At 48.4% G+C, this 287564-nt stretch overlaps 3 protein-coding genes and 2 long non-coding RNA genes across 8 annotated transcripts; 3 read left to right on the plus strand and 2 right to left on the minus strand.

Annotated features, from left to right (window-relative positions):
• The first annotated feature begins 65128 nt into the window (after positions 1 to 65128).
• DELE1 (DAP3 binding cell death enhancer 1) lies at positions 65129 to 109219 on the plus strand. 3 transcript variants are annotated; one of them, XM_084635736.1, is made up of 13 exons: positions 65129 to 65264; positions 66949 to 67075; positions 75933 to 76053; positions 76587 to 76722; positions 77169 to 77312; positions 79874 to 79935; positions 83242 to 83359; positions 83920 to 84062; positions 86409 to 86567; positions 98630 to 98722; positions 104799 to 104955; positions 105258 to 105463; positions 108750 to 109219. In XM_084635736.1, exons 1-12 carry the CDS (start codon positions 65144 to 65146, stop codon positions 105431 to 105433), a joined length of 1557 nt encoding a protein of 518 aa, XP_084491862.1. In that variant the 5' UTR covers positions 65129 to 65143; the 3' UTR covers positions 105434 to 105463; positions 108750 to 109219. The 3 variants fall into 3 exon arrangements, with proteins under 3 accessions (XP_084491862.1, XP_084491863.1, XP_084491864.1); XM_084635737.1 differs by lacking the exon at positions 86409 to 86567 and having other exon boundaries at positions 65141 to 65264; XM_084635738.1 differs by lacking the exons at positions 98630 to 98722; positions 104799 to 104955; positions 105258 to 105463; positions 108750 to 109219 and adding an exon at positions 88002 to 89277 and having other exon boundaries at positions 65141 to 65264.
• Positions 109220 to 109358: 139 nt separating this feature from the next.
• On the minus strand, positions 109359 to 143210 carry PCDH12 (protocadherin 12). The gene is made up of 4 exons (XM_084635735.1): positions 139916 to 143210; positions 139215 to 139309; positions 128953 to 129104; positions 109359 to 110746 (listed from the first exon to the last, which is right to left on the minus strand). The coding sequence occupies exons 1-4, from the start codon at positions 142757 to 142759 to the stop codon at positions 110385 to 110387; spliced, it is 3453 nt and encodes a 1150-aa protein (XP_084491861.1). The 5' UTR covers positions 142760 to 143210; the 3' UTR covers positions 109359 to 110384.
• On the plus strand, positions 139326 to 142456 carry LOC311524550. The gene is made up of 4 exons (XR_014712579.1): positions 139326 to 139561; positions 140557 to 140718; positions 141616 to 141812; positions 142340 to 142456. It is a non-coding gene; the product is annotated as an uncharacterized lncRNA (long non-coding RNA).
• On the plus strand, positions 142875 to 146775 carry LOC311524551. The gene is made up of 2 exons (XR_014712580.1): positions 142875 to 143003; positions 144428 to 146775. It is a non-coding gene; the product is annotated as an uncharacterized lncRNA (long non-coding RNA).
• A 20058-nt stretch (positions 146776 to 166833) lies between these two features.
• Positions 166834 to 173907, minus strand: LOC311525417 (plasma membrane calcium-transporting ATPase 1-like). Of its 2 annotated transcripts, XM_084637541.1 has the most exons (4): positions 173820 to 173907; positions 173221 to 173333; positions 170336 to 170548; positions 166834 to 169882 (listed from the first exon to the last, which is right to left on the minus strand). In XM_084637541.1, exons 3-4 carry the CDS (start codon positions 170534 to 170536, stop codon positions 167108 to 167110), a joined length of 2976 nt encoding a protein of 991 aa, XP_084493667.1. In that variant the 5' UTR covers positions 170537 to 170548; positions 173221 to 173333; positions 173820 to 173907; the 3' UTR covers positions 166834 to 167107. The 2 variants fall into 2 exon arrangements, with proteins under 2 accessions (XP_084493667.1, XP_084493666.1); XM_084637540.1 differs by lacking the exon at positions 173820 to 173907 and having other exon boundaries at positions 166834 to 170548; positions 173221 to 173407.
• Positions 173908 to 287564: the final 113657 nt, after the last annotated feature.

The raw sequence follows: 287564 nt of genomic DNA on the forward strand, positions 1-287564 counted from the left end.
ATCCTGACTGCCCCCCAGGACCTCCTGCCCCTTATCTAACCCCACACACCTTACCATGCTGCTCAGAGCAGCAGGATTGGCTTATTGGAAAGCCTGGGAGGTGGGCAGGCGCAAGCTGTGCTGCCCACGCAGTGGCGTCACTGCGTGGGAGGGGGGACAGTGGAGGAGGGGCCGGGGCCTAGCCTCCCTGCTGGGAGCTCAAGGTCCAGGCAGGACGGTCCCGTGGGCCAGATGTGGCCCACGGGCCGTAGTTTGCCCACCTCTGGCATATACTAACACATCGTAAGTTGGAGGAGCAAGTTCCTAGACATTGGACAGACCCTCCCTTCCTTGCTCCAGAATGTTCCATTTCTGAAAGTGTCTTTGTGAAAAGTGAAAGGAGACTGTTTTATTAAGTATTGATGAACACATGGTGGCTCGATTAGCTGGAGACTAAATATTAGCTATGTGTTTCAGTTGGTTAATGAATATGAGTCTGCATAGCCAAGGACTCATGATGTCTAGTTAACTTGCAAGAGCGCATACACAATGCCTGATGGAGAGCATGTGACCAGTTTCAGCAACAGATAGGCACAGCAGAATATGGAAGTTATCTGATGGTGCTGCAAGGACCTGCCTTGATGTCCTGATGAACATTTGTGTATTTCTTTGTATTGAATATTAACTCTACTAGAGCTGGTATAAAGCGAACCCACCCCACCCCGTCTTCTCTTTTCTGCTGTTACATACCTTTTAAAAGATGCCTGTCTCAGTTCAGGGGGATCTAACCTAGAAAAGAGTGTATGACAGTCCTTTTCCCATTGTCACATCCAGAGAGGCCAGGATGAGAGGGCAGCAAGCTAGGATCCCTGAGCACAGCAGATACTGAAGAGGGTCATGGACCCCAGAGCTGAGCTGGGAATAGATGGCTAATGAGACTTCTCAATTAGTGTTTGCTTACTCCCTTGCCCGCTGAAATGCATGGGGGTCTATTGGAAAGCCTGGGGAGCAAAGGGAATGCTGGGGCTGTGGAAGAGCAATGGTAGAAATCACTGGGTGGAGGGGAAGCTTGTTGGGCTTGAAACCAACACCAAATTTTATTTAATTTTGTATTATAGTGATGTTAATATTATAGTAATGCACCCATTTGTGTCACACTCATAGGACTGAACGTACAAGCCCAGGATCCAAGAGCCTGCCAGCCAGGGTCTACCTGTTCTCCCCATGCCCACCCCTTGGACACCAGAAGGGGCCGGGACTCCTTGACCTGACAGCTATAAGACACTGTGAGGAAAGCACAGAAATCAGTGCCCTGTGAGGCCAGACTGACCTGACCAGGCAAAGCTTTGCACTGGATTTCTCAACAGCAGCAGCAGAGGCTGATCCTGCCAAAGGTCAGGGGTGCCCTGGGAGCAACATTAATCCCTTCTGGTGTTTTTATATTTCACAGAGTTGCATCTCACACACACATTAAACTGATTCAGTGATCCATGGTATCCTTGGCACGTGTGCAGGTCAGACCTAAACTGAGGAGAAAAGACCTATGGTTGTGAAGCTGTGTCCTAAGTTCTCAGACCATCTACAGCCAGGGGAACACTGCCTGCCAGGTGCCCTCCCTCTGCACCAAGATTCAAGGCTTGGCACATTTATCCTCTCCCACATCACTCAGCTCACCCTATCACACCCATGACCCTTGCCTGAATGCCATTCAGGATAAAGTGGAGACAGATATAGTGATGTGAGGCAACGTGTTCACTCTCTTTGGGGTGGGGGTTGTCAGGGGACAGGGAGCAGGAGGTGGTTGGATAGCCATAAGCACGTTTCACACTGGACAAAATATAACTATGATATTTCCTTGGCATAGACGGTTGCAAGGTCCTTCACAATTGGGTAAGAAGACAAGAGCTTTGCCTGGAAGGGTTCTCAATCCAAGTACCCAGTGGAGATTTTGATGGGGGTTGGCCGAGAACAAAGCAGAGTGATATGAGGACTATCAATATCCTACCGATTCTTTACATCCAACTCTCCTTTTATTTGGACACGCTACTCTCTGGGGGTTTTGAAAAAGTGGTGTCTTTCACATGCCGGGCTCAGGAGATATGTAGGTGAATAGGGAACCGTCTGAGTGCTTATATGGTGACCATCAATGTAGAAGCTGCACAACCTCCCTCCCTCCCTCCCTCCCCATGTCCCTTCCGGGCTGATGCTAGAATTAAGACATAGTTGTCTATTTGTGGTATCAGTCTGTTGCCATAGAAATAGGTCTGACCAATGCAATCCCTATCCTAGGAGTGCCAGTCCAGGGTCAAGCAGGAGCACATGAGCCAGAGCAAAGAGCCAAACTGATTCAGTTCCAAACCGATTTGATAATGAGCAAAAGTGGCAAGGAAGCTGAAAGGTAAAGCAAGCTCTCTGTAAGTCTGATAAGCTGTGACATTTCTCTCTGTGTAGCGGCATGCCCTCTGGGGAGCAATGGACTAAGCTACATTTCCCATTAGCCCCATTTAGTCTAAGCAGCACTTAATGCAGAAAAGCCACACTCTAACCCGTGATCCCACTGACACAAGCTGCTTTCTCAGCCACCCAACCAGCCTGCCACCTTTGCTGAAAGGAATAATGCACCTAAACCAACAGATGTGTCCTGACTCCAATTTCTGAGACAGATAAGCAACAAGCAGCAATCCACCCCTAGCCAATTTGGGATCTTCTGGAATTTCATTCACACATTGCTATTAATTTATTAATTATTCGTGTTTGCCTAGAGGCCTCCACTGAGCTTGGAGCTCCATTGTGCTAGGTGCTTGTCATAAATATAAAGGGAAGGGTAAACCCCTTTAAAATCCCTCCTGGCCAGAGGAAAAATCCTCTCACCTGTAAAGGGTTAAGAAGGTAGGATAACCTCGCTGGCACCTGACCAAAATGACCAATGAGGAGACAAGATACTTTCAAAAGCTGGGGGAAGGGAAAAACAAAGGGTCTGTCTGTTATGCTTTTGCCAGGGACAGAACAAGAAAGGAGTCTTAGAACTTAGTAAGTAATCTAGCTAGATATGAGTTAGATTATGATTTCTTTAAATGGCTGAGAAATGAAGTTGTGCTGAATAGAACGGATATTCCTGTCTGTGTGCCTTTTTGTAACTTAAGGTTTTGCCTAGAGGGATTCTCTATGTTTTGAATCTAATTACCCTGTAAGGTATTTACCATCCTGATTTTACAGAGGTGATCCTTTTTACTTCTATTAAAATCCTTCTTTTCAGAAACTGAATGTTTTTTTCATTTGTTCTTAAGATCCAAGGGTTTGGGTCTGTGGTCACCAATGCAAATTGGTGAGGATTTTTACCAAATCTTCCCCAGGAAGTGGGGTGCAAGGGTTGGGAGGATTTTGGGGGGAAAAATGTTTCCAAACAATGCTTTCCTAATAAATAAACCCAGATAAACGTTTGGTGATGGCAGTGGAAGTCCAAGGGCAAAGGGTAAAATAGTTTGTACCTTGGGGAAGTTTTAACTTAAGCTGGTAAAAGTAAGATTAGGAGGTTTTCATGCAGGTCCCCACATCTGTATCCTAGAGTTCAGAGTGGGGAAGGAACCTTGATAGTGCTGCATAGACACATGGTGAGAGACAGGCCCTTTGTTCAGGAGCTTTCATTCACATCAGAAAAGACACACAAATGATGGGAGGGGACACAAGGGAAGGGACCTGCCGAAGTGAGTCAGTGACAGAGCCAAAAGTAGAATCCAGTTGATTACTCACAGTCCCAAATCCTAGCCCCTTCATCGTACAGCTATTAATGCACTTTTTAATGAGGACCTTTAAAGGCTTGGGTCAGCAAAACCTTTCCTGTGATGTTAATAAACACATGCAATAGTCAATCGGTTTAAGGCATAGCCCCATATAGAGCACATCACATCAGTTCAAGCTGGTGTCTTGACTAAGGCTAAACATGGAGGAGGGGGTCAGAAGAACCATTTTCCTCTAATAATGAGATGTGGGACACTGTGGAAAGCAGGGACATGAATAAGAGCAGCAGGTGAAGGAGTCATGGATATTTTAAATAAAAGTCATGGACAGGTCACGAGCAATAAACAAAAATTCACGGTCCGTGACCTGTCCATGACTTTTTTACTATAAATACCCACAATGACTAAATCTCTCTTCCTGTGACCCCACTGCTCTGGAGGCCCCTGCTCCAGTGGTGGGGGCTGACCGCCTGCAGCGGGCCACTGCTCCAAGGTCCTCAGGGCTACCTCCAGGACTGATGCTCAGGCACTCTCCAGGGTTGCTGCTCTGGCCATGCTTGGCACCGCTGATGCTCAGGCGGTCCTCAGAGCTGCCCCTGGGACCGATGCTCGGGCACTCCCTGGGGTCGCTGCTCTGGCCACCCCCAGACCAATGCTCAGGCGCTCCTCAGGGCCAGCCACATGGGCTGCTGCTTGGATGGGTGACCCTGTGATCAGCTGCACTGGCTGCTGCTACTGCGCAAGTCACAGAGGTTGCCGAAAGTCACAGGATCCATGACCTCTGTGACAGAATCGCAGACTTAGTCATGACCTATGGTTCTCAAATCCAGGTCTGCAGGGTTCATGGGAGCAGCTGCACTCCACCCCTCCACCTGGCAGCCTGCGGATGATGGCTTACCTAGGTCCCATGAAGCTCAGCTCCAGAGTGAGGCTCATCCCCTGAAGTCTGACTGGCAGAGCCCCTGAATGGCAGATTGGCCCTGGCCTTTTAAGCCAGGAACAGGAAGCTGTCTGAACAACTGGGCTCCACCCTGCCTTGGATTGTGTGCTTCCTGCAACTGCTCCTTGATTTCCTGATACCTGATCCAGTTTAACTCCTGGCATCTGATTTGTATTTTCTCACCTCCAGTTTGTTTCCTGCCTCTTACCCCCTTGGTATCCTGAGCTGGCCTGACTCTGGTTCCCAACTCATAGTTCTGATCTCAAGTTTGTCTCCTGCTTCTGATCTCCTGGTATCCTGACCCAGCTGTCTCTTGACTCCTGTCTCGTGTCTGTGAACTCTGACTCTGACCACTAGGTCTGGCTGCCGACAACCTGGCTGTGACAGCTGAAGGGGACAAATGCCTCACTATTGCATGAACATAAACTTTAATTAATAAGTAAACACATAATTTAGAGGATGTCTCTGTCTGTGTGCTACACCATGGCTTTCCTCAGGAGAGTGGGCATGTCTTGAAGTTATAGGTTGTGCATATGTTTTTAATAGCTTCCTGGCATAATATCTGGTCTATTATTCTGGTCCCTGGTGACTTCTAAGCAAAGGAGAATAAAGCAGCTGCTGTCTCCTTCACCTGTTGCTCTTATTCATGTCCCTGCTTTCCACAGTGTCCAACATCTCATTATTAGAGGAAAATGGCTCTTCTGACCCCCTACTCCACGTTTAGTCTTACACAAAAAGTAATAAAGGTTTCTGAGCACTGTTTCTTACAGCAGAAATGCCAGGACAGAATTGGAGGCCAAAGGAGGTAGGAGAATTACAATAAGAAAAGTCTGATATACAAAGAAAAGAATATTACAGTTCCTCTCTCATTTAATCTTCCTTCAAATACTTGTTGTTCAAAATGATGCCTAGTGACTGCTTCATTTTGTATTTTACACGCAGAGGAGCTGTCTGTGGGCTGATTTCAAAGACCTCAGAAAAAAGACCTGGGTCTTGAGGAGGTCTTGGTTCTTGAACTCCTGTCTTCCTTCTTCATTTGGGGACAATTCTCTCATTCTTATGCTGTCTCCATGGCAGATGCTGCTGTGTAAGAATGGGACGCAGCCTTCAGAATTCCCCAAACCAAAACTTTCTTACCCTCTGGTAATGACAGGAGGCAGGAAGTTTGCTGAAAAATCACAAAACTCAGCAACATGCCTGGGCCTGAATGCTTAGGTGGCACAGAAACATGGGATGTACTATTTCTGTGCACATAGGAGCCCTGCTTCACAGATTACATTCATATCAAGGCAGATAGATGCAGAGATTGAGATAGTGAGATGTGGCACAAACGTGAGAGAATGTGCGCTGGGCACGTACCTGAGCAGGTGTAGGAACAGAGGTGGTTTTGTGTCACCTTAATGTTGCTGGATTCTAGTGTCAACCCCTAAGTGGCTCTAAGATGGCCAGTGGCCATAAAGGGTTGTCCAGCAGCCAGGGAAGCCCAGAGGGCAGCGGTGATTTGCCTAAGGCATCTTTTCTTTCTTGCAGCATGGGCTGGGATAGAGCTTAGTTTCCTAGGTATAAGCCAGCTGGGGATTCCCCCATCCTGGAAGACTCCTTAGCTGGTTGCATTTTCTGCTCTTTTGTATCTCTTTGGTGTGGGTCAAAGAATATGGCCCACAGCATCTCTCTTGCCACGACCTGCTTGTGGTCTGCCCTGGCTGACTCCGGATCCTACAGCAGAGGGAGGATTTGTGGCACTTTGTGCCACCTCAACTGCTCCCTGACAGACTTTGTACATCGCGGGTCCTGGCAAACGCCCTCCATATCTCTTTGTTAAAAACCTTTCACTACAGTCATTATTTCTATATATGGCACAGTGCAATTTCCAAAGTGTACTCAGACTTCTTGGATTCCCTTCCTTAGGTACCGCACTGCCAGGCCATAATGATTAGCACATCCAGTGACCTTTTCATCTGTGAACACACGGCCGGGGAGGTGCACATCACCTAGGGTAAAGGAGTCAGTAATCTGCAGGCACATGGAAGCATTTGCCTGGCACTGCAGTGGTCTGTACATGTAGTCGGATGCAGCGGTGATACTTGCACAGCAGTAGCGGACACTGAGTAGCGGATACTTGCACAGCAGCTTCAGCATCTATAAGAGGAAGGACATCCACAACAATGGAAGTGGATGGAGTTAAAGGACAGAGAGTAGAACAGGAGCACACAATATAACTATTCGTCTCTGGCAACAGTCCGATGTTGTCATTAGTATGGTATCCCCTGGGGGGATGGTGCCACGTATCCAGACAGTCCTACTTTGTACACTGTATTATGAGTTACATATCCAATAGACTTGAAACGGAAAGAAAAAGGAAACACATAAGTAGGAATAACAGAAGGCTACACAAGGAGGAAATGAAAGGAGAAGGGTGAGTTTGGAGGAAGTAAAGTGGACACTATTAATTGAGTGGAGACGCTTGCAATATGGGCAAAGGTGGGGGAAGAAAGGGTATGGGAAGGGGGGAAACCCAGGCATACATCTAGCATGTCTTCTCTTGCAATGTTAAATAGGTCATGAGCCAGCATATCACAAGCAAGGCCTTTAGCTTGTGACTTGGCCAGGTTGACTGTAGTGTCTGAAGTTTTTTCAGTGATTTTGTAAAAATTCTCTATTGCTACACCAATTGCAGTAAGAGCATAGGATAAACCTGTGTTAGTATCTCTAAGGGCTTGGGTGGTTTGGCTTTTGACCCAAGAATTGTATGACCTCTCACAATTTAGGTTAAGTGTATTTAGTATAGAATTGGTGCTTCCAAAAATTTCTCCGATATCACCTAAAAGGCTACATTTTTGTCTTTTCGCTGTGCAGGCCCAAATAACATATTGGTGCGTTAGAAACTCTAGCTCGTCCTGCAGACATTCCAGGGAGCTGGGGTGGTCTGAGCATACATTTTGCAAGGGTGCTGAGAAATTTGACAAATTATATTTAACCTGAACAGAGATCATAAGAACATCATGCAAAAGTGTTTTGTTGGGGCCTACTTGAATAATGCCATCCAGTGGGGAAGGTTACATTGCCAGACAGATAGTAGGTGGGGAGCATCCACAAGTGGTCAGGTTATAACATCGTATACTAGTACAATGTAAATGTTTAACCAGGTGTACAGAGTGTTCCTGACAATAGTATCCCTCCATCCCATGTTCCCACAGCAGAGGAGGAAGGTCAGTCCATCCTGCATTTACAAACACTTTGTTTAATGAAAAGTTCCCAACCCTCCCACAGACATTCACACCGATACTCTCCCCACCCATTAGCAGCCTTATAAATGTAGTGAATCTCGACCAATCCATCTGAGGCCCTGGAAATAGAATGGTTTGTTTGTTCTAGGAGAGTATTCATAAACTGCCATTCTGTAATTTGGTTCTGTTCCCAACATTCTGTGGTCTTGTACCCCAAAATTGAGGGTCCTATATGAGTGGGCCCACATCCCATGAAGCTAAATACCCAGTTACAGTCCAGATCCGGTGAAATGCAGGGAGGGAGCCTAAGGCTGCTCCTGGGCTGTGGTAGTTGGATTGGGACCTCGGAGCCTGGATGTATTTGGAGGTAAGCTGTAACTACAATAAGTCCCAGGTGACCGGTCTGGGGGTAAGCCAAGTGTCTGGCTTTTTACCCATTTGCCGCTGCCTCCTGTAGGAAGTTGCACATACTGACCAGCTTTGAAGCAGGTATCTCATGTGACATGTACCAAAGGCAGGTCCCAGGAGAATGCATCAGGTATATTTACCAAGAGGATTAATGTGCGGAGCCACATTTGTCACGGCCTCAGGTTTGAGAAGGTATTGCTTGGTAGTTGGAGGGAGATGAGCAGTAACCTGGATGGGTGGGCAGAGATGAGCAAGCACCAAACCGCACACCAGATTATTTTCTGGCCAAACAGAGGGGAACCTGGAAAATAACTCTTGAAAAGGGTTAGAGGTGTCCCAAGTGAGAGCCATGGATTTGGCAGTTGCAACAGAGGAGAGAAATTTATTATTATGGAGAGAAATGGTATGAGTACGCTTAAGTTTATCAGTAAACATGACTGTGCTTTGAGCAAGGTTAAGAGTCACTGCAAGATCGCAGAGGGCGTCCATGCCCAAAATAGTCCCCTCTGCATTTGGAGCTACATAAGAAGACTGAGTCCAGAAGAATAGGTTAGATTTTACAAGAACAGCTAGCTCTTATAAGCCGTGAGTTGTGCACCTCCTACCCCTGAAATAGTAATATACTATTTAGTAGTGGGAAGCAGGAGGTCAGTAATGGAAACAGACGCTCCCATGTCGACGAGAATTGTGCATGGCCGGCCCCTTATTTATGCTTGTAAGTGTGGCCTTGAGAGGTTTATGTCTGCATCAGCAGTACTGACGAGCAAGGGGGCCTAGCGGGTCATGGAGTTTAAAAGCCTGGCCATTTCCTGTTTGCTTAGATGTGAGTAAGGGTTCGCAGTTGGTTGAGATACTGGTTAGGGCCCGTTGTTCAGGGCTACTTAGCATGGGCATCCAGCATGTTGCCCTCGTGCGTCTGGTCTCCCAATATACAAAACACTGTAAGGTGGGGCAGGGGGACGGGGGACGGAACCAGGACCAGATTGAAAGAGCAGTGAAGTATTGCAGGGATTCAACAGGCCATGATTTTGCACTGACAGGGCTTTTGGGCCTTGCGCCTGCAGTTCTTTTGGGTATGCCAAGACACCACAATTATAACAGGTTACATTACTTTTTTCTGTTACCATAGAAATGTGAGTAGACTTGCATTTTATATCTTTAGCTTGCTGGCTTTGAATTCAGAGGCCCACATGCAGATGGATTCATAATTAGAACCTGGGTTTACTCCCAAGTTAAGGGCTGTTTGCAGTTTGGGCTTAAAACCTTCCTTTAACATTTTTAGAAACGCCTGATCAGTTTTCTTTGCATTGGCAATTGTTACGAATTACACCTGGTAGGACACGCACACAACTGCTGCGAATTATACCTTGTAGGACACGCACACAAATGCTGCGAATTACACCTGATAGGACCGCACACAAATGCTACGAATTACACCTGATAGGACACGCACACCAATGCTGCTAATTATACCTGATAGGACACGCACAGTTTGAATCTAGGCTGAGGCACAGAAACAAAGTCCACAACTGCAGAGTTCCCAAAAGACACTAAGTTTATTACGCTCGAGTGTGGTGCCCCCCTGCTAGCCAGGGGGGGACCCTGAATACCGATTATACAAAGGTTATATACTTTTTAGCAAAGCATGTTGCCCTCGTGCATCGGAAACCTTAGCCAATAAACAAACCCTTGTCTTATCTACCACCTATCCCTGCTTGGTGCATTCCTCGTGCTAAACCAGTATTTTAATTACACAGCATGGTCCTAAAGCCATGCATCAGTAACTTTTATTATCAGGATGGGAGGCCTCACATCAAGGCCAAGAGACAGGGAGTTAGAGACTGACAAAAAACAGATACTGGGAGTCAAGGCAGGCTGGAGACAAGGAGGAGGATTTTCACAGGGATTCAGTATCTAAGGATCACTCCTCCTGGTGTATGATGTGCTGGCATTTAAACAATGGTGGGCCCCAAACCAAAATGGAGTCACATGTGCTAACTTTTCCTTAACACAATGCCTGCATTACTTGAATACATCTCCCATTTCCGCTCACAGTATTAGGCAGCAGGCTCATCCTTGCCTTGTATGCATCCCACTATTAGTCCCCAGTTACCGGCTCCATTCCCCAAGGCGTTTTGGATGGCTTTCTTAAAATCAGTGCAGGCACGAGTCATATGATTTTCTGATTCAAATTTGACGGAGGCCCAAGTGCCATTTCGGTGTTCTTTTGAGAGGATCTTGACCCATGAAAGGTCAGGGCCTTTAGCCTTTAGGATATGAAGATCCCTGGGATGTAATGCATAGGTGGTAATTATCTGATTTATTTTCTTCCAGGATACCAAATTCAGGTGTTTGGGCTTTAGATCAGGGAGATCTTTCAGTAAGCCCCTCATTTCCTCTGTGCTAAGAGGAGTGTACTGATAAGTATTATGAGCCAGTCTATTATCTGCTGGCCCTGACCACAGTGTGACTACTTGGAGAGGGGCCAGGAGAGCACTGGCACTGAAGTCTGGGTTAAAAGGAGGGGCGGGGGGCGGAGGCCAATTACTCCAGTTTTCCCCTGGGTGTGTCAGGTTTCAATCCTGGATTTGTTTTTCAAGGTGTTTCCAATTGATCTAGTTTTGATCTTTATTAGTATTGCTGCCTGAACCAAAGTCAGTAAAATTACCCTTCTGTTGTATGCTAGCAGCAATATGGCGTGCAGAGGAGCTGCTTTCTTTTATTTTTGCTTTTAGAGTATTGTTCTCTGCTTGAAGCTCACTTAATTTGTGGTTTAAATCTGTCTTTTGGTTTAGCTCTGATGTAAGAGTCTTTTGGAGCGTTTCCAATTCCCGTAACTTCCTTTCATATTCACAGTACAGAATTACAATTCCTTTCTCTAACTTTCCTTTCTTCTGACCAGACGACCACAACACACTATCCTTCACACTGTAAGGGAAAATTGAGTCGGCCCAAACTTTGACCAAGATAACTTTGATTAAAATAACTGTGTACAAGTGGCAGGAGAAGAGAGAGAATGGAAAATTTAAGCAGAACAATTTGTAATAGTCAGTCTTATGAAATATAGCTGTGACTGCTACTGTTAGGAAAGCGTTAACCACAAAAGAACAAACTGAATAACAGGAAAAAGCTTGTTATGATGTATTCCTCATAAGGAAAATGTTAATAAGGAAGTGTGTGTAATTGATTGTGGTTTTAAGCTATATAAATTTTATATATATATTTTGTATTCCCTTTCGGGGGGGTCGGCAGCTTGGCTGTCGTTCCCCTGCATGCTTGTAATAAAGTGGGCCTCAGGCTGTTCTGATCCAAACACAATGCATGGTAATTTTTTCCACAACAACACTCATACCCTCATTCCATCCATCCTTTGCCATAGTCTTTTGAACCTTTCCATGTTTTCCTTTTATAAAATCAACGAGTCTCCCTCCCGTAGAGGGTATCATTGATACACTCTGTGGCAAGTCATAAGACATTGTTACCCAGCTTCCTGAAACCCACTCAAGTGGTGTTTCAGGGGAACCGACCGAGCACACCCTTGTACTTATCACTACTGAAACACACTCTGATGCTCAGTACTTGGTGTTGCAGCCTTTGCCTACAGCGATCCCTTCAACCCGAAAACTCTGGCCACAAACACAGTCCCGTTCATTCCTTTTGTCTGTGCGTCCTATACGTGGTTTGTATTAAAAAAAAAGGTGGGGGGAGGTGCGAAGGGATGTCTTGGGGAGTCCCAAACCAAGGTGTGCAGTAGAGGTGGTAAGTAAAAGGGTACTCACCTCTATCCCTTGTTGTGAGAAACTGTCAGAGGATTCCCGATCACACCCTGCTTGCTGCGCCAAACTGCAAAGCAAGGAGATTCTCTTCCCCAAGAATCAGGCAGCAACAGACAATACTGAAGAGGTTTATTCACGGCACCAGGAAGACTGATAAACAGCTTCAAAACTATGGGCCTACAGTGACCAATTATATACCCTTTTTATCAATTCATTTGCATTTATCTTGTACTTACAAAGACAAACATTGTTTCAGAGCGAGTGGGGAGGGATAGCTCAGTATTTTGAGCATTGGCCTGCTAAACCCAGGGTTGTGAGTTCAATCCTTGAGGGGGGTCTAGGGATCTGGGCCAAAAATTGGGGATTGGTCCTGCTTTGAGCAGGGGGTTGGACTAGATGACTTCCTGAGGTCCCTTTCAACCCTGATATTCTAGGATTCTATGAGAACACTTAACATGATAATAACAGGATCAGAACATATGCATAGAAACTATTCCGATTACATCAATTATCAATGTCTTCCCTTAGGGTGAAGAGGTGGCGTGGGGATGAGTGTTCACAGATATTCGGAGAGCAGTGGAGGGCTTATACTGTTCGTTCTTACTGAGAGGCCGAGTTATTGGGCAGACATCTGACCATGTAAGTTATCAGGTGTTTACAGCTGTCATTGCCCTTGGGCCTCTGGTATTTCTGTTTCTGCCTCAGCTGCTAACTGAATTTTTTAACTCCTGCCTAACAGTAGTGTTCTCAGAAAAGAGCAAGCTGGTTTTCGGAAAGGGCGTGGATGCACAGACCAGATCTTTACGCTATGAAACATAATAGAACAGTGCTTAGAATGGCAATGGCAACTCTACATAAATTTCATAGACTTTGAGAAGGTTTTTGTTAGCATTCACAGGACCAGTCTTTGGTGCATTCTGTGGGCATATGGAATTCATTTCCATAATCAACGTCATCAAAAGCTTTTATTTGAACTTTACATGCAGTATTGATCACAGCAAGCTCAGTTTTGAAGTCAAAACAGGAGTACATCAGGGGTGTGTCATGTCTGCAATCCTCTTCAACATTGCCATTGACTGGGTAATGTGGAATACAACAGAAGACATACCAAGAGGCATTAAATGGACACTCGTCTCATTCCTTGAAGACCTGGACTTTGCAGATGATGTTGCTTTCCTATCAGCAAAAAGAAAAGGAGTACTTGTGGCACCTTAGAGACTAACCAATTTATTTGAGCATAAGCTTTCATGAGCTACAGCTCACTTCATCGGATGCATACTGTGGAAAGTATAGAAGATCTTTTATACACACAAAGCATGAAAAAATGGGTGTTTACCACTACAAAAGGTTTTCTCTCCCCCCACCCCACTCTCCTGCTGGTAATAGCCTATCTAAAGTGATCACTCTCCTTACAATGTGTATGATAATCAAGTTGGGCCAGCACAAGTCCAGGTTCCCTCCCCCCCCCCCCAACCCACTGTCCTGTTGGTAATAGCTTATCTAAAGTGATCAATCTCCTTACAATATGTATGATAATCAAGGTGGGCCATTTCCAGCACAAATCCAGGGTTTAACAAGAACGTCGGGGGGGTGGAGGGGTAGGAAAAAACAAGGGGAAATAGGTTACCTTGCATAATGACTTAGCCACTCCCAGTCTCTATTCAAGCCTAAGTTAATTGTATCCAATTTGCAAATGAATTCCAATTCAACAGTCTCTCGCTGGAGTCTGGTTTTGAAGTTTTTTTGTTGTAATATCGCAACTTTCATGTATGTAATCGTGTGACCAGAGAGAGTGAAGTGTTCTCCGACTGGTTTATGAATGTTATAATTCTTGACATCTGATTTGTGTCCATTTATTCTTTTACGTAGAGACTGTCCAGTTTGACCAATGTACATGGCAGAGGGGCATTGCTGGCACATGATGGCATATATCACATTGGTGGATGTGAAGGTGAACGAGCCTCTGATAGTGTGGCTGATGTTATTAGGCCCGGTGATGGTGTCCCCTGAATAGATATGTGGGCACAGTTGGCAACAGGCTTTGTTGCAAGGATAGGTTCCTGGGTTAGTGGTTCTGTTGTGTGGTATTTGGTTGCTGGTGAATATTTGCTTCAGGTTGGGGGGCTGTCTGTAGGCAAGGACTGGCCTGTCTCCCAAGATTTGTGAGAGTGTTGGGTCATCCTTCAGGATAGATTGTAGATCCTTAATAATGCATTGGAGGGGTTTTAGTTGGGGGCTGAAGGTGATGGCTAGTGGCGTTCTGTTATTTTCTTTGTTGGGCCTATCCTGTAGTAGGTCCTCACCTCCTGAAGTACGTGCTGGAGAGTACGAGGCCTGGAGAGCCCCATGCGCTGAGCGAGCGTCAGGGGATCCAGCCAGTCTCCCCGGTCGTAGTCCAGGAGGTCTCCAACTCTGGTGACTGGTGCCAGGGTCAACCTCTGGCGCACCGAGGGGGACTCCGCCACCTGCACAAGGAGCTGGGGGTTATGTAGCAGGGGCTCCGCGAGGAGATCCACCCTCTCGGGGGCCGCTGCAGATCTGGCGGCCGAAACCAGTTTCCAGGTCCAGAGGAGGCCCTGGCAGAAGACCAGCAGACTGAAGAGGTCTCACAGAAAATGCCTCGGATGAAGATAAAGGAGTTGCTGGTTGTGTCGGAGCCCTTGGAAGCGGCGCAGGAAGGCGAGCACTAGTACGCTCCATGCCGGACTACCTGCACCATAAAGGAGCCTCTGCAGGGCCTGGAGGTGGAAGACATGGAGCTGAGTGCACAGGCACTTCAGGCCCTGTCGTCCCTCCTCCAGGAGCAGGTGGAGGACTCCTGCAGAGACCCAGTGCAGTCCTGTCCAGAAGAAATCCAGAACCAATGGAGGTTGGCCAGGAAGCCCGGGGCTGGGACCAGGGTGTTGAGTAGGTGCCAGAGCATGGACAGGACTAGCTGGTTCAGCACCAGTGCCCTCCCTCAGAGAGAGAGGCACCGGAGGAGTCCTGTCCATCTCTGGAGCTGCTCTGCCACCCTGTCCTCTAAACCTTGCCAGTTCTCCGGCGGAGACGGATGCGAGGCAGAAAGGTAAACACCAAGATAGAGCAGCGGACCTGCGCTCCACTGGATGGCATGAAGTGCGGATGGGAGGGAGCTCGCCTGCCACCAGTCCCTGACCAGCAGGCCAGAGCTCTTAACCCAGTTGATCTGGGTGGAAGAGGCTGTTGAGTAGAGGGTTTGGCAAGCCTCCACCCTCACCAAGTTGCCCAGGTCCTGGACCACGAGAAGCACATTGTCATCGTACGCCGACAGAATCAGCCGCAGCTCCGGCTCTCGCAGCACCAACCCTGTCAACCTCCAGCAGAGGAGACAGAGGAAGGGCTCGATCACCAGAGAATACAGCTGGCCCAAGTGGGGACACCCCTGCCATACTCCCCACCCAAAGCTGACCGGCTCGATCAGGGTCCAGTTGCGCCTGACCAGACACCCTGCCTCAGTGTACAGCACCTGGAGAAAACCCACAAACTGGGGTCTGAAGCTGAATGCTCGCAGAGTGCCCAGGAGATACCTGTGGTCCACCCTGTTGAATGCCTTCTCCTGATCCAAGAACAGAAGGGTGAATAACAAACCATCCCTACACCCAAGTTCCAAGAGATCCCGGACCAGATACAGATTGTCAAAGTGGTACAGACCGGGACGGTGTAGGTCTGGTCAGGGTGGACCACATCTGCCAGCACGGACCCGAGCCATAGCGAGATGGCCTTCACTACTATTTTGTAGTCCATGCTGAGGAGCGTGACGGGACACCAATTCTGAAGGTCGCAGGGGTCCCCTTTCTTTGGTAGCAAGGCTCACCTGCACGACAGGGTGAGAACCCCGCCTGCCAAGGACTTGGCCCAGACGGTGACGAGGTCCGGGCCAAGGATGTCCCCCAGAACAAGCGGTAGATCTCCACGGTCAGCCCGTCCATGCCTGGGGATTTATTGGTGGGCATGCAACGGAGGGCTTCCAAGAGCTTGGCCAGAGTGAGGGGCAGCTCTAGCCGGTCCCGGTCACCCATGCTGACTGTTGGGAGTCCGTCCCAAAGCACTCTACAAGTGGCAGGATCGGCCGGATCCAGGGAGAAAAGGCTCACGTAGAAGGCCCTGGCCCTCCCACATATTTCCTCCAGATCCGTGAGGTGGGTGCTGTCCTCTGCCAGGAGGCAGGTGACATGCTTCTTAGCCCCCGTCTTTTTCTCCGGGGTGTAGAAGAAGCGGAAGCCGTGGTCCATCTCCCGAAAGAGGCGGATGTGGGATCGAACGAAGGCTCCCTGGGCCTGATGGTCCTTGAGGGCCCGGAGCTCCTCCCACTTCTCCCGGCACACTCTGCAGAGGGATGGATCCTCGGGGCTGGCAGCCAGATGCCTCTCTAGCCCCAAAACCTCCTGTTCCAACAGCTCTATATCCGCATCCCTCCACCAGCTGGTGCGCCGGGTGCAGTCAAGGCAGAAGACCCAGGCATGCACCTTTGCCACATCCCACCACCGCCACACTGAGGGAAAGGCGTGCCGCTGCCCTCACCGGGCCAGCCAGAACTCCTGGAAGGATGCCACAAAGCTCACATCCTCCAGCAAGGTGTTATTAAAATGCCAAAAGGCTAGCCCTTGCCTCTCTGCTCTGAGAGAGACCATCACAGTCACCAGACGGTGATCCAAGAATGGGGCTGGCCAGACGCTGGAGGACTGGGCCTGTGAAAGATGACAGCGTGACAAGTAAATGCGGTCCAGCCGGGAGTAGTGCGATCGATGGGCCTCCACCCAGATAAAGGTGAACATCGAGAAGTTGTCTGGGTGGTGGTTGCGCCAAATGTCCAGCAGGGAGTGACGGTCAACAATCTCCTGGAGGACTTCCGAGGTGGCCAGACACTGCTAACCCCCGGAGCGGTCCCGTTCATTGAGGGTGGTGTTAAAGACCCCCCAGGACCAGACACTCGTGAGAAGCTGAGGAAGGCAGACGCCTGCTGAAAAAATCACAGCCGCTCCAGGCCCAATGTCAGGGCATAGACATTGACGAGATTGACCACTAGCCCCTCCATGCGGACCTGGAGGTGCATCAGGCAGCCCGGCACAGCCTCATCAACCCCCAGCACCTCGGGCCAGAGGTCAGGGAAGAACAGGGTAGCCATACCAGCCGTACATGCTGAGAGGTGGCTGAAATAAACCCTGTCCCCCCACTCCAGCCGCCAACTGACTTCAGCAGCTGGATCCGTATGGATTTCCTGCAGGAAAACCACAGAGTACCCTCCATCCCGAAGGAAAAAGAGCACCTGACATCTGTGGAGACCCACCCTACAGCCCCGGGTGTTTAGTGCGGCAAAGGTGATGGGTGCCATAGGGAGGGCTCGGGGGGATCCTCACCAGCAAGGATGCTTGCAGCCACCGTTGAGCTGCACAACAATCAGTGACTGACTCCATAAGTAAGCAGGGAGTCACGGAAGTAGCGGGTCCGCTGGTAGGCCGAAGCGCCCAGCCTCCCAGTCCCTATACCCTCCCCCCAATTGGCCCTCAGGACCCGAAGGATCTCATGAAAGTCCCCCCAGAGCTGGAGAGCGAGCTGCACCTTGTTCTCCAGGGGCATCCTGGAGAAACTCTTGCAGCTCGTCTCACAGCCTATCGGGGAGTGGGGTCGCTGGCCGCTGGCCATCCTCTAGTGGGGCCCCTGTCGAAGCCTACTGAGATGGGCAGGCAGGGGACAGACCCCCGGTGTGGCACCCGATGTGCTGGCGCCACGCAGCCCACCTCAGACCCCAGCTCAGTGGGGGGCAGTGGAGGGAAAATAGCAGTCCCTAGGGGGACACAAACACAAACAGTCCCTAGGCTGCTCCCTGGAGGTCATCCTCCAGGAAGGGGAAGAAGATGGCCCCAGAAGTGGCAATAACAGCACGGGAGGTGGAAGGGAAGGGGGCGGGGAAGGCATCAGGGGCAGAGGCAGGGCAGGGGTCAGGAGCAGGGTTGGGTAGAGGTAGCGGTGAGCTAGAGCCGATTCGCACCACTTCGCGCGAACCGGTTGTTAAATTTTGAAGCAGTTTTAGAACCGGTTGTTAACCCGCTTCCCTGCAGGGGGCGCTGAGGCTTTGATGGGCTCCGGCTGGGAAGTGATGTAATTCCGCTTTCGGCCGCCGGGGGCGCTGCGCTGTGGGAGTGATGTGGGCTGCCGCCTGGCCGGGGGCATGAGCCCTGTTGCTGCTGCTGCTCCCCCAACCCCTGGGGCTCCTGCTGCTGCCTGGCGGGTCCCCGGCTGCTCTGCTGGGCCTGGGCTGCATCCTGCTGCTCCGAGCCGCTCTCCCCGTGAGTACCCACAACCCTGCCCGCAGCCAGCCCCTGCCTCCAGCCACCCCCTGCACCCCCTGCCTGCAGCCAGCCCCTGCTGCACCCCCTGCCCCAAGCCAGCCCCTGCACCCCCTGCCCCTGCCTCCAGCCACCACTGCACCCCCTGCCTGCAGCCAGTCTCTGCCACACCCTCTGCCGCACCAGCCCCTGATGCACCCCCTGCCCTGCCCACACCAGCCCCTGTCTCCATCCACCCCTGCACCCCCTGCCCGCAGCCAGCCCCTACCTCCAGCCAGCCCCACACCCACTTGCCTCCAGCCAACCCCGTACCCTCCTGTCTCCAGCCAGCTCCGCACCCCCTGCCCTGCCCGCAGCCAGCCCCACACCCCCTGCTTCCAGCTAGCCCTGCCCCACGCCCCTGTCTGCAGCTGGCCCCATGTCCACTGGTGCCCTGCAGTTCCCAGGGCAGTAACCCTGCCCACCTGCTTCAATGAGGGGGGCATGGAGCAGCTGGGACCCAAACATGTGCACACCTTAGAGTGACCAGACAGCAAGTGTGAAAAATCAGGATGGGGTGGGGGGGTAATAGGAGCCTATATAAGAAAAAGACCCCAAAATCGGGACTGTCCCTATAAAATCGGGACATCTGGTCACCCTAGCAAACCTCCAGGGAGTGGTGGGGACCCACACATGTGAAACGGAGCTCATTTCTAGTTCAGGCCCATCTTTTTAAAAAAGAACTTTAGGCAGGGCTAACAGGTCAGGCTTTTTGGTTCTTAAATCACCGTCCGGGAGGAATTTTTTAAAATTTAAAAATTCTTCCGGGAAAATACAGACAAATGGTAACCCTACTGGTAAAAAAATACATACTGTGGCACATCCCTTAAATCAGAACTTTTTATAGGGAACCAGTTGTTAAGATTTTGGCAGGTCATCACTGGGTAGAGGTGTTGGCAAGGTCCCTTCCCCACTCTGAACTCGAGGGTACAGCTGTGGGAACCTGCATGAAAGACCCCCTAAGCTTATTCTTACTAGCTTAAGTTAAAAACTTCCCCAAGGTACAAACTTTGCCTTGTCCTTGAACCGTATGCTGCCACCACCAAGCGTTTTAAAAAAAGAACAGGGAAAGAGACCACTTGGAGATGTCTTCCCCAAAAATATCCCCTCAAGCCCTACACCCCCTTTCCTGGGGAAGGCTTGATAATTAATATCCTCACCAACTGGTACAGGTTAACCCAGACCCAAACCCTTGGATCTTAAGAACAATGAAAAATCGATCAGGTTCTTAAAAGAAGAATTTTAATTAAAGAAAAGGTAAAAGAATCACCTCTGTAAAAATCAGATTCAAAACATAGAGAATCCCTCTAGGCAAAACCTTAAGTTACAAAAAGACACAAAAAGAAGAATATACATTCCATCCAGCACAGCTTATTTTACCAGCCATTAAACAAAAGGAAATCTAATGCATTTCTAGATAGATTACTTGCTAACTTAACAGGAGTTGTAAGGCTGCATTCCTGATCTGTTCCCAGCAAAAGCATCACACAAACAGACAGACCCTTTGTTCCACCCCCTCCAGATTTGAAAGTATCTTGTCCCCTCATTGGTCATTTTGGGTCAGGTGCCAGTGAGGGTACCTTAGCTTCTTAACCCTTTACAGGTGAAAGGGTTTGGCCTCTGGCCAGGAGGGATTTTATAGCACTGTATACAGAAAGGTGGTTACCCTTCCCTTTATATTTATGACAGGTGTGGAAGTGGGAACGTGGGCCCAACAGCCGAGCTACCAGGGGGTGGCACCTCTCAGTTGGGCTCAGGGGTCTGTGGAGCAGAAAGGGGGCCCTTGGTGATATTGGGCTCAGGCTCTATGGCGGGTGTTTCAGCAGCAGTTAGGCCCCCATCCAGGAAGGAGGTCAGCTGCCCTGCATCAGCGAGGGATACCCCATGTAACTCTGGTCCCAGATGTGTGGCACTGGCTGTCACCTCGAGTGGCTCGGCGGCCAGTAGCAGGGTGCCATCCATGGCCAGGCTGGTAGAAGAGTCCAGGGGTCCCTCAGAGGTGAGAGCAGAAGCAGTGGTTGGGGGGAGGGACCACGGGGAGAAGGGGGCCTGGGCGAGGTCACTCAGGTCGAGGTCCGCTGGCAGAGGGTCGTCCTCCCCCTGGGTGACTGAGGTCAGACCCAGGGCCTCGATCGCCTCGAAAATGGAGGGAAGATCACCACCCACCATCCAGAGGACCTCTTCGCTGGTGCCCGAAGCTACGCTCACCTCGGGGCTCGCAGGGGCCTTAGGTGGCAAGGAGTTAGGAGGGGCTCTATCAGAGGCCCCCTCGAGGAGGAACTCTGGAGGAGGAGCAGTGCTACACTCCATTGCTGCCACGTCATCCCCAGCCAGCTCTAGCAGATGGGATGCACCCAGGGGCAAGGCAGAAGGCTCGGTGTCAGTGGCCCCTTTCCTGGTCTTACGAGGAGTGGAGCTCGAGCCTTCCACTTGCCCCGTTTTCCCTGAATTTGGACCCAGACCTCCATGGTATCGTCAGTGGGCTGGTGAACAGGGGTCGGGCGGGGGGGCAGGGGTGGTGGCATAGGACCTAGGAGAGGTAGAGGCGGGGTGGCATAAGGGAGGGAAAACTCCCCCCGGGGTGGGTCCTCTTCCATGCCCAGCAGTAATCCCTCTGCACCCTCCTCCATTGGCCCCGCCAGACTGCATGCAGCGGAGGTGGTGCCCTCCCGCTCGTCTGGGCGCGCTGAGGGGGGTGTCCCAAGGGCCCGAGCTGGAACAGTCGTGGGCTGGGGCGGAGGAGGGGCAGCTCCGGGCACCGGGCAGCCAGGGGGGCTGGCAATGACATGGCTGGTGCCCTGCTGTCCCTCTGGACGTGTTCCAGTGCCCGGCAGAGGTAACACCGGGCCTCCCGCATAGAATAATGCACCTGGTAGGGGACCAGAAAGGACCCCTCAAGTGCTTCTCTGTCGCATGCCGCCAGAGGCAGTTGAAGCTGCACCTGCCGGCAGAATTAGAGGACATGATGGAGGGCAGGGTCTTTGCAGCCCAGTGAGAGAGGACTGACTACAGAGAGGGGTTTCTCCAGGGTAGAGAGGCAAGGCAACAGGGCAGCATTAGGGAGGAATGGAGGGACGGAGGTCAAGACCAACCAGACTCCCAGGTCCTCCAGCGGCTCTAGGGGGACGAACACGCCCCCCATTGCCAGGCCCTTCTCCACCGCCTCCTGGGCGGCGGCCTCCGATGCCAGGAAGACTAACTTCCCATACATTTTGGAGGCCACCACTATGGCCGTGGGCCCCACCACCCTCACCAATGCCCGCATGTAGGTCTCCACGTGGGGCAAGGCAGACACCAGGAGGCAATGGATGCCGTGCTTCCTGGTCAAAGTGGGGAAGGGGCCCCGGCTGCCAAAGATGGTAGCAGAGGTGGTGGCTGGGAGAGATGACGTAGTGGCAGGCGAGAGAGCCGCCACCACCTGGGCATACACCCTCGGGGCCAGGAGAGGGTCACCTGCAGAGCTGGTGGAGGGAGCAGTGGGGAGTTACAGGGAACAGGTCGACCACTCCTCCCCACTAGGCTGCAGGCAGGGGAGGATGGCACCGGAAATGGGAGGGCTGGATGGGTGGGGGGGGGGCTATCAAGGACTTGGAGGGTCCAGTTACCAACAGAAGACGGAATTCCGGCTCCTCTAGTTGCACTAGGGGAGGATGGCTAGAATAGCATGGGGGGGGGGTGCAGTGAGACAGGGGTCAACTAAAATGGGAGGGGTACAAGCGCATGGGAGGGGGGCATGGGCACACAGAGCGAGGGGCTAATCAGAGCAGAGGGACCACGGTGCTGGGGGTCGGGGGAGAGAACAACCAGGCTGGAGACAGGACAGGGAAACCAAGCAAGCAAAACTGCAGAGGGAAAAGGGCGGGGCAGGCAAACAAACTAAAGCCTGAAGCTGCTAGGGGCCGGGGCAAAACCAGGGAGCAAAGACTGCAAGGGACAGGCAGTAAAGAGAAAAGCTGGGGGCCTGCTGTGGGGGGTCAGTCCAAGGGGAGGGGTACGTACACCCACGTGCTCTTGTAAAGAGGCAGTTTAGCCTGGCTGCTGCTTCAGGCCCAAATGGTGGCAAAAGGGTGTGGCAAGCGAGGCAAGCAGCTGAGTCCCAGAGGCAGGAGCTGAGGCAGATGGAAAGCGGCCAGTCCGGGTGGTGGAGGGGGGCAGTGGTGGTGGTGGGGAACACAGATGGATCAGGGGGCAGGTCCACACCACACCCCCAGTGTCCCCACAAACACAGTCAATACCTCCACCACAAGAGCACAGTTCAAAAATTACTCAGTCTTGGAGGCCCCCTCCACAGTGGTCCTCAGAGTCTCTGCGCGCTCCCCCAGTAGATGGTCCTCTTCTTCCTCCTCCTTGAGGCTCCAGCAGCTCCTAGGCAGCAAACGCAGCAGCAGCTCCATTGGCAGTCCAGTGGCCAGCCAAGAAGGACCCCCTCAGGTGGTGGTGTCCACAGCAGCAGTAGCAACGGCTGGGGTCCCTCACTCCCCACCTCTGGGGAGCAGGCCAGCAGGCCCCCACAAGGGGCTGCAGCAGGAGCAGCAGCAACCAAGGGTTGTTGGGGGTCTACCAGCCAGCGAGCCAGCAACCAGGTAGCAGAGAGGGCAGTGGAGCCTGGCCCAGACAAGGAAGTAGCTAGAGCAACAATAGCAGCAGCAAGGGCCCAGGGCCTAGCACTTACTGGAAAACCCGGAGGTGGGTGGGCACAAGCCTGCCTACTTCTAAAGGCCCCTCCCCCAGCCTAGCAGGAGGGACCACTGGACCCAGGAACCGAATGAATACGGGGGACAACTAATGAAAAAAAGGGATCAGAGTGATGGTCACAGGTTCAAAACAAGGGTACTGGATGGGGACACCGAGCAGAGGACCCCGGACAGCGCCCACTGCTCCTCAAAGGTATCTGTGGAGCCAGCAGATGCTGCCCAGTGGAACTCTGCCCGGAGACGTGAGACTAGGGAGGAGTGGAAATAGGCACCACAGTTGTAGAGCACCCCCTCATCCAACATCTTCCTCGTGGTGTTATAGATGGTGACTTTAGCTAGAGCCAGGAGGAGGTTGATGAGGAGGTCTCGCAACTTTGTGGGGCCTCAGATAGGGTGTGCGAAAATGAACAGGTGCGGGGAAAAGTGCAGTCAGAACCTCAACAAGAGGTTCTAGAGCAGCTGGAATAGGAGCTGCAACCTGGCTCATTCAAGGTAAGCACTCCTCCAGCAGCAAACAATCCTCTCCTTCTCCACCTCGAGGTTCCAGCAGCTCCCAGGCAGCAAACACAGCAGCAGTGGCTCCAGCAGGCAGCCCAGTGGCCAGTCAGGAAGGACCCTTCTCAGGGAGTAGTGTTGGTGGTGATGGCGTCCACAGCAGCAGCAACAGCTGGGGCAGGGGTCCCTCACTCCCCTCTCCTGGGGAGTGGGCCAGCAGGGCCCCCAAGGGGCTGCAGCAACTGAGGGTCGGAGAAGGTCCTGCAACCATGTAGCTAGAGAAGCAGCAACAGCGAGTGCCCAGGGCCTAGCAGCAGGAGCAGTAGCCCCCTCCCTCCAGGCCAGAAGGGAAGACAGACAGAGCAGCTGCAGAAGGAGCAGGCCCTTGATCCCTGGATAGCCAAACAAAGGCTACTCCATGCCAATTAAGACACCTGATGCCAATTAACCAGTTAAGGCTGTTAGGCTAATGGAGACAGCTGGAACCAATCAAGGTCCCACTTACACTGTTTAAAAGCTCTCCTTCCAGTACCCTCCAGGAGGCTGAGGTAAAAAGAGCTGGAGAAGAGGAAGCATTGCTGAATCCTGAGGTAAGGGTGAAGCTAGGAAAAGGGGACCATCTGGGAAGTGGCCCAGGGAATCAAAGCAGCATCAGTGGTGAAGGGTAAAGCCACCAACAGCTGCTACCATTAGGGTCCCTGGGCTGGAACCTGGAGTAGAGGGTGGGCCTGGGTTCCTCTCCCCCCATACTCTACAGAGATCCCCTGGAGAAGGAAAGCAGGACTAGGTCCAGGCAGAAGGCTGAACTGCGCCTACTGAGCTTTACAGAGCAACAGAGACTGGGGGGTATTCCCCCTTCCTATCTCCCAAACTGGCCGGTGATGAAAGTAACTCAATAGGCTGTGACTCTTGCTGCTACACTGAGAAAGAGAGGTCACACTGGGGCCTTATTGAATTTCTGAGCCCACTGAATCCACCCAGAAGCACAGGACCCACTAATACAGGCTTGGGACTTTGTCACACCATCTAAGAATTACAGAAATTGTAAGTGAGGCAAGGAAATGCATTAGGTTATCTTTTGTTTTAGTTTGTAAATTTTCCCTATGCTAAGAGGTAGTTTTATTCCTGTTTTTTTGTAACAGCGAAGCTGAGTCCAGAGGGGAGTCCTCTGTGTTTTAAATCTTTTTATTACCCTGTAAAGTTACCTTCCATCCTGATTTGGCAGGTGTGATTCTTTTACTTTTTTCTTTATAATAAAGTTCTTTTAAGAACCTGATTGATTTTAGTGTCCTAAAGATAAACGGTCTGGCCTGTACTTATATTAAAGGCAATTGGTTGGTATATTATTCTCAAGCCTCCCCAGGAAAGGGGGTGAAGGGGCTTGGGGGATATTTTGGGGGGATAGGGCTCCAAGTGACCTTTCCCTGAAATTTTGTTTAAATCCCTTGGTGGTGGCAGCAATACCCGACAAGGAAAGGAATTTGTGCCTTGGGGATGTTTTAACCTAAGCTGGTAGGATATAAGCTTAGGGGGTCTTTCATGAGGGTCCCCACATCTATACCCCAGAGCTCAGAGTGAGGAGGGAACCCTGACATGGTGGCAGCACGGTGGGATCATTTTGAACCAGAAGCACAGACCTCAGGATTTTAAAAGGACACTTTTTTTTTAGCTCAGAGCAGTTGGAGGGTTTTTTTTCTTTGCCTGAGGGCAGAGTAGTTAAGTTATAGCAAGGGAATTCACAAGATGGGTTTTGTTTTTTTTTTCTAGCTCTCAGGCTAGGCTAGGGTAAGGGCAGGAAGGTTAGCAAAGCTGACGGAAAGTGAGGTCCAGAAGAAACTGGAATTAGCCAGATTGGAAGCTGAAGAAAAACAGAAGGAACATGAAAGACAAATGGACTTAAAGCACGTGGAGACAAAAATGGAGGCGAAATGCTTGGAGGCAGAGGCGAATTGCTTGGAGATGGAGTTAGACCTGAAGCACTTTGAGCTGGAAAGGGCTAAGCTGGGTCTACCAGATAACCCTAACAGTCCTTCTCCAGGTACCGCTCCCTATTCCAAGAAATTCCCCAACTACAAGGTAGACGATGATACAGAGGCCTTCTTAAAAAATTTCGAAAGGGCCTGCCTTGGGTACAACATCTCTGCAGACCAGTATATGGTGGAGCTGAGGCCGCAGCTCAGTGGACCCTTAGCAGAGGTGGCAGCTAAAATGCCTAAAGAACACATGAACAACTATGAACTTTTTTTAAAAAAGGCCAGAATTAGAATGGGGCTAACACCCAAGCGTGCCCATCGGCGGTTCAGAGCCCTAAGGTGGAAACCAGATGTGGCATTTTCCTGACACGCCTACCACATTGTAAAAAATTGGGATGACTAGATATCAGGAGCAAGTGTTAAATTTCTGGAAGATCTGTCTCTCCTAATGCAAATGGAGCAGTTCTTAGAGGGTGTTCCTGAGAAATGAAAAGATACATCCTAGATGGGAAGCCCAAAACTGTAATCAAAGCGGGGGAGATCGGAACCAAATGGGTGGAGGTGGTGGAAAAGAAAAAAGCTAGTAGCAGTTGGAGCAGATATCAGAAGGGGCAACGTGAGAGAACACCCTACCACTGGGGGAAGCCCAAGGTCCCACCTACACCCCAAGGAAAACCCCAAACACCTTATCCTCCCACCACACCATTCTCCAGCAACCCATCTCGCCCCAGTGACCTGTTAGCTGGGCGATGTTTTAAGTGTAATGAGCTGGGGCATGTGAAGGCCAACTGCCCTAAGAATGCCAATAGATTGCAGTTAATTGCACTGGAATCACACCAAAGGTTCTCAGGCCCAGATGCCTCCCAAATACCCTCAGTGCGAAGGGAAACTGTGAGTGTGGGCGGGAAGAAGGTTATTGTGTGGAGGGACACTGGAGCACAGGTGTCAGCTATCCACCAATCCTTAGTGGACCCCCAAATTCATCAACCCAGAGGCCCAAGTGACGATTCAACTCTTCAAGTCAAATTCTTTAAACTTGCCTACAGCCAAGTTGCCTGTCCAGTACAAGGGCTGGTCAGGAATGTGAACTTTTGCACTCTATGATGATTATCCCATTCCCATGCTGCTGGGGGAAGATTTGGCCAACTATGTGAAGCTAGCCAAGAGGGTGGGAATGGGTCACCTGCAGCCAGGCTAAGCAAGCCTCCACACCTATCCCTGTCCCTGAGCTTTCTACAAGGGCCTCATCTGTGTTACCAGAGACCCAGACTGAGGTGGTGGAACTGGATCCCCTGCCAACGACTGCAACAGCAGTAGTGAATCCAGTGCCACAGACCCACCCAGCCCCAAAACCGAAATGGGCAAAGCAACCAGCACCAACAAAATTGCCAGCACTGAAGCCAGCACTTGCTACCCCATCTACAACTCCAATGCCAGAGGGCACCACTGAGCCTGCACTGGCAGCAGCAGATAAACCTGTGCAAGACGCTCAGCCAGTGCCTGAAATACAACATAGTGCACCAGCAGAAAGCGGTTCACAGTCAACGAAAACAGCCCCATCACCTGCATTGCTTCCAGAGGGACCATGCCCAAGTCCATAATCCAGTGAGGAACTGATGTCTCCAACATCAAGGGAACAGTTCCAGGCTGAGAAGGAAGCAGATGAAAGCCTCCATGGAGCTTGGACAGCAGCACAAAGCAACCCACTGCCTCTCAGCTCTTCTAATCCCAGTTTGTTGTAGAAAGAGAACTTTTACACAAAAACTCTTTCTAGTGGGCACCAGGAGGACTGGCATCCTCAAAGACAGTTGGTAGTTCCCACTAAGTATTGGGTAAAGCTCTTAAGCTTAGCCCATAATCATCCTAATGGCCATGCTGGAGTAAACAGAACCAAAGACCATTTTAAAAGGTCATTCCACTGGGAGGGAATGGGCAAGGATGTTTCTACTTATGTCTGGTCTTGTGAGGTGTGCCAAAAAATAAAAAAACCCCAAGACCAGGTCAAAACCCCTCTCCAACCACTCACCATAATTAAGGTTTCATTTCAGCAAGAAGCTGTGGATATGCTGGGTCCTTTCCCAAAAAAAGACACCCAGAGGAAATCCGTACATACTGTGACAGGGTGAGGCCAGATGGCGACAGGAGAGTGGTGGGTTTTTTTATGTTTTTTTTGTTTAAGCAAAAAAGGTATTTTTTTATTTGCATAACACACTTACAAAACAACAGCATATGCAATGTGTAACACAGCAACCAATCACAATTGTTTTCTCATTAGCTTCAGGGAAGGGAAGTGTTCAAGCTTGCCTGGGCCCAGAGCAGGGGGCTTCCTCAACTCTCGTGGTCTTCCACCCTTCCAAGTTACCTGGTGGTCCAGAGCGAGGGGGCTTCGTAGACTCTCAAGGTCTGCCACCCCCCTCGAGTTACCTGGCGCCACGCCCGAGTGTCACCAACAATTCCCTCCTCTGAAAGCGCCCAACAAAAGGGGCAGGCTGTGGGTTGGACAACCCGGGGGGGGGGGCACATGCACCCATGTGTGAAAGGACCCCTCTAAGGTGGTGGTGTCCGCAGCAGCAATGGCTGGGGCTGGGGTCCCTTGCTCTCTCCCCTAATCAAAGGGTCAAAACAAAGGGAGCTGGATGGGGACACAGAGCAGAGAGCCTCAGACAGTGCCCACTGCTCCTCAAAATCATCAAGGGAGTCAGTGGACACCGCCCAGAAGAAATCTGTCCAGATACATGAACGGAGCGAGGATCAGAAAATGGCCCCCACGGTTGCAGGAAACTCCATCGGCCAACCTCCTCTCTCTGGTTTTATAGATGGCCGTTTTAGCCAGGGCCAGGAAGAGGTTAACTAGGAGATCCCACGACTTTGTGAGGCCACGGATGGGGAGTGCATAAATAAAAAGGTGTGGGGAAAAATGCAACCAAAAACGTAATAAGATTTGTGAGGAGCCGGAACAGGGGCTGCAGCCTGGCACACTCCAAATATACGTGCACCAGGGTTTCCCTCACACCGCAAAAGGGACAAGTATCTGGGATGGGGTTGAACCACACCAAGTACCTGCGACAGACCGTCTCTATGCCTGAGTTCCAAAAGGTCCCGAACCAGAAATAGGTTATCAAAGATACTGCAGTCTGGGATGGTGTAGGTCTGGACTGGGAGGATCATGTCCGCCAGCACAGACCCTAGCCGCAGCGAGATTGCTTTCGCTATGATTTTGTAGTCCATGCTGAGGAGTGAGACGGGATGCCAATTTTGTAAATCGCGGTGGTCCCCCTTCTTTGGCAGTAAGGCGAGCACAGCTTGCCTGCACGAAAGAGGGAGGACCCCACTCTGCAGAGACTCGGCCCAGACGGTGACTAGGTCTGCACCAAAACACGCGGTAGAACTCCACGGTCAGCCCGTCCATGCCTGGAGACTTATTGTAGGCATACGACGGAGGGCTTCCGAGAACTCAGCCAGAGTGAGAGGGAACTCTAGCCGGTCTTGGTCACTCGCACTGACCGTAGGGAGCTCCTCCCAGAGCACTCTGCAAGCGCTAGGGTCGGTCGGATCTGGGGAGAAAAGACGTGCATAGAAGGCTCGGGCCCTCCTGCACATCTCCACCGGTTCCGTGAGGGGGTGCTTTCTTTTGCCAGGAGGCAGGTGATGTTTCTTGGCCCCCCTTGTTTTCTCTAGGGCATAGAAGAAGCGGGAGCTGCGATCCATCTCCCGAAGAAGGCGGATGTGGGATCGAACCAAGGTGCCCCGGGCCCAATGGTTCTTGAGGGCCCGGAGCTCTTCCTGCTTCTCCTGGCACGCTCCGCAGAGGAGCAGGTCCTCGGGGCTGGCGGCCAGGCGCCTCTCCAGCTCTAAGACCTTCCGTTCCAACTGCTCTATCGCCGCATTTCTCCGTCAGCTGGTGCCCCGGGTGTAATCGCGGCAGAAAAGCCTGGCGCGCACCTTCCCCAGGTCCCACCATCGCCGCGCCGAGGGAAAGGCACGCCGGTGCCCTCGCCAGGCCAGCCAGAATTCCCGGAAGGATGTCACGAAGCCCTCATCCTCCAACAGGCTGTTGTTAAAATGCCAGTAGGTCAGCCCCGGCCTCTCCGCACAGAGGGAGGCTGTCATGGTGGCTAGATGATGGTCAGAAAATGGGGCCAGCCAAATGCTGGAGGAGTGGGCTTGTGAGAGATGGAAGCGTGATGAATAAATGCGGTCCAACCGGGAGTGGCTCGACCGATGGGCTTCCAGCTGGACAAAGGTGAACGTGGAAGTGTCATCCAGGTGATGGTCGTGCCAGATGTCCACTAGGGAGTGATGTTTGACTATCTCCCGGAGGGTGTCCGCGGCGGCCGGGCTCTGCTAGGTCCCCGAGCGGTCCTGTTCCTCGAGGGTGGTATTAAAGTCCCCTCCCAGGACCATGAACTCATGGGAATCTAAGGTGCCGAGGAAGGTGGACGCCCGCTGGTAGAATTGCAGCCGCTCCAGGCCCGATGTCGGGGCATAGACATTAACAAGGTTAACCACGAGCCTCTCCATACAGACCCGGAGATGCAGCAGGCGACTCGGCACGGCCTCGGTGACTCCTAGTACCTCTGGGCGTAGGTTGGGAGAGAACAGGGTTGCCACTCCAGCCTGTCGAACTGTGGCATGGCTAAAGTAGACCCTGTCCCCCCACTCCAGTCGTCAACTGTCTTCAGCAGTCGGGTCCGTATGGGTCTCCTGCAGGAAAACTATAGGGTATCCTCCCTCCCGAAGGAAGGAGAGGACCTGGACCTGCGGAGAGCCATCCTACAATCCCGGGTGTTCAACGTTGCGATGCTGAGAGGTGTCATGGGGAGGGTGGGGGGTCCTCACTGGCAGGGAAGCTCGCATCTCCCAGCGGGCCGTGCAGCAGTCCGTGACCCATGAGTAATTGTTCACGGAAGACGCGGACCCGCCAGTAGGCCATGGCATCCGGCTTCCCTGTCCCTTTACCTTCCCCCATAAGGGTCCTTGTGGCCCGGAGGATTTGAGAAAAGTCCCCCCCATCACTGGAGAGCAAGTTGTACCTTGTTGCGGGAGCCACGGACATCCTCTAAAAGCTTCCGCAGCTCTCCTCGCAGCTCATGGGGGGTGGGGTTACAGTTTCCCGGTTGTTCCCCGGGGGGCCCTTGGTGCAGCCCTGTGGTCCACTAAAACAGACAAGCAGTGTGCGGACCCCCGACGGGGTGCCTGATGGGCTGGAGCTTCTAGGCCTGCCTCAAGCTCTGGGGCGATAAGGGGGTGGTGGAGGGAAAATAGCAGCTCCTAATGGGTCGGGGCAGGAGAACACAAAGGCCGCTCCCTGGGGGTCATCAGTTGGGAAAGGGAAGGAGACAGCCCCGGGGGCGGCAATGACATTGCAGGAGGTAAATTGGATAGGGGCGGGGCAGAGGCGAGGTTCTGGGTTTGGGGAGGCAAGCAGCAGGATGGTGGCGCCTCCCGATCAGGCTCAAGGGTTAAGGGGGTGGGGAGGGAGCTCTCAGTGACACTGGGCACGTGCTCTGTGGTGGATTTAGCGGCCACAGCATCAGGAGGTGGATTATCTTCTGTAGGGCCCCCGCCCGGGAAGGAAGTCGATTGCTCTGCACCAATGTGGGGTGCCCCTGGCAACTCGTGTCCCAGCTGCGTGGAGCCGGCTGTCACCTGAGCAGGCTCGGTGGTCGTCAGCGGGCTGCCATCAGCGGCTGGGTCGGTTGAGGAGTCCAGGGGCTCCTCGGAGGTGGGAGCAGAAGCAGCAGCAGTTAAGGGGAGGGAGCATGGGGAAAAGAGGAGTGGAGTGAGGTCGCCCAGATCGAGATTTGCTGGCAAAAGGTCATCCTCCTCCTGCGCAACCGGGGTCAGATCTAAGGCCTCGGTCTCCTCAAAGATGGAGGAGAGGACAGTTTCCGCCAGCCCCGGGTTCTCTTTGCCGGCACCCGCCACGATGGTTGCCTCGGGGTTCACGGGGGCTTCGGGTAGTGTCAGGACAGAAGGGGCTTCCTCGAGGGGCTCGGAGGGGAGGGTCTCCCGTGGAGGGGAGACACTACCCTCCAGTGCTGCCACGTCTTTCCCGGCTGAAACTGGTGGATGGAATGCACTTGTGGGCAAAGCGGAAGGTTCGGCATCGAACCTTCCTGGTCTTCCGGGGGGCCTCCGCCTCGGGTAGATGAGGCGGAGCTCGAGCCTTCCGCTTGCCTCGCTTCCCCTGGACTAGGGCCCAGCTCTCCATGGCATCATGTGGGGGCTGGTTAGCAGGGGTCATGTCGGGGGTAAAGGCGATGGCTCAGGGACTTGGGGGGGGGGGGGAACGGTGGGGCAGCATAAGGGAGGGAGGATTCTCCCTGGGGCAGGCTTTCTCCCATGCCTGGTGGTATCTCTGCCACACCCTCCTCCATAGGCCCCGCTAGATTGTCAGCAGTGAGGGTGGGGCTCTCCCGCTCGTCTGGGCATTGTAGGGGAGGTGCCCCTTGGGCCTGAGTGGGAGTAGTGGTGGTCCGAAGAGGAGGGGAGGCGGGTTCGGGTACCGGGCGGCCAGGGGAGGCGGCAATGACGGGGCCGATGTCCTGCCGGGTCTTGGGGATCCCAGGTGCCCCTCCTTGCCAGGCTAAGGGGCAGTCCCTCTGGACATGCCCCGAAGCCCGGCAGAGGTAGCACCAGGCCTTCCCCATGGAAAAGTACACCCAGTAATGGTCCCCCTGGTGGGGGACTAGGAAGGACCCTTCGTGCGCCACTCCATCATTTACCGCCGACAGCAGTAAAAGTTGCACTTGCCAGCGGAAGGAAAAAATGTGACGGAGGGTGGGGTCCTTGCAGACCAACAGGAGAGGGCTGATAACAGAAACAGGTTTCCCCAGGGTGGAAAGGGTGGGCAGTAGGGCAGCACTGGGGAGAAAAGGAGGGACAGAGGTCAGGACCAGGCAGACGCCCAGGTCCTTTAGCGGCTCTAGGGGGACAAACACCCCCCTCCTCCCCCCACCGCCAGGCTCCTCTCCCCCGCTTCCTGGGCGGCAGTCTCTGATGCTAAGAAGAAAACTACCTTCCCGTACATTTTGAAGGCCGCCACAATGGCCGAGGGCCCCACCACCCTTGCCAATGCCCGCACGTAGGTCTCCACGTGGGGCGAGGCGGACACCAGGAGGCATCGGACACCATGCTTCCTTGTCATGGTGGGAAAGGGGCCCCGGCCGCTCTTGATGGTGGCGGAGGCGGTGGGCAGGAGAGATGACGAGGTGGCAGGTGGGGGGGCCTGCCGCTGCCGGGCATACGTCCTGGGGGCTGAGGGAGGGACAGCTGCAGTGCTGGTGGAGGGGGCAGCGGGGGAGGGCTCCGTGGTCAGTGGCGGGGCCGCAGCAGTGGGGGGTGGCCCCTGCCATGAAGGGCCCGGTGGTTTTAGCGGGGCCCTTCCCCTTCTTCTTGCCCTGGCCTTTCCTTCTGGCTTGGGGGGTCTTCCCACAGTCTGGGGAGGCGATGGGCATGGCAGCGACGGAGGTCACCCCGGTGCCCTCCATTGCCGATGCCCCAGCGGGGGCGGTGGCAGGTGATTAACAGGAGTTGGGGTCAGGTAGAAAGGGACAAGCTGTGGGGTGGACAATTCAGGGCGGGGGGGGGCACATGAACCACTGCATGCTTGTCCAGAGAGTCCTGTTTGGTTGGTTGGTGCTTCTGGCTCACGCGTTGGAATCAGGGCGAGCAGCTGAGTCCAGAGGCAGATGTTAGACAGCAAGCAAAGATGGTGGAGTGGGGGGATGAAGATCACAGTGTGGGGGTTGGGAGGACACAGATGGATCGGGGGGCAGCTCTGTGCCACACCCCCTGTGTCCCGACAAACATAGTTAAGACACAGTCAAGGCCTCCCCCCACACGAGAGCACAGTTCGAAAGTTACTCAGTCTTAGGCCCCCTCCACGGTGATTTGTAGATTCCCCAGGCGGTGTTCCTCCAGTGGACGGCTTTTTCTCTGTCTGTTCCAGGCTTTCTTTTTTTCAGCAGCAGCATTCCAGAAATGCTGGAGCGAGTGATAAGAGTCCTCTCAAACAGCAAGCGGCTGGGTCTGGGGGCTGGGTCCTCCACTCCTCCCCTCTGGGGAAGTGGGCTGGCAGCCCCCCCCTCTCAGGGGGCGTGGGTTTCAGCTGGAGCGGCAGCAGCGTCCGAGGGAGGGCTGGCGGGGGGACACTAACAGCCGGCCAGCAGCCGGCCAGCACTCTAGCAACAGCACAGAAAGAAAAAAAAACAACAAAAGAAAAGAAAGGGGGGAGAGTGTCTGGCCCGGTCGGGGGTGAAGCCAAAAGCAGGGGCAAAAAGCAAGGAAAGCCCAGGCCAGAGGGCAGCAGCAGGAGAGCAGGCTAAGTAGGTCCCTTTTCCCTGGATAAGGTAACAGGGGCAGTTTTTTGAAACAAAAAAAAACTTGCTGGAACAAATTCAGGCAGGCAGGCTAATTAGGACACCTGGAGCCAATTAAGAAGCTGCTAGAATCTATTAGGGCAGGCTGGCTAATCAGGGCACCTGAGTTTAAAAAGGACCTCACTTCAGTTTGTGGTGTGCATGCGACGAGCTGGGAGCAAGAAGCACTAGGGGCTGAGAGTGAGAAGGCGGACTGTTGGCAGACTGAGGAGTACAAGTGTAACCCTTCTGCCCGTCAGAGTTGGCAGCAACAAGGGCCGGGTTCAATATCTAGGGGTTCCATTCCAATAACACAATGCAAACCGGCTCGAGCCCCCACCCAGTGACCTGGGACCAATATATACCACCCCCGCTGGGCGCCTCCAAGAGGCAATACTTCCCCTCTCGCAAGCACATAGTCTGAGTGTAACAAAAGTCTTTTAATAACAGAGAGAAACAATGTGGCATTATGTTGGGGAAACACCACCAACAGGATTCATAACACAACCCATGAGCAAGAACAACCCCACCCCAGGCAAATTGGGGCATGCCCTTTTCCCTTTGGTTCTTGAGTCCAGCAACCCCAAATCACCCAAAGTCCCAAAAGTCCAATGCCCCAAAAGTCTCTGTCCCTGGTCAGGGCAGCCCCAGAGTTCGAAAGTTTATCGGCGGAGCTTTACCTCCCAATCTGGGTGGAAATGGGACAGGGGTAAGAGGCACCTTACGTGATCTGAAGCTGACCGCCCCATAGCTCCATAGCGGCGCTCCGCTCCGCCAGCCGCCCCACGAACTCCTTCGCTCAGCTGCGCTCCGCTCCGCCAGCCGCCCCACGAACTCCTTCACTCAGCTGCGCTCCGCTCCGCCAGCCACCCCATGAACTCCTTCACTCAGCTCCACGGCCCACAAGCAGCTCCTGCCATCCACACACTGCTCCGCGTCGAACTGCTTCACCAGCCGTCCCGCAAATTGCTCCACAATATATCTTCAGGCTCCCCCACTACTTAACACAACACTCAGTGATTTCAGCTCTTAGGTGAATTCAGCTTATAGTAGGGGAGCCCCAGTGCTGGTGCACTGTCAGCCCAAAGTGAGCTCAGCAGCCTATAACTAGACTTCTAATGAAATCAAAATTAGCTCTGATATTCCACAGTGGAGAGAGGAGGAAGTGCAATCAGCATGTAAGGCCCTCACCAAGGGGCCCATGCCACCAAGTATTAATACTTGTCCCCAGCCTCTCTCCATTCACACAGTTTTGGAACCCATGACCCTTGCCTAGCGAGTGCTACTTAGTTGATGGTGAATCCCTCCATCATAACAAAAGGCCACGTACAGTTCCAAGCACAGTTCCCATAATCAGGGTAATAGCAATTTATTCTTCCTGCCCCAATAACAGAGACACTGGGGATCCCACAGCAGCCAAAGTGACCATTTGGGCAGCTATGGTCTCATTCTAGGCGTGGTGGGTGTGCCTATGCAAATGAGATCGGCCCCTGAAGTTCTTTTCCACAACTTGCCACACCTCACCACCAGATGTCAGGGTGGAGCTCATCCTGACACTGCTTACACAAGCATTATCCGACACCAGGAGGAAGATCCTGTGGCGATAATAAAGAAGGTGTTGGGAGGAGGCTATGGGGAAGTAGACCAGGGAGTTGTAGCTGTCGCGCAGCTGTTCCAGGAGGCACTCTAGACAGCTGCAGTCCGCAGGGCCCTGGGCTGGAACCTGGAGTAGAGGGTGGGCCTGGGTTCCCCCCAAACCTCCCAACTCCTGATCAGACACAGGAGGAGTTGACCTGGACTGTGGGTTCCACCAGAGGGGAAGGTCTCTGGGCTGTTCCCTGACCCACATGGTGAATCAGCAGAGACTGTGGGGATTGTTCTCCTTCCTTTTTTTCATGCTGGCCAGTGATGAGGTTAGCTGAGTGAACGGCAGGTTTAAGCCACTAGCAAAAGTGGCCAAACTGAGGGCTGCTGTGAATCTCTGAGGCAAGCAAATCCACCAACAAGCTCAGGGCCCACCAAGGCAGAGGAGGAACTATGTCATAATACTGACTTTCACAGATTTTGCCACCCGATGGCCAGAAGCAGTAGCTCTAAGCAACACCAGGGCTAAAAGTGTGTGCCAGGCACTAACAGACATTTTTGCCAGGGTAGGTTGGCCCTCCAACATCCTTATGGATTCGGGAACTAATTTCCTAGCAGGGACTATGAAAAGCCTTTGGGAAGCTCATGGGGTGAACCACTTGGTTGCCACCCCTTACCACCATCAAACAAATGGCCTGTGAAAAAGTTTAATGGAACTTTGGGGGCCATGATACATAAATTCGTAAATGAGCACTCCAATGATTGAGACCTAGTGTTGCAGCAGTTGCTTTTTGCCTACAGGGATGTACCACATCCCAGTTTGGGCTTTTCCCCATTTGAACTTGTGTATGGCTGTGAGGTTAAGGGGCCATTACAGTTGGTAAAGCAGCAATGGGAGGGATTTATGCCTTCTCCAGGAACTAACATTTTGGACTTTGTAAACAACCTACACAACACCCTCCGAGACTCTTTAGCCCTTGCTAAAAAAAACCTAAAAGATGCTCAGGAAGAGCAAAACGCCTGGTATGATAAACATGCCAGAGAGCATTCCTGCAAAGTAGGGGACCAGGCCATGGTCTTGAAGGCACTCCAGGCCCATAAGATGGAAGCATCGTGGAAAGGGCCATTTACGATCCAAGAGCACCTGGGATCTGTTAACTATCCCGTAGCATCCCCCACCTCAAACCTAAAGCCTAAAGTGTACCATGTTAATTCTCTAAAGCCCTTTTATTCCAGAGAATATTTTATTTGTCAGTTTACAGCCCAGGGAGGAGATGATGCTGAGTGGCCTGAAGGTGTCTACTATGAAGGAAAAAGTGACGGTGGCATGGAAGTGGTGAACCTCTCCATGACCCTCGGACGTATGCAGCGACAGCAGATCAAGGAGCTATGCAGTAGTTTCATGCCAATGTTCTTAGCCACCCCAGGGCAGACCGAACGGGCGTACCACTCCATTGACACAGGTAATGCTCACCTAATTAGAGCTCAACCTTACCGGATGTCTCCTCAAGCCAAAACTGTGAGACTAAAATAACAAACAGTTGCCTTAGCAACGTGAGCTCAACCAGACCCTTTGTCTTTAGGACACTGAAATCAATCAGGTTCTTAAAAGAAGAACTTTCTTTATAAAGAAAAGAGTAAAAGAATCACACCTGCAAAATCAGGATGGAAGGTAACTTTACAGGGTAATAAAGATTTAAAGCATGACAGATGGATATAAACTGTTTAGGAAGGACAGGCGGGGGAGAAAAGCTGGAGGAGTTCCACTATATGTAAGAGAGCAGTATGATTGTTCAGAGCTCGAGTATGAAACTGAAGAAAAGCCTGTTGCCAGTTTTTGGGTTAAGTTTAGAGGTGACAGCAACAAGGGTGATATTGCGGTGGGCATCTACTATAGACCACCAAACCTGGAGGATGAGGTAGATGAGGCTTTCTTCGGACAACTAACAGAAGTTTCCAGATCACAGGTCCTGGTTCTCATGGGGGACTTCAATCACCCTGATATCTGCTGGGAGAGCAATACAGCAGTGCTCAGACAATCCAGAAAGTTTTTGGAAAGTGTAGGGGACAATTTCCTGGTGCAAGTGCTGGAGGAACCAACTAGGGGCAGAGCTCTTCTTGACCTCATGCTCACAAACAGGGAAGAATTGGTAGGGGAAGTAGAAGTGGGTGGGAACCCTGGGCTGCAGTGAACATGAGATGGTTGAGTTCATGATCCTGACAAAAGGAAGAAAGGAGAGCAGCAGAATATGGACCCTGGACTTCAGAAAAGCAGACTTTGACTCCCTCAGGGAATTGATGGGCAGGATCCCCTGGGAGGCTAATATGAGAGGGAAAGGAGCCCAGGAGAGCTGGCTGTATTTTAAAGAAGCCTTATTGAGGGCACAGGAACAAACCATCCCGATGTGCAGAAAGAATAGGAAATACGCCAGGTGACCAGCTTGGCTTAACAGAGAAATCTTCAGTGAGCTTAAACACAAGAAGGAAGCTTACAAGAAGTGGAAACTTGGACAGATGTCTAGGGAGAAGTATAAAAACATCGCTCGAGGATGCAGGAGTTGAAGCAGGAAAGCCAAAGTACACTTGGAGTTGCACCTAGCAAGGGATATGAACGGTAACAAGAAGGGCTTTACAGGTATGTTAGCAACAAGAAGAAGGTCAGATAAAGTGTGGGACCCTTACTGAATGGGGGAGGCAACCTAGAGACACATGATGTGGAAAAAGCTGAAGTACTTCATGTTTTTTGGTTTTTTTTTTTTGCCTTGGTCTTCATAGACAAGGTCAGCTCCCCGACTGCAGCACTGGGCTACACAGTATGGGGAGCAGGTGAGCAGCCCTCAGTGGTGAAAGAACAGGTTAAGGACTATTTAGAAAAGGTGGACATGCACAAGTCCATGGGGCCGGATGCACTGCATCCAAGGGTGCTGAGGGAGTTGGCTGATGTGATTGCAGAGCTATTGGCCATTATCTTTGAAAACTCGTGGCAATGGGGGGAGGTCGCAGATGAACCCAGAGAACTACAGCCTCACCTCAGTCCCCGGAAAAATCATGGAGCAGGTCTTCAAGGAAACCATTTTGAAGCAATGGGAAGAGAGGAAGGTGATCAGGAACAGTCAACATAGATTCACCAAGGGCAAGTCATGCCTGACCAACCTGATTGTCTTCTATGATGAAGTAACTGGTTCTGTGGACATGGGGAAAGAAGTGGATGTGATATACCTTGACTTTAGCAAAGCTTCTGATACGGTCTCCCATGGTATTCTTGCCAGCAAGTAAAAGAAGTACGGATTTGATGAATGGACTATAAGGTGGATAAAAAGCTGACTAGATTGTCAGACTCAACGGGTAATGATCAACTGCTTGATGTCTAGTTGGCAAACGGTATCAAGCGGAGTGCCCCAGGGGTCATTCCTGGGGCTGGTTTTGTTCAACATCTTCATTAATGATCTGGATGATGGGATGGATTGCACCCTCAGGAACTTCGTGGATGACACTAAGCTAGGGGGAGAGGTAGATATGCTTGAGGGTAGGGATAGGGTCCAGAGTCCTAGACAGATTGGAGGATTGGGCCAAAAGAAGTCTGATGAGGTTCAACAAGGACAAGTGCAGAGTCCTGCACTTAGGACAGATGAATCCCAGGCACTGCTATAGGCTGAGGACTGACTGACTAAGCAGCAGTTCTGCAGAAAAGTATCTGGGGATTACAGTGGACGAGAAGCTGGATATGAGTCAACAGCATGCCCTTGTTGCCAAGAAGGCTAATGGCATATTGGGATGCATTAGTAGAAGCATTGCCAGCAGATGAGGGAAGTGATTATTCCCCTTTATTCAGCACTGGTGAGGTCACATCTGGAGTATTACATCCAGTTTTGGGCCTCCCACTACAGAAAGGATATGTACAAATTGGAGACAGTCCAGAGGAAAGCAACAAAAATTATTAGGGGGCTGGGGCACATGACTTAAGAGGAGAGGCTGAGGGAACTGGGGTTATTTAGTCTGCAGAAGAGAAGAGTGAGGGGGATTTGGTAGCAGCCTTCACCTAACTGAAAGGGGGTTCCAAAGAGATGGAGCTAGGCTGTCGTCAGTGGTGGCAGATGACAGAACAAGAAGCAATGGCCTCAAGTTGCAGTGGGGGAGATCTAGGTTGGATATTAGGGAACACTATTTTACTAGGAGGGTGGTGAAATACTGGAATGGGTTATCTAGGAAGGTGGTGGAATCTCTGTCCTAAGAGGTTTTTAAAGCCTGGCTTGACAAAGCCTTGGCTGGGATGATTTAGTTGGTGTTGGTCCTTCTTTGAGCAGCAGATTGGACTAGATGACCTCCCGAGGTCTCTTCCAACCCTAATATTCTATGATTTCCATAATAAACATGATTTGTAATCATAATAATGAGCAGCTATTGAATCCTTTGTTTTCCCCTCATTTTTCAATGCGGGGCCCTAGGCATTATTTAAACCGTATTTGGAAGACAAAATTATTAGTTTCCTCACTTGGTTTTTTTTAATAGAAGCTCATCACTATAGTATCTGAGAACTTCACAAACATTAATTAACATATCTTCAGACCACTCTTGTGAGATGGCAGGGTATTATGATTCCATTATACAGATGGGGAACTAAGAGTCAGAAAGATTCAGGTCAAATATATCATCTGATTCTGGGCCCCAATTTGAGACACTAAGAACATAAGAATGGCCATACCGGGTCAGACCAAAGATCCATCCAGACCAGTATCCTGTCTGCTGTCAGTGGCCAATGCCAGGTGCCCCAGAGGGAATGAACTTAACAGGTAATGATCAAGTGATCGCTCTCCTGCCATCCATCTCCACCCTCTGACAAACAGAGGCTAGGGACACCATTCCTTACCCATCCTGGCTAATAGCCATTAATGAACTTAACCTCCATGAATTTATCCAGTTCTCTTTTAAACCCTGTTATAGTCCTAGCCTTCACTGCCTCCTCAGGCAAGGAGTTCCACAGGTTGACTGTGTGCTGAGTGAAGAACTTCCTTTTATTTGTTTTAAACATGCTACACCTTAATTTCATTTGGTGGCCCCTAGTTCTTATATTATGGGAACAAGAGAATCACTTTTCCTTATTCACTTTCTCCACACCACTCATGATTTTATATACCTCTATCATATCGCCCCTTAGTCTCCTCTTTTCCAAGCTGAAAAGTTTTAGTTCTAGTCTCTTAATCTCTCCTCATATGGGATCAGTTCCAAACCCCTAATCATTTTAGCTGCCCTTTTCTGAACCTTTTCTAATGCCAGTATATCTTTTTTGAGATGAGGGGACCACATCTGTATGCAGTATTCAAGATGTAGACATACCATGGATTTATATAAGGGCAATAAGATATTCTCCATCTTATTCTCTATCCCTTTTTTAATGATTCCTAACATCCTGTTTGCCTTTTTGACTGCTGCTGCACACTGCATGGACATCTTTAGAGAACTATCCAGGATGACTCCTAGATCTCTTTCCTGATTAGTCGTACCTAAATTAGCCCCCATCATATTGTATGTATAGTTGGGGTTATTTTTTCCAATGTGCATTACTTTACATTTATCCACATTAAATTTCATTTGCCATTTTGTTGCCCAATCACTTAGTTTTGTGAGATCTTTTTGAAGTTCTTCACAGTCTGCTTTGGTCTTAACTGTCTTGAGCAGTTTAGTATCATCTGCAAACGTTGCCACCTCACTGTTTACCCCTTTCTCCAGATCATTTATGAAGAAGTTGAATATGATTGGTCCTCAGACTGACCCTTGGGGAACACCACCAGTTACCCCTCTCCATTCTGAAAATTTACCATTTATTCCTACCCTTTGTTCCCTGTCTTTTAACCAGTTCTCAATCCATGAAAGGATCTTCCCTCTTATCCCATGACAACTTAATTTACATAAAAGCCTTTGGTGAGGGACCTTGTCAAAGGCTTTCTGGAAATCTAAGTACACTATGTCCCCTGGATCCCCCTTGTCCACATGTTTGTTTGACCCCCTCAGAGAACTCTAATAGATTAGTAAGACATGATCTCCCTTTACAGAAACCATGTTGACTTTTGGGCAACAATTTATGTTCTTCTATGTGTCTGACAATTTTATTCTTTACTATTGTTTCAACTAATTTGCCCGGTACTGACATTAGACTTACCGGTCTGTAATTGCCAGGATCACTTTTAGAGCCCTTCTTAAATATTGGCGTTACATTAGCTATCTTTCAGTCATTGGGTACAGTAGCTGATGTAAAGGACAGGTTACAAATTATAGTTAATAGTTCTGCAATTTCACATTTGAGTTCTTTGAGAACTCTTGGGTGACTGCCATCTGGTCCCAGTGACTTGTTACTTTTAAGTTTCTCAATTAATTCCAAAACCTAATAATAATAATGTAACCCTTCTGCCAGGAGTCAGCAGCAACCAGGGCTGGGTTCAATATCTAGGGGTTCCTCTTCAACAATACAACAAAAAACTGGCTTGACCCCCCCCCCAGTAACCTGGGAAAATTATACACCACCCCGGGCACTTCTGAGAGGCAATACTTCCTCACTCTAAAGCACAGAGTCTGAATGTAGAAAAGAAAATGTTAATGAAAGGAGGGAAGTCACCCGACATTACTTTGGGAAAATGTCACAAGCAGGATTCATAATCATAAAGCTGTGAGCAGGACGCCCACCCCAGCGTGCGTGGGGCAGTGCCTTCTGTCTCATGTTCTTGAGTTCTACAACCAAAAATTCCTTTACTGTGCCCCTCTCTGCTCCCTCACCATACCCCACTCACAGTCGTTGTGCTTTCTCAGTGAGGATCCAGGGTTCAGAGGTGCATCTGTGTGAGTTCACCTCCCACTCGGGGAAGAAGGCACCTTGCTTGCTCCACCATCTGTGCACTTGCTCTGGCTGGCCCTCCCACCAGCTGCCTGCTCACCAGTCACCTGCCTCTCTGCTGGGACCTCTGCAGGTCAGTCTCTTAAGGTTTCACCCAACTCTTAGCAATTTTCAGCTCTTAGTGGGGGAACTTGAGGCAGGCTGGGCAGAAATACTGTCCCTCCACAAGTGATTTCAGCTCTAATGAGCACTTAACATATCAAAAAACTCCCAATAGTGTCTGTTTAGCTCTATCTTTGAACAAGGGAAAGGAACAGGTTAAGCCAGACCAGGGACTCTTAGGCAGAGACTACACCTCCTGGTTGGGACACCGGATCTCCTCTTACTTTCACAGGGATCTGGCATTCAAACCCCAGGTTAGGGTATGTCTACACTACGAAATTAGGTCAATTTTATAGAAGTCAATCTTTAGAAATCGATTTTATACAGTTGATTGTGTATGTCCCCACTAAGCACATTAAGTTGGCAGAGTGCGTCCTAAATACCGTGGCTAGCGTCAACTCACGGAGCGGTGCACTGTGGATAGCTATTCCACAGTTCCCGCAGTCTCCGCTGCCCATTGGAATTCTGGGTTAAGCTCCCAATGCCTGATGGGGCAAAAACATTGTCACGGGTGGTTTTGGGTACATGTCATCAGTCTTCCCCCCCTCCCTCCATGAAAGCAACGGCAGACAATCGTTTTGCACCTTTTTTTCTGGGTTACCCATGCAGATGCCATAGCATGGCAAGCATGGAGCCCACTTAGCTCATTGCTGCTGCTGTTAGCATTGTAAATACCTCGCACATTATCCTGCAGTATGTAAAGAACCTGGCTAAGAGATGCCAGCATGAGGACGATTGTGAGGAGGACATGGATACAGACATTCCTGAAACCACGGCCTGTAGCAATTGGGGCATCATGGCAGCTGTCAGGGTTCCTCCCCCACTCTGAACTCTAGGGTACAGATGTGGGGACCTGCATGAAAAACCTCCGAAGCTTATCTTTACCAGCTTAGGTCAAAACTTCCCCAAGGTACAAAATATTCCACCCGTTGTCCTTGGACTGGCCGTTACCACCACCAAACTAATACTGGTTACTGGGGAAGAGCTGTTTGGATGCGTCCTTCCCCCCAAAATACTTCCCAAAACCTTGCACCCCACTTCCTGGACAAGGTTTGGTAAAAAGCCTCACCAATTTGCCTAGGTGACTACAGACCCAGACCCTTGGATCTTAAGAACAATGAACAATCCTCCCAACACTTGCACCCCCCCTTTTCCTGGGGAATGTTGGATAAAAAGCCTCACCAATTTGCATAGGTGACCACAGACCCAAACCCTTGGATCTGAGAACAATGAAAAAGCATTCAGTTTCTTACAAGAAGACCTTTAATAAAAATAGAAGTAAATAGAAATGAAGAAATCCCCCCTGTAAAATCAGGATGGTAGATATCTTACAGGGTAATTGGATTCAAAAACATAGAGAACCCCTCTAGGCAAAACCTTAAGTTACAAAAAAGATACACAGACAGAAATAGTTATTCTATTCAGCACAATTCTTTTCTCAGCCATTTAAAGAAATCATAATCTAACACATACCTAGCTAGATTACTTACTAAAAGTTCTAAGACTCCATTCCTGGTCTATCCCCGGTAAAGACCAGCATATAGACAGACACAGACCCTTTGTTTCTCTCCCTCCTCCCAGCTTTTGAAAGTATCTTGTCTCCTCATTGGTCATTTTGGTCAGGTGCCAGCGAGGTTACCTTTAGCTTCTTAACCCTTTACAGGTGAGAGGAGCTTTCCCCTGGCCAGGAGGGATTTCAAAGGGGTTTACCCTTCCCTTTATATTTATGACACGCCCCCCAAATCTCAGCTAGGGTGAAACACTGGCTGGGATTTCTTCCTGGAGCTCTAGGAAAAACAGAGTTAATAAGACACATGCATCTCTAAATATACTACCAAGTACATAAAGACTAACAATATTTTCCACATCTCAAGGACGATTTTAACCAGTTGATTCTGGGAAACTTTCACGGGACAGTGCATCAGCCACTTTGTTAGAAGCTCCTGAGATGTGTTGGATGTCGAAATCAAAATCTTGGAGAGCTAAACTCCACCGAAGAAGTTTTTTGTTAGTTTCCTTGACGGTGTGAAGCCACTTCAGTGCAGCATGGTCGGTTTGCAGGTGGAAACGCCGTCCCCAAACATATGGGCGTAGCTTTTCCAGAGCATAGACAATGGCGTAACATTCTTTTTCAGTGACTGACCAGTGGCTTTCCCTCTCAGACAGTTTTTTGCTGAGAAACACTACAGGGTGGAATTCTTGATCAGGTCCTTTCTGCATTAAAACTGCTCCCACACCACGCTCGGACGCATCTGTGGTTACTAGGAACGGTTTGTCAAAGTCTGGGGCCCTTAGTACAGGGTCAGACATGAGTGTCGCTTTAAGCTTGTTAAAGGCCTTCTGACACTTTTCGGTCCACTGAACAGCATTTGGCTGTTTCTTTTTGGTTAGGTCTGTCAGTGGGGCAGCGATTTGGCTGTAGTGCGGTACAAATCGTCTGTAATAACCGGCCAAGCCTAAGAAGGATTGAACCTGTTTCTTTGACTTTGGGACAGGCCACTTTTGGATAGCATCCACTTTGGCCTGTAGGGGGCTGATAGTTCCTTGACCCACCTGGTGTCCAAGGTAAGTCACTCTGTTTAGGCCTATTTGACACTTCTTAGCCTTAACAGTTAGTCCTGCCTCCCTTATGCGCTCAAGGACTTTTTGTAGATGTTCCAGGTGGTCTGCCCAGGAATCCGAAAATATGGCCACGTCGTCAAGGTAGGCGACTGCATATTCTCCTAATCCCGCTAGGAGACCATCTACAAGTCTTTGGAAAGTGGCGGGTGCATTTCGCAGCCCAAAAGGGAGTACATTAAATTCATACAGCCCGAGATGTGTGATGAAGGCTGACCTTTCCTTGGCAGATTCATCTAGCGGTACCTGCCAGTACCCCTTGGTTAAGTCCAAGGTAGAGATGAACTGGGCCCGTCCCAGTTTCTCTAATAGTTCATCTGTGCGTGGCATTGGATAGTTGTCTGGGCGAGTTACAGCATTTAGCTTACGGTAGTCCACGCAAAAACGTATTTCCCCATCTGGTTTGGGAACTAGAACCACTGGAGATGCCCATGCACTTTCAGAGGGGCGGATTATACCCATCTGTAACATATCCTGGATCTCCCGTTCTATAGCAGTTTTAGCGTGAGGAGACACCCGGTAAGGTTGGACCCTAATTGGGTGAGCATTACCTGTGTCAATGGAGTGGTATGCCCGTTCAGTCAGTCCTGGGGTGGCTGAGAACGTTGGCGCGTAGCTAGTGCACAGCTCCTGGATCTGCTGTCGCTGCATACGCCCAAGGGTCATGGAGAGGTTCACCTCTTCCACACCACCAGCACATTTCCCTTCGTAGTAGACACCTTCAGGCCACTCAGCGTCGTCTCCTCCCTGGGCTGTAAACTGACAAACCTTCAATTCTCTGGAATAAAAGGGCTTTAGAGAATTAATATGGTACACCTTAGGCTTTCGGTTGGAGGTGGGGAATGCTATGAGATAATTAACAGCTCCCAGGCGCTCCTGGACCATGAATGGCCCTTCCCACGATGCTTCCATTTTATGGGCCTGGAGCGCCTTTAAGACCATGACCTGGTCTCCTACTTTGAAGGAACGCTCTCTGGCATGTTTATCATACCAGGCTTTTTGCTCTTTTTGAGCATCCTGTAAGTTTTCTCTAGCAAGGGCTAAAGAGGTTCGGAGGGTGTTTTGTAGGTTGGTTACAAAGTCCAGAATGTTAGTTCCTGGAGAAGGTGTAAATCCCTCCCATTGCTGCTTCACCAACTGCAATGGCCCCTTAACCTCACGGCCATATACAAGTTCAAATGGGGAAAACCCTAAACTGGGATGTGGTACAGCTCTGTAGGCAAAAGAGCAACTGCTGCAATACTAGGTCCCAATCATTGGAGTGCTCATTTACGAATTTACGTATCATGGCCCCCAAAGTTCCATTAAACTTCTCCACCATGCCATTTGTTTGATGATGGTAAGGAGTGGCAACCAAGTGATTTACCCCATGAGCTTCCCAAAGGTTTTTCATAGTTCCTGCCAGGAAATTAGTCCCTGCATCTGTGAGGATGTCGGAGGGCCAACCTACCCTGGCAAAAATGTCTGCTAGTGCCTGGCACACACTTTTAGCCCTGGTGTTGCTTAGAGCTACTGCTTCCGGCCATCGGGTGGCAAAATCCATGAAAGTCAGTATGTACTGCTTTCCTCTGGGTGTCTTTTTCGGAAAAGGACCCAGAATATCCACAGCTACTCGCTGAAATGGAACTTCAATGATGGGGAGTGGTTGTAGAGGGGCTTTGACCTGGTCTTGGGGTTTTCCCACTCTTTGGCACACCTCACAAGACTGGACATAGGTAGAAACATCCTTGCCCATTCCCTCCCAGTGGAATGACCCCCCCACAAACGGTCTTTGGTCCTGTTCACCCCAGCATGGCCACTAGGGTGATCGTGGGCTAAGCTCAAGAGCTTGGCCCAGTATTTAGTTGGAACTACCAACTGTCTCTGAGGATGCCAGTCTTCCTGGTGTCCACCAGAAAGAGTTTCCTTGTATAAAAGTCCTCTTTCTACAACAAACCTGGATCGATTAGAAGAGCTGAGAGGCGGTGGGTTGCTCCGTGCCGCCGTCCAAGCTCTCTGGAGGCTTTCATCTGCTTCCTGTTCGGTCTGGAACTGTTCCCTTGATGCTGGAGACATCAGTTCCTCATTGGACTGGGGACATAGGCTTGGTCCCTCTGGAAGCGATATAGGGGATGGAGCTGTTTCTGTTGACTGTGAACCGCTCTCCGCTGGTGCACTATGTTGGGATTCAGGCTCCGGCTGAGCCTCTTGTGTAGGGTTATCGGCTGCTGCCAGTTCAGGTTCAGTGGGGCCCTCTGGTGTTGAGGTTGCAAGTACTGGATTCAGTGCTGGCACGGGGTCTGGTGTTGGTTGTTTGGCTGGTTCCGGTTCTGGGACTGGTTCCGTCTGGGTCTCTGGGACTGGATCCACTACTGCTGTTGCAGACATTGGCCTGGGGTCCGGGTCCATCACCTCTGACTGGGTCCTGATAGAAGTTTCCGGAACAGAGCTAGGCCTCACGGCTTGTTTAGCCTGGCTGCGGGTGACCATTCCCACCCTCTTGGCCTGCTTCATATGATTGGCCAAGTCTTCCCCCAACAGCATGGGGATGGGATAATCATCATAGACTGCAAAAGTCCACATTCCTGACCAGCCCTTGTACTGGACAGGCAACTTGGCTGTAGGCAAATTGAAAGAGTTGGACTTGAAGGGTTGAATCGTCACTTGGATCTCTGGGTTGATTAAATTGGGGTCCACTAAGGAAGCATGGATAGCTGACACTTGTGCTCTGGTGTCCCTCCATGCGGTGACCTTCTTCCCGCCCACACTCACAGTTTCCCTCCGCTCCAAGGGTATCTGGGAGGTATCTGGGCCTGTGGACCTCTGGTGTGATTCCGGTGCAATGAACTGCAATCTGTTGGGGTTCTTGGGGCAGTTGGCCTTTACATGCCCCAGCTCGTTACATTTAAAACATCGTCCAGCTGACGGGTCACTGGGGCGAGGAGGGTTGCTGGAGAACGGGGTGGTGGGACGATAAGGGGTCTGGAGGGTTCTTTGGGAGGTAGGTGGGGCTTTGGGCGGCCCCCGGGAATAGGGTGTGGTCTGGGGTGGTCCCTTCTGGTCTCCGCTCCAACTGCGACCAGTTTTCTTCTTCTCTGCCACCTCCCAGCTTTTGAAAGTATCTTGTCTCCTCATTGGTCATTTTGGTCAGGTGCCAGCGAGGTTACCTTTAGCTTCTTAACCCTTTACAGGTGAGAGGAGCTTTCCCCTGGCCAGGAGGGATTTCAAAGGGGTTTACCCTTCCCTTTATATTTATGACAGCAGCAGTGGGGCTGGTTGATACAGTGGAATACCGATTCTGGGCCCGGCAAACAAGCACAGACCGGTGGGACCGCATAGTGTTGCAGGTATGGGATGATTCTCAGTGGCATGTGGAACTTTTGCATGTGTAAGGCCATTTTCCTTGAACTTTGTGAGTTGCTTTCCCCCACCCTGAAGTGCAGGAATACCAAGAAGAGAGCTGCCTTGACAGTTGAGAAGCAAGTGGTGATAGCCCTGTGGAAGCTTGCAATGCCTGACTACTACCAGTCAGTCGGGAATCAATTTGGAGTGGGCAAATCTACTGTGGGGACTGCTGTGATCCAAGTAGCCAATGCAATCACTGATATGTTATCAAGGGTAGTGACTCTAGGAAATGTGCAGGTCATATTGGATGGCTTTGCTGCAATGGGGTTCCCTAACTGTGGTGGGGCGATAGGGATGTGCATTCCGTCTATCTTGGCATCGGACCACCTTGCCAACCAGTACGTAAACCGCAAGGGGTACTTCTCAATGGTGCTGCAAGTACTGGTGGATCACAAGGGATGTTTCACTGACATCAACGTGGGACGGCTGGGAAAGGTGCATGACGCTCGCATCTTTAGGAACTCTGGGCTGTTCGAGCAGCTGCAAGAAGGGACTTACTTCCCGGGCCAGAAAATTACCATTGGAGATGTTGAAATGCCAATAGTTATCCTTGGGGACCCAGCCTACCCCTTGCTCCCATGGCTCATGAAGCTGTACACAGGCAGCCTGGACAGTAGTAAGGAGCAATTCAACTATGGGCTGAGCAAGTGCAGAATGGTGGTAGAATGTGCATTTGGATGTTTAAAAGCTCGCTGGCACTGTTTGCTGACTAGGTTAGACCTCAGCACAGCCAACATTCCCATTGTTATTGCTGCTTGCTCCATAATATCTGTGAGAGTAAGGGGGAGACGTTTATGTCAGGGTGGGATGTTGAGTCAAATCGCCTGGAGGCTGATTTTGAGCAGCCAGACACCAGGACGATTAGAAGAGCACAGCTAGGCACGCTACATATCAGAGAGGCTTTGAAAACCAGTTTCATGACTGGCCAGGCTACAGTGTGACAGTTGTGTGTGTTTCTCCTTGCTGCAAACCCGCCCCCTTTGCTGATTTTAATTCCCTGTAAGCCAGCCACCCTCCCCACTTCAATCACAGCTGGCAAAGGAAATAAAGTAACTATTGTTTTGAAACCATGCATTCTTTTTTTATTAATTAAAAAAAAGTGAGATAACTGACAAGGTAGCCCAGGTGTGGTGGGGTTGGGGAGGAGGTAAGGACAAGACCACATGGCTTATTGTAGCCACACTATAAATCAAAACTGTTTGATGACAGCCTTCTGTTGCTTGGGCCATCCTCTGGAGTGGAGTGGCTGGGTGCCTGGAGCCTCCCCCCTCCCGGCATTCTTGGGCATCTGGGTGAGGAGGATATGGAACTTGGGGAGAAGGGCAGGCGGTTATACAATGGCTGCAGCGGGGGTCTGTGCTCTTGTTGGCTTTCCTGTAGCTCCACCAGACACGTCATCATGTCCGTTTGCTCCCCCATTAGCCTCAACATCGCCTCCTGCCTCTGCTCATGGTGGTCACTTAATGCTTTCCTGGCCTCTGCCACTGAATGCCTCCATGCATTAAGCTGTGCCCTATCAGTGCGGGAGGACTGCATGAGCTTGGAAAACATATCATCGCGAGTGGTTTTTTTTTTGTCTTCTAATCTGCGATAACATCAGGGACGGAGATGATAGGGGGAGCATAGAAACATTTGCACCTGTGCAGGGATAAAAAGGAAGAGTAAAATTTAAGATGATACATTTCTGAGAACAAAAGGGAGACTCTTTCACAGTGAATCAAGCAATTCACAGCAGACAGCACATGTGCTTTAGGTACAAGGTCGCATTTTGCTTTTTATATTGAGTGCCTGCCAGTATGGTGACACATCACACACGGCTGGACAACAGAATTCGGTCTCTAGGCAGCCATGGTAAGCCAATGGGCATGTGGGGTTGGCTTCTTACACTTTCATAACACGTGGGAATAGTTACAGACTGCAGCGCCCTCCTTTCCCATAGCAAGCAATGCCAGTTGGGTTTCACATTTAAAAGGAGGGGCTGTGGTTTTCAGGTGGATGTGCAGCACACACCTCCTCCCACCCCACCACGTGGCTATTCTCCAAGATGATCCCTTTTCGCCAAGTGCAAACAGCCCAGCATGAACAGGGTCCTTTTACTGTTCCCTTACAAAAATTCCACTATTTCAACCAGGTGGCCATGAATTATATCACTCTCCTGAGGCTAACACAGAAAGATATAGACCAAATGATGCTTGAATGCGACCAAAACCCAGGACCATTCGCTGCCATGCTTTGTGCTGCAATGATTCCAGACTACTTGCTACCGGCTTGGTGTGGTAAAGTGTCCTACCATGGAGAACAAAATAAGGCAGCCCTCCCCAGAAACCTTCTGCAAAGGCTTTCAGAGTACCTCCAGGAGAGCTTCCCGGAGATGTCCCTGGAGGATTCCCGCTCCATCCCCAGACACGTTAACAGACTTTTCCAGTAGCTGTATTGGCCACGAATGCATCCCAATTCTTCAGGGCAAATCAAACATTAAACACTATTGCTTTTAAACCCTGTACTGTAGTTACAAATGTGCACCCACCAGAGATGCCTTCTCTGGCTTCAGGGTCAGGGATCCCGCCTTGGGAGGGTATTGGCTCCAGGGTGATGAAAAAGTCCTGGCTGCCGGGGAGAATGGATTCATTGCTTGCCAGCTGTGCATTCTCCTCCTCCTCCTCTTCCTCATCCACAAAATCCTCCTCCCTGTTGCGTGAGACTTCCCCCTTGCAGGTGTCTACGGACAGTGGTGGTGTAGTGGTAGGGTCCCCCCTAGAAGGCCATGCAGCTGATCATAGAAGCGGCATGTATGGGACTCTGACCTGGAGTGACCATTTGCCTCCTTTGTCTTTTGGTAGGCTTGCCTGAGCTCCTTAACTTTCATATGGCACTGCTGTGTGTCCCTATTGTAGCCTCTCTCCACCATGCCCTGTCCAATTTTGGCATATATATTAGCATTTCTTCTTTCTGATTGGAGTTCAGCCTGCACAGATTCTTCTCCCCATATCGCAATCAGATCCAGTGTCTCCCATTCACTCCATGCTGGAGCTCATTTACAATTCTGGGGGGACTGCATGGTCACCTGTGCTGCTGAGCTTGCCACGCTGACCAAACAGGAAATGAAATTCAAAATTTCCCAGGGCTTTTCCTGTGTACCTGGCTAGTTCATCGGAGTTCAAAGTGCTGTCCAGAGAAGTCACATTGGACCACCCTGGGATAGCTCCCAGAAGCCAATACTGTCAAATTACATCTGAACTACCCTAAATTTGACCCAGCAAGGTCGATTTTAGATCTACTCCCATCGCCGGAGAGAAGTACAGAAGTCAATTTTAAGAGCCCTTTAGGTCAACAGAACGGGATTAGTTGTGTAGATGCATTCATTTTAAAATTGACCTAACACGGCTAAATTCGACCTAACCCCATAGTGTAGACCAGGGCTTAGTGAATTTCTTTCCGCTGAGGGTTACACCTCAATCAGGACAGGCTCAGCACAGTTCTGCTCCCCTTTATCATACAGTAAAGACAACATTTCACTACCCCTGCATTCAGTACTAAAGTGTACCCAACACTAGCCAAAGTTGATCACTTCAAGGAACACAGCTTCTGTCTGCTAGATACCTATGCAGAGTAGGTGTCTTCATGTAAATAGAGTTTGCTCCTGAAGTCCTCCCAGGTAGCTGTCAGGGGAGAGCTCATTCAGACCCTGCTTACGATAAATAAGTAAAAAAACTTCACCTAGAAACAGAAGGTGCAGACTGCAGCTGCATTTTGCTTCAGGTGCAGCATGAAGCAGCTAGTAAGAGAGGGGAAGTAGGCAGATAAAGATAGAACAAAGGAGAATGGTTCTGCAGTTACTGCCAGAGCTGTTCAAAAAAGCAGGGGAAGGGGGAGGAGCAAGAGAGAGCGAGAGCAAGAGCGAGAGAGAGAGCTTTAGCCTGTACTGAGGGTCTATAGCCAGCAGAGGGAGACTGAATACAGCCAAAGGAGTGATTTTGCATTCTGCAATGTAAGCACGCAGCCAGCAGAGGGGATTAACTGTAGACAGTGAACAGTAAATAGAAAAAAAAATTCCCTGTGGTGCTTGCCTTTCTGCGTTGCCTCCAAGGGCTCCGATACGACCGGCAGCTCTTTTTTCTTTACCCAAAGGGTCTTCTGCGAGACCTCTCAGAGCTGCCAGTCTTCTACCAGGATCTCCTTCAGACCTGGAAGCTCCTTTCGGCGACCAAGTCTGTTGTGGCCACCGAGGGGGCGGACCTCCTCGTGGAGCCCCAGCTATACAACCCCAATATACGTGTGCAGGTGGCGGAGTCTCCCTCGGTGCTCCAGAGGTTGGTCCTGGCAGAAATTACCAGGGTCGGAGACCTCCTGGACTACAACGGGGGGACTGGGTGGATTCCCATGCGCTTGGTTGGCACATGGGGCTCTCCGCCCTTCTGACCCCCCTGCACATACTCCAGGAGGTGGGCACTGCGTTGCTGCCCCCTTCTCTTGTCTTCCTACGGCGGGCCCTGCGAGAGGGCGCTCCCCGCCCACCCCTCACCCCGGGCCCTCCGGACCTTTTTATCAGGCCCCTGTTCCGTGAGCCCCCCTTCCACCCCGGCTTTCCTGCTCCCATACTCCAAGCCAGCTGCGCACCCTGCAGCCGGTTCGCTTCCAAACCATGCCCAGGGACCAACTCTACATGCTCGTGCTCCACACGTTGCATTTCCTCACCCTCTCATCCCACCCCAACACCAAGTGGAGGGACTATTTACCACCTGTGGAAGGTGAGGAGCGCCGGTTGGCCAGCCTTTATTCCACCTTGGTCCCAAAGCCTGCCGGGGACATTGGTTGGCAACTCCTTCATGGAGCCGTGAGTACGTGCATGTATTTTCTGTGGTGTGAGGGAGAACCTGCCCCACGCTTACCTCGAATGAGCCAGGTTGCAGCTCCTAGTCCGGTTCCTCCAGAACCTCTTGTTGAGGTTCTGACTGCACTTTTCCCCGCACCTGTTCATTTTCGCACACCCTATCTGAGGCCCCACAAAGTTGCGAGACCTCCTCATCAGCCTCCTCCTGAGTCTAGCTAAAGTCACCATCTATAACACCACGAGGAAGATGTTGGATGAGGGGGTGCTCTGCGACTGTGGAGCCTATTTCCACTCCTCCCTAGTCTCATGTCTCCAGGCAGAGTTCCACTGGGCAGCATCTGCTGGCTCCACAGATACCTTTGAGGAGCAGTGGGCGCTGTCTGGGGTCCTCCGCTCGGTGTCCCCATCCAGTACCCTTGTTTTGAACCTGTGGCCATCACTCCGATCCCTGTTTTTCATTAGTTGTCCCCCGTATTCATTCGGTTCCTGGGTCCAGTGGTCCCTCCTGCTAGGCTGGGAGAGGGGCCTTTAGAAGTGGGCAGGCTTGTGCCCACCCACCTCTGGGTTTTCCAATAAGTGCTAGGCCCTGGGCCCTTGCTGCTGCTGTTGTTGTTCCAGCTACTTCCTTGTCTGGGCCAGGCCCCACTCGCTTCTCTGCTACCTGGTTGCTGGCTGGTAGACCCCCAACAACCCTTGGTTGCTGCTGCTCCTGCTGCAGCCCCTTGTGGGGGCCTGCTGGCCTGCTCCCCAGAGGCGGGGAGTGAGGGACCCCAGCCCCAGCCGTTGCTACTGCTGCTGTGGACACCACTACCTGAGAGGGGTCCTTCTTGGCTGGCCACCGGACTGCCAATGGAGCTGCTGGAGCCCCAAGGAGGAGGAAGAAGAGGGCCATCTACTGGGGGAGCGCGCAGAGACTCTGAGGACCACTGTGGAGGGGGTCTCCAAGACTGAGTAACTTTCAAACTGTGCTCTTGTGGTGGGGGTCTTGACTGTATTTGTGAGGACATAGGTGGTGTGTCGTGGAGCCTGCCCCCTAGTCTATCTGTGTCCCCGCCCCTTTCCTCTCCACTACTGTCACTGCCCCCTCTAGCACCCCCTCCACCACCCCCACTGGCTATTTACCATCTGCCTCAGCTCTTACCTCAAGGACTCAGCTGCTTGCCTCGCTTGCCACACCCTTTCGCCGCCATTTGGGTCTCAAGCAGCAGCCAACACACACGCTGACCCTTGTACTGACACTCCCCCTTCCCTGCAGCAGTCTCCCCCTCTCCCCTTGCAGCCCTTTGTTCCCCCCTTTTGCCCCAGCCCCCAGCTTTAGTTTGCCTGCCCCACCCTTTTCCCTCTGCAGTTTTTGTTTGCTTCAGAATTTTGTATTTTTTGGCACAGAATTTTGAATTTTTTGATGCAGAATTCCCCCAAGAATAGTGGTTACAACTTTTTCTCAAAACAAGAACACCCATGAAAAGTGATTTTCTCCTTTATTCAGTTTGGGCCTTTGACCATTAGAGACTGTGAATAGATAATCAGTCAGACAACTGGTTTCTCTTCAAGCTGTAGCTTCAAAATTCTGGCTCTGGAGGTGGGGAATTTGCATTCCCGCTCTCCCCATGTATTTCCTAGGAAACCCACTTAACTTTGTTTAGCCCCAGAATTCCTTCGTGTCTGGCCCATTACTTAAGAGTCCTTTGACGCGCATAACACTTCCCAGGATTTACATTAGGCATGTCTCTCCCTAGAGAAACAGGAATTACCTGCCACACCCATGATCTGGGACATTCCCAGGTAGAGTTTGGAGCTCCTGGAAGATACAGTGCAAACAGCACTAATCTGTTTGCCTGTCTGGGTCACTATGTGACTGTGGTGCTGGCTCAGACTGAGAGGTGAATGCTCCGATGGAATATCACTCTATGCTGCAGCAGACTTGCAACAATGGTATCATAGAGTAGTAGGACCTCATAACATGGACTTGGGGGAGAGATAAAAAGCTGAAGAAGGTTTAAACAGCCAAAAAATACCTAAACCTGCTTGGAGGAAATATCAACTGAGATCAATATATCTAGGCCCCTGAGATAAAGGCACCTGGGTCCCTGTTCTGTTCTAACATTTACGTTGTCCTCAGTGATGGCTATAACATCCCCAAGAGCCTCCAGATCCAGTTCTTCCCCAGCATAGGAGACTTCAATATCCATCTTCTCAGGCAGATCCAGGTCTTTCCCATCCATGCTGTGACCTTTGGAAGGCGCTGCAGCACGGCCAACCCCAGTACCCAGGCTCTCCTTGACAAGGTGATGGAGATTTCATTGTGTAGGAATCAGACTTCGGCTATGGAGACTCAAGTGTCTGGCAGGCTGGACGAAGGGTAGGAGTGACACCTCACAGACCAATGTGTGAAAGCATTCCAATGTCAGCATGGGAAAGATCAATACCCCCCATCCCATCAACTCCGTGTCACCCCTGGGCTTCCCCAGTTCAGCTACTCTGCCTGGCACCACCCCTAGGGATCTTCAGCTTGGCCACTCCACCCAGCACTGGCACTGGGAATCTTCAGCTGGACCACTCTACCCTGTGCTCCCCCTGGGGATGCCCCATTAGCTCACCCCTCTAGGAAGTTCAGTGTCATATGCCCCACATAGCCTCCTGTTCCAGACTGGTAGAATAGGCCTGTGCTTGGTCACTAGGTTCTGAGGTGATGGTGCCTCTGATGTTATTGACATGAACTGTGACCGTATAGATCACTGTTGCAACCACTGTTATATATTTGCAGCAAATATAGTACAAAGGTTGTCAAGTGAGGTGTCTATGACAAGAATATGATTTGCTGGTTATGATTATGTTGTCTGTATATGCGTATCATTTTTGTATTTAAAGTTATGAATATTGGCTATGTACTTATATCTTAATGTGTTTGATTCTAAGTAACCTCAGTGAAGCATTTGGTCAGTTTCTTGAGAAAGGACTATTCTCAGTGAGTGCCCAGTCAAGAAACACTTAACTGACAATGGACCTTGGGAGCTCGTTATGGGGACTAATGGTTATGAAAACCAATACCCCAGTAAAAGAAGAAAAGGTTCTCCCGATCCCAAAGGACCAAGCTCCAGACCCAGGTCAATATACAAGTCAGATCTTACCCACAAATCACGCTGTTGCCAATCCTTTAGAATCTAAAATCTAAAGGTTTATTCAGAAAAAGAAAGAAATATAGATGAGAGCTAGAATTGATTAAATGGAATCAATTACATACAGTAATGGCAAAGTTCTTCATTCAGGATTGTAGCAGTGATAGAATAAACTGCAGGTTCAAATCAAGTCTCTGGAGTACATCCACAGCTGGGATGGGTCATTCAGTCCTTTCTTCAGAGCTTCAGTTTGCAGCAAGGTTCCTCCAGAAGTAAGAAGCAGGATTGAAGACAAAATGGAGGGGTTTCCAGGCCTTTTATATTCTCTGCCCTGTGGAAGGTCACCCCTTTGTTCTTACTGTGGAAAATCACAGCAGCAAGATGGAGTTTGGAGTCACATGGGCAAGTCACATGTCCATGCCTGACTCAGTTTGCAGGTGGCAGGCATTGCTCACATGCTACCTTGAACATCCCCAGGAAGACTTCGTATGTGGATTGGAGTCGGCACTGGTGCTGATACTGGGAAACTGGAGTGTCTAAGGGAACTGCTTGTATGACTTATGGTTAGCCAGTGGGGTGAGACCAAAGTCCTCTCTATTTGGCTGGTTTGGTGTGCCTTAGAGGTGGAGAACCACCAACCTGGGGCTGTGACTGCCCTGCTCTAAGCAATTTGTCCTGAACTGATACTCTCAGTTGTGTCCCACCAAAGGCAGCATTGTTACAGCAGCCCAAGTGGGGCAGGTGCTGGCTGTGGAGCCTGTGGAAGCTCTGCTTTAAAGTACTAAATGACCTAGGAGTGACTCACTGAGGGAAGCACCTGTCGCTACACTTTCTGGAGTTGCAGTCGGTGGCACAGTGAATGTGTACTAGCAGTGTGGGCATCATGACGGTGGCTGCCTGCAGCATTGACTCTACAGAAGGTGTCATTTCAACTGGATGTTCACCAGCAACAACTAAAAAGGAAGTGTGAAAGTAGAATGAATTATATTGAAATTATAATTCATTAAAGAAATGCTACTTGAAGGGTTTGTTGAAATATAGTTGTCAGGAAGAGAAACATTAAGGAGTGTGAGACAATGGGTCCTCAAACTAATTAACTTAGAGCTCCTACTGAGCTAGGAGATTGGTAAACGGCAAATAAGATATGTATGTATATTTGTCAGTTTCTGCTTCCTTTTGTCTCCTATGTTGGCTTCTGTATAAATAAGTTAGACTGAGCTTTTGCAGGGGGCTCACATATATCTGGGTGCACTGGCAAAGCGCTTTGCTAATAAACAGAGTGGTCTGACAAATTATGTGAGTCCTGAATCTGACTTTGACAGAAGCAAGAAAGAAGTATATAGAAACAACTTCTAAAAGCCAGGAAAGAGCAGGAGCACCTAAGAGACAAGCACATGAGCAAGAAGCAACAGCTAAGGAGCTCTTTACAGACTGAAGGCTACCTCCTGGGACAGGGTTCTACAAATAATGACTTGTGGCCCAAACTATGCATATCTGGCACACACTGCCAATATGGTCTGAGTCGATAGTGTTTGTGTGTGATCTGAGCCAGGGCCACGCAGAAGCCATGAGGTCACCATGTATTTAATGTAAGAACTGTAGTAGCTACTCCATGCATGCAAATTAAACATTCAGACCCACAGGATTTTAGGGAACATAGGAACTACCAGACTGGCTCAGACTAGGGTCTATCTAACCCAGCATCCCATGTCTGACAGTGTCAAGCACCAGAAGCTTCAGAGGAAGGGATAAGAAACTCTTAATCCTGAGTAGTTAGAGATGTTTTAAGATCTGAAGCATGAAGCTCCTGCAAGCCATACATTAGCAGTAACTCTTCTAACTCTGGATACCCTTGTTATCCCTAGAAATGTCCATTTTCCCCTTTGAACCTTGGGAAACAGGGAGCTGCATGGTTTAAACTAGAAGGATGATCACTGTAAGCACCACCGACCAAGGAATAGAATTACAGAATCATAGAAGATTACGGTTAGAAGAGACCTCAGGAGGTCATCTAGTCCAATCCTCTGCTCAAAGCAGGACCAACACCAACTAAATCATCCCAGCCAGGGCTTTGTCAAGCTGGGCCTTAAAAACTTCTAAGGACGGCGATTCCACCACCTCCCTAGGTAACCCATCCCACTGCTTCATCACCCTCCTAGTGAAATAGTGTTTCCTAATATCCAACTTAGACCTCCCCCACTGCAACTTGAGACCATTGCTTCTTGTTCTGTCATCTGCCATCACTGAGAACAGCCGAGCTCCATTCACTTTGGAATTCCCCTTCAGGTACTTGAAGGCTGCTATCAAATCCCCCCTCACTCTTCTCTTCTGCAGACTAAATAAGCCCAGTTCCCGCAGCCTCTCCTCATAAATCATGTGCCCCAGACCCCTAATCATTTTTGTTGCCCTCTGCTGGACTCTCTCCAATTTGTCCTTTCTGTAGTGGGGGGCCCAAAACTAGATGCAATACTCCAGATGTGGCCTCACCAGTGCCAAATAGAGGGCAATAATAATTTCCTTCGATCTGCTGACAATGCTCCTACTAATTTATGCTGTTAGCCTTCTTGGCAACATGGGCACACTGTTGACTCATATCCAGCTTCTCGTCCACTGTAATTTTCAGGTACTTTTCTGCAGAACTGCCACTTAGCCAGTCGGTCCCCAGCCTGTAGCAGTGCCTGGGATTCTTCCATCCTAAGAGCAGGACTCTGCACTTGTCCTTGTTGAACCTCATCAGATTTCTTTTGGCCCAATCCTCCAATCTGTCTAGGTCACTCTGGACCCTATCCCTGCCCTCCAGCATATCTACCTCTCCCCACAGCTTAGTGTCATCCATAAACTTGATGAGGGTACAATCTATCTCATCATCCAGATCATTAATGAAGATGTTGAACAAAACCGGCACCAGGACCAACCTCTGGGGCACTCCGCTTGATACCAGCTGCCAACTAGATATCGAGCCATTGATCACTACCCATTGAGCCCGACAATCTAGCCAGTTTTCTATCCACTTTCTAGTACATTCATCCAATCCATACATCTTTAATTTGCTGGCAAGAATACTGTGGGAAGCTGTATGAAAAGCTTTGCTAAAGCAAGGTATATCACGTCCACTGCTTTACCCATATCCACAGAGCCACTTATCTCATCATAGAAGGCAATCAGGTTGGTCAGGCATGACTTGCCCTTGGCCAGTGGCTCTGCAATCACATCAGCCAACTCCCTCAGCACCCTAAGATGCACTGCATCTGGCCCCATAGACTTGTGCATGTCCACCTTTACTAAATAGTCCTTAACCTGTTCTTCCACTGCTCAGGGCTGTTCATCTCCTCCCCATACTGTGCTGCCCAGTGCAGCAGTCTGGGAGCTGACCTTGTCTGTGAAGACCAAGGCAAAAAAAAACATCACACAGCTTTTTCCACATCATGTGTCACTTCCCCATTCAGTAAGGGTCCCACACTTTCCCTGACCACCTTCTTGTTGCTAACATACCTGTAGAAACCCTTCTTGTTACTCTTCACATCCCTTATGAGCTGCAACTGCAATTGTGCTTTGGCCTTCCTGATTACATCCCTGTATGCTCGAGCAATGTTTTTATACTCCTCCCTAGTAATCTGTCCAAGTTTCCACTTCTTGTAAGATTCCTCTTTGTGTTTAAGCTCACTGAAGATTTCTCTCTTAAGCCAAATATGCCTGGGGTATTTCCTATTTTTTTTGCACATCGGGATAGTTTGTTCCTGCCCCCTCAATAAGGCTTCTTTAAAATACAGCCAGCTCTCCTGGACTCCTTTCCCTCTCATATTAGCCTCCCAGGGGATCCTGCCCATCAGTTCCCTGAGGGAGTCAAAGTCTGCTTTTCTGAAGTCCAGGGTCCATATTCTGCAGCCCCCCCTTTCTTCCTTTTGTCAAGATCCTGAATTTGACCATCTCATGGTCACTGCTGCCCAGGATTGCCATCAACTTCTACTTCCACTACCAGTTCTTCCGTGTTTGTGAGCAGCAGGTCAAGAGAAGCATGGCCCCTAGTTGGTTCCTCCAGCACTTGTATCAGGAAGTTGTCCCCAACACTCTCCAAAAACTTCCTGCATTGTCTGTGCACTGCTGTATTGCTCTCCCAGCAGATATCAGGGTGATTGAAGTCCCCCATGAGAACCAGGATGTGTGATCTAGAAACTTCTGTAAGTGTCCGAAGAAAGCCTCGTCTACCTTATCCTCCTGGTCTGGTGGTCTATAGCAGATGCCCACCACAATATCATCCCTGTTGCTCTTGCCTCTAAACTTAACCCAAAGACTGTCAACAGGCTTTTCTCCAGTTTAATACTGGAGCTCTGAGCAATCATACTGCTCTCTTACATACAGTGCAACTCCTCCACCTTTTCTCCCCCTCCTGTCCTTCCTGAACCGTTTATACCAGGGGACTCAAAGTCCCGGCCCACGGGCCATCTGCGGCCCAAGAACCTCCGTAATGTGGCCCGCGGAAACTTTTTTAAAAGTTCTTTCATCCGGCCCTCACGGCTGCTGGCTGAGGTGGGGTGGGACGGGAGGGGAGTGGGCAGGAGAGATTCACATGTTCCTCCCCACAACGTTGCTCCATCCTGCTGCTCCTTGGACCCTCCCAGGGGTTGCACTCGGCAACCTGTCATTCACCTCGGGCAGCTCTGCTCCCTGCAAGCAGTTCCCTATCCCTGCTATTGCCCGCACAGAGACCTATGCATCCAGGCTGCCAGCTGTCTGCTACAGGCACCGCCTCCCACAGCTCCCATTGGCTGGGGGAGAGGAACAGAGATACTATCACTGGTTGCTGGGCAGAGTCAGCCATGGAGGCAGCATCATTTGTTGCTGGGCAGAGTCAGCCATGGAGGCAACGTCACTAGTTGCCAGGCACAGTCAGCCGGGGCGACATGAGGTCAAGGGAGCGAGGGAAAAGGGTGGGAAACAGGCTGGGAGGTGGTGTGAACACTATCTTCCGTGATATTATTGGCCCGCTGGGAGGATTTGAGGACTGGCACTGGCCCTAAGATAAATTGAGTTTGAGGCCCCTGGTTTATACCCATCTATGACAGTGCTCCAATCATGTGAGTTACCCCACCAAGTCTCTGTTATTCCAATCATATTATAGTTCCTTGATTGTGCCAGGACTTCCAACTCTTCCTGCTTGTTTCCCAGGCTTCTTACATTCATGTACAGGCACCTAAGATAACTAGCTGATTGCCCTTTCTCAGTATGAATCAGGAGGCCTCCCCTGTTGCACGCACCTCCTTGTGCAGAGAGAGGATAGTCCCTCTCTGCAGACTATCGCTGAGGGCTATGGCACCACTCCCAGCATGAGCTAACAAGGCCACTAGAGTTGCGTTGGCCGGATTCAGGGATGTTCTCATCCCTGTGAATGTATGTGGCCTTACTGAACCACATAACACATCTTTCCTGCTTCAGGGCAGAGTCAGCCACTGGCCGGAGGCGGAGAGACCCTCCCCAAGGACACACCTTCCCTGAAGCGCCCATACCTTCCTGCTGGCACTACACTCCTGGTCAAGTATAGTGAGAAACTGCTATCTGTAGGAATTTGGTACATCAGATAGCAGTTTTTTACAAGAGCAGATTTTTTTTACAATCCCTTACATATGAGTAACTGCTACAGGTAGCAAATTCCTACAGGTAGCAGTTTCTCGCACTATACTTGGCCAGGAGTTCGGTGCCAGCAACAGGGGCTGAGTCACTGCAGCAGCCCTGTGAGCCCGCCTGCCGCAACCAGGCCATGTTTGCTCCGGAGCCTGGCTGGCCATGCTGAGGAGCTGGGGGGCTGAGATTCAGGCCCCCAGTGCCAATGCGTACTCAGAGGCTGCTGGGCAGCTGTGTCCCTGGACCCGTGTCTCATCCAGGGACAGGACACCACCTAAGGCGCTGCCCAGCGGGAGCGGGCCTGTGCTTTGGGTCTAAGGCAAGCTAGTCCCTAATTATCCTGGCACCGCACTGCGCCCCAGAAACGGCCAACAGGTCCAGCTCCTAGGAAGGGGCCATGGGACTCCATACGCTGCACCTGCCCCAAACAGTGGCTTCGCACTTCCATTGGCCAGGAACCGTGGCCAAAGGGAGCTGGGTGGGGTGGGGCAGTGCCTGCTGGCAAAAGCAGCATGCAGAGCCTCCTGGCCCTTCCACTTAGGAGCCAGACTGCTGGCTGCTTCCGGGGCACAGTGCGGAGCCAGGACAGGCAGGGAGCCCACCTTAGCCCCAGTGCTCCACTGACCTGGAGCCGACCGAGGTAAGCAAGCGCCCCAACCCCCGGCCCCAGACCTGACCCCTCCAACCCGGAGCCCCCTCCTGCACTCCAAACCCCTTATCCCCAGCCCCATCCCAGAGCCTGCACTCCAGCCAGAGCCCTCACCCCCCCACACACACAACCCAACTCCCTGCCCCAGCCCAGAGCCCCCTCACACATCCTGAACACCTCATCCCCAGCTCAGAGCCTGCACCCTGTGCCACACCCCAACCCCCTGTCTCAACCCACAGCCCCCTCCTGCACTCCAAATCCCTCAGCCCCACCCTCAAGTCTGGAGCCTGTTACCAGATATGCCCGTTACTTTGGGGTATGCTCATTTATTAGGGTTACTCTTCGGGGTGGGTGGGGAGGTTCTGTAATTCTATTAATGTACTGCTTATGTCACTTGTGTTCTCATATGGAGCTCTACTCCTTCCTTCTGCAAGTCCCCTCCCAGTGGAGCTATCCTGCAGGACCTAGGTTCCCCAGGACTGGGTTTCTCCAGCCCTCGAACTAAATGAAGACACACACACACACACATACATACACTAACAGAGCAAGTCTGAGCGAACCGGGTTAATCAGCACTCTCAAGCTGATCCCCTTATATGTCCCTGTACTCAATGGACTGGTTTAAACAGCACCTTCAAGCTGTCACCCTTATGTGCCCCTCGTCTCAATAGGCTGGGCTGAGCAGCACTTTCAGCTGCCCCCCCACCCTTATGTGCCACAGGTTTAACACGTCCCTATCCCACTTTCACGTCACAATTGTACCAGTCGTTACCCACTTGATGAGCAAATCCCACAGTATTTTTGGGCACTACAAGGATCTTTAGCTCAGGTAAAAGAAGTGTTGCTGCAGAGTAAATGGGGGAAGATAAAACCACAAAAGAGTAAAGTTCAGAGACAGAGAGAGAGAGGCAACCAGCTTAACCATAAAAGTTATTTATTGAATAATAGTGATAACTACACAAGGAGAGCCAAAACCAGCATAGCATTATTAAAGGTTAATACCTGAGGTAGAAAGGAAAACAGAGAGAGAGGGGAAAAAAGGATCTCATCACTCCCTGAAGCGTGAACTGGTCGGGGTTCCCAGGTGATGGTGGTAGCTCAGGGTCCTGAGTGCAGAAGACAGGCAGAGCCCCCAGCACAATCAGTCAGGAGATGGAGTCCCAGTAGAACTGATATAGAGTTTGAGTCTATGCATCAGAACACTTAATTGGGCATAGGTAGGGGTTTTTGTAGAGAAAATACAATGGTTCAAGGGAGAACACCAGATTTGTTTATGGATAAACCAATTACTTAAGGGTTTTCTTTAGGCTAGACAATAGGAGCTGATCACTCTTGGCTATGGGTGGTGTTTTCTTCCAGGGAGCTCACAATGCAATTAAGCTGCTTCAGTATTTTGGATATCAATCAAGGATTTATTACTAGAATTGGCCTGATAATTGTTGAGCTGGGTGTGTGCAGGTGTAGGTTCATTAACATCTGGAACAGAAATTCCCATGATGCAGTGCTTCCCTGCTTTTCTGGTCCCAGAGTTCAGTGTGCTTCTCTATTCTTCACTCTTTATGCCAATCTCTGTCCCATCTTTCATGCAGATGAGGCTAGGGGAGTTATCGCTGTTCTTCATTCTGTATGCTAATAGAGATGTCTTAATCTTGTCATCCTTGCCAGGAGGGGGTCTAGGTGTGTCTCGCAAGGGCTCTTCACTGCTCTCTGTAAGCCTTTTCTCTGATCGGTTTTGGTTCAAGCAGAGACGGGGGGCGGGGTGTCTTTCATGACTCAGACTGGCTATATACTGCACCCTGGCTCCCCAAAAACACAGACCTGACTTGAATTGAGCCCCCTCCTACACCCCAAACCCCTCAGCCCCACCCCAGAGCCCTCACCTCCTCCCGGCCCCAGCCCAGCGAAAGTGAGTGAGGTGGAATCCAGTGAGCAGAGGGTGGGGCCTCAGAGAAGGGGCAGGTCTAGGGTGTTTGGTTTTGTCTCATTAGAAAGTTAGCAACCCTATCAGCGACCAGTCACCTGGGTGAGCAGGCTCGTGCCTGAGCCACCCACCACTCCTCCAGGGCCCCACGGCCCACACGTTGCTGGTCTCCGTGTGAGTGGGGCCCCGCCAGCCCTGGGGAGTCTGTCTCTCCTGTGCCCCCCGGATTTCCTCTCTTTGGCCCCTCTGACCTGTGCCTCCTTTATGATTCCGGGTTAATCTAGCCTAGCTATTGCCTCTCTATGGTCGGGTTTGGCACCGTCTAGCCTTCCCATATCCTCTCTATGGTATATGGTCCCTGGTCTACACAGCTCTTATTTATGGTTTCGGGGTGTTCTAGCCTTCACACATCCTGTCTGGTGTGTCCCCTCTAGCCTTCACGCTGCCTCTCTATGGGTTCCTTTGGCCCCCTCTAGCCCTCACTTTCCTTCTCCATGGTTTCTGCCGGGGCCCCTCCACCCCTGACGTCTCCACTCCGTGCTCTCTCGCGCGGTGCCGCCTGGGAGCCGGGACTCGGGAGCGGGATGTGGAGGCTGCCGGGGCTGCTGAGCCGAGGTCAGGGGTCTGGAGCGGGGCTCACACAACACACCCGCTGCGTATCGCGGCCGGGCCGGGCCGGGGCTCGGCAGCGCTGCTAGGCCGGGCTGGGCGATGTCCCGACGCCCGCAGCGGGGGCGGCCTGAGCGAAGGCATAGGCCGGCGAGCCCTGCCCCGCGCTCTGAGGGCACCCGCAACCCGGCCGGGCAGCTCTTGACCCCGGCGCGGCGCGGCGCTGGGGCGGGAAGGCTCGGCCCACTTCTCGCGCAAGGTCGCATTTTCCTTTTAGCAAGTCGCCTTAGACACCCCCACCCCCGCGCTAGCTGCCTGCCTGCCTGCCTGCCTTCCTCCCTCAGCTCCCGTCCTGAGCCCTTAACGTTCCCAGAGCCCAGCCGGGCCGTCCAGCTGTGTAATCCGGTCCTAGCAATCAGCCTCCCAGCCCGGACCTGAGCGCCCTCCCCAGCCTGTCGCTGGCTCAGTAAAGTGGTGCCCAGGACTCAGTGGCCCAGTTACACCTGCCGCGTGGGAAGGTTAGTGTAATAAATGAGGGGGGGAAGCTCCCTTTCATGAATACCTGGCCAGCCAGTTAGCTATCAAGTCCCTCTTGGTGGCTGTTCTCTGCTTGCTTTAGCTGTAAAGAGTTCCCCAGGTAAAGGAAAAGGAGAGGGCACCTGACCAAAAGAGCTAGTGGGAGGCTAAAACTTTGTAAAATGGGGGGGGGGGGGGAGGAACTTTGATCCACAAGCCAAAATAAACCTAATCGCATCTATTTAAATATGCCCTGTCTAATGATTTCTTCTAGGTATGGAAGATGAATTTTTGTACCTGGTTCAAGCCTTACACTGCATTCGTGCTTATAGCATTGCTGCTCCATGTCTCCTCCAGAGAACGGGACAAAGGGGAAGTTTTTTTCCCATTTTAAAAAGCTCTAGCCTCCCATTGGCTCTTTTGGTCAGGTGCCCATTCCTTTTTCTTTACTTGGGGAACTTGGTTAACCCTTTACAGGTAAAGCAAGCAGAGAATAGCCAGCAAGAGGAACTTCATAGCTAACTGACTGGATGGATGTTCATGAAAGGGAGCTCTTTCCCCCCAGCTCCTTTCAGTTATTACATGCTCGCTAAGCTGTGACTGCCAGGCAGTCCTCTAGTAAATTCAATTACTTGCTAAACTACAATTTCCATTTTAATTAACCCTACAATTCAAAATACCCCATTTTTAGGGAGCTATATGACCCCCACGTCAGAAGCATAACAAAGCAGCTGCTGCCCACCCTGCTTGAGCCAGTTTGGGTTGCAATCCATCCTTCCCTTTGGATGGAGGCTGAGTCTGGGAAATTCTGCCCCGAACAAGAGTGTTCCTGGAGGTTCAACACCAAGTGGGGATTAGACTGGAAATGCTCCGACAGCTTCCACTTCAGGCTGCTTGCTCCCCAAATAACTAGAGATGGGGGCTTAACTTTCCTTGTGCTAGCATCAGTTCACTCCTGAAGGGAATGGGGTCTCTGGCTCCCTGTGGAGCAGAATGCATGCCAGTGAGGCAGCACAGACACCCCTATATAGCCAAACCCAATGTTCCTGAGGGTACAGAGCATGTCCTAATGCTGGGGAGGCTGCTCTGTCCTTGAGCTACATGCTGGAGTGTCTGGAATCTCCTCCAAGCAGAATCCCAATGCATTGTTCCCCTCTCCTAACTCCACATGCAGCCCTTCACCGTCTCCATGTGCTGAATGCTTCAAGCTCTGTCCATGGGATCCCAACCCTGCCTGGCAATGAGGAGCTCCGGAACGCCACCTCAGCGCTCAGTGCTGGACAGACTCCATCTGAACAGAGGTGAGGATGGTCAACCTTCTGATGTGGGAAGCAGGGAGGAGACCTGGGCAGCTCCTACAGTGCAGTACCCAGCTAGAATGCAGAATGAGGGTCAGGGAACAGGGGAAAGACCTGCATAGCCCACGTCTTATTCTGTGTTGGGGGAGAGGCAATTGAGGGCTCTGTCATCGTCCTCAGTGCCCACTATGCTTGTAGGCAGCAGGTAAGCAGCTTTTGGGGTCTGCGTGGACTGGACTTCTTAGCCAAAGGCAAGAAGTGTAAAGGGGCGTCCTGGAGATATTCCCATTTTGGTTTGGTCTGGTCATACCATCCCTTCACCTCAGTCAGTGTTGAAGACAGCAGCAAACATGCTCCAAAGGCCACCCTGTTCTCAGGAACTGCAACATGAAATCCCTTTTCCTGATGGTGATCTAAGGAATTGCTGAAGTCATCGTCTTTTAATCCGGGTCCTGGTTTTCTCTCTGTTTTTTCCTTCTTATAACCTAACTCAGTTTCACCTCTGGTCCCAGGTCCCTATCCCGTATCTTTCTCCCTCCTGGCCCATGCAGGAGTTTCAGCGTAGTGCCCTCTCCCCGTATCTCTTCCCCTTCTGCCTCAGATGTCCACACTAGGGAGAGTGTTCTAGCTAAGCCCTTTGCATACACTCCAGAGTTCAGTGTGGGTAGCATGCATTTGACTGGGTGAGGTCTCCATGGTACTCTGGAACCCCTTTGGCCAGCCTGTGCAGGCCCAAGGTCAGGGTGAATTCCTGCCCTCTTCCCCAGCATTCCCACTGGTGGGCCATACTGGTGCTGCAGCATGAGTCAGGTTGTGCCACACTGTCAATCTCCCTGTGCTGCACCCGGACCATGTCTACACAAGAACTTCACCACCACCATTTGCAGTGGGTGCTGCTCCAAAGCTGCAGTGAAGCTGGAACTCTGCCACCTTGTCGTGTAACTTTGCCTACTCAGAGTAGAGCTAGACACCAGAGTAGTGCTTACCTAATGCTGCTCCCCCCGGCAGTGATGAATGGCACCCAGTGCTAGTACAGCTGCTTTGTGCCTCACACACTCTACTCTCCTCCCTTCCCCTCCCCTCCCCTCCAGTCCTGTATTGCCTTTTGCCTCATCTCCTGGAGGATGGTGATTTGCTGATGTGAAGCTGCTGTCTGAGTGCCTGGAAACAATGTAAATGTTTCACAGTGGCTCTCCCAACTCAACCCCCCACGCCTGACCCATTTAAGGCTTTATATAGGCTTGGAAAACAAGCCTGAGCACTGCTGGCCTGAAGGCTGAGCCTAGTGGCTCGGTGCAATGGGCATGTCACCAGCAGGTGTAGTCTGGCAAACTACCAGCAGGACTAGAATTTACATACAACTTATGCTTGCTGCTGGCGATTGGGTGCTCAGGTGCTCTCAACTGATGAGGGCGGGGTTCAGTGCTGTGGGGCCAGGACCTTTCTCACTGGCCTTGATGCAGGATTAGGTAATGGGGTCCTTATGGCCCAGTCAGGTGGGCCCTGTGTGGGGGGGGAAGAAATAGGTGTCCTAGGGGAACAGGACAGGGCTAGGGGAGGGATAGAGTGGCTGCTCCTCCAACCCAGTTGGAACAGAGGGTGAGGGGTTCAAAATTTAATAGTGCTTAAGGTTGAATTTTGAAACTGATATGATCCCAGAGAAATCAGGGTGAGAAAGGTCCACCCAGCTCAAGCAAAGCTTTGGGTTGCTAAAACGTTGCAGGAGTTTCCATGTGTTTCTCCCCCTGGCGCATGCTTGGTTCTGTCTGTATCCCCCTGCCACCACTTCCTCCCCACCACAGTTCTGCTGCTGATGGCCCTGGGTTTCACAGAGTCTGAATTTTAAGGACATTAGATCATGTAGTCTGACCTGTACAACACAGGTCCTTGAATTTCACCCAGTTATCTCTGTTTTGAGCCCAGCAACTTGTATTTAGCTAAAGCATCTTCCAGAAAGGCAGCCAGCCTGGATTTGAAACCATCAAGAGATGAAGAATTCACCATTTCTTTTCCTTGCTAGTTTGTTTCAATGGTTAATAACCTCACCGTCTTAAATATTTGTCCTGTATTTCTATTTTAAATGTGCCTGGCTTTATCTTCCAGCCATTGGTTCTTGTTTTGCCTTTCTGTGCTAGAATAAAGAGTGGTTTAGACCCAGTGTTTTGTTTCCTTGACAATACACAGAAATCAAGTCACCTCTCAGTCTTCATTTTGATAACCTTAAACAGACTGATCTCTTTAAGTCTTGCACTGTAAGGCATTTTCTTCAGCCTTTACATCATTCTGTGGCTTTCTTCTGCATCCTTTTTTCAACATCATTTTTAAAGTGCAGACACTGGAAATGGATGCAGTATTCCATATCAGTCTCACAGATGTCCTATACAGAGATAAAATTATCTTCCTGCTCTCCACACTCATGTTTATATCTCCAAGGACTGTATTAGCCCTTTTGCTACAGATCACACTGGGAGCGCATGTTGAATCCTTGTCAGAGTCCCTGTTTCCTTAGTCTGTAGGTGTGACCTGCGTTCCTCCTTCCTACATGTATAACTTTCCATTTGGCTGTATCAGGGTTCCCTCCCCACTCTGAACTCTAGGGTACAGACGTGAGGACCCACACGAAAGACCCCCTAAGCCTATTTCTACCAGCTTAGGTGAAAAACTCCTCAGGCACAAATTCTCCCTTGTACCTTGGGTTTAAGTAACGCTGCCACCACCAAGTGATTTAACAAAGAAACAGGGAAAAGGACCACTTGGAGTTCCTCTTCCCCCAGCAATCCCACCAAGCCCTTACACCCCCTTTCCTGGGAAGCTTGAGAATAATATCCTAACCAGTTGGTTACAAAATGTTCAAAGACCCAAACCCCTGGGTCTTGGAACAATGGAAAAATCAGTCAGGTTCTTAAAAGAAGGATTTTATTTAAAGGAAAGGTAAAAGAATCACCTCCGTAAAATCAGGATGGTAAATACTTTACAGGGTATTCAGATTCAAAACACAGAGGATTCCCCTCTGGACAAAACCTTAAAGTTACAGAAAACAGGAATAAACCTCCTTCTTAGCACAGGGAAAATTCACAAGCAAAACAAAAGATAAACTAATCTGCCTTGCCTGGCTTACCTATACTGATTGCAATATTGGAGACTTGGATTAGGATGGGTTGGAGAAGATGGATTTCTGTCTGGCCCCTCTCAGTCCCAAGAGAGAACACACACACACAAAGAGCACAAAAAAAACCTTTCCCCCCCAAGATTTTAAAGTATCTTCTTTCCCCATTGGTCCTGTTGATCAGGTGCCAACCCGGTTATCTGAGCTTCTTAACCCCTTACAGGTAAGGAGGAATTCTAGGCTACCCCTAGCTGTATGTTTATGACAGGCTGTATTAAGCATTCTATTTGAATGGTCCCAGCTTACTAAGTGATCCAGGTCATTCTGTATGGCTACCTTGTCCTCATCATTATATGCCACTTTGTCAATCTCTGTGTAATCTTCAAATCTGATCAGCTGTTTTTTTTTTTTTTTTTTTTAATATTTTCTTCCTGGTCTTTATAAAGATATTGAATAGTGTTGGGCCTAATACCTATCCCTGCACAACTTCACTAGAAATACCCCCTTCCAGGATGATCTGTCAATTAGCCAGTTCTTAATCCTTTTAGTGTGGCTTGATATTGTATAGTGCTCATTTTAAAATCAGAATGTTGTGACATACCAAGGTACAGTCCAGACCAATGAGTATCTATGTCACCCCTGCCCTGTAACCTGGGGTGCCCTTTACACTGCTTTGCTGCTGGAGCCACTAACCTGGACTGCTCACAAACAGCCTGCGGTATGTAAGTCACTCCCAGCTATGTCTGTGTGCTGCTGCAGCCAGCCACCCTCTGGCTGTTACCAGCCTTAAAGAGTCCACAGAATGAGTCCAGCACATTCCCAGTCCCAGATTTTCCCCCAGAAACGTATGTCTGTACTGTCCAGCCATCTTCTGGACAGTGAATATATTGAGTCTGTTCTTCTTTTGAAAAAATAATACATACACAACTTTGGTTACCCCATATGGTGTCCCCGGACACTTCAACAAACACATTGGATTAGATGAAACAGTAAAACAAGTTTATTAACTACAGAGAAAAAGATTGTAAGTGAATACAAGTAATGAAGTGTAAAAGTCAGAATTGGTTGCAAGAAAAATAAAGGTAGAATGCTATCTGGGTGCCCAACTTAACAAACTATATTAGATTCAAAGCAAAGTTTTCTCATCACATGCTTTCAGCAGTCTTATTGACCAAACTCATAGGTCGGGCCCCTCCCCCAGAATCCAACAGCTGTCTCCTTTGTCTCTTCAGGTGCAGAGAAAGCAATGGTAAGGCCGAGAGAGAGGATGTTTGTCCCACCTTTTTATAGTTTGTGCCCCCTCTTGAAAAACATTTCTAGCTAAGACCCAGTTGACAAAGAGTCTGTATGGAAGGATATTTCCTGCTGTTTTTTCCCCCAAATGTTTGAACTTCTTTTGTTTTCTTTCACTGCTTGATGACTCTGTTTACTACTTAAATCCAAATTAAGCCAAGCAGACATTCCTTTGTTTATTTAGGACAGACCTGACTTCTGCCTGGGCAGATCTGTGGGATTTGGAACATGTGTTAGGCTATGTCTGCACTACAGACCTTACAGCAGCACAGCTGTAATGCTGCAGCTGTGCCGCTATCAGGTTTCCCGGTAGTTGCTCTATGCCGACGGGAGAGAATTCTGCCGTTGGCATAATTAAACCACCACCAACAAGCGGCAGCAGCTATGTCAGCGGGAGAGCGTCTCCCACTAACATAGTGCTGTCCACATCAGCGCTTCTGTCGGTGAAATTTGTCGGTCAGGGGAGGTGTTTTTTTCACACCCTGACCGACAAAAGTTTTTCTGACAAAAGTGCTAGTATAGACATAGCCTTAATAACATCATACGGGGGAATCTTAGAACTTTATATACAATGTTGTCACACATTTTATCAGGATAATACTGACCGGCAAATTATTTTTCAAATGAGTTTTCAAATGATACCTTACAGGGCATACTTTGAACAAAGATTATTACAATAGTGTATTGGGTGTGAATATAGGGGTGTATTTTATCATAGTGGTACTAAGTCAAACTGCTTCCATACAAAAACCAGTATGTTACATCTATGCAGTCACCTGTATCAACCAAACTTGTCATCTCATCAGAGAATGAAACCAGGTTTGCTTGACAAGACCCATTCTCCATAAACCACGTTGACTGGCCTTAATTGTTTTACCCTCCTTTAATTCTTTAGTCATTGAATCCCATCTCAGCATTTCCATTATTTTGTATGGGACTAATGTCAGACTAACTGGCCTATAGTTCATCCCCCTTGCCCATTTTCAATATTGGCACAACATTAGCACTCTTCCAGTCTTCTGGAATTTCCCCAGTATTCTAACATCTGTTAAAAAATAAAATCAGCAGGCCACAGATATATTCATCCTACTCTTTTGGGATTGTTGGTTGCAAGTTATCTGGGCCTGCTGATTTAAAAATATCTGTCCTTAGTAGATGTAGTTTAATGTACTGGAAAGTACTTCCTCATCCTAATGTTATGTGAGTGTGTCATTCTGCTTCTTTCCAAACACAGAACAGAAATATTTATTTAACACTTCTGCCTTATCTGCATCGTCATTAACAATTTTACCATCTCCAGGCCTACACCATTGGTTGGATACTTTTGTATCTAATATACTTTAAAAAATTACTTCATATTGTCCATATGAAGTCCTGTCAACCATGGATTTTTTCCATCTTTAGATTCCCTTATATTTCTGCACATCATAACTTTTGATATATAATGATTGTCTATTTCCCCTTTTAGCCATTTGTTATATATGCTTTTTTTTTTCTAATTGCTGCCTTAATTTTGCCACTGAACCAGGATGGGTTAGCCAATGTTGTCCTTTTGGTTAGAAAATTGTAATGTTTAGAAACTAATGATGATTTACTGCTGGCTGCAGGACACCTTCCAACATGTCTCCTAAACTGAGGGCCTCTCAAAACAACATACGTTTTCTGTCCACACGTTACAGATAGGAGTAACCATCTGTACTCTGGTTTTATTTGATGGTCGGTAACAGATCCTCACCAATACTTCTGCTTCGAGCAGCTGGCCCTCTCCTCTGCCCCTGTCCCAGTCTGCCCAGTTTGCTGCTCAGCCTTCGGGCTCTCAGCTGCTCCACTTTCCTACTCCCTGCATTGTCCTGAATGGAGAAGAGATTGCAGGTTTGCTGGAGTAGGTGGAACCCGGCACTCAAGCCATTTCAGTGTGGGAACTCAGCCCAGTCACTTATCCTCATGTTCATTGCCCTAAGCCAGGGGTGGCCATCCTGAGCCTGAGAAGGAGCCAGAATTTACCAATGTACTTTGCCCAAGAGCCACAGTAATACGTCAGCAGCCCCCACTATCAGCTCCCCCTCCCCCGCTCCCAGTGCTTTCCACCCACCAGTAGCCCCACTGAGCAGCGCCTCCTTCTCCCTCCCCACACCTCCCAATTAACTGTTTCGTGGCGTGCAGAAGGATCTGGGGAGGAAGGGGGAGAAGCGAAGGTACTGCAGGCTCAGGGGAGGGGCTGGGAAGGGATGAGGTGGGGGCAGGGCCAGGGGTTGAGCAGTGAGCACCCCCTGGCACACTGGAAAGTTGGCGCCTGTGTCTCCAGCCCCGGAGTCAGTGCCTGTACAAGGAGCCGCATATTAACTTCTGAAGAGCCGCAGGTTGGCCACCCCTGCCCTAAGCCATTGGCTGAGTGGAGTTTTTATGCCATGTTTGTAGGTCACCAGTAGGACCTCAGACGTCACCTAGAAAGGAATCAGCAATCAGTGCGGCTCCTGGAGCATGAGTGTATTGGGCTCCTGGCATGAGGCACTGCTTAATTTCCAGGCAGGTGTCTGCAACAGTTTGTGAATGCTCTTCAGGCACAGTGCCCTGCAGAGAGTAATACAGCAGTCACACAGGAGCCTGGAAGGCTGGACTGGAACTTTCTTGCCAAGCCCAGGCAATAAAGAGTGCTCTTGGCAACAGCTGCGACTGTGAAATCCAGGAATAGTGGGGAGTAACAGAGAGCAGGAAAATGGCCAGATGCACTCTAGTGCCGCTGCAGAGATCATCTCTGCAATCCTTGCCCTTCTAGCATCTTGGCTTAGCTTTATTGGCAGCACCAGAGACTGTCCAAGTCATGGCACCATCCCAGATCTATCCTGTCTGTATTCCTTTCCACCCTCACACTGGGATCCCCTCACTGCCCCTAATTGCTGTGGCCTTTGCCACTGTTCACATTGCTACTGCTTGCCCTGCTTCTCAGGGAGTGCACCAAGCAGTGCCGCCTAAAGGAAGAAAAGTGAAAAACAGCTGTAGTTAGTACTGTGCAGGCAGGAGCAGCCAAGCAGCAGCACTGGATTCCCAGCTTGGCAGGGATACAGAAGGAGAATTGGTGAATAATGGCATTAAAGTTTTTAAAGCTCTGATCCCTACAGCTGCAGCCATGAGTCTCCTGAGATGTCATTGACAGGTGTGGAGCACCTGCTGCTGGCAGTGCTTCCTGATACATCCTGTGACATGGGCATCAGGAGACATCGATGGGAATGGTGGGTTGGAGCTGTGCTGGGCACAGAAAAAATGGAAGGGTAGGAAGGGGTGAGGTTATGTTTCATTCCCATGGCCTACTGCTGGCTCCCTGGGAGCAGGGTTAAGGGGTTTTGAGATCGCACAGCTGCCAGCTCTGTCCCTGTACCTGCAGTAGCAAGCCTCCAGAGAAATGGAGCTGGCAGCTGCTCTCCTGACACAACTTCAACACCAGCTCCATGTTCACTTCATTTCGTGCTTACACTTTGGGGCCTAATAGCTTGGTAATCCCCTTAAATGATGCTAAGTTTCCCACACTGTGCAGGCATTCAACTGGCAGGTCAATTTTCAAGCCACGCTGCTCTTGCAGATAGGTCATTTTGAGGGGGCTGCATCTCAGGAACCTCTGTGCAAATGCCCCCAGATTTGTTCTCTTCAGTCTATTCCTGGTCCTTACCTGACATTCACATTTTCAAGTCAATCTAACTCTGCATGTGCATTTTACAACAGGCTGATAAGCAGAGCCAGGTCATTGTTGGGTGTGTATGGGTGGGAGTGCCTTATCCTGGGAACTGCCTGACCTAATGACCCTGTGTTTGTGCCTGTAACCCCTGGTCTGAAGTGAGTTTCAGGCTGATCTATAGAACTGAGAGTACTAACGAACATGTGCAGTGGCTTCCTGTCTCCACTCTGGATTGTTGCGTGCAGTAGCTAAGTACACCACTGGGAGAACCAGAATGGGGACATGACTACACTGCAGTAAATCACCCATGTCTTGCCTATGTCAGCTGACTCGGGATTACAGTAGCTCAATTTAGTGTTGGGAGAACCAGAATGAAGTCCAGTAACTTGAAATATTGGCTTACCAGACTTGTTCTTGGTGCTTGACACTAGCTTGGATCAGGAAGTCCTACAGTGCTAGTTTTCTGTGTCTCATGGCCATAGTTTTTTCCCCAGGTCTATGCCAAAAGCATCATAACCTGAACATTTTAAAAGCAGGTCAGGGAGGGTGGGGTCCTGTATTTCCTGAACCCCTGCATTGATGGACCTCAGATTTGCACTGCAAACCCAGCATCAGGTCTCCAATCAGACTTTGTCTGCCTCGCATGGTAGAGCCCTTTGAAAATTCAGATCTAAACAGAAAACTCTGATTGACTTAACTGTGGTGTGGGTTGGGCCCCTATAGTATAGAGAACTCATTATCTCACCCAGTTTTGCAGGGAAAGGAGTTTTACATTATTTTTTGTTTTCCAGTTATTTACTCTCACCTGGCTGGCAGAGCGGACGGGGTCGAGATGGCTGGGAGCAAGGGAATGGGCAGCGACCCTTCTTGAACCTGCAGCCTCACTACACAATCCTGGATGCCTTCACCTGGGTACGAGATAATCTCCTCCTGGTGATGGGGGAGGGAGCTGCGACCAGTGGATGCCTCTATAAAGGGCAGGGCCAAGGCACCTGTGAGGAGGGAGTTGGTGGAGCTGCACCTGGGGGTTGGGGGGAACTGTGATCAAGATGTCTTCTGCAGGGATGTGGGCAGTGGGATGCTGTGGAACTGTGACCCAGATGCCCTACAGAGGTGTGTGGGGTGGACACCCTGTGGGAATGGGGTGGGAAGCTGAGGTTGGATGGGGAGCAGCAGATGGAATGCCCTTATGGAGTGCGGTGGGGAGCTGAGCCTGGGATGCCCTGCGGGAATGGGGTGGGGAGTCAGGGATGGCTGGGGAGCTGTGGACAGGATGCGTATGGCAGTGTGGAGGGAAGTTGCGGCTGGGATGCTGTGTAGTTGCGGAGCTGTGGGCAGGATGCTCTGCTGTGTCTGAGTGCCCAGTGGAAAGGGAGAGTGATGTGCTGCAGGGAGGGGAGAAAGGAAGGGGTGGTTTTCTCTGACTTTTCTTTTCCTTCCCTTAGGGCGCACTAGCTGTGCTTGCTCTGCAGTTGGCCAGGCAGATCCCATGGCCGAGCCCTGTGCCAGGGGCAGGAAGAGAGGACGGGCATTGCCGGGTGGGTGGACTCCTCTCTTCTCTGCTGCCTCATCAGCACTCAGGTCAGTTCTGCCTCCTGCGGGAGGACAGGGGCCCAGGGTGACTGTTGGTTGAGGGTGTCTGCTGTGGGAGTGCTGTGAGTGTACAGGGAGGGCTGTGCTCCCCTGTGCAGAAGGCACCTGTCAGTCTGAAATTGGGAGCCAGTAGGGTGTGAAGTCCTGTGAGCCTGGGGGTCATGTCTCTGGGAAACACCCTATCCCTTCACACTGGCTTGGGCACCTTCTGGGCTGAGACACACACAGCAGGTTCCTTGTGTTCCCTGCCCTGGACTTTGTGGAGTTCTCTCTTCTCCTGCCCTTTGGCCCCATGCTCAGAGATGGGAGAGCTCTGAGCAAATGCTCAGGGGGCCCCAGGCACTGCCGAACATGGAGGGGGCGACCCCAGGCATGTCCCACAGGTGGCATTCTGCATGGCTTTCTGGTGTTGGGGCTTGTCTTCTGGGTTTCAGTGCCAGCTGCAGGCTCATCCAGTTGCTGCAGTAACCAGAAAGTGCCCTGCTTCCTGCTGGGAGGGATTCCAGACACTGCGCCAGAGAATCCATCCCCTGGCATCCCCTCAAGGCAAGGAGAGCACCAACTCTGCCCGGAAACAGGTACCAGCCCAGGCTGTATGGGGCAGGGTACCCAAGGCAGAGGGATTTTTTGGGAGTCTCAAGGAGCCAAGAGTGCAGGGTGTCTCCTGGAGGTGGGGAAGAAGTCTATGGTGCAACTGAGGGTGGGCTTGATTGGCCTTGGCACCTGGGACTCTACGTCCAGTTTGGTGTCCTTGCTTCAGAAGGGGTGTTGACTTGGAAAGGGTCCAGGAAAGAGTCTCAAGAGCAATTAGAGGGCTGGGAAACCTGCCTCACAGTCAGAATTGGAGGGAGTCCCATCTTTTTAGCTTATCCCTGGTTAGGAGTTAACTTTGATCATGAGCAGCTAGTTGTGCACAAGGAGATTTTGGAGAGCAGAGGACTCCTATGCAGCAGTCAAAAGCAGTGGGATCCACTGGCTGGGAGCGTAAAGCAGACAAATCTGTACTGGAAATAGAGTGCATGTTTTTAACAGAGAGGGAATTGACCATTGGGAAAACTGCTTTCAGGCTGTGATGGATTTTGCATTCTCTGAGACAGCTGTGGGGATTTGGGATCTCACTCAGCTTTATAGTGCCACTATGATTCCTAGTAATCCTGTACAAAAGGAAATCATGATTGCAATCTCCCCGTGCCACCTTCTGCCCATCCCCAAGAGCTCCTGCTGTTCAGGAGAGGCTGTATGGGTGCCAGCGGAGGGGGAAGGCATCTGCCAAGAAGACACGTGGGCCTGGGAAGAAGGGTGCTAGCAGCAGAACTGCTTCATCGTCACAGCCAAATCCCTCCCTCTGTGAGGGTCGTGGCAAGGGGCTGTAAGGAAACAGCTGTGTTTTCCCAACAAGGCTGGGCAGTGGTGGGGAGAGTGAGGAAGCGCTGCGGGCCCCTCTCAGTTTGGTAGGGGGCTGGGCGTGTGGGAGAGGAAGCGCTGCGGGCCCCTGTCAGTTTGCTGTGGGTGGGTTGGGCCTGCAGAAGAGCTGCAGCCCCTGGCAGTTTGCTGTAGGGGCAGTGAAAGTGGTGTGTGTTGGAGGGTTACCTGCCAATGAGCCATCATTGGGTCTTGCTGTTGTAGTCCTGTCAGTCCCAGGATATTAGAGAGACAAGATGGGTGAGGTAATATATTTTATTGGACCCACTTCTGCTGGTGAGAGAGACAAGCTTTTGAGCCACAGAGCTCTTCTTCAGGTCCTTGAAATTAACTCCCAGTGTCACAGCAAAATGGAAGGTCAACAGATTGTTTAGCATAAGTCATTAACACACATTGTATTAAACCATTCAAAGTGAAGTGGCCTGTTATCCCCCCTGTACTCATAAGACGAAAAAGAGTGTGTTAATGGGTTACAGATCGTTGTAATAAGCCATAAATCCAGATGACCCATCATGGCAGTTTCTCCATGTGGAGAGATGATGTCACTAAGAAGCGGAGGATTCATAGAGTCATAAATTCCAAGGCCAGAAGGGACCATTGTGATCATCTAGTCCAGTGGTGGGCAACCTGCGGCCCATAGGCCGCATGTGTCCCATCAGGGAAATTCGCTGGCAGGCTTCGAGATAGTTTGTTTACATTGACCTTCCGCAGGCACCTCCGCCCGCAGCTCACAGTGGTCGCGGTTCACCGTTCCTGGCCAATGGGAGCTGTGGGAAGCGGCGACCAGCATGTCCCTGCAGCCCACGCCACTTGCCACAGCCCCCATTGGCTAGGAACAGTGAACTGCAGCCACTGGGAGCTGCAGGCGGCCATGCCTGCGGACGGTCAATGTAAACAAACCATCTCACAGCCCACCAGCAGATTACTCTGATGGGACGCAGATTGCCCACTACTGATCTAGTCTGACCCCCTGTATAACACAGGCCAGAGACTTCCCCAAAATAATTCCGGTTGGAATTAGAGCATATGTTCCAGTTCCTGATGTCAAGGAGTGTGAGGCTGTGTCTGTGAGTGCCCTGGAGCAGTGGTGCATCGAGGAGGGACACTGGTGACATAATCCAGAATGCTGCTACAGGAAGGTGCTCACTGAATGGCTGGCTACTTGTTCAGTACATATTCTTACTGCAGCCTCTGCCTTATTTGCTGCCACCATCCAAACCCCACACTGAACACAGCAGAATTAATTGCTTCCTGGCACTTGTCACTCCAGTGTTTGAGCACTTCACAGTCCAGTTTGTATCCACAACACCTGTGAGGCGGTCAGGGGTTATTATCTCTGCTTTACACATGAGGCACAGGAAGATTAAAGTCAAACGTGTTCATTAATTTTGGATGCCTGATTTTTAGAGTACACAGCATTACATAGCACTTTATATGTACACCTGTTGAGTTCAGTTACAGCTGTGGGCGCTCAGAGCTTCTGCAAATCAGACCCAAGGGGCTCAGATAAGGCACCCAGGAAATGAGGAACATGCAATGAGTGTGAAAGTTTGATTGCAGTGATTTGCCTAGCATCCTAAAGGAACTTTGTTGCAGAACAGGGATAGGATCCAATTCTCCAGAGTGGAGTGGGGTGGAGTGGAAGGAGGGAGGCAGAGGGGTTGCAGGATTCCTGGTCTGTCTCAGGCCCATGCCTTACCCTGATCTCTCCTTGCAGGGGAGCGTCCATTCCCTGAGAGCTGCAACACCAGCCTGGGGCCAGCCCACTGCAGTGCACAGGTACAGTCTCTTTGTTTCTCTGTGAATATTTGGCTTTAGAAGGAGCTTGTCCCAAAGCACGTAGTCGGTGCTCTTTCTAGTATAGCCTGACTGATGCACCGTGTCCTGGGAGAGTCATGGTCACAGAGCAGGAGTCATAGCTATGGCACTTCTGCCCCCTTTCTACCAGTTGTGTGTAGTGGCATCCTGCCCTAGGAGTCTGCACAGCACACACACTAGTGCTGTGGGAACACGCTGCCAATAGGGCCCAGTCAGGATCAGGACCTAAGTTCCTTCTAAGCTGCATGGCTGCACAGCAGGCTATCAAGGGCCATGCAGGTGCGCAGCCACAGGGTCCTGGACTGGAGAGGAGAGAGGTAGGGGGCATGTAGGGCTGCAGCAGGGAGAGGCACCTCTCCCTCGGCTCCACTCCCCTACAGCAGCCTGCACCCCAAACCCCTCGTCCCCAGCCCCACCCCAGAGCCCTCACCCCCCCCCCCCGCACCCAACCCTCTGATCCAGCCCTGAGCCCCCTCCCGCACCTCAAACCCCTAATCCCTGGCCCCACCCCAGAGCCCACACCCCAACCCTTTGCTCCAGCCCTGAGCCCCTCCCACACTGAACCCCTCAGCCCCACCCCGCCACACATCACCTCCATATTAGTGCACATAACAAAATTCATTCCGCACATGGATGTAAAAAATTAGAGGGAACATTGATCAGGACCCCATTGTACGTACATATCACACAAAGTGCACTCAAAGAACATTAAGGTTGCAAACTCAAGCACAAAATATTAGGAAATATCAGAATCAAGGCTGCCTTAGTTCAAGACCCCTTCCTGTATCTGTATTATTGTACAATCTTTAATTACATACTTCTGCACTGTTTTTTCCCTCCCCTGTGGTTGAGCTGGCTCTGCAGAGTCCTGAGGGATGGACCCAGCTCCCTGTTCCGTGGCTGGGCCAGCTCTGCAGGGCTTGCAGGAGTGAAAAGATCCCTATATTTCTGTTGACTGAGAGTTGCTCTGACTGACCGGTGGGAAGCAAACCTGCTGGGTGAGAAGGGGCCTCTCCATCCTTCCTCTCCTGATTGAACTGCATTGTAAATAGTAGCATGCAGCTAATCTGAAATTAGATGAAGCGTGCACTGCTGCTACTTGGTGGCACCAAACTGTATAAAAGATACTAGGAAACAATTACTCCAAGCCTGGCTCCCTCCCTCTCCTGACTAGGCAAATTAGGGGGTGCTGCTAATTAGCAGGGAAGTGAGGAAAAAGCCATAAAACAAGGACAATGGGGGAGGAGGGAGCTGATTTATTTAGCTGACAGGCTATTTAAGTTTGAATGATTTAGAGTGCCAGGAGATGGGCTGCTCCATGTTTGCTGAAGGGAGATGCTGCCTATGCTGCTGAACCTGACCTGGGAACGGGAGGAGCAGGGGTAGGGGCATTGCCAGCAGATCGAGGGACATGATAGTTCCCCTCTATTCAACATTGTGAGGCCTCATCTGGAGTACTGTGTCCAGTTTTGGGCCTCACACTACAAGAAGGATGTGGAAAAATTGGAAAGTGTCCAGCGGAGGGCAACAAAAATGATTAGGGGACTGAAATACATGATTTATGAGGAGGGACTGAAGGAACTGGGATTGTTTAGTCTGCGGAAGAGAAGAGAGAGGGGGGATTTAATAGCTGCTTTCAACTACCTGAAAGGGGGTTCCAAAGAGGATGGATCTAGACTGTTCTCGGTGGTAGCAGATGAGAGAACAAGGAGTAATGGTCTCAAGTTGCAGTGGGGAAGGTTTAGGTTGGATATTAGGAAAAACTTTTTCACTAGGAGGTTGGTGAAGCACTGGAATGTGTTACCTAGGGAGGTGGTGGAATCTCCTTCCTTAGATATTTTTAAGGTCAGGCTTGACAAAGCCCTGGCTGGGATGATTTAGTTGGGGATTGGTCCTGCTTTGAGCAGGGGGTTGGACTAGATGACCTCCTGAGGTCTCTTCCAAACCTGATATTCTATGATTCTATGCATTTCTGTGTGGGAGGGTTACTGACTGCCTTTTCAGGGCTCTCCTGATTCTATGGAGCTGCTGCTGAGTAAGAGGTGGCGCAGCACTCCCCTGGCCTGAGGGGTCTGCTCTGGGCTGGAGAAGGGTCTAGCTGGCACCATGTTAGGGGAACGTTGATGTGGCTCCCCTGGCCTGAGGAGCCCTCATGGGACCCGGGGAATGTTGAGCTGGAACCTCTGGCTTGCAGGGGCTGTTTGGGTGGGCTAGGGGAGCGTTGAGGTGGCTTACCTGGCCTGAGGACCATGTTTGGGGTTGGGGGCACTTCGATGTGACTCTCCGGCCTGAGGGTACTGAGCAGGGTGGCATTGTGGGTGTGTTCAGACAGCTCCCTAGCCTGATGGGACTGGGTGAGGAGGTTTTTGTCACCTCTTAGAGCAGGGGTCTCCAAACTTTATGAGACGAGGGCCATATTAGATTTTTGAAGGGGCTTCGCGGACCAAAGTGACTGTGAAAGAAATTAAATATATGCAAAAATGTACGCAAAATCGTTAAAAAAACAACACTACTCTACTGTGTCAGTGTTGCATTAAATTCTAAATCAGGTTTAAAAGTTAATCAATGCAGGTACTGTAAGTTGGGTCCCCTTTTTGGGTCTGCTCTGCCTCGTGCCTGCTCCCTTCTCCCTGTGCCTGCTAGGCGTGCCTGCTCTGCTGAAGAAAATGACAAAAGGTTGAAAGTTTGGCTGTACTTTGGTAAGAGAAGCTCCAGGTTCCCATTGTTGGTTGGGACTGTTTGGTTCTATTAGTGCTGTAGTTAAAATTTAACCATTATGAAATTGTTAATTTTCGTTTTCTTTTCTCCATTTATTGGAGATGTAATTAAGCATCTGGCTTGTATTTTTATTCTAAGGCAGGGGTCCGTGCCTGCTTGGCTGCAGCAGCAACTCTCCCCTAAGTTGGCTCCCCTTTTGGGGGGGACACTGGCTCCCAGAGGCACTCAACCCTCTGCACAGCTCAGCTGTGCTGCTGCCCTGCGTGAGCTGCTGCCGGCGGCCCCTTCCCCTGCCTGCTCTGCGTGCCTACTCAGCTGTTCGCTTCTCCCCTGTTGGTTGGAGGGCCGGACAAATGGAAGCCCCAGGCCGAATCCAGCCCGCGGGCCAGCCGTAGTTTGGAGACCCCTGTCTTAGAGCACAAACGCCATGACAACCTGGTTTGGTATACTGTGGCCCTAATGTGGGGAAGGTGCTCTGGCAGCCATGACAGGAGCTGTCATGAGATTTGGGGGGCTTGCTAACACTCCTCTAATTCTCTTCCTTCTTAGGGGCTGTCATTTTCCACTCTCCAGGGGAAGCCAGCACAGCAGGAACGCCTGGAGAAAGCAGCTACCCAGCTGCAGCAGGTGTTCCGGGTCAGCGTTTCCATTGCACTCAATATCCTTGGTAATGTGGACCAGGCTTCATTATGTCCTAAACTGCAGATAGCAGGAATAGAGACAGGGACACCCACACACCCTCTCCTTTTTGGAGGACCTCAAATATGTTGGGAAGCCTCTTGCTGTTGTAGTCTATGGAATCTGCAGCATTAGTAATGGTTCCCAGGTGTTCTTTGTGTGAGTTGGCTGTTGTCACGGCCCCATTACCTGTCCAGAGGGTGGGGTTCCTGCAACCATTGTCAGCCTTTGCAGAGTCTTCTGTGCCACCTCTTACTGGAATTCACCCAGCTTTGCAATGAACTCTGGGAAATAAAATGACGGGGAGCCTGGAGCATTGGAGAGGCTGGTGATGAGGCTAGAGAACCTCTCCCCCAACATAGGGCTGGGTCATTGGTCCCTCCCGACTTCTAAACTCCATGGCTTCAGGTGGGGTGGGGCCAAGAGTTGACAAACTTTGCAGGGTGCAGTGAGGCAAGCTGCTATGGGTGGGACACGATGAGCTCCATGATTCTGTCCTGCCTGATGCCTTTGTGCTGCTTTGCTGAACATGCACTGTTCCCTCCCCAGGGATTGAGAGTGTGAATAATGGCCACGACAGGGCAGCCTATTCCTGCTTCAAGCTGGCAGCAGATCGGGGCTACAGCAAAGCCCAGTTCAACGTGGGCCTTTGTTACGAGCATGGCAGAGGCACGGAGAAAGACCTGGCAAAGGTACCTGGTGGCACGCAGAGCCCTCCCCTCACACACACACTTGCACTATCAGGAGGCTGAGTAGCAGCATGAATAGGAGCAGTGGTGGAGAGGGAATGCCTGTGAGACACTTTGCTCCAAGGTCCCTTGCCTCAGGGAGCAAGGCATCGATCCCATCTATACCCTTGTGTGCATCAATGAATGCCTGTCAGCGCAGGGGCACCCTGCAACCCTTGGGTGTGTGTGGGGGTCCTCAAAAGTCCTGGGGTAGGTAGTAGAGCCCTGTGCAGGACTATTTTTTTAATCCCACTCCTGTTCAGATCCATACCCACTCCCACCGACGCTCACATTGTTTCTTAATTTTTATCCCGCTCCTGCTATTGTGGCAGTGGATCCTGCAGGACCCGCAGGATTCCAGTCCCACTGCAGGGCTCTAAAACTGTCCTTGCAATGGCTGGATGTGCTGCGCTCAGCAGATGTTTCCCCACCAGCATCCACCCACTCCCTAGATCCCCATGCAATGCGATGAGGACAGCCCAACCAGCCCAAATCACCGATACAGAGGGGTCAGAGTCCTCATGCACTCCTACGAGGAGATGAGCAACCCCAGCATCTTCCCTTCTCCACGCAAAGGGATTAGAAACCTCTAACCCTCCATGCAAATGGCTGAAGAGCCACTGTGTTGTCATGCAAAGGGGATGGGAAGCCCCCACGCTCCGCCATCTCCAGGCGTAGATAGGTTGGCAATGGGGGCTCTCCCTCAGAGCTGGGGGCCAGAGAGCAACCACTGCTGGCTGGGGTGTTTATGTTTGTGGTGATGGAGGACTGTTTTTTAATCCTGCTCCCATCCTGCCCTGCATTACTCACTCTCACTCGCTCCCACATTGTTCCTTGAATTTTTATCCCACTCCTGCTATTATCGCAGCGGGTCCTGCAGGACCCACAGGATTCCAGTCCTGCTGCAGGACTCTAGTGGGAGGTATTGTACATGTAAATGGAAACTGTTAATTATTCCAGCCAGGAAACTCCTAGGAGGGAAGGTTAGGGCTGCAGAGTCAAACACCTTCCCATCGGGAGATGGTAAAGCTAAGGCTGCATGTGTGCCAGTGTAGGCTTAAAAGGCATGGGTGCCTTGGGAGGACTGCCCCTCATGGGAGGAGACTGGGCTCCTTTGCAGCCCTGTCCTTTTCAAATGGACCTTCCCAGGCCCTGTTCCATACACTTATGTATGCAGCATTAGTAGTGGCTGGGAGAATACTGTTACCATATGGTACATATGAAAAACACCACCACATGTGCAGGAGCCATGTCCTGCCTGAACCACCTCCCAGCAGCTTTGTGTGGGTACACTGAGATGCACATCTTGAACCTAGGGAGCATTGGTTGTAGCACTGCCCCTGCTGTGGCTATTTTGTGCCACTCAGCTGGTGCAAAGGAACTGCAAAACCATCTTAGTTGGGCATTGTGCCAGTCCCAAGGCATAGAAGAGTCTTTGGTGTAACTAGCCCTATGCCACCCCCTATGGAATCGGGGTTGTGGCTAGGAAAAGAGGGTGCAGTCCCCAGCTGCCAATTATCCCATTTCCCTACTTTCACTCTCCTATGTGAGCAGTTGCTGCAGCTAGCACAGGACTGTAATGTGATGGCATTTGGATAGCAGAACGGGTGTGATGAGGCAGTGGTGCAGGCATGTGCTGTGTATGCTTGGGGGTGGGGTGTTCATGAGGGATGGTGCACACTTGGGGAGAGGCTGCGTGTCTCTCATAGTCAGTTCTCTCCCTGATGATCATACCTGGGAAGCAGGATCTCACCTGAATAGTCTCATGTTTCTGGTGCATGTCTGGGATCTGCAGGGCGCTGAGTGTGAAGGAGGTGATAGAACAAGAAGCAGTGGTCTCAAGTTGCAATGTGGGAGGTCTAGGTTGGATATTAGGAAACACTATTTCACTAGGAGGGTGATGAAGCACTGGAATGGGTTACCTAGAGAGGTGGTGGAATCTCCATCCTTAGAGGTTTTTAAGGCCCGGCTTGACAAAGCCCTGGCTGGGATGATTTAGTTAGTGTTGGTCCTGCTTTGAGCAGGGGATTGGACTAGATGACCTCCTGAGGTCTCTTCCAACCCTAATATTCTATGATTCTAGGAGGCTGCACAGGTAGGGAGGGTATTTCTGCTAATGGCTGCCTGGGTGAGTATGCATAGCTTGTGATGAGAACCGGCAAGGGGGTTTGGATGCAAATGCATGCTGTGATGTCCTTGCCAGGCTGGGTAAGTATTGGAGAGTGGCAGCCTCCTCACAAAGGTGCCTGGGACAACGCAGCCTGGCACGCATACCTCTGGGCGCTCATGATGGTGTTTCTCTGTTTCCAGGCAGCCCTCTATTACCATCGTGCAGGCAGCAATGGGCACCCCATGGCCCAGTACCGCTATGCCAGGTTCCTCTTATGCCATGGGCCCAAAACTGAAGGGGCTGACATGCAGAAGGCAGTGGCTCTGCTGGAGCAGGCAGCTGCAGCAGGGCTAGTGGAGGTGAGTGTCTGCAGCACATGAGTTATTGCTAAGGCTGAGTGTTTGAGTAGCATGGAGCCACCAGGGAACCCCCACTGCACAGCACTGAATCTCTGTAGGGCAGTGTCCATGGGGTTGGGGGAAACCCTGCCTGTGTCCTTGCTCCTCCTGCCACCACCACCCCGCCCATATACGGGGCATGTCAGTGTCAGCTAGTTGCAGTGGCGCATTAGTGTCACCGCCTCACCAAGGTTTGTTCCTGCCCTTGTATTTTTAGGCTTGTAGAAGCCTTGGTGTTTGGCTCTATGCTAGGTTGTTTTGGTTCCTGTGTGTCAGAGTTTGTGGTGAGCTTTCCCCACTCCAGTGTACAGCTCTTTGTTCAGGTAAGTCCAAGCCCCCTACTCCCATTAGAGTGCTAGGCCTGTGGTGGACATGCACACTCAGTGCCTTTTCTGTCATCATTGATTTCCCTTGGGTTAGGCCTTTACTAAGCTCAAACAAGGAGAGAGGCACGAGGAGCCAGCTGTCAACAGGCCCTCAAGAGGGCTCCTCCCCAATGCCAAGCATCCAGGAGGCGGTGTCAAGGTCTTAGTCCTGTACTGTGGATTCTGACACCAGCAGCCTTTCATATTCCATGCCCAAAAGAAGCTTGCCAATAGGGACACATCCCCCTTTCAGCTGCCAAGCAGAGATCCCTGACCGCGATCTGCACAAAGGCAACCTGCTGATCCCCAGAAGGCAAAGGGCAGGTCTCACTGCCAGAGGTCAGCGTTTGTCTCAACTGGTTCAGCTCACATGATGGTAGTGTCCATCATCACATCAAACTCACCGCGTCTCACCTTTTCTGGGCAGAGAGCTGCCTGAGACGTTCCCACAGCAGGGAGTGCTCAGACACTCACTAACCAGTGCTCGGATCTTGGGGTGGGGAGCACACAATGCCACCTGCAGCCTGCTCTGCTCTTGGGGCAGAAACAGCCCTGGGTTTCTAGCAGACCACACCTCCTGGACTGAAACCAGGCAGCCCGCAGTCCTCGTTGCCAGGCAGTGGACCGGGCCAACATGCTGCTCTCTGCCCAGTATGGACTTTTCCAACCTGCTGGACCTGCCACTGGATTCTTTTGTCCAACCTGGATCTGCTGTCTCATGAGTAGGGCCAGATTCTGCATCCTGCCCTGAGTCTGAGCCAGATGCTGCTTGACCCACTGGGACTGTAGTTGTCCTGCAGAGGTCCAAGAGGTTTAGCTGGAGAGCAGGAGCGTCTCACCAGAAATCCCTGCTCTGTGAGGTGGAAGAGGGTTTCCATCAGATCCTCTCTTCCCCTCATCCAGGACTACCTGTTTCACTCCACACAATCTGGACTCTTGCTCAGCTCAGCTGGGATTTCAGCCTTCCACCGACCAGGCAAGACTTTACCATGTCCTCTCACCTACAGTTATAACATTCCGACTTTTTCAGGAACCACCTCCATACTGGGACATAAATGCGTCTGACCCCGGATTCCCAAGATGGACTTGGCTGAAAGTCACTGATGTCTGTAATAACAAGCTCTGTTCTACGCTGTGTTCCTGTCAATGAATAAACTTCCAGTTTTATACTGGCTGAGAGTCACGTCTGACTGTGGAGTTGGGGTGCGCGGCCCTCTGGCTTCACCAGGAGCCCCGCCTGTGTGGACTCGCTGTGGGAATCGCATGGTGTGCAAAGGGGATGCTGAATGCTCCAAGGTCAGACCCAGGAAGGTCGAAGCTGTGTAAGCTTCTTGCCCTGGAGACAGTATGCTCAGAGAGAGGAGGCATGCTCCCCCAGAGTCCTGACTGGTTTCGTATGGAGTAGTTCCAGATCATCACCCGGAGACTCCGTGACAACTGGTGGCAGTGGTGGGATCAAACTGCATCCCGTGGACAGAGCATCCTGCAGTAAGTGACTGGGGAGCAGTAAAACAAAGGGGATTAGCACGAGATGGGCATGCTGGAGTCTCCGAGAGGTGCAGTTCCAGGAGGCAGAGTCTTACGGCTTAATCCCCGAGAGAGAGTGGCCCCCCAAGAAGGGCTATCGCACTGAAGGGGTTTCTCCCAGGGATCGTGGGGAGCTCAGAGAGCACAGGCCTGTGAGTCCATGACCATGTGGGAATAGCATGGAGATGGCCTATAACCATCTCCTTAAGAGGGACATTGTAGAGCTGTGCAGAGAGAGAGGGCTGCACATGGGAAGATTCACCAAGGCACAGCTGATTGCCCAGTTGGAAGAGAATGATTGCTCTGAGGAGCTGGTTCCTGACCCAGCGGGGGCCGCGAGAGAGGCTGGGAGCAGCCAGGCAGTCCCAGGGGTCATCCCAGCCACTGACCCAACCAGGGATGCAGGAGGGGCTGAAAGCAGCCAGGCAGCCCCAGGATTGATCTTCCCAACTGAGTTCCCGGTTGGAGTTGGAAATGGAACTGAAACTGAAAGAGCTGGAGGACCGTGAGAAGGAACGGCAGGACCACGAGAGACAGAGGCAGCATGAACTGGCGGTGGCGCAGCTGAGAAGCAGAGAGACCCCTACCGTGGTGAGTGAGGATGGGCCCAGGGTGGCTAAGCCCACAGGAAACTGATTTAAATCTTTAAAAAAGGGAAGAAGGAGGATTCTGGGAACTACAGGCCAGTCAGCCTCACCTCAGTCCCTGGAAAAATCATGGAGCAGGTCCTCAAAGAATCAATCCTGAAGCACTTGCATGAGAGGAAAGTGATCAGGAACAGCCAGCATGGATTCACCAAGGGTAGGTCATGCCTGACTAATCTAATCGCCTTTTCTGATGAGATTACTGGTTCTGTGGATGAAGGGAAAGCAGTGGATGTATTGTTTCTTGACTTTAGCAAAGCTTTTGACACGGTCTCCCACAGTATTCTTGTCAGCAAGTTAAGGAAGTATGGGCTGGATGAATGCACTATAAGGTGGGTAGAAAGCTGGCTAGATTGTCGGGCTCAACGGGTAGTGATCAATGGCTCCATGTCTAGTTGGCAGCCGGTATCAAGTGGAGTGCCCCAAGGGTCGGTCCTAGGGCCGGTTTTGTTCAATATCTTCATAAATGATCTGGAGGATGGTGTGGATTGCACTCTCAGCAAATTTGCGGATGATACTAAACTGGGAGGAGTGGTAGATACGCTGGAGGGGAGGGATAGGATACAGAAGGACCTAGACAAATTGGAGGATTGGGCCAAAAGAAATCTGATGAGGTTCAATAAGGATAAGCGCAGGGTCCTGCACTTAGGACGGAAGAACCCAATGCACAGCTACAGACTAGGGACCGAATGGCTAGGCAGCAGTTCTGCGGAAAAGGACCTAGGGGTGACAGTGGACGAGAAGCTGGATATGAGTCAGCAGTGTGCCCTTGTTGCCAAAAAGGCCAATGGCATTTTGGGATGTATAAGTAGGGGCATAGCGAGCAGATCGAGGGACGTGATCGTTCCCCTCTATTCGACATTGGTGAGGCCTCATCTGGAGTACTGTGTCCAGTTTTGGGCCCCACACTTCAAGAAGGATGTGGATAAATTGGAGAGAGTTCAGCGAAGGGCAACAAAAATGATTAGGGGACTGGAACACATGAGTTATGAGGAGAGGCTGAGGGAGCTGGGATTGTTTAGCCTGCAGAAGAGAAGAATGAGGGGGGATTTGATAGCTGCTTTCAACTACCTGAAAGGGGGTTCCAAAGAGGATGGCTCTAGACTGTTCTCAATGGTAGCAGATGACAGAACGAGGAGTAATGGTCTCAAGTTGCAGTGGGGGAGGTTTAGATTGGATATTAGGAAAAACTTTTTCACTAAGAGGGTGGTGAAACACTGGAATGCGTTACCTAGGGAGGTGGTAGAATCTCTTTCCTTAGAGGTTTTTAAGGTCAGGCTTGACAAAGCCCTAGCTGGGATGATTTAACTGGGAATTGGTCCTGCTTCGAGCAGGGGGTTGGACTAGATGACCTTCTGGGGTCCCTTCCAACCCTGATATTCTATGATTCTAAACTGATATAAAAGTGCTGCCTCCGTTTAAGGAAGGGGATGTTATAGATGCCTTCCTCACTACTTTTGAGAAGGCCTGCAATGTACACCAGGGTGACCCTGCAGACAGGTTTCGGCGTCTCACCCCCTTACTGGGTCCCAAAGCCATAGAGATGTTCAGCCAGATGGACGAGGTGGAAGCAGTGGACTATGAACTGTTCAAACAAGCCCTGCTGCACAAGTTTGAGCTGACCCCTGAGACATACAGGAAACGGTTCCGGAGTATGCAGAAGACCCAGGAGATGACCTATCTGGAACTGGTCACGCTGATGGGGGAATACACCTGCAAGTGGGTGAACGGGGCTAGTGCACAGACCAAGGAGGACATGATTGAACTGATGGGGCTGGAGCGACTATATGAACTCTGTTCCTCTGACCTGAGGATGTGGCTGGTGGACAAGAGGCTGAAGGACCTGCGCTGCGCAGGGCTGCTAGCTGACGAGTTTGTAGACAGCAGGTCGGGATATGGAATGGAATCCTAGGGGGACAGGCCCACATCAGTGCAGAAGGGGGGTCACCCAGGGGCTTCCCTGAAGGGAGTCTCGGATAAATCCCTCCCGAGAGGCACAGCCAATACCAGAGCTGACCAACCAGACTTGAGGTGTAATTACTGTGGGCAGAAGGGCCACAGATGGTGTTGGTGCCAAAAGCTCAGGGACAGGATGAGCAAACCGAGCCCTCAAAGCGTTAACTGGGTGGGAGCCCAACCAGAGGAGGGACTGGCTCCCCAGGCAGGAGGGGCTGGCAGTTTAGCAATGGCCCAAGTGGGAGGAGTCTCCCAGGCCAGCTCCTCTGGGAGGCTTGGTGCTCTGGATTCAAAGTTCTCAGTCTACACCGTGGGTGTGGGGTTGCCCCTGAGGAGCGAGTGCCTCATTCCCCTGGAGGTGGATGGGAAGCAGGTCACTGGGTACTGGGACACCTGCGTTGAGGTGACGCTGGCCCGGCCCGAGGTGGTGGCCCCAGACCAGGTGGTGCCAAACACCTACCTAACCCTGACGGGCACGTGTGGGCCCCCGTTTAAGGTACCCGTGGCGAGGGTACATCTGAAATGGGAGGCCAAGGAGGGGCCCAAAGATGTGGGGGTGCACTATCAATTGCCAAATGAGGTGCTGATGGGGGATGACCTGGTGAATTGGCCAGGCGGCCCCCAGAGCACCCTAGTCATCACCCATAGCCAGAGCCAGCAAAGGGCACTTTGCCCTGACACCGGGGGTGGTGCCCTGCTGGGGACACAGGTCCCTACCCCGGCGGGAAAGGAGTCACTGGGGACAGGACTGGGCCTTGGACCCAGCCACTGAGAGGGAGCAGGTCCCCATCCCTTCCCCATCCGCTGAATTCCAAGCTGAGCTGCGGAAGGATCCCTCCTTAGAGAAGCTGAGGGAACTTGCTGGCCGCAGCACAGCTAAATCCCTGGGGGAAGGCTGCTGGGAGAGATTCCTATGGAAGAAGGGATTCCCATACCAGGAATGGGCTGGTTCCGTGGGGATCAGGAGGCAGCTGGTGGTGCCCCAGAAGTACTGCCACAGGCTACTGTACCTGGCCTACGATTTCCCTCTCTCAGAACACCAGGGAATCCAGCGCACAAGGCAGAGGCTGCTACAGAACTTTTACTGGCCTGGGGTCTTTGATGCTGTCCAGCAGTACTTAGGTTCTGCGACCCCTGCCAGAGGGTGGAGAACGCCCGGGACAAGGGGGAAGCAGCTTTTAAGCCCCTGCCCATCATAGAAGAGCCTTTCCAGAAGGTGACCGTAGACGTAGTGGGACCCCTCAGCAAGGCAACTCGGACAGGGAAAAAATACATGCTGGTGGTGATAGATTTCGCTACTCGCTATCCCGATGTGGTGGCCTTGTCCTCTATCGAGGCAGACACTGTGGCAGACGCACTGCTGACCGTTTTCAGCAGAGTTGGGTTCCCCAAGGAGGTCCTTACAGACCAGAGCTCCAATTTCATGTCAGCTCTGCTCTGGTGCTTGTGGGAGAAATGTGGAGTCTGACATACCTGGGCCTCAGCATATCACCCTCAGTCCAACGGGCTGGTGGAGAGGTTCAATGGGACCCTAAAGATGATGCTGAAAACCTTTATGAACCAGCACCCACAGGACTGGGACAAGTATTTACGCCACCTGCTGTTCGTGAACCAGGAAGTGCTCCAGGAATCAACCGGGTTCTCTCCTTTTGAGTTGCTATATGGGAGGAAAGTGAGGGGACCTCTGGACTTGAAGAGGGATGAATGGGAGGGGAAGGCCTTCCCCAATGGAGAATCAGTGGTGGAGTATGGACTGAGTTTCTGAGAAAAGCTCGCTGAGCTCATGGACTTGGCCGGGGAGAATTTAAGGTCATCAAACAGCTGAGTGAGGTGAACTATGCAGTGGAACTGTCTAACCGGGCTCACAGCCACCGGGTGTCCATGTCAACATGATGAAGTCATACTTTGACAGGGAAAATTTGGTACTGGCCATGTGTGCCCAGTGACAGGAGCAGGGAGATGACCCCCTCGTGGATCTATTCCCTGAGACGGACTGGCGCTTCACCAGAATCAATTCCCCTCTCAGACCAGCCAACCCCTGTCCAGCAGGCTGAGATCCGAGAAGTGCTGGGTTCCTACCAGCAGCTGTTCTCCAACCGGCCTGGGCTCACTAACCAGGCTGTCCACCAGATGGAGACAGGAGCCTACCCTTCTGTAAGGTGCTCCCCGCTCTGGGTCACTGAGAAAACAGCCCAGAACCTGGAGAGAGAGGAGAAGGACATGCTGGCCCCACTGAGCTCAGTCTTGGAGGGAGGGACAGATGTGATTAAGTGGGGTTTTATTCATCTTGTTATGTTGCATGTGAGTCTTACTGTCCTATACTAATACTGTGCGTACATTAGTTTCCCAGTGTACTGCATCAATACTTAGCTGGTGGGAATTGGGTGTGTGATTTTGCTGAGGCCCTCAGGGCAGGTGAGACTGCCCAGCTACCTTCCAGCCCTTGGGCCTCTCCCATGATGTTGATCCCCAAGAAGGACGCGTCAATCCGGTTTTGTGTAGATTACTGGAGGCTTAATGCCATCACCAAGTTCGATGCCTACCCCATGCCTAGGCCTGATGAGCTTCTAGACAAGCTGCAGGGGGGCTCGTTATCTCACTACTATGGATCTCACCAAGGTCTACTGGCAAGTACCTTTGGATCCGGATGCCCGGCTGAAATCTGCTTTTATCACCCCTCTGAGGTTATACGAGTTCTTGGTCCTACCTTTCGGCCTAAAGGGGACACGTGCCACCTTCCAGCGCCTGGTGGACCAGTTACTCAAGGGGATGGAGAATTTTGCCCTGGCGTATATTGGTGATATCTGCGTTTTTAGCCAGACCTGGGAGGACCATGTGTCCTAGGTTAAACAAGTGGCGGACCGGCTCCGGGATGCAGGTCTGACTATAAAAGCTGGGAAGTGCAAGGTTGAGATGTCAGAGGTGTTATGCCTGGGTCACAAAGTAGGGAGCGGCTGCCTAAAGCCAGAGCCAGCCAAGGTGAAGGTGATCAGAGATTGGCCCGCTCCCCAGACTGAGAAGCAGGTCCAGGCTTTCATTGGGATAGCAGGCTACTACCAGAGGTTCATGCCCCACTTTAGCTCCATAGCCGCCCCCATCACTGAGCTATGTAAGAAGGGTAAGCCAGATAAGGTGGTCTGGACCGAGCAGTGCCAGAGGGCTCTCTGTCCTCTGAAGGAGGCTCTGAACAAGGGCCCGGTGCTAGTAAACCCAGACTATGGTGTTCACCGACACCTCAGACACAGGGCTGGGTACAGTGCTAATGCAGGTTGACGGAAAGGGGGAAAGACACCCCATTGTGTACCTGAGCAAGAAGCTGCAGCCCCGGGAGCAGAACTATGCAGCCATAGAAAAGGAATGTCTGGCGATGGTATGGACCCTTAAAAAGCTGCAGCCATATCTATTTGGGCAGTGCTTCACCATGTACACCGACCATTCCCCCTGACATGGCTACACCAGATGAAAGGGGCCAATGCCAAACTCCTGAGGTGGAGTCTTCAGCTTCAGGATTATGACATGGAGGTGGTCCACGTTAAGGGGAGTGCCAGTGTTATAGCCGATGCTTTGTCCTGGAGAGGGGGGCCGGAACTTCCCCGGGCCACTGGCTAAAGTGGCCCCGCTCAGTTCAGTCTTGGAGGGGGGACAGATGTGATGAAGTGGGGTTTTATTCATCTTGTTATGTTGCATGTGAGTCTTACTGTCCTATACTAATACTGTGCTTACCTTAGTTTCCTAGTGTACTGCACCAATACTTAGTTGGTGGGAGTTGGGTGTGTGATTTTGCAGAGGCCCTCAGGGCAGGTGAGACTGCCCAGCTATTTTTACTTATGTAACCTGAGACCCAGGAGGTGGGGTGCAACCAGGTGACACCTTTGGCCCAGGAAGTGAGACAAAGAGAAGGAGGAGGGTCATCAAGGGGATGTTGGAGGTCGGGTGGCTGGAGGCTGGCAGTCTGCGTGGGGGCACTGGAAGAGGGGAAATCCCTTGGCTGAAAGTCACTGATGTCTGTAAGAGCAAGCTCTGTTCTATGCTGTGTTCCTGTCAACAAATAAACTTTCGTTTTATGCTGGCTGAGACTCATGTCTGACTGTGGAGTTGGGGTGCAGGGCCCTCTGGCTTCCCCAGGAGCCCTGCCTGTGTGGACTTGCTGTGGGAAGCACACGGTGTGAAAAGGGGATGCTGAATGCTCCGAGGTCAGACCCAGGAAGGTCGAAGCTGTGTAAGCTTCTTGCCCTGGAAACAGTATGCTCAGAGAGAGGAGGCATTCTCCCCCAGAGTCCTGACCATACTGGCTTCGTATGGAGTAGTTCCAGAGCATCGCCCTGTGACTCCGTGACACCAGGGTAAGTGACTGGTCCTTTGGGACTGGATATAACCTGAATATTGCCGTGATCTTTGGTGTAAGGGACCATCTGTCACAAAGGCTCTGGGTGGCAAGATAGATCAGAGTACTCAAGGGGACTGTCTGTAACTCCATGTTAAGGCTATAGTGCTTGAGGAGTTCACACTTGAGTGGTAAAATCTAAGTATAGAACTCATAACCAATTTGGGGTTTGTGCCCTTTTTCTTAACAGTCTTCCCTGAGGTTGGTACTCATGGTCTTGAGTCACAGTTTGAGAAGCACTACAAGCCCCTCACTTCTCCACTGCAAAGGGACCCTGCACTGTGTTTACCAACCGCCAGACCATATCCTTCTCCTGTTCCCTTTTCCCCCAGCTTGTGCAGCGTGGTTTAGTGCAGGGAGAACCCAGACTCCAGGGATGGTAAAAAAATTGTAATCTGTCAAAGAAGAAAGGACTGCTGTGACTAACTTTTCTACAGACAACAAAAGTTTTCTACGACTGTTCTGTCCCCTTCTTTCTTGAACCTAACTCCCCAGCTCTGTTCTGCTCCTACTTGTAAAGGGGCAGTAAGATCAGTGGGGTGGGAGAAGCACTGAAACTGTAATCTTCCAGGGGACAAAAGACAGCTGTGACTAACTTTAGACAACCAACTATAAGTTTTCTACAACTTTCCCTTCCCCAGTCAGGAGCTGTGTAACCCACCCACTCCCATCCCCCCGTCTGCTCAACCCTGGGACCATTGCAACCTGACCACTGGCTGAGAAACACACAGACACAGGGGCAATGTTTTTTCTTAATAATCTCTTTTTAAGAAATACTTTTAGCCAAATGCATAATAGTGGTTTATCAGAAATGAGTAAAATCATTGATTGATAACTGTCAGGTTGGAGTGGGAGGGGGGGCCTGGATGGAGGAGAGAAAGTTGGAAGTTTTTTGTGAGAGGCCAGGGCATGACATTGCCATGATTTCAGCATGACAGTTAAAACTTGCAGACATAGTAATGCATGGCATAGTATCCATGGAGAAAAAGTCAGTGCACAGTACTGCAAATGCCTTTGATCTTAAAATCAGGATTGCAGCAGTGGAGTGAGAGGGGAGATTCGTGAAGAGGGTGGAGGGCTGCTGTACCTTACCAGCCTGGGGTTCTTGTTCCTGCCACCATGCAGGGTCATCTTCGGGTTGATTGCGGGGGCTTTCTTAAGTGACTCATCCAGGTAGGGCGCAGAACAACATGCTCCTCGTGTGCTGGGTCTTCCAGGGCATCCTCCGTGGTCCCTGCTGCTTCCTTGCACTTGCGCTTACTAGCATCCTGACAGACAATGAGGCTGGGGAGATTGGAGAGAGGATTGTGAGCCACTCCAGACTCTGTACTGGGAGCCCATGGCAGCATCCAGTCAATCTCCTTATAGAAGAGGCATGTACAGTGAACCCTCCTGGGGTGACTGTTCGAGTCTTTAGCCCTTTTGCATTTGAACTCAAGAGCTTGATACGTTCCAGGCACTAGGCTGAATGCCCTCCTCTCCTACTTCCATGACATTTCCTGGTACAGGTGCATGTTCCTGCCACTCCTGGCGACATTGTGGAAGATGATGTACTACGATCACACGTTGATTGACAACCAGGTGTGGTCATTGGACCAAGTGGCTGCTCTTGGAGCAGGATCCATTTTCACCTGTATTGATCTGTAAAGAGTGCACCGGGAAGCTGTTCTGATGTGGTCAGTGCAGCTCACTACTACTGGTGAAAATGGGGGGACCAGGACCTTTATAGATTGGATAAGGGTCAGGAAGAAAAGAGTTCAGTGCACTGTGGGAATGGGGGTGGAGGACTTTTACCCCATCCATACTGCAAATTGGCACTCGTATGGAGCTATGCAACAGCCTCCAGTGTGTACTTACCCACACCCCTCAATAGTGCTAGCTTTATACTTGCCTTTTACTCGCCTTCAGGCATGATTGTCCAGTTTAGGTGTGGACCATGGGGTTATGGCACAACCCCACTTGCATGTACCCATGTACAGTTGCTAGTGCAGACATACCAACTATCTGAACAGGATTAAGGAGTTTCATAAATCACTTAATTATTGTAGCACATGAGGTAGTACAAGGGGTCAGTAAAGTTCCACACAGAATCCTTCCAAGGAGATTACATTTTGCTCTCTTGCTAAGAAGTAGCTGGGATCCCAGTACTAGAAAGAGTTAGAGAACATGCCACCAGACTGCATGCTTTCAAAATGCCTCCACTTCTGAGACATGCAAGGTCTGGAGTTCCAGCCACACACGCCCCTGGCCAAGCTCACCAGATTTAGCCTCTAGGACCTAAACCAACCTGCAGTCTTAACTCTCAACTGAGACTCCTAAACCTCGCCTTGTTGGAGCCTGGCTAATCCCCAGAAGGAGGGATTCCTGCAGGCTATGCTTGAAGTAAGAACAGTTACTTACCCAGGAATTGTGGTTCTCTGACATGACTCATCTGCATGGATCTATGCTCCCTTCCCTCCTTTTCTACTAGTTTGGAGTTTTACCAAAGTGGTGATTCTGTGGCAGGCACCTAGTGGCATTTGGGGCTCTGCTCCCTCATATGTATCTTTGGATAGGGAGGACATAACAAGATATAGGAATGGTGTACGCCAGCCTCAGAGACACTGCTTCCCAGAAAGTTCAGAGCTTGTGCGTTGTGTGGAGCACTCCATGCTGGCAGTGTTCAAACACGCACAGCTACTGTATAAGTGACAGTCTGTAGGGCTTGGGGTAATAGCTCGTGGTCAGGACTCCTCCATGTTCATGCGCACATGTGGCTCTGTTTGCCCAGGGCTGTGGAGTATAAGAGAGTAACATGGGTGTTAGTGCAGTGGTTTTATTGCAAAGTAAAGGCTATTTACCTCCAAGCACCCTGCTTCGGAGCCTTTTGCCTTTTTTTTTATACACTTGTGGCTTCCCCACTTTTGCCATGACAGAGGTCCAGGTTTATCCTCTCGGGACAGCCCCTTCCCCTTCCGGGGGCTGTGCAGCAGGTAGGATGTTTTCCTCTCCAGTCTACTGGTGAACATCTTGCCTGTGGCACCGGAGACGATTGTTTGACATCCCACAGGGAGAGAGTCACTAGGCAACATATACCATGGTGATGGGCATGATCTATAATAAAGACAGATGATCCCTAGTGATTTGTGTTATGTGGTTTTGCTGCAGGCACAGGCCTACCTTGGGGTGCTCTACATGAAAGGGCTGCAGTCTGCAAAACAGAGGGCTCTGAAATACCTGTGGCTGGCGGTGAAGAATGGGGTAAGTGCTTTCTCTGCCAATAGAAGGCGATAATTGCTCTGGTCGTGGGCTTGCTGGGCCTTCTCAATTGGGCTCAAAGTCCAGGAGCCAGGATTGCTGGAAGTGAGATTCTCTCTAAATGTTTGCAGTGTTGTTGTAGCTGTGTTGGTCCCAGGATATTAGAGAGATGAGGTGGGTGAGGCAATATCTTTTATTGGACTAACTTCTGTCGGTAGAAGGGACCAGCTTTTGAGCATCACAGAGCTTTTCCTCCAATAAGGAAAAGGTAACCAGAGTGTCCATGCTAAATACAAGATGGTACAGATGGTTAAGTGTAAGTTGTTCATACATGCTGTAGGAGACCACTTAAAATGAAGTGGGCAGTTAAGGGTTAGCCGGCAGTAGGGTGTGTTACCAATTGTTGGAATGAACTATAAAAAAACAGTGTTTCTAGACATGTCTACACTACAACATCCACAATAATTAAAGCAGTGGTTCATGCCCACATGTACTCCTTCTGTCGGTGGTGTCCGTCCTCACCAGGAGCACTTCCATGCACTAAAGTGGGGCAGTATGGGGCACGCACAGCTGGAGCCCCATCACCCTGGGGCTGACAGCCTGAGCTCACAGCTGGAGCCTCTCCCATCTCACCCTGTGGGTGACAGCCCTTTCCTCATTGCGGAATCCCAAGCCTAGGCTCCAGCCCGAGCCCGAATGTCTACACTGCAATTGAACAGCCCCATAGCCTGAGCCCTGCGAATCCAAGTCAGCTGACCCAGGCCGGCCATAGGTGTTCAGTTGCAGCATAGACATACCCAGTAAATAGCCCTTTGTTCTTGCATTAGGAGAGGATAAACAGAGCTCCAGGGATCATCTCTAGCACACTGGTTCTTCTGTAGGTCTCTGTCATGTCCCTTCTTACACAACTCTCAGTACTAAGGAGTTCTTCTTTTTCCAGCCCGTCTCTGCAGGGCCCATCTCTAGGTCCCCTCTCTTCGTTCTAGATCTCTGGGATGGGCGTCCGAGGGGAATCCTCTGTGTTTTAAATCTTTTTATTTTCCCTGTAAAGTTACCTTCTATCCTGATTTTGCAGGTGTGATTCTCTTACTTTTTTTTTTTTTACAAATAAAATTCTTCTTTTAAGAATCTGATTGATTTTCAGTGTCCTAAAAACCAGGGGGTTTGGTCTGTGTTCACATTGTAACCAAATGGTTAGTATATTACTCTCAAGCCTCCCCAGGAAAGGGGGTGAAGGGGTTTGGGGGAATATTTTATGGGAATAGGGACTCCAAGTGACCCTTTTCCTGAATTTTTGTCTAAATCACTTGGTGGCAGCAGCAATACCGTCCAAGGACAAGGGAAGGATTTGTGCCTTAAGGAAGTTTTTAACCTAAGCTGGTAGAAGTAAGCTTAGGGGGTCTTTCATGCGGGTCCCCACATCTGTACCTCAGAGTGTGGAGGGAACCCTGACATGGTGGAGAGGTGGGATCATTTTGAACCAGAAGCATAGACCTCAGGATTTTAAAAGAACACTTTTTTTCTTTTCTTTTCTTTTTCTTTTTTTGGCTGCTTGAAAACCAGGGAGATTTTTTTTTTTTTAAAAGGACACTTTTTTTTCCCTTAAAAGAAGAATTTTATTTGTTTAAAAAAAAAAAAAAAAGTAAGAGAATCACACCTGCAAAATCAGGATGGAAGGTAACTTTACAGGGTAAATAAAAAGATTTAAAACACAGAGGATTCCCCTCTGACTCTGCTTCCCAGTTACAAAACAGGAATGAAAATACCTCTTAGCATAGGGAAAATTCGCAAGGTAAAAGAAAAGATAATCTAATGTATTTCCTTGCCCTTACTTACAATTTTTATAATTTTAGATGGATCATTTCCGGTATGTTTTTAGCAGATGTTTTACCTGCTTGGTCTCTCTCTCTCTGTCAAGAGAGGGAACCACAAAGAGGGCACAAACAAACCCCCCCTTCCACCCCAGATTTGAAAGTATCTTCTTTCCTTATTGGTCCTTTTGATCAGGTGCCAACCAGGTTATCTGAGCTTCTTAACCCCTTACAGGTAAAGTGATTCAGTACATCTGGCCAGGAGGGATTTTATGTTAGTGCCTACATAAAGGTTGTTACCCTTCCCTTTATATTTATGACAAGGCTTGACTGAGCAATAGTGTGGTTGTCCATTGTGTGGCTGGCAGGTAAGCTATAGTGCTTAGGTCGCCAATGGGGAGCTGTGGCTGCTGAGTCAGAGCTGTGTGCCAGTCTCTACAGCTTTACAGGACTTTGTAAATCCACACAATTCAGTGTGTCCTCTGTGCAGGAGGCAAGGTGTCCTGTGGGACAAGCACCCTTTGTGTGTGACCGTGCATTAATGATTGCTCTGCTTATGGACAAGGGGGCATACATAGGGCTGCACGTGCCCCGTTAGCTCTAGTATCCCAATTTCTGTGTGCTTCCCTGTGCAATCAGAATGTTTGCTTGAGCCAAGTGTTTGGTTTGTTCCTTCAGCATAGGCCTAGAAGTTGGGGGGAGGAATCAAATTATTTAGCAAGGGTTGGTAAAAGGAACAGACTGTGGAGGTGTCGGATAGAAAGTCTTTCTCAAGAGATCCTCAGAGGAGTAAGTAAAAGACTGTAAGTAACAGTCTAGGAGAGCCTGGGTGAATGATAGAGGAGCAAAGAGAAGTCTCAAGACTTGGACTCTCCTGTGTTTATTAAAGCTTGTCAGATCATCTTTCATGTAGTCTGATCCTGTAGTAGATCTTATATTGCTTTTCTGAAATTTTGGTTGAAGGTCTGTACTCATCCAGATTATAGATAGCCCTATCTTTGTTCCTCCATATTTCCATGGTATAAGATCTTCCAATTTATTATAGCTAGGTTGGGGTTTTCTATTACTCACTGTAATAGCGTGGCACCCACCTCTCACAAGCGCCCCTTCTGGTTGGGTGTGTCTGCAGTCTTTAAACCAGTCCCAGCCCTGGTATTGGGCCATACCCCCAGGGCTTCCTCCCTGAAGGCAATGGTTTCACCCTCTTGGTCTACTTTGGCCCCAGCTCTCCAGCCGGGCCACTAAGTAGTTCAGTTCCTCTTCTGGTGGTTTCTCATTGTCTGATTGTAGGCCAGTTTCCCAGTGGCCTATCGGGAGCAGAGGGACCTGGGCCCACCCATTACTCCAGGTCCCAGCCTAGAGACCCTAAGAATAGCAACCACGCATTGCCATGGCCCTTTAACTATGTTGGTTTCAGTTCCCTGGGCCACTTCGCCATGGCCCCAGCCTTTACAAAAGCTTCACCCTTAGCTCAGGGCTCTTTTATATTCAGGCCCAGCAGCCAGCCAATGTTCTTCCTTGCTCCCCAGGTCCCTGCCAGCACTGAGCTGTCTGTGGTACTGCAGTTCCCTTTGGCCAGCCAGGAGTGCCATCTGCATTCATCTAGCTCCAGCAAGGAAGTGCCTGTCTCTGGCTCTGCAGCTCCTTTTATATGGCACTCCTGGGCCCCGATTAGCTGCTCCCTGCAGCATCTCTCATTGGCTGCTTCCTGCGCTGTCCCTCTAGCCCGTTTGGAGGGCCTCTTTACTGCTCCTTTCCTGGGATGAGCGTGTCCACCCTGTCACACTCAGTTATTGTTGATATCTTTTAATCAACATAATCATATATGGATGGGTGGGTAGATGGATTTGGGAGAGTATATGCTCAACAAGAGAGTGACAGATATTACCCAATAAGATGATCTAGTATGAGTCATGATTCTTAGTTTGCCTTTTGGTTTTCTATTTTGAAGACAGTCACTGCTTTTTAACCATATTTGAATGAATTATCAAATCCTCATTTACATAATTCATATAGAATCATAGACTATTAGGGTTGGAAGAGACCTCAGGAGGTCATCTAGTCCAATCCCCTGCTCAAAGCAGGACCAACACCAACTAAATTATCTCAGCCATGGCTTTGTCAAGTCAGGCCTTAAAAACCTCTAAGGATGGAAATTCCACCACCTCCCTAGGTAACCCATTCCAGTGCTTCATCACCCTCCTAGTGAAATAGTGTTTCCTAATATCCAGCCTAGACCTTCCCCACTGCAACTTGAGACCATTGCTCTTTGTTCTGTCATCTGCTACCACTGAAAACAGTCTAGAGCCATCCTGTTTGGAGTCCCCCTTCAGGTAGTTGAAGGCTGCTGTCAAATCCCCCCTCACTCTTCTCTTCTGCAGACTAAATAACCCCAGTTCCCTCAGCCTCTCCTCGTAAGTCATGTACCACAGCCCCCTAATAATTTTTGTTGCCCTCCGCTGGACTCTCTCCAATTTGTCCACATCCCTTCTGTAGTGGGGGGACCAAAACTGGACGCAATACTCCAGGTATGGGCCTCATCAGTGTCGAATAGAGGGGAATAATCACTTTCCTCGATCTGCTGGTAATGCTGCTACTAATACAGCCCAATATTCTATTGGCCTTCTTGGCAACATGGGCACACTGCTGACTCATATCCAGCTTCTCGTCCACTGTAATCCCCAGGTCCTTTCCTGCAGAACTACTGCTTAGCTAGTCGGTCCCCAGCCTGTAGCAGTGCATGGGATGCTTCCTTCCTAAGTGCACTTGTCCTTATTGAACCTCATCAGATTTCTTTTGGCCCAGTCCTCCAATTTGTCTGGGTCATTCTGGACCCTATCCCTACCCTCCAGTGTATCTACCTCTCCCTGCAGCTTAGTGTCATCTACGAACTTGCTGAGGGCGCAATCTATCCCATCCTCCAGATCATTAATAAAGATGTTGCAAAACCGGCCCCAAGACCAACCCCTGGGGCACTTGGCTTGATACCAGCTGCCAACTAGACATTGTGCCGTTGATCACTACCCGTTGAGCCCGACAATCTAGCCAGCTTTCTATGCACCTTACAGTCTGTTCATCCAATCCATACTTTTTTAACTTGCTGGCAAGAATACTGTGGGAGACTGTATCAAAAGCTTTGCTAAAGTCTAGATATATCACATCCATTTCCATCGATTTCCCCATATCCACAGAGTCAGTTATCTCATCATAGAAGGCAATCAGGTTGGTCAGGCATGACTTGCCCTTGGTGAATCCATGTTGACTGTTCCTGATCACCTTCCTCTCCTCCAAGTACTTCAAAATGGATTCCTTGAGGACCTGCTCCATGATTTTGCCAGGGACTGAAGTGAGTCTGTAGTTCCCCAGGTTCTCTTTCTTCCCTTTTTTAAATTTGGGCACTATATTTGCCTTTTTCAAATCGTCCGGGACCTCCCCAGATCGCCACGAATTTTCAAAAATAATGGCCAGTGGCTCTGCCATCACATCAGCCAACTCCCTCAGCACCCTTGGATGCGTTAGATCTGGATCCATGGACTTGTGCATGTCCAGCTTTTCTAAATAGTCCTTAACCTGTTCTTTCACTACTGAGGGATGCTCACCTCCTCCCAGTACTGTGTTGCCCAGTGCAGCAGTCTGGGAGCTAACCTTGTCTGTGAAGACTGAGGCAAAAAAAGCATTGAGTACTTCAGCTTTTTCCACATCATGTGTCACTAGGTTGCCTCCCCCACTCAGTAAGGGTCCCACGCTTTCCCTGACCTTCTGCTTGTTGCTAACATACCTGTAGAAACCCTTCTTGTTACCCTTCACATCCCCTGCTAGCTTCAGCTCCAGTTGTGCTTTGGCCTTCCTATACTCAGTAAAGATCTCACACCATGGAAACTGCTGTCCTTAAAGATAAATATGGAAAAATCCCTTTATGTCTGTCTTTTTGCCCAAGTAAATCTGGAGTGTTGGAAGATTTACCTCATTATCTTTTGGACTGTAGAATTTTCCAGCTTTTGAAAGCACGCTGGATTTTACCTCTTTTGTACAATAAATCATTTTTATTACCATCTCAGAAGATAACGTTTTTAGTTAGCATTATCTTGAAGAAGAGAGGTTTTTTTAAGTTCTGATTGACATGTTATTGTGTTATATGGGTGTTGGTGTTGTTTTTAGATTGTGAATGTTTTTCTTTTTGTATTTGCCAAAGACGTATGTCATATCCATTGAATTGAAATAGTCTAGACTCCCCTCCTCCCTGACTGCTGTGTGTATATTACATCTAGGATTCCCAAAGCAGGTACCATGTTGGTGTTTGCTATGAGAAGGGCCTTGGAGTACAACAGAACTTCACAGAAGCAATGGAGCATTACCAGCACTCGGCTGCTGCAGGAAACAGACATGCTCAGGAGAGAGTGCGAGTTGTTGAGCAGGAGATGGCAGGTACTGCAGCATCAGAGGTTTAGGGCAAAAGGGACATTGGGCAGCACTTCTGTGTGGGGGGAAGCTCCTGTTGCCAGAGGCCAGGGCCCCATTAGGGGAAGCCCCTGTCACCAGAGGCCCTGACAGCGCTGTCGTGAGGGGAGACACCACAGCTGTCGATGTTGCTACAGTAAGGGTCTCTCTCCTCTTGTTCTCCACCCTGCCCTGTGCTCACTGGCTGGTTGTTGAGGATTCTGAATGGTGGGATTGCTCACCTGCAACCCGAGGGTTTCAGTAATGTCTCCTCTTTGTGGGCTTGGCAGCCGCAGAGAGCACCCATCCAGCACCTTCTGGAATGAGAGCGTTCTCCTCCAGCCCCTGCCTCTGGGTCCTGGAGCAACTAGCAGAGCAGCGCCAGGCCTCTCCGATGGGACGTCGTGCTTTACCCCTGCCCCACTCCTGGAGCACAGGCAGTCTGCCAGGGGCTGACATCAGCTGACTGAGATGGAATCCAGCCCTGGAACACACGGCAAGTCTAACAGATTCTTCCCACCTGGACCACGGCCAGTGCTCTATTCTCAGGGGATAGCAGTTGGCTAGTAGGTACCAATGGAAACAGTCCCTTCCTGTGGAAATCATGCCAAAGAGGAGCAGTACCATCCTTCTGTAACTCCACCAGCCCTTGGGGAGAGGCAGCAGTGTGGAGGGGGTGGGGTGGTAGCGGAGGCGGGTGGGCTATGGTGTATGGAGAGGAGGGGGCAGTGCAAGTTCTCTAATGGAACAGGAATGATACAGATGCCTCCAGAGCAGTCTCCCTGTGCCCTACTGATACTACTCTGCACTACCTGGCCTAATTTCACGCTGCTCCAGCCAACCCCGGGCCCCAGGTCCTCCACTCTGACTTGGCCCAGGGGCCTGACCACATGCATTCACACAGCCCAACCCAGCTCAGCCTTCATGCTTTGTGAACTGGGCTAACGCCTCACTGTCTCTGCTGGCCTGAAGGCCTTGCTGGAGGCTCCCCCTCTGAACACCAATGCTGGAGCTGCACTTGGCTCTCTGGTCCATCCCCGACCTGCAGTGTCTGGCACCGTGTCATGACTTGCCACCAGGGCTGCAGGTCACACAGTGGCTCTGCACATACAAGTTGCAGCAATTTAATTATATCAGTTAAAAGCTGATTAAGTCAAATGGATGCTGATCTCTGCCTGTGCCTGTACATGTACCCACACAAGCTAAGCTGACACAAGCAGGATTTAAGCTGTGTTAAGAGAATCTGCACACAAATTGCACTGGTTTAATTCAGTTGCAAATTCTCCCTGTAGTCAAACTGGTGCATTTCTGTGTGTAGGCCTGGCCTCACGACAGCAGCTATCCCCTGGCACCTGCACTCAATTCCAGCCTCCATTCAGCAACTGCAGGGTACAGGCTCCCCCTTTGTTCCCAGAGCCTGTGGCCTTGCATTCAGGGCCACTCAGTTTACTTGCTCTTCCTTTGTGAGGCAGGATGCAACTGGCAGGAAATCCCTCCGACGGATTTCCCTACTCTCATAATAACCAGGGCTGTTCCTGAGCATCATCTCCCTGCTGTGGAGGTGGGAGGAGGGGAGGGAGGAAGGGGGAGCTGCACCCACCCCCTTCCTTTGTTTTAGGACTCACGGAGTGTGGGGGGTGAAAGCTAAGATAGGGGAATGGAATTAATCTCTTTAATTCACTAGTTTATTGTCATCTACAAATAAGTCCAGTGGCTACATGCAAATAGTGCAGGGTGAGGAAGCTGGGAGGTTGTTAGCTGTGTCTGTGGGACGCCTTCAATCTGAGATGAGAGCAAGCCCTCCAGTGCTGAGCTCCCCCACAGCCACAAGCACCTCCCCTGTAGCTTGTAAAGGAGTTCAGGCCTGTGGCTGGGCCAGAATTTGCCTCACAGTCATTTGGTTGCTGAGGAAAAACAATTTTGTTTTCAGCAGTCAGCAAGTAGTAAAGAATTAGTGGTGTAACTAATAACAAGATGGTGCGAGCAGCGAAGAATGAGCCCCATCCTTCAGGTCACTGTTGTTTGCTTCCAAGGACCTTTGGACTTAAGTATTTTAGAGAGTCCAGTGTTAGAAGAATTTGATTTTTGAAAAGTTACAGAACTCCAAGTGCTAGAGGCTTTTTGGTTGCATTGCTCCATCACCTGAGCCAGCCACACCATGTAGAAGGCACTCTCAAGGGAATGGACAGTTGGGAGCAAGTTCCACGCCCCAAAATGACTTTTCATTTTCGCTTCTTTAAATTCCTCCCCCGTGTCTATTCCTGCTGTGGGTTGTTATGCACACACACACAAAACAAAGCTTTGTAACTGCTGTGCACATGGGAAAGGTCGTGAGAGGGCAGGGCAGGTGTGGGCATTCACTTGACAATTTTGGCCCTGTGCTGGTACTAAACAGATCTTTGCCAGCTCTGGGGAAATGCCGTTACATAAAGGGGAGTCAGAAATGCAGTTGTTTTGGAGAGCCCACCTCAAAATTTGTAACAAGAGAGACGCTAAATGGAGCTATCAGTACATCTAAACAGAAAGTGCTGCTTAGCCTTAACTAGGCCCCTGGCCATTGCCAACAAGCAGCCTCCAGCTCCAGATTACAATCACCTCAGTATTAATCTATCTGGTGGAATACTGAGTAGGTGACAACTGTCAAATATTTGGGCAGTGTCAGTGCTGGAGGATGCTCAAAAGACATGGACACTCATATAGCAGAAGCTACAGCCATGTTTTAGGCCCTTCAAGTGGCCTCTGGAGATGTTGGGACATAAGTTTACCACAAAGCTGTAGGTCTATCGAACTATGGTTATACCAGTTTTATTGTATGGAAGTGAAACATGGGTGCTGAGGAAGGCTGAAGAGCATGGACTGACGTTTTCGATTCTAGTCATCATCATCAACTGCTCCTTATTTAAGGCAGGACAGGATCAGAAATGGGCAGGGGTTTGGTTTTGACAGTTATCTTGGTATGATCATGTCAGGATGGAAGAGCAACAAATTCTGATGCACATGTACCAAGGAATGCCATGAACTGGCTGGCAATCACATGGGTGCCAAAAGCTTCAGTGGTGTGATAAGGCTGCCAGTGATGGACAAACTGTGAATATCCAGCCAGACCAGAGATCAGTTTTAGTGGCGCCTGATCTGCAAGGAAGCCACCCCTACCCAGGGCTCATCCACTCTCCGAACAGCCCTATGGCATATGGCTCACCCCACACCATAAATACATGCCCCCAATACTTAGCTCCCTCTTCTCCGCCATGTTCTAGTTCTCACAAATGCGCATGCACACCTCTAAAGCTCACCATCCACCATGACTCACCCTCTGGCTTTCACACTTCCCATGGTTCACCTGCCCTCCCATACCCCTATGGCTCATCTGCCTCTCGGCTTACTCCCCATGGGTCACCTGCCCCTCCACGCCCCTCTGGCTCACCCCCCATGGTCTCACCCCCTCATCCCTATGGCTCACCCCCCTCCACATACACTAACCCCTTAGCACTGAGTTGAAGATGGTCACTGGGGTGAAGCTTGTGAACATAAGAATGGCCATACTGGGTCAGACCAAAGGTCCATCCAGACCAGTATCCTGTCTACCGACAGTGGCCAATGCCAGGTGCCCCAGAGGGAGTGAACCTAACAGGTAATGATCAAGTGATCTCTCTCCTGCCATCCATCTCCACCCTCTGACAAACAGAGGCTAGGGACATCATTCCTTACCCATCCTGGCTAATAGCCATTAATGGACTTGTGAGTGTGTATTTTTACAGCTGGGTTTCCATTGTGCTTTCCAGGGTCCTGTGCTCTGCTGCCTTCCTCCTTACTGGTCAGCTGATCTCCAGGCTGGGCTTCTTGCTCCCTCACCCCCTGGACCCTGATACACTGCAGCCTGGCTCCTGCCCCTGTGGGAAAGCTGGGGAACAAGAGGCAGCTGTGGGTAGTTCCCAGCCAGGCAGGGACACACAAACCACAGTGTTAGTCATCTGGTGCAGCACCAAGGGGGATGTGGGAGAGAAATGCTGAATTCTAAGACATCTTGGCAAAATGTATTAGTCCACAGCTATGGAATCATAGAGCCCATGAACTCTGATTGAGAAGAACAGGGCAAGTCTCACCTCTCCAAGCTGTACTTTCAGTCTCTCTGAAGACTCAGGCAGGCATTACTGTATCAGTTACACTTAGTCACATTTATGAGGTTTTTGTCACAACCATAAAGGCTAAAAACATTTTTATTTTAAATAAAATTGAAGATTCTGGAGCCTGATCCTGCGGCAGTGTGGTGAATTCTGCAGCTGGGGTCTTGTCTGTGAGCACAGGGTTGCTGAATTTGGGTCTCAGAATGAAATTTGTGTGTGACTGAGTGAGTTCTGTTAATTTTTTCTCTAGCACAATCCATTCTGCCCTACCCAGATTGGGAGGAAAGGGCCTCGTGACTTATGACCTCTGCAAGAGTGTCACTGCCTGTCAGACACCCAGGTTGCTCCAGTAACTGCAGCATCTACTGCACTTGCCATAGGGTTTGTTGCACAATTTTCATGTCCTGCTCCCAGAAGTGAAAGCCCAGGACCAGCTGGGATGTAGGGCAGATTACAGTATGGTAAATGCTCTCCTAAGTTACCTTCCCATGTCCTTGAAACAGGAATGCTGGGCCTGAGGCAAATGGATTGGAGGTGGGAACAGGCCGTGAGCAAATGGCAGGGCCAGACCATGAGCAGGGAGGAGGGGCCCAGGTCATGGGTGGAGAGATGGGGCTGGGAGATAGGCCATAGTCAGAAAGGAGGAGACAGGTGGTGAATGGGAAAGTGGGACCTGTAGCTGGGCCATAGATGGAGAGGAAGGGCTGGGGGCTGGGCCATGGGTGGAGAGGGAGAGATGGGCTATGGGCAGGGCAGGTGGGTCCAGATGCCAGGCTGTCAGTGGGGACTGGGAGGTGGGACCAGACACTGGGATGTGGCTGGGGAATTGGGGCAGGGAGATGAGCTGTGGGCAGAAGTGCAGAAAGACTGGGCTGTGGGCATGGAGGGGTGGCTGGGTGTTGGGCTATGGGCATGGAGGTGTGGCTGGGCACTGGACCATGGGGTTGGAGGTGGAGCTGGTGCCAGGCTGTGGGTGGGAAGGAGAGGCTGGGTGCTAGGCTATTAGTGTGCAGAGAGATGGGCCTGGTGGCAGGGCAAGGGCAGGGAAGCAGAGCTGGGATATAGGGGGTGGAGAAAGGGAACTCCTTTGGCAGGGACCAAGAGATGGAAGGGGATTTGGGGGAGGTGCAGTCAGACAAGGGAAGTAGGAGGGCAGATGCATCTATGACAATCTCTATTCAAGTGTGGTTCATGCTGGAACTGTTCACCAACATCATCAGTCGCTATTTTTGTGTGCAAAGAGCAGTGGTTCTGTTCACGTGTCTGCTGCAGCCGTCAGCCTTCCCACATGACCTACACAGCAGGAGCATCCCCATCAACCCCAAAGGGCTTGCTGCATGCAGACAGCTGCTGCAGGAGCCCCGAGGCCGTTGTTACATGGGCCTGTGCTTTCTGGGATAAGATCATTTCAAATAGGGTGCTCATCTCAGAGAGGAAAGTGCTGGCCAGTCTCGTCCTGGCTGTGTTTGGGTCAGATCCAGTAACTTTGCCAAATGTCTCAAAGGTTCTTGGTTTATCCCGCCCTGCATCTTCTTGGTCCTGAGAAGAGTGCAGAGAATCAGGAGAGAAAATATTGTCCTTGTAGCTGCTGGTGAGGGACAGGGAGAGCCGAGCCATCCATGCAGGGTCTGCCGTCAGCCTCTCCAGGGCCAGCCCTGCAGGGAGCAACACACCAAAAAGAAACAGATGGTGAGAGCTGGGGCTGAGCAGTCCAAGGGAGAAGAAATTAAAGACTGAGGAAAGTGCCCTGGACCAGCTGGGAGAAAGCTGGGGGTGGAGGAGAGGGAGCATTCCTGACTCCAGGCTTTCAAACCTTGTGAGTCAGCCAGCCCCAAAATCATGAAAGTGGCTTTAAAGTAATGAGATTTTAAAATAAAATAAATGTGGAGCCTCTTTGCCTTGGTAGTTTGGAGTTTTTAGTGATCACATTTTGGACTTTATTTCAGAACCACAAGGGCCGAGGAGCATTTATTCAATTAGAGGTGAGATTCTGGTGTCATCACATGGCTCCAGCATCTGGGATCTTTAAGGAAAACACCAAATAGCATGAGAGTCACTCTAAAATGGCAGGAGGTGGCATCACTGTAGTAATTGTGTGATTACCACACAGCTCTTTTACAGTCAGCAGTCCCCTAGAAAAGTTCTTTCTAAAAGGGTGGCTCAGTTTCATCCACTTAGCCAGGCTGCCTGTTAAAAAGAAACAGCCAAATCTCTGTGTTTGGCCACATTGGCTGTGTTCTCATGTGTGATGTGCCCCCAACCAGTGGCTGGTCCACACTGATAGCAGCCTACTCTTGCTGCCAGCAAAGTTGTCAAAGGTGGAGGATGGAGCTCTAGAGTTCAAACCCTGGTAAAGGCACAGGACAGGAAAAGAGTCAATGGAGATAGCCAGAGTTTGGAGTCACAGGAGGATAGAGGATGATTGACAGAAGACTGCAAGTAAGAGCAAAGGATGAGAGGACTTGCAGCCAGAAAGAACTGGAGGAGGAAGGCCAGAGAATTGCACCAACACCAGGAAGACACAGGTCTATGTGACTGGGGACTCCCTACTAGGAAAAACAGGCCTGTTACCATAGCTGATTTAGGGAACAGAAGGGTGTGCTGTATGCTGGGAGCTAAGATATGGGATGTGGTCCTGAGGCTGAAGAGGATCCTAATGAAAGCAGGAAAGAATCCACTGACTGTTGTTCACACCCTACACACTATTGTCATAATCTTTTTGTACAAACTATGCCCTGTAAAGTATCATTTGAAAACTTATAATTTGCTGGTCAGGATTATGTTGAAAAATGTGTGGTAACACTGTATGTGAAGTTATAAGATTCCCCTGTATGATGTTATTAATGTGTTACAACTCCCACAGCCCTGGCCAGGGAGAAGTGAGGTCTGTCCTAAACAAAGGAAGTAATGTGTGCTTGCCTTGCTTTTAATTTAAGCAATAAGCAAAGTCATCAAGCAGGGAGAGAAACAAACGAAGTTTCAACAGGTGAAAAAAAACAGCAGGGAGTATCCTGCCACATAGACTCTTTGTCTCCTTGGTCTCAGCCAGAAATGTTTTTCAAGAGGGCGACTGACATTATGAAAAGGAGAGACAAACAGCCCAAGACACCCCCCTTTCTCTCTCTTCCTGCCCATTACATTCTCTGCACATGAGACGACAAAAGGGAAACAGCTGTTGGACTCTGGGAGAGGGGTTCTGACCTGAGAGTTTCGCCAGTAATCTACTGTAGCATGAGCTGAAAAAGTGTGCTTTGCAACTGAGAGAGTTTCTTAAGTAGATATTAGTAAGTGTTTTGTCTCTATTTTTCTTATAACCATTTCTGGCTTTTATACATTATTGCTTATAGACACTTAAAATCTCTCTTTGTAATTAATAAACTTGTTTTACCATTTTATTTAATCCATTGAGTTTTTTAGTGTCTGGGCAACTATTTAATGTAATAAGATGGTATAATATTACCTTAAAACACTAGTCACCAACCGGTTAATCACAATCTCCGGCAGTGCAGTGTGGCTGCCACTAAGGCAGACTCCTGGAAGCGGCCAGCATGGCCCCAGGGGCGGGGGGACAGGGGTCTCCCTCCATGTGCTGCTCCTTCCTGCAAGGACTGCCCCCGCAGCTTTCCTGGCCAATGGGAGCTGTGGGGGTGGTGCTTCCAGTGGCTGCAAAGGTACGTTGGCCCCTTCTGGGAGCAGTATGGGGCCAGGGTAGGCAGGGAGCCTGCCTTAGCCTCACTGTGCCCACCACCAACCAGGAGCCACTGGAGATAAGCACTGCCCAGTGGGAGGTCACACCCCAGCCCTGAGCCCCCTCCTGTACCCCAAGCTTGATGCCCCCCCCAGAGCCAGCACCCTATGCCTCCTCCTGCACCCCAACATTCTGCCCCACCCCTGACCCCCCCTCCCAGAGCCAGCACCCTGTACCCCTTCTCTGCCCTAGCCCAAAGCCACCTCCTGCACCCAAACTCCCAGAGCCTGCACTCAAACACTCTGCTCAATCCCAGAGCTCCCTCCTGCAATCAGACTCCTTCCTAGTGCTTGCACCCCTCGTGCTCTCTTGCACCCCAACCTCCTGCCCTAGGCTCAGCTCAGAGCCGCCTCCCACACTGCAACCCCCAGCCCAGAGCCCTCTCCCGAACCCCAACTCCCTACACCAGCCTGGTGAAAGTGAGTGAGGGTGGGGGAGAGCGAGTGATGGAGAGAGGGGAGGATGGAGTGAGTGGAGCGGGGCCTCGGGGAAAGGGTGGGGTAGATCCTGGGTTGTCCTTAGATTCAAAAAGTGATCTTGGGCGTTAAAAGGTTGGAGACCACTGCCTTAAAAGAATAATGGACTTAATATATTAATGCTTTCCAGGAGAGGGCTAAGCAATACAGGACACATATTTCTGGGGGGGTAATCCAGGACTTGGGGTGTGCTAGGGTCACCCTGCAGTATAACTGAGACTGGTGAGAACCAGAATGTGGCTGGCAGGCTGCAGTTACACACAGACACTCAAGGTTTGACTTGCCTGCTGGAAGGCTGTTCGTGAGTGGCACTGGTGAAAGCTACTACAGGTATTGTAAGGCAGCCAAGGTTGCAGGGCAGGAGTGACACAGCCCTTCATCCACCAGCAGTCTGAATTGTGCCGCAGTATGTCACAATTTGGGGGAGGTGGTTGGGAGATGCTCATGTAATCTCTATGTCTGATTCTAATATTGAGTGAGCAGAAAATCAAGTAAAAGAGGATATAGCACTTGAGAGAGGAACAATAGTTGGTCGGAGAATGGACATCAAGAGGAAAGATAGTATCCTTGGTATTGGCACTAACAGTCAAGTAGGTGATATTGGTGGTAAAATGACTGTACCCAATTAGGTGAGGAATTTGGGCACAGCGAAGCAGAAACCACTAAGATGTCTGTACACCAAACCAAGGAGCCTGGGTATCAAAATGGAAGAACTAAAACTACTGGTGCAGAAAGTGAAACCCATTATTATCAGGATAACAGAAACATGGTGGAATATGGTCATGACTGGAGTACAGGTATTTGAAGAATGTGGGCTGTTCAGGAAAAACAGAAATAAAGGCAAAAGTGACGGAGTCGCGTTGTGTATTAGTGATGAGGTCGACTGTAAAGAAGTGATGGAATGGAATTGTGTGATTATGTGAGACTTTAATTTCCCAGATATAGATTGTAAGACAAGTGCTACTAATAATGGTAGGGCCCAGATATTTCTGGATGTGATAGCTGGCAGATTTCTTCACCAAATACTCATTGAACTAACAAGAGCTGATACCATTTTAGATTTAGAATTGATACCTAGTGAAGACCTCATAGAAGAACTGGTTGTAGAGGACAGCCTTGGTTCAGGTGATCTGGAGTTATTCAGTTTAAACTTAAATAGAAATAGGTCTGCCACTAGAGTCCTTGATTTCAAAAGGACAGACTTTAAAACATTACGGGAATTAGGGAAATGGACTGAACTGAACAAATCAAGGATCTGAATGTGGGGGAGGCTTGGGATTGCTGTAATCAAAGTTGCAGAAGCTATCTGAAGCCTGCATCCCAAGCAAGGGGAAAAAATTTGTAGGGAAGGATTGCAGACCAAATTGGATGAATAAGTATCTCTAACAGATTATTGAGAGAAAGTAGAAAACCTACAAGGAATGGAAGATGGGCTGGATCAGCAAGGAAAGCTACCTCTTAGAGGTCAGAAAGTGAGAACTGCCAAAAGCCAAGCAGAGTTGGGCCTTGCAAAGGAAACTTAAACCAATAGTAAAAGGTTCTTTAGCCATATAAATAAAAAGAAATCAAGGAAAGAAGTAGTGGGGAACTGCTAAACATTGAGGATGGGGTGGAGATTAAAATAATCTAGGCTTGGTCCAACACCTAAACAAATACTTAATCTCATAAGAACGCCCATACTGGATCAGACCAAAGGTCCATCTAGTCCAGTATCCTGTCTTCTGACAGTAGCCAATAGCAGGTGCCCCAGAGGGAATGAACAGAACAGGTAATCATCAAGTGATCTTCATCCAAGAATATTAAAGGAACTGGCATATGAAATAGCAAGCCTAGTAGCAAGGATTTTTAATGCATCTGTAAACTCGGGAGCCATACCCTATGACCGGAGACTTGCTAATATTGTATCCATTTTTAAGAAAGGAAAAAATAGTGATCCAGGAAACTACAGGTCTCTTAGTTTGACTTCAATTGTATACAAGGTCTTGGAACAAATTTTGAAAGAGACAGTAGTTACGAACGTAGAGATAAACAGTAATTAGGATAAAATACACCATGATTTTACAAAAGGTGCCAGACCAAGCAGATTTCTTTGAGAAGAAACTATTTTTTTTTTTAGACAAAGGAAATCCTGTAGATCTAATCTAGATGTGGTGTGTGCCCTAACTGCTGGGCTATTGGTTATCATGGGGTGGGTGGAACTCTGTGTTTGTTTATGAAAAAGAGCTGATCAGGCTTAGATGCCTAACTCCAGGAGAGAGTTCACGGCTGTGACTTGCAAGCAGAGATAGGCACCTAGACCGAGATCCATAAAGGGTCGCAGGTGTTGTCATGGCTGGCAGGTGACCCGGGGGCTTGGGGAGGCTAGCCCCTGGCCAGCTCACCCCTTTTGCCTGGGGCCCTGCCCCCTTCCCCCACCAGAGCCCCCTATCAGCCCCTGGCTTCCCAGCCCCAGAGCGCCCAGCCCAGAGTACCTGGCAGGCAGGTAGGCAGGCATCTGAGCACAGTGGGCGGGCAGCACGACCCCCAGCACTGGCTCCAACTCGCCAGAGTCCCTGGCTGCAGGCCAGCCCTCAGTAACAAAGTGCTGGAGCTCTCCCAAAAGCGGGGAGGGATGGGGGATCCCACCCAAGGCGAAAGCAGCCCACTGCCTATGTCTCAGCCCCCCTGCCCAGGGCAGATGGAGGGACTGAGGTTTCACACAGCTGCCCATGCAGCTCTCCCTGACCTGGCTCCAGCCGGGGTGAGGGGACTCAGAGCCACAGCCCAGCCATGGTAAGAGCTGGACGGGCAGCTGTGGTGGACCCTCTACCTGCCCGTAGTGTGGGGGGCCTGAGCAGCCCCCAGCCCGCATCCCCATCCCATGGGCTCCTCAGCCTAGGAGGGGGCGGCCAGCAGCGCACAGCCCGGGACCCCAGCTGGTGCTGGGAGGGGGAGTTGGTGGGGCTGGCAGGCTCCTGAGCTGGCTCTGATTGGTGTGTCCCTGCAACTCTGCGCCTGCTCCTGCCACAAGTGCCGACTGCGCAACTCTCATTGGCCGGGAACCGCAGCCAATGGGAGCTGCAGAGGCAGCGCCTGCGGGTGTGGGCAGCGCGCAGAGCCCCCTGGTCCCTCCATCTAGGAGCTGCAGGGACTTGCTGGTGGGAGCCAGGGGGTCCCTCCCACACAGGTAAGCACTGCCCCACACCCCAAGCCCAACCCCCTGCCCCAGCCCTGAGCCTCTCCCACATACCCAAACTGCTGTTGGCCCAGGGGCTTGCCTGACTGCAGAAGTCACAGAGGTCAATGAAAGTCATGGAATCTGTCATCTCTGTGACAGACAAGCAGCCTTACTCATGAGACGTGGAACTGGAGTCAGAGGGCCCATGTTCCCTGGAGGGACTGTTATTGACAGGACACCAGGAAAAGAGGAGTGTGCGAGCTGTACTGGGAGCAACTCAGCCACATAGAGCAGCGCATCGGGTTTAAATAAAGTTCCATTTATTCACTGTAACCTTCATTGGGCTTCTCTTCGCAAATAAAACATGGTGGCAGCATTGGAGCAGTGAGGTTTGTGCAGTGCACTAGGGTTACCAGGTGTCCAGTTTTCAACTGGAAAGTCTGGTTGAAAAGGGGACCTGACAGTGTCCGGGCAGACGTACTGACTGGACACGAAAAGTCTGGTTACCACATGCAAGGGGTGCGGAGGGGAGTGGCAACCTGTTGCCTGGCCGTGAAGAGGCAGCTCCTGCAGTAGGATGCATGTACCAGCTTGGGTGAACCCTTTGAGGAGCACAGTTTGCAGGGCTGCAGCAGAGGACAGATTGTGGGGCCCCACGGAGAGCGGGTTAAGGCATGGAATGTTCCCCGGGAGGCAAGGAATGCAGGCGGCACCACCAGGCAGCACTTCCTCTGGCTGCCTCTCAGACAGCTCCAGGGTGGGGAGGGCGCGAGCTGGCGTGGAAGAGGGCTGCTGGGCAGACAATACAGAGGGAGGTGGGAGGCTGCTGTCCCGGAGGGCCACACCTAGCTCGCCAGTGTGGCTGCCTGGCTGCTCCTTTGCAGCTTCAGCACTCTTCTGACCTGCATTACCAGGAGGCCTGCTGGAACTGGGCTTTGCAAGTCCCTTGGGGCTGCTCATGCTAGAGTTGAGGGGGCAGAGCAGCAAACGATGCGGGGAAGAGGGGAGAGAAGTGAGTGTGTGTGTGTGGGGGGGGGGGGGGGGGAATAGGGCCTTGAGGGAAGAGGCTGGGCCAGGAGGGTGTACAGTTCTCAGACATTAAAAAGTTGGTACCCCTAAGTGCAGCAGCTGGAAGTGTGAGCCATGGAGCTTGGTCTGGGGTCCCCCTGGAGTCTTGGGTTTTGCAATCCTAACCCAGCAATGGACCTGGTGGAAGGAGGAGTTCAAGCTGTATGCAGACCTGGCCATCCAGGAGGACGACAACAGCAGGAAAGTAAAACTATTATTAATAGGGAACAGCTCCCCACTGCCTCAAGCCTGGGAGCCTTGGGGAGCTATTGCTCCCCAAAGCAGAACGAAACTGTGGAGTGACATGGGTTTTTCACTAGAGACCAATGTGAAGGGGAGGGAATGCACAAGTTGAACAAGACTGACAGAAAACAAGCTTTTCAGCACTGATGCAGGAACAACAACATAAAATTCAACCCAGAAAATATGCAACTCAAACAGGATGAGGTGAAATACATTGCGCATCTGCTCTCAGCAGAAAGCCTGAAATCAGATCCCAACAAGACTGAGGCAGAAACATGCCGGCTCCAGTGTATGTGAAAGAAGTATAGAGCTTCGCAGGAATGATACCTTTTCTTTCAAAGTTCTGTCCACACCTGGCTGCAATAGCAGAACCCATAGATCAGCTCATAAGGCAGGAGATTGACTGGGACTGGGCAGGTCCCTAACAGCAAGTATTTGACATGTTGTAATACATGAGAATGGCTACTCCTGTCATGAAGTACTGTATGAGCAGTCAGGAAAGCCACTGGCACTCCAGTGTCATGCATCAGAGAAAGGACTGGGTGTAGCTCTTTTGCAGGAGCAGCTGGTTTCTTATGCCAGCAAATCCTTGTCAGAGGCAGAACAGGGATACATTTAAATAGAAAAATAGCTTCTGGCGGGATATTTGGAGTGGAGCGATTCCATGCAATCCGACCACAGCCCCCTAGTGACAATCCTGGTAAAGCCCCTTCTCAGGCCGTGTCCACCCTAGCAACTTACATTGGTATAAGTGCATTGCTCAGGACGTGGGAAATCCGCCTCCCCGCTCCCGACTCCCGAGCAATGCAGTAACACCAACCTAACTCCCAGTGTAGATGGCGCTATGTCAGTGGGACGGCTTCTTCCGTTGACATTGCTACGGCCTCTCAGAAAGGTGGAGTAGCTACATTGATGGGAAAAGCCCTCACTGAAGCACTACAGCAGGGCAGCTGCAGCTTTTTAAGTGCAGACAAGCCCTTAGTGCTATAAAGAGGTTGCAGCACATGTTTATGCATCTCCAGCACTATCAGGTAGAGATCAGTTGCTGTCCAGGATGAACTGGTGTTGGCTGATACCCTGAACAGGGCATGTACAGCCAGCATCAGTAAGTTGAGAGAGGTAGATAAGGGCATTGATTCCATTAACATGCTGCACTGTCTCTGAAACTCAAAAGTGAAGCTGATGGAAATCAAAGAGGCTATGGAAAAGCACATCCAACTACAGGCACTCCCCGCAGGGTGGCCAGAAGGCAAAAGCCAAGTACAGGTAGGAGCAGAACCATATTTTCAAAGGAGAAGGACAGACACCTCTTATTTCCACCTCATTACAAAGTATTTCATAAACAAAATACATGCCTCACACCTGGGCATTGACAACTGTCTTAGATAGGCTCAGGAATATGTTTACTGGCTGAGAATAAATACACAACTCTCTTCCTTGACAGAAGGGTGGGAACCTGTCAGTCATGTGATAACTGCCAGCAGAAAGAGGCTGTTACCACATCCAATCATGGGAAAAGGTGGGAGCGGACTTATTTACCTTCAAGGAAAAGCAGTACTTGATTACAGTGGATTTACACTTAAATTTTTGGGAGGTCAGGAGTCCTGCCTCATTCAAGAAGCAAGGCAGTGATAGGAAAACTGAGACAACTTTCTGAGATATGGTATTCCAGACCACTTTCTGAGATATGGTATTCCAGACACTGTATTCCCCATCCAGACCCCAGTTTGCCTCAGAAGAATTCATAGATTCTAAGGCCAGGAAAGGACATTGTGATCATCTAGTCTGACCTGTATAATACAGGCCAGAGAACTGCCCCCAAATCATTCCTAGAGCAGATCTTTTAGAAAATCATCCAACCTTGATTTAAAAATTGTCAGTGATGGAGGATCCAGCATAACCCTTGGTCAATTGTTCCAGTGGTTAATTACTCTCTCTGTTAAAAATTTACACCTTATATCCAGTCTGAATTTGTCTACCTTCAACTTCCAGCTGTTGGGTTGTGTTATAGGTTTCATTGGTAAATTGAGGAGCCAATTATTAAATATTTGTTTCCCATGTATGTACATATAGACTGTAATCAAGTCACCCCTTCACCATCTCTTTGTTAATACATTGGACTCCTTGAGTGATCACTGTAAGGAATTTGCATGCAAATGGGAGTTTGACCACCACAATGCCTCCCCAGTGCACCCACAGAGTGAGAGGAAGATGGAATCAGCTATGTAAACTGTTATGAGACACTGGGCATGTCTACGCTTAAAATGTTTCAGTGGCACAGCAGCAGCTCTGCAGATGCAACATTTTAGAGCTTCAGTGCAGACACTCACTACGGTGATGGGAAGGGTTCTCCAATCGAAGTAGTTAATTCATGTCCCTGAGAGGCAGTAGGTCAATGGAAGAAATTCTTCATAAAGCGGGACCTGCCCCTCTCCCCCACCGGATTTTGAATGGGTCCCCATCTGGAAGGCCTCTGAACACACCTTTTGGATTTGACGCCTGCCTTTATCTTCCCCCAGGTCGTGCATCACCCTGGTGCATAAGCAGGAGACAGATGTCTAGAGGCCTGGAGTGGTGCAGCCATGTGCATCCCTAGATGCAAAAACTTAGGCATCTAGGGGACTTTTACCATGAAAATGTAGGCTTGGGTTTGGTGCAGCTGAGTGGGGGTTTTGTGGCTCACAAAATGAAAACTTAGCTACCTAAATACCTGTATGGATCAGGCCCTGACTCCCTTTGGGGGGCAGGGCATAAACCCCACACCTCTCCTCAACATTTCCCACTGGCTAGCTTAGGGGACTCCCCACTCAGTGTGCTGGCTTATGTGAATCCCATTGTTAGGCACCCAACTCTCTTCACACAGTGTACTCCTGCACCCCAAACCCCTCATCCCTGGCCCCACCCCAAAGCCTGCAACCCCAGCTGGAGCCCTCACCCCCCCTCCCGCACCCCAACTCCCTGTCCCAGTCCAGTGGTGAAAGTGAGTGAGGGTGAGGGAGAGCAACGGAGGGAGGGGGGATGGAGTGAACAGGCAGGGCAGAACCTCTGGGAAGCAGCGGGGCAGGGGCAGGGGCAGGGCAGTGGTGTTCAGTTTGTTTGATTAGAGAGTTGGCAACCAGAAGCCAAGCTGGTGTATTTTGCCATGCAACTCAAAACAATCACACAAAATCACAGTGACAGACACCATGTGCGCCCATTTCAGAGATGGATGGAGTATGGGCTAGGAGCCATCCCCAAGATACCATCTACAATGAACAGCCAACTTCTGAGCCTCGTAGCTGATAGTTTTTAAAAGATGTTGAAAAATTAGGGAGGGTCAAAGAGCAAAAATGATTCAGGGTCTGGAAAATCTGCTTCACAGTGAGGGACTAAAGAAGCTCAGTCTATATAGCTTTTTTGATGACAAAGTTAAGAGGTGACTTGATCACAGCCCATAATCACCTACATGGGGAGATTCCTACATGGGGAGCTGGCTGTATTTCAAGGAATCCCTGTTGAGGTTACAGGGACAAACCATCCCGATGAGTCGAAAGAATAATAAATATGGCAGGCGACCAGCTTAGCTTAACGGTGAAATCCTAGCGGATCTTAAACATAAAAAAGAAGGTTACAAGAAGTGGAAGGTTGGACATATGACCAGGGAAGAGTATAAATATATTGCTTGGGCATGTAGGAATGAAATCAGGAGGGCCAAATCGCACCTGGAGCTGCAGCTAGCAAGAGATGTCAAGAGTAAAAAGAAGGGTTTCTTCAGGTATGTTGGCAACAAGAAGAAAGCCAAGGAAAGTGTGGGCCCCTTACTGAATGAGAGAGGCAACCTAGTGACAGAGGATGTGGAAAAAGCTAATGTACTCAATGCTTTTTTTGCCTCTGTCTTCACGAACAAGGTCAGCTCCCAGACTGCTGCACTGGGCATCACAACATGGGGAGTAGATGGCCAGCCCTCTGTGGAGAAAGAGGTGGTTAGGGACTATTTAGAAAAGCTGGACATGCACAAGTCCAAGGGGCCGGACAAGTTGCATCCGAGAGTGCTAAAGGAATTGGCGGCTGTGATTGCAGAGCCATTGGCCATTATCTTTGAAAACTCATGGCGAACGGGGGAAGTCCCAGATGACTGGAAAAAGGCTAATGTAGTGCCAATCTTTAAAAAAGGGAAGAAGGAGGATCCTGGGAACTACAGGCCAGTCAGCCTCACCTCAGTCCCTGGAAAAATCATGGAGCAGGTCCTCAAAGAATCGATCCTGAAGCACTTACATGAGAGGAAAGTGATCAGGAACAGTCAGCATGGATTCACCAAGGGAAGGTCATGCCTGACTAATCTAATCGCCTTCTATGATGAGATTACTGGTTCTGTGGATGAAGGGAAAGCAGTGGATGTATTGTTTCTTGACTTTAGCAAAGCTTTTGACACGATCTCCCACAGTATTCTTGTCAGCAAGTTAAAGAAGTATGGGCTGGATGAATGCACTATAAGGTGCGTAGAAAGTTGGCTAGATTGTCGGGCTCAACAGGTAGTGATCAATGGCTCCATGTCTAGTTGGCAGCCGGTGTCAAGTGGAGTGTCCCAGGGGTCGGTCCTGGGGCCGGTTTTGTTAAATATCTTCATAAATGGTCTGGAGGATGATGTGGATTGCACTCTCAGCAAATTTGCGGATGATACTAAACTGGGAGGAGTGGTAGATACGCTGGAGGGCAGGGATAGGATACAGAGGGACCTAGACAAATTGGAGGCTTGGGCCAAAAGAAATCTGATGAGGTTCAATAAGGATAAGTGCAGGGTCCTGCACTTAGGATGGAAGAATCCAATGCACAGCTACAAACTAGGGACCGACAGTGGACGAGAAGCTGGATATGAGTCAGCAGTGTGCCCTTGTTGCCAAGAAGGCCAATGGCATTTTGGGATGTATAAGTAGGGGCATAGCGAGCAGATCAAGGGACGTGATCGTTCCCCTCTATTCGACATTGGTGAGGCCTCATCTGGAGTACTGTGTCCAGTTTTGGGCCCCACACTACAAGAAGGATGTGGCTAAATTGGAGAGAGTCCAGCGAAGGGCAACAAAAATGATTAGGGGGCTGGAACACATGACTTATGAGGAGAGGCTGAGGGAACTGGGATTGTTTCTTCTGCAGAAGAGAAGAATGAGGGGGGATTTGATAGCTGCTTTCAACTACCTGAGAGGTGGTTCCAGAGAGGATGGTTCTAGACTATTCTCAGTGGTAGAAGAGGACAGGACAAGGAGTAATGGTCTCAAGTTGCAGTGGGGGAGGTTTAGGTTGGATATTAGGAAAAACTTTTTCACTAAGAGGGTGGTGAAACACTGGAATGCGTTACCTAGGGAGGTGGTAGAATCTCCTTCCTTAGAAGTTTTTAAGGTCAGGCTTGACAAAGCCCTGGCTGGGATGATTTAATTGGGGATTGGTCCTGCTTTGAGCAGGGGGTTGGACTAGATGACCTCCTGAGGTCCCTTCCAACCCTGATATTCTATAATTCTATGATTCTGTGATTTCTGCTAGAAGAGGGTTCTTTTATCCAGCAAACCATTATAACAAGATCTAGTGGCTGGGAATTGAAGCTAGACAAAATGAGACTGAAAATAAAGTGCAAATTTTTCACACCAAGGGGAGCACTCAAAGATGATAAGGCCAGTGCAGAGAAATTAAATGAATTTGTTGCATCCGTCTACATGGCTGAGGGTGTGAGGGAGGTTCCTAAACCTGAGCCATTCTTTTTAGGTGACAAATCTAAGGAACTGTCCCAGATTGAGGTGTCATTAGAGGAGGTTTTGGAACAAATTGGTGAACTAAACAGTAATAAGTCACCAGGACCAGATGGTATTCACCCAAGAGTGCTGAAGGAACTCAAATGTGAAATTGCAGAACTACTAACTCCAGTCTGTAACCTATCATTTAAATCAGCTTCTGTACCAGATGACTGGAGGACAGCTAATGTGATGCCAATTTTTTTAAAAAGGCTCCAGAAAACTATAGTAAAGAACAAAATGGTCTGACACATAGATGAACATAATTTATTGGGGAAGAGTCAACATGGTTTTTGTAAAGGGAAATCATGCCTCCCCAATCTACTAGAATTCTTGGAGGGGGTCAACAAACATGTGGACAAGGGAGACCCAGTGGATATAGTGTACTTAGATTTTCAGAAAGCCTTTGACAAGGTACCTCACCAAAGGCTCTTAAGCCATCATGGGATAAGAGGGAAAGTCCTCTCATTGATTGGTAACTGGTTAAAAGATAGGAAACAAAGGGTAGGAATAAATGGTCAGTTTTCAGATGAGAGGTAAATAGTGGTGTCTCCCAGGGGTCAGTACTGGGCCCAGTCCTATTCAGTACATTCATAAATTATCTGGAAAAAGAGGTAAACAGTGAGGTGACAAAATTTGATGATGATACACAATTGCTCAAGATAGTTAAGTCCCAGGCAGACTGCAAAGAGCTACAAAAAGATCTCTCAAAACTGGGTGACTGGGCAACAAAATGGAAGATGAAATTCAATATTGATAAATGCAAAGTAATGCACATTGGAAAACATAATCCCAGCTATACATATAAAATGATGGGATCTAAATTGTCTGTTACCACTCAAGAAAGAGATCTTGAAGCCATTGTGGATCGTTCTCTGAAAACATCCACTCAATGTGCAGCAGCAGTCAAAAAAGCAAACAGAATCTTGGGAATCATTAGGATAGGGATAGATAATAAGACAGAAAATATCATATTGCCGCTATATAAATCCATGGTACACCCACATCTCAAAAAAGATATATTGGAATTGGAAAAGGTTCAGAAAAGGGCAACAAAAATGATTAGGGGTATGGTACAGCTGCAATATGAGGAGAGATTAATAAGACTGGGACTTTTCAGCTTGGAAAAGAGATGACTAAGTGGGGATATGATAGAGGTCTATAAAATCATGACTGGTGTGGAGAAAGTAAATAAGGAAGTGTTATTTACTCCTTCTCATAACACAAGAACTAGGGGTCACCAAATGAAATTAATAGGCATCAGGTTTAAAATAAACAAAAGGAAGTATTTCTTCACACAACGCACAGTCAACCTGTGGAACTCTTTGCCAGAGGATATTGTGAAGGCCAAGCCTATAACAGGGTTCAAAAAAGAACTAGATAAGTTCATGGAGGATGGGTCCATAGGATAAGCTATTAGCCAGGATGGGCAGGGATGGTGTCCCTAGCCTCTGTTTGCCAGAAGCTGGGAATGGGCGACAGGAGATGGATCACTTGATGATTACCTGTTTTGTTCATTCCCTCTGGGGCACCTGGCATTGGCCACTGTCGGAAGACAGGATACTGGGCTTGATGGACCTTTGGTCTGACACAGTAGGGCCATTCTTATGTTCTTATGTTCAACAACTCACCAAGGGTTGTGGTGGATTCTCTCTGGCTTGAGGTCTACAAATCAAGATTGGATGTCTAAGTGCAGGAGTCACTGGATGATATTCTCTGGCCTGTCTCTGCAAGACCTCAGACTGGATGAGCAGAATGGTCCCTTCAGGCCTTGAAAAACTCTGGATCAGTGAAAATTGTTTCCTGTGGGCAGCCTTTGTAAAGACATCTGCCCACCATGGCAGCCTTCTCTGTGGCTCTATAAAGTCAATTTGCTCTTGTAACAATAAACCCTGCTAAGGTGAGAACAGCTAGCTATTTAGTGCCTCTCTGGTGCCTTTCTGCCTTTTGCCCTAACACAGTTCCTATAGCCTATAGTTCCTATAGATTCCCCTTGCCAGGGCTTGTTGTTCTGAGTTCATTCAATTTATTCAAAACTTCTTTAAAGAAACAATGTTGTGGGGATTTATACAGCATCTGCCATTGTGGGGAGCAGCTCCCATGAACAGAGAAGAGAGACTAGCAGAAATAATTCTCCACCCTACTCACCTCTGCTCAGTACAGGAATGGAGTGAGGAGCAATAAGTGCCTTGATGTCACGCTATGTCCTGGAATTTTCTTGGGGCCTGCCCAGCTCCTGAAGTGAATTGGAGCAACCTCAGGGCTGCGGGCATTTATGCTGAATGGAAAAGCCCTACAGGCTGCTTCATCAGAATAACTGAAGTGCAATGGTCCTTTACCATGCTCCTTCTGATCCTGGAGTAACCCCTCTGTGGCGGGAAGGGCATCAAGACAGCTGTTCCAGCTCTACACCATTGGGGAAGTGCCTATGCTAGGAGTGTTAGCCAGGGACTTAGCTGTTGCCTTATGGCCCCGTATGTTGCTGGGGGGAGGGGGCAGGGGGAGATGGGCAAGAACTTGGAATAGATTTAGTTCTGTTAATTTTTTCTCTCCCCCACCCCCACCCCACCCCGTTTTGGGAAAAGTGCTGTAGAATGTAATACAAATTGTAGCCTTTCTACAGTATGTTTAAACACCCTATGGAATTGAATGGAGAATTCTTGCTATAAAATTCTATAGGCTGAGTCCAAATCCCTATAGAAAATATGCTATTCTCTATGCAGTAACTTCTCTTCATTCCTTTCCCAGTTTTATAGAATCCCAACAGTTTTGTAAGACTTTCCCATATGGTTTCTTGGATTATTTAGACTTTCTCCTCCCCCATGGAATGATGGCTACTTGCAGTATATTATTTGACTACTAGATATTTGTGTCTGCATGAAGTTCCAGATAGGGTAACTAAGGGAGACAAAGCCAGGACTCGTGCTGTGGCAAAGCCTCAGTAGGCCTGTCATCATAGTCATTTTCTTTCATACACCCTTCCCATGTAGCATGGACCATGGCTCCATCTATCATGACATCTATCTATCAGAGGAACTCTGGGAGAGGTTGATAGCTCCTCACTACAAGCCTGTTTGCTGCTCCTGAGTGGTTCAACTTTTATCAGCCCAAAACCTGGGTGGAGTGAAAGTATCAGCACTGAGCTCAGAGGGAGGAAGTTTAGGCCATGGTGTGCACTTGGTGTGCATGCCAGGGAGAGGGAAGCTAGATATGTTTACCGAGCTTTAGTGAGAGAGGAGCAAATTGGCGTGAATGCCTGTGATACAGAGTGTCCTTGAGAAATGTGGGCTGGGAATCCCACAGGAGCCCTGGGCAGTCAGGTGCCAAACTCCCTTGAAGCCTTCTGAGGCCCCAGCTGGTTATTGCCTCGACATACTATCCTCCTGGAGAGCTTATTGTCACTAGCTCAGTCACCTGCAGTATCAGCCAAGCTGTTTGCTAGAAGCCTATATAAGTTAGCAGGGGTCTGTGACTTGGGGTCAGGAACCAGGAGCACATTTCAGAGAGCACTGTACTCAGGATTTATCTGGGAAGATGAGATCCACAGCAGAGTGCTAGTGAGATGGTGCAGTGCTCAGATACACTTATAAGCCTGGGGACCAGGCCTGGGGCAACATTCCTCCTGTGGGAAAGGGAACAGCCAAACATACGCCTGACCCAACCAGACTGTCAAGCTTCCATGCAAAGATATGGTTTCCAGCCACCCAATCCTCAAGCAAGTGGCTGTGCCAACAGCTGAGGAAAATCCATTCTTAGCTCCATCCACTTACAGAGCAACTCTGAGTGCATCAGCTTAACTCAGCCCCACTGACGCTGGTAGGCAAACAGCAGCAGCTGCCGGAGCGGAGTGGGATTTGTGCCTACATGGACAGAGCCTGAGCAGATTCTGTAAGCTGATGAACCTGTCTGAGGAATAGAAAGATTGTTCTGACAAGCAGATTTCAGCAAGGCCCCACCCTGAGCTGCAGCCCGGAGAGGCAGTCATAAGAATGTCCATACTGGGTCAGACCAAAGGTCCATCCAGACCAGTATCCTGTCTGCCGACAGTGGCCAATGCCAGGTTCCCCAGAGGGAGTGAACCTAACAGGTAATGATCAAGTGATCTCTCTCTCTGACAAACAGAGGCTAGGGACACCATTCCTTACCCATCCTGGCTAACAGCCATTAATGGACTTAACCTCCATGAATTTATCTAGTTCTCTTTTAAACCCTGTTATAGTCCTAGCCTTCACAACCTCCTCAGGCAAGGAGTTCCACAGGTTGACTGTGCGCTGTGTGAAGAAGTACTTCCTTTTATTTGTTTTAAACCTGCTGCCCATTAATTTCATTTGGTGGCCCCTAGTTCTTATATTATGGGGACAAGTAAATCACTTTTTCTTATTCACTTTCTTCACACCACTCATGATTTTATATACCTCTATCATATCCTCCCTTAGTCTCCTCTTTTCCAAGCTGAAAAGTCCTCGCCTCTTTAATCTCTCCTCATATGGGACCTGTTCCAAACCCCTAATCATTTTAGTTGCCCTTCTTGTCAGAGTCAAACGGGGCAGGGAAGAGAGAGAAAGGCAGGGCAAGGTCCACAGTGCATAAGAAGAAGCACATTTCACATAGACCGTGCTAGGCAGAGACTGCAGGGGCAAGGGGCATTGCAAAAAGAAATGCTTGAATCTGCAGACAGCCTGGAACAATAGTTCTGTGGGGGGGCTCAATGAGGGGTTAAGGAAAATGTCCTGAAATGATAATTTACAAGATAACATCATTAACCCTTTCTCATATAAGGAGGAAGAGGGAGAATCACAGCGCTGCACAATTTACTGCTCATCACTTTTTCCTCCACTCAAGGAGCCCAGCACAGTCGAGCATATGGCCATGTTCAAGCCCCACTAAGAAAACCAACAGAGCCTGGGAGCGGCACAGTCCTATTCTGAACATCTGCACAATTTAATATGAGATATATCCCAGTTTGGTGATTCATGTGTGTGAAGGTTATTTTGTGGGAGGATCTTGGAAGAGCACCACTAGAACCAGCAGGAAAAAGACTTTCCCTCCTGTGAAAAAAATGGAATTTTAGGGGAGCAGGGAAATTGTCCCACATTAGAACAAAAGGTCAAAAATTCACCATTTTTCATAGAAGAAAAAAGTGTGAAAAATTCCATTTTGGGAAAACCAAAATGGAAATTTTCAGTTTGCTCCCTCGGCATCCAGAGCTTCCCAACTCCCTGGGCAGCTAACTCCCTGGGCAGCCAAAGCTCTCAGCAGTGTCATCATCAAAAAAGCCCAACCAGCTAATTAGACTGTGGTTTCAGACAGAGTCCCGCTCCCAGGCAGCCCCACACTGGTGCAAAGAAGGTCTTCTGGGAGGATGGAGCAGGCTCTCTCTCGAGTGCCATACAGAGTATAGTGACCTCACCTGCATGGGGCTCTAGAAGGCTCTCAAGTTCTTCTCCCACCAGCTGGTGTATGGAAAGATTGAGTCCATTTTCTGAATCCCGGTCATCTGCCTCACTCTCTCCTTGGCCACTGTCCTTTATACTGAGGCAATCAGCATCCAGCCCTGCATTCCTGCAAAGGAGACCAAATCCAGAGCATTGATGCTACCCTCTGCCCAACTCCATGTCCCTCCCCGCCACCTCATCTCTTCATGGTTCAGCTCTTCCCAGAAAAACAGGTCCTGGGGGTAGCAGAGGCTGCTGTGCTACTGTCACATCTTGATTGTTTTGAAGCCCAGTATTGGTGCTTCCTGTTTCCATTGAGAAAAGGAGGGGGAGGGATAGCTCAGTGGTTTGAGCATTGGCCTGGTAAACCCAGGGTTGTGAGTTCAATCCTTGTAGGGGGCCATTTAGGAATCTGGGCCAAAAATTGGGGATTGGTCCTGCTTTGAGCAGGGGGTTGGACTAGATGACCTCCTGAGGTCCCTTCCAACCCTGATATTCTATGATTCTATGACTTGTGGCACCTTAGAGACTAACCAATTTATTTGAGCATAAGCTTTCGTGAGCTTCAGCTCACTTTAGTGTTAGGAACCTTCCCTCGAGAACGCCTCTGCAATTTCAGGCGAAAAAGAAGGGATTTAACAGATGCCCAATGGTATGTAAATAACATAAGCCCCTTAACCTGGGAAGAGGCCATTGGCGGTTCCTTCATACCATTAGGGGGAGTAATACACCATGCAAAAAGGCTCCTAAGGTTACAAGCAGTAGTTGAAATAATGGCAAATGAAACCGGAGAAAGTTTAAGAGCCCTGGCCAAAGAAACAGGGGCAATCCGACAGATGGCCCTCCAAAACCGTCAGGCATTGGACATAGTGCTGGCGGCAAAAGGAGGGACTTGTGCTCTCATTGGAAAAGACTGCTGTGTGTATATACCAGACAACACCAATGAGGTAATAGATCGTGCTAGCCACTTAGAACAAATCACATATCTTCCCCACGAAGAACCAAGTTTTTTTATGGAAGTGGCTAAGTAAACCTTTTCAATTTCTCTGGCATAGGAAACAGGTTGTTTCAGGGAGCCCTAACTCTCCTGTTTGGAATCCTAATAATTTTTATATGTTTTCAGTTACTTTCCTGTTGTATCCAAAATTGTGTCAGGCATGCTACACAGATAGCTGCCCCAAACCAGAGTGCTAATTTGATGATTTTAAATATCACTGATGAACAAAGAGATAAAGAATGATTGATATGTGGAACCCAGTAATTGTTGGTCATTGCGTAGCTTGACCAAAAGGAGGGATTGTGAAAGTAGAACGAATTATAGTGAGCTGTAGCTCACGAAAGCTTATTCTCAGATAAATTGGTTAGTATCTAAGATGTCACAAGTACTCCTTCTCTTTTTGCGAATACAGACTAACACGGCTGCTACTTTGAAACCTGTTTCCATTGGTTCCTCTCACCCCTCTTCCTTTCAGCACATGTCTCTATCGCTGGAATTACTTGGTCACAGACTGTTTCTTAAATAATACAATAGAATTTTGTACACTTCTGCAGCCCTGCATACTTGTGACATGTACAGAACTGGAGTATAGAGTTTGTGCTTTTTGCTATTGATTTCCAACTTAACAATATATTTGTAGCTGGACAAGCACAAATAAATTGGAGATTGATGTTTTTGTCCCATAGAGAGACCTAAAATTCATGTTGTGTTTCCAGATGTTAAAAATGTAATTGTAAACAAGGAATCATCATCAGTGGGGTGTATTTCTAGTGAGGTCCCACAGGGATCAGCTCCTGGCCCACTGCTATTTAACATTTTTGTCAGTGACCTGGAAGAAAACATAAAATTATCACTGATAAAGTTTGCAGATGAACCAAAACTGGGGAAGTGATGAATAATGAAGAGGGCAGGTCACTGATACAGAGCGATCTGAATCGCTTGGTAAGTTGGGTGCAAACGAACAACATGCATTTTAATATGGCTAAAAGTCAATGTATACATGTAGGAACAAAGAATGGGAGACTCTATCCTGGGAAGCAGTGACTCCGAAAAAGACACATGGGTCATGTTAGATAATCAGCTGAACATGAGCTCCCAGTGCATCTCTGTAGCCAAAAGGGCTAATGTGTAACTTAAGCCCTACCCCTTTGGCACCCAAGCCAAGTCAGTTATTTTTCAAATAAACAAACAAGTAGGAGCTGCTGCCTCCTTATTACTTTTAACCCAGTGGCCAGGGCATCCAGCCAGCATGGGGTTTAAATCCTCACTCTGGTAGTTGTGGATCAGGGATTTGAATTTGGATTCTCCCAGGAAAGCACCCTAATCACTGGTATATGCTGGGGCGAGGGGTTGCCAATCGCACCTGTTAAAGCTGTTTCACTTTGTATAAAAACTTAATATTCTTTGTGCAAGTGTGTGAGAGTGACATGCTAGCCCTGTGGGGAGGGCACTCAGGGGAGAGGTAGGAGACTCTGGTTCTTGTCCCCCTGCTCTAATTGATGGAATCACAGAAGATTAGGGTTGGAAGAGACCTCAGGAGGTCATCTAGTCCAATCCCCTGCTCAAAGCAGGACCTACCCCAACTAAATCATCCCAGCCAGGCCCTTGTCAAGACGGGCCTTAAAAAACCTCTAAGGATGGAGATTCCACCACCTCCCTAGGTAACCCATTCCAGTGCTTCACCACCCTCCTAGAGAAATAGTTTTTTTCCTAATATCCAAGCTAGACCTCCCCCACTTGAGACCATTGCTTCTTGTTCTGTCATCTGCCACCACTGAGAACAGCCTAGCTCCATCCTCTTTGGAACCCCCCTTCAGTTAGTTGAAGGCTGCTATCAAATCCCCCCTCACTCTTCTCTTCTACACACTAAATAAGCCCAGTTCCCTCAGCCTCGCCTCATAAATCATGTGCCCCAGACCCCTAATCATTTTTGTTGCCCTCTGCTGTACTCTCTCCAATTTGTCCACACCCCTTCTGTAGTGGGGGGACCAAAACTGGATGCAATACGCCAGATGTGGCCTCACCAGTGCCGAATAGAGAGGAATAATCACTTCCCTCGATCTGCTGGCAATGCTCCTACTAATACAGCCCAGTATGCCATTAGCCTTCTTGGCAACAAGGGCACACTGTAGACTCATAATCAGCTTCTCGTCCACTGTAATCCCCAGATCCTTTTATGCAGAACTGCCACTTAGCCAGTTGGTCCCCAGCCTGTAGCAGTGCATGGGATTCTTCTGTCCTAAGTGCAGGACTCTGCATTTGTCCTTGTTGAACCTCATCAGATTTCTTTTGGCCCAATCCTCCAATTTGTCGAGGTCAGTAGAGACCCTATCCCTATCCTCCACTATATCTACCTCTCCCCCCAGTTTAATGTCACTCGCAAACTCCCCCGTCCCGTCAAAGTTAAGCAATTATAGATGCTGGAACAGCTTCAACGGGAAAGACTGATAAAGTCCTGCCCTAGAGTACCCTGGAGCCAAGTGGTTAGGGTACTCACCTAGAAGTACTAGTAATACATTTTGAGACCTCTCAGTTTTTAATCCATTTAAATGTGCTGTGTTAATTTTATATCATTCTAGTTTTTTATCAAAATGTCATGGGTAGGGCCCTACCAAATTCAGGGTCCCTTTTGGTCAATTTCGTGGTCATAGGATTTAAAAAATCACAAATTTCATTATTTCAGATATTTAAATGTGAACTTTCATGGTGTTGTAATTGCAGGGGTTCAGACGCAAAAGGAGTTGTGGGGGGGTCACAAGGTTATTGTAGGGGGGTTGCGGTACTGCTACCTTTACTTCAGCACTGCTACCTTCAGAGCTAGGCCCACAGTCAGAGGCCGCCACTCTCTGGCTGCCCAGCTCTGAAGGCAGCAGCAGAGAAGCAAGGGTGGCATGATGTGGTTTTGCCACCCTTACTTCTGCGCTGCTGCTGGTGGGGCACTGCCTTTAGAGCTGGGCGCCTGGCCAACAGCCGCCAGCTGTCCAGTTCTGAAGATAGCACAGAAGTAAGGGTGGCAATACCATGACCCCCCTAAAATAACCTTGCAACCCCCCCAACCCCTTTTGGGTCAGGACCCCCAGTTTGAAAAACGCTAGTCTGCTTCCACAAAATCTGTATGGTATAGGGTAAAAGCACACAAAAGACCATATTTCACAGGGGCTGACCGATTTCACAGCCATGAATTTGGTAGGGCCCTAGTCATGGGAACCAAGTCAAATGCTTTACAGAAGTCTAAGTATATTACATCCACACTATTACCTTTATCAACCAAATCTGTAATCTCATCAAGTTTGTTTGACAGGACCTATTTTCTGTAAACTTGTATTGATTGGCATTAATTATATCACTCTCCTTCAATTCTTTGTTAATCAAGACCTGTATCAGCCATTCCATGATCTTGCCTGAGATCTATGTCAAGGTCCTTCTTTTTGTGCTTTTTAAACATTGGCACAGCATTAGCTTTCTTCCAGTCTCCTGAAACTTCCCCAGCATTCCAAGACATACTGAAAATCAACATTAACTGACCAGCTCTTTTAAAACTCTTGGAGGTGTTTTGCTTAAACTGTAGAAAGAGACTGAGCCTGGGAAGTGTCCCCCTGAAAGGTGAACATTTCAGAGAGACCTAAGTGACTGAAAGCAGCCTCTCCAATCCCTTCCTAGTCCTTTCAAAGTGTTGGCCGGAGGGTGGGCAGCCAGGGGGCCCTGGGCTCTGTTACTCACTTTCTGGGTAATGCAGGACACGTCCCTGACCCTCTGCCCAGAGATCTACAAAAGGGAATACTACTCCAGTGTCAGCTGCCTGTGCAGCAGGGCTTCCCCGGCTCAGGTGCTGCATGCAGGAAGGCAAAGCTTGGTATTTATTACAGAGGGCCCCGCTGACCCTCACTCCCTCAGCTTGTTCACCCTCAGTGTCCATTCCCTCTCAGATCTTAGGGGTCTTTGCCACCATTGGAGAGCCTTTTTCTGGTTAGGCTCTTGTCGCTTTGGAAGCAGTATGAGCTAAACCATAGAAAGTCCTCATTCCCAAATACATGTCCACATGGTGACTTAGAGCAGTAGAATTATCACAGTATAGTTATGCCAGAAAATTTCCCCACATAGACAAGTGCTCAGTACTCTTCATCCCTCCTTTCTGCCCTAGTGTCGCTCCCCTGTGCTAGTGTACTCAGTTTCTCCTGCTTCCTCCCCTCCAAATCCCTATGGAGAAGGGACGAAGGCCCAGAGCTTCACAGGTATTTAGGCTCCTAACTCCCACTGAAATCAATGGAAGTTAGGTGCTAAACACTACTGAGGATCTGGGAGACTCTAAGATCCTATTTCAAAAAGGCTTTTCCAGCAGGGCTCCCCCAAGCCTGATCTCCCCTTGGTCCCTTTATTTCTTCTCTCCCTGCCATCCCATGAGAAGGGAAGGAAAGTTGGAGCAGCAGAGTTTGGGTGGCACAGGGTCCAGTTTGATCGTGGACAGGGAGGAGGTACAGGTTCTAGCATTGGAAAAGCAGAGAGAAAACAGTGCCTACTCTTCCCTCTGTGTACTCCTCAGCCAGACACCTTCCTTCCTCCACCTTACCCACCACTCTTGTCCCTGGCAGATGAGGATCTAGGGCATGCTTCAGGAAAGGGTAGAGCTGGGGGTGACACAATGATTAGCCCCTGGCTGCCCTTCACTGTTCTTTGCTCATGTACTTCCCAGCCTGTGTCTGCAGGCCCAGCTCCTTTGTGTGCCTTTGAAGCTCACTTGTCTCTGTACCCTCTGCTCATGCTGGGGTCCTGGCAGGGTCAGCGTGGTGGTTTGGCCACTCGCAGCACTCCCTGGAGCCACAGTATGTTGGATTGTATGCAGTGAGGCGCTGACTGTAGGTCCCCTGTGCACTGGGGGGCAGGTCAGGGTTACACCCGGTAAAAAAGGGATCCTGGCAGCTCCGGTCAGCACTGCTGACTGGGCTCTTGTCTGTCCGGTTGGCGGCACAGTGCAGCAGGGCTGGCAGGCTCCACGCTAGCCTCCGCACCGTGCAGCTCCCGGGAAGCAGCAGGCATGTACCCCCTCCAGCTCCTACGCATAGGGGGAACCAGGGGGGCTATGCATGCTGACCCTGCCCCAAGCGCTGCCCCCGCAGCTCCTATTGTCTGGGAACGTAGGCCAATGGGAGCTTCAGGGGCGGTGCCTGCAGATGGGGCAGCATGCAGAGCCGCCTGGCTGCACCTCCACATAGGAGCCAGAGTGGGGACATGCTGCTGCTTCCAGGAGCTGCTTGAGGTAAGAGCTGCCTAGAGTTTGCACCCCTGAGTCACCCCCCATGCCCCAACCCCCTGCCCCAGCTCTGATCCCCCTCCCGCCCTCTGAACCCCTCGATCCCAGCCCTGAGGACCCTCCTGCACCCCAAACTCATCATCCGCAGCCCCACCACAGAGCCCACATCCCCAGCCAGATCCCTCACCCACCCCGCACCCATCCCAGAGCCCTCTCCTGCACCCCAAACTCCTCATACCTGGCCCCACTCCAGAGCCCTCATCCCCTCTCACATCCCAACCCACTGCCTCAGCCTGGAGCTCCCTCCTGCAATATGAAGTCCTCATTTCTGGCCCCATCCCAGAGCCTGCACCCCCAGCCAGAGCCCTCACCCTCTCCCGCACCCCAGTCCCCTGAGCCAGCCTGGTGAAAATGAGTGAGTGAGTGAGGGTGGGGAGAACAAGTGACAGAGGGAGGGAGGGATGAAGTGAGTGGGGCGAGGTGTTGGAGAAGGGGCAGGGTGTGGGTGGGGCCTCAGAGGAGAGGTGGGGCAGGGGGCAGGACAAAGGTGTTTGGTTTTGTGTGAGTGTAAAGTTGGCAACCCTAGGGCAGGTAGGGTTGCCAGGTGTCCAGTTTTTGACTGGAACACCTGGTCGAAAAGGGACCCTGGCGACTCCAGTCAGCACCACTGACCGGGCCATTCAAAGTCTTGGCAACAGTGCAGCAAGGCTGAGGTAGGCTCCCTGCCTGCCTTGGCTCCACATGGCTCCCAGAAGCAGTAGCATGTCCCCCCTCCAGCTCCTACACATAGGGGCAGCCACGGGGATCCACATGCTGCCTCCCACCCCAAGTGCTGGCACTTCAGCTCTAGTTGGCCAGGAACCGTGGCCAATGGGAGCTGTGGAGGCAGCGCCTGCAGATGGGGCAGCACGCAGAGCCACCTGGCCGCGCTGCGTAGGAGCCGGAGGTGGAACATGCTGTTGCTTTGGGGAGCTGCTTGAGGTAAGCGCTGTCTGGAGCCTACACCCCGACCTCCCCCACAAGCCTCAACCCCTTGCCCCAGCCCTGATCCTCCTCCCACCCTCCAAACCCCTTATTCCCAGCCCGGAGCCCCCTCTAGCACCCCAAACCCCTCATCCCCAGCCCCACCCCAGAGTCTGCACCCCCAGCTGTAGCCCTCACACACCCCGCACCTCAACCACCTTCCCCAGCCCCCTGAACCCCTCATTTCTGGCCCCAGCCCAGACCTGCACCCTACAGCCCAGAGCCCATACCCGCTCCCACACTCCAAGCCCCTGCCTCAGCCCAGAGCCCCCTCCCATATTTTGAAGCCCTTGGCTCCACCCCCCAGTCTGAAGCCCCTTCCTTCACCTCAAACCCCTTATCCCTGGCCCCACCCCAGAGCCCATACCCACAGCCGGAGCCCTCACCCTCTCCCGCATCCCAACCTACTGCCTCAGCCTGGAGCCCCATCTCACACCCTGAACTCCTCATTTCTGGCCCCACCCCGAGCCCGCACCCCCAGCCAGAGCTCTCACCCCTCCCACACCCCAGCTCCCTGAGCCAGCCCAGTGAAAATAAACGAGTGAGTGAGGGTGGAGAGAGCGTGCAACAGAGGGAGGGGGGATGGAGTGAGCGGGGGCGGGACCTTGGAGAAGGGTTGGGGGAGGGGAGGGGAGGGTCTTTGGAGGAGGGGTGGGGGAGGGGTGGGGCACAGGTGTTCAGTTTTGTGTGAGTAGAAAGTTGGCAACCCTAGGGGCAGGGGCAGGGCAGGTGGTAGGGTGACCAGATGTCCCGATTTTATAGGGACAGTCCTGATTTTGGGGTCTTTTTCTTATATAGGCTCCTATTCCGCCCCCCCCATCCCGATTTTTCACATTTGCTGTCTGGTCACCCTAGCAGGTGGCAAAATGTCACAGGCCTGGTAAGTAATCATGGAGGCGATTGCCATCCTGCATACAGTTGCACAAACCCACTTGGCCAACTGTTATTATTTAAGTGCCAACAGTGAGCTGGGAACAGAACAGGGCACAGTCCAGACCCTGCCTTAGGGAGCCCACAGTCAAGTATACAAATACCACAAACACACAGGAGACTCTAGAGGTCTTTCTCTCACCCTCACACACACACACACACACACACACATACACACGCTCGTTTTCTGGGGTTGTATTCACTAGAACATGACCCTGCGCTAGGACATGGCAGACCCCCACCTTGCAGGCAGCATAGGATGGAGTGAATGGGGGGAGGCATTGGAGAAGGGGCAGGGCATGGGTTGGGCCTCAGAGGAGGGGTGGGGCAGGGGTCAGGGGAAGGGTGTTCAGTTTTGCGTGAGTATAAAGTTGGCAACCCTAGGGCAGGTAGGGTTGCCAGGTGTCCAGTTTTCGACCAGAACGCCTGGTTGAAACGGGATCCTGGCGGCTCCAGTCAGCACCTCTGAGTGGGCCATTAAAAGGCAGCATAGGTGGGGCAAGCGTGCTCAGCATCATGTTAACAGGCCGTGGCACACCTTGATGTTGTACCTAGTAACAGTGACAGCTGATCTCACCTGGCCTTGCCTACGCTGCCGGCAATGCTACCAATTCCTCACCCAAACCAGGAGAATTTAGACACTAAAAGTCCGGTGGTACAGCGGGGCTAAGGCAGACTCCATGCCTGCCCTTGCTCTGCGCCACTCCCGGAAGCAGCTGGTACATCCCTGTGGCTCATGGGGGGGAGTGTCAGGGGTCTCCATGCACTGTCCCAGCCCCGAGCGCTGACTCTGCAGTTCCCATTGGCCAGGAACTGTGGCCAATGGGAGCTGCGGGGGTGGTGCCTGCAGGCAGGGGCAGCATGCGGAGACCCCCTAGCCCCCCTGCCTAGGAGCCACTGCCAGAGGGATGTGCCGGTTGCTTTCGGGACCCGCCCAAGGTAAGCACCGCCTGGCTGGAACCCACCATTGTCCTCCCACACCATAACCACCTGCCCCAGCCCAGAGCCCACACCCCACACTCCAACTGCCTCCCAGAGCCCACAGCCTTCACCTCCTCCTGCACCCCAACCCCCTGCCCCAGCCTGGTGAAAATGAGCTAGTGAATGATGGTGGGCTACAGCGAGCAACGGAGGGAGAGGGAATGAAGTGAGCGGGAGCGGGGCCTCTGAGAAGGGACGGGGAAGGGGCAAGAGTGTTTGGCTTTGTGTGATTAGAAAGCTGGCAACCCTACTCAGAATTGCCCCTCAAGCTGTCTCACAGTCTCTCCCCCTTCCCCAAGCCCTCACATTCTCTCTCTACTCTCCTGTATACCTCTGATAGTCTCTTTCCCCCTCCCAAATACTTCTCAGGGTCTCTCTCCCTTTCCCCCCAATCCCTCTCAGTCTCTGTCCTCCTCATCTCCTCCTTTGGGGCTTCCCTTTCTCCCTCACTGGCCCAGAGTTTCCTGCTCTGCCCCCCTCCCTTCACTTCCCTCTGCCAGCTGCTCTTCTCACCAAGGCCCCTCCCCTGGGTGTGGATGCTGCCGCAGGCTTTGGGATGTCTTCTCCCAGTTCCCCTTTGGGTTCTCCTTCCCTCTCAGTGCGCTCTCCTGTACCCCCACTGCCATGTTCTCTCTCTCCCATCCAGCCACTGTCCTAGTCCTAGCCATGCCAGTGGCTGCTGACCCACAGCAGCTTGTGTGGGGAGAAGGGAGAAGTGCAGCGGTATTGGTGCCCAGGTCAAAGCTACAGGCAGGACCACATGAGAGCAGGGCCTGAGGGACCAGCCAGCATGCATGGGGCTGTGGCCTGGGTCCCTGGGGAAGTCAGAGTGAGTCCAGCCCTGTCGCCTCATCCCTCTCATCTCCAAAGTCAGGTACACAGAGCAGGGAGGCAGCACACAGTCCTGTGGCCAAGCAGACAGCCTGAGGCTCCAAGGAACTCTCTTAGCATGAAGATCTTCTCTTCGGAAGCATTTGGAGCTGACTTCTCCTGGCAGGGGCTGGGGAGAAGTAGGCAGGGGCAGTAAGGCAGTGGGACTAGCTGTGTGTGAGTCTTACCTGCTGCCATTGTTGGCTGTGTATTTGTTTCCCCTGTGATTTGGTTTGGGCTGGAACTGGCCCTGATGCAGCAGAGACAGCAGCTGAGAGATTTGCTGTAAGACAGGAAGAGTCTGTTGATTGCATGCAATCACCACTCAGGATGCTTCCTGTCAGGATGTCCCCTTCTCACTGTGCTAGCTCTTTATAGTGTTTCCTTCTCTTGCAGATGGTTTGGTATTCCCACTTGGAGACTGAAACTGAAAAGTGAGCAAGCAGCCCCCCAGCCTCAAGCCCCAGCGCTTGCTGCCTCTGCACATCCCTCTGACTCCCTTCACAGCACAGACTGTATTCAACTACACTTATGCGTAGGGAAAACAAACCAGGCATCACTCCCTCTCTGTGTGACAATCCCCCCTTCCCACCAAGCTCCCCTGGCCTGTCCCTGCAGTGCTGAACTCAGTCGGGGGCGGGGGGCAGGGATTTTGGTGTGCTGACTGCCCCACTGAGCCCCTGACATGTCCCAGCACTCTCCCAAATTGGCCCGCCCTTTGTGCAGGGTGAGGAGAGGCTGGCTCCAGGTTGTACCCTGGGAATATTTACCCAGACAGAACACGTCAAATTCTTCCCGCAGTGAGCCCTCTACATGCCCAGAGATTCACAGGAGACTGTGAAGGATAATATGGCCCTTCAATCTAACACAGCCGAGAGGCAGCTCCTACCTGAACAGGAGGCGACTCCATAGCAAGTTCTCCTGTGGGGTCCTGCTCTGCAAGTGCCACCATAGACAGCCTCACTAGGCTTCTCAGGAGGTGCTGGTGGGGATGGGCTTCCCTGGGCCCTGTGTCTGTCTTGGCAATTCTCTGTCTCTTCAGAGTCATGTCTGAGGGCTGCGTAGTTGGCAGTGAGAGGTCGCAATTCTCATCTCCCAAAGGCTTCAGCTGTGGCTTGTCTAAGCTTCTGGAGTGAGTTTGTGCATCTTGAAGGCTTGAGCTCTCTTTTGATGCATTTCTTAGCCTGTGTGGGTGGAAGGGTCTGCACTGTATTGCAGGGAGATTGAAGGCATCTTTCTGTTCAGCTGGACCTTTCTGGTTTCTAAGGGTCCTGTACAGTGTTGGGGTTAAATGAAATGGAGTCTGCAGTGGTTCATCCCAGGAACTTTCCTTCAGCAAAGCTTCTTCACAGGAGCGAACTTGCTCAGCCTCACTCTGCACAGCTTGCCTGTTTCTGAGTACAGGGACTAAATATATATCTGTTTTCTGAATGTGTTTGTGGGGCTTCTTGAGCTGCTGATGTCTGTGGGCATCTTCCGCTTCCCTGCAGTTGTAGGCCATGTTATCTTTCTTCTCTCTTTTGCATATAGACACAATTAAAGCCAAAATAAGAAGAAAAGTGCCTAATAGCACAACTAGGCAGATAACAGTCACCATGGATGGGCTCAGCATCTGAGCCTCCTGGGCTGAGTTTGTCAGCTGGTCAAGATGATTTCTGAAACTTAACTGCACAATGGCTTTAGCCTGTAGAGGTGAGTTCCCTTGATCCCTTACCAACACCCCCAATTCCCATTCCCTGCCAATGAGGCTGCTGGCATTGCCGCTGTTGATAAACACCTGCCCTGACAGTGGATCAATGAGAAACAAACTGGCATCATTCCCACTCAGAATATCATAGTGAAGGGCCCCATTCAGGCCAGAATCTGCATCACTGGCAGATATGGTGAATAGCAGAGAAACGTTTGAACTGGGTGTTGGTGTCATGGTGGTTACTGCTGTACCTTGGGGGCTGTCGTTCCCTAGGGATAGCCACAGGCATCCGGTCTGTGCATTGACTAGAACAATGATCCTTGCTTTGCCTCCCACCAGCACTGGCTGCACGATCACTGGGGAATTATCATTCCTATCAAGCAGACTAACCCTAACAGAAACATTAGACACAAGTTTGGGGTGACCCCCATCTTCTGCTGTCACCAGGAATTCCAGACTTGTCATTTGTTCATAATCAAAAGCTCTGAGCGCAAAGATTTCGCCAGTTTTTGAATCAATAGAGACCAAATCTGAAACAAGGAAGTCCTGGATGCTATAAGTGACTTTTCCATTAAAATCTAAGTCAGCATCGTGAGCCTTGACAGTAATCAGGTAGGATGGAGGCATATTGTTCTCAGCAATGGTGACATCATATGTAATTCTTTCAAACAGTGGTGGGTTGTCATTGACATCACTGATGCATACAGTGAGGTGTTTCCTCGCGGCTAAGGAGTGGTTCCCATTGTCCTGGACCATTAATGTCAGGTTATATTCTGCCCACCTCTCCCTGTCCAAGATGGCATTGGTCAACAGCATATAAGTGTATCTGTTGGTCCTTTTCAATTTGAAATGCTCAAGTCCTTGACTAAGGTAACAATGCACCTGTCCATTGTTTCCAGAATCAGGATCGCTTACTGTCACCAGAGCAACAAAACTGTCCTTAGGAAGAGCTTCAGATAGCACTGGCACCTGGGCAGCCCAAGTGATGTGCACATCTGGGGCATTGTCGTTGACATCCAGGACCTTAATGAGGATCTTGCAGTGTGCTGGGATAGGGTTGGCTCCAAGATCCCTGGCTTGTACATCTACTTCATAGGTATGATTTTCTTCATAGTCCAGGGGGTGTCTCAGAACTACACTGCCTGTCTTGGCTTCAATGATGAACATGTTCAACACCTCCAGTGAAGCATGTTTACTGAGTGAGTATTCTACCTCCCCATTGGGACCCTGATCAGGGTCAGTGGCTGTAAGGTTTATAAGAATTGTCCCAGGCAAAGCATCTTCCCAGATTTCCACTGTCAAAGAACTCTCTGCAAACATGGGGCTGTTATCATTGGAGTCTAAAACAATTACCCTAAGTAAGGTTGTGCCTGATTTTGGTGGTTCTCCATGATCAAAGGCAGTCAATACTAGATCAAAAGAAGAGTGGAGCTCTCTGTCCACTTCTTTAACAACTACAAGTTCTGCATGTTTAGTTCCATCAGATCCAGAAATTATATCCAAAGCAAAGTGGTCACTGGGTGATAATGAGTAAGAGCAGAGGGCATTGGAGCCAGTGTCTGGATCGAGGGCTCGGTCCAGTGGTATTCGTGTTCGTAAAGATGCACTCTCTGATATTTCTAGTTCCAGCTCAGGTTTTGGAAATCGGGGTGCATGATCATTGATGTCCAAGACCTGAATCTCCACGTGGATTAAAGCCAAGTGTGTGGCAGCCAGCACATCAAAAGAGAACAAGCATGGATCGTTGTGCCTGCATAACTGCTCTCTGTCCAATCGCCCTGCTGTGCTAAGCAAACCATCTCCAGACCCAACACAGACAGGGAGCTCCTTGGGAAAATGCAGCTGCTGGAAGGTCTCTACTGGTTCACTTCTTTCTTTCCAGCCAAAATCCTCAGATAATGTCCCTATCACAGTTCCACTTGGCACTTCTTCTAACACTTTGTATTGCATAGCAAAGGGGGCCACCTCCTGGCAATCCACAAAAAGGAAAAAGTGCCAACACAACACCAAGAATTGAAGCAGAAAGTGTGACAGCAAAAGCATGCTTCTGAGAAAGCCAACCACACTGTTGCTCAGCCCCAAGACAGATGGCTTTGTCCTCAAAACTTTGCACACCCAGACTAAGCTTAAAGAACCTGCCAATCATTTCTGTTTTCACCCAAGGACAGTCCCATTTCCAGATACAATAAGTGTATGTTACCAGCTGAAGGAGGAACAGAAATCCCAGGCAAATCCAGCTACATTGAGAGAAAATCCCCACCTTCTCCACCAGTGCCTAGAAGAACAGGTAGGAGGATCCAGCTGTTGTCCAGGCTGAAAAACTTCAGTGTAGGGGGAAGAGAGAGGAGTCTTTGCAAATACAGGCTGACTCTGGCAATGCAGACTCCAGTCGGCTGCCTGCCAGCACTGGGAAGTAGAACAGCTGCTGTTTCCTAGGGAAACCCCACCTACAGGAAAAGGGAGGAACAAGAGTGCCAGTACAATGCCTTCCCAGGAGTGGTGAGCTTTGTGGGATTAGCTGCTATGTGGCTCTGGGAAAAGTTTGGATATTCATAGAGTTTAAGGCCAGAAGCAACAATTATGATAATTTTGTCTGACCTCTTGCAGAACACAGGCCAGAGAACCTCAGTCAGTAATTCCTGCATCAAGCCTGTAAGTTCTGTATGAACTACAGCAGATCTTTTAAAAAGACATCCAGCCTTGACTTAAAGACTGGAAATGATGGAGAATTGACTGTGTCACTAGATAAGTTGTCCCAATAGTTAATTCCCACCACTGTTTAAAAATGTATGGCATAAACACATGGAAAAATCTGTGTGGTGCACAAAGTCTGAGACATGCATCTCACCATGCCCCATTGCTGCCATATTCGCCCTGGCCCCTTAAGCCCATCCTGCCAAGCAGTTTCCCTAGCACAACCCCAGGTGTTTCTACCTCGTTGACTCCTCTGTTTGTACCACTGCAATGCCCACTCTTCCCTGTCCCTCCTCTGCTTCTGCCCTTACAGCCTTCCTAGGCATCATTGCCACTGCTGCCCTCTCTCACACTTGGCCCATCACTACACCTGTCCCACTGCTGTCCCCCCACCCCCGCACTTCTGAATGCTGATTTTGCCCATCTCACCCTCAGCTTCAGCCTAGTACTGCCCCATTATCCAACCCTGAGTTATCTCTTCCTGTTGTCATGTTAACTTCGACTGCAAACTCTTCAGAGCAGGAGCTCTGGCTTTAAATACTTTTAAAAGTGTTTCATGGGCATCCCAGTTCCTTAATACTACTAATAATTAACCTGCTCTCCTTCGCCTTTGCTCCTAGCACTTAATCTCAAATGCTACCTGGGCATCAGGACACTTGGATGCTATTGCTGTTTCACAAACTCACTGAGTGACTTTGAGCAGTGCCAAGTAGAGCAGGACAGTTACCTCCTGTTTCTTATGTATGACACTCCTGTTAATACACCCCAGAGTAATCTTAGCCTTTTTTGCAAATGCAGCAATTGTTGACTCATATTCAATCTGTGATCCACTCTAGCCTCCAGGTCCTTTTCAGCAGTTCTACCATCTAGTGAGTTATTCCCCATTTTGTAGTTGTGCATTTGATTTTTCCTTTGTAAGTGAAGTCTACTTGTCTTTATTGAATTTCATCATGTTGATTTTAGACCAATTCTCTAATTTGTCAAGATAATTTTTAATTCTAATCCTTTCTTCTGTAGCCCAAGGTCCAGTGTGCTTCAACAGCAGCCCTGGGAACTACAAGTTGTGAACTACAAACTGCAGTATGTTGGGAGAACTTCCTGGTTCCTGCCAGGATGTACCCCTTAGAATCAACAGGAAGGAAGTGTTACAATTTCTTGGATTCACTGGCTATTACAAGAGATACATCAAAGGCTACTCCAAACTGGCAGCCCCAATATTCAGATTAACTGCAGGTGAAGCCCAGACCAGAAGGAGAAATCAGAGGGGTCCCACTAAGATACCCAGTACTGTTTGGACAGATGAATGTGACCAGGCTTTCACAGAGCTGAAGACAAAGCTGACTACTGCACTAATACTGGGATATGCCAATTACAGTTTACCATTCATACTCCAGACAGACTCATCCACAGAGGGGCTAGGAGCTGTACTGGCTCAGATTCAGTCAGGGAAGGAGAGGGTCATAGTTTATGCCAGCAGGGGCTTAACTCCTTCTGAAAAAAAAATCCTGACCATAAACTGGAGTTCTTGGCATTAAAATGGGCAGCTGCAGATAAATTTAGAGACTATCAGCTAGGACACTAATTTACAGTACTGACTGACAACAATCCACTGAACTATGTTACTACTACTGCTAAATTGAACGCAACCAGTCAAAAGTGGATGGCAAAGCTGGCAGAGTTCAACTTTGACACAAAGTACCAGCCTGGGAGAAGTAATGCCAATGCTGATAGCCTGTCTTTGTTACCCCGAGAGGAGGTGGCAACAGTTTTGAATGCTGGATGCAATGTGTCCTCCATAGCAACCCAGGGTGAATGCCAAAGGAATGCAATGCAGAGAGCTGAGTCACTCCACAAGCCAGGCATAGAATTAATTCCAGGCCTGCCTAAGAAAGAATTGAGAAGGCTACAGGAAAAGGATGCAGTAATCTCCCACGTAAGGTCCTACTTGCCCAGGCAACGGGCACCCAGTGCCCAGGAGAGGCAGAAGGAAGAAACACCAGTGCTGACATTACTGAATCAATGGAAGCAATTGCAGCTGGTAGAGGGGATCCTTTACAGGAGGACAACAATCCTGGGAGAGGGACAGATCCAACAGGTGGTGCTGCCAGAGAAACTCCAGAGAGAAGTGTTTGAAGCTCTGCACATGGACACGGGATACATGGGCATTGACCATATGGTGGATATCATCCACAGTCGCTGTTATTGGCCAGGCCACCATGCCAGAGTGATGTCTCTCTTGCAAAAGGTGCTGCCTAAGAAAGAGAGGCATCTCTTGTTGGGCCAAGAATTCCTGAAGCTCAATTGGGTTCATGATATGTGTTAATGTTTATATTGGTTATATGGTTATCCAATTTCCTTGTTGTGTAAAGAAGCCATTTTGGGTTCCAAAATGGAACCCTAGTTTTCAAAATGGACTCCTGGGTCATCTGACCCAACCGTCCCACTCTTTTTGATTTAACTCTTGTAAACAACTTCCAGTTTAGACTGGGGAATGCACAGGGTTTTTCCTTAAGGAGGAATTTTTCCTGCCAAGGAAGATATATGAGGGTGATCAGCACTCACAATCAGGCTGTCCATCTTAGTGGCAGGAGTGCGTGCGTTTTCCTTTACAGGTCAACTAGATCAGGACCAGTAACATCAACATCACGTTAAGATCTTCTCCTCAAGGGACACCTTAGAGTCCTCTCCTGTGGCTTTACATTAGCCAAGGGATTGTAGGTCCTAAGCAACCAACATGGCCTGTGATGGGATGTTAGATGGGGTGGGATCTGAGTTACTACAGAGAATTCTTTCCTGGGTATCTGGCTGGTGAATCTTGCCCATATGCTCAGGGTTCAGCTGATCGCCATATTTGGGGTCGGGAAGGAATTTTCCTCCAGGGCAGATTGGAAGAGGCCCTGGGGGTTTTTCTCTTTCCTCTGTAGCATGGGGCATGGGTCACTTGCTGGAGGATTCTCTGCACCTTGAAGTCTTTAAACCATGATTTGAGGACTTCAATAGCTCAGATATAGGTGAGAGGTTTATTGCAGGACTGGGTGGGTGAGATTCTGTGGCCCGTATTGTGCAGGAGGTCAGACTAGATGATCATAATGGTCCCTTCTGACCTTAATATCTATGAATCTATGAATCTATGAAAACACCTCCCCTATAGACTGATGACGGCACTTGAACTGTGAAGAAGGTTGCTATAATTGGACTCTTATTTGATTACTTACCTTGCGGTCTATGATTTGGCCTAAGGGTTTGTAAGGGGCCAGCTTCATGCCACCTATTGTAATCGCTGTAATTATTTTTCTCTCACCCCATTTTCCCTTATCCTGTATACCAATCCCCACAATACACTTGTTCCTGTTTGCATCAAGATACTACGACTCCTCATTATTTATAGAACCTGCAGGTGAGAGATACTGAGAACGGGAAATGAATAATAAATTTATAGGGTTTATGTCTGCATCTTCCTTTCAATTTTCTGATCCTATCACTCTGAAGGGGAATTTTCTGATCTTATCACTTACCTCAATCCATACGAGTAGGCCCCTGGGGCTAGTGTGCCTCGATTTTCTCACCCTGGAACCATCCTGGGATATCTTTGTAGTCACTGACAACTTCACTCACTATGCTCAGGCATACCCTACTCGTGACCAGCCAGCATCTACTGTGGCCAAGATGATGTGCAAACAGTTCATCTGCCACTATAGCATCCCTGAAAGGATACAAAGGGATCAGGTGAGAATTTTTGAAAGTAATCTCCTGGTCTGGTTTTGCAAACTGTTTGGAACTTCAAAGAGCAGAACCACGCCCTGTCACCCTCAGGGGAATGGGACTACTGAGTGGTTCAACCAAACACTCATGAATATGCTGGGAACCCTGCATCCAGACCAAAAGGCGAACTGGAAGGACTATATTGAGCCCATGACACACACCTATAACTTCACCCGGCATGAGTCCACTGGGTTTTCCCCATTCTTCTTCATGTTTGGACGGCACCCAAGACTGAAGGTAGATCTGGCCCTGGGTTCCCCCCACCGGGGAGATGAGAGGGTGGAGGTGGGGGGAACATCTCCCGGCTAAGGGAATGCCTAGAGAGAGCATATCATCAGGCTGCACAGGCATCTGAAGCCACCAAACATCACCAGAAACAGTACTATGACTGCCAAATGTGAGAAGCCCCACTGACTCCTGGAGACAGGGCGCTAGTAGCCAGAGAGAAGAAAGAAAAGGAGTACTTGTGGCACCTTAGAGACTAACCAATTTATTTGAGCATAAGCTCACGAAAGCTTATGCTCAAATAAATTGGTTAGTCTCTAAGGTGCCACAAGTACTCCTTTTCTTCTTGCAAATACAGACTAACACGGCTGTTACTCTGAAACTAGAGAGAAGAAAGGGAGACAGAAATTGGGAGACATATGGGAACCAATTCCATATATCATGATCAGAAGACAAGGGGACTTGCCTGTCTATGCTGTAGAGCTGGAATCAGGAGGAGGGGAACAGATGATACACTGTAACCAAATTACACCATGCATGTTTCTACCTATCGGTGGAGTCAATCAACCAGCAAGCAGGAAGGTACAAATGGAGGGAGCCAAGCTGGGACTTGAGGGAAACTTCCCACTGGAGGCAGGGAAGGAACTTAGTGGGGGCTCTGTAGATAAACCAGGCTGCTATAGGGGAAAGAAAACCACTGGTGGGTAATGTGCACAGGGGATACCTGGGACATGGGGGTTGGGCAGTGCAATGAAGGGGAGCCAGGGTTACACTGTACTGAGTCACAAGACCCAGACTCAGACCATTTTGACTCAGACCCTCAGTACTCTGACCTGGAAGAGCCTGACCAGACCATGGGGACTGCAGGAGGAAACCCACCAAACTGAGGAGAGTCTGAATAAACTTAATTGGACTGGAGAAGGGCAGACAGAGTGGGATCATATTGGAGTGGTGCCCAGAGATAGTTTACCAGCACCTCGGTGCTCAACAAGACAGCGATGGGCACCTTTCCAGCTCGATTTGGAACAGTAGGCTGCCTGATGAAAGAGGAGCAGAGACTAGGGGTTTGGCCAGTTTAGCCTAGAATTCCTCCTTACCTGTAAGGGGTTAAGAAGCTCAAATAACCTGGTTAGCACCTGACCAAAAGGACCAATGGGGAAAGAAGATACTTTCAAATCTTGAGGTGGGAGGGAGGCTTTGTTTTGGTGTGTTCTCTCGGGAAGCAGAGAGGCATCAGGTCAGAAAACTCCTTCTCCTATAAACCATCCTAAAAGTCACTCATATTACAAAGTGTAAGTAAAAGCCAGGCAAGGCGTGTTAGATTATCTTTTGTTCTGCTTGTGAATTTTTCCTTTGCTGGAGGGAGGTTTATTCCTGTTTTTTGTAACTTTGAAACTAAGCCCAGAGGAAGTTCTGCTGTGTATCTGAATCTTTTGTTACCCTGTAAAGTTATTTTCTATCCTGATTTTACAGAGATGATTTTTACCTTTTTTTAAATAAAATCCTTCTTTTAAGAACCTGAGTGATTTCTCTATTGTCATAAGACCCAGGGGTTTGGGTCTGTGATCACTTTGTAACCAATTGGTTAGGATATTATTCTCAAGCTTCCCCAGGAAAGGGGGTGTAAGGGCTTGGAGGGATATTTTGGGGGAATAGGAACTCCAAGTGGTCCTTTCCCTGATTCTTTGTTAAATCACTTGCTGGTGGCAGCGTATGTACAAGGGCAAAGAATTTGTGCCTTGGGGAAGTTTTAACCTAAGCTGGTAGAAATAAGCTTAGGGGTTCTTTCATGTGGGTCCCCACATCTGTCATGCTGGTCCCCACATCTGGGGGGAGGGATAGCTCAGTGGTTTGAGTATTGGCCTGCTAAACCCAGAGTTGTGAGTTCAATCCTTGAGGGGGCCATTTAAGGATCTGGGGCAAAAATTGGGGATTGGTTCTGCTTTGAGCAGGGGGTTGGACTAGATGACCTCCTGAGGTCCTTTCCAACCCTATGATTCTATGATCTGTACCCTAAATTTCAGAGAGGGGAGGGAACCCTGACAGTGGGTCAGGTCTTGAGGTGAACACACACTAACACACAACACAGAGCACACAAAGGAGTCTCAGACCCAGTTTACCAAAGTTGTGTAAAAAGTCACAAGGGAAGCTTCCCCTATCTTGAACAACCTCATACTAGGCCAGTGAACAGATGGGGCTACACTTCCAAAGTGCTTTCAAGCTCTCCCACCTTGGTGTCATCCATAGATTTTCTAAGCATACGCTCCACTCCAGCTGGGAGGAAGAATTTAATCAAAAATGGGAGTGGTAAGTGGGAATCATTTATGAACACCTTACGAGTTGCCCAAAGCCACAATTCCACAATTGAGGAAGACAGTTGACCTGGTCAAAAAAGACTGACCTGAGTTAGAGGTGAGGTAAAGGCAGCTATAAAAAATAATATATAACAAATGGGAAGTTGATAGTAATGTATATAAATCAGAAGTTAGGAAATGTAGAAAATTGATAAGGGAAACAAAAGGACACAAGGAAAAATCTATGAGAAGGAGTTTTTAAAAATATATTAGAAACAAAAAGAATCCTGACAACAGTACTCATCCATTACTACTTGGAAATGGTAGACTTATCAATAATGCAGAAGTGTTCAATAAATATTTCTGTTCTGTATTTGGGGAAAAGACAGATGATGTGGTCTCATAATATGGTGACAATAACGCTCTTTCAATTCCACTGTTCTCTCTAGAGGATGCTAAATGGAAGCTACTAAAGTTAGACATTTTTAAATCAACAGGTCCAGATAACTTACATCCAAGAGTTTTAAAAGAACTGTTTGGGAGCTCACTGGACCATTACTGCTGATTTTCAATAAGACTGGAAAAAAGTTAACATGGTGCCACTTTTATAAAAGAGTAAATGGGATGATCCAGCAAATTAGAGGCCTATCAGCCTCACATTGATCCCATGCAAAATAATCATACAATCATAGAATCATAGAATATAATGAAGCAGCTGATACAGAATGAGATTGATAAAGAATTTAAAGAGGATAATGTAATTAATGGAAATTAACATGGGTTTGTGGAAAATAGATTCTGTCAAACTAACTCGATATTTTTTATGAGATTACACGTTTGGTTAATAAAAATAATAGTGTTGTTATAACATGCTTAGACCAGTAAGTTGTTTCACTTGGTACTACATGACATTTTGATTAAAAAACTAGAATGATATCAAATGAACATGGCACACATTAAATGGACTAAAACGTGGCTAACTGATAGATAGCAATATGTAATTGTAAATATTTTTATCAATGACCTGAAAGAAAGCATAAAATCATCACTAATAAAGTTTGCAGATGACACAAAAATTGAAGGAGTGGTAAATAATGAAGACAGCTCACGGATTCAAAGGAATCTGGCTCACTTGGTAAATGGGGTGCAAGCGAACAATATGAATTTTAATATGGGTAAACGTAAATATATACACCTAGGAACAAAGAATGCAGGCCACACTTACAGAATGGGGATTATATCCTGGGAAGCAGTGACTCTGAAAAAAATTTGGTGGTCATGGTGAATAATCAGCTGAACATGAGCTCCCAGTGTGATGCTGTGGCCAAAAGAGCTAATGCAATCCTGGGATGCATAAACAGAAATCTCAAGTAGGAGTAAAGAGGTTATTTTACGTTTGTGTTTTGCACTGGTGTGACCACTGCTGGAATCCTCTGTCCAGTTCTGGTGCCCACAATTCAAGAAGGAGGTTGATTGCAGAGGGTTCGGAGAAAAGCCGCAAGCATGATTAAAGTATTAGAGATCATGTCGTACAGTGATAGACTCAAAGAGCTCAATATGTTTAGCTTAACAAAGAGAAGTTTAAGGAGTAACTTGATCACAGTCTGTAACTATCTACATGGAGAACAAATATTTAATAATGGGCTCTTTAGTCTATCAGAGAAAGGTCTAACAGGATCCAATGGCTGGATGTTGAAACTAGACAAATTCAGATTGGAAATAAGGTGTAAAAGTTAATGGTGAGAGTAATTAACCATTGGAACAGTTTACCAAGGTTTGTGGTGGATTCTCTATCCCTAACAATTTAAAAATCAAGACTGGATGTTTTTCTAAAAGATCTGCTCTAGAAATTATTTTGGGGAAGTTCTCTGGCCTGTGTTATACAGGAGGTCAGACGATCACAATGGTCCCTTCTGACCCTGGAATTTATTAATCTATTTATTATCCAAGACATTAATGAAAATTTTGAATAGTATCAGACTCAGGACAGATCACTGTGGGACCCCACTAGATAAGATTAAGATTCGCTATGTGATGGAGAGACTGCCAAGACTCATCAAGCCCTCAGATCGCTACCCCTTCCTGCTTCTCCACGTGGGCACCAATGATACTGCCAAGAATGACCCTGAGCGGATCACTGCGGACTACATGGCTCTGGGAAGAAGGATAAAGGAGTTTGAGGCACAAGTGGTGTTCTCATCCATCCTCCCCATGGAAGGAAAAGGCCAGGGTAGGGACTGTCGAATCGTGGAAGTCAACGAATGGCTGCACAGGTGGTATCGGAGAGAAGGCTTTGGATTCTTTGACCATGGGATGGTGTTCCATGAAGGAGGAGTGCTGGGCAGAGATGGGCTCCACCTAACGAAGAGAGGGAAGGGCATCTTTGCGAGCAGGCTGGCTAACCTAGTGAGGAGGGCTTTAAACTAGGTTCACCGGGGGAAGGAGACCAAAGCCCTGAGGTAAGTGGGAAAGCAGGATACCGGGAGGAAGCACAGGCAGGAACGTCGGTGAGGGGAGGGCTCCTACCTCATACTGAGAATGAGGGGCGATCAGCAGGTTATCTCAAGTGCCTATATACAAATGCACAAAGCCTTGGAAACAAGCAGGGAGAACTGGAGGTCCTGGTGATGTCAAGGAATTATGACGTGATTGGAATAACAGAGACTTGGTGGGATAACTCACATGATTGGAGTACTGTCATGGATGGTTATAAACTGTTCAGGAAGGACAGGCAGAGCAGAAAAGGTGGGGGAGTAGCACTGCATGTAAGGGAGCAGTATGACTGCTCAGAGCTCCGGTATGAAACTGCAGAAAAACCTGAGTGTCTCTGGATTAAGTTTAGAAGTGTGAGCAACAAGAGTGATGTAGTGGTGGGAGTCTGTTATAGACCACTGGACCAGGGGGATGAGGTGGATGAGGCTTTCTTCCGGCAACTCGCAGAAGCTACTAGATCGCACGCCCTGGTTCTCATGGGCGACTTTAATCTTCCTGATATCTGCTGGGAGAGCACTACAGCAGTGCCTAGAAAATCCAGGAAGTTTTTGGAAAATGTAGGGGACAATTTCCTGGTGCAAGTGCTAGAGGAGCCAACTAGGGGGGGAGCTTTTCTTGACCTGCTGCTCACAAACCGGGAAGAATTAGTGGGGGAAGCAAAAGTGGATGGGAATCTTGGAGGCAGTGATCATGATTTGGTTGAGTTCAGGATCCTGACACAGGGAAGAAAGGTAAGCAGCAGAATACGGACCCTGGACTTCAGGAAAGCAGACTTCGACTCCCTCAGGGAACTGATGGGTAGGATAACCTGGGGGAATAACATGAAGGGGAAAGGAGTCCAGGAGAGCTGGCTGTATTTCAAGGAATCCCTATTGAAGTTACAGGGACAAACCATCCCGATGTATCAAAAGAATACTAAATATGGCAGGCGACCAGCTTGGCTTAACGGTGAAATCCTTGCGGATCTTAAACATAAAAAAGAAGCTTACAAGAAGTGGAAGATTGGACAAATGACCAGGGAAGAGTATAAAAATATTGCTCGGGCATGTAGGAATGAAATCAGGAGGGCCAAATCACACCTGGAGCTGCAGCTAGCAAGAGATGTTAAGAGTAACAAGAAGGGTTTCTTCAGGTATGTTAGCAACAAGAAGAAAGCCAAGGAAAGTGTGGGCCCCTTACTGAATGAGAGAGGCAACCTAGTGACAGAGGATGTGGAAAAAGCTAATGGACTCAATGCTTTTTTTGCCTCTGTCTTCACGAACAAGGTCAGCTCCCAGACTGCTGCGCTGGGCATCACAGCATGGGGAGTAGGTGGCCAGTCCTCTGTGGAGAAAGAGGTGGTTAGGGACTATTTAGAAAAGCTGGATGTGCACAAGTCCAAGGGGCCGGACAAGTTGCATCCGAGAGTGCTAAAGGAATTGGCGGCTGTGATTGCAGAGCCATTGGCCACTATCTTTGAAAACTCATGGCAAACGGGGGAAGTCCCGGATGACTGGAAAAAGGCTAATGTAGTGCCAATCTTTAAAAAAGGGAAGAAGGAGGATCCTGGGAACTACAGGCCAGTCAGCCTCACCTCAGTCCCCGGAAAAATCATGGAGCAGGTCCTCAAGGAATCAATCCTGAAGCACTTACACGAGAGGAAAGTGATCAGGAACAGTCAGCATGGATTCACCAAGGGAAGGTCATGCCTGACTAATCTAATCGCCTTCTATGATGAGATTACTGGTTCCGTGGATGAAGGGAAAGCAGTGGATGTATTGTTTCTTGACTTTAGCAAAGCTTTTGACATGGTCTCCCACAGTATTCTTGTCAGCAAGTTAAAGAAGTATGGGCTGGATGAATGCACTATAAGGTGGGTAGAAAGCTGGCTAGATTGTCGGGCTCAACGGGTAGTGATCAATGGCTCCATGTCTAGTTGGCAGCTGGTATCAAGTGGAGTGCCCCAAGGGTTGGTCCTGGGGCCGGTTTTATTCAATATCTTCATAAATGATCTGGAGGATGGTGTGGATTGCACTCTCAGCAAATTTGCAGATGATACTAAACTGGGAGGAGTGGTAGATACGCTGGAGGGGAGGGATAGGATGCAGAAGGACCTAGACCAATTGGAAGATTGGGCCAAAAGGAATCTGATGAGGTTCAATAAGGATAAGTGCAGGGTCCTGCACTTAGGACGGAAGAACCCAATGCACAGCTACAGACTAGGGACCGAATGGCTAGGCAGCAGTTCTACGGAAAAGGACCTAGGGGTGACAGTGGACGAGAAGCTGGATATGAGTCAGCAGTGTGCCCTTGTTGCCAAGAAGGCCAATGGCATTTTGGGATGTATAAGTAGGGGCATAGCGAGCAGATCGAGGGACGTGATCGTTCCCCTCTATTCGACATTGGTGAGGCCTCATCTGGAGTACTGTGTCCAGTTTTGGGCCCCACACTTCAAGAAGGATGTGGATAAATTGGAGAGAGTCCAGCGAAGGGCAACAAAAATGATTAGGGGACTGGAACACATGAGTTATGAGGAGAGGCTGAGGGAGCTGGGATTGTTTAGCCTGCAGAAGAGAAGAATGAGGGGGGATTTGATAGCTGCTTTCAACTACCTGAAAGGGGGTTCCAAAGAGGATGGCTCTAGACTGTTCTCAATGGTAGCAGATGACAGAACGAGGAGTAATGGTCTCAAGTTGCAGTGGGGGAGGTTTAGATTGGATATTAGGAAAAACTTTTTCACTAAGAGGGTGGTGAAACACTGGAATGCGTTACCTAGGGAGGTGGTAGAATCTCCTTCCTTAGAGGTTTTTAAGGTCAGGCTTGACAAAGCCCTGGCTGGGATGATTTAACTGGGAATTGGTCCTGCTTTGAGCAGGGGGTTGGACTAGATGACCTTCTGGGGTCCCTTCCAACTCTGATATTCTATGATTCTATGATTCTATGTTTTGATAGCTGCTTTCAACTACGTGAGAGGTAGTTCCAAAGAGGATGGTTCTAGACTATTCTCAGTGGTAGAAGAGGACAGGACAAGGAGTAATGGTCTCAAGTTGCAGTGGGGGAGGTTTAGGTTGGATATTAGGAAAAACTTTTTCACTAGGAGGGTGGTGAAACACTGGAATGTGTTACCTAGGGAGGTGGTAGAATCTCCTTCCTTAGAAGTTTTTAAGGTCAGGCTTGACAAAGCCCTGGCTGGGATGATTTAATTGGGGATTGGTCCTGCTTTGAGCAGGGGGTTGGACTAAATGACTTCCTGAGGTCCCTTCCAACCCTGATATTCTATGATTCTATGATTCTATGTCTTCCCAGTTTGACAGTGGGCAACTGATAACTACACTTTGGGTATGGTCTTTCAACAAGGTACACACTCACTTTATAGAAATTTCATCTAGCCCATATCCCTAGTTTGCTTAAGAGAATGTCACATGGGACTGTGATCGTAAGTACCTAAGAAATCACTGATTTTTAGTTCTGTGATCAGTTCCCTTTAATCTGTCAAGATGAGGTCTGATATATAATTCCTCTGTGTTGGGTACAACACATTTTGAGTTCGGAAGTTATCATCAATAATATTTAGAAATGATGAGGACATTTTATTACTGGCAGGATGAGCTATCCAGTTTATATCACTCATATTTAAGCCCCCCATGATAATGCAGTTTTTTTCCCTATACATCATAGTTAGATGCTTAAGAAGCCATGCATCTGTTCCCTAGTGTGATATGATGATCTGTGGGAAACATTAACTTAGCATTAGCTGTTAGAAGGAAAGAGTTGTGAACTCCTGGTTCACTAACTTACAAGTGTTCAAGTGAGTCATTTTCACTTACCTTAATAATTTATGTGAATTCCCTCTCCCTGCCAAAGCCACACCTTTTAGGTTCAGTAATTAATTCAGGTCTAATTCAATTATTCCACAGAATAAAGTTATTAACTCTACCATTCTAATGTCTGTCTCCAAGTAACTACCAGTTTTTGTTTCCCACCCTTATCTACAGTTCTGCTGGACCGTGTTATTGAGTGCCATCAAGTGGGTCTTTGATCACAGACCTGGTTAAAGCAGATGGCTGTGATTAGAACTCTTCATCCAGGTTAAATGGAAGGAGCAATTAAATGCCCCTTCATGTAGTGAGAGCTGGAAATAGAAGCCTCCACCTAACATACTGAACTACATGGCAAAACCTGAAGAAGAACTAACCCAGGGACAATACAAGTGATTTCCCTGGGACTGGGGTCTGGTCTACACTACAGACCAATATCGGTATACCTATGTCGCTCTTGAGGTGTGAAAAATCCACACCCCTGAGCGATGTAATTATACTGAGCTAACACCCCTCCCCCACGCAGACAGGACTATGTCACCAACATAAACTACCGCCCCTTGGAGAGGTAGATTAACTATGCTACAGCAGGGCAGCTGCACCGATGCAGTGTTTCAAGTGTAGACTAGCCCTGGTTGAAAATGCAGAAGATAAAGAACTATTTGATAAGCTGTGTGAGAGAGAGCGATTGAAAGCCAGCAAAGGCCTCTGAGGCATAGGGCTGGGCCAGTGATGAGGATTTTGGGGTGCAGCAGGCAGGCTGCCCCAGGGCTGGGACCAGAGAGGAGGACTCCCCCCAGCCCTCTCCCCACTGGCAGCAGTGAGCTCTGGGGGAGAAGGAGGCCCCCTCCCTGCCCCCCCAGGCACGACACTTACCCAAGCCCTCCCAGGCTGCTGCTCAGGAGGTCCAGCCAGGAGAAGCCCCTCCCCCTCTGAGTCACCTGCTGGGGCGAGGCTTCCATGCACCTCCTCCCCTCCTCCCTCCACAGGCGCAGCAGCCGCTTCAGTCTGCCCCCAGCACCTCTCCCTTGCAGCCAGCCCCAGCAGCGGCTGGCAAGGGAACACAGGTCAGAGCTGAAGGGGGCAGCCACCCGCTGCCTATGGCAGGCAGGGACACTCGGAGGGAGGCGCACAGGGGCAGCCTGGTCCCAAACATTGTGGAGCCAGGCCCCCCGAGCCCTGAATTTGTAGGAGCCCGGACACCACGGGCCCATACAACTCACCATCCCATGGGTAAGATCTGAAATATTCATTAACCTGGGAGGTTAATGTGTCTGATCCTTTGGGATTGGTAGAACTTTTTTATATGATGACTAAGATTTTCAGTAATCCTCATCGTATTTGACTTGGGTGTCTGGGTGGAGGCCTCAGGCTGGATTGCTTCAAGGGAACTGTGTTGTTGGCTTCTGGGTAACCACTGAGGTATTTTGTACTCGTTTGGTAAATCTAACTATTGGAATATCCACCAATTTTGGAGATTGCCTCCCCCATTCTTTGCAGTTCACCCTAAATGAGTGACCTCAGTGGCTCCCCTGGGACTGCAGTCACAAGGCCTGTGTACATTCCTTGTAAGTAAATAAATTCCTCCTCCGAAAGGAATCAATCTGGCAAGGTCCCGCCCCCCAGCTAACCACTCACGTCAAAGGGGCAACCGACCTTTCTGGGCATCCTAGTGATCTGCCACACTGTGTTTGGGAGATACACTGTCACCTCATTAGGTCTGGTTGTAATTATGAAACATTGCTGTGTCTCAACATGGTTGTCAACAATGCAGTTCGCTGATATGATGCTCTCCATGGTAAATGTGGGCCAGGGCAAAGCACCTTCAGGCTCATCAGTGCCAACCATGTGTAGACCCAGAGAGTTGAGGGTACTCAAATCCCAGCCACCAAATATGCCTGTCTACATTGTTTATGGGACAGAGGCTTTGTGAGTGTCCTGTGCTATCTGGTAGGCTGGTGCAGTCCCGGGAGTGCACACAGCCTGCTCTTGCAGGCTTCTTACTGGTACAGCTCTTAACTGAAACCATGACCATGTGGGAAGGCGCCTCAGGACCAGGCCACCTTTTCCTAACAGATCTTTGGGGTTTCTGATTCTGGGCTTCCTCGTTATTTCCCCTTGTCTTCCTCTGCCACGCTAGCTAGATGCTGTCCCATGTCTGCCTCTTCTGACAAGGGCATCCATGGTGATGCTGTGTCACATCCAACCCATCAGGCACATCCTCTGATCTTCTTGGTTGATCTCCTGCATAGGAGGCAGGTGCAGGGGGACCCCTAGGTTTGAGTTGAGGCTCCTGGGACAGCTGTACTGAGAAAACAGGACAGCCGGTAAGGGAGTACATTACTCATTTTAAGGAGAATATACAAGTTAGTCCAACAGAATCTTAAAAACCGTCAGGAAAGTCAGAAAGTTTCATCTGATCAGCCTACTGAAGAAAGATAATTTGATATTGGTGATTTGGTGTTAGTGCTGATCCCTGTGAGGAAAAACAAAATGCAAGCTTATTGGGAAGGACTTTCTGAGATGGACATGACGTCCCAGGCTGCCTGGAGGGCTTCGGACGTAGATGGCATCCAGAGAGGTCTGCTCTGAAGGGGCCGGGCTACTCCGCTCAACATGAGTCGGAGGCCTCGGGCCCGATGGGGATCAAGGACTACCCGACATAGGCCTAGCCTCTGTCCCAGACTTCCCTCGGTGCCATTACAAAGAGGGAGTCTTTCCGGTCCTCTTGGCGTGCCCGGTGGACAGGGAGTGGTGCCGACTGGACGATGGTACCAGAGGGTCTCCACATACCAATGCCGCGGCGCCAGGTCCCGGTTCGGAGCAGTGTGCCACGGTTGGGGCCAGCGCCAACTCCATTAGGATAGCCTGGAGCCTAAAGTCCCTTTATTTTTTAGTCCGGGGCTTGAAAGACTTGCAGATCTTGCACCTTTCGCTGACATGAGTTTCTCCCAAGCAGCACGGACAGTCTGCGTGCGGGTCGCTCCTTGGCACAGAACGCCTACAAGAGCCACATGACTTAAAGCCTGGGGCGTGGGGCATACCCTGGCCCAGGCTCAATGACTAACTGAATGACTAAACTAATTGAATTAGCTAACTACAGGTACTACTGAACAAATGAAGAGTTCTGGGGACGAGCTGCAGCAAAGCTGGAGCTGAGCAGTTCCGATGCACCTTGACTGGCAGCAAGAAGGAACTGAGGGTGGGGGGAACACAGCCCTCCCCACACCGCGCCAGGCAGGCGCCGCTCCAGGGGTCACGGGGAGGGCGCTCCCCCCTACCCGCACCGCCAGGGGAAAAACCTCCAGCACCGGTGCACGTGGCAAGCACGCACACATGAGCAATCACTCAAAGAAGAATCTCACTTTTAACAGCAGTAGCTTCTTCTGCCAGTGTAGAAAGACCCAGAGCTCTGCCAATGTTGGCCCCGCGCTCCAGAGGCAAGCTGCCACTGGGATCGCCGCAGTCGCCACCGGCCCAGTACCAGTCTCGGTCAAGGGAACGTTCCCGACACCGCCCAGCGATGTTCAGAGCTCAGTCTATGTGGATCGCCCTTGACACCAGCCAGACTGTCTGGATGGGTGCCGTCCAACCGGGACTCCCAGCATTGCTTGTCTTCGCAATGAAAATATCGATGGAACCATGGTGGATGTCGCCAACAGTCCTAGTCTCGCAGGAGATAATGCAGTCAGTCGTGGCACAATTGTTGACACCGTTCCCGCTTGGACTCCCGTTCCAATCTCCTTCCTTAGATATTTTTAAGGTCAGGCTTGACATAGCCCTGGCTGGGATGATTTAGTTGGGGATTGGTCCTGCTTTGAGCAGGGGGTTGGACTAGATGACCTCCTGAGGTCCCTTCCAACCCTGAGATTCTATGACTCTATGTTTGAAAGTGAATGGAATCACATATGATATAAGGAAGCCCAATGGCAGAAGAGCTGTGCAAACAATGTGTATCAATAGATTAAAAGCTTACCATGAAAGGGAGATGGCAGTAAATATGATTTATAGTGGCTGATGCCTTATCGAAACTGGGAGAGCCCTGATGTATATTCAGGAGCATCAGTGACACCCCTTCATACATCAGTTTTGTGTTGAGAGTGTGATGCTGGCAGACCAGGTGCCAGCTCATGTCAAAACCCCAAGCCAATTCACTTTTATATTAGTATAGATCAAAGTGATTGTTAAACATAGAAACGTGTATTTGGTATTTAAACTTCAGGAAAACTAGTGGATATTACTTGCGCTGTTTTCACTTATTTGTATCCCATTATAATGTAGTAGCAAATATTTACACTGGGTGTACTCCTGTAACTAAATAACCCACCACAGCAGAAAGAGGTCTTGGGGAATGCAAATGAAGTACTCTAACAGAAAAGTCCTAATTTCAAAGCAAGTGGTCATTGTGCGAGATGATTGCAGGTCAAAGAGTCAAAATGCACTCCGCACTGTCCGTCATCAAAGGAAAAAACCCATGTGGGTGGTGACCCTGCAGCTTGTTTTCTGTAAGAAAAAGCTATAAATATGGATTCAAGGAAAGATCCTTCATCTCTGGACTGTTTGGACTCTTACAGGAAAGTGTACCAGATGCAAAGTGGAGATCTTCAGGGACAATCTGGGAACCCTGAAAAGACTTCTGGGAAACTGGCAGTTTATTACATCACTGCCACCATTTGGAATTACAAACCGCAACTCACCTCTGCATATATTTTACCTGCTTTAACCTGTCAATAACTCTCACTTCCTTAGTTAATATATAGAGCCCTACCAAATTTATGGTCCATTTTGTTCAATTTCACAGCCACAAGATTTAAAAAATTGTAAATTTCATGATTTCAGCTATTTAAATCTGAAATTTCACTGTGTTGTAATTGTAGGGGTCCTGACCTAAGTTTCCTCTAAGCTGCATGGCCAGGTGGCCATCCAGCAAGCTATCAAGTGCCACACACTTCAGGTGTCCCTCTGCCCACTGCCGTGCTGCTCCTGCCCTCTGCCTTAGAGCTGTTCCAGGTAGCCTCCTGTTTGCTATGCAGAGCAGGGGGAAGAGGACGCTGATGTCAGGGTGTCCCCCTCCCACCACCCCTGTATCCCATCTCTGAAGAGTTGGGGGGGAGGAGAAATGTGACAAGGCTCATGAATGGGACAGACGGAGCTTGCTGGTGACTGCTGCTGCTGTGTCTGCTTTGAGTGCCAATCTACTTAAAAGGACAATGTGCAGCAGCAAATCATAGGGCTGAAAAGAAACAGTAGTGCCCAGGATTGTAGCTCCACCATTTGGGCTGCATTTTGCCATCATCTGCGCTTTAATTAAAACAATTCCTGAGTTTCTATCTTTTTCCATTGTGAATACAGAGTGGATGTGATCGTTCCCCTCTATTCGACACTGGTGAGGCCTCATCTGGAGTACTGTGTCCAGTTTTGGGCCCCACTACAAGAAGAATCTGGAAAAATTGGAAAGAGTCCAGCGGAGGGCAACAAAAATCATTAGGGGGCTGGAACACATGAGTTATGAGGAGAGGCTGAGGGAACTGGGGATGTTTAGTCTACGGAAGAGAAGAATGAGGGGGGATTTGATAGCTGCTTTCAACTACCTGAAAGGAGCTTCCAAAGAGGATGGCTCTAGACTGTTCTCAGTGGTAGCAGATGACAGAACAAGGAGTAATGGTCTCAAGTTGCAGTGGGGGAGATTTAGGTTGGATATTAGGAAAAACTTTTTCACTGGGAGGGTGGTGAAACACTGCAATGCGTTACCTAGGGAGGTGGTGGAATCTCCTTCCTTAGAAGTTTTTAAGGTCAGGCTTGACAAAGCCCTGGCTGGGATGATTTAGTTGGGGATCGGTCCTGCTTTGAGCAGGGGGTTGGACCAGATGACCTCCTGAGGTCCCTTCCAACCCTGATATTCTATGATTCTATGATTCATAACACTGTAAATTGATGTGTAAACACTCGAGTGACAGTAACCTCCACAGACCTGCCTCTTGTGGTGAGAGAGGGCTGGGTCCTCTGTAGAATTTTAAAAGGGCCCCTTTCAGTGAGGAATGTGTTCTGGGAGATGTGTTCTCCCACCCTGGATCCATGTTACCCGGGTCTGGGGCAATGGCCTGACTTCTCTATCAGTGCGCAGCTCAGTGTCGGAGCTGTCACTCAGCCAGGACTCCACACTTTGGGCATACGGATACTTTCTTTAAATTTTAGTCCAATCACTATAACTCAGCATGGGAAGAAGCCGCTCCACTTCTCCCAGAACTCAAGGGGATGCTGTATATACACACTTCCTCCTCAATATCATCCTCCTGCGCCTATGTGTACACACTGGGGCTTTAAGGAAAAGCACCATATAGCATGAGAGTTAGCAATACTGATTACCTGAAGGAAGTCCCAGGGCAGCTGCAGTCCACTGTGGAGTCCTGCCAGGCTGTGAAAATACTTAAAGGGGAAACACATGTCTCTGTCTCTCACACACACACACACTGTGTCTCTGTCACACACACACACAAACTGTCTTTCACACTCACCTCCCAGCACATAGTTGTATTATTGTGGTGGTTGTTACTTCTTGATACTTCCTGCAATGCACATATATCCTCTGTGATTTTATTCTTTCAAAGTACTGTTATTTGAGGTTTTTGACTGGTCTATGTATTTCATAATTTTTATTTCTCTCTTATTCTTAAATTTAATTCTTTGAGTACTGATTTATAAAATGCCTAACCTGTCCTGGCTGGAGTAATTATCCTCATGGTAACTTTTTTAAAATATAGTGTGACAAAGTTCCTCCTCTGCCTTGGTAGGTCCTGCACTTATTGGCGGATTTGCTCGCTTCAGAGATTCACAGCAGCCCTCAGTTTGGTCACTTTTGCTCGTGGCTCAAACCTGCCATTCACTCAGCTAACCTCATCACTGACTAGCATGGGGAAAGGGAGGAGAACAATCCCCACAGTCTCTGCTGATCCACCTAGTGGGTCGGGGGACAAGCCAGGGACCTTCCCCTCTGGTGGGACCCACAGTCCAGGTCAACTCCTCTTGTATCCAATAGGGAGTTGGGTGGATGGGGGGAACCCAGGCCCACCCTCTACTCCAGATTCCACCCCAGGGCCCTGTGAATCACAGTGTTTCCTGTAACAGCTGTGTGACAGCTACAACTCCTTGGGCTACTTCCCCATGGCCTCCTCCCAACACCTTCTTTATCCTCACCGCAGGACCTTCCTCCTGATGTCTGATGACACTTGTACTTCTCAGTCCTCCAGCAGTACGCCTACTCACTCTCAGCTCCTTGCGAGCCTCTTGCTCCCAGTTCCTTGCATGCACCTCACTAACTGAAGTGAGGTCCTTTATAAACCAGGTGCCCTGATTATCCTGCCTGTTCTAACTGATTCCAGCAACTTCCTGATTGTTCCTTTACTCAGGGAAAAGGGACCTGCTTAATCTGGGGCTAATGTATCTACCTTTTAGCACTCTCCTGTAGCCCTCTGGCCTGACTCTGTCAAAGCATATTATATCTAGGTTTTTTGTTTCTACTGGTGGCACACATCCGCACATTACCTCGGTAATTTGGTGAACATAACAAAATTCATTCTGCACATGGATGGAAAAAATTAGAGGGGACATTGATCCTGACCCAAAAAGGAGTTGTTGGGGGGGGGGTCACAAGGTTATTGTAGATGAGGTTGCAGTACTGCTACCCTTACTTCTGCACTGCTGCAGGCAGCAGCATTGCCTTCGGAGCTGGGAAGCTGGAGAGCAGCAGCTGCTGGCCAGAAGCCCAGCTTTGAAGGAGGAGCTGCCGCCAGCAGCAGCACAAATGTAAGGATGGCATGGTATGGTATTGCCACCCTTACTTCTGCGCTGTTTCTTGCAGAGCTGGGCCCTCAGTCAGCAGCCCCACTCTTCAGCTGCCCAGTTCTGAAGGCAGCAGTGCAGAAGTAAGGGTGGCATGGTATAGTGTTGCCACCCTTACTTCTGTGCTGCTGCTGGCAGGGTGCTGCCTTCAGAGCTGGGCGCCCAGCCAACAGCCGCTGCTTTCCGCCCACCCAGCTCTGAAGGCAGTGAAGTAGTAAATGTGGCAATACCACAACCACCCTAAAATAACCTTGTGACCCCCCTGCAACTCTCTTTTGGGTCAGGACCCCCAATTTGAGAAATGCTGGTCTCCTCTGTGAAATCTGTATAGTGTAGGGTAAAAAGCACACAAAAGACCAGATTTCATGGGGGGAGACCAGATTCCATGGTCTGTGACACGTTTTTCATTACTGTGAATTTGGTAGGGCCCTACTAATAAATGTTCAGTTAGTTTACTATAGAATTGGCTACCAGGGTTGTCTTTGGCATAAGATCTAGATTACCAATTGATCTTGGTTAAGTGGCTGGTCTCTTGGGACTGGAAGTAACCTGATTTGGTGTATTTTTGGTATAAGTGACCTTTTATCACAAGGTCCAGGATGTCTGGGTGGCAAGATAGACTGGAGAGTCTGAGGGGATAGTCTGTGACTCCATGGTAAGACTGGTACAGTGATCCAGGAGTTCACATTTGTTACTGGACTGGTGAAATCTAATTATAGAACACACCACCAGCTTGAAGTGTCTGCCGTTTTTCTGACAGTCTGCCCGGAGGTAGGCACTCACAGTCACGAGCCACTCCAGACAGTGTGCACTTCAGTACTGTCTGGTACTCACCCACTAGGAATCCATCATCTGCCTCCCCGCTTCCACCCAACACTGGGAGGTCTGAATTGTTGAGGATAAAACAACAGTGTGACAGTCACTGGGAATCCTTGCACAGACCCATTACGAAAGCCTGCACTGTTCAGCCTGTGGCGCCACAACCCAGCATTGAGAGGACATTGGAACCCCAACATGGTCAACAGCTGAGTGACTCTTTCAATGAGAAGCTGATGTGATCTGGTGCCCTTCTGACAAGGGCCTGAACGGACTCCCTGAGGCTGTGCAATGTCTGTAGTCTCCTCTCTGGTCTTTTGGAAGGCCCCGGATGGTAGTGACTGTGCTGAAGGCACAAAGAGCATGCGTCCCTTTTGTGGCTCTCTCTAGGTTCTCACTGAGCTCACTCTACAGTTGCATGGTGAGTCTCTACCACTGCATGGCCTGTTCTTCTGGGAGGTCAAGGAAGACCCTGGCACACTCAGACATCCTATTAGCAGAGTAGAACTGTGTCTTCCTCTTCTTCCAGCTCTGGGCCAGTGCCAGCCTGGCTCTTCATTCTGTTTTATATAAAGAGGCAGAAGGATGGCTGGAAGCAGTATGACAGGTGTAGCACTGTGTATCATCCCCCAGCCTGACAAGGTTCATCCCATCAAAAAATGCACATCATCTCCTCCCTCTGGCCTCCCCCAGAGGTATGCCTAGTTTCCCTTCTGTCTCTCCTTCCTTGGCCAGAGCAACTTAATCTGTCACTCTGTCTGTCTTTCTGTCTCCAACACATACTATCATTGCAGTCAGCATATGGGCGTGTGCTGCAGCTATGAGAGGCAATGGGTGCCCTGGTCTACACTACAAACTTATATTGGTAAAACTACATTGCTCGGGGTGTGGAAAATACTAACACCCAGTGTAGACAGTGGTATGTTGACAGGAGAGCTTCGCCCATCAACTTAGCTACTGCCTCTTGGGGAGATGAAGTACCTATGTTGATGTGAGAAGCTCTCCTGTCGGCGTAGGTAGCGTCTTCAGTAAGATCTGGTCTACACTACAGACCTATATTGGTATAACTATGTTGCTCAGGGGTGTGAAAAATCCACCCCCAAGTGATGTAATTATAGTGAGTTAATCCCCTTTGTACACAGCGCAACACCTCTGTGTCTTGGGGAGATGGATTAACTATTCTGATGGGAGAGCTCTCGCCCATCGGCTTAGAGTGTCTTTATTAACAGTGTTTTAAGTATAGACATTCCCTAAGTGCTACAGCGGCGCATAGACAAGCCCTTAGAGAAGCTGCATTTGCAGGGAGAGGTGGGAGCCTTTTGGGCTTTTGAAAATGTGAGATGAGCAGCCATTGCCTTAGCCATGGTATTGCCCCTCCCATTCATCCTCTTAAAGTGCACAGGACCCTTTGGAGCTGCTCCCCCAACTTTCTGCCATGTGCAGCCAAAGCAGCCAACCCACCCCTTTAGGCACTTTCCTGATGATTTCTCCCAGATGCTGGCCTCTATCTTGATCAAGTAATATGGGAGAAAAGAGCTTTTTACAAAATTATTTTATTTGATAATAAGAAATGTTCATACACTATGGGGAACAAAACAAAAACATGCCAACTACACCTATCGTAACACTCCTCCTGGTACACACAACCCTCCTGCTGGAGGGAGGTTGTTAAACACTTAGATTTAAATGAACATACTCCCATTCCACAGATTGTCAAGGGCCTGATCCGACGCAGCTGAAGTCAGTGGCAAATATTCCATTGACTTAAATGAGAGCTGGATGGGGCTCCAGGATAGCAATGAGCGAATATAATGACAAAAATGACTAATGTACTGATCCATTTTGATTTAAACACATTTTATGTTAGATTTAAAAAACATTTCAAGCAAGTTCCATTGTTTATCAATCTTCCACATTTAACAATATCCTATTGAATTTTGAACAAAACCAGTTATTCCAGACAGTTCTCAAGATTTAACAATATTAAACACTGTACTCAAATCCATTCATGCTGTGCAGTGAAGTCACTTCAAAACTCCAGTGATACCACTATGTTATGTGCCATAAACAGAGCAAAATTAAAAGAATCTATGAACTTTATAAAAAGATCTTTATCTTTTATAAAATAAACTAGTCACATTTTAACAGCTGACATCAGAAATTAGTTAATAGATTGGAGGCATGCTCACCCCTTTCCCTCAAAAAAGCCAAATGAAAGGCTCAAGATAAACATAAGCGCTGTTAATAAGCTCTTCAGTCCCATTTTTGAGTACAGCTAGGAGCAGCCTTTCTATGCTGAATCTCCATTCACACCAGTGTGCCTTCCTTTGCAGTTCAAGACAGAAAGAGTGTCTTGTTATCACCGTGTGTGAAAAACGGCATATATTTCTTAACGCAGTGAATGCGTTAACATTTAGCCCAGTATTATTTTTTGAGTGATGTTTCAATAATGGGAAGGTAGGACTTAAAATTCATTGCTTAGATTTTCTTAAGCTGCGAACTGAACTTTGTGTTTGTGGTTTTTCTAACTCCTCGTAAAAGGAAGTATGAAATGTATTCACTACTTGGCTCTGAGCTCGAATTCTGTTAATCCCCCTAAGCCATAAGATCTGACCATGACATAATTCTCTTTCAGCATGGTCAATCTCTCCTGCACCTTCAGCTAGTTCTGCCTCAAGGATTTCTTCCTTTGGTCGCCCACGACCAAGTTCTGTCAAGAACTTCAAATAGCTATTTGGAATTGTTGTTATCAGCTGGCCCCACAGTAATGTTCCTATCCCTAGGAAAAGTGACCATAGCCATTGTTCTACTGTAAGCTCAGTACAACTAAAGGGCTTCCCACCAACCTCTACTATAACTAACTGTAGAAGTAATGTACCACCAGTTATAGCACAAAAGATGGCATTACTGAATACTCCCTCAAAGACATTCCTTTCACCATGAACCTTTCGGGCATTGATTTCATTACAAAGCTGCATCAACACAAAAGTATTGAATACAATCGTGTAATGCTTGGAGGGTGGGGAATGCAGAGGAGCATTTCTTCCACTGTCAATATCGAAAAGCTTTTCGCCAGTAAAAACAAGTGTAAAGAGGACCACAAGCTGATAGAATGCCTGACCCAAAATGTTTTTCATCATTGTGTGGGAGATTAGGGATTTATTCCTTCCATAAGGCTTCCGTAGCAAGAGAGACTCAGTTGGTTTTTCGGTAGCTAAAGCAAGAGAAGCAAATGTGTCCATAATGAGGTTCACCCACAGCATCTGCACAGTTTTCAGTGGTGCATCTTGTGTAATACATGCTCCCACAAATGCAACAATTACTGCTACTACATTGACAGTAAGCTGGAACTGCAAGAATTTGGAGATACTGTCATATACATTTCTGCCCCACATAACTGCTTTAACGATGCTTGTGAAGTTGTCATCTGTGAGAATAATATCCGATGCTTCTTTAGCTACATCTGTTCCAGCAATGCCCATAGCAAAACCAACATCTGCTTCCTTCAATGCTGGTGCATCATTAGTACCATCGCCAGTTACTGCCACAACTTGTCTCTGTTCTGAGATGGTGCTATCAATTATACCTTTTACCAATGTGTGTTTGTCAGTGGGAGAGGATCTTGCAAGCACCCTAAGTTTTGGCCAAATCTTGTCTAGGAGCTCTTGCTTAATCTCTCCTTTTTCATTACGAATTAGTCTGTTCAACTCTTTTCCCTCTAAGCAAAGGAAGGTCTCCCCAGGATGCAAAATACCACATTTCAAAGCAATTGTGCGTGCAGTATTAATGTTATCGCCAGTAACCATACGCACTGTGATGCCAGCATTCTGGCATTTTGTTATTGCATCAGGAACCTCAGGCCTCAATGGATCGTCAATGCCAACAACTGCAATACATGTAAGTTCCATGATAATATTGTTTTCATTGTCCCACTCTGGTTCAGGCTGCCCAGCTGGGAAATCTTTGAATGCTAGACATATGGTTCTGAGTCCATCAGAAGCCATAGGTTTGACCACATTTTTTACAATATCATCATTGTCCTTTGAGTTGAATGGTTTAGGTTTACCAGCAGCATTCAAGATTTTGTTGCATTTTTTAAGTACTATCTCAGAAGCACCCTTGGTGAACATTCGGTAACTACCATCAACATTTTTCAATACCGTACTCATTGATTTTCTATCAGAGTTGAAGGTGTATACTTTATACAACTTTTCTTCTGGTATTTGATTTCTTACAGCCTGATAATCCTGTTTTAAATCCAGAAGAAATCCCAGCAAGGCACAATCAGTTTTATTGCCAACCTGACGTGGCAAGCCACTTTCTTTTTCAGGAGGCAATATTTTGGAAGTGTAAGCACAATTCACAGAAATACCTGTTAAAAGATAGTTCAGAGTAGTCTGAGGAATTGATTCACATGCAGGAATAATTTTATGATGCATTTCGCTGATGAAAGCCTGGACTACTGCCATTCTGTTCATGGTTAATGTTCCCGTTTTATCCGAGCAAATGGTTGTTGCATTGCCCATTGTTTCACAAGCATCCAAATGCCGCACTAGGTTATTATCTTTCATCATTTCCTTTACAGAGTAGGCAAGTGAAATAGTGACAGCAAGTGGGAGACCCTCTGGCACGGCCACCACCAAGACTGTAACTCCAATAATGAAGAACTTCACAAAATATTTTATATAAACTGGGGTGCACTGAGCAGTCCAAATATGCTCCTGAATCAAGAATGTTTTAATTAAAAAATAAACTATAAGGACAACCACTGTGATTGTAGACATTGCCAACCCTGCTTTGCCAATCTGAACTGCTAATCTGGTAAGTTTCCCTTGTAGGACTGATTTTTCTTTTTTTGACAAATTTGATTGCCTGTTGACTGTCTCTTCTCCATTAGTGCTTTCTTCACTAGTTCCAGGCTGCATTTCTGTGGCTGCATAATCCTGAGCTTTTGCTTTGTTGCTGTTCTCAGGTGAGCCATCTTGTTCTTTCTTTTTCTTTTTCACTCTCTCCTTCCCTTGTTCTCCTCCCACTCCAAGCAAAGTGAGGATAATTCCCATCTGTGAGTTTACACCCACTGCAGTTATTACCATTCTTCCAGAGCCTTCCACCACATGGCTACCAGAAAGCAGCATGGGATCTCCACTCAAAGTTTTCTTAACATGATCAGATTCTCCTGTGAGTGAACTCTCATCTATTTTGAGGTCATTCCCTTGGAGAAGCACACCATCAGCTGGTAGAAGGTCACCATATTTGATAGGCACAATATCCCCAACTACTATGTCAGTTATGGGTATTTGGATGACTTGACCATCTCTGATGACAGCAAACTTCTGTTCTTTTTCAATACGATGCTGCAACCTCCTAAATTGTTTCTCCTTACTCCAATCATTTAAAGCTGTTGCCAATACTACACAAGCTACGGACAAAAGAATTGCAGTTCCTTCAATCCAAGCCATCTCATTTTCACCCTCTTCAGTAGCAGAATGGTTGTCTATACACACTGTAGTTTTTCCTCGTGACGGGGTATAAAAAGAAAGTGCTAGTGATACAGTGGCTGCAATTTCTAATGTAATTAATGTTACATCCTGTAATGCTTCCCATATCAGCTGAAGGAATGATTTAGGTTTTTGGCGGGGTATAAAGTTCTTCCCCAAAACTGCTTGCCTTCTGGCTATATCTAACGGGTCTCCCCTTATCCCTTCTTGGGGGGATGTTTTGAGCCGTGTGCAGATTCCAAAGACATCTCCATAACTTTCTTTTATTTTTTTCAGAGCATTCACAGATCGTAGCTCCATCAGGGCATGCAGCTCTGCCAGGGTCATCTCAAAATCTTCTGCTTCGTGGTGATCTTCCCTGGCCACTACTGTCGTATCTGGTGCACGTGGGTTTCTAGACATGTTGTTGCCGTCCTATGACAACACAGAGACCTTTAAAGGGGAGAAGACTGAGTCCAAGAGTCACCCTACACATTTCCCTCAATTTGAATATTTATAGGAGAAACAAAGTCCTTTATCTGGAGATACAGAGAGTCACTGGGGCTGAGAAAAGACACAGATCTTACTGCTGCTGAAGTGCCTCTCCTCTGGGGAGATATCCTATTCCTGAGTAGTGAAGACAGGGAGTAAGGAGGCAACCACAGCCTGAGGTGAGTCCTTCAGGGCCAGGGCCCCTCTGTATCTGTCTACACTGCAGTGGGAAGTGAGCCTCTCAGCCTGGGTAGGCAGACGTGTGTTAGCAATGTGGATGTTGCAGTTTGGGCTGGAATGTTGGCTCTCAAGCAGGGGGGGCTGGATGGGCTCAAGACCCTGCACTCCAGCCCAAGCAGCAGTGTACACACAGCTATTTTGAGTGTGCTAGCTCGAGCCCTGCTAGCACAAGTCTGTCTACCCAAGCTGGGAGACTTGCTCCCAACTACAGTGTAGACAGATATCTGCTGTGGCTCACTCATTCTCTCCACTCTGCAGTCAGGATCAGCCTGCATGCTCCAGCCTCCACCACCACAATTCACATTCATTGATGCAAAGTGTCCTCATGGAGAGAGGTGGGGAGGGGGAAGTGGGATGATGCACCAGTAGGGAGGTCTGGGGTAGAGGAGGCATCACACGAGATGGGCGTTGGAGACATCACTAGGGGAAGAGGCCTGAGAAGGCATCATGCGGGACTCAGAGGATTTGGCTGCACTGCTCACACCAACTGCTTCCAACTTCTCTCAGCTTCCAACTCCTCAGGACACCAGTAGCTAGGCCAGCACCTTGCCCCAAGCTGCTCCTCCAGTTAGTTACAGGATAACAGGGCAGCATGTGCTCCAAATCACAGGCCTGCTCCCAACGTTCATATTGTTTGGGGAGGGGCTCTTTCCTTTAATTCTGGAGAGTAAATTTAAGGCAGTTTGTGCGTGAGTTAGCATGTGCATGTGGGGGGGGCATTCCAGTCTGGGGAGGGGAGAGGTAATATTTCCATACAAAAACTGGCTTTAAGAGACTATTAAGGTTAGGGAGGGACGCGTTCCCAGGCTAGGAGGAACTGCTGGCTCAGTGCGCTCTGAGTCCTTAACGTACAGTCAGGGCATTGCAAAGACAGCTCCCTAAGGGTGACTCCAGAGGTTACTCCTGAGGGAATTCAGCACCACTGTGCATGCAGAATTTGCACAGAAATTAAAGTTGTGCATGCAGAATTTCCTTTTTCCTCCTCACAGAAATGGGCTGCAGAGCTGCTAGCCACCACTGGGGGCCTCTGGACCCAGCAGAACCCAGCTCTGAAATAGAAGAGACTGCCAGGGGGAGAGATCTGGAGGGTTCCCAGCAAGTGCAGTTCTCAGCACGCCCTGAAGGAAAAGGGCAGCATGCAGGGAACTACACACAAGCCCAGGACCCAGCATCAGGTTGCTTTTCCCACTGGATCCCTGGGCTCTGCAGGGTAGGTAGGTAGGGGGTGTGGGTGTCTGGGCTGTGGGGGGCCCACAGCTGGGCTCTGGGGGAGGAGTGTTTGCACTGGGGAGGGGATGCCCCACGGCTGGGCTCTGGGAGGGGAGGGGGCAGAGAAACAGGAACTGGGTTGTCATGGGGATTTCTTTAACTCTCTACTCCTGAGGGAATTTTGTGCATCTGTATTTTTAAAGACATATTTGTTGACAGGTATTTTTAAATAAATTACCAAAATAATTTAATAATAATACCAAAATGTATATAGTGTTATTCTGACAAATAAAATAGACAGAATTTTAAAGTAGCATTCACAGAATTTTTTTTTTTTGCACAGAATTCTCCCAGGAGGAAGAGATGCTATAAGCACCCCAAAAGGGAGGCCCTGCCTCTCCTCTGCACTGGCTCATGGAGTAGGCCTGGTTTACTAGTGTGCTCAGGGAAGAACTGTGCCTCTCTGAAGAACAATTTGTCCCCAAACTCCCCTTGGGCAGTGTGGTTCTGTATCCATTCCTGCAGAGGTAAGTGGCTAAATAGCACCATTTGGCCCTGAAGGGACAGATCAGGCCATGAGCATTGATGGCATCATAGGAGAGGCATTTAGTTCTAACTAAGGTTTCAGAGTAACTAACTTATCCAAACAGAAGGGCACAGGAAGTCTGCCATGGTACCATTGCAAAAAGAAAAAGGAGTACTTGTGGCACCTTAGAGACTAACCAATTTATCTGAGCATGAGCTTTCGTGAGCTACAGCTCACTTCATCGGATGCATACCGTGGAAACTGCAGTAGACATTATATACACACAGAGACCATGAAACAATACCAGCTCTCGGATGCATACCGTGGAAACTGCAGTAGACATTATATACACACAGAGACCATGAAACAATACCCCAGGGGGTATTGTTTCATGGTCTCTGTGTGTATATAATGTCTACTGCAGTTTCCACGGTATGCATCCGATGAAGTGAGCTGTAGCTCACGAAAGCTCATGCTCAGATAAATTGGTTAGTCTCTAAGGTGCCACAAGTACTCCTTTTTCTTTTTGCAAAGACAGACTAACACAGCTGTTACTCTGAAACCTGTCATGGTACCATTGTCTACCAAAATCAAGACATCATTTATTTTCTATGTGAAAATTAAATTAAATATAACCAACCTCACACTGAAGAAAAGGGAGAATCTAATTTGTCCTTCTCCAGGACCACAGGAATATTTCGAATCCTGGCTGTTTGCTGCTCTCTCCCCAGTGGGTGGTGACTGCTGCGGCTGCTAAGAATCAAGATAAGTGTCACTTCTAAGTACCTGTAAACTATTAAAGATGAAGGAAAGAGTGTTACTTATCAAGCAGCTGCTGCTCTCTGAATGCACCCTGTTTTCAGAGCCCCATTGTGTGGCTCACATGCACGGCCACAAAGCCCCAGAACCATTCAAAATAGTAAGAACCATTAGCATCAGGTAATTAACCATATGAATTAATTAAATGAATTAAAAATAATAATAGATCATCAAGGAACCCCAGGATCAGACTCCATAGCAATGATAGGAGAAGCAACAAATTAGTCTGCCTCCCCAGACCCAAGGCCCTCAGCAATACCAAAATAAATAATCTTAGATCTCAGAAAATGACAGTGCTGGAGAAATACAGCTGCCACTGGAGGAGTGGATCGGCTAGGAGATTGGGTTCAGAATCAATGCTGAATTAGTTCTCTTGAACAGGTCCTCTAGTAAGGCTCTCCACAGACTTGTGGCCTTTACCAAGTGAATAGCTAGTTCCAAAGGAGTGATCAAACTTCCCTGCGATTCAAGGGCATCTATTCTTTCAGTTATCCCAGGATCTGAGAAGGCACAACTGAATCTATCTGTTGAATCTGTCCTGAGAATTATGGTGTCTCTTTTTCTCTCTCCTCTGCATTGAGAGGAATCCCAGCTCATGGATGCAAGACTTTCTTATCCAAGATGAATCTGTTTTCAAAATATTTATTTCAAGACTAACCTGATCTGTCTTGGATTCAAACCAATCCAAAGGCTTCTATTTCAGCCCATAAGATCTGATTTCCTTGGATTCTGGGGATCCCACTTAAGAGAATTTCTTGTAGAGCCAAAAATATTTATCAGAAGGACATAAATCTGTGGCTTATTTCCCTTCTTTCTTGGGACAAAAATTCTGAATCAAGCAACTTTGGACAAGTTATTCCTTACCAAGGCATTGGAGATAATTACCATGACTACCAGTGAGCAACCTTTCTGAGGAGGAAAAAGACCACTTCTTAATCCCATTTTGTTAACCACTTTGTTGTAGGCTTAGCATTTTAAAATAAGTAAAAGAATGCCATGATTGTTTTTCTTCTGCATTGCAATTTGATGTTCCTATTCAAAATGTTCTATGTAAATTAATTCTGTTTTGTGTGTGAATAAGGAATGGGTGTTAAGAGATAAGTGTGAAGGCCATCACTGAACCAGATGTTCTAGGGAGGAACCAGAGACAGACACAAGGGTGCCAGGAGGCTGCAACAGGCCCCCTTTTGAAATGTCAGAGGAGGGCAGATTAACGACTCTAAAGATGAGACAGGCACCTATAAATGGGGACAAGAGATCTGTGATCAAAACCAGCCTGGGATAACTCCCTGAGAGACTTAATGAAATAACAAGATAAAAGGATGAGAAAAACAATTTAAGAAAATAAGTACTTGTCAAACAACAATTGATTACAGCTGTATGGTGCAAAACTCATTGGTCCCAATGAAGGAAAATCTCCATATAAACAGGGTGCCTTGCCATGAAACTTTGGGTTCATCCTGCCAAGACTTCCCCAGAGCATCGTGTCACGACCGACGGAACCCAGCTCCTGTGATCTAGCTGGCCACTATATTGATCCAGACTCTGGACTGGTAACTATAACATTGACTGGTGGGACAGTGTGTGTGTGCGGGGGGTGATTGAATGTATATGCTAATTGTTATATCTTCAATAAATGCAGTGTATTGCCTTTTCCCCTGAAAAAGATCCCATGTGCTTCTTATAAGCATAACATTTTTGGTGGAGAATTGCAAAAGGGGGAAGACATGCACTGTGATTGTTGAAAATATTGCTAAATACTGGTAAAAGGTATGCCATACGTATAAAGTGATCAATCATTCAGGTGTGCACACCCCCGGTTGTAGAAGTGCCGTGCCATAAGGGGGACGATCAGAATCCTTGCTCCTACCCATCTGTCGGGGAAAAATTGCATAGGTGAATATACCCTTGGTCGTAGCAGGATCGAACCCAAAAGGTGGGGGCTTAGTGTTTCCCCTCCTGCTCTGTCAGGCAGTTTTTTTTAGTGAGTATAGACTTTTTGTGTTTTGTAAGTCCCAGCACAAGCATGGGCAAATAAGGAGTAGATTTATGTAAGACTTCACTATGGGGGATATAGGAGTGTAATATTGTTGTGATTTCATAATGTTAAGAAAAATGTTTAAGAAAAGGGACCAGGAGGTGTGGGGGCACGTTAAGGAGCCCACCCTCCTTGCTAAATGGTTAGTGGGACAAAGCCTGTGCCCATGGGAAGGGAAGGTTCGGTGAGGAAAACAGGATCAGGCCCAGACAAGCAGACAGGCAACAGATAAAGAGATTGGAAAATAGGTTGGGAGCCCTGGGGGGCATAGTGGCAGGAGTAAGGAAAGGAGTAAGTACAGGCATGGGGAATTCAGATTTCTGGTGATATCTGAACTGATGGTGTCATTTTGGGAGATAAGCAAGTGATTTAAGGAAAGAGAGTGAGAAATTAACTCTGCAGAGGCTGGAGGGAATTAAGCACTTAAACTGTGAAAATGTTAAAAAGGAAAAGTGTTACAGGGAAATAATTCTTGGTTTCTTTGCAGCCAGCCATTCTGAAGGAAAAATGGGCCCTTTTCCAAAGAAATGTCTGTAAATAATCCAGGCAAAGAGACAATCTGATTTAAATAATTTGACTATGGACAATTTAGTCAAATTTGCTAAAAGAACATAATGGGCTTCTATTGGAACTTAACTGCCCCCAACGGTATATAAATGTAATCTATGTAAAAATTAAAGCAGTGTATGGGATGTTAAGAAAAGTAGTATGTTGGCTTAGGTCCTCAACACTTCACATATTTGCACAATATATTTATACACAGTATTCTACACCACACACACAGATGTGTGTGTGTTTCAGAGTGGGAGCCGTGTTAGTCTGTATTCGCAAAAAGAAAAGGAGTACTTGTGGCACCTTAGAGACTAACAAATTTATTTGAGCATAAGCTTTCACGTGCTACAGCTCACTTCATCGGATGCATTCAGTGGAAAATACAGTGGGGAGATTTATATACATAGAGAACATGAAACAATGGATATTACCATACACACTGTAACCAAAGTGATCACTTAAGGTCAGCTATTACCAGCAGGAGAGCAGCGGGGGAGGGGGAACCTTTTGTAGCGATAATCAAGGTGGGCCATTTCCAGCAGTTGACAAGAACATCTGAAGAACGGGGGGGGGGGGGGGGGGTGGAGGGGGGATAAACATGGAGAAATAGTTTTACTTTGTGTAATGACCCATCCACTCCCAGTCTCTATTCAAGCCTAAGTTAATTGTATCCAGTTTGCAAATTAATTCCAATTCAGCAGTCTCTCATTGGAGTCTGTTTTTGAAGTTTTTTTGTTGAAGTATTGCCACTTTTAGGTCTGTAATCGAGTGACCAGAGAGATTGAAGTGTTCTCCAATTGGTTTTTGGATGTTATAATTCTTGACGTCTGATTTGTGTCCATTTATTCTTTTACATAGAGACTGTCCAGTTTGACCAATGTACATGGCAGAGCGGCATTGCTGGCACATATCACATTGGTAGATGTGCAGGTGAACGAGCCTCTGATGGTGTGGCTGATGAGATTAGGCCCTATGATGGTGTCCCCTGAATAGATATGTGGACACAGTTGGCAATGGCTTTGTTGCAAAGATAGTTTCCTGGTTTAGTGGTTCTGTTGTGTGGTTGCTGGTGAGTATTTGCTTCAGATTGGGGGGCTGTCTGTAAGCAAGGACTGGCCTGTCTCCCAAGATCTCTGAGAGTGATGGGTTGTCCTTCAGGATAGGCTGTAGATCCTTGATGATGCGTTGGCGAGGTTTTAGTTGGGGGCTGAAGGTGATAGCTAGTGGCGTTCTGTTATTTTCTTTGTTGGGTCTGTCCTGTAGTAGGTGACTTCTGGGTACTCTTCTGGCTCTGTCAATCTGTTTCTTCACTTCAGCAGGTGGGTATTGTAGTTGTAAGAATGCTTGATAGAGATCTTGTAGGTGTTTGTCTCTGTCTGAGGGGTTGGAGCAAATGCAGTTGTATCATAGAGCTTGGCTGTAAACAATGGATCGTGTGGTGTGGTCTGGATGAAAGCTGGAGACATGTAGGTAGGAATAGTAGTCAGTAGGTTTCTGGTATAGGGCGGTGTTTATGTGACCATTGCTTATTAGCACCATAGTGTCCAGGAAGTGGATCTCTTGTGTGGACTGGTCCAGGCTGAGGTTGATGGTGGGATGGAAATTGTTGAAATCATGGTGGAATTCCTCAAGGGCTTCTTTTCCATGGGTCCAGATGATGATGATGTCATCAATGTGTGTGTGTTGAGGACCTAAATCAACACTCAGATCAGATTGAGGGACGTGATTGTATAAGTAGGGGCATAGCGAGCAGACCGAGGGACGTGATCGTTCCCCTCTATTCGACATTGGTGAGGCCTCTTCTGGAGTACTGTGTCCAGTTTTGGGCCCCACACTTCAAGAAGGATGTGGATAAATTGGAGAGAGTTCAGCGAAGGGCAACAAATGATTAGGGGTCTGGAACACATGAGTTATGAGGAGAGGCTGAGGGAGCTGGGATTGTTTAGCCTGCAGAAGAGACGAATGAGGGGGGATTTGATAGCTGCTTTCAACTACCTGAAAGGGGGTTCCAAAGAGGATGGCTCTAGACTGTTCTCAATGGTAGCAGATGACAGAACGAGGAGTAATGGTCTCAAGTTGCAGTGGGGGAGGTTTAGATTGGATATTAGGAAAAACTTTTTCACTAAGAGGGTGGTGAAACACTGGAATGCGTTACCTAGGGAGGTGGTAGAATCTCCTTCCTTAGAGGTTTTTAAGGTCAGGCTTGACAAAGCCCTGGCTGGGATGATTTAAGTGGGAATTGGTCCTGCTTCGAGCAGGGGGTTGGACTAGATGACCTTCTGGGGTCCCTTCCAACCCTGATATTCTATGATTCTATGACTCCTGGTTTGTAAAACTCTGTTTTATAGGTTTTTTGTTTTTAAATAATACCATTAAAATCCATTTGAATTTTTCATTCAAAGTTGCAAAACTGACAGACACTTTTTGCCAGACACAGGTAGCTAGTGTTGTTTGGTTTTGGTATTTAGCATTTAACCATGAAAGGTACCTCAATGCTTTATAAAGTTCAATAGCTTTTTAAAAACCAAAGCCATGGCTACATCAGGGCAGTCAAAACCAGAAGAATGGGAAGAGATTCTGGATTTGGTTTTTTGGTAACAAAATAGCAGATAAGAGCTGTAGTAAAAGAATAAGAAATTTTAAAAAAGACAGTGCCCCTCCAGAGCAACAGCAGGGGTGAGGTACACAAAGAAGCAAAGTTAGAAACACTAAACCTTAAGCTGGCTCTGTGTAATCAGACTGTCATTTTGATAAGGGTACATAAAAACTCTGTGAGCACAAAAGAAACAGTTACACCTTAGGTAAAAATTGATATGGCTAATATAATGTTATAAAAGTTAAACTATGAAAGGAATGTGCATTTTTCCCCAAGACATGTGCAGTGTATATTGTAAAGGGGTAAAAGAAATGCAAACAAAACATGCTATTTAATTAAAATCCTATTAGAGCTTGAAAAGGAGCCACAATAGGTTGGGTTTTGTTTTTCAGATCGCTGTGTGTTTTGAAAGCAGGAGTTAAAAGTGAAAAGTAAACAGAACTTTGGTGAAAGTTGATGGTGGCTGTCGTGGGGCAATGACTCACCACTGCGGCACATCCTGCTGGTTGTCTAGGGAATTAGCTCTTTTCAGCTAGGAGTGCCCTCTGCCAGTCAGTGTCTCGCCTGCCACTGGCCCCATGCCCCTCCTGGACCCCGGTGCCCTTCTAGCTTAGGGTCCTGCCCCCTGGCAATACCCCCTCAGTCTGGGTCTCCCCTCCCCAGGGGAACCCCCAACTCCCTATCCCTCCCTTGCCTCAGTGGCAACTGTCAGTCATAGTCTAGCCCCCGCTCCCTGGGGCAGACTACAGCCTGTACCACTCATCATCGGCAAGGGGGGGGGGTCAGACCAGCTGCCTCTGTCTAGGTCTGGGCTGCTTCTCTGCAGCCTTAGTACCCTTTGATGGGCCTTTACCTCAGCCTGCAGCTCTGCTAGGCTGGTGCTCCCTCTGCCCTGCCTCAGCACGGCCTCGGGCTGCAGCCTGGGGCTCTGCTAGGCTGGAGCTCCACAGCTCCCCCTGCCCTGCCCTGCCCTGCCCTGCCCTGCCCTGCCCTGCTTCTCAGGCAGCCAGGTCCTCCACCCTCCATGTAGCTAGAGAGAGTCTCCCTCCTTCTGGCCCACTGCCCTCTTATAAGGGCCAGCTGGGCCCTAATTACACAGGCTACAGCTGTGACTGTTTTCCCAAAACAGCCCTCTCCCAGGGTTGTTTTAAGCCCTTCAAGGCACGGCGGGGGGACCATCCCGCCACAGTGGCCTTTTAAAGACAGAGTCTCTGAGCTGCTGATGGCTTTGGATCCAAAAGCAAGCCAGAAAGCATCTGTATTGATGCAAATTACCTAACTGATAGAGAAAGGAGAGAACTGCCCATAAATGACAGCACAAAGGAGCTGCAGATAAAGGACATACCTAGTCAGCAAACAAACTACCTAAAACCAAATGGCTCAAATTATGACCCTACAGAGGAAGGTGGAAAAAGGAGTCAAACCTAACAGTAAGGGAGGGACAGGTTAACCCTAAGTAGAAAAATTCAGTATGCAGTGATGAAATCTGAAAACAGGTACAAAAGGGGTCTGCTTATATGCATGACACGCCTACCTTTTAATTCACCAAAACCCGAAGGATATAATTCATAGTATAACAAGATACCTTTAATAAATTTGACACTAATGTTATTGTTAATATTAAACATTGAGATATATTTAATGTTAATAAGTGCCCCTGTAACAATGTATAGTGTGTATGATTTTTTAAAAAAACCTCTAAGGTAAAATGGTAATGATGCATCTCAGCTATTACCTGTAAATAAACTTAAAGCTTAGCACAGCAGAAAAAAAACATTACAAATCTGGTCTGCTGTATAAAAAGGGAAACTGAGGTACACCACCTCATGAATGTAATGACTGAACAGTGGGATAATTTCCCCTAAACCCTTAAAAGGTAGAAGCCATTGAAAGCTGGCCTGCCTATACAACAAAAACACAGGAAAGTATGGGGGTAATTCCTGTTTTGCCTGCAATCAGCAAGGATATTTGTAAAAGAAAGGGATATTTTAAGTAATAATCTGCCACCCCAAAAGGGGTAGAAAAATGTTATTTTTGCCTTTCAAAACTTCAGGAAAAGCTGGTACCAGCTGAAGAGCAACCCAGAATACCGTGAATCTACATTCACAACAAAAATTGTGTTTTATGTTTTGTCTTGTGGTATTTATTTTGTTGCTAGCATTGTTGTGTATTATGTTATAAAAAAACTCTACTGCATTAGGCAGAAAAGGATTAATAAGCGTTTTAACTGTATTTACAGAAATCAATGTTGCAGAAGGGTGGAGGTTCAAGGAATGCCAGTATTTTAACAGGAAAACATCTTCATGTAGCAGACACCATATTAGGAGGAGTTGGTTTTGGAGCAGGGATTATGAATACTGTAGACCTGGAAGTAAAGAAGAATAAGTTAAGTTCCTTGTCACAACTGCAAGATAGTCTCATTCACAAGCAGGCAGATACTACTGTGGACTTGGTACAAATAAATCTGGGAAACCTAAAAGCAACACGGAATATGTGGCAGTGGCTAAACACCACCTCCTGGCTGCTGTATAAACAACAAATAGAATTAGGAAATAAATTTGCCTTGGCCATAGGATGTACTGAGATGCAAATTCTTAGTTTAGCATTACTTGAACACGAAATGTTTTAGGTAATATCTAGAAATGTTAGGGTATTAACACATCTTTTAAAACAACGGGAAAGGTCCTTGTTCGATACCTACAAATATAAATGAATGCAATATGTTTCCAGCCTGGTTAAGCCTAATTTGTTATGAGGTAAAATTATTGTTAAAATTGCTCACCAACAGTCTGTGGAGACAGAAATATGGAAAGTGAGCCCGCTTCCAAAATTGACCACTGGATCCTTTTGGCTACGGGTCAGTGGGCTGGGAAACAGGAGAAATTATTGGGACACCCAACAGTGTATGGAATGGAGCCCTCAGAAATGGGTATGCTTGTCCCCACCTGTCACCACAGCACCATGTAGCAGAGATACCTCATTGGGAACATGTGTGTGGGACAAACTAAAAAACGTGACGCGTATTTTGTACAACGGACAATGTGTATGTGTTACATCCTGGGAAACAGTATTTTTGCAAGATGCATGTATTAGTCAGCCCCCAGTGGTTGAATGTAGATGTAATGCCTGTGTATTATATATTAGCAATTACACGTACTATTTGCCAAAGATAGAAGAAGCACAGAGAACTATAACTGCCACTCCGGTTAATTTTTCTGTTACCCTTGGCCTGGATTGGCATGATCTAACTTATCACTTATTGTCAGAAGCAAAGGTGACTCCATTTTTACAACAGACACACAGGGATATAGGGAAGCATGTTGTCAGGGTTCCTTCCCCACTCTGAACTTTGGGGTACAGATGTGGGGACCTGCATGAAAGACCCCCTAAGCTTATTCTTACCAGCTTAGGTTAAAAATTCCCCAAGGCACAGATTCCTTTCTTGCCTTGGGATTGCTGCCACCACCAAGTGATTTAACAAACAATCAGGGAAAGGACCACTTGGAGTCCTATTCCCCCAAAATATTCCCCCAAGCCTACACCCCCTTTCCTGGGGAAGGTTTGAGCATATATCCTCACCAATTGGTTACAAAGGAACTACAGACCCAAACCCCTGTGTCTTAGAACAATGGAAAAATCAGTCAGGTTCTTAAAAAGAAGGATTTTATGTAAAGAGAAAAAGGTAAAAGAATCACTCTGTAAACTTAGGCTGGTAGTTAACCTTACAGAGTAGCAGAAAATTCAAAGAGCACAGAGGAAGCCCTCTAGCCTTAGTGTCAAAGTTACAACAAAACAGGGATAAACCTCCCTCTAGCAAAGGGAAAATTCACAAGTTGAGAAAACAAAGATAAAATTATGTGTCTTGCCTGGCTGTTACTTACATGTTTGAAATATGACAGACTTGTTCAGAAAGATTTGGAGAACATGAATTGATGTCCGGTCCCTCTTAGTCCCAAGAGCAAATGGCCACAGACACAAAGAACCCAAAACCAAACCTCTCCCCCTGACCGGATTTGAAAGTTTCTCTTGTCCCCATTGGTTCCTTTGGTCAGGTGCCAAGCAGGTTATTTGAGCTTCTTAACCCCTTACAGGTAAGGAGGAATTTAGGCTACCCCTATGGTTATGACACATGTCATTCAAATATTACATGCAAATGGAGACATGCTAAAAATGGCTAATTCTGAAAAAGAACTGATGGCCTATCATTGGTACAGTGTTTTTATAGGCTGGTCCCTGACCTCTAAGGGCATATTGTTTCACCCATTACTAGTTGTGTTAATATTGTCCTGTGTTTACTTGCTAGGAATGTGTTGTATGTGCTGTTGGACAAAAAGAATGTTTGTTAAATTACAACCACAAGCTCAAATTGTCTCTCAGTATATTGCTATGAAACAATTGCATAAAATATGACCCATTCAAGAATTTTCCTTGAGGGGTCAAAAAGGGGACATGTAGTAGTAGGATTTTATGCTTGTATTTTGTATAATTTAGAATGAAGGATAAAGAATAATAAGATAATAATGTAGCATATATTAAACGTATTGATGTAGGATTTGACCATATCCTGCCAGCCACCCTTTTTGAAAGGAATGGCCTAATATGCTATTAGTAGAGATGCATCAGCCAGAATTTCTTTGTGTCTGGACTGATTTCAAGGCAGTAATAGACCTTTGAGGGTCAACACTTTGTTGTAGGCTTAGTATTTTAAAATAAGTAAAAGAATGCCATGATTGTTTTTCTTCTGCATGCAATTTGATGTTCCTATTCAAAATGTTCTATGTAAATTAATTCTGTTTTGTGTGTGAATGAGGAATGTATGTTAAGAGATAAGTGTGAAGGCCATCACTGAACCAGATGTTCTAGGGAAGAGCCAGAGACGGACACAAGGGCGCCAGGAGGCTGCAACAGGCCCCTATTGAAATGTCAGAGGAGGGAAGATTGACAACTCTAAAGATGAGACAGGCACTTATAAATGGGGACAAGAGATCTGTGTTCAAAACCAGCATGGGAAACTCCCTGAGAGATTTGATGAAATAACAAGATAAAGGATGAGACAAACAAATTTAAGAAAACAAGCACTCGTCAAACAACAATTGATTACAGCATGATGGTGCAAAACTCATTGGTCCCAATGAAGGAAAATCACTATATAAACAGGGTGCCTTGCCATGAAACTTTAGGTTCGTCCTGCAGACAGAACCCAGCTCCTACCTACCCGTGATCAACCTAGCTGGCCACTAGATTGATCCGGACTCTGGACTGGTAACTATAACATTGACTGGTGGGACAGTGTGTGTGTGTGTCTGTGGTGTGATTGAATGCATATGTTAATTGTTGTATCTTCAATAAACGTGGCATATTGCCATTTCCCCTGAAAAAGATCCCATGTGCTTCTTATAAGCATAACACACACACACCCCTTACATCAGCATAGCTACGTCTCTTGGGGCTGTAAATCCACACCCCTGAGAGATGTAGCAATGCCGACCTAACCCCTGGGGTAGATAATGCTAGATCACCAGAAGAATGACCTAGCTACTGGTTCTCAGGGAGGGGGGTGTACCTCGGGGAACATCCTGCAACCCTAGACCATCCAGTGTCCCATCTCCAGCTGTGCCCAGCTCTCATGCTTCAGACAAAAAAACAAAAAAACCACAACCCCAACCCACTGGAATACCGTGATGTTTTTGAAAAGTAGGGGAATCCAACACCCATCAGCCCCTTCCCCACTGCACATCTTTTTCCCTGGGCCAGGTAGGGGGAAAGATCCAACTCCTGATCCAGCATGTGGCTGGGCTCTGTCTGGGGAGTGGGAGCAATATGGCAGCAGGGAGAAGCTCCAGAAACTGGACAGAGCCATATGTGGAACAGGCTGTGACAGCTGAATGTCACTGCTGGGTTAGGTTTGTATGGGACTTATGGGGGAATAGCAGTGGCTGGGCAGGGAGCCAGTGTGGAAGAGTCCCAGTGAGAGACACAAATTGAACCTGGCTTAGAAACCTGCAGATGCCTATGTGCTTCAATAAAGACTGAACTGGTGATGGCACCCCAGTCTCTAGGCTCTTGATTGGCTTTTCCCAGGTACCCAAACAGGAACAACCCTTGCACCCTTTGAACTATAATTCCTTAAGCAGGGTAGCAGCAATCTTTCCTTTTCATGCCAGCCTTAGTAAAATGCCCTTTCACTTAGCCCTGTGTCTGAGTGGTTATTGGAATTCACCAGGCTTAGCACCTACAGTGCTTGCCTCCAAACTGCAGTATTCCTGGCCCATTAGCATCATAGGTATTTTGTCTAGGCAGTCACATAATTACAGTACAATGATTGTGGGGGGGAATCTGTTCCTGACCTCTGTAAGTGACCATCTGAAACATGAGATATTAGGAACATAAGACATAAACCAGAAGGGACTTCCAGGGATGCTGAGCCCTGTGCTGCACTATCACAAGCATCCCCATCATACAATCCAACTCACCCATTTATCAGAGCAGACTGGCACAACCCAGCTGAGTCCCTTGGTGCCCAGCGCAACACAGCCAACCTGTGGTGCTCAGCACGGCTTGATGGTACCCAGCACAGCATAGCCTAATGATGCCTAATATAGCCTGGCCCAGCCTGATGATGCCCAGCTCAGCCAGACCTGATAACGCCCTGCATGGTTCAGCCCACTCCGACACTGCCCAGCCCAGCTGGCCTGGTCTGACAGATCCCAATGTTACCTGGCCTGAGAGTGCCCAGCACAAGCTCATAGTGCCCGGTACAGCCTGGCCCAACCCAGCCACATGGTGCCAAACCACAGCCTGGCCCAGCTGGTCTTCCAGTGCCCAACACTGCCTCACAGAGCCCAGCATGGCCTGGCCTGACAGTGACAAGTCTGGCCTAATGATGCTCAACCCAGCTTCACAGTGTCCAGTCTGGCCACAGAGTTACTAGTGTGGCCTGGCCTGATGGTGACCAATCCAGCCTCACAGTGCCCAGCATGGCCTCATAGTGCCAGTGAAGCGTGGCCTGACTGTGGCCAGCATGGCCCAGTCTCACGGTGCCCAGTCCAGCCTAACAGAGCCCAGCGCAGCCTGACAGTGCCCAGCATGGCCCAGCCTGAGAGTGCCCAGTTTCTCTCAGTCTAACCTTCCCCTATGTGGCCCAGCCTTGCAGTGCCCAACTTGGTGTGGCCTGACAGTGCCCAGTGTGGCCTGGCCCATCCCATCAGTGCCCAGCCTGGCCTGACAGTGCTCAGCGTGGCCCAGCCTTGTATTGCCAAGTGTGGCCTTGCAGTGCCCTGCATGGCCCGGCCTACCTGCCAACAGTGGCCAGTAACTGCAAGGTGCTGTGGTTGTGGCTGACACAGTCTGAGTAGCACTGACTGCCAATCACGGCCAAGTGAGGGCGTGGCCACCACAGGCCTGGGTTTCGGGGGATGGTCACAGCCCCAGCAGAATTAGCAAGGTGAGAGGTGGAGAATTAGGTGCTGCGTTAGGTTTGTATGGGGTTCATTAAACAACAAACTAGTGAATGAGAAAGGAATAAAACTCTTATTAAAAACAAACTAGAGAGCGTCTATGCACAGTTACACTGTGTTCTCACCCCTGCTTCCAGGGCACGCCTTGTCATAAACGCAGTTACTCTTTGCCTACAGGGCTGTACCACATCCCAATGTTGGCTTTTCACCATTTGAACTTGTGTATGGCTGCGAGGTTAAGGGGCCATTACAGTTGGTGAAACAGCAATGGGAGGAACACCTTCTCCAGGAACTAACTTCTGGACTTTGTAAACAACCTACAAAACACCCTCTGAAACTCTTTAGCCCTTGCTAGAGAAAACCTCAAAAATGCTCAGGAAGAGCAAAAGACCTGGTATGATAAACACGCCAGAGAGCATTCCTTCAAAGTAGAGAACCAGGTCATGGTCTTGAAGGAGCTCCAGGCCCATAAAATGGAAGCATCATGGGAAGGGCCATTTACCGTCCAAGAGTGCCTGGGAGCTGTTAACTAGCTCATAGCATCCCCCCACCTCAAACCTAAAGCCTAAAGTGTACCATGTTAATTCTTTAAAGCCCTTTTATTCCAGAGAATTAAAGGTTTATCAGTTTACAGCCCCAGGAGGAGATGATGCTGAGTCGCCTGAGGGTGTCTACTATGAAGGAAAAAGTGACGGTGGCATGGAAGAGGTGAACCTCTCCATGACCCTCGGACGTTTGCAGTGACAGCAGATCAAGGAGCTGTGCGCTAGCTTTGTGCTGATGTTCTCAGCCACCCCAGGACGGACCAAACGGGCATACCATTCCATTGACACAAGTAATACTCGCCCAATTAGAGCCCAACCTTACCAGATGGCTCCTCAAGCCAAAACTGCTATAGAACAGGAGATTCAGGACATGCTACAGATGGGTGTAATCTGCCCCTCTGACAGTGCAGGGGCATCTCCAATGGTTCTAGTTCCCAAACCAGATTGGGAAATATGCTTTTGCGTGGACTACTGTAAGCTAAATGCTGTGACTCGCCCAGACAACTATCCAATGCCACGCACAGATTGGAGAAACTGGGACATGACCAGTTCATCTCTACCTTAGACTTAACCAACGGGTACTGCCAAGTACTTCTGGATGAATCTGCCAAGGAAAGGTCAGCCTTCATCACCCATGTAGGGCTGTATGAATTTAATATACTCCCTTTCAGGCTGTGAAACGCACCCACCACCTTCCAGAAACTTGTAGTTAGTCTTCTAGTGGGACTGGGAGAATCTGCAGTCGCCTACCTTGAGGATGTGGCCATCTTTTCTGATTCATAGGCAGAACACCTGGAGCATCTGCAAAAAATCTTCAAGCACATAAGGGAGGCAGGATTAACTGTTAAGGCTAAGAAGTGTCAAATAGGCCTCAACAGAGTGGCTTACCTTGGATACCAGGTGGGTCAAGGAACTATCAACCCCCTATAGGCCAAAGTGAATGCTATCCAAGAGTGGCCTGTCCGAAAGTCAAAGAAACAGGTCCAATCCTTCCTAGGCTTGGCCAGATAGTACAGGCTATTTGTACAACACTACAGCCAAATCGCTGCCCCACTGACAGACCTGACCAAAAAGAAACAGCCAAATGCAGTTCAGTGGACTGAAGAGCGTCAGAAGGCATTTAACCAGCTCAAAGCGACATGCATGTCTGACCCTGTGCTAAGGGCCACAGACTTTGACAAAACTGTCCTAGTAATCACAGATGCATCGGAGCATGGTGTGGGAGCAGTCTTAGTCTGCAGGAAGGACCGAATCAAGAATTCCATCCTGTCGTGTTTCTCAGCAAAAAACTGTCTGAAAGGGAAAGCCAGTGGTCAATCACCAAAAAGGAATGTTATGCCATTGTGTATGCTCTGGAAAAGCTACGCCCATACGTTTGGGGACAGTGTTTCCACCTGCAAACAGACCATGCTGCGCTGAAGTGGCTTCATACCATCAAGGACAATAACAAAAAACTTCTTCGGTGGAGTTTAGCTCTCCAAAATTTTGATTTTGAAATACAACACATTTCAGGAGCTTCTAACAAAGTGGCTGATGCACTCTCCTGTGAAAGTTTCCCAGAATCAACCGGTTAAACTCATCCTTGAAATGTGGGAAATATTGTTAATTTTTATATAATCAGTAGTATATCTAAAGGTGCATGTGTCTTATTAACTCTGTTTTCTCCTAGAGCTCCAGGAAGAAATCACAGCTATTGTGGAACAGGCTGTCCAGCACCATCTGTGATTTGGGGGGCATGTCATAAATATAAAGGGAAGGGTAACAACCTTTCTATATGCAGTAACATCAAATCCCTCCTGGTCAGAGGTACAGAATCACTTACCTGTAAGGGGTTAATCAGTTCCATTAACTTAGTTGGCACCTGACCAGAAGGACCAATGGGGAAAGAAGATACTTTCAAATCTGGGGGGGGTGGGGGGAGGTTTTGTTTGTGCTCTCTGTGTGTTCCCTCTCAAGACAAAGAGAGAGACCAAGCAAGTAATCCAGCTTCTACTAAAATGACACATCTAAAATTACAAATTGTAAGGTTTCAGAGTAGCAGCTGTGTTAGTCTGTATTCACAAAAAGAAAAGGAGTACTTGTGGCACCTTAGAGACTAACAAATTTATTTGAGCATAAGCTTTCGTGAGCTACAGCTCACTTCATTGGATGCATTCAGTGGAAAATACAGTGGGGAGATTTATATACATAGAGAACATGAAACAATGGGTGTAACCAGACTGATCACTTAAGGTGAGCTATTACCAGCAGTTGACAAGAACGTCTGAGGAACAGTGGGGGGTGGGGAATAAACATGGGGAAATAGTTTTACTTTGTGTAATGACCCATCCACTCTCAGTCTCTATTCAAGCCTAAGTTAATTGTATCCAGTTTGCAAATTAATTCCAATTCAGCAGTCTCTCGTTGGAGTCTGTTTTTGAAGTTTTTTTGTTGAAGAATTGCAACTTTTAGGTCTGTAATCAAGTGACCAGAGAGATTGAAGTGTTGTAAGTAATAGCAAGGAAATGCGTTAGATTATGTTTTGTTTTAGCTTGTGAATTTTCCCTATGCTAAGAGGGAGGTTAGTCCTGTTTTTTGTAACTTTGAAGTTTTGCCTAGAGGGGAATCCTCTGTTTTAAATCTTATTACCCTGTAAAATTACTTTCCATCCTGATTTTACACAGGTGCTTCTTTTACTTTTTTCTTTATAATAAAGTTCTGCTTTTAAGAACCTGATTGGTTTTTAGTGTCCTAAAAACCCAAGGGTCTGGTCTGTGCTCACCTTGTTTATCTATTTGGTTGGTATATTATTCTCAAGCCTACCCAGGAAAGGGCTTGAAGGGGATTGGGGGGATATTTTGGGGAAACAGGAACTCCAAGTGGTCCTTTTCCTGAATCTTTGTCTAACTCATTTGGTGGTGGCAGCAGTACCATCCAAGGACAAGGAAGGATTTGTGCCTTGGGGAAGTTTTTAACCTAAGCTGGTAGAAATAAGCTTAGGGGCTCTTTCATGCGGGTCCCCACATCTGTACCCCAGAGTTCAGAGTGGGCAGAGAACCCTGACAGGTAGTCTGTAATCCTCCGCCAAAGGTTTCTGGGGCTAGCTACCTTATTTCTTGTGCTGCAAGAGGACACTTTCCCATGCCACTCTGTGATTACTTCAGCAGGCACCACTGCAGCACACACAGAGTCAGCCTTATGGGTGAGTGACCTGGGCGCCTTCCCACACTGCCATGGTGTTAGTCGACGGCCAAGGATGTTTGGTGAGGTGCCAGCTATGCCCGTTTATACCATCCGTGACTTTAACCGCTAGGACGCACTGTCCCTTCGCGGCGGGCAGCCCAGGCTAGGCTGACGGATGCCCCAAGGTCCTAACCACCCGTGACTTTAACTGCTAGAGCTCAGAGCTCCTTCGCAGCGGGCAGTCAATACTGACTGACAGGTGCCCCAATGGCAGCACTAAGAGCCTCTCCACACCCGTGACTTTAACTGCTAGAGCTCAGAGCTCCTTCGCAGCAGGCAGCCAGGATTGACTGACAGGTGCCCCAAGAGTTTGCCCCGTGGAGGCGGCACAACTCAACGCTAGGCTCTTAGTACTCTCACCTAATGGCCAGGCTTTAGAGCCAAAACGGCTGAGGTTTTTTAATTGTGTTGGCTGCTTTACAGTAAACCAGAGAAAACAAGTCAGGCTTATGCATAAATGGTTACCAAAATTTATTAAGCTAGATTCTAATTATGTGGTTACAAAATTGCTAGTGCCTATTTATTTAAATGTAGAGATGTTACACACACAAACAAGTTACAAAACTGAAGCCACAATCCCAAAGAAAGAAAACAAAGTATAGAGCTCTATTTCAAAATATGTGTACACTAAAGATAGGAGATCAGGTGTGGGTGCTTCTTACCCTCCTTGCATCTCTCGATTCCAGCGGTGCCAAGCCAGGATCGGTCACTCAATTCCGCAGAAAGACGAATAAGGGACAAGGCGTAGGGACCCTCTTAGCTGCAGAAGCCTTGGGAGGCTGTCACTTATCTGACCAGCAGATAGATAGTGAAAAGCACTCAAAAATCATGGTGCTGTAGGTCCCCTACTTATACCTTTGTACTCCTTTATTCTTTTTCTCCTTTCTTATGCCAAATTGAGGCTGGTCTGTCGGGGTGACGCCAGCTTTTGCAAGAGTAGTTTACACTTGCAAGAGAGAGAAACAATAAGTTTCGACTACTGGACATTTCTTTTATCAGGGTAAATATTTTCCCACCTAGGATGTTGGTGTGTGTGCATCACACTATTTAGTTGGGGCTAAGAGCCATGTCTGTCACAGGGCCTCTGCCTGCTGTGAGCTTAATCGTTGTATCTGTTCCCAGAGGCACATTGTAGCAGCACACCTGTGCTTTCACAGCTTCAAAGGCTGTGCTGGAATATATGTTAAGTGCCCTGTTCCTGCTTCCTCCTGTGTTTCCAGCAATGCTGGTCTGAGGGGGGGGGGGCGGCTGTCTGGCTACATTCCACCCCCTGATGCACCATACTACATCCCAGATTGCAAGGTGGCGGTGATGCCAGCACCTCTTGCCCTCCTTGGGGAAATCTAGAAATACCCAACATCCAAATTAGAGGATGAGGGTTCGCGGAATTGGTTAGGATCCCTTTTTAGCTCTAGGTATCTGATTTGCATGGAGGAAAGAGCAGTTTAGGTATCTGATTTGCATGGAGGAAAGAGCAGTTTGAATCAAACGCTTCATAATACATAAAGTTACACAAAAAACAATTTCAATAATTAAAATGGTTAAAACAGTATTCACAACCGAATGTAAAAACGGGGAGAGGGAGAATCCCAAGTGTTGAGCTAACTATTGCATCCATGAGGTTTGTCCATTCTCAGCCACTGCATGTAGTGGTACAAATTTAATTCCCAGTTTATTGGTTGAATTTAGCAAGGTGCACATCCAGCAATTTGTAGCACCAGCAGCTGAGGCGATGGTTTGGATTGCTCCCCGAAGAGGATGTTCTGGTATTGCTAAGGTGACTGGAGCCAACAGAAGGATCGTGAGGGCTTGCAGGAGCATATCTCTGGTGGGTTGTGTTCTAGCTAAAAAACTTATTTTAAAACCAAAAGCAAAAATTACACCTGCTATTATAAGTAATGGCAAATATATCAACAGTCCATAGTAGTCTCTAGTGATCAAACAGGTCTGCTGCATGATCCATTTTGCTGACAGGTTAGCTGGCAGGTTGCTCGGAACCATGGGACCATTCCTGCAATAAATCACATGGTCAGCCGGTCTTGGATGCGATCCAAGCCTCTGTAATGGTTATTAGCCTTTTATTAGCATTTAAGGCACTTCATACACCTTTCTCTTTATAGGTGTGCAAAACGCAGATAAAGGTTCCCAGGGCTGGGTGTTTAATCACAACAGTGTCTCTGGGAGCATACTTGGAACTGTGCAGTGGTGTTCTGGCAGGGGAGATAGCTTTCCCTGTATGGAAGAATCCCCTGCTGATTGGACTTCTTGTAGGAGTCTGTTTGTTGTTTAATCTCTGCACCACTTCGTCTAGTCTGTCTCTCAATGTGCCATTAGTAGGCTTCAAGTGATTCTTTAGCAACCCATTCCAGCGCTCGACCATGCCATTAGATTGAGGTCGATATGGAAGGTGGAAGGTCCATTGGACTCCATGGTTAAGGGTCCATTCCCTTACAAGTTTATTTTTAAAATGCGAACCATTATCTGATTGGATTTCTTGAGGCATTGGGACAATTGCTGTTAAGCGGTTTAGTCCCATAACTGTGGACAACCCTGTTGCCAATCGGGTTGGATATGCAAAACCAATTCCTGAAACAATTTCTACTCCAGTCAAGATGTATTTCCACCTCTGCCTTGTAGTGGGCAGTGGTCCGACATAGTCGACCTGCCAGGTTGCCCATAGTGTTTTTTTATTTTTTAGCCTGGCAAACCTTTGTCTTTCTGCTATATGTTTTCTAGTTTCAGCACAAATAGTGCAGGCTTGCACCAGGTCTCTAGCCTGTCTGTGGGTGATAGGCCAACCCCTGATATGTGCTTGCCGCACTAACTCATCACTTCCTGTGTGTCCTAAATTATCATGTAACCATGAATATAAGCGTTCCCATTCTACTTGTGTGGTAAAGAGCTGGGCAGCTGCATCGGCTAAATTGTTTAACTGTGCAGCTGGGGTATTATTCCTCTGATGAGCTGAGACATGTCCTATAGACAGGGGTTGTTGCAGGGCATGCTGATATAACCACTGCCAGTATTCCAGTCCCCAGACTGGTTTACCTCCTATTTCCCAGTGGTTATTTTTCTAGTTAGTGATCCACTGAGTGGCACCTGCCCATACCGCATAGGAGTCCGTATATACTGCAGTGGCTCCTGCTTCACAGGCCAGTTTAATTGCAGCCAATTCTGCAAGTTGTGCTGACCCATCAATTTCAGCAGTTAGGGGTGCTGCAGAGGTGTCTGCAGGCACTGCTGCAGCTTTTTCCTTTCATTTGCCTTTTACCAGCCTGGCACTGCCATCAGTGAACCATACTCCCTCAGGCTTAGAAGGATTAAATGGGGCAGCATCCTTAATGGGAGACTGCTGTGGAGGTAGGCGGTATTCATCAGGCATTTCTACTTTCCATAGGGATTCCTGAATCATAGTGGGGTTTTGTGCAGTGTCTGCACTCCCTACCCTGTGGTGTATGTAAAGTGCCCATCTTTGGATAGTTATTTTTTGTGCTACACCAGGTGGTAACTCTTTCCCTTCCAATATAGGTTTAATGATTGGAAGAGGAGTGTGAATTGTGATGTCCTTATCCTGAGTTAATTCCTCAGTTTCTCTCAAGACTGTGTAAGCTGCCAGAAGCACCTTCTCATAAGGCGTGTAGTTAGCCTGTGACCCTTGCCATGACTTGGAACCAAACTGAATTGGTCGTCTGGGAGCAGTGTCACTTTCTTGCCAGAGAGCATAAGACATTCCAGTGGCTCCCACAGTTAGGTACAAATGGAATGGGGCTTCAGGATGTATGGGACCCAGAGCCTGATAGGTGTGTATCTCCCCTATCAGTTGCCTGAGGGCTTCCTCATGGGCAGGAGCCCATTCCCAGGCAGCACTTTTCTTTAACAAATTGTACAATGGTCTGGCTATAATGGCAAAGCCAGGTACATGTTTTCTCCAAAACCCCAGGGTTCCCAAAATCTGTCTCAATTGATTTTTACTTTCAGGGGAGGGTGCCTGATTTAGCTCTTGCACAGTGTCATTAGGCACAGACCTTCTACCTCCCATCCATACAGTACCTAAGAATTTTATCTTTTGGGAGGGACCTTGGCATTTCTTAGCTGGTAACTCTAAATTAAGGGCTTCTAGTGCTTATTTGATTTGATTCATAGCCTTTTGTACCTCTTCTGAGGTTTTCCCACCTATTAAGATGTCATCAATGTATTGCACAGTTTGTACATTGTGAGGCAGTATAAGGTCATCTAGGACCTTTGCCAGTGCCCCATGGCAAATAGTGGGTGAGTGTTTAAACCCTTGTGGCATTCGGGTAAAAGTGTATTGTACACCTTTCCAAGTAAAAGCAAATCTTTCCTGGTCAGCTGGTTGCAAAGGGACCATGAAGAACATGTCCTTTACATCTAATACTGCTAGCCAGGGTTTATCCCAGGTTTGTATGGTGTTTACAATATCTGTTATGCTAGGGACTGCTGCAGTTAATGGTCCAGTGTTACTGTTTAGCTTCCTATAGTCTATAGTGAGTCTCCATTTGCCATTTGGTTTCTTGATGGGCCACACAGGAGAATTAAAGCGAGAGTGGGTACGAATTAAAATTCCTCGCTGTTCCAAATCTTTGATCAGGTCAGTAACAGGGCTTATGGCCTCAGCTGGGACATTATACTGCTTTGTGTTTGTTACTGTTGAGGGCGGGAGAGCAGGCGTGCTGCTAAGTAAGTTTACAGAATAGTGGGGAGGGCTTTCCTCTTCCAGGTGGGTGGCATGAGGAACAGAACTGACTCCAAAAGCCCATTTTTCCCCATTAATCCTTCCCTTCTTTCCTCTTAAAATGTCCATGCACAGTATGTTGGCATTGCCCAAAATCACCTCATATTTTCGGGGCTGATGGTGGGGTTGCAAGGGGATATCCAGTTTTATTTTAACTAATGGGTAAGATATGGTACTGCCATTTACCCCTGTAACAAGTACCTGCTTTCCGCCAGTAGGTGGCGAGCCCTGAAAACTTTCTCGCTTAATCATGGACATTTGAGCCCCTGTGTCCATTAAGAAAGGAATAATGTGTTTGTCATTTACAGTTACATGTATCCGGGGGTCTTTTGCTGTTGTTTTCTCCTCTTTGGATTTAAGCTGGTTTATTAGGAGAGGAGATTGACCCCCGCAAGCTAGTTTCCCTGCTCTGGTAACTCTTGCAGTTGCCGAAGCAATGGAGTATACCGGGTGTCTGCAGGTGGGGAAAGAGGAGAGAGCTGCAGAGGTGCACTGGGAGTAGCATTAGTTGTCTCCCAGTCAGCTCTTCTAAAGGTGGTGAATAATTTTAGCCATGTAAGCAGTGTCAGGATGAGCTCCACCCTGACATCTGGTGGTGAGGTGTGGCAAGTTGTGGAAAAGAACTTCAGGGGCCGATCTCATTTGCATAGGCACACCCACCACGCCTAGAATGAGACCATAGCTGCCCAAATGGTCACTTTGGCTGCTGTGGGATCCCCAGTGTCTCTGTTATTGGGGCAGGAAGAATAAATTGTTATTACCCTGATTATGGGAACTGTGCTTGGAACTGTACTTGGCCTTTTGTTACGATGGAGGGATTCACCATCATCTAAGTAGCACTCGCTAGGCAAGGGTCATGGGTTCCAAAACTGTGTGAATGGAGAGAGGCTGGGGACAAGTATTAATACTTGGTGGCATGGGCCCCTTGGTGAGGGCCTTACATGCTGATTGCACTTCCTCCTCTCTCCACTGTGGAATATCAGAGCTAATTTTGATTTCATTAGAAGTCTAGTTATAGGCTGCTGAGCTCACTTTGGGCTGACAGTGCACTAGCACTGGGGCTCCCCTACTACAAGCTGAATTCACCTAAGAGCTGAAATCACTGAGTGTTGTGTTAAGCAGTGGGGGAGCCTGAAGATATATTGTGGAGCAGTTTGCGGGACGGCTGGTGAAGCAGTTTGACACAGAGCAGTGTGTGGATGGCAGGAGCTGCTTGTGGGCCGTGGAGCTGAGTGAAGGAGTTCGTGGGGCGGCTGGCGGAGCGGAGCGCAGCTGAGCGAAGGAGTTCGTGGGGCGGCTGGCGGAGCGGAGCGCAGCTGAGCGAAGGAGTTCGTGGGGCGGCTGGCGGAGCGGAGCGCAGCTGAGCGAAGGAGTTCGTGGGGCGGCTGGCGGAGCGGAGCGCAGCTGAGCGAAGGAGTTCGTGGGGCGGCTGGCGGAGCGGAGTGCAGCTGCGCGAAGGAGTTTTGTGGGGCGGCTGGCGGAGCGGAGCGGAGCGCCGCTATGGAGCTATGGGGCGGTCAGCTTCAGATCACGTAAGGTGCCTCTTACCCCCGTCCCATTTCCACCCAGGTTGGGAGGTAAAGCTCCGCCGATAAACTTTCGAACTCTGGGGCTGCCCTGACCAGGGACAGAGACTTTTGGGGCATTGGACTTTTGGGGTTGCTGGACTCAAGAACCAAAGGGAAAAGGGCATGCCCCAATTTGCCTGGGGTGGGGTTGCTTTTGCTCATGGGTTGTGTTATGAATCCGGTTGGTGGTGTTTCCCCAACATAATGCCACATTGTTTCTCTCTGTTATTAAAAGACTTTTGCTACACTCAGACTATGTGCTTGCGAGAGGGGAAGTATTGCCTCTTGGAGGCGCCCAGCGGGGGTGGTATATATTTGTCCCAGGTCACTGGGTGGGGGCTCGAGCCGGTTTGCATTGTGTTATTGGAATGGAACCCCTAGATATTGAACCCGGCCCTTGTTGCTGCCAACTCTGACGGGCAGAAGGGTTACAGTGGTGAATAATTTTAGCCGCTCTGTGGGCAGTCCATTTATTACATCTCTGGGATAACCTAAAGCCAGACATTGTCTCCACAACTTGGCTCTAAGCTCCTTTTCCTCCTGGGTTGGCTCTCGCTTGTTTTTATGTCCTTTAGATGGTGCCCCCTTGTTTCCCTGAAGGGAACGCATCTTAGCTTTGCCTGTCAGTGCTCTGATGTCTCCGAATTCTCTAAAGTATGACACCAGAAGGTTTAACAGTGCCCGAAAGGTACTGTTATGTGCTGCAGCTTCTGATCTAAGGGACAGTGCCATAGCCCTGTGGTTACTCGGAACTCCCTTAAGCAGGGGTCTGAGATCATCTACATCTACCTGACCCTCCCATGGGCTTTCATAGGCTAACTCTTGAGGGTTTTGACCAAGCATGCTAATGACAGCCACAGTTAATAGAGCTGTTTTTACCTCATCTATGTTGGTCCAGTGCATTACTGTGGGTTCATCTCGGTCTGCTGGGTAAATTCCTCTTGCCCATCGACAAGCCAGAGACCAAAGTGTTTTAGGGGTGTTCCCCTCTGAGTGTTCCAGGAATATTCCTGCACCTAAGTTAAGGCGCTCAGTTTCTTGGGCTGTCAGGCGTATATATCCACCCCCAGTGTCCCAGAGGCGGACCAGCCACTCTATTATACCTTCCTCAGGCTTTTTAGCAAAATCTCCCTGGATTGTTTTTAACTCCATGGGAGTATATTGGCGGGTGGTAATTTTGGTAAAGTGTGTTGGAGCTTTACTCCCTTTTCCCTTTTTACCTCCCTTCTTTGTTTTTGAAGAGGTGGATGGATAATTGTCATCCCCTTCTTCATCCAGCTCTGCCCCACTCAAATTTTCCTCATGTTCTTCTGATTTGTGATGTGTGATAGCTGGTCTTAATTTTACAGAGGGACCTTCCTCCTCAGAGGAGGGGGACTCATTTGCTGAATCCCAAATGTCTCCATCCCATTCCTCAGGGTCTAGCCAGAGAGCAGTCTCAACTTTAGCCCGGTTGATTCTGCGTGTTTTAGTCTCCAGCTTTTCCCTTCGTTCTATCCCTTCTTTCTCAATTAAGGAAAGTAATCTTTTCTGAAGATGTTCCATATCCCTATTCAGTGTTCTTACTCTGGTATCTAAATTCTGGCATTCCTGGTGCAGTGTGTCCCTTTCCTGTTGTAGCCTATTAAATTCTATTGCCAGACCATGATAATCCTTACAGGCAGCTTGCCAAACGTTAGTAAGCAGCCATATACAAGCACCTTTTCCTTTCCCTTTCTTCATCTTGCAGGCAGTTCTCCAGTTACAGAAATGCTGCCAGATCTCTGCTGGTTTTCCCCAATATTTCTCCAGCAGTTCTTTGCTCCACAGAGGATTTCCCCATCCCTCTTGGGTCAAACTTTTCTCTAGCTCAGGGAATTCTGTGGTGTTTATCATGACTGGTTTCATTGTGTTACTGTAGTGCAGCCTATATCACAATCCTGTTCGTGACGCCAATTTCTGTTAGTCGACGGCCAAGGATGTTTGGTGAGGTGCCAGCTATGCCCGTTTATACCATCCGTGACTTTAACCGCTAGGACGCACTGTCCCTTCGCGGCGGGCAGCCCGGGCTAGGCTGACGGATGCCCCAAGGTCCTAACCACCCGTGACTTTAACTGCTAGAGCTCAGAGCTTCTTCGCAGCGGGCAGTCAATACTGACTGACAGGTGCCCCAATGGCAGCACTAAGAGCCTCTCCACACCCGTGACTTTAACTGCTAGAGCTCAGAGCTCCTTCGCAGCGGGCAGCCAGGATTGACTGACAGGTGCCCCAAGAGTTTGCCCCGTGGAGGCGGCACAACTCAACGCTAGGCTCTTAGTACTCTCACCTAATGGCCAGGCTTTAGAGCCAAAACGGCTGAGGTTCTTTAATTGTGTTGGCTGCTTTACAGTAAACCAGAGAAAACAAGTCAGGCTTATGCATAAATGGTTACCAAAATTTATTAAGCTAGATTCTAATCATGTGGTTACAAAATTGCTAGTGCCTACTTATTTAAATGTAGAGATGTTACACACACAAACAAGTTACAAAACTGAAGCCACAATCCCAAAGAAAGAAAACAAAGTATAGAGCTCTATTTCAAAATATGTGTACACTAAAGATAGGAGATCAGGTGTGGGTGCTTCTTACCCTCCTTGCATCTCTCGATTCCAGCGGTGCCAAGCCAGGATCGGTCACTCAATTCCGCGGAAAGACGAATAAGGGACAAGGCGTAGGGACCCTCTTAGCTGCAGAAGCCTTGGGAGGCTGTCACTTATCTGACCAGCAGATAGATAGTGAAAAGCACTCAAAAATCATGGTGCTGTAGGTCCCCTACTTATACCTTTGTACTCCTTTATTCTTTTTCTCCTTTCTTATGCCAAATTGAGGCTGGTCTGTTGGGGTGACGCCAACTTTTGCAAGAGTAGTTTACACTTGCAAGAGAGAGAAACAATAAGTTTCGACTACTGGACATTTCTTTTATCAGGGTAAATATTTTCCCACCTAGGATGTTGGTGTGTGTGCATCACACTATTTAGTTGGGGCTAAGAGCCATGTCTGTCACAGGGCCTCTGCCTGCTGTGAGCTTAATCGTTGTATCTGTTCCCAGAGGCACATTGTAGCAGCACACCTGTGCTTTCACAGCTTCAAAGGCTGTGCTGGAATATATGTTAAGTGCCCTGTTCCTGCTTCCTCCTGTGTTTCCAGCAATGCTGGTCTGAGGGGGGGGGCGGCTGTCTGGCTACACATGGTCAGGGGGGTGCCATCTGTGCTTAATTTGTGCCAGGGCTTGCCAGGGCTGAGCCCTGGTACCTGAAGGTTTGGCAGTTCATAGCCCCAGCACCTCCGGGCTCCCGACCAGGAGCTGCCGCCAACAGCAGCACAGAAGTAAGGGTGACAATACATCATACCTGCAGCGGCACTGCCTTCAGAGCTGGGTGCCTGGCCAGCAGCTGTCACTCTCCAGCTAACGTGGACAAGGAGCAGGGCAGGCTTGTGGTGCAAGGCCACAGAATGGATCTTGGGACCACATGAGTGGGAGGCAGAGCAACCCGGGGGCATTGGGTGGGGGGAACCTGGGGAGGCAATGGGAGACAGGTATGATGGGGGCATGGATGGGGAGGCAGTAGCCTGGAAAAGGAAAGAGTGGAGAGGAGTGGAGAGGAGAGGAGAAAAGGCCCAGGAGTCCAATTCCAAGCTGGCGAAGGAGAGGGAGATGCACCAGAATGTAATGGGGCTCCTCAGGCAGCAAATAGAGATGCTGCAGATTTTAGTGGACCTGCAGGTCCAAGAATCCCATTCTTGCCTCCCTCTGCAGCCCATTGAGCACTCAATATCGAAACCACTCTACATCCTGCCCCCCACCCCCACAACATTCAAGAAAGCTTCAGGGGTCGCTGCACTCCATCCCAGGGGATATTAAATATAATCACAGTTGCACATACACTGACCTGTGAAAGACACAGTTGGTGTATGTGGACCTAAATAGGAAACGACTGTTCTTTCCCCTTTGTAAATTATGTTCCCTTAATTTATTAAATTTTACGAAGTTCTACGTGTTTTTTATTTGCCTGTTTCATGTCACAGAATTAAATTATTTTTTTAAACATAATTCATCTCTATTAGTTCAAGACATGTGCTGGTTGGTGCTGAGCAGGTCTGACACCCACTCATTCCCCACCACCCACTCCCAGCTCAATCTGGTTTCCCAGCTCCAGCTTCCTCATGTCCCCAGATGCAGCCCCCAACTAGGGTTGCCAGGCATCTTGTTTTCCCCCAGAATAGCCAGTTGAAAAGGGACCTAGGCATTAAAAGTCCAGTCAGCGGCACAGCGGGGCTAAGGCAGGCTCTCTGCCTGCCCTGGCTCCGTGCAGCTCCCGGAAGTGGCAGGCATGTTCCAGCAGTCCCTAGGCTCAGGTACAATCAGGGATTGTACTCCGCCTCAAGCACCGGCTCCGCAGCTCCCCTTGGCCAGGAACTGTTACTCATGCATGTTGCTGTTCCCCTCTCCCCAATACATTATGCACTGGTGTGTGTTATGTTACTGACAGCCACAACATGCCAACTGTGCTTTGCTTAACATCTCCTCCTCCTGTTTTGGAAGGTGTTTGCTGTATCCCTGATCATTATTCTGTTTTTAGGCCCCTAAACAATCTCATTTTAAACAAATTTTTGTTTTAGTCAAAAAACTTTTCTAAAACAAATGGGAAATTTTATCAAGAACTGCCATGATTGATTTGTAGCTTAGGTTATAGTCCCCAAACAGGTGAGCCCAAATCTTCCCAGGACTCCCACTTAGGGGCCTCCATGAAGTATCCCAGGCATACACTTCAACTATCTACTGCTACCCTGAAAGTGCCAGACCAGATATGAGAGAGATTCTGAAAAATCTCTGTGTAGAATTGTTCTGTGAGAGGCACACACAAAATAGTAAGGAAACCCAGAGAAGTGGGAGCACTTCCACATGCTACTTTCAAATTATTACATTTGGCAGCTACATTTTTGCAGTAAATGTTCTCTGGGTGCTGATGCTTCTGCCTCTGGACCTGCATGCTGCAGCCTTCCTCTAGGCACCTGGATGCCTAAGCCCCAAGGCACAACCCAGGGGAAGACAGGCATTCATCTGCCTAACTCACCTGCAGGTCCCAATTTGGTAAGTGTGTTCAGACCTTGCCCACCAGATCAGGCACCTCTCGATGAGCATCAACAAACCAGCCAGGGAGGAATCATAATCATAGGACTGGAAGGCACCTTGAGAGGTCATCTAGTCCAGTCCCTTGCACTCATGGCAGGACTAAGTAATATCCAGACCATCCAGACAGGTGTTTGTCTAACCTGCTCTTAAAACATCTCCAATGATGGAGATTCCACAACCTCCCTCGGCAATTTATTCCAGTGCTTAACCACCCTGACAGGACGTTTTTCCTAATATCCAACCTAAACCTCCCTTGCTGTAGTTTAAGCCCATTGCCTCTTATCCAGTGATGCTGGAACACTTTTTACAGTGTGGGTGCTGAAAGCCAGTGGTTCCCAAACTTTTTACTTCACACCCCCCTTACCTTTGCCCATGCCCCCTCTCCCCAGAGCTGGGGCCAGGAATGGGCTGTGGCTCCAGGAGTGGGAGGACATGGACAGGTGTAAGGGGGCTGAGGCTGGGACCACAGCTGGGGCTGGGAGCAGAGTCCCAGGCATGGGTCCTGCAGCCAGGACCTTGGGTATGGGGGCAGGAGCACAGCCCTGGATGCAGGGCTGGCAGCAGCACCATGACCCTGGGTGTGGGGTCGGCGGCTGGGACCCCACACAAAACCTGGGGGTGCTGTAGTACCCCCCACACTCCTAATTCCCAGGCCTATGCACTTATCCTATCCTCAGAAGTTAAGAACAATTTTTCTCCCTCCTCCTTGTAACAACCTTTTATGTACTTGAAAACTGTTATCACATCCCCTCTCAGTCTTCTCTTTTCCAGACTAAGTAAACCCATTTTTTCAATCTTCCCTCATAGGTCATGTTTTCTAGACCTTTAATCATTTTTTTTGCTCTTCTCTGGACTTTCTCCAATTTGTCCACATCTTTCCTGAAATATGGTGCCCAGAACTGGACACACTACTTCAGCTGAGGCCTAATCAGCGTGGAGTAGAGCGGAAGAATTACTTCTTGTGTCTTGCTTACACAGGAGCAGCCCTATACTAGCTGCCAGCAACTGGTGCCCTAGGCAAACCATGCAGTCAGCGCCCCCACCCCCAAACCCCAAGGGCAGATCTAGGCGGGGGTAAACTGGGAAACATTTTGCCCCTTTTTTCCTTTTAATGTTTTTCAGTGTTTTTTTTTAAACAGAGGCTTAATTATTCGGTTTGTCGTCCGTCCTTCTGTCCAACCAATGTTTCTGAGATCAGATAAAATAGAGACATCAAATTTTCAGAATAGATTTGTACATGACAGCTAGATGATATTTCAGTCCGATTTCAAATAAAAATGCATTAAAAATGTTAATTATCATTTTTATTATTACAAATTCAAAATCATCCATTACGCTATCCTGCTTTAACTGCCATTACCACCACATCCAATATAGAAAGAAATAAGAAAACTGTTCAATGAACTTTAACCTGTATTTACAAAACACTCTGAATAAAAAACACTCTGTGCTCTTAAAACATGACTTTTCTTGCTTTGAGTTTTGAAAATTCAGTCACTAGTTCTTTTAGATCCAGTTTTCCTCTATTTCATGCTCTATTGACATTGTAGCAAGTCCAACAAGTCTCTCTTGCACCATTGTTGAATGCAGATATGTTTTTATCAAATTTAACTTTGAGAAGCTACGTTCCCCACTAGCTACAGAAACTGGCAAAGTTAAAAGAATGTGTAGAGCTATAAAAATATTTGGAAAACTGTCTGTGAGTTTATTTTCACAAACAAACTTCAGTACTTCTTCAGGAGTGGAATGTTTTTTAAGTCATCTTGAAAAAGCCTGAAGCTCACTACACAAATCTGTAGCATCAATGTCTTTTGAATTTTCATGAGTCAATGCCGACTCCAGTTTTATACAAAATTCTCTTATCTATTTTGCTGTTTTCTTTTGCAAGCTGTGGATATCATGTAAAAAGCCAAATACTGACTCTAGCTGCTGCATCTGTTGAAAGCTTTCCTCAACCTTGTGAATAGCAGTATCAAGGACTGTGAAGTAGAAATTCACTTTGAACCTTTGTTTTGGGTTCTGAATGGGCGTGTTTCGTCCTTCATACGAATACTGCTATTTCTTTTGCCGAATGCGAACTGGCTCTGGTTCAAATTCTGTTGGAAAGTCTATTTCTTCAGCAAAGAGAATCTACCAGTGTTCTTTCGAACCCTTCATCACTTCTGAATTCCTCCAGAATATTTTTAGTTTGCTGTAGTTTTTGAATAGCAGAATGTATGTTCAAGTTCTTTTCCTGAAGCTGCTTACTAGTGAGGTTAATCTCAAAAAGGATATTATACCACAAAATGAGTGAAGTCACAAATTTGAACTTAGAAAGGCCATTTGCAAGAGCTTCTGCATCTGAACGTGGTATATTGCCAAATGATCCAGTAAAGGTAGTATCATCAGAAATTTCAATTAGGATATCATAAATGTTTCCAAGTTCATAGCGAAGAGGCTTCAAAGCATCAGTGGGACTCTCCCATCTTGTCTGACTAAGTGGTTTCACAGTTAGAGAATTCACATAGCGACTCAGAATCTCCCAACATGCCATTGAGCCTGAGGAAAAAAACACATAAACACGTTGCACCACGTTAAAGAAACTGCTTGTCTCCAAACAGCATCTAGCAGCATCATTGACAACCATATTCAGAGAATGCACACTGCAAGGAATGAAAAAGGCCTTAGGATTGATTTCCATCATTTTCCTTTGCACACAATTGTCTTTACCCTTCATATTATTACCATTATCATAGCCTTGGCCAGGTAAGTTTTCAACAGATAATGACATTGTTCCAAGCTCTTGTAGAATAATTTCAGTCATAAATGCTCCAGTCGTCTCCTTCAGTGGTACAAAACCCAAAAAATGTTCCTTTATGAGCACTTCAGCATTATCTTCATCTGCAGACTTTTCCATATCCACAGAACGAATGATCATTGTCATTTGTTCAACATGACTCACATCTGGTGTACAGTCCAGTATTACTGAAAAGTATTTTGCAGAATGAGCAGCTTCTACAATTTTCTTTTTAATGGCATTTGCTAGGATTTGAATCAGTTCATTCTGCATATTTTTTCCTAAGTAATGAACCTGTATTTCATGATCAGTTGTTTTACATAGATGCTCCTTCATGACTGGATCAAACAAAGCTAGGTATTCAAAAATTTTTTAAAAGTTTCATTTCTACCACGGCCGCAGAATGTTAAATTTTGCCCACCTAGAACTCTCACTAAAGTGATCAGATACTCTAATATTTGTTGCCAATACTCTTCTTTTTCCTTGATCACACGTAAATTTTCTTCATTAATAGTTTTTCCTTTTTTCAATCGTAATTCAAGTTCTTTCCAATTCTGAAAACATTCCAAATGTTCTGTACTTCTTTCATGTGAAGAGAGAATTGAAGACATGTTTTTCCAGTCCTTCGAACCATTTTCAGTAAGTGATGTACCAATTGCTTGATTTCTAAACAACTTGTAGCAAAAGCAAAACACAAAGTCCTTCGACACTGAATATTGTAACCAGTTTTGATGAATTTCTTCCCCATTAATGAGTTTCCTCTTGTAATACTGAGCAGAGAATTTTTTTTTATTTACATCCTTAGGGAAGGGGAATTCATGAACTCGTTCCGGTCCATGTTCCATGAGAATTTGCCACACACTGTCATCACATCTGGGCCATGAAGCTGGGTCCCCATACTGTAACTTGTTTGTAACTTCTTCATCCTTTCTTCCTTCTACTTCATTTATTTCAATTTTTGCATGTGTCTCTGAAGGTGAATAAATTTTCTCCACTTTCATATCAGTCTGATGCTGTGAACTGCCTCCATCTAGAAGTAAGCTTCCATCATCTTGAGTTTCCAAACTGCTTTTTTGTGGATGTGAGCTACCCTCATCTCAAGGTAATATACCTTCATCTTGATGTTCCAAACTGCTTCCATGCAGATGTGAGCTAACCTCCTCTCCAAGTAAAATTTCTTCATCTGGATGCTGTGAATTGCTTCCATGTTTATTTGAATTAAAGAGAAGATATTTCAGGAAGGATGCCTGCTGTTTTGCTTGGTTATTTTCCTTCTCAGCCTTTCATTCACCATACTCAGCTCCTGAGGGTTTTCTTTTTCCTCTCTGCCATGGGGCATTTGAATATTGTTATGTACTGTGCTCCCAAGTGCAAGCATTATAGCATTAAGGATAGCTGACACACCCACCACATGGTTGGCGATTTAAACCACATTGCAGCCATCCCAACATGTCTTTGCACTGTTTAAAGATGATGATTAGTACCAATGATTAGTAACATACACTCACTTACCTATTAAAACAGTTAGTTACAGCATTTAAACAGAAACAAAATGACCTTTTTCAACATTATAACCTGACACCGGTTGTTTGGAAAGTAATCCCCTTTCTCACGGTTACCCGCTGGGAGTGTGACATCATCACTTTTGTACTCTATTAAGCATTAACACTGTTACTTTTCTTTTATGGACCTTATTTATTACATGTGAACAAGTTATAACAAAGAAAAGTTCCAGAGTAACAGCCGTGTTAGTCTGTATTCGCAAAAAGAAAAGGAGGACTTGTGGCACCTTAGAGACTAACCAATTTATTAGAGCATGAGCTTTCGTGAGCTACAGCTCACTTCCTCAGATGCATATCGTGGAAACTTTTTAAAGAAAAGTTCATCATTTTACAGCCCGACAATAATGCTAAGGTTTAATAACTATTAAAGATACTCACATTTTGGATTTATAATTCTGAAAGACATTATTCTTTATTCTTTGGCACCAAGAAACACAATTTTCCACAGTATTCGCTCAATTCTTAACCATCTACCTGTGTGTAAAAATGACCGTTTGACATGTATCTACCATCTCGCGATATCTCCACTCTACATGAATTTCTGGCTATGCAACCTTGATGTATGTAAGAGGACTTGTCCCTCTGTGGTGTGGTGGGGCACCACACCGCCTTGCTACACACTCTCGGCTGGGTTGGGGAATACTCAGTCTATGGCCCAGACCTTCAGGCACGGCCCCGCAAGCAGTACAATATAAGCCCAGGCCCTGGGTCAGGGCGGGCAGCAAACAAACAGTCAGAAGCTCAGACCCTCTGAGCAAACAGTTCAATAGCAAACCTCAGGCTCCTGGCTTTGAGTGACCAGGTAGAGGGGGAGACTGCCACCCGCGAGGTGGGTGGCAGGGGGGACACAGGCCCACCCATCCCACTGGATCCCAGCCCGGGGCCCTAGCAGCAGCAGAAGACCCGCTGCTGTGTCAGTGGGGATCCTGGCCGCAACACACTGACATTGGCTCCGGCAGTGCTGCAGCCAGACTAGGGTCTGCTGCCCCCGGGCTACTTCCAGACTCCCCCTCATAGGGTACCTGGGTCAGGGTGGTGTCCTCGGAGGGTTCCAGCACCATGGGCTCCTCTGGGTAGCTGGCGACGGGTAGGCTTGGCAGCTCCTCCGTGCACCTGTCGGCTTAAGGCATTGGCCGGTCCGGCCAGTCCTCGGGTTGGCTGCGGATTGCCAAGGTCTCCCAAGCCGGAGCCAGGCCACAGGCATCTGGCCTCTCCAGCAGCTGCCGCCTGAGTGAGCTCTGCGGTTGGGCTTTTATACTTTCTGTCCCATGTCTTGACCTCTGTGGGGTGGGTGCAGGATCCACTGGCTCCGCCCTTTTTGGTGTCTGGGGAGGTTCTTCCCTCTGCAAGGTGGTGGGGCACCACACCACCTCGCTACAATATATATTTGAGTTAGGTGTTACTGGCATTGCAGCTCTTGCCGCTGGTGGGTGTGTTTCATTGTGGCTGAGTTATTGCTTATCAAAATTGCGGAGTGGGTCATCTTCACCCTATGTCGCAAATTGAAAAAAAATTCGCTAAAATATTATTTATGTTTGCAGTAAATATAATATTTGACATATTAATAAATTCTCAGAAATGTAACAATTATAATGCATATTCCCTCCATACACACACGGGAATTGAAATGATGACATCTTTGTTACTTTATTTGTATTTTTTTCATCTTTTTCTTTTTTTTTTTTAATTTGATTTTTTTCCTCAAATTTGGCACCCCATTTAACTTGGCACCCTAGGCGACCACCTAGTTTGCCTATATGGACGGGCTGCTCCCGTGCTTACAATACTCCTGCTAATACATCCCAGAATGATGTTCGCTTTTTTTACAACAGTGTTATACTGTTGACTCATATTTAGCTTGTGGTCCACTTTGACCCCCAGATCCCTTTCCGCAGTACTCCTTCCTAGGCAGTCATTTCCCATTTTGTATGTGTGCAACTAACTGTTCCTTCCTAAGTGGAGTACTTTGCATTTGTCCTTATTGAATTTCACCCTGTTTACTTCAGACCATTTCTCCAGTTTGTCCAGAGATTTGAATTATAATCCTATCCTCCAAAGCACTTACAACCCCTCCCATCTTGGTATTGTCCACAAACTTTATAAGTGTACTCTCTATGCAATTATCTAAATCACTGATGAAGATATTGAACAGAACTGATCCCTGCAGGACCCCATTCGTTATGCCCTTACAGCATGACTGTGAACCACTGATAACTACTCTCTGGGAACGGTTTTCCAACCATTATTCCACCTTACAGTAGCTCCATCTAGGTTGTATTTCCCTAGGAGGAAAGAAGGACCACATTCCCAAAACTTTTAGCCCAGAAGTTTGGGTACTCACATGGCATGTGGGAGATCTCTGATTCAAGTCCCCTCCCCAAATTACTGGAAGAGATATGAACAGGTATCGGCCACTTCTCAAGTGAGTGAGCTAGCCATTGGGTTCTGGACTATTCTACAGGGAGAAGGGAGATCCCCTCATTCTCTCCTGTTGAAGTTGTTCCACTGTGGCTAAATAATTTTAAAACGTCTCTGGAACAGGATTGTTGTTCTCCCCACTGAGGCCTCAGACCACCAGGCTACAGAGTCATTCTCCTGATTCTCTCTCTCTGACCCCATGATTCTTTCATTATTTAATCACAGTGGAACAGATTTAAGAGGAGAAATTGAGGGTGTCCTCCCATCCCCACATAAGACTGTCCCATAGCTGAATGGTTAGAGCACTTACCTGAGTGGTGGCAGATCACTGTTCAAATCCTTCTTCCCCATAGAAATGTGAAACTGGAATATGTTATTATGATGGAGTGTACAAACCCCACACTGGGCAACAAGGGATTATTTTGGGCTCAGACTGCCCCGCCCCGCCCCACTACACCTGCAGCACATGCTCCATCTGCTGTAAGAATTAAAAGGCAGGGAATTAGCTCATTGGGGGGCAGAGCTGGAGATGCAGAGGGAAGCTTAAGATGCTAACACAGCTGCCCAAAGGGCCCTCCCTGAGGGAAGGGAGGACCCACACTGGAGACAGCCAGAGAGGGAAGTATCCTGTGGACCTTGGACATTGGTAACCCCTCTTACTTATTGGGGTTTGGGTTTCCCCACCAGGCGAAGGCCTTGGACTAAGCTGATGCAGGGAGGGGCTGGGGGGGGAGGGACAAAAGGAAAAGACCCAGGGAGGACAGCCTTCGTTTCTAGACTACTGGTAGCCCAAAGGAACCTGGGTCAAAGTCTGGTGGAGTGGGAGGGCCTCGACTCCCCTTCCCACAACCCCCTTGGCAGTCAGGAGTTGCAGCTGTGTGTTAGGATATAGATATTCAGGCCTGCCTGTAAAGGCCTATACTTCAATAATTTAGGTATATGTTTATTATTTAGCTAGTAATAGAGGTATACAAGAAAGAATCTGTGTAAGGGCCTTCTCTCACTGTGACAGTCTGAGGCCCTGTTCTTAGGCCAATGCCTTTGGCTAAGCAGCAGAGGCAGCCATAAGCTGGGAAGCGAACGGTCACATCTTCACATTCCAAACAAGTCAATATGGGGTGTTAGCAAGGTGATCCAATCTATCACCTCCAGAGAAAGAGAACAGCCTAGAAGATGTAAAAGGAAATTTAGGTTGATAGTTTTCTGTCTGGTAAGAACTCACTTTTCAATAGACACAGCTGGGAAACCCTTATGTCTTTATAGATGTAGTTGTGAAATCCTCACTTCTGTATTTTTGTCATTCTAGTTTCCACTTTGCTACTGTTTATTTGCATGATCTCTGTCTGGTTCTGTGATTGTTTGTGTCTGCTGTATAATTAATTTTGCTGGGTGTAAACTAATTAAGGTGGTGGGATATAATTGGTTAGCTAATCATGTTACAATATGTTAGGATTGAACAGGTAAATTTCAGTAGAATGATTGGTTAGGGTATAGCTAAGAATATTACTATATAAATTAGGGGCAAAAAGGAAGTAAGTTGGGATTCGAAAATAAGGAAAAAGGAACTTGGATTTAAGCTTGCTGGAAGTTCACCCCAATAAACATTGAATTGTTTGCACCTTCAGACTTTGGGTATTGTTGCTCTCTGTTCATGAGAGAAGGACCAGGGAAGTGGGAGAGTGAAGGAATAAGCTCTCTAACACTGTGACCACTAGGCCACACTCTCCAAGTGAGGACAATTACAAATTGGTGGAGTGCATTCTCAGAGAAGTGGAGATTGACTGACCTAGGCAGCCAAACCTCCTGATTTAGAATAACATGGGCTGGTAGGCAGCAGAGATGGCATTAGAATGGTTGCTGAAATGGATGACTGAGAACCAGCAGCAGCAGGCAGTGCAACAGCAGCAACAGCTCCTACAGCAAATGGTCACCCAGCAGCAGCAACTGATTTGGGACTAAGGGGTCCAGCAACAGGAACAGCAGCAAAGTTTAGTTCAACAAGTCATGGCATTGATGCAGCCCCAGGAGTCCCCCAGAGCTTCTTCACTGAGGAGCCTGGGCCCAAACCCAAGAGCCATGCCAGTTCCCATGAAGCTCACAAAGATGGGCCCTGAGGATAACCCCCAAGGCTTTTCTGATGACATTTGAGCTGGTGGTGATGACTGCCCAATGGCCCCCTGAGGAGTGGGCCATCCTGCTGGCACCCTACCTGACTGGACTGGCATAGGCTGCACACTGAGGACTGGATGTAGAGATTGCCCTGACTATCCCCAGGTCAGAGTGGCCATCTTGGACTACCTCAACATTACCAAAGAGACCTTCCACCAGAGGTTCCATGGGGAGAGGTACCCTCCAAGGGCCTGACCCCGGGTTGTCACCCAGAAACTGCAAGACCTATGTTGGAGGTGGCTAAAGCCATGATGGACCAGAGTAGAGATGGCTGAACTCATCCTGGTCGAGCAGTTTGCCCAAATCCTCCCAAAGGGGGGCAAGGACTGGGTGCTCAGACATAAACCAGAGTCACTTACCAACGCCATGCAACTGATGAAAAACTATCTGGCAGCTGATATGGCTCTAATTCCCACATCTGAGCCATTGCTTGATTCCAGAGGGAACCCTCAATAGAAGGGGGAAGCCATCAGGGGAGAGAGAAGCTAGACTGGGGCTCCCCAAGGCCCCAGCCTAACAAGGGCCCAGCCAGCCCTCAAGCCCAAGGCTGGGAGCCTGGGAGAAGCCCCAGGCCTTCCAGCCTCAGCTCAAACATAAACCTTGGGGTCCCCCAATGACTTCCCCGCCCAAAGGCCAGGAAGGGCAAGGAGGCCAAGCATCTGTGGGAAGACATCCCCAGAGCCCAAGTTTCCACCCAGCAGTCCTGGGGCTAACCACTGGGGACCTGTTTCTCCTATGGGCATCAGAGCCATCATTATCAGGAATTCCTCTATATGAAGTGCAGCTATGGGCAAGTATGGATGGCAGAGAGCTGGGCCTGGAAGCGCACCCCAACAAAGGTAACAGTTCCTGTACAAATAAATGGAACTGAGGTGATAGGTCTAGTAGAATCTGGGTGTGGGCAAATCCTGGTATGGGACGACTTTGTCCCCAACCCTGAAGCCCCTCGGGGAGACCATCGTCCTGCAGTGCATTCATGGGGACATTAAACCCTAATCCAGTTCCCAGGTGGAGGTCACCATAGGGAGAACACAAAGCCCCTTGTGGTAGAGCTAGCCCCAACCCTAGCCTACACCATTATCTTGGGTTGGGATTGGGAACACTCCTCTGATATATTATAGAATCATAGAATATTAGGGTTGGAAGAGACCTCAGGAGGTCATCTAGTCCAACCCCCTGCTCAAAACAGGACCAACCCCAACTAAATCATCCCCACCAGGGCTTTGTCAAGCCGGGCTGTCAAGGTTCCTTCCCCACTCTGAACTCTAGGGTACAGATGTGGGGACCTGCATGAAAGACCCCCAAGCTTATTTCTACCAGCTTAGCTTAAAACTTCCCCAAGGCACAAAGTCTTTGCCCTTGGATTAGGTAAAACGCTGCCACCACCATGTGTTTTAGACAAAGAACAGGGAAAGGACTACGTGGAGTTCCTATTTCCCCAAAATATCCCCCCAGGCTCTTACACCGCCTTTCCTGGGGAGGCTCTTACACACACAGGTAGGGAGCACCAGCTGTAGAATCAAAAAGTCTACAAACAGCTCTCTGTGAGGAAATTGCCCAGCACTCAAGTGCAGCTTCCCTCTGGACAGTACACCCAAGATAATATTATCTTGTGCTGTATAGAAAGATCTGTACAGTGCAAGCTCATAAAAATTCACCCTCTCCCGCAATGTGAAGAGAGATATGCACAACTCCTTGCACCCTGCCCCTTCCCCCAGTTATAAATTGCACAAACTGGATTATGTTATAAACAAGAAATGAGTTTATTAACTATAAAAGGTAAATTTTAAGTGATCATAAGGGATAGCAAACAGAACAAAGCAGATTACTAAGCATATAAAACAAAACATGCAAACTAAGCTTGGTTCACTAAAGAAACAGGTTACAAAATGTAATTTCTCACCCTAAATGTTGAATTAGGCAGGATGCAGAGTTTCTGTAGCTCAGAGTTCCAGTTATTCAGTCTGGACTCAGCCCTTGCCTTTCCCACAGCTTGGTTCCTTTTTCTCTTCAGGTACTCTTAGCAGTCTTTCTTCTTGGGCAGGAAGACAATTGAGAAGAGTCCTGTTTGCCTTACTCCCCAGCCTTAAATAAGATTTACATAAGTATTTTGTTTCCCAGTCTCAATGTCCCCCTCCTTTTAGTGGAAAATTACTAGAAGTACAAGAGAGTGTTTAGTACCAGGTGACAGGACCACCTGACCTAGTAGTGTCACAGCTACGTCCCAGGAAGCCTCTCAGGAAGGAAGTCTTATTGTTTCTTCCTAATGGCTCATCAAAGCTGTTGGCCTGTTGTCTGGTGGGTGTCTCCCAAATACACACACAGTTGTAATTGTTACCTTGTCAATATTCCTAACTTTAGATACAGAAATGATATGTGCACACAAATTTGATAATCACATTCAGTAAATCATAACCTTTTCGGTGATACCTTACAAGAACCATCTTGCATAAAATATATCTTAGTTAGGTCATATTCATATCATAACCATATTTCTATGAAGAATATGGGATGTAAAGTCACTGTGAGCATAAGAGATTTCCTTGCTATACATATTCTGTATGTGTTGTTAATAAATAGATGTTTAGAGCACAATGGCATAAAGTTCTTTCACTGTGAAAAGTTTCCACACATCTGTATAGTCCTGAGCCCTGAGGGAAAGGGCGGGGTACTTAAATTGACCAGGTTTCTTTCTGGGCCCTGTGGGTAAGGATAGGTGCCTTACACCTTGAACCCTTGGAAGGGAAAGGGTGGGAATGTCTAAATTGATTGGGTCACGCCTTGAACCCTGGTAGGGTGTAGTTGGGTGTAACGATGCTGCCTTTGGTGGGACACAACTGAGAGTATCAATTCAGGAAAAATTGCATAGAGCACAGCAATCTCAGCCCCAGGCTTGTGGTTCTCCACCTCTAAGGCACACCAAACCAGCCAAACAGAGAGGACTTTGGTCTCACCCAATTGGCTAACCATACGTCATGCAAGCAATTCCCTTAGACACTCCAATTTCCCAGTATTACCACCAGTGCCACTCGTTATGGGGATGAATGGTTATGAAAACCAATACATCAGTAAAAGAAAAAAGGTTCTCACAATCCCAAAGGACCAAGCCTCAGACCCAGGTCAATATACAAATCAGATCTCACCCACAAATCACGCTGTTGCCAATCCTTTAGAATCTAAAATCTAAAGGTTTATTCATAAAAGAAAGAAATATAGATAGCTAGAATTGATTAATGGAATCAATTACATAGAGTAATGGCAAAGTTCTTGGTTCAGGCTTGTAGCAGTGCTGGAATAAATTGCAGGGTCAAATCAAGTCTCTGGAGTACATCCACAGTTGGGATGGGTCATTCAGTCCTTTCTTCGGAGCTTCAGTTTGTAGCAAGGTTCCTCCAGAAGTAAGAAGCAGGACTGAAGACAAAATGGAGGGGTATCCAGGGCCTTTTATATTCTCTACCCTGTGGAAGGACACACCTTTGTTCTTACTGTGGAGAATCACAGCAGCAAGATGGAGTTTGGAGTCACACGGGCAAGTCACATACAAGGAAGCTAGTCTATGTCCATACTTTTCAAATCTATTATCCTTTTTCAGATGCATGTATTTTATCATAAACTGTATATGCTTTTAAAGTGTGCATTAGTATTTCAATTTCCGTTCAACTTTCCAATCAATCAATAAATTGGCAACACTGAATGTAACTAGTTCACAAAACTGGGGGGGGAGGGGTTGGGGAAATTCAGGGCGGGTTTAAACGTCTCCATAGGGGGAGTGTAGGGAAATCCGTGGGACCTAGCAAGGTGCCCCTCCAGCTTCTGCCCATTACTGGGGTGGTTTTTGCCAGGGTGTCTGTGGATATTGTGGGACCACTACCAAAACCTTCAAGGAATGGGAAGAAATACATCCTTGCATTGGTAGATTTTTGCTACCAGATATGCTGAGGCTGCAGCATTGTCTAATACTGAGGCAGAGACAATGGCCTTGTTCTCTATTTTTCCTCCCCAAAGAAATATTGTCTGACCGTGGGTCTAATTTTATGTCTGTGGTTTTCAAGCAGTTGTGGGAATTATGTGGGGTGAAGCACCTGAAAGGTCCTCCTTACCACCCCCAGACTAATGGTTTGGTGGAAAGATTCAATGGGACCCTGAGGTCTGTGTTGAAAACGTATGTGGATAGACACCAGTATGACTGGGATGTTATGCTGCCATATATATTGTATGCGCACAGGTGTGTGTCCCAAGAGTCTATAGGGTTTGCTCCCTTTGAACTGCTCTATGGGAGGCAGGTCCGGGGGGCCTCTAGATTTTGTTTGTGACTCGTGGAAAGGTAATGTTGAGGCGGCATGGCTGAGTATGTGGCTCAGTTCAAGGAGAGTCTGCAAGAAATGATGTAGTTGGTTCAGCAGAATCTGAAAGAGAGCCAGGATACTCAGAAAGCATGGCACGACAGAGATGCTAAGGAAAGAGTGTTTGAAATAGGGGACATGGTCAGGAAAAACAAAATGAAAGATGTTTGGACTGGACCCATAGAGGCAGTGGAAAGGATTAATGATGTTAAATATGATGTGAGGAAAACCCAGGGCCGCGGAAGTGTGCAGACAGTGCATGTTAACAAAATGAAGGTCTACCATGAAAGGGAGGTAAATGTGAACATGATCTGTTGTGCTGAGGCAGAGGCAGTGTCCGTCCTTTTGATTTACATGGTTGCTGAAAGTCAGGAGGAGATGCCTTTTGAGAGAACTGAGGTGGGGGAGAGTTTGACGCCACTCGGAGGAAGGAATTCCTGTTGTTGAAACACCACAAGCGAAGAGTCCCCAACAGACCAGGGCTCACTGATAGGATGACACACTCCATTCAGACAGTGGGTCCCCGCCAAGCTCCTAGCAGAGTTTACAGGACCAAGGGAGAGATGCAGCGACAGATCCAGGAAGAGGTGGCAAGCATGTTGACAATGGGAGTAAACACCAAATCATAGAATATCAGGGTTGGAAGGGACCTCAGGAGATCATTTAGTCCAACCCCCTGCTCAAAGCAGGACCAATCCCCAATTAAATCATCCCAGCCAGGGCTTTGTCAAGCCTGACCTTAAAAACGTCTAAGGAAGGAGATTCTACCACCTCCCTAGGTAACGTGTTCCAGTGTTTCACCACCCTCCTAGTGAAAAAGTTTTTCCTAATATCCAACCTAAACCTCCCCCACTGCAACTTGAGACCATTACTCCTTGTCCTGTCATCTTCTACCACTGAGAATAGTCTAGAACCATCCTCTTTGGAACCACCTCTCAAGTAGTTGAAAGCAGCTATCAAATCCCCCCTCATTCTTCTCTTCTGCAGACTAAACAATCCCAGTTCCCTCAGCCTCTCCTCATAACTCACGTGTTCCAGACCCCTAATCATTTTTGTTGCCCTTCGCTGGACTCTTTCCAATTTATCCACATCCTTCTTGTAGTGTGGGGCCCAAAACTGGACACAGTACTCCAGATGAGGCCTCACCAATGTCAAATAGAGGGGAACAATCACGTCCCTCGATCTGCTGGCTACACCCCTACTTATACATCCCAAAATGCCATTGGCCTTCTTGGCAACAAGGGCACACTGTTGACTCATATCCAGCTTCTCGTCCACTGTCACCCCTAGGTCCTTTTCCGCAGAACTGCTGCCTAGCCATTCGGTCCCTAGTCTGTAGCGGTGCATTGGATTCTTCCGTCCTAAGTGCAGGACCCTGCACTTATCCTTGTTGAACCTCATCAGATTTCTTTTGGCCCAATCCTCCAATTTGTCTAGGTCCCTCTGTATCCTATCCCTACCTGCCACCATATCTACCACTCCTCCTAGTTTAGTATCATCCGCAAATTTGCTGAGAGTGCAATCCACACCATCCTCCAGATCATTTATGAAGATATTGAACAATACCGGCTCCAGGACTGACCCTTGGGGCACTTCACTTGATACCGGCTGCCAACTAGACATGGACTCAATGATCACTACCCGTTGAGCCCGACAATCCAGCCAACTTTCTACCCACCTTATAGTGCATTCATCCAGCCCATACTTCTTTAACTTGCTGACAAGAATACTGTGGGAGACCATGTCAAAATCTTGCTAAAGACAAGAAACAATACATCCACTGCTTTCCCTTCATCCACAGAATCAGTAATCTCATCATAGAAGGTGATTAGATTAGTCAGGCATGACCTTCCCTTGGTGAATCCATGCTGACTGTTCCTGATCACTTTCCTCTCGTGTAAGTGCTTCAGGATAGAATCCTTGAGGACCTGCTCCATGATTTTTCCGGGGACTGACGTGAGGCTGACTGGCCTTTAGTTCCCAGGATCCTCCTTCTTCCCTTTTTTAAAGATTGGCACTACATTAGCCTTTTTCCAGTCATCCGGGACTTCCCCCGTTTGCCACGAGTTTTCAAAGATAATGGCCAATGGCTCTGCAATCACAGCCGCCAATTCCTTTAGCACTCTCGGATGCAACGCATCCGGCCCCATGGACTTGTGCACGTCCAGCTTTTCTAAATAGTCCCTAACCACCTCTTTCTCCACAGGGGGCTGGCCACCTACTCCCCATGTTGTGTTGCCCAGCACAGAAGTCTGGGAGCTGACCTTGTTCGTGAAGACAGAGGCAAAAAAAGCATTGAGTACATTAGCTTTTTCCACATCCTCTGTCACTAGGTTGCCTCCCTCATTCAGTAAGGGGCCCACACTTTCCTTGGCTTTCTTCTTGTTGCCAACATACCTGAAGAAACCCTTCTTGTTACTCTTAACATCTCTAGCTAGCTGCAGCTCCAGGTGTGATTTGGCCCTCCTGATTTCATTCCTACATGCCCGAGCAATATTTTTATACTCTTCCCTGGTCATCTGTCCAATCTTCCACTTCTTGTAAGCTTCTTTTTTATGTTTAAGATCCGCAAGGATTTCACCGTTAAGCCAAGCTGGTCGCCTGCCATATTTACTATACTTTCGATACATCGGGATGGTTTGTCCCTGTAACTTCAATCCAACAGCCCCTGGGCTTCTCCTATTGTGATGGTGTCCAAAAAGGATAAAACCATGAGATTTTGTGTGTATTATAGAAAGCTAAATGTTATAACTCTACTCCCCATGTTGTGTTGCCCAGCACAGAAGTCTGGGAGCTGACCTTGTTCGTGAAGACAGAGGCAAAAAAAGCATTGAGTACATTAGCTTTTTCCACATCCTCTGTCACTAGGTTGCCTCCCTCATTCAGTAAGGGGCCCACACTTTCCTTGGCTTTCTTCTTGTTGCCAACATACCTGAAGAAACCCTTCTTGTTACTCTTAACATCTCTAGCTAGCTGCAGCTCCAGGTGTGATTTGGCCCTCCTGATTTCATTCCTACATGCCCGAGCAATATTTTTTCCCTGGTCATCTGTCCAATCTTCCACTTCTTGTAAGCTTCTTTTTTATGTTTAAGATCCGCAAGGATTTCACCGTTAAGCCAAGCTGGTCGCCTGCCATATTTACTATACTTTCGATACATCGGGATGGTTTGTCCCTGTAACTTCAATCCAATAGCCCCTGGGCTTCTCCTATTGTGATGGTGTCCAAAAAGGATAAAACCATGAGATTTTGTGTGTATTATAGAAAGCTAAATGTTATAACTCAGCCTGACCCTTACCCTACACCCAGAATAGAGGATCTATTGGACACACTGGGGAGGGGCAACGTTTATAAGCACACTGATCTGACTAGGGGGTACTGGCAAATACCCCTAGATGCTGATGCATGAGAAAAGTCTGCTTTCATAGTGGAATCTGACCTGTATGAGTTCAAAGTGTTGCCCTTTGTGATGCAAAATTCAGAGGCTACTTTCATGAGATTCATAAATGAGGTCCTATGGGGATTAGAATCTTTCGCAAGGGCCTGTATAGACTACCTAGACATTTTCAGTAATTGGTAGTAAGATCACCGTAACCACATAGGAATTGTGTTGCAGAGGGTCAGGGAGGCCAATCTAACTGCTAAAGTTTCTAAATGCAGAATGGGAGTTGTTGAGGTGACCTACCAATGGGCTACTGCGCCCGGAGCCTTTAAAGGTGGGGGCCATTAAGAACTGGCCTACCTTTAGAACTAAGAAGTAGGTCCAATTGTTCATTGATCTGGTCAACTATTACAGGAAGTTTGTAAATATTCAATGACATTGTTGCTCCCATCATAGACCTAACAAAAAAGGAAAAACCAGACTAGATGCTGTGGACAGAGGACTGTGAGCAGGGATTTCAAAGCATACAGAGTGCTTTGGCCAAAGAGCCTGTTTTGGCCAGTCTGATTTTGAAAAGCCTTTTTTGCTATGTTCGGACGCTTCCAATATTGGGCTGGGGGCAATGCTAATGCAAGAGCGGGTGGGGGAGGTAAGAGACATCCGGTGGCATATTAAGCAAGAAGTTGTCCCCCCAGAGAAAAAAATTATGCTACCATTGAGAAGGAATTTTATGCCATTGTCTGGGCTGTCTAGCAGCTTAAGCCCTATTTGTACAACAAAAAAATTCACTGTATTGAGTGATCATGCCCCTTTGGTCTGGCTGGTACTACAGAACTGAATTTATACTCTCAGTTGTGTCCCGCCAGAGGCTGCTTCGTTACACACCCCCATAGCACCAGCACAGGGAACCCAGTGCGATGGGCATATAGAAAAGAAGCGGGGAGGGAATGGGGAGATAGGTGACAGGGAGTCTCTCTTTTTCCTTCTCTCTTCACTTTCTGGTCTTCTCGTCTAGGAACTGCAGTCACAGCAGGCATGATTAGGGATCTGTGTCTGTCATGGAGGGATAGTATCCTCAGGATTAAGAGCAAAGGACTCAGGCTGACAACCGATTTAACTCCACTAATCTGAGATTTAACAAATTGTCTTCCATGGAGACACTGGGAACTTATTACATTGCTCCAGAGTCAGGGGGTTCGGGCTGCTTTAACTCTTAGTAAAAATATGAACTTGATTCCAAGAAGGGAGAGCGGAGAAGCCTGAAGCTGACTTTAGTCCCAGACGGGGATCTCCTGGATGGTGGGAAACATCTTTTGCTGCTCCAAGGGGAGAGTGAGCTACTGGAGATATACCAGGGCTGTGGTGAAAGAGGAACGTTGTATGGACTTTATCATACAGGCCCCAACCTGCTTCTCAGAGCCCAAAGGAGAGAATCTAGAGAAGGGGGTCTCATTTCTCAGCTGCAGTCTCAGGAGATGCCGATAGCTGTCCTTGAACAGTCACCTAGAAGAGTAACCAACACAGCTCGGCAGAGAGCTCTGGCTGCTATGGGATTCAGCTGGGAGAGGAAGTCCTGGGGGCTCTGCAGTTTTGCAGTGTGGAGGAGAGCCAGACCAGTGGGGCTGTGTTAAGAGTCACAGGTGGCTTTGCCAGTGTGGAGGCTCTAGGTCACATGTTGGATGTGTGTGTAACTAGGGACTAAAGGATGTTGGGCTGGTTAAAATGAAACTGCACAAACCCCCCCCCCCTTTGCTCCAGCTAAAGGTCCTACTTTGGCCTCTCTCCCTTTCATGAAAATGTCCATCTCTAACCTGCCTCTCAGAAACCTCCCTCTCTCCCATGGGTATTTTCACTGTTTCTTCCTTTTTTCATGGTCTCATAGAAATGATCAAGGGCATTTAAAATGAGGAAACAATCAAACAACAAATTTGTATTTCCTTCACCAAACATAGTATGATGTCTGAATATTTTTACAGAAAAATCTAGGCAGGCAGAGTCACCCCTACATTTATTTTACATCAGGTACAGGACTTGCAGCCAGCAGTTCTTGGGGCTGTGGGACAGAACTGAGCTTCACTGGCAGCAGCAAGGGAGGATGGTTGGGACTGAGCTGTCTGTGGAATATTTTAATCCTTTATATTGTATATATTAAGGCTGTCCATTAATCGAAGAAAACTCATGCGATTAACTCAAAAAAATTAATCACTATTAATCGCACTTATAACAATAGTATACCAATTGAAATTTATTAAATATTTTGGGATCCTTTTCTACATTTTCAATATTCATTTCGATTACAACACAGAATACAAAGTGCACAGTGCTCACTTTATAGTAGTATTTTTTATCACAAATATATACACTGTAAAAATGATAAACAAAGAAATAATATTTTTCAATTTACCTCATACAAGTACTGAAGTGCAATCTCTTTACAGTGACAGTGCGACTTACAAATGTAGATTTTTTTGGTTGCATAACTGCACTCATAAACAAAACAGTGTAAAACTTTAGAGCCTACCAGCACACTCAGTCCTGCTTCTTATTCTGCCAATGGCTCAGACAAACAACTTTGTTTACATTGATGGGAGATACTGCTACCTGCTTTTTATTTACAGTGTCACCTGAAAGTGAGAACACGCACTCACATGACACTTTTGTAGACAGCGTTGCAAGGTATATGCTAAACATAGAATCATAGAATATCAGGGTTGGAAGGGACCTCAGGAGGTCATCTAGTCCAACCCCCTACTCAAAGGAGGACCAATCCCCAATTAAATCATCCCAGCCAGGGCTTTGTCAAGCCTGACCTTAAAAACGTCTAAGGAAAGAGATTCCACCACCTCTTTAGGTAACCTATTCCAGTGCTTCACCACCCTCCTAGTGAAAAAGTGTTTCCTAATATCCAACCTAGACCTCCCCAACTGCAACTTGAGACCATTGCTTCTTGTTCTGTCATCAGGTACCACTGAGAACAATCTAGATCCATCGTCTTTGGAACCCCCTTTCAGGTAGTGAAGGGAGCTATGAAATCCTGCCTCATTCTTCTCTTCTGCAGACTAAATAATCCCAGTTCCCTCAGCCTCTCCTCCTAAATCATGTGCTCCAGCCCCCTAATGATTTTTGTTGCCCTCCACTGGACTCTTTCCAATTTTTCCACATCCTTCTTGGAGTGTGGGGCCCCAAACTGGACACAGTACTCCAAATGAGGCCTCACCAAGGCTGAATAAAGGGGAATGATCATGTCCCTCAATCTGCTGACAATGCTCCTACTTATACAGCCCAAAATGCCGTTAGCCTTCTTGTCAACAAGGGCATGCTGTTGACTCAGATCCAGCTTCTCGTCCACTGGTACCTATAAGCTATTGAACAAAACCGACCCCAGGACTGATCCTTGGGGTACTCCACTTGGTACCAGCTGGCGACTATATATGGACCACTACCCGTGGAGCCCAATGAGCTAACCAGCTTTCTATCCACCTTATAGTCCATTCATCCAGCCCATACTTCTTTAACTTGCTGCCAAGAATACTGTGGGAGACTATATCAAAAGCTTTGCTGAAGTCAAGGAATAACTCATCCACTCCTTTCCCCCCATCCACAGAGCCAGTTATCTCATCACAGAAGGCAATTAGATTAGTCAGGCATGACTTGCCCTTGATGAATCCATGCTGACTGTTCCTGATCACTTTCCTCTCCTCCAAGTGCTTCAAAATGGATTCTTTGAGGACCTGTTCCATGATTTTTCCAGGGACTGACGTGAGGCTGTCTGGCCTGTAGTTCTCTGGATTCTTCTTCTTTCCTTTTTAAAAGATGGGCACTACATTCGCCTTTTCCCAGTCATCTGGGCCCTCCCCCGATCACCATGAGTTTTCAAAGATAATAGCCAATGGCTCTGCAATCACATACGCAAACTCCTTTAGCACTCTCGGATGCAGTGCATCCTGCCTCATGGACTTGTGCTCATTCAGCTTTTCTAAATAGTCCTGAACCACTTCTTTCTCCACAGAGGGCTGGTCACCTCCTCCCCATGCTGTGCTGTCCAGTGCAGTAGTCTGGGAGCTGACCTTGTTCATGAAGACAGAGGCAAAAAAAAAAAAAATTAGTACAGTAGCTTTTTCCACTTCCTCTGTCACTAGGTTGCCTCCCCCATTCAGGAAGGGTCCCACACTTTCCCTGACCTTCTTGTTGATAACGTACGTGTAGAAACTCTTTTTGTTATTCTTAACATCTGTCATAAATATAAAGGGAAGGGTAAACCCCTTTAAAATCCCTCCTGGCCAGAGGAAATATCCTCTCACCTGTAAAGGGTTCAGAAGCTAAAGGTAACCTCGCTGGCACCTGACCAAAATGACCAATGAGGAGACAAGATACTTTCAAAAGCTGGGAGGAGGGAGAGAAACAAAGGGTCTGTGTCTGTCTATATGCTGCTTTTGCTGGAATGGAGTCTTAGAACTTTAGTAAGTAATCTAGCTAGGTATGTGTTAGATTATGATTTCTTTAAATGGCTGAGAAAAGAATTGTGCTGAATAGAATTGTGCTGAATGTGTCTTTTTTGTAACTTAAGGTTTCACCTAGAGGGATTCTCTATGTTTTGAATCTAATTACCCTGTAAGGTATCTACCATCCTGATTTTACAGGGGTGATTCCTTTACTTCTATCTACTTCTATTTCTATTAAAAGTCTTCTTGTAAGAAAACTGAATGCTTTTTCATTGTTCTCAGATCCAAGGGTTTGGGTCTGTGGTCACCTATGCAAATTGGTGAGGATTTTTACCAAATCTTTCCCAGGAAGTGGGGTGCAAGGGTTGGGAGGATTTTGAGGGGTAAGACGTGTCCAAACTACGTTTTCCAGTAAACCCAGTTAGAGTTTGGTGGTGGCAGTGGATATTCCAAGGACAAAGGATAAAATTAATTTGTACCTTGGGGAAGTTTTAACCTAAGCTGGTAAAAGTAAGCTTAGGAGGTTTTCATGCAGGTCCCCACATCTGTACCCTAGAGTTCAGAGTGGGGGAGGAACCTTGACAACATCCCTTGCTTGCTGCAACTCCAAGTGTGATTTGGCCTTCCTGACTTCACTCCTGCATGCCTGAGCAGTATTTTTATACCCCTCCCTCGTCATTTGTCCAACCTTCCACTTCTTGTGAGCTTCTTTTTTGTGTTTAAGATCAGCAAGATTTTCACAGTTAAGACAAGCTGGTCGCCTGCCATATTTACTAGTCTTTCTACACATCGGGATGGTTTGTTATTGCAACCTCAGTAATGATTCTTTAAAATACAGCCAGCTCTCCTTCATGTTTTTCTCCCAGTGGATCCTGCCCATCAGTTCCCTGAGGGAGTCAAAGTCTGCTTTTCTGAAATCCAGGGTCCATTTTCTGCTGCTCATTCATATGCCCCTTCCATGTTTCTGCCACCATTCCAGAGGACATGCTTCCCTGCTGATGATGATCATTTAAAGGATAATGCGTCAATTAAATTTGTGACTGTACTATGTGGGGGACAGGCGGGGGGATTGTATGTCTTTTGCTCTGTTTTACTTGCATTCTGCCATATATTTCATGTTATAGCAGTCTCAAATAATGATCCAGCACATATTCATTTTAAGAACACTTTCTCTGCAGATTTGACAAAACCCCAAAAGGGTACCAATGTGAGATTTCTAAAAATAGCTACAGCACTTGATCCAAGGTTTAAGAATCTCAAGTGCCATCCAAAATCTGAGAGGGATGAGGTGTGGAGCATGCTGGAAGTCTTAAAAGAGAAACACTCTGGTGCAGAAACTACAGAATCCAAACCACCAAAAAAGAAAATGAACCTTCTGCTGGTGGTATCTGACTCAGATGATGAAAATGAACATGCATCAGTCCACACTGCTTTGGATCATTATCAAGCATCATTATCAGCATGGACGCATGTCCTCTGACATGGTGGTTGATGCATGAAGGGACACATAAATCTTTAGCGCATCTGGCACGTAAATATCTTGCAACGCCGGCTACAACAGTGCCATGCGAATGCCTCTTCTCACTTTCAGGTGACATTGTAAACAAGAAGCGGGAAGCATTATCTCCTGCAAATGTAAACAAACTTTTTTGTCTGAGTGACTGGCTGAACAAGAAGTAGGACTGAGTGGATTTGTAGGCTCTACAATTTTACATTGTTTTATTTTTGAAATACAGTTATTTTTGTTTTTTACCGTGCAAATATTTGTAGTAAAAATAAAGCAAGCACTGTACACTTTGTATTCTGTGTTGTAATTTAAATGAATATATTTGAAAATGTAGTAAACATCCAAAAATATATAAAATAAGTGGTAATCTATTGTTTAACAGTGCAATTAATTAATTGCACGATTAATCACAATTAATAGCGATTCATTTTTTAATTGCACAATTAATCATGATAAATTTTTAATCGCTTAACAGCCCTAGTGTGTGTGTGTATATATATACATATACATATGAGGATTAAATCAATGTAGCTTCCACTCCTCGGACTCTCCCATGGAAATGATGTTTCTGCACAACGTACCCAAAACTTTTAACAGTAAGAAATTAAATGAAATGGCCACACGGTGGCGCCAGAACCTAAGAAATGAGACGCCATCTGCTTCTTCAGTGTGCATTGTGCTGAAAAGGGATGTAGAAAAGGGATGTATTTTCTCTTTGACTCCCAGCCCCCCCTACTCTAACCCACTAAGTCCCACTCTCCCCCCCCCCCCCAGCCAGGACTAGAACCCAGGCGGCCTGACTCTCAGGCTACACCCATAGGCTCTAACCATTGGACCTGACTTGGCAAGGTTAGAACCTTGGACTCTTAACTCAGCCCCCACCGCTTTAGCCCACTAGACCCCACTCTCTGTGACAAAGGAAGAGCTCAGAGACTCCTGTGCTGTCCCCCTCACCTGCCTGCCTGTATTGCACTTGAAATCCAAGGGGGTTTCCTTGAGCAGTTTTGAATCTTAGGGTAATTTTAGGTGCAGGTTCCAAATAGTGTAATGAACCAGACAGAAGGGAGAGCAGGTATTAGGGTAGGAGGCATTGCAATAAGCATAGCAACATAATTAAGGGAAACATTTATTAATGAAGTGTCAATAAAAGGTCAGAATCTGATTATGTCAGTGTCTCACTAGAGGGCACTGTGATTGTTTTAAATTTGTCATCTAAACCTAGCCATATTTTAACCTCTTCTTCTCTTACTGTTGCTGATTATCAGCGAAGGGGGGAAAGAGAGTGAGGAAAAGAGAGACCTAGTGACTGAAGCAAACATTTCTTTGCTCCTTGCTTGACTGTGTCAGTTATTTGGGGTACAAACGAACCCACCACACAATTTCTCTCCTGCTTCAATGGGACGGAAGAGTTCAGCTGTCAGTGGGACTTGGGGTGCTCTGGACATTAGTGTGAGCTGGGACCCGACTCACTCTACCCATCCAGCTCCATCCAGTTCTATGCACTGCTGCAGTTCAAATTCCCTAAGACTATTCCCCCCCCCCCAGCTCCCCTCTCCTACATTCCCCATCTGTACCCTCAATGCCCCTCACACACTTTCTTTAAGAACTTAAGAAAGGCCATATTGAGTCAGACCAATGGTCCATCTAGCCCACTGTTCTGTCTTCTGGCAGTGGCCAATGATAGATGCTTCACAGGAAATGAACAGAACAGGTAATCACCAAGTGATCAGCCATCCCCTGTCGCCCATTCACAGCATGGGACTAGGGACAGACAGGGGCTAGGGACATTTCAGAGCATGGTTTTGCATCCCTGCCCATCCTGACTAATAGCCACTGATGGACCTATCCTCCATGAATTTATCTAGTTCTTTTTTGAACCCCGTTATAGTCTTGGCCTTCACAACATCCTCTGGCAAAGAGTTCCACAGGGTGACTGCGCATTGTGTGAAGAAATAGTTCCTTTTAAACCTGTTGCCTATTCATTTAATTTGGTAACCTCTAGTTCTTGTGTTATGAGGATTGAATAACACTTCTTTATTTACTGCCTCCACAGCAGTCATCATTTTATAGACCTCTCGCATATCCCCCCTTAGTCGTCTCTTTTTCAAGCTGAAAAGTCCCCGTTTTATTAATCTCTCCTCATATGGAAGCTGTTCCTTACACCTCATCATTTTTGTTGCCCTTTTCTGTACCTTTTCCAATTCCAATATATCTTCTTTGAGATGAGGCGACGAGATCTGCATGCTGTATTCAAAATGTGGGCATGAAAAGTGAGGGGACGTGGCCTCTCCCCCAGATGGCTGGAGGGACAGCTGAGCTCCCTCCCCCCACTCCCAAAGCCTAACAAGCCTCCATCCAAAGCTGCCTATTTTCTTCTGCTGTCTTGCTTCTCAGGTGGCTTCTTCTGCGCAAGTGTCTTCTTCCTTGCAGGTGTCTTCCAGCTTCTTCTATCTTCAAGGTCCCTGATCCCACTACAGGGTTTAGCTTGTCAACTGTTGGTCTTATATACTATTTGATCTCCCAAGTTCAGCCAACCAACTTCCAACTTTTCTTAGCTCCACCCTTGATAGGTAGCTCCTCCCCCTCCATAGACTTCTATAGGGCTATAATGTATCTCTATGGGACTTTGCTGATGCAACCTCATGCATCTATTGCATCACCCAGAAATGGTGCAATCCTACCTCCTGATTGCATCATCTCTACACATTCCTATGGGCTCCTATGTATTCCTATGAGTTTTTTCTTAGCTGACCTTTGGATGAACCCTAGCTACTTGCTCTGACCTTTGGATGACCATAGCCACCTGCTTGTTTGAAAGTCTCATATATTCCTGTGGGCTACAATGTATTTCTATGGAGTTTTGCTGAGTCATTCCCCACAGGAGTGATGCAATACCGTCTGCTGATTGCATCATCCCTATAAATTCTTAGGGGCCTGTATGTGTTCCTATAGAGTCTTTCACTGCATCATCCTATAGCCGCCATTAATAGATTTTCTCAATTAAACAATTATTAACTTTTCTTTAATTAAGGCTTTATTCTTAAAATTAATCACTACTCTAAGCATCCCAAAGAGTCCTAACACTATCATCACTCATTTTATGTCCAATTAAACAAGTTATAATTTTGGCTAATTTAAACCCCTTCTAGAGGTTTTTCTGCAATCCTTCAATTTGGGTACTGCAAGGTAATTCCAAACAGCTAAGGAAAAAATCTCTCACTACACCAGGTGGTGGTGGGGGACCGCTGCCACTCTGTTCACCCCTGGGGGACCAGCCGCTTCTCTGGCCACCCCAGGACCGCTGCCGGGAGCCACCGACCTGCGGCTGCTCCCTCTGCCCCTAGGACCACTGCTCAAGTGGTCCCCAGGGCCAGCCGCATCAGTCGCTGCTTGGGTGGCCCTGGGGTCAGCCACGCTGGCCACTGTAGAAGTCACGGAACCCCTAATAATGAGACAAATCCCTCTCCGCTATGACTGCAGTTCCTGGAAGAGAAGAACAATGTTGGCAACAAGAAGAAAGCCAAGGAATGTGTGGGCCCCTTACTGAATGAGGGAGGCAACCTAGTGACAGAGGATGTGGAAAAAGCTAATGTACTCAATGCTTTTTTTGCCTCTGTTTTCACTAACAAGGTCAGCTCCCAGACTGCTGCGCTGGGCATCACAAAATGGGGAAGAGATGGCCAGCCCTCTGTGGAGAAAGAGGTGGTTAGGGACTATTTAGAAAAGCTGGACGTGCACAAGTCCATGGGGCCGGACGAGTTGCATCCGAGAGTGCTGAAGGAATTGGCGGCTGTGATTGCAGAGCCATTGGCCATTATCTTTGGCGAACCGGGGAAGTCCCGGATGACTGGAAAAAGGCTAATGTAGTGCCAATCTTTAAAAAAGGGAAGAAGGAGGATCCTGGGAACTACAGGCCAGTCAGCCTCACCTCAGTCCCTGGAAAAATCATGGAGCAGGTCCTCAAAGAATCAATCCTGAAGCACTTGCATGAGAGGAAAGTGATCAGGAACAGCCAGCATGGATTCACCAAGGGAAGGTCATGCCTGACTAATCTAATCGCCTTTTATGATGAGATTACTGGTTCTGTGGATGAAGGGAAAGCAGTGGATGTATTGTTTCTTGACTTTAGCAAAGCTTTTGACACGGTCTCCCACAGTATTCTTGTCAGCAAGTTAAGGAAGTATGGGCTGGATGAATGCACTATAAGGTGGGTAGAAAGCTGGCTAGATTGTCGGGCTCAACGGGTAGTGATCAATGGCTCCATGTCTAGTTGGCAGCCGGTATCAAGTGGAGTACCCCAAGGGTCGGTCCTGGGGCCGGTTTTGTTCAATATCTTCATAAATGATCTGGAGGATGGTGTGGATTGCACTCTCAGCAAATTTGCGGATGATACTAAACTGGGAGGAGTGGTAGATATGCTGGAGGGGAGGGATAGGATACAGAAGGACCTAGACAAATTGGAGGATTGGGCCAAAAGAAATCTGATGAGGTTCAATAAGGATAAGTGCAGGGTCCTGCACTTAGGACGGAAGAACCCAATGCACAGCTACAGACTAGGGACCGAATGGCTAGGCAGCAGTTCTGCGGAAAAGGACCTAGGGGTGACAGTGGACGAGAAGCTGGATATGAGTCAGCAGTGTGCCCTTGTTGCCAAGAAGGCCAATGGCATTTTGGGATGTATAAGTAGAGGCATAGCGAGCAGATCGAGGGACGTGATCGTTCCCCTCTATTCGACATTGGTGAGGCCTCATCTGGAGTACTGTGTCCAGTTTTGGGCCCCACACTTCAAGAAGGATGTGGATAAATTGGAGACAGTCCAGAGAAGGGCAACAAAAATGATTAGGGGACTGGAACACATGAGTTATGAGGAGAGGCTGAGGGAGCTGGGATTGTTTAGCCTGCAGAAGAGAAGAATGAGGGGGGATTTGATAGCTGCTTTCAACTACCTGAAAGGGGGTTCCAAAGAGGATGGCTCTAGACTGTTCACAATGGTAGCAGATGACAGAACGAGGAGTAATGGTCTCAAGTTGCAGTGGGGGAGGTTTAGATTGGATATTAGGAAAAACTTTTTCACTAAGAGGGTGGTAAAACACTGGAATGCGTTACCTAGGGAGGTGGTAGAATCTCCTTCCTTAGAGGTTTTTAAGGTCAGGCTTGACAAAGCCCTGGCTGGGATGATTTAACTGGGAATTGGTCCTGCTTCGAGCAGGGGGTTGGACTAGATGACCTTCTGGGGTCCCTTCCAACCCTGATATTCTTTGATTCTATGAACAGAAAGTGAAGAGAGAAGGAAAAAGAGACACTCCCTGTCACCTCTCTCCCCTGCTCATAGAAGATTAGGGTGGGAAGAGACCTCAGGAGGTCATCTAGTCCAATCCCCTGCTCAAAGCAGGACTAACAGCAACTAAATCATCCCAGCCAGGGCTTTGTCAAGCCGGGCCTTAAAAACCTCTAAGGATGGAGATTCCACCACCTCCCTAGGTAACCCATTCCAGTGCTTCACCACCCTCCTAGTGAAATAGTGTTTCCTAACATCCAACCTAGACCTCTCCCACTGTAACTTGAGACCATTGCTTCTTGTTCTGTCATCTGCCACCACTGAGAACAGCCAGGCTCCATCCTCTATGGAACCCCCCCATTCAGGTAGCTGAAGGCTGCTATCAAATCCCACCTCGCTCTTCTCTTCTGCAGACTCTATAATCTCATCTCACCGGGTTCCCTGTGCTGGTGTCATGGGGGTGACACTAGAGTTCTGGGTTTTTTGGGGAGAGTAGGCAGAAAAGTTTCCCATTTTTGTTCCAGTGACTGGTTATGACCTGGGTCATATGTCCTCTGACACAGGATCATGTGCAAACTAAATACCATTAACTTGGGTTTGAATAGAGACTGGGAGTGGGACTGGCTGGGTCATTACACATATTGAATCTATTTCCCCATGTTAAGTATCCTCACACCTTCTTGTCAACTGTCTAAATGGACCATCTTGATTATCACGACAAAAGTTTTTTTTCTCCTGCTGAAAAAATAGCTCATCTTAATTAATTAGCCTCTTTCAGTTTGTATGGCAACTTCCACCTTCTCTGTTTGTATATCTATATCTATATATATCTTCTTACTATATGTTCCAGTCTATGCATCCGATGAAGTGGGCTGTAGCCCACAAAAGCTTATGCTCTAATAAATTTGTTAGTCTCTAAGGTGCCACAAGTACTCCTGTTCTTTTTGCGGATACAGACTAACACGGCTGCTACTTGAGAACTGAAGAAGTGTTCTGGATTACCCTCAAAGCTTGTCTCTTTCATCAACAGAGGTAGGTACTCTACAAGCTCTTACTCTCATGTGCCGCGTCTCTCTTGGACTCTGAAAAGTACTTTCTCTCAACTCCCTTTGGAGAGAAGTTAAGTTTTCCTTTTGGGAAACTATCAGGCTGAAGCAACTGTATTGATTATGACTCTAGAATTGAAGGATTATTTAATATTATAAATAAATGAGCCAAAACCTGAGCTTCCTGTTTTCAAATTGGTTTTCCCAACTCACTTCCAAATTCTCTTCTAGAAAGGCCTCTAGGACGCCTGCCCACCCCAGAAGAAGTGGTGAGGAGAATGCCCCCTATGCTGCTCTTAGTCCCAGGTGGATTGTTCAGTGGCAGGGGGAGTTGATCTGTTTGTTGCTGAGAAAGCTGCCAGTACAGGTCTCTGAGCACCAGATCTCCCTGCTTCTTCCAGCAATCCCCTGGCTTCTTCCCTGTGCCAGTCACTGCTGTAGGAGGGTTCTACATGCACTTAACCAAAGACCTTGTAATGCAGGGGTGGGCAAACTTTTTGGCCCGAGGGCCACATTGGGCAATACAAATTGTATAGCGGGCCATGAATACTCACAAAATTGGTGTTAGGGTGCGGGAGGGGGTGCGGGCTCTGGGGTGGGATTGGGGATTAGGGGTTTGGGGTGCAGGAGGGTGATGTGGGCTGGGATCGAGGCTCTTGGAGAGGAGGACTAAGGCTGGGGCAGGGGGTTGGGGTGTGGGGAGAGGCTGAGGGGTGCAAGACTCCGAGCGGAGCTTACCTCAAGTGGCTGCTGGAAGCAGTGGCATGTCCCTTCTCCAGCTCCTACATGGAGGGACAGCCAGGCAGTTCTGTACACTGCCCCATCCGCAGGCACCACCCCTGAAGCTCCCATTGGAGCATGTAGGAGCTTGAGTGGGGCCATGCCATGGCTTCTGAGAGCCACGTTTTGCAGCCCCCAACCCAGCGCCTTGGCCGGAGTGGGGCCAAGCTGGGTGGTCCAGCCCCCAACCAAGTGCCCCAGCCTGAGTGGGGCTGAGCCATGTGGTGCAGGCCCAACCCAGTGCCCCGGCCGGAGTGCCGGAGCAGGGCTGAGCTGCGTCATGTGGCTTGCGGGCCAGCTTAAAATGGCTCACGGGCCATATCTGGCCTGCTGGCCGTAGTTTGCCCACCTCTGTTGTAATGCCTTCTTTGCCCAATTGGCAGTGCATCAGTCTCACAATTTGAAGGGCCCGAGTTCGAGCCTCAGAGAAGACAGGTGTTTTGCTCCCTGAGTCAGATTTTTCTAAAGGAAATCCCAGAGAAAAGAGAGAGGAGCAAACTGATTTCTAGATACTCTCCCACCCATCTAATACACTCTCACACACAGACTTTTCTAAGACATTAACTCTTCTTTCTCTTTTCTGACTCTTTAATGCAGCTGGAAATACCAGTTCCTAGAAGCCCCTTTCCATGGTGAACACTACCACAGTGCAATGAGAAAGCTGGGGGCTTCCAGGTTGCCGTGGGCGAGTAGTTAAGAGGATACACTAAAAATCTACCAGAGTCATCCCCCTTTACTCCACTCCCAAGCAGCTTTGAATCTTGATGACTGTGATGCTGAGATTCCACTACCTCAGCATCCTCGACCCCCACTGGAGACCAGAGTAGAGTCCTTAGATCCCTCTTCATATTTCAGACCACAGCCAGTGAAGCATCCCTGCCCAGCAACTTACCATCTGCCCCAGGTGAATCAGCTGGTGGGCTGCATCCACAGGCAGATAGCTTATATCGCTCCCCTCAGAGCGGCAGCAGCTGTTGGCAGCTAATCCCCACCTAAGGCTTGGGGGAAGGAGCTGGAGATTATTTGTTATTTCTTCCATACATTGAGTCTCACTGTGTTTGAACACACTTCTCTCTAAAACTGATTTAAATTTATAGCCCCTCCCGCACATTTCTGCTTTGTAAGTGCCTCATTCCTGTACATAAAACATAACAGCCATACTGGGTCAGACCAAAGGCCCATCTAGCCTAGTATTCTGTCTTCCAACAGTGGCCAATGCCAGGTGCTTCAGAGGGAATGAACAGAACAGGTAATCATCAAGTGATCCATCCCCTGTCACCCATTCCCAGCTTCTGTACAAATGTGAACACAAAGAAACATTTGGGGACCACTTGCAGCTACTTCAAATCATAGAAGATTAGGGTTGGAAGAGACCTCAGGAGGTTATCTAGTCCAACCCCCTGCTCAAAGCAGGGCCAACCCCAACTAAATCGTCCCAGCCAGAGCTTTTGTCAGGGTTCCCTCCCTACTCTGAACTCTGGGGTACAGATGTGGGGACCCGGATAAAAGACCCCCTAAGCTTAATTCTACCAGCTTAGGTTAAAACTTCCCCAAGGTACAAATCCTTTCCTTGTCCTTGGACAGTATTGCTGCCACCACCAAGTGATTTAGACAAAAATTCAGGAAAAGGGCCACTTGGGGTCCCTATTTCCCCAAAATATTCCCCCAATACCCTTCACCCCCTTTCCTGGGGAGGCTTGAGAATAATATACTAACCAATTGGTTACAGTGTGAGCACAGACCAAACCCCTTGGTTTTTAGGACACTGAAAATCAATCAGGTTCTTAAAAGAATTTTATTTAAAAAAAAAGTAAAAGAATCACACCTGCAAAATCAAGATGGAAGGTAACTTTACAATGTAAATAAAAAGATTTAAAACACAGAGGATTCCCCTCTGACTCTGCTTCCCAATTACAAAACAAGAATGAAATGACCTCTTAGCATACAGATAATTCACAAGCTAAAATAAAAGGTAATCTAAAACATTTCCTTGCCCTTACCTACAATTTTTGTAATTCTACAAGCTCATTTCAGGTATGTTTTCAGGAGATGTTTTTCCTGCCTGCTCTCTCTCTCTCCGTCCAGAGAGGAAACAAACAAAGAGAGCACAAACACCGCCCTCCCAGATTTGAAAGTATCTTCTTTCCTTATTGGTCCTTTTGGTGAGGTGCCAACCAGGTTGTCAGAGCTTCTTAACCCCTTACAGGTAAGGATTCAGTACAGCTGCTCAAGAGGTATTTTATGTTACCCTTAGCTGTGTGTTTATGACACTTTGTCAAGCCGGGCCTTAAAAACCTCTAAGGATGGAGACTCTGCACCTTCCTAGGTAACCCATTCCAGGGCTTCACCACCCTCCTTGTTTTTCCTAATATCCAACCTAGACTGCCCCCACTGCAACTTGAGACTATTGTTCCTTGTTCCCTTATCTGCCATCACTGAGAACAGCCGAGCTCCATTGTCAGGTAGTTAAAGGCTACTATCAAACCCCCCTCACTCTTCTCTTCAGCAGAGTAAAGCTTTCCTGAAGCTTTGTTCATTTACTAATTGCTCAATCCTACCCCCATTAAGAACAGCTGATTATATGGACAGGTGCATGGCTAAAGGGAAAATAACTGGCTAAAGTTTGTTACCACGATTCTTGGAATTGGAATTCACAAAGGCTGGACTACTGCACAAAAGTTCCTTTGATCTAGTTTTTTTCATTCACGCCACACAAGCTCATTAGTGTTTCAGAAATATTAAAATGATCAAATACACAGGTTAAGGAAAGAGTTTCTATACACCTGGGCATATTGATTACATTATCCAAAAGTACAACATTTGGTTTAAAAGCCATGAAATACAGATAGTATATAACCTGCAATAGCCTGAATTAAGGTTAATAAATTGAACAATATAGTAAATACATACTGGGGAGGCAGCAGCTAAAGGGGAGGACACATGACCTCCCCATGTGTCTCCTCCCCACCCCAGGGCTCCTGTGCTCTTCCCTCCCCATGTTACCTGGGGGGGGGAGGGGGAAAAGGGGCTCTGTCCTCCCGTTGTGCTGGCTCCCCCTGGCACCTTCGGCTGTTCCTGCTACTCCCAGTTGCTGCTCTGTTCAGAGTAGCCAGCTGCCTGGGAGAGAGCCTGGCTGGGGAGGGGTGGCAGTGGCAGCCCATTTCATGCCCAGGCTCGGCTTCCAGGGACAGAGGGCTGAGCATGGCAGAGGGATGGTGGGGTCCTCTGGTTTGCTCAGCCACTGTCCCTGGAAGCAGAGTCTGGGCGGGGGCAGCCCACTGTCGCTGCAGCCAGGTGCTCTCCCAGGCAGCTGCTGAGCTGCAGTGGGCAGCGTCCCACCATGGCTGGAAGAGGTTCTGGCCCCACCCCTTCCACTCTGGCTCTGGCTCCGGCTCTGGCTCTGGCTCCATCCTGCCACTCCCTGCCTGGGCTGGCTACTGGGGGCACTTGACCCCACATGCCATCCTGATGCATTGCCTCTGCTTGGCCCTACCTCAGCAGAGAGGGCTGGACTTGATGACCTGTCCAGGTCCCTTGCAGCCATACATCTCTATAATTCTATGCCATAACAATATAATATAAAAAACAGCAAAAGTGAAAACACCACAATATAACATCTAACAAGTCAGCATCAAATGACATCCATAGCACAAAGTGACAATACACAGGAGTGCAAAGTCTTACAATTCAGCACAATGCAAATGACACACTGCAAAAGAGCTCAGCTCAAACCAACACAATACAAAGCAGTGCAAAAACAATACAACATGAAACAATGCATCAGAGTGCAAAGTGACGCTATGCAAAACAGCTTGGCATGGAACGACCCAGCACAAAACCACACAATAGAATCATATAGAAAGGTATGGCAGTGAGGGACGCTGAGCGTCAGGACCAAGTATCCCTAGGCCATCTCTGACAGATGTTTGTATAATCTCTTCTTAAAATCCTCCAATGAAGGAGATTCTGCAACTTCCCATTGAGGCGTATGCCATGCTGTCATAAATATAAAGGGAAGGGTAAACACTTTTAAAATCCCTCCTGGCCAGAGGAAAAACCCTTTCACCTGTAAAGGGTTAAGAAGCTCGGATAACCTCGCTGTCACCTGACCAAAATGACCAATGAGGGGACAAGATACTTTCAAAAGCTGGAGGCGGGGAGAAACAAAGGCTCTCTCTGTCTGTGTGATGCTTTTGCTGGGGACAGAACAGGAATGGAGTCTTAGAACTTAGTAAGTAATCTAGCTAGATATGTGTTAGATTCGGTTGTCTTTAAATGGCTGAGAAAATAAGCTGTGCTGAATGGAATGTAGATTCCTGTTTTTGTGTCTTTTTGTAACTTAAGGTTTTGCCTAGAGGGATTCTCTATGTTTTGAATCTGATTACCCTGTAACGTATTTACCATACTGATTTTACAGAGGTGATTCTTTTACTTTTTTTCTTCAATTAAAATTCTTCTTTTAAGAACCTGATTGCTTTTTCATTGCTCTTAAGATCCAAGGATTTGGGTCTGTGTTCACCGATGCAAATTGGTGAGGATTTTTATCAAGCCTTCACCAAGAAAGGGGGTGTAGGATTTGGGGAGGATTTTGGGGGGAAAGATGTTTCTAAGCGGGCTCTTTCCCGATTATATATCTGTTAGACGCTTGGTGGCAGCAGTAATAAAGGGAAAAAGGAAAATAGCTTGTATCTTGAGAAAGTTTAACCTAAGCTGGTAAAAATAAGATTAGGAGGTTTTCATGCAGGTCCCCCATTCTGAACTCTAGGGTACAGATGTGGGAAGGAACCTTGACACGTGCAATTAACAAAGCTTGGTTTGTGGTTAAGGGCCAGGCTGATACTCAGAAAATTTGGATTCAGTTCCCAGTTTGGCCCCATTATTCTCTGTGCAAACATGGACAAATTACATCAAATCTTCATGCCTCAGTTTCCCCATCTGTGAAACGGGAACCACACTCCCACACTTTGTCTATTTTGCCTGAAAGCTCTTGGCAAGCAAGGACTCTCTCTCTCACTATGAGTTGTACAACACCTGGCAGAATCCGGGCCCCCACTTTTGGTTGGGGTCTCTGCAGTGCCTGGCACAACGGGGCCCCAATCTGGAAGCTATATGATGATACAAAAATCTCCCCTTTAATTTATTTGTTTTAAAAAGTCCATTTTTAGCCTTCGAGTTCAGGCAGAAAACATGGCCCACAAATCTCAGAAAAACCAAGAAAGAAATAACATTACCCCCAAACGGTAGCATTTTTAAACATCTCATGATTTTTAAGCTGTCCTCTGGATTTTTGAGTCCAGACTCCTAGTTATTGAGTGTTGGGAGCTGCATAAATCAGGTTTATTGTAGTTAATAACCACCTGCCTGGTTTTTGCAATGGGAGATGTTTCTCACCTGTTCTCTCCTCTAGGGTGGCCGACTGCCCAGGCCAGAAGCTGGCAGAGCATGCAGAAGGCTGTGAGAGGCACCTAGGAATGAGACTCTGCTTTGCCCTGCTAAGTAGAGCTGCTTATAATCTCTGCAACAGGGCTTCAGTCACTCGACCTAACTCCACCACTTAGTGCATTGCAAACTCAATTACCCTAGAATGCAACACCATCTGCTTCCAGTCCTGCTTTCAGGAGCCACTGCAGCCCACCAGACATGATGCATAGTTCAGGGAGGGACCACTGAAACAGTGGGAGAGGGTCTAGTGCATTAGGGTAGGGGGGCTGGGTTCTCTCCCTGGCTCTGGGAGGGAAGTGGGGTCTAGTGGGTTACAGCAGCTGGGCTAGGCTTCAGGACTCTTGGGTTCTATCGCTGGGATGAGTGTGGAGATCAGTGGGGTTACAGCAGGAGGTGCAGAGAATTAGGATTACTGGGTTCTATGACCAGCTAGGGAGAGGAATGGGGTTTAGTGTGTTAAACTGGGGGGAGGGTGGGGCTGGGAGCCAGGACTCCTGGGTTCTATGCCTAACTCTGGGCCCAGGGAGCAGCTTGTCTGGCCCTGGGAAGGGAAACATTTGGGAGGAGAGGGAGTGATGTGGTTATGGCCTTTCTAAGCCCCTATGTTTCTTCCCAGCTCTGAGACTTTGGGCAAATCACTTACTGGTTCCATGCTACAGTTTCCCCATCAGTAACATGTAACTTTCCTAACCTCTGGGAGGTGGCAGGAGTCTCTGCCCTGGTGTCTATTCTGGTCTGGTAGAAGGAACATTAAAATCTGCATATCACAATGAAAATTAAAGGGAGGGGCTAACCATCATGCTTCATGTCTCAAACTGCTCTGTGGCTGGGGGTTCATGAGGGACTGTTCCCATGTAATAATGTATGGAAAGGGTCATTGTGCAGTGGGTGGGGCAGGGGTTAGAGTTTCCTTTACTATTTCTGGCATTGGCCACTCTCACAGGCTAGATATCTGCTGCGGGAGGGGAAATGGATCCGATCAGAAGAGGCAGGGGGGAAGGGCGGATTTAACCACACACTCTCCGCCGCAGCCTCCAATATGGAAAATCATACAATTGTAAGGGACCTTGAGAGGTCATCTAGTCCAGTCCCCGCACTCATAAATGTAATCTAGACCATCCCTGACAGATGTTTGTCTAACCTGCTCTTAAAAACCTCCAGTGACAGAAATTCCACAGCCTCCTTGGGAAATTTATTCCAGTGCTTAACCACCCTGACATAGGAAATTTTTCCTAATGTCCAATCTAAACCATCCTTGCTGTAATTTAAGACCATTGCTTCTTGTCCTATCCTCCAATTAAGAATAATTTGTCTCCTTCCTCCTTGTAACAACCTTTTATATACTTGAAAACTGTTATCATGTCCCCGCTCAGTCATCTCTTCTCCAGACTAAACACACCCAATTTTTATCAATCTTCCCTCATAGCTCATATTTTCTAGACCTTTAGTCATTTTTGTTGCTGTTCTCTGGACTTCCTCCAATTTGTCCACATCTTTCCTGAAATGTGGTGCCCAGAACTGGACATAATACTCCAACTGAGGCCTAATAAGCATGGACTCCCTCTCAGAAAAGAAGAGTGGCAATTAAAAAACCCAGGGAACACCTCAAAATATGAAAGGATTTTTTAAAAAAATCAATATTTGATAATTATATGGGAAACAGCAAAATCTGAAATTTGATAGCTCTGTTTAACGATTAAAAAGAAAAGGATACAAATATGAGCAATTTGAGATCCACTCTCACAAATTAGAGGAAAGTGGATATGTATGAGGAATTTTATACCAATAGTTGATATAAGGTAAAGGTTAAAAACTTGAGTGGATTTCATATAAATTTTGGTGATTAAAGAGAAAAGGGGGCAAAATTTGCAAGGATTTTATAGTAGTGAATTTTTCAAGAATTTGATCAACATTTGAGGAGATTTGATGGTAATAGCAGATAATAATTAGACAGGAAAGTCTCATAGGATAATAAAATCAAGCATGGATAGCTAGATAGAAAGTGGGGCAATGTTTTCAAGAAATATATTTCAGAATTGCGGAGACAATGGGTCAAAAATTAAATATCTACTAATGTTAAAGCAAAACAACATCTGAGGTGATTTTTAGAGTTATATTCAGTAATTCTGGGAAAAGGGGGGAAACTTTGAGAGGATTATGCAGCAATAGCCAATAAACAACGGAAAATGATGAGTCACTCTTGCCTGATACTCAGATGGGCAGTGCTGCTTTACAGAGGAAGAGATGTCGTGATGGAGGCAGAAGGATTGCTGGCTGTGGGGAGAAGGTGGTGGTGGGGAACTGTGCCTGGCAGCTGATGGCTGGGGCACTGCTGGAGAGGAGGGGGAAGTCTCTGGGACAGGGTAACCTGGGATTCCCTTCCCCTTCTATGCCCCTTCCATGCACTGTTGCTGGCAGAGAATGTCATAGAACCATTGGGTTAGAAAAAACTGCAAGGGTCATCTGTCCCACCCCAGAGGCAGCCGCATCTCAGTTCTCTCCACAGCTCTTCCTGCTAACTCCCTTCCCATTTGACAAATTACTCAGGGCACCAATTTCCCACCTAAACAAGGACAATTTGCTGCAGATAATATGGGTGGGTAAACACCCCAAAGCCGAGTTTTTAGTGATGTTTGTGAATCAGAGAGACAATGAGGCAAAATCTGAGACTAGATACAGGGTCAATAATTTGAGAGACAAGTGGTGGTGGGGGAATCTACATGGATTTTACATCCATGCTTGATAATTACAGGAAAAGAAGAAGGAGTTTGAGAGAATTTCTTCAATATTTGAGAGGGAAGTGGCAAAATCAGAGACTATGTCCGCACACACCCACTTCTCCCTGCCCTTTTCTCCTTCCCTTGGAATTTCTTGAGTGCACAGAGACAGTTCAATCTACCCCATTTCACACTGTCTTCCCCCCTCTCCATTCCTGGCCTTATTTTTCATCCCTCCCCTTCCTGACGCCTCTAGACATACCAAGGGGAAATCCCCATAGGGTTCCCATCTCTGACCAGAGCTGGAGACAGAGCGAGGACAGGGGCTTCATCGCTGTTCACTCAACTCCCATTCTTCCTGCAGGTTCATGAACAGCGAGGAAGCAGTTTCCCAGGGGCTGTGAGAGGGCAGGACCCCTGGTGCAGAGAGTTACTTTCCTGCCCGTCCCCAGCACTTTCCCTGAGGTCTTTCTGGATTACTTGGAGTCTCTGGCTCTGGAGTTGATGTTGGCAGAGGGGTTTCTCCTGCTGAAATTAGCCCCTCAGGCAGCCCTGGGCTTTGTCAACAGACTAAGAGACTTGGGGGATCCTGTGTGGGAGAGGTAGAAAAGTGACTCTGCACAAATGTCCCCGGGAGAATCTGATCTGGCAGCCCCTTGGAATCTGCCCCCTGCCTGCAAAAGTGCCTGCAGGAGGTTTCAGAGCATCGGTGCTGAAACTAGGAGTGCAGGGGGTGTGGCTTGAACCCCTGACTTGAAGTAGTAATAACAACCAAACACATGGGAACAGCTTTCAACATCCCCACTGGAACCCTTCTGCCAGGTAGAGTTGACAGCAGCAAGGGCAGGGTTCAGTACATAGGGGTTCCGTTTCAACAAGATGTAAGCAGAGTCAGGATGAGCTCTACTGTGACATCTGGTGGTGAGTTGTGGCAGGTTGTGGAAAAGAGCTTCAGGGGCTGATCTCCTTTGCATAGGCACACCCACCCTGCCTAGATGGTCACTTTGGCTGCTGTGGGATCCCCAGTTTCTCTGTTATTGGGGCAGGAAGAATAAAGTGTTATTATCCTGATTATGTGAATCAAGGACAGTGGAAATGTAGTTGTTTTTTTGTTATGATGGAGGGACTCGCCATCAACTAAGTAGCACTTGCTAGGCAAGGGCCATGGGTTCCAAAACTTAGTGAATGGATAGAGGTTGAGGGCAGGCATTTCTACCTTGTGGTATGGGCCCCTTTTCAGGGTCCTATGTGCTAACTGCACCGTCTCTCTCCACTGTGTAATAACAGAGCTAATTTTGATTCTGCTAGGAGTCTGGTTACGGAGCTGAATTCACTTTGGTCTAATGGTACACCCGCACTCGGGTTCCCCTACTAAGAGCTGAAGTCACTGAGTACTGTGTTAAGTAGTAGGGGCCCTGAAGATATATTGGTGAATGACTTGCAGGACAGCTACCAGAGAGGAGTAGCTGACAGAGTGGCTCGCAGGATGGCTACTGGGGAGGAGCAGCTGGCGGAGTGGCTTGCAGGCCAGTTACTGGAGAGGAGCAGCTGGTGGAGAGGAGTGGCTGGTGGTGAAGGCTGCAGCAGAAACCCATGGAGAGGCGGGGCAGTCGGCTGTCAGAGCACCTAAGGTGCCCCTTTCCTCCCCCCCCCCCATTTCCACACAGGTGCGGGGGGCAGTAAAACTCTGCAGATGAACTTTTGAACTCTGGACTCACCAAGGACAAAGACTTCGGGGTTGTTGGACTTTTGGGACTTTGGGTGACTTCTGGGTTGCTGGACTCAAGAACCAAACGGAAAGGACATGGGCCAATTTGCTTGGGATGGGTTTTTGCTCATGGGTTGTGTTGTGAATCCTGTTGGTGGTGTTTCCCCAACATAATGCCACATTGTTTCTCTCTGTTATTAAAAGCTTTTGCTACACTCAGACTCTGTGCTTGCGAGAGGGGAAGTATCGCCTCTTAGAGGCGCCCGGGGGGGAGGTCACTGGATGGGGGCTCGAGGCAGTTTTGCATTGTGTTATTGGAACGGAACCCCTAGATACTGAACCCGGCCCTTGTTGCTACCAATCTGATGGGCAGAAGGGTTAGATTTCTGGGGGCTCATCCAGGATCCCTGGGTAAGTATCCCTCACAAGCACCTGCTGAGTGATCTACTACATTGGGAAACAAGTGTGTTTATATTTTGAGGAAATTACTGTTTGCATAATGGCTAATATGTCAGGTTTGTTGGGCCCCGGCTCTGCAGTTTCTGGCTCAGAGGCTGCAGCCTCAGCCGATGATTGGGCAAAAGCACTGGAAAAGGTTGTGCTGTCCCATGCTGCGTCAAACTCTTGTTGTAAGTTAAGGTTATTTACTGGGGAGGAGGAGTTTGAACCCTCGTTAGAGCATACCTCTGAAATGCTGCAAGCATGGGCCGTACCAGATGCAGAAAAGCAAAGATGTCTAATAGAGAGCCTTGGCGCCCCAGCATTAGATGTGATTCGCACTGTGAAGCTCATTGACCCTGGGGTCAGTGTGAAGGACTGCCTAGAGGCCCTTGATCACACTTTGGGAGCATAGAGTGCCCTGAAGACAGCTACTGCAAGTTCCTTAATTCCCTACAGCAACGGGGCAGAAGGCTTCAGCCTACATACAGAGTCTGGAGAGACTGCTTCAGAGAGCTGTCATGAGGGGAGCAGTGACTGCTGAGCAGATGGATTGGACTAGACTGGCTCAACTCATGAGAGGAACTCAGTATCAGAACCCGATTCTTCTTCATCTCTGGCTAAAAGAACGACAGGAACGACATCCCCCAAGTTACTCCCAGGTGATAAAAGAGGTCAGAGAGGAGGAAGAAAGGCAGGCTGCCAGCGAGTTTTGGGAAGCCCAAACCTCGGAGCCAGCCAGCCCAGCCACTGCAAACAGCCAGTGTACTGATGATGAGCACCCCAGAGGAACTTGCCCAACAAATGCAGGCCCTGACGGAACTGATAGCTGAGCTGCAGAGCACCAATGACTGAGCTAAGACTTCCAGGAATAAGGAGCCTCAAACTGTGGTGACGGAGAAGCCAGCACTTAGAGCCACCACCCCACCCAGGCAAAGGGGGAAAGGGCAATTCTTCTGCTACCAATGTGGTCAGGATGGACACAGGGCTTCCAAGTGCAGTAATGAAGAGAATCCCTCCTTAGTGTATGGAAAACTGAGGATCAGCTGGGAGAGATCCAGTAACCAGGGGTGAAAGTAACTTAAAGGACTTACTGGTACTCCGGAGTCCTGATGAGGCGGCGGGGCCTTAACCGGAAGAGGCGGGGCCTTTAAATCCCCAGGCACTTTAAATCAGGATTTAAAGGGCCTGGGGCTAGGGCTGTGGGAGCAGTTGCTGGGAGCCCCAGGCCCTTTAAATCACCCCCTGAGCTCCCAGCTGCAGAGGCAACTGAGAGCCCTGGGGTTCGGGGGTGATTTAAAGGGGGCTATTTAAAGGGCCTGGGGCCACCACTACCGCCCCAGCCCTTTAACTTGCCACTGGAGCCCCACTGCTGCTACCCCAGGGCTCTGGCAACAAGGCTCTGGGGACAATTTAAAGGGCCCGGGCTGGATTAACTTTTTGTGGGCCTGGCATCAAACATATTTGAGGGTCCCCCTTGGAGAAAGAGCACAGCGGGGCATGGTGGTTGGGGGGGGAAAGGATTGGTCCTGGAGCGAGGCAGGGGCCGGGGCAAGATGAGCACAGTGAGGCATGGGGGGAGAATTAGTCCCTGCTGACTGGAGCAAGGCAGGGGCTGGGGGCAAAAACACAGTGGGGCAGGAGTTAGGGTTGGTCCTTGGAGCAAGGGAGGGGCTAGGGGTAAACTGCAAGGGCAGCAGGGCTGGGGAGGAGGTAAACGGGATCCTCCACACGCACCCCTGCCCACATAGAGAGGGTACCTACCTTCTTCCTGGTTCTAGTCCATTCTCTTTGTCTCTCTCTGCACCAAGCTGAGGGTGGGGGTGCACTGAGAACAGGGCTGGGGATGCAGGGTCTGGGTGGGAGTTAGGGTTCAGGAGCAGGCTGGGGGTTGGGGTGCAGGGTTTGTCCAGGAGCTAGAATGAGGGAGGGGGCTCAGGGTTGGGGCAGGAGGTTGGGGTGTGGAGCGCTTACCCACCTGCACCCCTCACACCGAATGGGAGCTGCCCCAGTTATGTGGGGTGGGGAAGGATGCAGGAGCTCCCGTTTGGTGCTCAGGGTGGGGGAGGGGATGTGTGAGGGTGTGTGCAGGAGTCAGGGCATGGGGTGTGGGAGGGTGCAGGAGTCAGGGCAGAGGGCTGGGGCTGTAGGCTGGGGTCTTTCCCAGCTCCCTGCCCTGAGCGGCTGTCAAGGTCCTTCGCCACTCTGAACTCTAGGGTACAGATGTGGGGACCTCCATGAAAACCTCCTAAGCTTACTTTTACCAGCTTAGGTTAAAACTTCCCCAAGGTACAAACGTCTTTCCCCCCAAAATCCTCCCAACCCTTGCACCCCACTTCCTGGTGAAGGTTTGGTCAAAATCCTCACCAATTTGCATAGGTGACCACAGACCCAAACCCTTAGATCTTAGAACAATGAAAAAAGCATTCAGTTCTTAAAAAGAAACATTTTAATAGAAGAAACAGTAAAAAGAATCACCTCTGTAAAATCAGGATGGTAAATACCTTACAGGGTAATTAGATTCAAAACATAGAGAATCCCTCTAGGCAAAACCTTAAGTTACAAAAAGACACACAGACAGGAATATTCATTCTATTCAGCACAACTTAATTTCTCAGTCATTTAAAGAAATTATAATCTAACGCATATCTAGCTAGATTACTTACTAAATTCTAAGACTCCATTCCCGTTCTGTCCCCAGCAAAAGCATCACAGACAGACACAGACCATTTGTTTTTCTCCCTCCTCCCAGCTTTTGAAAGTATCTTGTCTCCTCATTGGTCATTTTGGTCAGGTGCCAGCAAGTTATCCTAGCTTCTTAACCCTTTACAGGTGAAAGGATTTTTCCTCTGGCCAGGAGGGATTTTAAAGGTGTTTACCCTTCCCTTTATATTTATGACAGTGGCTCACAGCAGGGGGCTGCAGGGCGTATGCCCGGATTCCACCCCCTCCCCAAGGCCCCGCCCCCACCTCTTGTCTGCATTCTCATGCCAGCAAACAGCTGATTGGCAGCAGGGAGAGAGAGTGAGAGGGGGAGGGGGAACGCAGCACACTGGGGGAAGAGGGATAGCTCAGTGGTTTGAGCATTGGCCTGCTAAACCTAGGCTTGTGAGTTCAGTCCTTGAGGGGGCCATTTGGGATCTGGGGCAAAAATTGGGGATTCATCCTGCTTTGAGCAGGGGATTGGACTAGATGACCTCCTGAGGTCCCTTCCAACTGTGGTATTCTGTGAGGAGGTGGGGGAGGGGGGAGCTGGGCTGCCAGCGGAGCCTGCCCTGCAGCAGCAGGACAGAGCCCCGGGAGAAGGCAGCACCAAGCTTCTGCCCCCATAGGAGAGAGTGGGGGGCGGAGAAGAGCAGCCAGGGCCCCTTCCGAGCGTGGGCCCTTTAAATAGCCGCTGGAGCCCCACCGCCGCTACCCCAGGGCTCCAGCAGCGGGGCTCTGGTGGAAATTTAAAGGGCCCAGGGCTCCAGCCGCTGCTGGGATCCCCAGGCCCTTTAAATTGCCGCCTGGGGAAGCCAGTCCGCCCTGGTATGGCGCACAGGCTTTTGCCCGTATGTGTACTGGGCGTACCGGCTTACTTGCACCTCTGCCAGTAACTGCCAGAGGGTCTGGGGACGGGGACCACCCAGGCCTGCAGGATTTGAAGATTCCCTCAGAAAAGACTGTCCATCTGGAATCCCCACAGGACTGATAGGGCCTCGAGCAGAGGTCACGGTGAGGATTGAAGGGGTGGAGTGTAAAGCAGTGCTTGACACTGGATCTCAAGTGACTATAATATTTCAGTTATTCTACCAACAGATGCTTAGGCACCTGCCTATACAGCCACTGACTGGCCTTGGTCTGTGTGGCCTCAGCATGAATGAATACCCCTACCAAGGGCATGTCATAGTGCACCTGGAATTCCCAGAGGAGTTGCTGAACTAAGAAGAGGTAGACACAGCTGTCTTAATATGCCTCTGATGTGCCTGTGCTGATAGGGACCAACTCCAGCCTCTTCAAAGTACTCGCAGACTACTGCAGATGATGGGCTGGGGACCAATACCTGAATACCCTGATGATCCATACGCTTTGTGCTGAAGCCTATAGGAAAACCAAGAGCGCTAAAAAGGAGACATCTGAGCTACTGATTGGGGCATGACCCCTTTAGTAGTGCATGCAAGGACGGAGCAAGAGGTGCTTGTCATGAGTATCTGGCTGAAAGGCAGTAAAGGGGCATTAACAGTGATAGAGCAGCTGATGGGAGGAGAGCTCCCTGAAGGAGTGTTGATCCCCAGTGGAGTCATAACCCTACCTGCTGAAGCCCAGGAAAAGGTGACTATACTGATTGCTAATGAAACAAGTCATGATGTTGTTGTGAAGCAAGGACAAAAGACAGCAAACCTCTTTGAGCCTGAGTCGATTGTAAAACTCCAGTGTGAAACTCAAGTTCCGGCAATAGACCCAGCAAAGTTTGACTTTGGAGATTCACCATTGTCTGAGGAGTGGAAAGATCGCCTGAGGAAGAAACTTTGTGAAAGATCCAAAGTGTTCTCAATGCATGAGTGGGATGTGCAAAAGGAGTAGAGCACAACATCAGACTACATGACTCTCGACCTTTTAGGGAGAGATCTAGGAGGATTGCCCTCTCTGAGATGGAAGATGTGCGACATCATCATCAAGAGTTGGCTGCGAATGGCATCATTAGAGAGTCCCGCAGCCCATACGCCTCACCCATTGTGGTGGTCCAGAAAAAGAATGGGAAAATCCAGATGTGTATTGACTACTGCACCCTAAACAGCCATACTGTGGTTGACCAGTACACTATGCCTCTAATCCAAGGTGCCTTAGATTGCTTGCTGGGAAGCCAGTGGTTCTCTGTGTTGGATCTCTGGAGTGGATACTACCAGATCCCCCTGGGAGAAGGAGATAAGGAAAAGACAGCCTTCATCTGCCCATTAGGGTTTTATCAGTTTGAATGCATGCCCCAGGGGATTTTGGGAGAGCCTGCCACATTTCAACGTCTTATGGAGAAAGTAGTGGGAGACATGAATTTACTGCAAGTGTTAGTTTATTTGGATGACCTGATTGTGTTTGGAAGAACCTTGGAGGAGCATGAGGAAAGAATTCTTAAAGTGCTTGATAAGTTGGAGGACTATGGTTGAAGCTCTCAATAGATAAATGCCTGTTCTGCCAAACCTCAGTGAAGTATGTGGGTCACATAGTGTCCCAAGAGGGTGTGAGTACTGATCCCGATAAAATAGAAGCACTCACTACCTGGCCACACCCAAGTAACTATAGAGAACTCAAGACCTTTCTTGGATTTAGTGGCTACTACCACAGATTTGTGAAGAACTATGCTATGACTGTAAAGCCTCTGAGTGATCTTACCAGCGGATACCAGCCTGGAAAAAACAAATCTAAGACCAAGAACAAGGGGAGGTCCCCAAAGCCTCCTGTGCAGGGACACTATGGCCCCTTTGAACCGTTTGTGCCATGGTGGGATGAGAGATGTTAGAGGTCATTTCAAGAAATAATTACTTGCCTAACTCATGCTCCAGTCCTAGTCTTTGCTGACCCCAGCAAACCATTTATCCTGCATACTGATGCCAATTTGGAGGGTCTGTATCAGGAAGTGGAAGGCAAACGTAAACCTGTAGCCTTTGCCAGCCAAGGACTGTCTGATAGTGAAACTCACTATCCCACCCATGAGCTGGAGTTCTTGGCCGAGAAATTTCAAGACTACCTGTATGGTGCTCAGTTCCAGGTTTGGACAGACAACAGTCCACTGACTTACATGTTAACAAGTGCTAAGCTGGATGCTACAGGGCAAAGATGGGATGCTGCTTTGGCTAGCTATGACTTCAGCATTCAATATCCATCAGGGAGAAGCAATGTAGATGTGGATGCACTGTCCAGGTATCCTCAGGCACCAGAAGTCTCTGTGATACCCATGGATGGAGTGAGAGCTATTTGCAGTGTGAGTCGTCAAGAGCCGGAGGCCCATTAGAGCCTTCAGGGATGTATTACAGAAGCTCTGGGCCTGCCCCCTGAATGCATGCCTTCTGCCTCTGTGAACTTTCTAGCTTTGGACCAATCTCCATTGCCCATGCTCAATGCGGCTGATTGGCAAGAAGCCCAGCTGCAAGATGTTGACCTTTGTGATACACTACTTGCCAAAAGGGAGGGGCGAAGCCCAGCTGCGGTTGTCTCCCCTAACCCAGAGGGTAACTTACTATTGAGAGAATGGACCAAACAAAAACTGTTACACCGAATGACCACCGACCCTTTACAAAAGCAGTGAGCACAGCTAGTGCTGCCAAAAGAGTACAGAGCCCTGGCCATCAGGGCCCTGCATGATGACTTTGGACATCTAGGGATGGAGAGGACCCCACAACTTATCCGTAGTAGGTTCTGTTAGCCCCAGATGGCTGAAGATGTTTGCAGGAAATGTGAAACCTGCGCTTGATGTGTTCAAAGGAAAACTTTGCCCATGAGGGCTGCATATCTCAAGAACATCACCAGCAACAAACCTTTGGAACTGGTATGCATTGATTGCTTGTCTCTAGAAGTAGACAAGAGGAATGTCGGAAACATTCTATGTAGCATTCATACAAGGTTCATGCACTTGGCAACATTCAGTGCACACCCGGAGTGTTGTATAGGAGCAGTGCACACACGGCTCCTCTCAAGGGCATGAACCTTGGAATCTCACCCAGATGACATGAATCGTGGGAAGCCTCCCAGGACTAGGCTCAAGGCCCGAGAGCAAGGAATGCGGTAGATAGAAACTGGTAAATAAGAATGTTAAACAAAGCCAGTGTATTCCTTTTATCTGTTGGAGAATGTAATGCGCGGGGGGAGAGAGAGAATAAAGGGGAAGGTGGAAAGCTGACAGGCAGAAGCCCGTTAGCAGACCAGCTCGCTTGCTTGCTTAAAGCTCTGTGCTGTCTTGTCACTGAACCGCCACAGGTAAATAAGAATGTTAAACAAAGCCAGTGTATTCCTTTTATCTGTTGGAGAATGTAATGCGCGGGGGGAGAGAAAGAATAAAGGAGAGGGTGGAAAGCTGACGGGGGCAGCCCGTTGGCAGACCAGCCTGCTTGCTTGCTTAAAGCTTTGTGCTGTCTTGTATTTGAACCGCAACAATTCTAGTAGTGACTGACCATTTTACACGGTATGCGCAGGCATATCCCACATGTGATCAGAGGGCCACCACGGTCGCTCGAGTACTGTGGGAGAAATATTTCTCAGATTATGGATGTCCAGCCTGGGTACACTCACTGAAGGAGGTGCTGAGGATAGCAGGAATTAAAAAGTCTAGGGGGTGTGGAGTGCAACGGGGGGCACATCCCTGCAGCCCCTGGGGGGGCAGAGAGCTCCGTGTGCTGCCCTCACCTGCGGGTACCTCCCCAAAGCTCCCATTGGCTGTGGTTCCCCATTCCCACTGTGCCGCCCCCCACAGCTCCCATTGGCCAGGAATGGGGAACCACAGCCAATGGGAGCTTTGGGGAGGTACCCGCAGGCGAGGGCAGCACACAGAGCTCTCTGCCCCCCGCCAGGGGCTGCAGGGATGTGGTCCCAGCCACTTCCGGGAGTGGTGTGGGGCCAAGGCAGGCAGGGAGCCTGACTTAGCCCCGCTGTGAGCTGCTGCCACCCTGAACCCGCTCAAAGTAAGCAGTGCCAGGCTGGAGCCCGCACCCCGAACCCCTCCTGCACCCCTACCTCCTGCCTTGAGCCCCCTGCTGCACCCCACACTCCTCCTGCATCCCAACCCCTTGCCCTGAGCCCCCTCCTGCACACCATACCCCCTCTCGCACCCCAACCCCCTGCCCCAGCCCTACATTCATGGCCCTGCATGCAATTTCCCCTCTCAGATGTGGCCCTCGGGCCAAAAAGTTTGCCCACCTCTGACCTAGAATGTAACTTTAGCTTGTACTAACCTTAGCAGTGCCAGTTTAAAAACCATTAGCTAAACACATAACTTTAGACACTGGGCAGATGAAAGTCACTTATTTTCAAATTGTATTTTTAAGTTATATCTGTAAAATAACTTAAAATTTGCATGAAAACGAATGCAGTTTCAACTATGATACCTATAGCAACGATGGAGTCAAATGTTAGTGAGTCACATACATGATTGTGATCGATAAACATAAATGCCAAAATAATTAGAAAAATAATTTTCCTTTCTTAATAAAAGAGAAAAAACCTTAATCACATATATTAAAATTATGTTTTTAGTGAAAAACAATTGACTAAAATAAAGTAGAAAATGGCAGTAACAAATAGTGTGTCTGTTAGAGAAAGTAAGCAGATTTTTAAAAATTTTATTTATCTCTACTAAAGATAGTGTACAAAGAATCAAACGTGTGTTTCTGAAATCAGTGTTAAAGCTCCAGAACTGATACCTCAAGGGTTGGGATTGGGAATATTTTGCTGTATTATCTCCTAATTGTTTTAAATTTACATATAAACTTTAAATGTGGCTTTAATTGGAGTTTGTATATATTTTTTCTTTCTTTATATAACAATTAGATACAGTGTTCCTGTCAGCTAATTCCTAAGCTATTATCTGCAAAAACCCTAGAGTCTTTAGGTGTCTAAGTAGTCCCTGGAATCACAGCTAAAATTTCCTCCAGTCGCCCAATCTGAAATGGCACCCTGGGTGAGCCACGAGTGGCCAGAGGGCTGCAGGAGGGCCATGGGCTCTGGCAAGATGCACGCCCCGTGTGACAGCATGAAGCCTGCCTTGCGCCACATGCTGAGCACCAGGCACCACAAGCAGCAGCGCAGAAGGGTGGCAATACACCATATACCATGCCACCCTTACTTTTGTGCTGCTGGTGGTGTTGCCTTCAGAGCAGGGTGCCTGGCCCGGTACCCGCTAGTATCAAGCTGCCCTGCCAGTGCTTAATTTTTGCCAGGTCCGAGCTCTGGCATCTCTTTCAATGCAAATTAAACACTGAGGGAGGCAGCGGGGCCCAGAGGTGATGGAATGGGGAGCCCAGGGAGCCCGTGGGGGCCAGGAGTGATGGGGGGATGCCAAAATACAAGTTCGCTCAGGGTGCCATTTTCCCTAAAGCTGGCCCTGGTCACGGAAACTCACGGAATCCATGACTTCTGCGACCTCTGTGGCAGACATGCAGCTTTACACATGACCAGACAGCCATAGTTAAACCTGAGTGGTTAGATACAGTGTGTGGGTTATTCACACAAAAGTTGCAGGTTTAACCCCCCTCAGTACCTCCATGATAGGCATTATAGATGTTGGAATTGTAGCTTTTCCTTAATTTTATTTTAAGACAGCTACTCAACCCAGGGCTACTATGGTGTCTTATGGAAACAAAGGGTATAACAAAGCAACTGGTGTTGGTGACACAAAATCTGAAGTGTTTTACCTTAGCTCATTTGGTTTTCTTTAATCATAGTGTGCTAGCTGTTAACCATCTTTACCTTAATTTTAAGAATCTCTCTGAATACATTTGCTAGAGAAAGCTGCGGACTGGTGAGGGGAAGGGAGATTTTTAGTCATTGCTATGACAAAACATATTTTGGCAAAACATCTTTTTAGTTCTGTTTTGTGAGCAGAACAAAATCTACTCTTTCAGAGGTGCAAAGTCCACACCTTCATATTATGTGTCTGATACATTTTTCCCCTCCATGCCTGTCTCTATGGTAATAGGCAGCACTTTGGCTCCCTCCTGCTTCCAGCCTGTGCTCTGCAGCTCTTCCCCCATGGCTGGGCTGGGACTGGAGTTGGGCAGGGCAGTCTGCTGCCCAGGGCTCCAGGCGGCTGGGGCCGGTACTCGCACCACTCAGGCTCTGGATTCTGGGCGCTGGGTCTGTGCTGTCCACCCAGTGCTCTGGGTGTGGGGGCCAATGCTGGTGCCACTGGGGGCTGTGCTGTCCACCCACCAGGCGCTCTGGGCACTGGGGCTACTGGGGGCCATGCCACCTATCTGTCTGGCACTTCAGGTGCTGGGAGCCGCACCGCCCACCTGCACAGTGATCCAGGTGCTGGAGCCACCAGGGGCCACACCACCTGCCTGACTGGCACTCTGGGTGCTGGGGGCCATGCTGCCTGCCCACATGGCACTCCAGGCGCTGACTATCACTCAGACAGAAAACTGGCAACTTTTTAAGGTATTTGATAGCAACATTTGAGAATTGGGGAGGAAAAGGGGAGCACTAAATGAGAGAAAAGCCCCAAGATCTGAGTGGATAATTATAGAGAGATGAGAGGGGATTCTTACAGGGGACAGCCTGGCCTATTCTAGATAAGGTTCACACCAGCCTTCTGTTTAAAGTTCAACTATTTTAAGGGCTTTAGAATAGAAACACTTACTTGAATTGCCTTGAAATTTGGTATGCCTCATGCGGGTTCTGGGTTCGGTTAGTGATTCAGATTTCAGGTCAATGGATCAAGGGGTTCCCAAAATACACCCCCTTGAAAACAACAGTATTTCATAAAGTTCACAAATTCTAGCTCTGTTGACATTTGAAAACCCACCGTGGTGGGACATCTGAGGACGAACTGAGCTGGGAAAAATCTGCCCCTGTCAAGGCTGTTTTCAGAAATGTAATCGGAGTATAGTAGATCAATTGGAAGGGTTTCAAACAAATTTGAAAGTGAATTGTACCTCACTGGGAGGGGGCGATTAGGGGTGCAAGAGTGAGTGGGAATAGGGGGAGAGGAGTTTGTCTGCAGGTAGGGATGGGGGGTTCTATGGGGAAGGCAGAGGGTCTGAGGGGTTATATATGGGGTAGCAGAGGAATTTGGGGTGAGGGGCAGGAGGGATGTGTCAGACCTGTATTCTCCCCTTCTGCATGTGTGGGGATGTGGAAGGGCCCTACCACTCTCCCTGCCCCTATATATCCTGAGATCTGGGAGAAGTGGGGGTCCAAGGTAACACAATTATAATAATTTGAAATCCAGGAAAGGAATAGTTAAGATACATGGGTATGTGGGGACCCAGGTAGAAATGGGAGGGAGGGGCACAGCTCAGCGTGAAGTTTGGGCTACATAGTAAAGGTAGCATGTGTCCTTCCAATAAGCTGGTAAATTGGTACGTGTGTACAGCAGCATAGAGCTGGGGACAGCAAGTGTTAACTTCTTACAGTCTTGTGCTGTAAGCACCTTGTGTGGGATCCTATGCAGAAGGTTCCTGGGTTCGACCTTGGTCAGCTCTGCACTGAATCCAAATCAACCATGGCAGAAGTGGACATCTAGTGAATAAATGGAAAACAAAGGACTCCCCGGCCTGTGGATGTGGCTCCCGACGATGTATTGATATTGGAGAGGGAAGTGGCCAAGTCAGAGGGGATTTCATTTCCCCTTTCTCTCCCCACTGCTCTGAGGTCCCTGCCCAGAAATGGTTCCATCTGCAACATTTTACCAGGCCTGCTTCTCCCCTGCCCTCCCTCCTTTTCTGGCATCTTTTTCATCCCTTTCCTACCTGACAACCTACCCACCCTGCCCCAGACACACACAAGGGAAACCCCACTGGGGCCTGGTCTCTCTCCCTGCCTGAATTTTTTGCCCCAGGAGAGATCAGGGCCTGGGAGGAGGAGGGCAGCCTTTTCATTGCTGTTAAGGCAGCTCTGAACCACAGGTGCCCTTGTAAGTGTGATTCCAAGTAAGGGCAGCGTGAAGGGCAGTGGCCTCAACAGATGTTACTGAGCATGCTCAGTACACCCTAAATAGGAAATTCAGTCAGAGAGCATGTTTTCACACTACAGGTTGAACAAATTTTCATAGTGGGGATGCTGAAAGTTGTTCCCATGTGTTTGGTTGTTATTACCACACCCCCTGCACTCCTAGTTCCAGCTCCGATGCTCTGAGCCCTCCTGCAGGCACTTTCGCAGGCAGGGGGCAGATTCCCAGGAGTTGCCAGATCTGATACTCCCAGGGACATTTGTGCAGAGTCACTTTCCTTCCCATCCCAAGCAGGGCCCCCCAAGTCTTTCTCAGTCTATTGACAAAGTCCAGTGCTGTCCTTGGGGCTAATTTCAGCTGGAGAAAGTCCCAGTGCAGCCCAGAGTACTAGTGAAGTGAAGGACACACAGGAAGAGGCTGGGCTGGAGCAGCTGAAAGCGGTGAGTGCTGGGAGGAGTTGGGGCACAGGAATAGGAGAGAACAAAGAATAGAAATGGGATATAGGATGGCACAGAGCAGCCTTCACCCAAACCAGGAAAGCCAATGATCCAACCAGTGGACCAAATTCAGTGATGAATCCTGGTTACATGCTACCTGAGGCAGGTTGTGCATATCCTAAGAAGATAGCTGGGTGCAGGGCTCTGTGAAATACACCTGGCTACTGCCTTCATTGTGATCTGGGAGCCTGGACAGGGCAGCTGATGCTTCCCCAGCAGGGTCCAGTGCTGGGGAGAGCTCTTCATTAAAAGCCCTTCTGTGCCCAGCCAGGGGTGAGATATTCTCCAGGTGGAATGAGCCTCCTAGGGTAGCCCTGAGCTCTGCCAACATCAACTCCAGAGCTGGAGACTCTAGGTAATCCAGAGAGACCTCAGGGAAAGTGCTGGGGGTGGGCAGGAAAGTGACCCTGCACCAGGGGTCCTGGCCTCTTGAAGTCCCTGGGAACCTGCTTCCTCGCTGTTCATGCACCTGTAGAAAGGATGGGAATTGAGTGAACAACGATGAAGCCCCTGCCCTTGCTCTGTCTCCAGCTCTGGTCAGAGAGGGGACCCTGGGGGGGGTTCCCTTTGGTTTGTCTGGAGACATCAGGAAAGAAAGGGATGAAAAATAAGGCCAGGAACGGAGGGAGGGGAAAGACAGTGTGAAATGGGGCAGATTGAACTGTTTTTTGTGCACTCAAGGAATTCCAGGGGAAGGAGAGAAAGGCGAGGACTGGGTGTGTGCAGACATAATCTCTGATTTTGCCACTTCCCTCTCAAATATTGATGAAATTCTCTTACACGCCTTCTTCTTTTCTCTGTAATTATCAAGTATGGATGTAAAATCCATGTAGACTCTTTGCTCTCAACTTATTGACCCTTTATCTAGTCTCAGATTTTGCCCACTGTCTTTGTGATTCTCAAATATTACATTAAAAACTCCTCAAATCTGGGGCATCTGCCCACCTCTTTTAGGTGCAGCAAATTGCCCATGTTTAGGTGGGTAATTGGTGCCCTGAGTCATTTGCCAAATGGGAAAAGGGTTAGCAGGCAGAGCTGTGGAGAGAACTGAGATGCGGCTGCCTTTGGGGTGGGACAGATGACCCTTGTGGTCCCTTCTCTCCCTATGGTTCTGTGACATTCACATGGCATGGAAGGGGAAGGGAGAGTCCCAAGTTACCCTGTCCCAGCAACTTCCCCCTCCTCTCCAGTAGTACCCCAGCCATCAGTTGCCAGGCACAGTTCCCAGACACTACTGCCACCTCCTCCCCAAAGCCAGCAATTCTTCTGCCTCCACTCCGTCATCTCTTCCTCTGTAAATCAGCACTACTCATCTGAGTATCAGGCAAGGGGGACTCATTATTTTCCATTATTTATTGACTGTTGCTGTATAATCCTCTCAAACTTTCCCCCAGAATTACTGAATATCGCTCTAAAATCACCTCCAATGTTCTTTTTCTTTTACATTAGCAGCTATTTAATTTTTACCCATTTTCTCCTCAATTCTAAAATCTATTTCTTGAAAATGTTGCCCCATTTTCTCTCTAGTTATCCATGCTTGATTTTATTATCCTCTGAGATTTTCCCATCTAATTATCTGCTATTACCATCAAATCTCCTCAAATGTTGCCCTTCGATCAAATTCTTGAAAAATCAGTTGCTATTAAATCCCTGGTTTCAGAGTAGCCGCCGTCTTAGTCTGTATTCGCAAAAAGAAAAGGAGTACTAGTGACACTTTAGAGACTAACCAATTTATTTGAGCATAAGCTTCCGATGAAGTGAGCTGTAGCTCACAAAAGCGTATGCTCAAATAAATTGCAGTGAGACTCACGCATTTAGCTTCAGAGGTCCCAGGTTCACTCCCGCCCACTGATGGCTGGGGTCTGTTGGTGTTACACTACTGGAGCAGAGTTGAAGGAGCTTGTGTCTGCAGTGCCTGGGGGTACTCTGTGCCTTTCCCAGATAGAAGGTATTTGTGTGTTGCCAGTTACTGAGAAGCTTGGGTGAAGCTCAGTTTTGGAGCCTGAATTTTCAGGCCACCAAGAGGAGGAGCTTTTCCCTTCCATTTAGATCCCTTCAAACTAGATCCACAACCTCAGCTGGCCCTGACCAGGGTGAGCCAGATGCTGCCTGGACAGTAAATGCCTAGCAAAAAGAAAAGGAGTACTTGTGGCACCTTGGAGACTAACAAATTTATTTGAGCGTAAGCTTTTGTGAGCTACAGCTCGCGTCATCGGATGCATGCAGTGGAAAATACAGTGGGGAGACTTTATATACACAGAGAACATGAAACAATGTGTGTTACCATACACACTGTAACAAGAGTGATCAGGTAAGGTGAGCTATTACCAGCGGGGGGGAACCTTTTGTAGTGATAATCAAGGTGGGCCATTTCCAGCAGTTGACAAGAATGTGTGAGGAACAGTGGGGTGGGGGGGGAATAAACATGGAGAAATAGTTTTACTTTGTGTAATGACACATCCACTCCCAGTCTTTATTCAAGCCTAAGTTAATTGTGTCCAGTTTGCAAATTAATTCCAATTCAGCAGTCTCATTGGAGTCTGTTTTTGAAGTTTTTTTGTTGAAGAATTGCCAATTTTAGGTCTGTAATCGTGTGACCAAAGAGATTGAAGTGTTCTCCGACTGGTTTTTGAATGTTCTAATTCTTGACGTCTGATTTGTGTCCATTTACTCTTTTACCTAGAGACTGTCCAGTTTGGCGAATGTACATGGCAGAGGGGCATTGCTGGCACATGATGGCATATATTACATTGGTAGAGGTGCAGGTGAACGAGCCTCTGATATGATTAGGCCCTATGGTGGTGTCCCCTGAATAGATATGTGGACACAGTTGGCAACGGGCTTTGTTGCAAGGATAGGTTCCTGGGTTAGTGTTTTGTTGTGTGGTGTGTGGCTGCTGGTGAGTATTTGCTTCAGGTTGGGGGGCTGTCTGTAAGCAAGGACTGGCCTGTCTCCCAAGATCTGTGAGAATGATGGGTCATCCTTCAGGATAGGTTGTAGATCCTTGATGATGCATTGGCGAGCTTTTAGTTGGGGGCTGAAGGTGATGGCTAGTGGCGTTCTGTTATTTTCTTTGTTGGGCCTGTCCTGTAGTAGGTAATTTCTGGGTACTCTTCTGGCTCTGTCAATCTGTTTCTTCACTTCAGCAGGTGGGTATTGTAGTTGTAAGAACACTTGATAGAGATCTTGTAAGTGTTTGTCTCTGTCTGAGGGGTTGGAGCAAATGCAGTTGTATTGTAGAGCTTGGCTGTAGATAATGGATCGTGTGGTGTGGGCTGGATGAAAGCTGGAGGCACGTAGGTAAGCATAGCGGTCAGTAGGTTTCTGGTATAGGGTGGTGTTTATGTGATAATTGCTTATTAGCACCATAGTGTCCAGGAAGTGGATCTCTTGTGTGGACTGGTCCAGGCTGAGGTTGATGGTGGGATGGAAATTGTTGAAATCATGGTGGAATTCCTCAAGGGCTTCTTTTCCATGGGTCCAGATGATGAAGATGTCATCAGTGTAGTGCAAGTAGAGTAGGGGCATTAGGGGACAAGAGCTGAAGAAGCGTTGTTCTAAGTCAGCCATAAAAATGTTGGCATACTGTGGGGCCATGCGGGTACCCATAGCAGTGCCGCTGATTTGAAGGCATACATTGTCCCCATATGTGAAATAGTTATGGGTGAGGACAAAGTTCAGCCACCAGGTTTGCCGTGACATTATCAGGGATAGTGTTCCTGACGGCTTGTAGTCCATCTTTGTGTGGAATGTTGGTGTAGAGGGCTTCTACATCCATAGTGGCTAGGATGGTGTTTTCAGGAAGATCACCGATGGATTGTAGTTTCCTCAGGAAGTCAGTGGTGTCTCAAAGATGGCTGGGAGTGCTGGTAGCGTAGGGCCTGAGGAGGGAGTCTACATAGCCAGACAATCCTGATGTCAGGGTGCCAATGCCTGAGATGATGGGGCGTCCAGGATTTCCAGGTTTATGGATTTTGGGTAGCAGATAGAATACCCCTGCTCGGGGTTGTAGGGGTGTGTCTGTGCGGATTTGTTCATGTGCTTTTTCAGGGAGTTTCTTGAGCAGATGGTGTAGTTTCTTTTGGTAACCCTCAGTGGGATCAGAGGGTAATGGCTTGTAGAAAGTGGTATTGGAGAGCTGCTGAGCAGCCTCTTGTTCGTATTCCGACCTATTCATGATGACGACAGCACCTCTGTCAGCCTTTTTGATTATGATGTCAGAGTTGTTCCTGAGGTTGTGGATGGTGTTGTGTTCTGCATGGCTGAGGTTATGGGGCAAGTGATGCTGCTTTTCCACAATTTCAGCCCGTGCACATCGGCAGAAGCACTCTATGTAGAAGTCCAGTCCACCCACCCTTAAACCACTCCCAATTCAGTGATCTCTCCTGCAACCAAACTCCCACAACCCTCACACGCACACTCCTAAAAAGCCTGCATGGGTGAGTTTATTTTCCCTTGTACTGCGTTGAATGCTACAGGATTCAGCTGACCCTTACATTGCTGCCCACATCAACTGCTCCCCTGTGAAAACCAGAGGTTAAATGAAGAGGGAGACGATGGGGCTCTCAACTGGAGAGTCAGATCTCCACCCAGATTTGCTATAGTTCCAGCTCATGGTGCTCACTGAAAGAATTTTGACTCTAGATCCCTTTTGTACAGTTCATTAAAATGAACCAATACAATCACGATTACAGCTCACTAAGGCAAAACTACTATGAACACCAGTCAGCAAACTCAGGGTGAAACAATACTGTCATCATAATAGGATCAAATCAGTGAGTTAACAATGATATTATATTGGAACCAGATCACCAGCTTAAGCAAATCATCAGATTAATACAGCAGAATATCAACCCTTATAAATCCTAAAACAGAGAACTGAAACCAACCAGTGCAATCCAGACTGAGCTAATTGAATATTTCAATACTGAAAACAAATTATTGCTTCCTTTTTAAGCCATAACCTCAGAGCCAATTAAAGCCTCCACCTCACTGCAACACAGACATAGACCTTATTGAGACTGTTATAAGCAGAAGCTTAAAAGGTCTCAATGAGCAAATTATATTCAACAGTTTAGTTTCTTTGAACCCTTTCACAGATGAGGAATGTGCAATTAGTGACATAATAGAGCAGCAGTTTAGGGATATTTAGATTTGGGGAACTACTCTCTCAGGTCTTCCTCATGTATTTCTCTCTCTTGCGCACGTGCGCAAACACACACACACATAGCCACCCCCACTATACTAGAAAGTCTGTTCTATTAATGAAGACGAAAAATAGAAAAAAGAACCTTAATTTTCTAAATTGACAAGGGATTGAAATTCTGCAGCCCTCTCTGTGACGTTATTGACATGAACTGTGACCATATAGATCCTTGTGGCAACCAAGGTCCTATAGTTGCATCAAATCTTGTACAAAGGAGGTCAAGTAAAGTAGCTATGGAAAGGTTGTAATTTGCTGATTATGATTATCCTGTCTGTATGTGTATCAGTGGTGGCAGAGCTCTGACCTTGTCCCCGCGCTTCTAGGCAGTTTATGCTAGCCTCAGAGGCTCACTGCAACGCTCTATGTAGCCCTTCTCTCTCTAGGGCCAGGGATACAGTCTACTGAGCCCTTTTCATCATTAGCCAGTAATGGAGGTTGGTGAGAGAATTCCCACAGTCTCTATTGCTCCTACAGCCTCATGCCAAAACAGTTTAGCCTCCTGTCCTGACAGGGGCCTGTTTTCCCCTCCTAGGAGGTGTTTCTGCAGTGGTGTGTTGGGAGGAACCCGGGTCCACCCTCTACTCCGGGTTCCGGCCCAGGGACCCTAATGGTAGCAGCTGTTGGCAGCCAACCTTTTACTGCCAGAGTTGCTACATTTCCCTGGGCCACTTCCCCACAACTCTCCTGCTTCTCCCTTACCAATGACTTAAGGGTGTCTTCATTAACCAGCCCTTCAGCCACACTTCCCCTCCTCTCTGCATGACTGGAGTAAGCCCTTTTATATGATCAGAGGGGCCTTAATTAAAGTCAGGTGGTCACATTAGCTTAATGGCCTCATCTGACTCTTTGCAGGTTAATTGGAGTCATTAGCCTGGAGCAGCCCCTGCTCTGGTCAGCAAGGGAACAGAAACCTGTTCATCCAGTGGCCAGTAGATCTATCTTTGGTTCCTCTGCTGAACCTAACTGGCGAGGAGGGAGATTTCTGCTGCTGGGCCTTGGGTTCTTGCTGCCGCCACCGCTCCAACTGCTCCCCTGGCTGGGCCAGACACTACCCACCCCCCTTCTCTGCTACCTGGTTGCTGGCTAGCTGCTGCCCCCCCCCCGCACCCTTGGGTGCTGTTACTGCTCCAACTACAGCCCCTGGGGGGGGTTCTGCTGGCCCGTTCCCCAGAGGCGGGGAGTGAGAGACCTCTACCCCAGCCGTTGCTGCTGTGGATGCCACCACCATCACCAGCTGTGAGGGGTCCTTTCTGCCTGCCTGGCCACCGGACTGCCGCCTGGAATTGCTGGACCCAAAGGAAGAGGGGAAGAGGCCATCTGTTGCTGGGGGAGCGCACAGGGACTCTGCAGACCACTGTGGAGGGGGCCTTAAGGCCGAGTAACTTTTGAACTGTGCTCTTGACATGTGCTTTTGACATGGCTCCATGTCTAGTTGGCAGCCGGTGTCAAGTGGAGTGCCCCAGGGGTTGGTCCTGGGGCCGGTTTTGTTCAATATTTTCATAAATGATCTGGAGGATGGTGTGGATTGCACTCTCAGCAAATTTGCGGATGATACTAAACTGGGAGGAGTGGTAGATACGCTGGAGGGGAGGGATAGGATACAGAAAGACCTAGACAAATTGGAGGATTGGGCCAAAAGAAATCTGATGAGGTTCAATAAGGATAAGTGCAGGGTCCTGCACTTAGGACAGAAGAACCCAATGCACAGCTACAGACTAGGGACCGAATGGCTAGGCAGCAATTCTGCGGAAAAGGACCTAGGGGTGACAGTGGACGAGAAGCTGGATATGAGTCAGCAGTGTGCCCTTGTTGCCAAGAAGGCCAATGGCATTTTGGGATGTATAAGTAGGGGCATAGCGAGCAGATCGAGGGACGTGATCATTCCCCTCTATTCGACATTGGTGAGGCCTCATCTGGAGTACTGTGTCCAGTTTTGGGCCCCACACTACAAGAAGGATGTATAAATTGGAGAGAGTCCAGCAAAGGGCAACAAAAATGATTAGGGGGCTGGAACACATGACTTATGAGGAGAGCCTGAGGGAACTGGAATTGTTTAGTCTGCAGAAGAGAAGAATGAGGAGGGATTTGATAGCTGCTTTCAACTACCTGAGAGGTGGTTCCAGAGAGGATGGTTCTAGACTATTCTCAGTGGTAGAAGAGGACAGGACAAGGAGTAATGGTCTCAAGTTGCAGTGGGGGAGGTTTAGGTTGGATATTAGGAAAAACTTTTTCACTAGGAGGGTGGTGAAACACTGGAATGCGTTACCTAGGGAGGTGATAGAATCTCCTTCCTTAGAAGTTTTTAAGGTCGCTCTTGACAAAGCCCTGGCTGGGATGATTTAATTGGGGATTGGTCCTGCTTTGAGCAGGGGGTTGGACTAGATGACCTCCTGAGGTCCCTTCCAACCCTGATATTCTATGATTCTTGTGGTGGGGGTTTTGACTGTGCTTGTGGGGACACAGTGTGTGTGGTGTGGAGCCTGCCCCCAGTCCATCTGTGTGTCCCCCCAACTCCCACCACGACCGCCATCGCTGCCCCCTCCATCACCCCCAGTGGACACTTACCATCTGCCTCAAGCTCCTGCCTCTGGGACTCCGCTCCTTGCTTGGCTTGCCGTGCCCTTTCACGACCTTTTGGGCCTGAAGCAGCAGCCAGTCTGCACTGACTCTTTGCAAGCGCATGTGCCCCTGGACTGACCCCCTTCAGCAAGCCCCCAGGTTTGTCCCTTGTTACATGCCCCATTTTGCTCCTTGCAGCCTTTTTGCCCTCCCTTTTACCCCAGAACCTCGCTAGCTTCAGTTTGTTTGCCTGCCCCGCCCTTTTCCCTCTGCAGCTTTTGTTTGTTTGCCCTGCCCCGGCCTCTGAAGCTAGCTCCAGCCTGGTTCTCCCCCATCCCCACGTGGTACCTCTGCCCTGATTGGCCCCTTACTCAGTGCGCCCATGCCCCCTCCCATGCGCTTGTGCCCTTCCCCTGTTTGAGTTTGCCCCTATCTCACTGCACTCCCCCCAATGTTGTTATGACCCCTTCCCCTAGTGCAGCTAGAGGAGCTGGATTCCTATCCTGAGTCAGTGACTGTCCCCCACAAGCCCTTGATAGCCCCCCATCCAGCCCACCCTTTTTGGCGCCCTCCTCTCCTGCCTGCAGCCTAGCGGGGAGAAGTGGTCAACCTGCCTCCCCTTTCCCCGCCTCTCTCTGGTGTTTTCCCCTCCCTCCCTGCTCATTATGGCGGGGGACACAGCGGGTGGGGCCCCTCCAGCAGCCCCAGCTGCCCCTCCCCCACCTGCCCCTCCGTCACCCCCCCCAAGCCTCTACCTCAACTGCCGCTGCCAAACCACCTGCCACCACCCCTGCTGGGGCGCCGGCAGCGGCGGGCACCGGGGTGACCTCCGCTGCTACCACATCCCTCGCCCCCTCAGATTCTGGGGGAGCCCCCCCCCAGCCGGCAGGAAAGGCCAGGGTAAGAAGAAGGGGAAGGGCCCTGCTAAAAAGCCCAGGCCCTCCATGGCCCCCACTGTCCCTGCATTGGTAAGGATGGTGGGGCTCGCGGCCATTGTGGCAGCCTCCAAAATGTATGGCAAGGTGGTCTTTTTCTTAGCATCGGAGGCCACCGCCCAGGAGGTGGTGGAGAAGGGCCTGGCAAGACCCCCGGAAGACCAGAAAGGGAGGCAACGATGCCGACCCTTCTGCCTTGCCCGCGGGTGCGTTCCATCCCCCGGTACCGGCCGGGGAAGACGTGGCAGCACGGGAGGGCAGTACCACCCCTCCATTGGAGTCCCTTCCCTTCAAGGCCCCGATGGAGCCCCTCCTTGCCTGAGAGGGGCCATTTCCCAGCGGCCTGGCTACTGGGGCCCAGGATCCTGCCTTTGCTCCTCTCCCTGACTCTGCACCCAACCCCTGCCCTGCTCCTACTCTGGATCCCTGCCCTGCCCCTGATGGCAACCCCGTCCCTGTCCCCTCCACCTCCCGTGATACCATTGCCACCTCTGGAGCCGTCATCTCCTCACTCCCAGAAGATAGCCCCCAGGGAGCGGCCTCTGTACTTCCCTGTCCCGACTCACCAGGGGCTGCTTTCTTCCCTCCGTCGCCCCCAATTGAGGCAGGGTTTGAGAGGGGCCGTGTGGCGCCAGCCCATCGGGCGCCATGTCAGGGGTCCGCCCCTTGGCTGCCCGTCTCGGTGGGCCATGGGGCTGTGTCAGTGGTCACCCCCGGAGGAAAGCTGGGGGCTAGTGATCCCGCCCTCCCATACGCTGCAAGAGGAGCTGCGGGAGTTCCTTGAGGACGTCCGTGGCTTCCTTAACAAGGTGCAGCTCGCTCTCCAGCGATGGGAGGACTTCCATCAAATCCTCTAGGCCGTGAGGGTCCTCATGGGGGAGGGTAAAAGGACCGGGAAGCAGGCCACCGCGGCCTACCAGTGGGTCCACCTCTTCCGTGACTCCTTACTCACCTACGGGGTAGGTCACGGATTGTTGCACAGTCCATTGGGAGCCGCGAGCATCCCTGCCAGCGAGGATCCCCCCCAGCCCTCCTCATGGCACCTCTCACCATTGCAACATTGAACACACGGGGCTGTAGGATGGGCCTCCGCAGGTGCCAAGTGCTCCCCTTCCTTCGGGACGGCGGGTTCTCTGTGGTTTTCCTTCAGGAGACCCATACAGATCCGGCCGCTGAAGACAGCTGGCGGCTGGAATGGGGGGACAGGGTCTACTTTAGCCATCTCACAGTTCGTACAGCTGGAGTGGCGACCCTGTTCTCCCCCGACCTATGGCCCAAGGTGCTGGGGGTTGCCAAGACTGTGCCGGGCCACCTGCTGCACCTCTGGGTCCGTATGGAGGGGCTTGTGGTCAACCTTGTCAACGTCTATGCCCCGACATTGGGCCCGGAGCAATTGCATTTCTTTCAGCAGGCATCCGCCTTCCTTGGCACCTTGGATCCTCGCGAGTGCCTGGTCCTGGGTGGGGACTTTAATACCACCCTCGAGGAGCAGGACCGCTCAGGGACCGAGCAGTGCCCAGCTGCCGCAGACGTCCTCCAGGAGATAGATGTCCACCAGGGAGCGATGGTCGACTGGCGCGACCACCACCCGGACAATATCTCAATGTTCACCTTTGTCCAGGTGGAGGCCCATCAGGCGCGCCACTCATCACGTTTCCACCTTTCGCGGGCCCACTTCTCCAGCATCCGGCTGGCCCCATTCTCTGATCATCATTTAGCCACTGTGACGGCCTCTCTCTGCACAGAGAGGCTGGGGCCGGCCTATTGGCATTTTAACAGCAGCTTGTTGGAGGATGTGGGCTTCGTGGCGTCCTTCTGGGAGTTCTGGCTGGCCTGGCGAGGGCAGCGGCATGCCTTTCCCTTGGCACAGCGGAGGTGGGACCTGGAGAAGGTGCACACCCGGCTCTTCTGCCTTGACTACACCCGGGGCACCAGCTGACGGAGGGATGCGGCGATAGGGCAGTTGGAACTGGAGATCTTAGAGCTGGAGAGGCGTCTGGCTGCCAGCCCCGAGGATCCATCCCCCTGCAGGGCGTGCCGGGAGAAGCGGGAGGAGCTACAGGCCCTCGAGGACCATCGGGCCCAGGGTGCCTTTGTTTGATCCCGCATCTGCCTCCTTCGGGAGATGGATCATGGCTCCTGCTTCTTCTACGCCCTGGAGAAAAAGAGGGGGGCCAAGAAGCATGTCACCTGCCTCCTAGCAGAGGACGGCACCCCCCGCCGACCAATCCTAACGATTGCAGAGTGCTCTGGGAGAAGCTTCTTACGGTTAGCGCTGGCGACCAAGACCGGCTAGAGCTGCCTCTCACTCTGGCCGAGTTCTAGGAAGCCCTCCGTCACATACCCACCAATAAATCTCCGGGCATGGATGGGCTGATTGTGGTGTTCTACCGCGTGTTCTGGGACGTCCTCGGCCCAGACCTAGTCACCGTCTGGGCCAAGTCTTCGCAGAGCAGGGTCCTCCCTCTTTCATGCAGGTGAGCCGTGCTTGCCTTATTGCCGAAGGAGGACCCCCGTGATTTATGAAATTGGCATCCCGTCTCGCTCCTCAGCACAGACTACGAAGTTGTAGCAAAAGCCATCTCGCTGCGGCTAGGGTCCATGCTGGCGGACGTGATCCACCCAGACCAGACCTACACTGTCCCGGGCCGCAGCATCCTTGACAACCTGTATCTGGTTTGGGACCTCTTGGAACTCGGGTGTAGGGACGGTCTGTTGTTCACCCTCCTGTCCTTGGATCAGGAGAAGGTGTTATAGAGGGTGGACCACGGGTATCTCCTGAGCACTCTATGAGCGTTTGGCTTCAGACGCCAGTTTGTGGGTTTTGTCCGGGTGCTGTACGCCTCTGCAAAGTGTCTGGTCAGGCTCAACTGGACCCTGACCGAACCGGTCAGCTTCAGGCGAGGAGTACGGCAGGCGTGCCCCACCTCGGGCCAGCTGTACACTCTGGCGATTGAGCCTTTCCTTTGTCTCCTCCACAGGAGGTTGATGGGGTTGGTGCTGTGGGAGCCGGAGCTGCGGCTGGTCCTGTCGGCGTACGCCAACAATGTGCTCCTCGTGGTCCAGGACTCGGGCTACTTGGCGCGGGTGGAGGCTTCCCAGGCTATCTATTCGGCAGCCTCCTCCGCCCAGGTCAACTGGATCAAGAGCTCTGGCCTGGTGGTCATGGACGGCTGGCAGATGAGCTCCCTCCCACCCACACTTCAGGCCATCCGGTGGAGCGCTGGTCCACCTCTCTATCTCGGCATTTACCTTTCTGCCATGCATCCCTCTCTGCAGGAGAACTGGCACGCTTTAGAGGGCAGGGTGGTAGAGCAGCTCCGGAAATGGACAGGACTACTCCGGTGCCTCTCCCTTCGAGGGAAAGCACTGGTGCTTAACCAACTAGTCCTGTCCATGCTCTGGTACCGGCTCAACATCCTGGTCCCGGCCCCAGGTTTCCTGGCCAACCTCCGGACCTCGATTCTGGAGTTCTTTTGATCAGGACTGCACTGGGTCCCTGCAGGGGTTCTCCATCTACCCCTGGAGGAGGGAGGGCAGGACCTGAAATGTCTGCACACTCAGGTCCATATCTTCCATGTCCAGGCCCTGCAGAGGCTCCTTTACAGTGCAGGTAGTCCAGCATGGAGCATACTGGTGCATGCCTTCCTGTGCCATTTCTGCGGGCTGTGATATGACCGGCAGCTCCTTTATCTCCATCTGAGAGGTCTTCCGTGAGACCTCTCCGGCCTGCCGGTCTTCTACCAGGACCTCCTCCAGACCTGGAAACTGCTTTCAATGAGCAGGTCCGTGGCGGCCACCGAGGGGGCAGATCTCCTCACGGAGCCCCTGCTACACAACCCCGAGCTTGGTGCATCAGAGGTTGGTCCTGGCAGAAGTCACAAGAGTCAGAGACCTCCTGGACTATGACCAGGGAGACTGGCTGGATCCCCTGATGCTTGCTCAGTGCATGGGGGTCTCCAGACCTCGTACTCCCTGGCGCTTACTTCAGAAGGTGACGGCCGCTTTGCCACCCGCTGCTCGGGTTTACCTCGACTGGGTCCTGCATGAGAGCGTGGTCCACCCACCCTCCACCCCAGGCCCACCAGACCTTTTCATCGGGCCCCTGCCCTGTGGACCCAACCGACCCCCCGCCCCTTCACCGTGAGCCGGCTGCATGAGCTGCAGCCGGTGTGCTTCCAGACCGCACCAAGAAAACATCGATATGCTCTTGTGCTCCACACCCTTCATGTCCTCACCCTCATGTCCCACCCTGATACAAAATGGCAGTACCTCCTGCCACCTCTGGAGGGTGAGGAGCCCCGGTGGGCCAGCCTATACTCCACCTTGGTCCCGAAGCCCACTGGGGATATCAGTTGGCAGCTCCTTCATGGAGCCATGAGCACGGGTGTGTACTTGGCATGGTTCACCCCTATGCCAGACACTTTCCCCTTTTGCAGCATGAGGGAAACCCTGGCACACATATATATGGAGTGTGCCAGGCTGCAGCCCCTATTCTGGCTCCTCACAAATATCTTGTTATGCTTTTGGTTGCACTTTTCCCCTCACCGTCTTATTTATGCACTCCCTATCCATGGCCCCACAAAGTCGTGGGACCTCCTGATCAACCTCCTCCTGGCCCTAGCTAAAATGGCCATCTATAAAACCAGAGTGAGGAGGTTGGCCGATGGAGTCTCCTGTGACTGTGGGGCCTATTTCCGATCCTCCATCCATTCACGTATCTGGGCAGAGTTCCTCTGGGCGGTGTCTGCTGACTCCCGTGACCCCTTTGAGGAGCAATGGGCGCTGTCCGGGGTTCTCTGCTCGGTGTCCATGTCCGGTTCCCTTCGTTTGACCCTTTGACCACACTCCTGTCCCTGTTATTTCATTAGTTGTCCCGCATATTATTTGGTGTCCAGGTCCTGTGGATCCCCCTCTTAGGCTGTGTGGGGATCCTTTAGCTTCGCCCACCCACTTCCCAGATCCCAATAAGGCTACTCTGCTGTACCCAACTGGCCTGGGTCTATCACACATTTTTATATTGACATGAACTGTGCCCATATAGATCATTTTGGCAACCAAGGTTCTATAGTTGCACCAAATCTTGTACAAAGGAGGTCAAGTAAGGTATCTATGGAAAGGTTGTAATTTGCTGGTTATGATTGTACTATCCACATGTATGTACCATTTTTGTATTTGAAGTTATGAATATTGGCTATGTACTTGTATCTCAATATGTTTGATTCTAAGTAGCATCAGTGAAGCATTTGGTCAGTTTCTTGAGAAAGGACTATTCTGATTAAGTGCCCAATCAAGAAACACTTTACTGACAAGGGACTTTGGGAGACGCCAATCTACATCTGAGCTTCCCTGGGAACATTTAAACTAACATGTAAAACAATGGCGTCAGCCTGAAAAAAGCTGAATCATTCATGGACATGTGACTTGCTCAGGTGGCTACAAACTCCATCATCTTGTTGTGATTTCGTACAGAAGAACAAAATTTCCGCCCATGAGAGAGAATATAAAAGGCCTTGGAAGCCACTCAATTTTGTCTTCAGCTGGCTCAAGAGATGGTCTCTCCAACCCAAAGAGATACCTGAAAGAAACTGGAACAAAGGACTGTATCTATAGGGGTGTGAGTGATTGCTGCACGCAGGCCATAAACCACAATGTTGGTTAGAAAAGGACTGGGCCCAGATTAGGAAGTAGTCTAGTCTGTGAAAGAAGCTTATTGGAACATCTCTGAAGGTGAGATTTACCTGTATTCAGTGTCCTACTGTATTAGGCTTAGACTTGCATGTTTTGTTACTTTGTTCTGTCTGTTATTACTTGGAACCTCTTAAATCCTACTTTTTATACTTAATAAAATCACCTTTGCTTATTAATTAACCCAGAGTAAGTGATTTCCCCCCCCCCTTTTCAAGTATTAGCTGTGCATTTCTCTCTATCAGTGTTCTAGAGGGCGGACAATTTTTGAGTTTACGCTGTATAAGCTTTATGCAGAGTAAAACGGATTCATTTGGGGTTTAGACTCCCAGAAAGACTGAATACTGGGTGCTGGGAAAGTCCTTGTTAACTGAGAAGCCCCTGGACTAAGTGAATCTTAGTTTCTTTGCACTGCAGGGGTGTGTGACCCAATTTCTTGGTCTGTGCTATAGCTGACTAGAGGCCTAACTCAGCAAGACAGGAGTGGAGGGAAGCCTTGTCTGGCAAGGGGATTTGCTCTCAGTGGTATCCCAGCACATCTAGTGACAGTCTTCAGGGAGTTTCTGTGACCAATCCATCACACTCTCACTCTTTGGATTCAAGTGGAGTAGAAGCTGTACCTGCAGCCAAGGAAACAGACAATTGCATAGCTGGCCTGGCACGTCACGGTAGTGCGTTTTATCATTACACAGAAACTAGTCAAAGCTATAAAAGAATATACAAATTCTTTCCTTAAGTAGTTTTCCTCTTAACAGAAATTTACCTTATAGTTTATTGGAATAAATTCCGTTTGAAATAGAAATAACTGAAGTATGTACCAGGTCTCTATTCTTATATGCACTATTTCTCACATATATTCCCCTATCCCAACCCCTTTAGAGTGAGGTATTACTGTTGAACCTCTTAATCCAAAAGGGGTAAACTATATAAAATAAGTGTTTCAAGATTAGTCACCATTTCTTGTGTTACTAGAAAGAAAGAAAAAGAATTTACAGTGTTACAATGTAATTCAGGTTATCACATAATCCAGCCCTCTATTCTGTGATAATAAACTTGCACTGGTTAATACACCTGCAGTGGTAACAACAACACATTGAAACATTACAAAATCTAGCCATATATATTAGGGATGTAAGAGTTTAACCGGTTAACCGATAAGCTTGATGCTTATCTTTTTCTGTTAATGATTAAACTCTGCCAAGGGTCCCAGCTGCTGCCCTGCATGCTCGAGGTCTCTCCGGGCTGCCAGCCCTGCACCCAGGGTCCATCCCAGCAGCTGGGATCCCAGGTGCACCAGTATGCCGGTGCAGGGTCGGCAGTAGGGATCCCCAGGTGCGGGGTCAGCAGCAGGGCTCCCTGGATACGGGATCAGCAGTGGAGATCCCCAGGCATGCCAGGATGGTAGCACAGGGTCAGCAGCGGGGATCCCCAGGCGTGGGGACAGCAGCAGGGATCCTTTGGGGGTGGGGACAGCAGCGGAGCTCTGTGTAAAACGTGGGGGTGCTGGAGCACCTCCCGCATCCCTAGTTCCCCAGATAGACTGCTGGGCAGCTGCCGCACAGGGAACTTAGGGGAGTGGAGAACTGATGGGGGGCTGCCAGTCCACCCTGGTTCCAAGCCCCCATCAGCTAGCTCCAATGGGCTGCTCTTTCTGCAAGCAGTGGACAAAGCAGGCGGCTGCCAAACCATGTTATAAGGGAGCATTGTGCAACTTTAAACAAGCATGTTCCCTAATTGATGAGCAACGTAACAATGAAATAACATTAATTGGGATGACTTTAAGTGAGGAGTTACTGTATTACTAACACAGCTGGCTCTTTTGGCATCACAGAAGCCTCTGGTGTGCAAAAGGAGGAACTGCAGCACTTCTGGGGCAGAATGCATTTTCTGTGGGGGACAAAATTGTATTCATGCTCAGTGCTGCAGAATTCCCTGAGGAGTAGAAGTTCATCAAAGCATCCTGCCTGCGGAGCCAGGTTAGGACAGAGTGGGGCACCCAAGGCGGACAGAGTGGGGCACCCAAGGCACACAGAATGGAGCACACAGACTGGAATTCAGAATGGCTAGTGGGGGGCAGACTGGGACATGAGCGCAGGAACTAGTGGCGTGACAGCGTTAAGCCTGGTGATGGGGGAGGGGGGCTGCAGGAACACACAAGGATTGCGGAGGAGGCTGCAGAGACCGATGAGGATAGGGGACTGCAGGGACGGGGCAGATGTGCCTGATTGAATTGGAGAGGCCTGGGGTCAGCCAGGGTCTGCATGGGGGAAGCTTCCCAATTCCCTAACAATCCCACTCTTCTCCCCCCACCAAACCTTCTCCCACCCGCACCCAACACCCTCCAGGTTCAGTCCCAGGCTCCTTCCCTCTCCCTCAGCTCCTCCTTTACCTCAGCTCCCCCAATTCCTTGCATTGCTTCTGACAGGTGCAGGAAATACAACTCTGTATTCTAATTTAAATGAATTACTCAAAGTTCTGTATAATTATGCCTAGTAAGGAATCTATTTGTAAAAATACATTATCAGAAACCTTTTTTGATCTCTATTGTTACAGACATACTTGCTGACAGATATTTTGAAATAAATTACCAAAATAATTGAAACTGGCATGATTATATTGTGTTATTTTGACAAATAAAATATGCAGAATTTTGCAGAATTTTCAAATATTCTATGTGGAATTTTTAATTTTTGGTGCAGAATTCCCCCAGAGTATTCTAATGTATTTATAAAATGTATTCTTACCCTTTATGGCCCTAGCTAGTTTAATCTTGTTTTCTGCTGTGGCCTTTCTAATTTTGTCCCTAAAATCTTGTGTTTATACACACACAAACACACCCTTCATAATTTGACCCAGTTTCCACATTTTGTATGACTCCTTTTTAAGTTTCAGATAGTTGAAGATCTCCTGGTTAAGCCAGAGTGGTCTTTTGCCATACATTGGGATAGTTTGATTTTGTGACATTAATAATGTCTCTCTTAGAAACTGTCAACACTCCTGAACCCTTTTTCCCCTTAGACCTGCTTCCCATAGCATCTAATGACCAACCCTCTGAGTTTGCTAAAGTCTGCCTTCTTCAACTCCATTGTCTTTTTTTCTGCAGTTTTCCCTCCATCTTTTTTTTTTGAATCATCAACTCTTATCATTTCATGATCACTTTCACACAAGCTGCATTTGACCTTCAAATTCTAAACCAGTTCCTCCCTATTTCTCAGAATCAAATTTAGAGCAACCTCTTCCCTAGTAGCTTTCTCCATCTTCTGTAATAAAAAGTGAATACAATGCATTCCAATAACTTGTTGGATAATCTGTGCCCCGCTGTAGTATTTTCCCAATAGATGTCTGGGCAGTTGAAATCCCCCATTGCCACCAAGTGCTGTGCATTGTATTGTTTTGTTAGTTATTTAAAAACAAGCCTCATCCATCACTTCTTCCTGGCTAGGTGGCCTATAATAAACTTCTACCATGGAGAAGAAAATGCTGAAAACAGTCTTAAAGGTCATAAGAACAGCCATACTGGGTCAGACCAAAGGTCCATCCAGCCCAGTGTCCTGTCTTCCGACAGTGGCCAATACCAGGGGCTTCAGAGGACAGAGAGAGAATGAACAAACTACAGTAATATCTGATGGGGAAGGGTGGGAAATCAGGAACTGAATTCCCTAAAACTTTTCCCTGTTGGGGAGAGAGGAGGGAATCAATTCTGCCTCCACATCCCATCCAAAGACTCAGAACAAAGGGAGATCAGGTGTCAGTCAAGATGGGTAGAGAGTTAGGAGTGATGTCTCCCATGAGGATGTCACAGCTGCTGAATTTGGAAAGTTCACAAGGTCTTCATAGGGAATCCAAAATGTTTCCTTAATTCATGGACAGTTTTTTTAATTGATTTAACTGATTCCTCACCTGGGCAGGCACCTCTCAGCGTCTCTCTTTCCTCAGAGTCCTGGACATATGGGACCCATGGCTTCTCCTCTTCATTACAGCTGGGAGATCCCCTCAGGTTTAGAAACTGGAAACCCTGCTCCAGGGAAAGAAAATAAGCAAGACCAATTGAATTTGTGGGATACTTGTCAAAGAACATTCCATGATTTCAACCCCTGGTCCTTCTTAAGCAGGAACATACTGAGTTACAATTTCTTTGGGTCAAAGTAACAGGATAGTTATTATTAATCATGTTAATTGAGGTAATGCCTAAGGGCTAACCAATAATGGGGCACCATTGCACTAGGCATGGTACAAACACAAAGTAATAGATAGTCCATGCCCTGAAGAAATTAGAATCTAAATAGACAAGACAGCCATAGGGTGTGGCAAGGGGTAGAACACACCAGCAGAATGAACAATGTGACAGCAGAATGACAGAAGAAGCAGGGAGCTCTGGTGCCAAGAGACCTGTTCTGACAGCTTTCTCAGCAGCAGCAAACAAACCAACTCTCCCTGCCACTGAACAATCCACCTGGGACTAAGAGCAGCACTGAGGGGCTTTCTCCTCACCACTTCTTCTGGGGTGGGCAGGAGTCCTGGAGGCCTTTCTAGAAGAGAATATGGAACTGAGTTGGGAAAACCAATTTGAAAATAGGAAGCTCAGGTTTAGACTCATTTATTTATAATATTAAATAATCCTTCAATTCTAGTGTCACAATCAATACAATTGCTTCAGCCTGATAGTCTCCTAAAGGGGAAACTTATCTTCTCTCCAAAGAGAGTTGAGAGAAAGCACTTTTCAGAGTCCAAGAGAGACAAGGTGGGTGAGGGTAAGAGCTTGTAGTGTACTAACCTCTGTTGATGAAAGAGTCAAGCTTTGGAGCTTACCCAGAACACTTCTTCAGCTCTGTGTAGCCTGAAAGTTCATCTCTTCCATAAACAGCAGTTAGAACATAAGAACAGCCATACTGAGTCAGACCAGTCTGTCTAGCCCCCTATCCTGTCTTCCGAAAGTGGCCAATGCCAGGTACCCCAGAGGGAATGAACAGATCACACAATCATCAAGTGATCCATCTCCGGTTGCCCATTCCCAGCTTCTGGCAAACAGAGGCTAGGGACACCATCCCTGCCCATCCTGGCTAATAGCCATTGATGGACCTATCCTCCAGGAACTTCTCTAGTTCTTTTTTGAACCCTCTTATTGTTGTGGCCTTTACAACATCCTCTGGCAAAGAGTTTCCCAGGTTGACTGTGCGTTGTGTGAAGAAATACTTCCTTTTGTTCGTTTCAAACCTGCAGCCTATTCATCTCATTGGGTGACCCCAGTTCTGGTGTTATGAGAAGGAGTAAATAACTCTCCATTCTTTGGTGATTTAAAAGATATGATGTCACCTCCTCCCCACCCGCTTGTCTCTCTCATGTCCTGGCACCAACACAGATACAACAACACTCCAAAAAACAAGGTTAAAAGTTAACGCACAGGGAAGAAGCATCTTGTTGTGCATTCCTTATGTCCTGGTCCCATTGTGTGGCCATTTCCTTTTCCTCCCTTCTGTTAAAAGCTTTGGTGTTTTGCACAGAAACAGTATTTCCACAGGAGAGTCCCAAGAGTGGGGGGCTGCATTCCTGTACCAAACAGTCAGTAGAAGATGGCAGACAAAGACCTGTAAGACAAAGTGTCCATCACTCTCAAAAAATCATCTCCCTCCTGCAGGTCACTGGTAACCTGAATTTGTTCCTTATCCTCCCTGAGTCTGGAAGCTGGAATCAACAATATCAAGCCAGGGACTGGAATCAGCACTATCCAGCCCCTCTGTATGTATCAGGAGCTTCGCTTTAAACACAAACCTTTGCTTTAAAACAAGCTGTCCCCTTCCTTCTTAGGGAAGATTTTTCTATGATTGTAATTGAGCTTCTGTTCCGCTCTCATATGGGCAGGTTGGGGGTGAGGCCACCTCCCAATGAGACCTGTTTTCACCTTGGTCCCCTTTCAGTCACTCTGGGATCCTAACTCTGCTCCCAGCTGTCAGTTGGCCTCTAGCCCATCCACCCAGCTTACTAGCTCCTTAGTCATGTGTCACCCCCTTTCAGGGCCAGCCTTAGGGAAAATGGCACCATGGGTGAACTTGCATTTTGGTGCCCATGGCCCCAGGGGGCGTGGCACCCCCATTACCCCTGGCCCCCATGGGCATCCCAGACTACTCACTCTCCCTTCCCTCACTAACCACTGCAATGTGCCCCCTTCAACCCTAATGCCTGCTCCCACTCCTGCACCCCTAATACCTAAACCCCCTTCACTCCCAACCTCTGCATGCCTCCTGCACCACAACACTTGCCCCCTCCTGTGCCCCTAACCCCTGCACTGTGCAACCTTCCTCCCAATCCCTGAACTCCCCTCCTTTTCCCCAATGCATGCACCACTTCACTCCTACCCCTGCACCTCCATCCTGAACCCCCAACCCCTTCACTGTGCATGCCTCCTCACCCCAACCCCTGCATTCCTCCTCCTGCAACACCTGCCCCATCCTCTGTACCTAACCCCTGCACTATGGCCCCTTCACCCCAACCCCTGCCCCCTGCTCTGCTCCTAATCCCTGCATTGTGCCCCCTTCACCTCAACCCCCGAATGCCCCTCCTGTGCCCCTCACCCCTTCACTGTGCCCCCTTTCCTCTAACCCTTACATTGCCCTCCTGCAACCAAGTGGGGAAATTGACCTGCATGCACAAAGCAGCTGGCATTGCTGCATGCACCTGCAGTGGACTGCTGCTCCTCCGCCTTGCGCAGCCCTAACCTCAAAACCTAACTCTAAACTGTAACCCTAAAGCTAAATCTAAACCCAAAACCAAAGCCTAAATCTGAACCCAAAACCAAACCCTAACCCTAACCCTGAATCTAAACAATAACCCTAAATCTAAACCTAAACCCAAACTGTAACCCTAAATCTAAACCCAAATCCTAACCATAAATCTAAATCCTAACCCTAACCCTAACCCAAACCAAGAACCTAACCCCAAGCCCCTATTCCTAATCCCCTAACCCCCATATTACTAACCATAAAATCCTAACCCTAACTGCCTAATCCTAACCGAAACCCTAACCCAAACCCGAACCCCTAAACCTAACCCTAACCCTGAATCTAAACCCTTACACTAAATCTGAAGCCAAACCCTAATGCTAAATCTAAACCCTAATCCTAAATCTAAACCTTAACCCTCTAACCCTAACCCTAACCCAAACCAAGAACCTAACCGTAAGCCCCTAACCCTAACGCCCAATTACTAACCCTAACCTCCTAATCCTAACCCAAACCCTAACCCAAATCCTAATCACCCCATCTAAACTGGTATCCTAACCTTGTAACACTAACGCTCTAACCCTAACCATAACCATAACCCTAAATCTAAACCCTAACTCTCTAACCTTAATCCTAACCCAAACCTTAACCCCAACCGAAACCGAGATCATAATGCAAACTCTAACCCTAACTCTAACCCTAAAACTAAATCCAAAACCTAACCAGAAATCTAAACCCAAGCCCTAACCATAAATATAACCTCAAACCCTAATCCTAACCCTAAATCTAAACCCAAACAATAACCCTAACCCTAAATCTAAACCCTGACCCTAAATCTAAAGCCAAACCCTAACTCTAAATCTAACCCCAAACCCTAACCCTAATGGAAACTCTAAACCCAAAGCCTAACCCTAACCCTAACTCTAGCCCTAAATCTAAATCCAAACCCTATCCCTAAATCTAAACCCAAACCCTAACCATAAATATAACCCCAAACCAAACCCTAACCCTCAATCTAAACCGAAACCCTAACCCTAAATGTAAACCTAACACTAAATCTAAACCCTAGCCCTAAATGTAAACTCAAACCCTAAACCTAAATCTAAACCCTGACCCTAAATCTAAAGCCAAACCCTAACCCTAAATATAACCCCAAACCCTAATTCTAAATCAAAACCCAAACCATAAACGTAACCCTAAATCTAAATCTAAAACTAAACCCTGACCCTAACCCTAAATCTAAACCTAAACCCAAAGCCTAAATCTGAACCCAAAACCAAACCCTAACCCTAACCCTGAATCTAAACACTAAATCTAAACCCTAACCCTAAATTTAAACCCAAACCCAAACAGTAACCCTAAATCTAAATCTAAACCCTAACCTTAATGCTAAATCTAAACCCTAACCCTGACCCTAAATCTAAAGCCTAACCCTATAATCTTAACCCTAACCCAAACCTTAATCCTAACCCAAATGGAAAACCTAAACCTAAGCCCCTACCCCTAACACCCATTACTAACCATAACCTCCTGTCAAGGTTCCTTCCCCACTCTGAACTCTAGGGTACAGATGTGGGGACCTGCATGAAAGACCTCCTAAACTTATTCTTACTAGCTTAGGTTAAAAACTTCCCAAAGGTACAAACTTTGCCTTGTCCTTGAACAGTATGCTGCCACCACCAAGCGTTTTAAACAACGAACAGGGAAAGAGAGCACTTGGAGACATCTTCCCCAAAAATATCCCCCCCAAGCCCTACATCCCCTTTCCTGGGGAAGGCTTGATAATAATCCTCACCAATGTGTACAGGTGAACTCAGACCCAAACGCTGGATCTTCAGAACAATGAAAAAGCAATCAGGTTCTTAAAAGAAGAATTTTAATTAAAGAAAAAGTAAAAGAATCACCTCTGTAAAATCAGGATGGTAAATACCTTACAGAGTAATCAGATTCAAAACATAGAGAATCCCTCTACGCAAAACCTTAAGTTACAAAAAGACACAAAAACAGGAATACACATTCCCTCCAGCACAGCTTATTTTACAAGCCATTTAAAAAAGAAAATCTAATGCATTCTCTAGCTAGATTACTTACTAACTTTACAGGAGTTGTAAGGCTTGCATTCCTGATCTGTTCCCGGCAAAAGCATCACACAGACAGACCAAACCCTTTGTTCCACCCCCTCCAGATTTGAAAGAATCTTGTCCCCTCATCGGCCATTTTGGGTCAGGTGCCAGCGGGGTTAATTTAGCTTCTTAACTCTTTACAGGTGAAAGGATTTTGCCTCTGGCCAGGATGGATTTTGTAGCACTGTATACAGAAAGGTGGTTACCCTTTCCTTTATATTTATGACACCTCCTAATCCTAAACTCCTAATCCTAAATGAAACCCTAACCCTCTAACCCTCACCCTAAATCTAAACCCAAACCCTAACCCCAACCCAAAATCTAAACCCAAACCCAAGCCCTAAATCTAAACCCTAACCCTAATCCAAACCCTAACCCAAAACCCTTACCCTAACCCTCTAACCCTAACCCAAACTGAGATCCTAACCCTAACCCCCTACCCCTAACACCGTAACCCCCTATTACTAACCCTAACCTCCTAACTCTAATCTCCTAATCCCAAACCCAAACCCTAATGCTAAACCCAAACCCAAAACCTAAATCTAAACCCAAACCCTAAACCTAAATCTAAACCCAAACCCTAACCCCAACCCTTACCCTAACCCTAACACTCTAACCCTAACCATAATCCAAACATTAACCCAACCTAAACCGAGATCTTAAAACTAACTACCTACCTCTAACACCGTAAACTCCTATTACTAACCCTAACCTGCCAATCCTAACTGAAACCCTAATCCTGAACCTAACTCTAACCCTAACCCTCACGCTAATCTCCTAACCCTAACCGCCCAATCCTATCCCTTACCCTAAACTCCTAACCGAAACCCTCTAAACCTAACCCTAATCCTAATCCAAATCTAAACCCTAACCCAAACCTAACTGTAACCCTAAACTAATCCTCTAGCCTCCAGGCCTCTTCTGGCTCCTCAGGGTACATGGCAGCAGGCACTCCGGGCCAGTCCTCAGCGGTGTCTGTGGATCGGGCACTGCTCAGAGAGGGTTCCTCTCGGGGATGTGGTTGAACAGTCAGAGTGTCTTTCTCCTCCGCAAGCTCCCCCACAACTGTGCTGCAGGGCTGGCCTTTTATACTTCTGGCCATGTCCCAGTACTTCCAGCGAGGGGGGTGGGGTGATCTAGGCTCCATCCTCCAAGGGGAGTGTAATTGTCCCTCACTCTACCGCTTGGAGGGATGCCACTCGGCCTCACTACAGATACACATATATGGATAGAGAAATGACTTTCAGCAGATCATAACCTTTCCCCTGATACTTTACAAGGCATGCTTTATATGGGAGATCACGATTATATGAAAATGAAGAATATAGGGGTTACAATATGCTCCCCCAATGTACAGAATGTCACCTAAACTCAAACCCTAACCCTAACCCTAGGGAGGGGCGCCCTCCTCCTGGGAACCCTAACCCTAGCCCCAAGTCCTCTACTCATAGGAACACTAACCTTGGCCACAACCTTGCTCCCCATAGGAATCCTAATCCTAGCCCCAAGTCCTCTTCTCATAGAAACCCCAACCCTAGCCACAAGTCGCCCCCTCCCCCACCGTCCAAACCCAGAGAATCCAGTGGAGGGCAACGAAAATGATTATGGGGCTGGAGCACATGACTTATGAGGAAAGGCTGAGGGAACTGGGCTTATTTAGTCTACAGAAGAGAAGAGTGAGGGGGGATTTGATACAGCCTTCAACTACCTGAAGGGAGGTTCCAAAGAGGATGGAGCTAGCCTGTTCTCAGTGATGGCAGATGACAGAATAAGAAGTAATGGTCTCAAGTTGCAGTGGGGGAGGTCTAGGTTGGATATTAGGAAAAACTATTTCTCTAGGATGGTGGTGAAGCACTGAAATGGGTTACATAGGGAGGTGGTGGAATCTCCATCTTTAGAGGTTTTTAAGGCCCTGTTTGACAAAGCCTTGGCTGGGATGATTTAGTTGTTGTCCTGCTTTAAGCAGGAGTTGGACTCAATGTCCTCCTGAGGTCTCTTCCCCCGCTAATCTTCTTTGTTTCTATTATTCTATGAACTATACGACCATGAATGATAGGAAATTATTCCTGTTTGTTTGCATTGAAGAAAGTGTGCATCTGATGGCCCCTAAATGTTCAGAAGAGATGATTTAGTGATTTGCAATGCAAATTATCTCAGAAATGTGTCACCAATAATAATAAGAAGTGACTCTTTGTTTGCTTGGAATGATTTTCCATTAATAGATTTACCCTGAATAGTCTGGGGAGATGCCCAACTGTCTTGCAATGAAGATTCTAAGAGACCTTTATTGCTCTGAATGATCTTCAGTGACTCTTTTCTGTCACAAACTGATCTCGTCTGAGTGGTATAGAGAGATTCCTAGCAGCTATGTAATGTACAGTAATTTAGAACTTTGTTGCCCTGAATTATCAACAGTGAATTCTTTTGTTGCAATTAAGTATTTTCAAGAACGAATCTTATCCTGAATAGTGAGGAAAGTAATATAGATTTTCTGATAACTTTCTCACTTTGAATTGTCCGGAGAGATTCCTAACTGTTTTTCTTCTGAGACTTTTCATTGCAAAAAATGATCAGTAGTGAATTTTTTCTTGCAGTGAATACTTTTCATGAATCGATCTTCCTGAATCATCAGGAGAGATTCCTAACTGCTTTGCAATGAAAAATTTCAGAGAGTTTTGCTGCCATGATCAGCAGTGATGCCTTCTTTGTTTCCAATGAAATACTTTCACACCAGATCTCCTCTGAATTAGCATGAGAGATTACTAACTGCTTTGAAATTAATAGTCGCCAAGAACATTGTCACCCTGAATGACCATCAGTAACTGCTTGTTTGGAATGAACAATTTTCGTGAACCAATCTCCCCTGAATGGTTAGGACAGACTTACCGGCCATGAAATGAAAAATTTCCAAGAAACCTGTGGTTTATTGTTTGTTTAAAATTTTTGGCAAAAAGAAATCATTTTTGCTTAAAATTAATTTATGTCCAACGATTGATTTTGCAATTAAATATCTTGAAAAAAATTGAATTTTTGTTGAAAAAATCTAATAAATTTTTTAGGCAAAATATCTTTTTTTTTGCTCAACAGCATCAAAAATGTTTTGAAAAGATATTAATTTTTTCATCAAATATTGATTAATATTTATTCTGCCAGAAAAGTGAATTTGCAATTCAAAATTGAGAAAAACATTTATTGCTGGGAGAATAAATTAAATACTAATTTTAGTCAAAAATCTATATTTTGATTGAAAATGAAAACTATTTTGGCAAAAAATGAATTTTTCATTAAAGATTATTTTTTTCTGACAGAATATTGATTTTTGCAAATAAAAATATTTTAAAATTTGATTTTCCATTTGAAAAAATCAAATAATATTTTCAGCCAAAAAGACAACGATTAAAAAGAGAAAAATATCAATTAAATATTTTCTTGTCAAAATACAGATTTTGAAAAATAATAATGACTATTTCATCAAATGATAGATTAATATTTATTGTGCCAAAATGCAGTTCAATATTGAGAAAAGCATTTATTTTTCATAAGTCAAATAGCAATTAAATATTTTTCTGCCAAAATATAAATGTTGCAATTTAAAATCTTGGGGCAATGTATATATATATTGAATGAATTTTTCATGAAATTTTACTCTCCCTTTTTTATCCTCCCACAGGTGCAAAAATTTTTCTCCTAAAAAATTGAAATTGGAATTAAAAATTGAGAAAAAATTGATTTTTGATCAGTATATTATGATCAATTTGTTAGTATATAGGTCTGTTTGTTAGCCTGGGATAGAATTTTCGGTTTGACTTTTTGATACTCTAAGCCCTGGTCTACACTACAAGGTTAGGTCAAATTTAGCCACATTAGGTCGATGTTATAAGCAATGCATCTACACAACCAACCCTGTTCAGCAGGGGATTGGTCCTTCCTTAGGGTGACCAAATGAAAACGGACAAAATATCGGGCCACATGGGGGAGGCAAAAAAAAAAAGTGGCCGGAGCGTCCAAAGCCGCATTATCGGGACAAATGGCGTCAGGACAAAGAACTAAAATTCGGGACAGTCCTGATTTTATCGGGACGTCTGGTCACCCTATCCTGCTTTGAGCAGGGGGTTGGACTAGATGACCTCCTGAGGTTCCTTCCAACCTGATATTCTATGATTCTATGACCTAAAGGGATCTTAAAATAGACTGCCGGTGGGGGGAGTAGCACTAAAATTGACCATGCTGGGTCGAATTAGGGGTAGTGCAGACGCAATTTGATGGTACTGGCCTCTGGGAGCTATCCCAGAGTGCTCCAATGTGACCGCTCTGGACAGCACTTTCAACTCCAATGCACTAGCCAGGTACACAGGAAAAGCCCTGTGAAATTTTGAAATTCATTTCCTGTTTGGTCAGTGTGGTGAGCTCAGCAGCACAGGTGACCATGCAGTCCCAGAATCACAAACGAGCTCCCGCATGGAGTGAATGGGAGACACTGGATCTGATTGCTGTATGGGGAGAAGAATCTGTGCAGGCCGAACTCCGATCAAAAAGAAGAAATGCTAAAAAATATGCCAAAATTGCACAGAGCATGGTGAACAGAGGCTTACAACAGGGACACACAGCAGTGCTGCATGAAAGTTAAGGAGCTCAGGCAAGCCTACCAAAAGACAAAGGAGGCAAATGGTCGCTCTGGGTAAGAGCCCCAGACATGCTGCTTCTCTGATCAACTGCATGGCATTCTAGGGGGGACCCTACCACTACTCCACCACTGTCTGTGGACACCTGCAAGGGGAGAGTCTCACACAATAGGGAGGAGGATTTTGTGGATGAGGAAGAGGAGGAGGAGGAGGAGGAGGAGGGAGAGGAGAATGCACAGCAGGCAAGTGGAGAATCTGTTCTCCCCAGCAGCCAGACCTTTTAATTACCCTAGAGCCAATACCCTCCCAAGGCGGGTTCCCGGACCTTGAAGCCGGAGAAGGTACCGGCACATTTGTAACTACAGTACAGGGTTTAGAAGCAATTGTGTTTAATGTTTGATTTGCCCTGTAGAATTGGGATGCATTCATGGCCAGTACAGCTACTGAAAAAGTCTGTTAATGTGTCTGGGGATGGAGCGGGAATCCTCCAGGGACATCTCCATGAACCTCTCCTGGAGGTACTCTGAAAGCCTTTGCAGAAGGTTTCTGGAGAGGGCTGCCTTATTTCGTCCTCCTTGGTAGGACACTTTACCACACCAAGCCAGTAGCAAGTAGTCTGGAATCATTGCAGCACAAAGCATGGCAGCGAATGGTCCTGGGGTTTGGTCACATTCAAGCAACATTCGGTCTTTATCTTTCTGTGTTAGCCTCAGGAGAGTGATATAATTCATGGTCACCTGGTTGAAATAGGGGAATTTTTGTAAGGGAACAGTAAAAGGACTCTGTTCATACTGGGCTGTTTGCACTTGCCTAAAAGGGATCATCCCAGAGAATAGGATGGGGCGAGGGGTGTGCTGCACATCCACCCCAAAACCACAGCCCCTCCTTTTAAATGGCAAATCCAACCAGCATTGCTTGCTATGGGAAAGGAGGGTGCTGCAGTTTGAAACCATTCCCACATGTTATGAAGGCAGAAGAAGCCAATCCCGTGTACCCTTTGGCTTACCATGGCTGCCTGGAGACTGAATTCTGTTGTCCAGCTGTGTGTGATGTGTCACCATACCAGCAGGCGCTCAATATAAAAGGCAAAATGCGACCTTGTACCTAAAGCACATGTGCTGTCTGCTGTGAATTGCTTGATTCACTGTGAAAGAGTCTCCCCTTTGTTCTCAGAAATGTATCATCTTAAATTTTACTCTCCCTTTTTTATCCCCCCGCAGGTTCAAACATTTCCATGCTCCCCCTATCATCTCCGTCCCTGAGGTTATCGCAGATTAGAAGGTGAAAAAAACGCACTCGCAATGACATGTTTTCCAAGCTCATGCAGTCCTTCTGCACTGATAGGGCACAGTTGAATGCATGGAGGCATTCAGTGTCAGACACCAGGAAAGCATTAGGTGAGCACGATGAATAGAGGCAGGAGGAGATGCTGAAGCTAATGGGGGAGCGAACAGACATGCTCAATTGTCTGGTGGAGCTGCAGGAAAGGCAACAAAAGCACAGACCGCAGCTGCATCCACTGTATAACTGCCTGCCCTCCTCCCCAAGTTCCATATCCTCCTCACCTAGACGCCCAAGAACATGCCGGGGGAGGCTCCAGGCATGCAGCCATTCCACTCCAGAGGATGGCCCAAGCAACAGAAGGCAGTCAGTCAAATGGCTTTGATTTGTAGTGTGGTTACAATAAGCAATGAGGCCTTGTTCTTCCCTCCTCCCCCACCCCACCTGGGCTACCTTTTCAGTTATCTCCTTTTTTTTTAATTAATAAAGAAAGAATGCATGGTTTCAAAACCTTTGCCAGCTGTGATTGAAAGGTGGAGGGTACAGGAAATTAAAATCAACAAAGGAGGGTGGGTTTGCATAGAATATCAGGGTTGGAAGGGACCTCAGGAGGTCATCTAGTCCAACCCCCTGCTCAAAGCAGGACCAATCCCCAATTTTTGCCCCAGATCCCTAAATGGCCCCCTCAAGGATTGAACTCACAACCCTCGGTTTAAGCAGGCCAATGCTCAAACCACTGAGCTATCCCTCCCCTGCATCAAGGAGAAACACACACAACTGTCACACTGTAGCCTGGCCTGTCATGAAACTGGTTTTCAAAGCCTCTCTGATGCACAGCACACCTAGCTGTGCTCTTCTAATTGCCCTGGTATCCGGCTGCTCAAAATCGGCCGCCAGGCAATTTGCCTCAACCTCCCACCCCGCCATAAATGTCTCCCTCTTAATCTCACAGATATTATGGAGCACACAGCAAGCAGCAATAACAATGGGAATATTTGTTGCGCTGAGGTCTAACCTAGTCAGCAAACAGTGCCAGTGAGCTTTTAAACTTCCAAAGGCACATTCTACCACCATTCTGCACTTGCTCAGCCTGTAGTTGAACTGCTCAGTATCCAGGCTGCCTGTGTACAGCTTCATGAGCCATGGGAGCAAGGGGTAGGCTGGGTCCCCAAGGAAAACTATAGGCATTTCAACATCCCCAACGGTAATTTTCTGGTCTGGGAAGTAAGTCCCTTCTTGCAGCTGTTTGAACAGCCCAGAGTTCCTAAAGATGCAAGCGTCATGCACTTTTCTTGGTCATCCCACGTTGATGTCAGTGAAACGTCCCTTGTGATCCACCAGTGCTTGCAGCACCATTGAGAAGTACCCCTTGCAGTTTATGTACTGGTTGGCAAGGTGGTCTGGTGCCAAGATAGGGATATGCGTTCCATCTATCGCCCCACCACAGTTAGGGAACCCCATTGCAGCAAAGCCATCCACTATGACCTGCACATTTCCCAGAGTCACTACCCTTGTTAGCAGAAGGTCAGTGATTGCATTGGCTACTTGGATCACAGCAATCCCCCCATCCCCCCTCCGCCCGCAGTAGATTTGCCCACTCCAAATTGATTCCCAACTCACTGGTAGCAGTCAGGCATTGCAAGCTTCCACAGGGCTATCGCCACTCGTTTCTCAACTGTCAGGGCAGCTCTCATCTTGGTATTCCTGCGCTTCAGGGAGGGGGAAAGCAACTCACAAAGTTCCAGGAAAGTGGCCTTATGCATGCAAAAGTTTCGCAGCCACTGAGAATCATCCCATACCTGTAACACTATGCGGTCCTTCCAGTCAGTGCTTGTTTGCCGGGCCCAGAATCTGCATTCCATTGTATCAACCTGCCCCAATGCTGCCATGATGTCCCAATTGCCACATCCCGTGGTTTCAGGAATGTCTGTGTCTATGTCCTCCTCACAATCATCCTCATGCTGGCATCTCCTAGCCATGTTCTGCACATACTGCAGGATAATGCACGAGGTGTTTACAACACTCACAACAGCAGAGGTGAAAAAGGAAAAAAACCCAGGAAAAAAGGCACGAAACGATTGTCTGCTGTTGCTTTCATGGAGGGAGGGGAGACTGACGACATGTACCCAAAAGCACCCTTGACAATGTTTTTGCCCCATCAGGCATTGGGAGTTTAACCCAGAATTCCAATGGGCAGCAGAGACTGCAGGGACTGTGGGATAGCTACCCACAGTGCACCACTCTGTGAGTTGATGCTAGCCATGGTATTGAGGCTGCACTCCGCCGACTTAATGCATGTGGTGTGGACATACACAATCGACTGTATAAAATCTCTTTTTAAAGATCGACTTCTATAAAATTGACCTAATTTCATAGTGTAGACATACCCTAAAATGTGTAAACAAGAGACAAAGACACTATGATGTTGCTTCTGCCTAGTCTGCTGGATTTGTTAGTACAATGGGAACAGATAAGAGCAGTTAGAGTGTTACTCTAGAGCACACTTTAGGATTGCCTCAAGCCCTATTGGTAGGATACCACAATCAAACCACTTTCCAAACCTTCCCACACCACATGGATTTTAGCTAGTGATACAAGAAATCTGCTTTCGCCCACCCCCACAATTTCTGCTATTTTGCCAGGTAACATACTGGCCTTTGGGCCCACACTCTGCTTAACCAGAGAGATTTGGGCCCCTGTATCCCTCTGCCCCAGGTATTCCCTGCCAACAATTTGGGCAACCTTAACATGCTCCATATCTGGTTCTGCAGAGGCTAATCTCACAAAACCAATATGATAGGTTCCAATTGCCTGGGGGCTTTCTGTGTTGAGGACAGCAGAAGTAACACGAGCTATTGGTCGCCTGCTTCCTCCTAGCACAGGGCATTTATTCCTCAAATGATCAGTGGAATTACACCGATATCACCTTTTGGGCTCTTCTGCTTTTACAGGAGATTTGGGATGAGGGTTAGAGGAATGGATGAAGGTTAGAGGAATGGTTGTGGGGAGGTGAGTACCCAGCCTCCCACCCTCTTGCTAGAGATAAAATGGGATCTTCTCTTCCCACCAGCTTTAAACACTTCTCTCAGTGGTTTGTTTTCGATAGATGCCTGGGTCTGTTTAAAGGGATCAGCTATAAAAGCCATCTCATCCACAGTCTTTACATTTTCTTCCCATAGACACTGCTTTACTTTGGCCTTACAGATGCTCAAGAAATGCTCTTGAGCAACAAGCTCAAGCATCCCTTCAAAACTTGCCACCTCTTTACCCCTCACCCATTTCCCCAACAAATCTTTCATTTTGTTTACATATTCCCCATTACTCATCCCAATATCCCTTTTAAGATTCCTAAATTTAATTCTATATGTTTTGGGGGTAATATGAAAACTTTGCAAAACATTATTTTTAAATCTACAGTAGTCTAAAGCATCTTCAATAGAAATTCCATTGAATACATTTTGAGCTTTATCAATTAATTTCACAATCAGGGTAGGCACTCTCTTATTATCAGGGACTTCATGTCTTACACACAGCCTTTCAAAGGTAGTCAGATATTCAGCAATATCCTCCTCCTCACTGTATGCAGGCCATAAGTGTTCTCATTTGTGGATTTTTTGTGTGATGGGAGTCTTTGGGGTCGGGGGCTTCTGGTTCTGCTTCTCTAGCAAGTCCAGCTGGTGTTTTCTCTCTCTCTCTCTTTTTCTTCAATAGCCCTTCTGTGTGCAGCCTCCTCTCTGGCTGCCTCCCTGGATGCCTCTGCCTCCATAGTTTCCATGAAACAATGGGTGTTACCATACACACTGTAACGAGAGTGATCACTCATTGTTTCATATTCTCTATGTATATAAATCTCCCCACTGTATTTTCCACTGAATGCATCCGATGAAGTGAGCAGTAGCTCACGAAAGCTTATGCTCAAATAAATTTGTTAGTCTCTAAGGTGCCACAAGTACTCCTTTTCTTTTTGTATTAGATATCACACAATCATATTATAAGGATAAACATGGGGTGCAGGGTGTTCCCCTGAGGTACAGAGTGTCAAACCAATTTCAAGGCAAAGTCAAGCAACCAGTTGGGAGTTGGGGAGGATGTATAAAACACTAAAAGACTAACGAAATGCCTGTCCCTGACTGGAGCACAACCTCACTCCTTACCCCTTCCCTGGGGTACAAAAGGGGTGGGATGAAGACCCCAGACCCAAAATGGAACGTGACCCTAAGTTGTGTAGCCCAGTGGGCCAGCTTACCTGTATTATATTCCTTGCTTTGTTATGCTGCTTTATTATATTTAGAAGTAATGCAAGGAACCTACAGGCTTTTAACCTGTAAGATTTGGCTTCAGTAGATAGTGTGAGGTTTGAGGCCTATAACCTTTGGCATAGATAAACTTAAGTAACACATAAGTTATTGGGAAGTGACAGTGGCATGCCAGGGGGGGAATTTTGTCCAGAACACTGACGTCAGCCACCCTCAGAACACCACTGACACCAGCACAGAACATAGCTGACGCCAGCATCCGGAAAGTTCCGGACAGAACCTCCGACTGCAAAGCTGCCATGACAGCAAATTGACGTGTATGCTAATAGGGTAACATCATATATATACTAATTTATAGAAAATGGACACCTTAAGGGCAGGAAATACAAATAAGGGCCTCTATTGAATATGCATTGGACGTGGCAGCGTTAGTGTAACCTACTATAAAAGTAACATCCCCAGGGCAGCAGATGGGCTGGAGAGATGTAGGCCTTGGAAAGGGCCACAATGATGGCCACTGGGGAAGATGAGGACAATGACGGTGAAGAGAAAGATAATGGTTAACATTCCAGGGTGTAAGTATGGCAGTCCAAATGTACTTTCTGTATTATCTCTGTCTGCCTTGTTGAATTTAGTTTGTGTATAACTTTGTTAAATTATTAATAAATTATATATTTGTAAATATATAGAGAGAGTTCCTACAGTGTGAGTGTTGCACCTGTGCACATTGGGGTTCCCAAATTATACGATAATTA

Source organism: Lepidochelys olivacea, assembly GCF_965140295.1.
Source record: "Lepidochelys olivacea isolate rLepOli2 genome assembly, chromosome: 8".
Classification (NCBI taxonomy): Eukaryota; Metazoa; Chordata; order Testudines; family Cheloniidae; genus Lepidochelys; species Lepidochelys olivacea.

Excerpts from the sequence above, each read along its gene's own strand:
- DELE1 (XM_084635736.1), top strand. The coding sequence starts at position 65,144 with ATGGTTTCTGCCGGGGCCCCTCCACCCCTGACGTCTCCACTCCGTGCT. Across the intron at positions 67,076-75,932 it reads CAGACTCCATCTGAACAGAG|TTATTTACTCTCACCTGGCT; the intron begins GTGAGGATGGTC and ends TTTGTTTTCCAG. Across the intron at positions 83,360-83,919 it reads CATTGCACTCAATATCCTTG|GGATTGAGAGTGTGAATAAT; the intron begins GTAATGTGGACC and ends TTCCCTCCCCAG.
- PCDH12 (XM_084635735.1), bottom strand. The coding sequence starts at position 142,759 with ATGCTTTTGCTGTCACACTTTCTGCTTCAATTCTTGGTGTTGTGTTGG. Across the intron at positions 139,310-139,915 it reads TGGAGTCGCCTCCTGTTCAG|CAAATCTCTCAGCTGCTGTC; the intron begins GTAGGAGCTGCC and ends CCTGTCTTACAG. Across the intron at positions 129,105-139,214 it reads ACAGCCAACAATGGCAGCAG|GAATGCAGGGCTGGATGCTG; the intron begins GTAAGACTCACA and ends TCTCCTTTGCAG.
- LOC311525417 (XM_084637540.1), bottom strand. The coding sequence starts at position 170,536 with ATGTCTAGAAACCCACGTGCACCAGATACGACAGTAGTGGCCAGGGAA.